Below are 253,092 nucleotides of genomic sequence, written 5' to 3' on the forward strand. Positions count from 1 at the left end.
TCCCTCTGCCTCTCTTTGTGTCTCTCCTGAATAAATAAATAAAATTTTTAAAAAGAAGAACAAGAAGAAGAAGAAGAAGGAAAAAAAGAAGGTAACACATTTATTGTAGTCATTTCTCTTTTTTTTCAGGTATCTCAGTCATAACAGAATAACTTTCCTGAAGCCGGGAGTTTTTGAAGATCTCCACAGACTAGAATGGCTGTATGTTTAATTTACGTGGCATTTTATAGTATTAGTTTTTATATTCTAAATATATAAATGAATCAATTTTTTCTTCTGGCTGGCAGGATAATTGAAGATAATCACCTCAGTCGAATTTCCCCACTAACATTTTATGGACTAAATTCTCTTATTCTCTTGTAAGTACTAAAAATTAAAGCAAATATTTCAATTGAAGGAAAAGATATGAATAAAAATTACTGCTTTAAGTTTAACAGCATTAAATATGGAATTGTTAAAACCCCAAAAAGGCCTTCCCAACTAAAATCCATCTCTTAATTATATTCTGAGGCTACTTTGTAGTCGTAACAATTTTATAAGATCTTCTGTCTTCTAGGACATCAGCCCATCAAAACTGAATACAGCCTCACTACCATGTTTTATTGAAATATTTTCAAGCACACCATTACTGCCCAGTATTAATCTTGGTAAAGAAAAATAACATTCATTTTAAAGTCACCTCCTTCTCACTACCCACTTTTGAAGGGCACAGGCTTTTTTTCAGTTACTAACATTGCTGCTTCCTCCATTTGACAACTATCATTTGTCGAATTTTATTACTAACAAGCACTTAAATATAACAAGACTTACAGAAAAAAAAAACAGAAGACAACTAACAGATTTTTGTGGTTTCATAAAGAATAATGATAATACCATGTTTGACCTAAGATGAGAAAAGAACCAGAAAAATGTGACTTCTTTTCTTTCTTTTCTTTTTCAGAGCACTGATGAATAATGTCCTCACTCATTTGCCGGATAAACCCCTTTGCCAGTACATGCCAAGACTGCATTGGCTGTAAGTTGATGAACCTTTTCTTAAAGAAGTCAGCTACCTTTCCTGGTTTTGCCTCGTTCATTTTGGATATTGGGTTTTTTTAAATGATAGGTTGTTAATGTCGTATCACATTTCCTCAAATACTTTAGCATGATTTTGTTATTAAACATCCCCATTGTCTAAACTAACTCCTCTAGACTCTCACCAAGATAAAACAACACACACACACACAATTTGGAGGCAGGAAGAAGAAAGAAGAGATGTCACAGTATCCATAGAACATCTCTTTCTTCCCTCTGTCGATCTATTTTCAAGTATCAATTTGATACAGAAAGACAGTCCCTTTAGTCTCTTTAATGAGAATATGATATTTAGAATTTATTTTTGAAGTCTAATCTCAATAGAATATGTTTCATGGACGTGTTTACACAGTAACTTTGCTTATGGTAATAAGGATCATTCTACCCATTCAGTGGTTAATTACCCAATAAATTTGCCTATTTAAAATGCAGGTAAAAATGAAGACATAAGTAACACAAAAATAACTATTTAAAAGTTCAATCAATTATCTGTATGTACAGGTTATATGAAAACTTCCTCTGTCTCTCATGTTGTAGGAAATTCTCAGAAGTGTTGTTGTTTGATTTCTAAGCTCACAGTAGATTAAAAGTAGAGGGGAAAGATGAAGTTCAAAACATTAGTGCGAAGTGAGAACTATCAACCTGATAACAAAGCAGGAGTGGGATACGCTATAAAAAGTAGACATAATTATTCAAAACACACTAGTTTGGAACCATTTAGAGGAAGACAAACATCCCCAAATTCATTACTAAGTCCAGAGGGCATCTTGGTATGACAGCACAGAACTCCCGTTGTTGACAACCTGACATATTTGAGAAAAGGGCAAATTAAGTTCAATATCCCTTGTAATTAAATCTTGTTTCAAATGATCACATTAAACAGTTATTACATGCTCAGTAATCCAAACTTAGTAATAAGGCAAAACTGATTAATATTTACATAAGTAAACTAGCAATTAAAAATTCATACTGAGACCAGAAGCAAATGTAGGAGATATTATGCAATACATTAATAAACATTTCCTTTGCTTTTAAAAAGGCAACCAAATATACATCTCAGATAAAACTTTATTTTTTTAAGATTTTATTTATTTGAGAGAGTGAGAGAGTGCAGGAGCCAGTGGGGCAGGAGAGGGGGGCAGAGGGAGATTCAGACACCCCCCTGAGCAAGGAGCCCCATAAAGGGCTCCATCACCAGGACCTTGGGATCATAATCTGAGCTGAAGGCAGATGCTCAACTAAGCCACTCAGGCACACCTCAGATAAAACTTTAAATGATTAAGATTAATTACTAAAGCGGCACTTGGGTAACTCAGTCGGTTAAGCATCCAACTTTTTTTTTTTTTGACATTTATGTATTCAGAGAAAGAGAGAGCACGTGTGTGCAAGCAGCGGGAGGGGCTGTGGGAGAGGGAGAGAGAATCCCAGGCAGATTTCCTGCTGAACTGGGAGCCCCATATGAGGCTGACATCCCACCACCATGAGATCATCACCTGAACCAAAATCAAGAGTCGAAGGTTCAACAAACCGAGCCACCCAGGTACCCCTGGTCAAATGTCCAACTCTTGATTTCAGCTCAGGTCATCATCTGAGGGTCTTGAGATCAAGCTCCAGGTTGGGCTCCATGCTCAAGCTGGGGTCTACTGGAGGTTCTCTCACCTTCTTTCTCTCCCTCCCCCTGCTCGGGCACACCTGCCATCTCTCTCACACAAAATAATAAGCAAATCTAAAAAAAACTAAGATCCATTACTAAAGAAATGGACTTTTTATAATTTCATCACTAAAGTTACTGTCTTTAAATTTTAGCTATCCAAAAAAGTCATTTTGTATGCATTCCTGATAGTATTATACCAATTTTAATGCTAGTAATAATAATGTTTGCTTCATAAATATTCATTTATTTTAAAACTAATCACTGTATCTTTACCTCACACATGAACTTTTATGTAGCAAAGTATAAACTGAAAAATCAGTTGGATGTGTTAGTAAAAAAAAATTATTCAACTGACTTAGTGGAAAAATACACATAAAAGACATGACAGCCCAGGATAATATGCTCAGACAGACAACAGATTAAAATCTTTATTATAGTTCTTTCTTTTTTTTATTATTATTATTATAGTTCTTTCAAAGCAAAAACAAAAACAAAAACAAAAACCTATAAACGCCACAATAGAAGTTGGGAAATTCAAAAAGTTAGAAATATAAGTAATAAATAAGCACAAGAACAGATGGGGCAAAGGTGAACTAAAGATCAAGAGAGTAAATTAAACTTATTTTGATAGGAGATGAAGCAAGTTTATTTATAGGCAGGAGAAGCTAATATGAAGAATTTGAAACTATAGAAAACAGTGAAGATATATTATAGAGCAAGGGGCTGGAAGATGTGGACCCAGATGGAAAAATAAACTGTGATACACACACAGCGTTTAAAATCAATGACTGAGCCCCACTTCAGTCAACCTGGCTCAATTTCAAGAGCATAATATGAATTACAAAGAAAAAGTCACCAAAGAGTACAATGTATTACAATTCTATTCCAACAAGATTATGCTTAGGATGTAGAAAGTCACAAAACACCACTGCTCCGTTTCTACAGATAGGAAGGAACTTTATCATCTACACAATAGTATTGGAAAAATAGACTTTAGAACAGGGACTATAACCAAGGATAAAGAGGGATATCACACAATGATAAAGGGGTCAATTCAGCAAGAAGATTTAATAATCTTAGATGAGTAAACAGTTTCAAAATGAATACAGTGATAACCATGGAACCATAAAGAAAAATAACTAGGAGTCAAAAGATATCACTTAAAACCAACAAATCCACCAAATGTTGATATTTGATATTCCTAAGCTGAATATTAACAAAAAGCATACAACTTACCAAAATCACATGGTGGGAGAAAAGCAGAGGAGCAGAAAGGAAGACAATATATACTCATTTTATCAGTTCTTATAAGTTATAATAGGAAATGAGTAAGTATTGTTATTCTCTAGAAAGAGAAGATATAGTGTATTGGGTAAAGTTATAAAGATAACCAATAGTTATACAAACCTTTCTAAATATTAAAACAAAGGTTTTAGGGCAGCCCAGGTGGCTCAGCAGTTTGGCGCTGCCTTCAGCCCAGGACCTGATCCTGGGGACCCCGGATCAATTCCCACATAGGGCTCCCTGCATGGGGCCTGCTTCTCCCACTGCCTGTGTCTCTGCCTCTCTCTCTCTCCATGTCTCTCATAAATAAATAGATAAAGTCTTTTAAAAAAATAAAAAAATAAAGTTTTTTTAAATTTGTTGAAAGTTTTTTAGCATATAAAACCTTATAGTAAGTAATATTTTTAAATAGCAGACTAAGGTCAGATATATTAGTCATCTCTGTACACTCAAGTGGATTTAACTGTTTACTTATTAGAAAGAAAAGAGATTTTTCAAATTGGCTCACAAAACAAAACCTAATTCAGTGCTATTTACAAAAAAAAAATAACTATAATTGAGTGATTAAGAAAGATCGAAAATAAAAGGCTGATCTAAAGTATTCCATGTAGATGCAAACCAGTAAAAAAGAAGGCATCATATTTTATCTAAGTAGTTAAATTCTGGCCAATTTGCATTAAACAACACTAAGAAGGACATTTAAATACTATAGTGTGCAATTTCTAACAAAAGATATTACATAATAAGTATATATGTGCCAAGTAGATTCATACAGTAACCAAAAGGAATAGTAGGCATACATGAGCAGTAACAGATAATAACCCACCTCTATGAAAGATCAAGTAAAACCAAAAGGGATACGAAGAACTAAATAACATAATTAATGACCCAACTCTAATTTTTGTATATCAAACGACAATGTCCCTTCTCAATAACAGAACTGATACATTTGGGACAGCAGTGTGCCCAGCTAAAATACATTCCCAGATTTTCCTGCGTCTTGATATGGCCACATGTCTAAGCTCTGATTAATAAGGTGGAAGAAGTTTAGTGGGGAACTTCAAGGAAGTCTTCCTAAAGAGAAAAAGGCAAGCCCTTCCTCTCTTTCCTTATTCAAAAACATGCATATGATGGCTCAAGCTTCAGTATCATCCTAGACCATGAAGACAAGGGCATATAAACAGTAAATTTGAAAGATGTTTCAGGGTGCCTGGGTGGTTCAGTTGGTTGGGCATCAGCCTTTGGCTCAGGTCATGATCAAGCCCGGCTTGGGGCTCCCATGGCAGCAGAGGCTCCCGGTTCTTCTCCCTCTGCCCCTCCTCCGTCTTGTGCTCTCACTTGCTCTCACCCACATTCTCTCTCTCAAATAAATAAACACAATCCAGAAAGAAAGAAAGAAAGAAAGAAAGAAAGAAAGAAAGAAAGAAAGAAAGAAAGAAAGAGAAAGAAAAGAAGAAAAGAAAAAAGAAAAGAGAAAAGAAAGAAAAGAAAAGAAAAGAAAAGAAAAGAAAAGAAAAGAAAAGAAAAGAAAAGAAGAAAAGAAAAGAAGAAAAGAAGTTCCTAACAACTTTGTTAAACTACCATACTAGCCCTGGACTACCTAACTGCAGTTGCGTGTTTATGCAGTTATGGTTGGGTGTCTGTTATACGTACCTGCACCTAATTCTAATAGATATAAACCTGAAAGCAAACAACAACCAAAGAACATTCGCCAAAATTGACCATATATTTTAGGACATACACACACATAAGCCAAACACACACGTAAGAAAACAGATGGAGGGATTGGAAGGGTCATCTCTCTTCTTGAGACTAGGAGACCCAAGGGCATATACAGGTTAAGTTTGTAGATGTTGAGTAGAAAGTCAGGGGCTCCTCCCTGCTTCATCACCTCAATTCTCTCTGTGAAATAGGAGCCAGAAATGTTTCAAAGAGGAGGAAGTAGAGGTTAAGGAGATATGAATGTTTAAATGCCACCAGGCCGATAAGAGAGGAAGTTGAGAAGAAAGATTATTGGTGTTGAGGGCAGCCTGGGTGGCTCAGTGGTTTATCGCCACCTTTGGCCCAGGGCGTGACCCTGGGGTCTGGGGATCGAGTCCCACGTGGGGCTCCCGGCATGGAGCCTGCTTCTTCCTCTGCCTGTGTCTCTGCCTCTCGCTCTCTCTGTGTCTCTCATAAATAAATAAATAAAATCTCAAAAAATATACATATATAATATGAATTAAAAAAAAAAAAGAAAAATTATTGGTGTTGTTAGTGTGTTCTTCAGATGGAATCAAATTTTCACTTTTAGCCAATTCTGAAACCTCATGACCAAATTAGCCAAACTTAACGACCATGTATAAAAGGAAAAAATAAATGGTTACGTTTAGAGGCTTATTGGAAGTTGGAAAAGTAGTCTAGACATTAGAAGCAAGAAAAGCAAGAAAAACACCCCCTTGTCAGCTCACTTAGGGCTTAGAGCTAGGGACAAGAAGCAGATTTGTATGCCTCCAACCGGATCCCTGTGTATCAGGGACTAAAGCGTCTAATTTTAGGAAGAAAGCCAAAACAAATTCCCAAATAAAGCTTAAAATAAACTTAAAATCCAACTAAACTGATGATTTGATCAAGTCCCTAGTTTATGCCTTGATGTATACCCCTTATTGATTTTTGCAAATTAGTAAATTAATACTAACTTAAATATTTTTGTTAGCTTAATAGAAAAAAAATGTGACAGTAGTAGCTAACAAGAAAAATAAATCAACTCAGTATCACAGGATATTTTCTGAGACTTAAGAGAGCATCACCACCTGGTGGTAGATTCATGGTAACAGCAATAAAAGAGGAAAGAAACACCGTCTCTTGTCACTGACAATGCATATTGCGAGAGACCAGAAACTTTGACCGAAGCTAATGACCAAAAAAAGTAGTACTATAAGTACTTAGTTTCCAATTGAAGAGAACAATAGAATTTTTTCTTTAGAAGAATGATCTAGAATCAAGATTTAAGACTTAATATAATATTCTGTATAGTAAGAAATCCTGTCTACAAAATTCTTGAGTTATGGTATATTGCCTCTGCTAAAGAGCTGTAGCCACAATAAGCTTATTCTCTGGGTACTATAGATGGTGAACTTAAATATGAAATCTTTTTTGTCCTTCAACCAGTAAATCTAATTTTGCAACCTGAATGCAACATAGAAAAACCCTATGATATCATCTACAGCCTGACTTCAAATATAGCTCTCTCATTTTGCTCTTTTCTATTACAAAAACACCCTTTTCCTCAATTGACTTGATTTCTAGGCCCCGTACATCCTGATTTTCAGATTGTTCAGATACGGCCTGATTTGTCAAAGTCTATTTTTATTGCAATGCCCAGAATAGAACTAACTATTCCAGATGTAGCCTCACCAGTGGAATGTAGGTGCTTCTTTTAATGTTACCCATGTTTCCCTGGCAGATTTTAATACCAGAGTCACACTTCAGTTCATATACTTTAGTCACAATTGGTCTTGAATAGCTCTATATATTATATGGTGACCAGTAAACTAAGTGTTGGGGGAGATGGAGCAGATTTAAGGACCATCATTTACTCCTGAAAGCATATCCCTAGCCTCGGCTAACTCTCTGTTCTACAAACTTACAAAATAAACTTAACAATAAAAGAGGGACAATAAAAGAATGCCTTCATGATCACCATGAATAAAGAAGAGACATTAAAACATACATTTAGTGACAAGTTTTACAGCTCAGACCAGACTCCTGATGCTGACATAGCATCACGCAGCAAGGGAGTACAGTACAGTACAGTACAGATACGCATCTCCCTAAATTGGAAGTTGGAAAGCCAAGGACGACACTGGCCTGTGTGACAGTATAATAAAGCAAATGATGGTGTCCTCAGAGGTAAAGGTCATTGAGAATTTTTCCTGGGAGGTGTTTAGGCAAGGGAGGTAGAGGTGAAGTATTGTTTTGGCAGCAGGAGCTTCTGTAGCAACAACAGAATCTTCTGCAGACTGTAGCAAGCAGGGTCATACCACTTAGAGAAAAGGCACAGGTAACTCTAGACAGATGTTGTTTTGTTGTCGTTTTTTAAGGAGATAGGAGTTTGTTGAATTGACCACAAGGGAGCAGTGTAGACAGATGTATATAATACATACCACTATTAAAATCTGGTGAGAAAGTGGATGTTTATCATAACAGTTTTTAATTTGACTCTTCATTCTCTTCACATTTCTCGGGATAACATATACACCCATGTGAACATATGATACAGATGTGACTCAAACATTTTCACTATGAACACAGAAAAAGAAGCATTACATTTATTTATTATTTCTGCTCTCATGTAAGTGGCTACTTGTGGGAATCTATATGAAATATATAGTATGTGAAAAAAAGAGATTTTATTAGATAACAAATAGTGCTTGACCAATTTATTTCTATGATCAAATTTTAGCTTTATCATTTTTGTTTTTATGTTTCAGGGACTTGGAAGGCAACCATATCCATAATTTAAGAAATTTGACTTTTATTTCCTGCGGTAATTTAACTGTTTTGTAAGTAGTGTTTTATCCTTTTGAAGTGATGCTATATCTCCTTACAAACAAAATTAATCACATATGTGAGCATAAGTTAGCATAAACATGCACAGTAATCATAGCAAATGTTCACTTATGACGAAGTTTTCTGAAACCGAAGCATATTGGCAAAATTTTTGAAGTTCACACCAGAGTTAACCAAGATTCACAACACGCATCGATCATCACAACAGTACTGTATTAAATGAGACCTATTTTTCTAGAACTTAAATAATACCCATTTTAATGGAAAGAAATTTTCATTGACCACCTAGAATCTCTCCTGGGATCTCAGTTTGAAAAACACTAAGTTGGTCTTAATGTATAAGAATATTTGCCCTATGCAAATTATTACCGTATAGACTGTGGGAAAAAAATTAATCATAACCAAAATTATAAAAAATACTGTAGAATGTCTACACCCCTGAAGATATGATTGTGGACACCAGGATAAACTTTAGAGTGTCATTGAGTATGATTTCTCCTTATGTCCTTCTGGCCTATTTTAAACCCACACTGCTTTTTCCATGAAAGTGAAGGATGCTGGAGCTTCTTACAATATAAAAACCCAACTGCTTCATATACAGCTCATTTTTTCAGAGCAGTGTTTTTCAGACTGTGGGTTGAAGCCCACAAGTGGGTGATGAAAGCAATATGGCATCTCCTGACTAGCTTCTTTAATGAAACAGTGTTGAATTGAATAGGATAAAAATATCAGAGTGTAATTCAGATAATTAAATGTACTATTTCTTGAATCTTGGGTTGTGTGGGTGTATGTTACGTCCCATGTTTTTAAGTGTAGTTACCATGGGAAAAGTTTAGAAAGCACTATATAGAATCCACCTAGAAATCCATTCTTAGAAGCCATAATACTAGGACCCTTGTGTACAGGCAATGTAATAACTGTCACTGATACAACAATTTTTCTCTAATATGCATCCTCCATTCCAGCGGGTTCAAGCCACTAAGATATTTGACCTCTTAATCAGTGAGCTCAGGCGTCTTCAGGTACAGGATGCTTTGTAATGATCATGCAAAAACAGTTCCTACTAACTGCTCGAAGGAAACCAAATTGTACCTGAACAACAGAGACCAAAACTTACAACTTCTTTGCTATTCTACTTTGGTTTGCTTTTAAAGAAGCCTCTGTGTGAAGAGATCATTTGTGAGTTTCCTCTTGGCAGGTGCTTGTACTTTTCTGGTCTAGGGATACTGGCAGGAGTTCATAATGGTTTGGAGAGCTGAGAGGAAATAAATACTTCAAGATGGTACAAGGCCAACCTCCCGGCATGCCACATAACATTTAAAGAATTGGAAACATTTTAAAACTTTTCTGTGAGTTAGTCCTTTATGCTGGTTCTTAATACATGAGATCGGGGCAGAAATGAACTGGTCAAAAACTACTACAGCCGGATTCAACATCCCAAACTAGAGATAATTGGTTCTGAATCGGTCCAGCTTAGATTAGACTTCCCTAGGCAACTCTACTCCAAGTCCCATCAACTACCAAAGGTGTGTGAGTGTGATTGGGGGGGCGGGGAGGGGGGGCCAAGGCAGTATTCTGTTAGAGACACACTCTATGCCTCCTAAAGAAGAGGCGACCCTAAGACAGCTCCCTGTGCTCTCAGTTGCATGATAGTCTATATTCTCAAGAGTTCACGTTTCCACAATTTCCCTTGCAGCATTCTTCTCTACCTCACTTAAAAATTTGAATATTTTATTTTTATCATCACTAAAAGATTTGAGAAATTTAAGACCAAAACCAGACTGGGTAGTTTACCATACTACAAAATACTTGATGTGAAAATGCACTGTATGTAATTATCTTTTCTTTTTTTTTTCAGGCTGTTAATCTCTCCAAAACCTCATTTATCACTTACCTCAAGGAGCCACAACATGTTTTTCTTTTTACTTTCAGGGTAATGAGGAAAAACAAAATTAATCACCTAAATGAAAATACTTTTGCACCTCTTCAGAAGCTAGATGAATTGTAAGTTTGATAAGACCTTTTTCTTTCTACTCTTTTAGTTGCTACTTGTTACACATATTTGCTTTTATACATATGAGAAATATTTATCTCTTTTCCTAGCATTATTTGTATGCACTTTGAGCCACCGATGAACTCAGATAGCTTACAAAAAATATACTTTAAAAGTATTTAAGGCAAGTGAGATACAGGGAACATAGCTACAATGAAATAATAAAGTCAGGGTAAAATTAATACATAAAATACATCCAACAGCACTCTGTCCTACTGCTGAAAGGAACAGCAACAGCACATTTGTTTTATGTTTCCTAGAGTGTTAGGATTCAGAGACCATAAGATAAAAAGACATGCTTTGCTAATTCCGGAAACAAAAGATAATCTTGGATCCACAAAGAAATTGGAGATTCTTGGATAACATCCCAACCTATAAATCAACTCTTTATACTGTCTCTTTTTTAAGATCAATGACCCAATTCCAAAGTGCATTAAGACAACTCTGGTAAACCAAAGCTTTGTGGCCCAAGCACATAGTAGCCTATTGACAGAATTAAATATGTTGAGCAATGAAATTTATGTCCTTCAGAGAATTTTTTTATTTTTTTAAGATTTTATTTATTTTTTCTGGAGAGACACATAAAGAGAGAAAGGCAGAGACACAGGTAGAGGGAGAAGCAGGCTCCATGCGGGAGCCCAATGCGAGACTTGATCCCAGGACCCTGGGATCACACCCTGAGCCTAAGGCAGGCGCTCAACCCAGGCGTCCTGACAATTTTTTTTTTTAGTATTAATTTTCTCAGTTGGGTTTTTCCTAAAGTGTGGGCTAGCAACTACACTTGACCCTTGAATGACATGGGTTTGAACTGTGCAAAAATTAAGGTTCCAAGTCATATTTGTACTCTAATGCAAAAGGAAGAAGGGAACGAAGGGAAGAGAAAAAGAGGCACAACTCATACATTAATTAAATTAGAAAATTGGATCTGTTGGAACAAGATCAAATACCATCAAGCATTTGTCTGTGAAGAAGTGATGAAATGAGATAAATTACTTTTATATTTTCCCATTACACTTTTTAAAACCGTTTAGACTTCTGGTAAGTAATATAACTCACTAACAGCATTAAAAAGTTGTATATTGGTTTCCTCACAAATTACAGAACATGGATAAAGTCTTAAGAAAATAATATGACATGGTTGCAATTATTTCCCTAGGGATTTAGGAAGTAATAAGATTGAAAATCTTCCACCGCAAGTGTTTAAGGATCTGAAGGAACTCTCACAATTGTAAGACTGATACTAATTTTATCACTTCATTTTTTTTTATTTTTTAACAATCTCTCTTATTTTTAAATTGTAATGATATATATAACATAAAATTTAGCATTTTAACCATTTTTAAGTGTGAAGTTCAGTGGCGTCAAATACATTCATGTTGCTGCACAGCCATCACCACCACCCATCTCCAGAACTTTTACATCCTCCCAAACTGAAACTCCATACCTATTAAACAATATCTCCCCATCACCTCCCCTCACCAGTATCTCTGTTCTGTATTTATTAATATTTCTACTCTAGGTAAGCCATATAGATGGAATCATTTCACAGTTGACCTTTCGTGACTGGCTTATTTCACTTAGCACAGTGTCTTCAAGGTCCATACTTTTTGTAGCATGAGTCAGAATTTCTGGATATTACTCTGAATAATAGCATTAATCAGTAATATTATTATTCTAAATAATAACTCACTGTATATATATATATATATAACTACATATAGTTTTATATATATATGCTGCATTGTATTCATCCATTCATTCATTAATGGTCATTTAGATTCCTTCCACCTATTAGCTATTTTGAGTAATGCTGCTATGAATATGGGTGTACAAATATCTGTCTGAGACCTTTCTTTCAAGCCTTTTCAGTATCTAGCCCAAGAAATAAAATTGTTGGATCATGTGGTAATTCCATCTTTATTTTTCTGAGGAAATAGCACACTATTTTCCAAATGGTTACACCATTTTACATTCCCACTAGCAGTGCACAAAGGTTCCAATTTCTCCACATTTTCAACATTTGTTCTTTTCTATTTTTTGAATAGTATTCATCCTAATGGATGTGAAATGGTATCTCATTGTGGTTTTGATTTGCATTTCCCTAATAGTTGATAATGTTAAGCATCTTTTCATGGGCTTATTGGTCATATATCTATCGTCTTTGGAGAAATGTCTCAAGTCTTTTGCCCATTTTTTAAATTGAGTTGTTTTGTTGTTGTTGTTGAATTATAGGAATTTTTAAACATTTTAGATATTAAATCCTTTTCAGATATATGACTTGCAAATATTTTCTTCTATTGTGTAAATTGCTTTTCCACTGTTTGATAGTCTCCTTTGACATACAAAAGTTTTTAATTATGCAGTCCAATTCTTCTATTTTGTTGTTGTTGCCTATGCTTTTGGTGTTACATACAAGAAATCATTGCTTCATCCAATGCCTTGGAAGGTTTCCCATTTCTTTTTTTCCTAAGAGTTTTATAGCTTTTATACTTAGATGTTTGATCCATTTTGAGTTCATTTTACAAATGACGTAAGGCAAAGTTCTAAGTTCATTCTTTTATATGTGGATAGTTTTCTAGTTTTCCCAGCTCCATTTGTTGAAAAGACTCTCCTTTTCCCATTGAATGGTCTTGGCACTCTTGTTGTAAATCATTCAATCATATATGTAAGGGTTTATTCCTGTGCTCTCTATCCTATTCCATTGGTCTATATACTTGTCTTTTTAACAGTACCACACTGTTCTGATTACTATAGCTTTATAATAAGTTTTGAAATTAGGAAGTGTGAAGGCCCCAACTTTGTTTTTCTCAAAATTGTTTTAGCTATTCAAGCTTCCTCGAGATTCCATGTAAACTTCAGAATGGATTTTTCTCTCTTCGCCAAAAAATATTAATATTTTGATAGAAATTACACTGAATCTGTGGGTCACTTTGAGGAGTAATGACATCTTTTTTAAGATTTATTTATTTATTTTAGAGAGAGAGCGGGGGGGGGGGTGGTAAAGGAGAAGAGAGAGAGAGAGAGTCCCTGCTAAGCAGGGAGCCTGATGTGGGGCTCAATCCCAGGACCTGGGATCATGACCCGAGCCAAAGGTCGGTGTCCACTTAGTCCATTGAGACACCCAGGCGCCTGAGAGAGAGAGAGAGTCTTAAGCAGACTCCCTGCTTGATCCCAGAAGCCCAAGATCACAACCCTGAGATCACAACCTGAGATCATGACCTGAACGGAAACCAAGAGTCAGATGCTTAACTTACTGCGGCCCCCCAGGTCCCTCAGGGAGTATTAACATCTTGACAACATGAAGTCTTCTAATCCATAAACATACAGTGTCTTTCCATTTAGTGGTGTCTTTTTAAATTTCTTTTGGCAACATTTATTTTCAAAGCACAAGACTTTTACTTACTTGGTTAAGTTTATTCCTAAGTATTCAATTCTGTTGATACTACTTTTGAATTTCCTTTCTGGATTGTTCATTGTTAGTGTATAGAAATACATTCAGTTTTTGTGTAGCGGTTTTGTATTTGGCAACTGCTGAATTTTGTTTTAACAGTTGGGTGTATGTGTGAAATTTTTAGGGTTTTCTACACATAGTATCATGTCATCCGTGAACAGAGATCATTTTACTTCTCCCTTTCCAATTTGAATGCCTTTTTTTCCTTGCCTAGTGACTCTGGCTAGGACTTCCAATATTATGTTAAATAGAAGCAAAAGTGAACATCCCGGTCTGGTTGCTAATTTTGGAGGAAAACCTTTCTGTCTTTCACCATTGAGGATGATGTTATAACTCTTTGGCTTTCCATATATGGCGGGTAGCGTGTTCATATAGTTTCCTTCTATTCCTAGACTGTTGAGTTCACTTTGTTTCTTCATACAACTCAATTTCCATTGTCATTCTTCCTATCTTCCCATCTTTCTACAATCACTAACCCCCCAGAATCTCCCCCACTTAACTAATAGTCTAGCCTAGAATAAATTTTTCAAAGAGAATTTGCCCTGAGAAGCTCCCTTTAATCAATGATTCTTTCTTGAGGTATTTTTTCACAAAGATTCTGAAATTTTTTCGATTAAAATTGAGCTGCACTGTCACTCTGGTCTGTATCTCTTTGTTCCCAGATAGAGCCCTTTACTTTTCATTTCATGCCTCACAAATCATTAGCACAAATGTCATTCTTTGGCATAAGATTTATTGTTAAAAGTATTTAGGGTGATTCCATTAATTCAAATTTTGAAAAATGAGACGTTTTTCATTTAACTAAATGAGTCCTGGGCAAAATGGGAGGTATGTGTGGTTTCTTTTAGAGCACCCTACCATCTCTGGCGAGAGCCATTTCTTGATGAGTCCACTTTCATTCTTATGTTGTCTTAGCTCCCTCTCTATCACTAACAAAATCATAGTGCTAATTAACAGCCAGGCACTATTCCAATTCATTTAAATATTTAATCTCCATTAATTCATTGAAATATTTAGTGAACTCTTTAAGGCAAGTGCTGTTACTACACCTTTTTTTTGTTAATGTTAATGTTTAAACATTAAACATTTAAACATTTAAACATTCCAGTCAACAGATGCACTTTCTTTTTACTTAACCAGTTTCTAGAAATGACCTATTGCTGCCTTTTTTTTAAAAAAAAACAGGAATCTTTCCTATAATCCCATCCAGAAAATTCAAGCAGATCAATTTGATTATCTTGTCAAACTCAAGTCTCTGTAAGTATATGCCTATGGGGATAGCTTTATGATGAAATTTTTGTTTATATACTAGTAGCTAATAAATTCTAAAAAATAAAATTTGTAGAATCTTTCAAATCAGAAGCTTTATTACCAGGATATGGTTAAGCACTACACAACCATATGAGTGCTCACTAGACTATAAACAAACAGATAGCTATTAGTTTTACCTTACATATTTACAAACTAAAAATTAGGTAATGATTTCATATTTTTCTATAACCACCAGGAGCTTATATTGGATTGTTTGCTTTGATCATCTGAAGGCAACTCTGCATATTCATTTCCCCATTAGCACTGGTATCTAAACATTTATTTCAGCAATCATTATCCCAAAGATGCAATTTTCTAGATTATATAAATCAATACTTGCACCACACATACACACACAAACCTGTTATAGTCTAAGAATTGCCTTTAAAAGATAAGCTTCTGTTCATTTAATTTAAATGCTCCCTCAGTAAAATGGCATCTTAATAGATAAAATTTATTATTTAAAAATTATTAGAAAAATTTCTAAACTGCTCTATTGTAATATTGTTTGAAAGATGTGTATTCATTTATTCTACAAATACTTACTGAGTAGTTACTATAAGCAAAGCATGTTATACTCTGTAAGGACCAAAAAAATCCAAATAAACAAGATATATGTGTAGAAATGCCAGAATAAAAAGGAGTTGGGGAAGTAAGTGCATAGGCATGCTAAATATGAATGTTTCGCTCACAATGTTAACTGACAGCATTTTATTAAATTATCCGTCATAAAAACTCATTTTATTACACCCTTGTAATATATGTCATTTTGATAATTAATTTGATATTTTTAGCAGCCTAGAAGGAATTGAAATTTCAAATATCCAACAAAGGATGTTTAGACCTCTAATGAATCTCTCTCACATGTAAGCAAATGTTTTTCTTGTTTTTCACTTTGATTTTAATCTGTATTTCCATGTGCACTGTGCTAATACATCCATACCCAATGCATCCAGCCTATCAATTTTCTGCTAATATGCCTAAACAATGTTATTCTTAAAATGTTGCTATTGAGTGGGATGATTTTTAGTGTTCCATGGTTTGGTAGAATTGAAGGTGGTTTTTTTAAATGTCAGAGAACATAAGTGCAGAGGGAACATACCCAGTCTAATAAGCTCTCCTTAGCACTGATGCCACTAATGCATAATGATGTTTGCCTGATGAGCTAGTAATTTGCACACATGGTATAAGTGCTACCAGATGAAGAAAAAGTAATCTATATAAGCAATACAAAATAATCATAAATAAATAATTACTGTAAATGGAGCAAAATATGGAGAAATTCTCCTCAGTAAAAATTGCCGCCAACATCAGGACATGATTGGTGCAAATGCATATGGATAAAATAGCAAACTTTGAAAAATCTTTTATTAAAACAGTGTGTATTATGGTACCATTGACTCCATGCTTTGGAAACATTTTTCTTTGATTGAATGCAGTCTTACAGCAGATATTAGAAGGATCTTCATGCCAGGCTAATTAAGTCTCAACAATTTAGAAAGTGTCATGTCAGCCACCACCACTCTATAATTTTGCTTATATTTTAAGTCTAACATGGGACATTCTTTTTGTTTTCCATAACTCTTCAGAGAGGATGCTTATAAAAGTTTATTTGATTGCACACAACATAAAACACTTGGACTAAAGTAAGTCAAACATAGTTTATTAGGAGAAAATGATGTAGCTCATAAAACCCAAGAAACAACTCAAGGAACAGACTTGAATTGGGCAGACACCATATCAGATCTAAGGGATTCAGGCAGCAAGAGTTAAACAACAGGACAAAATGCTGTAATTGTCAAGCTTTTATCTTGTATTACTACAGCTCTCTATACTATAAAGATCATTCATATTTTTTGCCAGAGTACATAGCTTTAGAAGTAGATAGCTCTAATTTGAACTTCAAGTTCTACATTTACTAGAAAATTTCATAGCAAATAACTTGATTCCACTGAAGATGCATCTCTTCCTATGGTGATGCTAATACCTATCTGATGGAGTTGACTTGAGAATTTATTCCTGATACCTAGAAGATGCTCAATAAATGGTGTTGCTGATAACACAGTAGTAACTACTGACTATCTGGGTAGTGTCTTTATCAACAAGAGAGGTCTGTTGGTGAAAAAATTAACTCAACAAATATTTATTGAACACCTTATTAGTACCAAAATCTGGTAGAGAGATAAGCATGCTAACGTGCAGTGACAGATCACACAATAACTACTAAAGTAGAAAAGCCATGGAAGTACAGAGGAGAAACACTTGGCTCTGTCTTCCCCTGAGGGCTGAAAAGCAAGATTAGCTGCAGCAACAGTAGGAGCTATATAACCACCAAAAATCCAATAAAAGTTTCCTTAGATGCATTAATTCTCTTGATCCCATGCTAACAGTTTATTTATATTTCAAGATATGTCTAACACTTGTATGCTTATGATGCCTATTTGCTGCTCTGACCCACATACATATTCTTTTACAATGAAATCAAGTTCACAAGAATTAAAATTTAAATCTTTAGTATCCTTAATGTTTTACATTCCTGTGAGTCTCATATTTAGACATTTTCTTTCTACTGAGAAAATGTAGAAAAGAAATTTTAATGTATAGCGACACTGGATTATATTTAAAATCTTATTTTACTTTCTCTTTGTGCATCAGATATTTTAAGAAATTCCAGTACTGTGGGTATGCACCACATGTGCGCAGCTGTAAACCAAACACTGATGGAATCTCTTCTCTAGAAAACCTCTTGGCAAACATTATTCAGAGAGTATTTGTCTGGGTTGTATCTGCAGTTACATGCTTTGGAAACATCTTTGTCATTTGTATGAGATCTCACATCAGGTCTGAGAACAAGCTGCATGCCATGTCAATCATTTCCCTCTGCTGTGAGTATTTCCTGATTAAAGAGGAATTACAGTTTTGAAATATATAAAAGCACTGCTATTAGAAAATAAGTAAGCAAAGTGGTAGAATTATAAGATTTTAATTTTTTCTCCTTTTTGGTTATATGTTTTCACGTTCACTATAATGAAAATAAAATTACTCGAGTGAGAAGAAAATAAGTTTTTAAAACAAGAAAATTCAATTACCTTACACAGATTAATGAAGCTCTCATTCATTAGTTTTCTTCCCTGAAGGCATGTTCTGTTAAAGCCTGTAAACTCATAATTTTACTATGAATAAAATGGCAACCTTTCATGGTCACATTTTTACACCTAAAGTTGTATTTACCTTTTTGTTTACACGTCCAGATCATAGATACTGACTTGACTGAGCTGTTTTTGTGGTCTCTGAGCTACTAAAATCTTTTCCATTCATAATTTGAAATATCTAAGTAAGAAAATGTTTTTAAATAGTATTGGGGTTTTTTTTTTAAGTTTTTGAAATGTGTTGCAAAGTACTATGTTAAGTGAGGATTACAAAGAAAAATAAGCAAGAAGCCAGTGGTCAGGCTGTTTATAGCATGGGTCAAGTGGCCTGTAATGTATCCATACCTTCTCTAGGGATTATCAGTCTACATTACCTGCTTTACCTGTGCTGTCTATGTCTTACCTACAGGCTCATTCAACATCTAATGCCTGATTGTTTTATTCATTGCAAGCTACCTAAGAACTAGAACTCAGAAACTGTTTATATTGTTAGTTATAAAATTTTAAGTATGCTCGATTTCTTTGGTGAAGGCTAGAATATAACCTCAGTGCTTAAGGATTAGGGCCAGCTTTATGATTTATACAGTGATGTGATTTTAGACACACTGTGTAGAATGTCTGTGTAGTCCAAAATTCTCACCTACACTCTGATATGAGATGTTTGCTTTTTAAGCAAAATCACCAAATAGCTCATCACATTGACAACTGATTTTGGGGATGAGAGAGCCTAAAAAGAGGCAGAGAAAGATGTAAAAATGGTAAGAGAGAATCAAAGAGAACAGGTTTGCTTAGATCAGCGCTAAGTAAAGAGCTTAGGCCCTTCAAAATTGTACTGACTACCAAACACTTCTTTTTTTTAAGATTTCATTTATTTACTTGAGAGAGAGAGAGCAAAAGAGCACAGCAGGGGGAGCAGCAGAGGGAGAGGAAGAAGCAGACTCCCCACTAAGCAGAGAGCCCCACCTGGGGTTCCATCCCAGAACCCTGGGATCATGACCTGGACTGAAGGCAGATGCTTAACCGACTGAGCCACCCAGGAGCCCCTACAGAGCACTTCTTAATTACTCTTATCTTCTAAGTTACAGACCTCAAAATTCATAGTCATTAGTTTATCACAGCAATTTCTGAATTACTTTCTCTAGGATTTTGAATGATAGCTTCAGCATGTTAAACTAGGAGCATAATAAATAAATAAATAAATAAACAAACAAACAAACTAGAAGCATATTTCAGCAGAAGAAGTGATGCAAATAATAACATCCCTATATTGGTCCCTAATCGAATGCTCAACATAATTATATTTTATTCATTTACTCAACACTTCTAGGTGATGAAACCAGAAAGGAAAACAAAGTCCCTGCTCACACAGACTTGACAGTTAGAAAAAGACAGAGGAAATGACTACATAATTAGCTGTAGAGAGTACTCCAAGAGGGGTTATCGAAGAGAGTTGATGAAGAGGTCCTTACCCATAAATGAACTATTAGGATAAAAAGTACCTCCTCCCAAGATAGAAGTAAATTAGATATTTTTTGCTAATGCTAAAATATTACCGCTTATCGTTAATTCCATGATAACCTATTTATTTCTCTAAACTTGCAACACTTACTGATCCTATAGGTGCTGACTGCCTAATGGGAATATACCTGTTTGTGATCGGAGCCTTTGACCTGAAGTTTCGTGGAGAATACAACAAGCATGCGCAGCTGTGGATGGACAGTATTCACTGTCAGCTTGTGGGATCTTTAGCCATTCTGTCCACTGAAGTATCCGTGTTACTTCTCACATTTCTGACACTGGAAAAATATATCTGCATTGTCTATCCTTTTAGGTGTTTAAGACCCAGAAAGTGCAGAACAATTACAGTTCTGATTCTCATTTGGACTACTGGGTTTATAGTGGCTCTCATTCCATTGACCAATAAGGAGTTTTTCAAGAACTACTATGGCACCAATGGAGTGTGTTTCCCTCTTCACTCAGAAGATATCGAAAGTACCGGAGCCCAGATTTATTCGGTGGCAATTTTTCTTGGTAAGAAACTGTATTATAACCCCTTTCACTCAACTATTTATTCTAATATATAAATCATAATTTCAATATCATAATTTCTTCTAAAGTTTATAAACTTTTATTTCAGATCTTCTAACCAGTTTTTCTCATTGACATTGAGGATGGATTCTGTCAAAATCCCCCTAAAGGAATTTTTTCCCCCTAAATTACCACTTTATCATATAAATTCCAACATGCTCCTTAATAAAAGGCATATATAGGGATCCCTGGGTGGCGCAGCGGTTTAGCGCCTGCCTTTGGCCCAGGACGTGATCCTGGAGACCTGGGATTGAATCCCACGTCGGGCTCCCAGTGCATGGAGCCTGCTTCTCCCTCCTCCAGTGTCTCTGCCTCTCTCTCTCTCTCTCTTTCTCTGTGTGACTATCATAAATAAATAAAAAAAATTAAAAAAAAAAAAAAAAGAGAGAGATCCCTGGGTGGCGCAGCGGTTTGGCGCCTGCCTTTGGCCCAGGGCGTGATCCTGGAGACCCGGGATCGAATCCCACATCGGGCTCCCGGTGCATGGAGCCTGCTTCTCCCTCTGCCTGTGTCTCTGCCTCTCTCTCTCTCTTTGACTATCATAAATAAATAAAAATAAAAAAAAAAAGGCATATATATGTGTGTATATATTCTCAAAGTATAACTTAAACTAATTGAATTATTTTTTAAAAAACTACAAAGAGGGGCAGCCCAGGTGGCTCAGCGGTTTAGCGCCGCCTTCAGCCCAGGGCGTGATCCTGGGGTCCTGGGATCAAGTCCGACGTCGGGCTCCCTGCATGGAGCCTGCTTCTTCCTCTGCCTCTCTCTCTCTCCTCTCTGTGTATTCTCATGAATAAATAAAATATCTTTATAAATAAAATTAAAAAAAAAAAAAAAAAAGGGATCCCTGGGTGGCGCAGCGGTTTGGCGCCTGCCTTTGGCCTGGGGCGCGATCCTGGAGACCCGGGATCGAATCCCACGTCAGGCTCCCGGTGCATGGAGCCTGCTTCTCCCTCTGCCTATGTCTCTGCTTCTCTCTCTCTCACTGTGTGCCTATCATAAATAAATAAAATTAAAAAAAAAAAAAAAAAAAAAACTACAAAGATTAACTTAGGGGATCCCTGGGTGGCGCAGCGGTTTGGCGCCTGCCTTTGGCCCAGGGCGAGATCCTGGAGACCCGGGATCGAATCCCACGTCGGGCTCCCGGTGCATGGAGCCTGCTTCTCCCTCTGCCTGTGTCTCTGCCTCTCTCTCTCTCTCTGTATGACTATCAAAAATAAATAATTACAAAAAAAAAAAAAAAACTACAAAGATCAACTTAAAAGACCCATGATATTCACTGAATCACTATAATCTCATTTTAATATGCCAATGTTTTTTAAAGATTTTATTTATTTATTCATGAGAGACACAGAGAGAGAGAGGCAGAGACACAGGCAGAGAGAGAAGCAGGAGGGGAGCTCCATGGGAGACTTGATCCCAGGACCCTGGGATCACGACCTGAGCTAAAGGCAGATGTTCAACCACTGAGCCCCCCAGGGGCCCATAATGTGCCATTTTTAAATTAAAACTCCCTCATTCCTCATTAGTTCAACAATACTTCAAATTTCCAAAAAATTCATTATTTTTGTGTACCTTAGTAATTCTTATGAAAAACAAAAATCATGTTCATGTCCAAACAGCTAAGGGTATGTGTGTTTGTTTTGAAAGAATGCTCATACACATTAATAATAATCTTTGTGTCCTAAATAGGTGTTAACTTGGCGGCATTTATCATCATAGTTTTTTCCTATGGAAGCATGTTTTATAGCGTTCATCAAAGTGCCATAACAGCAACTGAAATACGGAATCAAGTTAAAAAAGAGATGATCCTTGCCAAACGGTTTTTCTTTATTGTATTTACTGATGCATTATGCTGGATACCCATTTTTGTACTGAAATTTCTTTCATTGCTTCAGGTAGAAATACCAGGTACAAATTTTTTTTCCTTCTGTAAAAAAATAAAGTCTGTTTCTCAGTGTACCTCTAAGAAAGAAAATAAAGATCCTTAATACCAACTCATTTTAAGAATTGTAAGTCAGAATTATATATACTTCAGGTTCTGTTCATCAATCAAATATTTACTGGGAGGAAGCTGTTCAGTTATTTCCATAAATGCCTAAAAACACTATTACCATTGGAACAAAGTAACAACTCAAATAAAAAACACTCTCTGTTTTGTAATTCTGAGAATCCCATGCTTAAGATGACCAAACAGGTAATTGATTATCAATGTTTACTTCATTTTTGTCTTTTTTTTACTTCATTTTTTTGAGAACATAAGACATTTTTCTTCCCAGAATATATAGCAATTTAAAGAACATTACCCTAGAGTGTGAGAGATGATTGAAGAATGCATTCTTAGTATTTAAAAATAATGTACACCACAATCATTAGGATAGTTACTATCAAAAACAGAAAATAACAAAAATTGGTGAGGATTTAGAGAAATTGGAACTCTTGTGCATTGCTGGTAGGAATGTAAAATAGCACAGCTGCTATAGAAAACAGCATGGTAGTTTCTCAAAAAATTAAACAGAGAAATGCCATATGACCCGGCAATTCCAATTCTGGGAATTAAAGGAATTAAAAGCAAGAACTCAAGCAAACATTGGTACACCTGTGTTCATAGCAGCATTATTCATGACAGCCAAAAGCTGGAAATAACCCAAGCATCCGTCAATGGATGCATGGATAAACAAAGTGTGTTATACACACACAATGGATTATTACTCAGTCTTATAAAAGGAGGAAATTCTGAAACATGGTACAACATGAACAGACCCCAAAGATACCATGCTAAGTGAAATAAGCCAGTTACAAAAGGACAAACACTGTATGATTCCACTATATGAGGTAGCTAGAGTAGTCGAATTCATAGAGACAGAAAGTTTGGGAATGTGTTGCCAGGAGTTGGGAGGAAAAGGGGATGAAGGTATTGTTTAACAGATATGTAGTTTCAGTTTGGGAAAATGATGGTTGCATAGCAATATGAATATACTTTAATGCCACTGTAGTCCACACTTAAAAATGATTAAAATGATACATTTTATGCTATGTATATTTTACCACAATAAAAAAAGTGCAAAATGCTGTTATTAGTGCAGTATATATTCACATTTTAAAAATTTACAAACATAAAAATTTTAATTTTGTTTTATCTCATGGTTGGTGGTGATAGTATTTTACATTTTTATAAGCGACGAGAGGGAAAATAGCACCCGATAAATTATAATAACAAATCACTACAGTGATTTTTAAGATAAGTTTAGCTAAAGATGTCTTTATCAAAATAGCCAAAAGTCTAAAAATGCATATCTATTTTTAAAACCACATAAATAACAGAAATCATCTGTATATTCTGCGAAATAATACATGTTCTATCCAGCAATTAAAATACTGGAAAAGGTATGATTTGAATGCTAAGCTATATTTTCCTAAAATGGCATAATATCACAATAATATATAATCACTTGGTGGAAAATGTTTCTTCTACCTAATGGAATACTTATATATTGATGTATTCAAGAAAAGCTACTTAGCAAAGAACCCTGTTTTTTTGCAGCACCAGCACTCCCCTCAAACACTGGCACCCTGGAAAGACATCCTGGAAACACATTAGACTTGGTATATAATTATGTGACATCAAAGGGAAAAAATTAAGACTCAAAAGGGGGCTGGGGGAGAAACAAGGAAAAGGGATTTCTCTATCTTGTAAACATCCATTAACACTAAAACTATTGCATTTTTCTCTTTCAGGTACCATAACCTCTTGGGTAGTGATTTTTATTCTGCCTATCAACAGTGCTTTGAACCCAATTCTGTATACTCTGACCACAAGACCATTCAAAGAAATGATCCATCAGTTTTGGTATAACTACAGACAAAGAAGATCTATTGACAGCAAAGGAAGTCAGAAAACATATGCTCCATCATTCATCTGGGTAGAAATGTGGCCACTGCAGGAGATGCCACCTGAGTTAATAAAGCCAGCTCTTTTCACAGACCCCTGTGAATTGTCACTAATTTCTCAATCAACTAGACTCAATTCCTATTCATAATGGACTCTGAAACTCATTTCTACACGGAGAATATTGTGAGATGCTTCATGATGGATTTATTAGTATGAAATGGACGCCACAAAATTAATAATTTATGATGGCTAAGATAAAGCCATTACAAGGACATGAGGTTATTCGGGTAAAATCAAAGTGACTGAGGCTCGTATAAAGGGAACTAAATTATATTGATAATGTGTATATATTAGTATGTATTTTGCATAGGAAATTAAGAGAAATCTACTTCAGAAATATTCATTCATTCTTTTACCGTGCATTTATTGAGTACCCATTCTGCACACAGCACTGCAGTAAATTCTTGGAAGTGCATAGTATAGAACCTTTTCAATTTGCAGTGTTAAATTATGTTTAGCCACAACAAAATATACAAAGACTATCTGCAGTTCTTAGTTTAAGGTAGAGCTTTGTCATGCACATCAGCAAACATAATAGTCATGGACAGTTCTAAATAAAGTTTTAAGGCTTTGGAATATTCAGTATAATGAAAAATGAGAAAATGTCTGATTATTTACGAACTAGATGTTTTAAGAATTCATCTTACCTCTCTTGAAGTCCCCATACACTTGGGAGGTAATACAAGATATTTATTACTCTGAGAAAAGATGTTCTGATATAAACTCAAAGTAGTACTTCTCTGTGCATCCTCATATTTATAGTCAATTGATTTTCCACAAAGATGCCAAGACAATCAAATGAAGAAAGAACTATCTTTTCAACAAATGATGCTGGGACAACTGGATTTTCACTTGCAAAAGATTGAATTTGGATCCTGACCTTATAGCATATACAAAATCAACTTAAAATTAATGATCAACCTAAATATAAGACATAAAACTCTTAGAAGAAAACATGGGGGTAAATCTTCAAGACCTTGGATTCAGCAATGGATCCTTAGATGTGACAACAAAAGCATAAGTAACAGAAGAGGAAAAAATTAATAAATTAGACTTCATCTAAATTAAAGTCTTTTGTGAACCAGAGAATGTTATCAAAAAAGTAAAAAGACAGGGTACCTGGCTGGATCATTTGGTGGAGCATGTGACTCTTGATCTTGGGGTTATAAAGCCAAGCCCCACCTTGGGTATAGAAATTACTTAAAAATAAAATCTTTAAAAAAAACAAAAAGACAACTACAGAATGAAATATTTGCAAATCATATATCTGAGAAAGATTTAATACCCAGAATATATAAAGAACTATTAGAACTCAACAAGATAAACAACCCAATTTAAAAAGTAGGCAAAGAACTTAAGAAGACATTTCTACAAACAAAATATACAAATGCAGGAGATGCCACCTGAGTGGCAACAAGTGCCAATAAGCACTTGAAAAGTTGCTCAACATCACTAATCATTAGAAAAATGAAAACCACAATGAGAGATTTCACTTTATACCTAATAGGCTGTAATTAAAACAAAAGGAAAAAAAAAGAGAAAATAAGTATTGACAAGGACATGGAGATTGAAAGTCTTCTGCATTGCTGGTTGGAATGTAAACTGATGCAGCTGCTATAGAGAACAGTTTGATGGTTCCTCAAAAGCTTCAGAGAATTACCATACAACCCAGCAATTTTACTCTGGGTAAACCCAAAATAATAGAAAACAGGATTCAAACCGCTACTTGTATGCAAATGCTCAGTGCGAAAGAATGGAAACAACACAAATGCCCATCGACTAATAAACAGATAAACAAAATGTAGTAGGTACAATGAAATCTTATTCAGCCACTTACAAGGATGAAGTTCTGACACATGCTACAACCGGAGTATAAATAAGCCAGACACAAAAGGACAAATACTATATGATTCTACTTACATGAAATATCTAGATATTTGTGAATTCATAGAGACAGAAAGTAAATTAGAACTTATTGGGGGCGATTGGGTTGAAAAGATGCTGCCTAAAAAGTACAGAGTATCTTCTGGGGCAAAGAAAGTTTCTCAAATTGACTGTGGTGATAGATAAACAACTCTGTTGAATATTACGCTTTAGATGGGTGAATTCTATGGTGTGTGAATTCAATCTTGATAAAACAATTAAAAGGGGAAAGAAAGAAGAGCTAAAATGCACTGATTCATGAAGTTAAGGAAGGAAAGAAAGGTCTGCATGTACGTGTTTTACTTCATAGAGGAAGTAGTTGTCATCGAGAGACGGATTGACCTTCCTTTTGCATGGTGGCCAGTTCATGAGATATTCTTCTAGGCTCTAACTGAGCTATTGGAATTCTTTGCTTTCATAATTTGAAATCTTCAAATAGGAATAAAATGTTTTCAGTTACTTTTAAAACACCAAAAATGTTTGAAATATGAAAATACTGGAATCAAAAAATTATTTATTGAGTATATAATTGTATAGATTTCTTTTCAAAGTAAATTGCCTGAACTTTAATTCTATTAAAAATATGGATTACTTTGAGTCCTTTCCATTCTTACTTGGAATAATACCAATAAATTTTCTACATGAGGAATATGGTTAGGCTTTCAACAGAAATCAGAAAATAATAGAAAGCTAAATATGTAAACATTAAAAACAAGGTCAGGCACCTGGGTGGCTCAGTCAGTTAACCATCTGCCCTCAGCTTAGGTCATGATCCCAGGATCCTGGGATGGAGCCCTACACTGGGCTCCCTGCTCAGCAGGGTATCTGCTTCTCCCTCCACCCTACTCCCCTGCTGGTGGTCGCGCGCACGCGCTCTCTCTCTCTCTCTCTCTCTCTCATGCTCATTCTCTCTTTCAAATAAAGTTTTAAAAAAATTCAAAAATTTTTTAACTGGCTGATAAGATGTAGAGTACCTTTATGACATCTCCTATGAAAGATTCAGAAAGCACTATCATGAAAAATTGGTAAGATTTCATTCAATTAAAAACCTTTATTTAAGAAAACTGCACAAATACAAAGATAAATAACTACAAAAGATAGATAACATAGGTAACAGACCATGAGTATTCAAAATACATAATATCTACAAATTGACAAGGAAAAGACAAAACATAATAGAAAAATGGACAAAGGTATGCGTAGCCTCAGAAATCACACACTACATTCTTCAAGCTCCTACTAGTTATGTAAGTCAGCACTACTCAATATGTGAGACGACACAAGGGCATGCATACCAGGAGGCCGCCCATTGTGGCTATCTGGAAGCCACCTACCACATACACAAAACAATATTTTGTAGTACTTTGAAAACATACATATGCATTAAAAATAAAAGAACACAAACTAGAATATACACTTTTAGGACCATGGTTACCTCTGGGGAGAAAAGCAGGGGGGGGGGGTGAATGGGACCAACTGACACAAAGAGGTAACAAAAGTTACAAATGTATCTAACATTACAAATATAACCTAGATCAGAAGAAAGTACAGCCAAATGCTAACATTTATTAAATCTACATGGTGGGAATAGATCCTTTAATGTTTTACTCATGTGTTTGAAACATTTCAATAAAAAGTTTTAAAATAATGAACCAAAGAAATGGAAATAAAACTCGCTTTGAACACATTTATTTCTGTACATCTTAAAAACTGCAGTTTTCATGACACAGAAAAATATTTTTCTAATATCAAAATAAGTATCTCTTTGGTATAAACATATATGTGTTATCTTTAACTTAAAAATTTAATCAAGTACTATGACCTAATATACTAAACAATAGTATTCTTTGTGCATCTATTTGTTCCTTTTCATAACCCCACTCTAGGGCCTTAGAATATAGTTCTGCACACATCTCCATATCTACAAAAGAATTACGATGCATATCAAAGATATCTAGAAGTTCTGGAGAATTAGCTGGCTTAATCACTGACACATATGACACAAACCAAAAAAAAGAAATAGAACAACATTAGATATGAGACAAGTAGAACATTGTCATTAAAGTCAAATAATATGAAACCAATCACATCATTTAAATTTGATCCATTAAAACAGTGTCTTTAGAATTATTATATTTAGAATTATGCGCAAAATTCAAAAAGGGTACAGAGCCATAATTTTGATAAGGCACTTTAAAAAGAACATACAACATCACAAAGCATTTAACCTGAGAAATAAACAGAGAAAAAAATATATATATACATACTTTCTAGACAGCTTTCATTTTCTGAAATAAAAACTTTTTTAAAAAGCATCATGAAGGATGAAGGATAAAAAACATTTACCATATATTTTTAAAAGTTGTCATCAGTTAAATATCAAATCCCCGTTAAAAAAAAAAAAAAAAAAATTTCCTTCAAGTCCGTGAGGTTCTGATTCAAATATTTTTTTGAAAAACAATTACAATTTTCACGCTAAAAACAGGAAGAAAAAAACAGCTTTTAATTGTACTGTCAACTCATTTATTCAACAAACATTTACTGGTTGTGGTGTGACACTACCCTTGTTCTAGGTGCTGGGGATAAAGACAGACACAATCATTAGTTCCAGGGAACTTGGCCTAGTGGAGCTGGGCCAACACTAGTAGCCTTAAAGTTATTTCCTTTGGTCCATAAAATGAAGCTCAACTTCAAACTCGGGCATTTTCAGCATCTTCTTGGAAATCAAATAGAATGCTCTACCTGTTTTTTTACTGGTAACACTGTGGCATTATTAAGCTTATCTACTGATGAAATAACTTTCATAAAAGATTCTATGAAAGTTTAGAGAACAGAAAGTATTTAAAGATAGATATTGGCCAGCATCAAAAATAGCATCGGTATTCTGCTTTCACAAAAGTGAAGAAAACAAAACAAAACAAAACAAAAAAAACTGCATTCTGAATACACAGACTGCTGGAGACAACCTTATACTTATGGTACACATGCAAACATCATAAATGAGCAAGTATGAATTATCACACAGCCAATCAGTTGTCAGGCTTCAAAGAATCATAGCCTTCTTTCAAGAGGTCCCGCCAGGTTTTAAGGAAGCGTGCATTTTCTGTACATTTGAAGGCAAGCTCTTCCACTTGAGCTGATACTGCAGATGTGGCTTCAAGAAGTTTGGTTAATGAAAATGCTGCCTGAAATTTAATGAAAACAAAAAAAAATAAGAGTCAAACAATATAAAACACCAGCTCTTTCCAGAAACCTAAGAAATTCTTTAATATGACGTAAGCTTTGAGGAATATGTCTGCTGGAAGGACATCCACTATGTACCAGACATAACAAGTCAGTACCTTTTTTTTTTTTTTAATTGAAAATACACTAGGGGCACCTGGTTGGCTCAGTCCTAGAGCAAGCGACGACTCTTGATCTCAGTGTTGTGAGTTTAACCCGACATTGGGTGTAGAGATTATTTAAAAAAAAAAAAAAAATCTTTAAAAGAAAGAAAATAGGGATCCCCGGGTGGTTCAGCGGTTTAGCGCCGCCTTCAGTCCAGGGCCTGATCCTGGAGACCTGGGATCGAGTCCCACGTCGGGCTCCCTGCATGGAGCCTGCTTCTCCCTCTGCCTGTGTCTCTGCCTCTCTTTCTCTCTCTCTCTCTCCTCTCTATGTATTCCCATGAATAAGTAAATAAAATCTTTAAAAGAAAGAAAATACATCAGACTCTCATTAAGATTAAAAAAAAGAGGACTTGGATCCCTAGACACTAAGCTCCAGAAGCCTCTGAAGGGCTTCCTTCATCATAAACAACTGCCTGGCAGGTAACAGGAGTAGCGTCCCACTAACTTAACCTGTGAACACTACTTACACCATGAAAATGCGTAGACCAAAGAACAGAAAGATACTCCGAACGGACAAATAACATCAACAAAACCAAAACAAACAAGAGCAGCAAACACAAAATATCCAACTCTCGGTGCAATTCACTTCTTATTCAGATGTTTTTCCTTCACCTATTAATCTAACATAACACTGCTCCTAGATAACGTATCAGCGGTCCATGCTCCGTATTCTCTTGATAACCAGTCCCGTTCAGCGAAAACTGAAGCTGTGTCAGCACTTTGATCATCTTGAAAACAAAACAAGACGGAAACGCAAACGCTTGCTCAGCGAGGAGCGACGCTCCACCTGCACTGCACTGCACGGGGGTCGAACCTGCAGCACACGGTTCTCCGGAGGACTGCACCCCCCCCCCCCCCAGTGGGTGTGCGAGGGGGTGTGACCGCGGCATTAGGAGATGCGACGGACACCGTGGGGCTCGGGCCCAGCCGTCAAGGAAACCCATCTGGGCCACAGGCGCCCTAAGGGAGCCCTAAAACGGGGTGCAGCACGCCCGAGGCCCGCGGCCCGGGCACCCGGCAGGCGGCCACCCAGCGCGGCGGGGTCTTGCGATAAGGACATCCACTATGTACCAGAGGCCCTCCCCTCCCCTCCCCGGCCGCCTGCTCGCGGCCACCCCCCTCCCCTCCCCTCCCTCCCTCCCCCGCCGCCTGCTCGCGGCCCTCCCCAGCCCCCTCCCCTCCCCTCCCTCCCTCCCCCGCCGCCGGCTCGCGGCCCTCCCCAGCCCCCTCCCCTCCCCTCCCCCCCTCCCGCGGCCGCCGCGAGCGCCGGGACCGGCCGCCCACACTCACGTCTCCGATCTGCAGCTCCACCTCCTCCAGCGGGTCCGCCGACCGGCCGCGGCCGCTGCTCGGAGCCGGCCAGCCCGACCTCCCCGGAACGCCGGGGGAAGAGGCTGACGAGGCGTCCGAAGACGAGGGGGAGGAGGGGGGCGGCGGGGGCGGCGAAGAGACCCGCGCCTCCTCGGGGGCCGCCATCGAGCGGGGCTGGGGCCGCGGGTCGGAGCCCGGCGGCCCGACCCACACCCACCGCCGTTCAAACCGCTCGCGCCCAGCGCCCGGAAGCCCCGCCTCTCCCGCCCGAAGCCCCGCCCGGTCTCCGCGGGGCTCTCTACCCAGGCCCCGGACGCCGGTCATTTTTCCGGACGCCCAATCAAAGGTCAGTTCGTTCCCCTTGGGGCAGTTCATCGCTCCTGCGCAAACTCCAGTGAGGCTGCGAAGGCGCCTGGGTTAGAGGACTACAACTCCCAGAATGCTGTGGGCGTCGCTCCGCCACCCCTCCCCCCGCACACGCACAAACACTACTTTTGATGCGCACCCAGATACCGCGGGATCTGTGAGTCCCTCACACCCGCTCTCCCGCGGCCTCGCCACGCCTTGCTGAGGCGCGAACGGAGAACCAATCCTCAGCCTGACGCCGGGGCCTGCTGGGACTTGGAGTTCTTTTCCCTTGCCCGCCTCGGCACCTGACCCGGAAGTCCCTGCCGGCCGTGAGCGTCACGCGCGGCGCCGGCGCAGAGCGACAAGGAGGCGGGGCCGTGGGGAAGCCGAAGCCGCGGGCAGCGCGGGGAGGCGGAGTGCCGCCGAGGTGTCGGTGTTTCCCGGCGAGTGATGGCGCCCCCCGCGGCCTAGAGGTCGAGGCCCGCGGCGAGCCGCAGGCGGACCTGGGACCCGTGAAGATGTCGGTGCCGCTGGCCAAGCTGCCCTGCGCGGGTGAGAGGGGGCGCGGGGCGCGGGGCGCGGAACGGGCAGGGCCGCCCCAGCTGGAACTAGGGCAGAGGTCGTGCTGCGGGCACCTCGCGGGCACTCGGGGGCACCGCGCTCCCTCCCCTGGAGGGAGGGGCTGGGAGGACCCGACAACTGGGCCGGAGGTCACGCGCGGGGGGGAACCTTCCCGACCCTCTTGGGACCCTTACCCGGAGCTCGGGTCGGGTCCCGCCTTTGGTCTTCGCGGCCCTCCTCCCTCCTAGTCCGTTCTTGGGAACGTGGAGTCTGAAAATTAATTAATTAATTAATTAATTAATTAAATGAATAAACAAACCTAAGTAAATAAATCTTAATAAATAAATAAAACTAAATAAATAAAACGAAATAGATAAATAAAAACTAAATAAATAAATAATTTAAAAACTTAATAAATAATAAATAAATCTATCTATGTTGACGTCTGACCTGCAGCCCTCCTCCCTCCTAGTCCATTCTTAAGAACTTAGAGTCTGAAAAAGATAGATAAAACGAAAGAAAAAAGAATAAAAATGAACTTGAAGTCTGACCTGCGGCCCTCCTCCCTCCTAGTCCATGCTTAAGAACTTGAAGTCTGAAAATAATAAGAAAGAAAGAAAGAACAGAACTTGAAGTCTGACCTGTCACATCGTGATTAACACAATATGCGCTGCCCAGGTCTCCAGACTGTATCTGGGGCCAGGAGCTTGTGTGGGTTTTTTGGGCCAGGAGTTTTTAATCCGTTGTGTCTAAAATTAACTTTAGAGGCTGAGGATGTTTTATGGCTGCTCCTGGAACCATCACAGTGACTTTGTGAGAACACCCTGTTACCTTCCCTTTCTCCTGAGTAAAAAAGAATAATTATGATGCAGTTGGAATGCTCTTTGTTTTGTTGTACCTAAAAACAAACAAACAAACAAAAAAAGCTTAAACATTCAGAAAGATTTCACTATGGCGGGGGGTGGGGGGGAAAGTCTTGAATTTTGTCACATTTGGCTTAGTTTTTTAGCGTTGGTTTCTTGAAGTTAACTTTTGGTCATAGAATACACCAGTATACATAACTGCAAATTCAAGGCTGTTCTCGTTAGGTACATTTTATGAAGGTGGAAATTGTGGATTTGGCCACCAGATGTTAAATTAGGATTTTGTTTAAAGTTCCTGATACTCGTTCGTGTAAATACCCCACTAAATGTGTAGATCTGCCTTATGGTTTTGTGAAATATCAAAGGAGTGAGGTGCTATCTGGCCTCCTGCCTAATTCACCTGAAATTATTCTTTGGCCGATGGTTAACTACAGTCCACCAAAATTAGCATTTCCATTCTCCTTGGATACTTAAATCCTTGCCATTTTCATAGCTCAGTGTCAACACTACTGGCAACAAAGAGATGGACACAAATGTTTTGGCAGTGTGACTTTGATACCATGACGCTCTGAGTTCAATGGACTTTTTGACCTTAGCTCTCTACCCAAACTCAGCCGAGGTGCCTAACTGTTTAACTGTCTAAAGTGGGATATCAGATTTGTTTTCAGAAAGGAACTAAAGGTCGTGACCAAGATTTTTTTTTTTAAGATTTTATTTATTCATTCATGAGAGACAGAGAGGCAGAGACACAGGCAGAGGGAGAAGCAGGCTCCACGCAGGGAGCCCGACATGGGACTGGATCCCAGGACTCCAGGATCATGACCTAGGCCAAAGGCACATGCTAAACCGCTGAGCCTCCCAGGGATCCCCGTGACCAAGATTTCTAATTTTTATCTCCTAGGCGAAATCTAAACTGCCCAGGTCCAGATATTCTCTAGAAAATAAGTAGCTGTATAAGCAATAGAATTAGTTTTATCTGATATCAAATCATCAGTTTTCAGCAGCAAATGGTAACTTCTATATACTAAACTAGGATTCATCGTAAGACAAAGATTTTTAATATCTTCTAATAATAAAACAAATGATTATTATTTTCTTTTAAGATTTTATTTATTTATTCATGAGAGAGAGAGAGGCAGAGGAAGATGTGGGACTCGATCCCGGGACCCCGGGGTCACGCCCTTAGCCGAAGGCAAACGCTAGGGATCCCCCCCTAGTTACAGTTTTCACTGTAATCTAAGAACCTGCAAATCTCTAGTGTAATTTCAAAAAACTAACATGGATTATACAGCAATAATAATGCCTTGTTTTTAACTCATAATGTCTCTTATAATGAATAATGTATTTGCAATGTATCTGCAAATAAACGAATACCTAAACATGGATCATAACAAATCGTAAAGATCAACAAAGACTTTCCCATGTATTTGAAATATATAATAAAATTTACATTTTAATGGCCATACTGAACAGTTAACAATTTAAAATTATAATATCACTCCCTATCCTTCATGCCCTTATGAGAATTGTGGGGCAGCTACAACTCCATTTACAGTAGACACATGGGAATTCAGACAATAGCACCCAACTTCTCAATCCTTCCAACATCAGTCAAGCTTTGAGACTACTATTGAATTTGAAATGATCTGTGAAATAATGAAAACTAAGCTGTGATGAAAACAAGATTTTTTTTTTTCTTTTTTCTGATTAAATGGAAAGGTAACAGCCTGGCATAGGCTAGTTCTTCTTTAGTACCCAACTGCAGAATTAACATATTTTTATGTTTTACTCTTTACAAAAAAATACTTTTTTTAAAGTAAAAACTGGCATCAGAAATCAATAATTAAAGATGAATATAGAAAGAGATTGAGAGTGAACTCTAAAGACTTTTAAGCAGTAAAAAACCCTGTTTTTGATAAGTTTAAAGTGGCAAGGAAACTAATTTTCTCTATGTGCAAAGGCATACTAAAAATTATAGTATTGGGAATAATATTTTAATTGTTAGGTAACCTTTCACATATCCTAAACCTTGAAAAATGTACATGGGATACATAAATATAGGAGAATTCAGTTCTAGAGTTCAAATACAGCATTGTCATCATTCAAAAGAATATTTATTAAATAATCATTTGGGGACACCTGGGGGCTCAGTGGTTGAGTGCCTGCCTTCAGCCCAGGGCGTGACCCTGGAGTCCTGGGATTGAGTCCCACATTGGGCCCCCTGCGTGGAGCCTGCTTCTCCCTCTGCCTGCGTCTCTGCCTCTCTCTCTGTGTCTCCCATGAATAAATAAATAAAATCTTAAAAAAAAAAAAGATAACTAACTAGGAAGATATCTATATAGTTATCAAATATGTATTAGCCACTTGTTTTGTGTAAGTTATACTAGATCTTATACCAAAATATGGACAAAGTTGACCATAGACTTTAGAACTGGTGGGATGAGAATTCAAATACTTGCTGAAGGTTTCATTGCAGTTAATGAATTCAAACACAAGGTAGACAGACTCCAAAACCTATGCACTTAACCTCTGCCTTTTTCCATGTTGCCTTTTTCTATTTATTTACCTTGTTTTTAGTTAATAAAGTTAATTTTTTGGCAGTTTTAGGTTTGAAGAAAAGTTGAGCAGAAAACAATTGCCATATGACTTTCCCCCATTCCCTATTAACATCTGACATTAGTGTGGTACATTTGTTGCAGTTGGTGAGCCAGTTTTGATACATCATTATTCAAGTCCCTAGTCTATATTAGAGTTCACTCTTTATATTGTACATTGTATGTGCATTTGACAGATGTGTAATGACATGTATCCATCATAAATTGCATTATCACAAAGAATAGTTTGCCCCCCAAATCCCCTGTGTTGCACATATTCATCCCTTCTTCACTCTTCCTGAACGCATGGCAACCACTTATCCTTTTTTTCTTTTTAAGATGTTACTCATGCTCTAGAGAAGGAGCAGGGGGAGGGGCAGAGGGAGGAGATTTCCCACTGAGCAGGAAGCCCAAGTGGGGCTCATACCCAGGACTCCTGAATCATGACCTGAGCTGAAGGCAGACACTTAACTAGCTGAGCCACCCAGATGCCCCAACCACTGATCTTTTTAATCCCTATAATTTTACCTTTTCCAGAATGTCATACAGTTGAAATCATGCAGTATGTAGATTGGCATTTTCAGATTGGCTTCTTTCAATTTGCATTTAAGTTCCCTCCGTGTTTTTTCACGTGTTTATGTCTAGTAGTTCATTTCTTTTTAGCAGTAGGTAATATTCCACTGTATGGTTGCACCCCACCATATCTGTTTATCCATTCATCTATTGAAGGACATCTTCCAAGTTTTGACAATTATGAATAAAACTGCTATACACATTCATGTTAAGGGATTTTTTTTTTAACCTGGACATTTTCTTTCTTTTATTGGGATAAGAACTCTTAACATGAGATAAACCCTCTTGACAAATTTTTAAGTACATTATTGTTAACTATACGTACAGTGTTGAACATTAGATCTCTAGAGCTTATTCATCTTGCTTGACTGCAGGTTTTAAATGTGAAGGGATACAACTGCTGGATCATTTGTTGAGTGTATTTAGCTTTGTAAGAAATGCCAAACTATCTTCCAAAGTGACTGTACCATTTTGCAGTACCACCAGCAATGAATGAGAGTTGCTGTTGCTCCACATCCTTGTTTTCTCCTAATCTTCTTTGTGTGTGATTATAAATGTTCTTTTTCAATAACAGTTTTATTGAGATCTGTCACATACTATACAATCATGTCATCTAAAATATACAACTCAATGGTTTTTAGTATAAGCACACAGTTGTGCAATCATTACCACAGTCTATTTGAACACATGTCCATCACCCGAAAAAGAAACTTTACACTCCTTAGCAGTCACTCTTCAACCTCTCCAGCCCTAGGGCAACTACTAATCTATTTTCTGTCTCTGCAAATTAGTCAGTTTGGGATAGTTTATACACATGGAATTATATGTGGTCTTTCATAGTTAGCTTCTTTCACTTAGCATAGTGTTTATCAGCAGCAAAAAGGAGTTCAGTAGTGATACATGTTCGTTGCTGAATAATATTCCATTTTATGAATATATCACTTTTTATTTATCCATTCACAGACATTTGGATTTTTTTCTATACTTTGGCTGTTATGAATAATCTGTCTATGAAGATTCATGCAGGTTTTTGTGCTTTTTCATTTATCTTAGGTATATACCTAAGAGAGAGTTATGTGGAAACCCCAAACTTAAATGTTTTGAGGAATTGGTAGACTGTTTTCCAAAGTGTCTGCACCATTTTACATTCCTACCAGCTGTGTATGAGGGTTCGAGTTTTTCCACATCCTCATCAACACTTGTTACTATCCCTCTTACTGCTTATAATCATCCTAGGGGATACAAAATATTATCGCGGTTTTTGATTTGTATTTCCCTGACAGTTAATGATGTTGAGCATCTTTTTATGTCCCTATTGGCCACTTGTATATCTCCATTAGAGAAAAGGGCTATACAAATTCTTTGTTTTTTAACCAGGTTGTCTTTTTATTATTAGAAATGAGTATATTATATATACTTAATGCAAGTCCTTTATCAGGTAGAGGATTTGCAAATATTTTCTCCCATTCAGTAGGTGATCTTTTCACTTTCTTCATGGCATCCCTTGAAGACAAAAGGTTTTTGTTTTGTTGAAGTGCAGTTTCTTTTCTCTTTTGTTGGCTTGCGTTTTTGGTGTCATAGCAAAGAAACCATTGCTTAATCCAGGGTCACAAAGATTTATACCAATGTTTTTTTTTAAAAAATTATACCATTTGCTCTTACATTTGGGTCTTTGGAGCTTTTTGAGTTAACTTTTGTATCACTATAATCTTTATTTTTTCACTTTTTATTTTGAAATAGTTTTATATTTACAGAAGTGTGTTGCAAAGATAACACAGAGTTCCCATATGCCATTTGCTCAGCTTAACTCCTTACATAACCATAGTACCATTATCAAAACCAAGAAATTTACATTGATGCAGTACTATTAACTAAACTACTGACTTTATTTGAATTTCCTTATTCTGGTGCAGGATCTAATCTGGGACACCACATTGTTTTTAGTTGTCATATCTTGATAGTCTACTTCAATGTGACAGTTCCTCTGTCTTTTCTCGTCTCTCATGATCTTGATACTTTCAATATATACTGGCCAGTCATTTTGCAGAATGTCCCTCAATCTAAATTTGTCTAATGATTTCTTATGTTTAGACTGAGGTTATAGATTTTGGGGAAGTATGCCACAGGGTAGTAAAAGAACTCTTATTTCAGGGAGTGTGTGATACCAACATGTCTTATTGCCAATAGTGTTAAACTTGATCATTTGGTTAAAGGGTTTGCTATATTTCTCTACTGTAAAATTAATATTTTTCCTATTCATACTCTACTTATTAGAAGCTAGTCATTAATTGCAGTCCACACTCAAAAAAGTGTAGAAACAAATCTGTAGCAGTATCAACATCATCTTTTATGCTTTGACTTTTTCTGCTAAAATCATAGACCAAATGGAATTCATTTTGATAAAGAAAAGTATACTTTTTTCCAAATGACTTTTTCCCTATCTTTGACCATTTAATGAGTAACCATTTCCTCTCCCTGATTAGAAATGGCATCTTTATCATACACCAAATCCTTAATGTGTATTCTATTTCTGAACTCTATTCCTTTCCTTTCTTTTGATTATTCCATCTCTTCTCCTATAACAGACTTAACAGACTTCTAATTATTATAGCTCTCTATGTAAGTTTTTATATGTTAGGGCTGTTCCCAAGGGAGGATTGTCTGTGTGTCTGTGTGTGTGTGTGTGTGTGTATAATGGGAAAGAGTATTAAGGAGAAGAGTACCAGAGAAGGGAGACAGAAATTAAAGATACAGGTGAAAGGGAAGGCTTCAGATGAAGGGATGTCCCTACGAAAACGTGAGGGAATAAGCCTCATCACCCAGGTGGAAGGATTAATGTAAGTGAAGAGAAAAGACATCTGTTATAACCTGAGAGAATGAACAAAGAGTGGATACAAATACAGATGACATTAGAGGTTGTTGCCAAGGAAATGGGAAAGTTCTCACCTAATTGCTTCTATCTTTCTGTGATGTTTGGTGGTGTGTTAGGGTATCTGCTTCAGATAAGGGAAGGAGAGGAGATAGAATTGAAGGTTTAAGGAAAGCAGGGGTTTAATGAACATTATTGCAGATAAATCTTTGCACACTTCTCTTTATTTCTATTTGCTAACTTAATGAATATGTACAATTTTAAGGCTCTCAGTTGTTGCCATACGGGAGAGTCAGTGTTTTAAAGAGCTGACCATAAAACCTAGTTTGCCCACATTGTCCCTGCATAATCATCAATACTGCCTGTTACTACTCTCAAAAGTACCCAGTTTGGTAAATTATATAGTCATCCTATTTATAGGTTAAGCTTAATATGAGCTAAATGGGATATATTAGTTTATTAGGAACTTTTAACATAAAATTTGAAAACATTGCTCTATGAGAAGAAGCTAAGTTCATTTAGGAAATAATACAGTCTGTTTCAGTTCATATCACAACTAATGCCTCAACAGCATAGATCTAAATTCACTGAATGTCTGCAATGTTGATATAGTTGGAATATAAACACAAATTTTTAAGTATAAGATATCACATGGAATCATATAATTCTAGATCAAGAAATTACTATCGAGATCATCTAGTGACCCTTTTTTGGATGATGATACTGAAATCTAGAGAGATTAATGATTTGTTTAAGATCTTAGGGCTGATTATTAGAAAATTAAAAAGAAATCAGATCTGATTCCCAATCCTAGAATTTTTTTCCTTTTAAAAAATGTTTTTCAGCCTACTCCTAAGGAAAACTAATTGAAAAAATAATAATAATGTTCATAATTTTTATACAGCATATCAGTGCTTTCATGCCTTAAAAATTAAGAAAAGTTATCTACCTCTGTGTCATGCAAGATGGTCTTCAACTTCTGTTGTACCTCGAATTACTACCCACTATACTATTTATCCCCGGGATAAGGACAAGCGATGGGAAGGTAAGTAATAATTTCTGTAGATGTGTTAGGCTTTTCTAGATACTTTGTATCATTTTTTTTGCAGAGAAAGATTTTTCATGATAGTATAAAATCATCAAATAATATTTCATAGCTTTACCAAATCTATTACACATTGATAATGAGATAAGCAAATGTTTGCTAAGTTTATAGTAGTAAATCTCAAAGCCAAAAGGGGGTTTATGGAAGCAAAATTAAGATCTAACTGGAACAAAACCTAAGAGAACATCCAATTAATACAATAATATATTTAGTGTAATTCTCATGCAAAGTGGAGGGACAATCTCTATAAATGCTCTAAAGTATAGTGAGTATTTGTAACCCAGTTTGTGATTTTTATCAGATCATACTCATCCCAGAATTTTCATGTATTTTTTTAAACATTTTTCCTCCCAGGAGTGAACATGGAGAGGTTTGCAGAAGAAGCAGATGTAGTTATAGTTGGTGCAGGCCCTGCAGGACTTTCTGCAGCTGTTCGTCTAAAGCAATTGGCTACTAAACATGAAAAGGACATCCGTGTGTGTCTAGTAGAGAAAGCTGCTCAAATAGGAGCTCATACTCTCTCAGGGGCTTGCCTTGATCCACGTGCTTTTGAAGAATTATTCCCAGACTGGAAGGAGAAGGGAGTATGAAAAATTGGTTTTTATACAAAGTGTACTCTTTATCATATCTCTATTTCCAAACTACTAGAGTATGGAAGAAACCCTTTTTATGTAATTCTGTTTCTTAGAGGATTGTTATAGATAAGTTTTTTTTAACTTAAAAAGAGCCAAAAAATTGAATCATATCAACTATACTTATAATTTTAAGATATTAACTCATTTATTTGTATAATGCCTCCTACATGTTGTATTTATCTACTGGATTTATGAGAAGGCCTTATCTGGAGAAGATTTTAGAATATTTGTACCAAATAAAATAACAACATTTTGATTTTGAGGATTATTTCCTAACTCGATCCATAAGTGTTTCTATCATTGTTCTTCATGAAGTTCTATATACATTTCCTGGAACATTGTAATATCTAAAGCCAAAGAAGGTAATCTAATCAAATGTTCTAAAGAAATAAATTAATATGGCCTCTCATAACCTGAGAAGAAAAGGCACTGGTATGATATGCAAAGAACTGAATGTTAGTTTTACTGCTTTCATAATTTGTATGACCTTAGTTAAAATCTTACATTTTTTGTATCTCAGCTTAGCCTTTTCTTCTGTAAGATAAGTTATGTTATACTTGCCAAGGTTAGAATATTCGCTGTCTGTGAATATACTTTGTAAAGGTCAAAAATCATATATGATTTCTGTATTATTTCTATATGGAGTAAGTTGAATTCCAAAAATTTCATCTGTGCTCTTCTTTCTAAAATACCAAGCTCCTTTAAACTAGAAATACTTTAGTTATACCTAATTAACTTTCTTTTTTCAATATTATATCAAAAATATATATTATTGAATTATTATTGACATAATTTCAGTTGTAATAGAAAAAGGTTTTCAGAGCCCCATATAACTGAGCAGATACAATCCATGACATATATGTTAACTGTCTGTATCCAAGGAAAAATAAAACCTCTCTTATGTTTTCATCAAGCAGGAAGTTACAACTTGGAGCAAGCACCTAGGCTAAACTCGCACAGAGACAGGGAGACAGGAAGCCATGTCCAAGATGTCTCCAAGCCCCCAAGAAAGATTTCTGGGATGTAAAACTGGCTTATTTAGGTTCTAAAAAGATTCCCATACGTCTGAAAGAGACAAAGAGGATTTACAGTTCCAAGTTTTCTAAAGGAAATGAAAGAAAAGTGAGGAGAGTAGTTCACTTTCCCTTTTGACCCAGTTTTTTTATTATTTGTATTTACCATTACAAATATAAACTAAAACTTTCCTTTCCTTCTTTTGTTTTTAGGCTCCACTGAATACTCCAGTAACGGAAGACAGATTTGGAATTTTAACAGAGAAATATAGAATTCCTGTGCCAATTCTCCCAGGTAAGGTGTGATCAGTATTTGTAGAATCATAGAATTCCATGCCTGGAAGGAATGGAATTTCACCTGGTGAAATCCCTTCTTTTTACAGATGAGAAAACTGATACCCAGAGATTTGAAGGACTTACCCAAAGTTATAGAACTAGCTTGTAGTATAACAAGACTAGCGCCTAGTTCTTCTGTCTTCCAGTCTAGAAGAATTGAGATAGCCTTGTAAGGCAACCTGGAATTTTAATTTAGTGTTGTAATGTTTTTTAAATTTAATGATTAGAACTGTATGCCAAAATTGTAGAAAATAACTGAAATTATGACCATAAGATAAGATGTATGTTTACACAGAGATTATACATGATTAGAATTCTTAAATTAAGTATGTTTTTGAGATGGTTTATCAGTAAACTTCAGATTGATAAATTAAGCGTATTTATAGGTCTTCCAATGAATAATCATGGCAATTACATTGTACGCTTGGGACATTTAGTAAGCTGGATGGGAGAACAAGCAGAAGCCCTTGGTGTTGAAATATACCCTGGTTATGCTGCTGCTGAGGTTTGTATAGTTTTACTATGTTTTTAATATTTGTAGGAAGTATTCTCTCTTTCTTTTGAATATAAACAGTTAATGGTACAGAGGTAAATAAGTATTTTTAAAAAGCCATAGAATTTTAGAATTGTAAGATTAGGGGGAATCTTGGAAAGATCAAATCCAGAGAGTAATTGAATTCCTTATCTTGTTACATATATCATATGATTGTCTAACTTACAACTGAACACCATCAGGGATGAAATAATCTCTATCTGACATTTGACATAATACTCTGTCTTATGTTGAATAAAAATATATCTTCTGTTTTAAACTACATAGAACAAATCAATGCCCTCTTCCAAGGACAGTTTTTCCATTATAATTATGCCCTACTCTCTCCGTCCCCACTTTCAGTTTTTTTCTTTCCTAGGCTAAATATTCTCAATTCTTTTAACCATGATGTTACATATAGTTTGAGTTCCTTCAGTATTCTCAATGTCACCTGAATTCATTCCCTTTCTATCCTCTTTATAAAGTGGCACCCAAAATGAAAAAAATGACTTCACGGGGCATCTGGGTGACTCAGTGGTTGAGTGTCTGCCTTTGGCTCAGGTTGTGATCCCAGGGTCCTGGGTTTGAGTTCTGTATCGGGCTCCCCACACGGAGCCTGCTTCTCCCTCTGCCTATGTCTCTGCCTCTCTCTGTGTCTCAAATAAATAAATAAATAAAATCTTTAAAGAAAAAACTACTTCAAGCCTAGTGTAACAGGGCTATTGCCTTCTTCATTCTAGAAACTGTTCTTCTATTAATTCTCTCAAAAATAACTTTTTTGGCAAATGTATCATACTGTTGACTCTCACCAAGTATTATTGGGGAAATGATTAAAAATAATATGTTCTGCCAACCCAGAAAAGTCACCTTTATAAATTACTTTTAAAAGTTTTGTTATTTAATGAGCATCAAACTAAGACTGCAGTGCATATGATAGGAAGTCTGCTAGGGAGGTTGCCAAGACAGAAAATAATCTCACTCTTGCATAGCCACACATATACAATCCATTACATCCATGTTAATTGTCTTTGTCCAGGGGAAAAATAAAGTTTCTTGTATCTTCTTGACAAGCAGGAAGTTACAACTTAGAGCCAAGCACCTAGTTCAGACTCCTAGAGACAGGGAAACAGGACACCAGTCTTTTTGGTGTTCACATTTCAAATATGTCTCTGACACCCCTGGGAAATACATTTCTGAGATGCAGATCTAGTGGGAGTCTTAAATAAGACTTTTAAAAACATTCCTATATCCCAGAGAGACAGAGAAAAGATTTACAATAAACTTTTCTAAAGGAAATGATTGGAAAAATTGACAAGAAGGGGTTTTTTTTGTTTTGTTTTGGCCTCAGGGGAAATTCAAAAAACTGTTTTTATTTTTTACCCTTACAATATGTAAGTCAAAACACATAAGTCACTGTATTATACTTGTTGCTATGTTAATTTTTGTTTTCCCAGCTCATATATATGTGCATTTGGGTTTTGGGACACAACTGTAGGGTTTTGCATTTCTCCTGGTTCTTGACTGGGATCAGTATCAAAATCACTAGTAGGGTGGTTTGTAGAATCTCTGATTTTCACTTTGTGTACACAAACACACACGCACACATACCATACACACACAATCTCTTATCCTTCTTTTTTTCTCAGTCCCTTAAAGATCATCATTAATAGATTAATGATACGTTGGTCAGGTTTTTTAATTTTCTGAGCCAGACTTAATTATAGTTCAAAGCCACATTCTACTGTTGATTCATTTTCAGGGTATGAAATAAAAAGTTTCTATTTTTCTTTTCATATCCATTGCTGCTAATCGTTGCTTTACCTTTCCACTCCTGTGCTGTCTGCATGATTCTGGTGTATATTTTGTACTTCTATCTGAAGGGCATTTTCCATCACAGAGAAAACAGAAACCAAGTAAGAAAGGTAGAATATTGCTGGTTCTCATTCTCAATTACAATTCAATCCTACTTGCTCCAAAAATACATTTAATCACTTTTGGGCTGTCTTGAACCTCTTTCTGTTTTGTTTTGTTGTTTCATTTTCTTTGATTTTTGTTTTTTGGGATCTTAGCTCATTTGGAACAGAGGCTTTCCTGACCCTGTTGTCTTCCCACCCGACACTGATTGATGGTCTTCATTTGTTAGAGGCCCTGATTTCAGGGTCTGTATACTTGGTTTTGATGCCTAGTTTCTTCAGGTTATTCTTACTAGTTTCCTTAGTGACCTCTATAGTAGCTTCCTCCTTTACTTCTTCATTAAGGTTGTGGCATTTCTTTCATTTCCAACTGTTTGAGCTGTGTTCTTTTATACTCTAAAAGAGAGTATCTTTAAAACATTTCTTTTTGGGGATCCCTGGGTGGCGCAGCAGTTTGGCGCCTGCCTTTGGCCCAGGGCGCGATCCTGGAGACCCGGGATCGAGTCCCACGTCAGGCTCCCGGTGCATGGAGCCTGCTTCTCCCTCTCCTGTGTCTCTGCCTCTCTCTCTCTCTCTCTCTCTCTCTCTGTGACTATCATAAATAAAAAAAATAATAATAATTAAAAAAAAAAAACATTTCTTTTTTTGCCTAAACATTTTGATGCTTGTTATGTAATCTAGAGAACATGTTCACTTTCTTAAATATCTAAGGCTGTTTATTGCTTCTTTTTAATGTGGTTATGAATCCTAAGATGATAACAAAATATGTTTTCATTTTAGGTCCTTTTTCATGAAGATAGTAGTGTAAAAGGAATTGCCACTAATGATGTAGGGATACAAAAGGATGGTGCACCAAAGGTAAACATTTTAACAGTTATGTGTGTAACAAACTGACAAAAGAAGAAGGAATCAACTTAAATGCAATAATTTAGTTTAGCTACAAACTACAGATTAATAAAATGTATGTTAGAATATAACTATTAATGTAGAAATTTTCTTCTGTTAAAAAAAGTATAGAGGCATCTTTGAACTGAAAAGGACTTAGACAAATAGATGTGATATGTTTAAGAATAGTTTTCTTAAAGATAAAAACATGACTAATACAAAAAAAAGAAACCAAACATGTGACAAAGATTTTATTTCACTCATTAATAAATGACAGAATCAGTAAGATGTTCTAGCCAGTTCGAGGAGAATTCAAAACACATACATATATATAGGTCATCAGTCAACTGCATTGCCACTTCCATAATTTCCATTTCTATGGACAAGAATCATTTGCATTACTATCAGTAACACTGATAGTCTTTGATATCTTTTGGTAAATATAAAACTGATTGCTTTCCTCTCATTCAGATATAATCCTGGATGGTTTTCAGATTTTTACAACTTTTATTTTTGAATTTGCGAAAGAAAAGCTCTCAGGCTATGGATCTCTCACTGTGCAAGATTCCTCGAAACGAACAAGGAAAAAAAACTCCTTGCTTTCCCATAATAACAGACCAAAACACAAGTTACTATCTCAATAAACTAATTTGTCAACTGATATTTATTTGCTGTTGTCTTAATTTCTCAAATAGATCCTAAGTTCCATGAGGGCAGAGATCATGCAGGGTTACTCAAGTCCCCACCATAGTGCCAGGTGATATCAGATCCTCAATAAATATTTGTTAACTTAGAATTTCTCCTTCTCACTGCCATTCCTGACAGAATGGGGAATCGAGAATAGAGTCTCCTCCAGCATATTTTCCTGCTTCTCACTGCTTCCTGCTTAGAGATAAGCAAGTGGCAAAGCTCTTGAGTCTTACCTACATTGTTCCTCTAAAGGTTTGACTGGTTTCATCAGAATTCTGTAAGGTCTGGGTCTCAGTGTGTCCTAGAGTAGGGTGCAAGAAGCTATTTTTTTAACAAGCCCCCAAAGAATTCTGATACATACCTAGGTTTGCAGACAACTATTGTTTCATACTACTATTCATGATAAAAGAATATTGGTTTTTCTTTCCTGTATTGTAGTTATTCTTTCCTGTATTGTGATCATTTAATTTTAAACCATATTTTATTCTTTTAAGATTTTATATTTAATGTTACCCCAGAACTGAGGCCACAATTTCTGCTATTCTGATATTTCTTTTTTTGTGTGTTCTCAAATTTGTTCAAAAGTAAATTTTTCTGTTTGGGGCTTTGTAGTTATAAAAACATCTATTTAATATATTTTTATATGGATATAAAAACAGAAGAGTAAAATGGAGTCTTAGTTTTGTGAGCACCAGAATCTAAGTTTTTAAAATAACTGTTTTAGTACCACAGGTTTGGAGTGGGGAGAACCAAGGACTGTGTTTACTCTATTGGTTACAAAGGTGGTGAGAGAAGTCAACTGTCAGTGTGTTGGCTTCTCACACCACCTTTGTAACCAAATGTCATGAACATACTGTGAAGGCACACACACAGGTTAATGTCTTTCCACAGCGTCAGCTTTATTCAGTCATAAAGCAAAGTTAAATCACAGTTGTAAAGCAGGTTCAGGATACCAGACTCAGTAACATTTCACCATGTGAAATGGCTTCTTACACAGCACACAAAGCAGGACAGACGACAAATCACACAACAGACAAGATAACAGAGGGTATAGGAATTTAAGGAACCAAACACAGAGTCAGTCTGTGGGCGCACAGTTGAGATAAGGCCTTGGTCTGGTCTGGGCCACCTCTCGGCCCATAGTGCTTCTTATGTCCCAGCAACGAAGGATCTCAGTTCTGTTCAGATATCAGCGGGGCGGAGCCTTTTCGTGGCTGTTGCCTTTTTTAAGTGGTCAGACGGAGGGGGGTCAGATCGGAAGAGTAGGATGGTGTGCTGCCAAAATCCTCCCCTTTTTGAAGTGATTTGATCAGTTTCCCCACAGACCTCCTCTGGTCCTGCTTGTTTTTAGTTCTGGGATGTCCGCTGATGCTGGTCCTGGTGATAGCTCCTCGACGCAGTACCTTAACTACTTGTGTCATTGCTTGACACAGGCTCCTGCTTGACAAGAGACCCCATTTTGTTCTCTACACCGAACCAGTGTGTTTGCTGCTTGGTGAAGCACAGATACACCAGGTGGAGTTTTCACACAAAGTAAACTTTATTTGCAGCAAATAAGATCATGGGGAATAGCATCCAAGGCCATTACTCCTGAGAGAAGGTGAATGGGTACCTCCTTTTTAGAGTTAAAATGAATATTTAGATAGGGATGCCTCATCACTGTATGTAGAGACGTGCCTAATTTTACCTTGTATGTTATGTAAATGAGGCTGAGGCTCCTTCTTGGGTGGAGACTTTAGTATTACAATGAGGTAAAGGTCACTGCCCATTATTCCAGGAGGGACTCCATGGTCCGTCTGTGTGGACGTGAGTGGGGGGGAATGTTTAGCTCAAAGCTAACTGCATGTCCATTTGGAAACAAATAGAGTTGGGCCTTTATTTTTTTTTTTAATTCTGAGAATTTCTTAAAACCATTAAAAAAATTGGAAACCTAGATTACAATTACAACCTAAAGGTAGGATAGGCCATCCTATAGAGAAAAGAAATTACAAACCTGTAAGAGACCTTTTTTAAAACTATATAAACATTAAACACTTCTGTTGGGCATCCCTGGGTGGCTCAGTGGTTTAGTGCCTGCCTTCGGCCCGAGGCATGATCCTGGAGTCCCAGGATCGAGTCCCACATCAGGCTTCCTGCATGGAGCCTGCTTCTCCCTCTGCCTGTGTCTCTGCCTCCCTCTCTTTCTCTCTCATGAATAAATAAATATTTTTTTTAAAAAACACTTCTGTATACCAAAAGATACTATGAAGTCTATAGATAAGCAGCAGATTGGGGAAAAGGTTTTGACTACCTGTAATATCAAATAGCACATATATATTAACAAGAAAAAAGGCAACGCTTTAGAAAAGTGAGCAAAACCTAAAAAATTGACAATTTACAGAAGAACAAATCCAGGTGACTACTACTTATAAGGAAAGATGTTTAAGTACTTTTTCTTCAGAGTCCACAGTTTAAATGTCATTTCTTCAAAGAAGCCTTTTCAGTTCACCCAATCCATAACAGTTTCCTCCTGTTATTCCCTCTCAACACCTTGTGCTTTCTTTCAGAGCACTTAATCATAATCTGTAATTATATACTCACGTATTTCTTTAATGTCTACCTCTATGACTGGCCTGAAGGAAAGAGATGTGGCTTTTATTCATCTCTGTATTCCCAATGCCTAGCATAGAACCTGGCACACTATTCATTCATATTTCTTGACTCAAAAACAAAAGTGCTTAAACAGTAGTCAGGAAAATGCAAATTAAAATAACGTTTTTTTACCAAAAATGTAAAATGAACAGTTATATCTCTCAGTAACTGGACTGTAGGGAAAAGGCTTTTCTTACACACTGCTGGTGGAAAGCAAACTGATAATACCTAGTAAAATAAAAATAGGTGTGCCCTTTGATCCAACAGTGCCACTCCGGGGAATCTATCTTACATGGATAAAAGCACAGTACTGTAAGGATCTATAAATACAAATGCATGCACACACACACACACAGGGTGTATATTTTGTAACATTGTTTTTGGTCACAAACTTGGAAATAGTGAATGGCTATTAAACATTAGCAAAATTGGTGAATAAGCTATGGTATTTTCACATGGACTACTATCCAGCCATTGAAGAGAAATATTTGACTCTACAGTGACTTGAAAAGATTTCCGTGGAGTATTATTGAGAAAAGTCAGATGCATTGTGTTTTGTAATCTTATTTTTTGTAAAATAAATCAGGAACCAAAAAAATTTAAGCATATATGTATCTCAGTTGTATGTGTGTTTACATATTTGGGATAAAAGTGTACATACTAGATTGTTAACATGCTTTATGGATGAGTGAAGTGTAACAAGAGGGAGCAGACAAGAACAAAATAAAAAAGTGAAATTAGAGGATGTGCATGCAAGTGTAATATACACCTATGCATATGTATGACAAGCATTGCACAAGAAAAAAGTAGTTCTCAATAAATGTGTGAAAGATGTTCAGACTTTGTAGTAATCAAAGTAATACATTAATAATGACATAATTCTATCATTCAGAATGACAGTATTTAGCACCAAGTATATTCATCTAAGCAGTGCTTTTTTTTTTTTTTAAGATTTTATTTATTTATTCATGAGAGACACGGATTGACGCAGAGACCCAGGCCAGGGAGAAGCAGGCTCCATGCAGGGAGCCTGACGTGGGACTGGATCCCGGGTTTCCAGGATCAAGCCCTGGGCTGAAGGCAGCGCTAAACCGCTGAGCCACCCGGGCTGCCCTAAGCAATGCTTTTTAATAGCAGAACACAGTGGAACAGCTAAAATGTCCCACTACTGAGAATTGTTTGAAAAATTAGGGGAGCGACGCCGGGTAGCTCAGTGGTCTAGCATCTGCTTTTGGCTCGGGGCGTGATCCCAGGTCCTCAATAATATTATTTAATAAAGGAATACGGAATAGACAGGATAGTCTCTTATGAAATACATCTTTTCTGGTATTTCTCTAGGTGTAAGTATAAAATATATAGAGCAAAAGAGAAGTAAAGACTTCAATTGTAACTTTTTTTTCCACTTGGAAACAAAACTGTTTTAGAATATGCCTTCAGTAATAGAGAAAAAGTAAAATTATAACCAAAGAGTATATTTAGTATGATTCTACGTGTGTTAGAAGTATATAAATAGGCTCTATATAGTTTTTTATTCATGGAAATTTTCTCACATGATTCATGGGAAAGCTATTTTTTTTTTAAGATTTTATTTATTTATTCATGAGAGAGAGAGAGAGAGAGAGGCAGAGACACAGGCGGAGGGAGGAGCAGGCTCCATACAGGGAGCCCGACGTGGGACTCAATCCCAGGTCTCCAGGATCGCGCCCTGGGCTGAAGGTGGCACCAAACAGCTGAGCCCACCGGGCTGTCCTACAGGAAAGCTATTAATAGTGCTTTTTGATTCAGATGATGGGACTGGAAAACCAGGAGCAGAGGGGAAATGGTTTTTCACTTTTGATTTTATTTTCATTTGTAGAGCATTTTTTTAGCATGAGTGTGCTTTATTTGCTTTTTAAATTCTTACGCACTTAAGCATTCAGATACTTTGGAATTAAAAAAGAAAAATGCAACAGACAGGATATATTATAAAGTTTAAATTAGATTCCACTTACAATAGTTTTATTTCTAGTATTATGTATTTGTACTGTTTCTTCTGTACTTGAATCATAGTTCAATTCAAAAGTGACTAGAATGTATTTTTTAAATTGTCAAATGTTGCAATTTAACATGTTTTTATTTTTTAGACAACATTTGAGAGGGGACTAGAACTACATGCAAAAGTTACAGTTTTTGCAGAGGGTTGCCATGGACATCTAGCCAAACAACTATATAAGAAGTTTGATTTGAGAGCCAATTGTGATCCTCAAACCTATGGAATTGGACTGAAGGAGGTATCCTGATTTGTTTTTGTAATTTTAATTTTAAACTATGAAGTTTAAATTCATTTGTATTATAGTGTAGTTTGTAACATTGATATAATTTTATAATTCTATTTTTCATTGAAGCATTCGTTATAATTGAAAATGTTTGGGATATTTTTTAAGGGGCTAGAAAATATGGGGCTAGAAAATATTGCTAATCAAATTCTGTTATCTAAGTTGTTTCTACGTGTTGTAATTGTTTTATCAAATGTTTCTTGAAATCAAAGTCTAGATCGAAATTATTTTTAATATTTTATATTTTATGTTTATATATTTTAATTAATAAGAATTTCTTTTCATTGTAATACCATCTGCCCTAATAAGATTTGACCTGATACCCCTATGCTGTTGTATGGTGACCAATCGTACAAGAATTCTTTCTTCAAAATTGCACTGTGAAAACAGTTTATGAAATATGTGCTCATCCATAGCCTATTGATCTGAAATCTAAAATTTAATTAGGTTAAGTATATTTTCTCAGTGTATCCAGTCTCTGTTTCCCAAATCTTAGGCTTACTAGAGTGTGAAAGATTCATTACCTTTTGTTTTTTTTAGGATAAGGCTCAGGACATTTCCAATTCTGTATATAGCTAGATTAATTGTGAGTAAAACCTTAACTGTTTTTGGTAGGTTGCACATCGCACTTATGTGATTTTTAGATAATATTTCAGATGGAAATTGTTTAAAACTTACCCTTTTGAAAATAGATGATTTGTTTCAGTTGGGAAAGGGGGAGTGGAGAAGAGCACATATCCTGGAGAGCAGCAGATCTTAGGTGTATACTCAATTAACTTTTATAAGGTGAACACACCCATGGAATCACCACCTAGATCAAGATCTAGAACATTAGGGACCCCCCGCCTGGGTGGCTCAGCGGTTGAGTGTCTGCCTTTGACTCAGGGTGTGATCCCAGGATCAAGTCCCGCATTGGGCTCCCTGCATGGAGCCTGCTTCTCTCTCTGTCTCCAATGAAGAAATAAATAAAATCTTAAAAAAAAAAAATAAATCTGAACATTACCAGCACCTCAGAAGTTTTCCTCCTCTCTTCAGCAGTGTTCCCTATAATAGTATGAAAGTCTTACCAATCTGAAAATCTAATCAACTTCTGAAAGAATTCATAGTTTTTCTGACCTGTTTTTAGTCCAATTCATCATGCTGCTGTTTGATACAATTTTCTTTGATATGTGAAGTACTTTTTTTGTGTTTCTCTTATTACAGTTTTTCCCTTGACATTTTCATAACTAAGACATAAAACCTGGCAAGTTTGATATATTGTGGTGATAGAAAAAATTTAAATAATACTGTAGGCCTTTTTTTCTTAGTTATGGATTATTGATGAAAAGAAGTGGAAGCCAGGGAGAGTGGATCACACTGTTGGCTGGCCCTTGGACAGACACACTTATGGAGGCTCCTTCCTCTACCACTTAAATGAAGGCGAACCCCTGGTAGCCCTTGGTTTTGTGGTAAGTTACATGGCCATTGTGGAAAACTCTACTGTTTGAGTCCTTGGATCATCAGTGTTATAAAATCCGAAGCGTGTAAAATGCTTTTCATTTGAAGATTACTTTCTAATTTTGTCAGTATGTCAAGTGCTTGTGGCCACTACAGACATTGGTCTGTAGTTTCAAACACACATAACTTTAGTGATGGTAGCTCCTAAATGCCAGACATTATATACCCTATGTTTCATGGAGAATTCTAAATTTTGTAAAAATCCTATGAAATATGTATATTATTTTACTGACAGGACGCTGAAGTCCAAACAAGTTATATAACTTTCCCAAATATACCCATTAAGTGAGGGGCAGGACTCACACCTGAGTCTGTGTGACTTCAAAGCCCATTTTCTACTATGGCATGCTGTCACTAAAAATGAAATCAGCACTGAGTTTGAATCTGTAACTTTTACAGAATGTACACATTTTTTCCCTTTTTGGCCACTTACATCTTTGCAGTAAATTACATTTTGAACATTGCAAGCAATGGAAAAATAAGGGTTTCTGTACCTTGCAGTTTGGTGGCAGCTTTATATTTCAGTGTCATAATTAGACCTGTATGTGACACATTACTAAATGTTTGCATTATTGGTATTTTTTTGACACCCAGCCAAGTGTTCGGTTTCTCATCTTTGTATCGTTTTTCAAATGACTTAATTTTTTCAAAACATAAAAAAAAGGTTTGGTTATTAATTTCAGCATTTTGACAGTGCCTTATAAAGTGTAACTTCTAATATTTCTTGTCCTCTTTTTTTCTAAGTATGATTACGTTCTGTTTCTTCATTTTTGCCTCAGTAGTATCACATATGCTTATTCTTTACTAGAGCGGGTACTGAAATGAAAAATAATTACAACTCCTTTTGTAGAAACATAATGTTAGACCCTTACCTACAAATATTTTTCTAATTTGGGCTTTTATTTACAGAGCACAATGATTTATTAATATATTCTGAGTTTTTAAAGGTTGTCCAGTTATAAACACATGGTATCCTTTTGTTTACCCTTTTTTTTCCAAACAGAATTTATTCAGTTATTTATTCAAGTTTGGATTACTGCATATATTTCTCCAAGTACTTTGGATACAAGAAATTTAATGTACATGTTTTCTCATAAATATTGATCACATTTTTGCTTGATTTAATTGGAAATAAGAATATCCAATTGTATAAATTTACCAGATTTAAATATAAAAATTTTTAAGGTTGGTCTAGACTACCAGAATCCATATTTGAGTCCATTCAGAGAGTTCCAGAGGTGGAAACACCATCCTAGCATTCAGCCAACACTGGAAGGTGGAAAAAGGATTGCATATGGAGCCAGAGCCCTGAATGAAGGTGGCTTTCAGGTAACTCGTCCAACTTTTTATTATTTCTTATTCCTGTATTATAAAGTAAACATTGAAAATACAATGAATAAATTTAGATAAATAATGGAAAATTATCTCATATAAAGAAACTTTAAGCACACCATGGTTAAAATTACACCATGAATTTAGTTTTAAGAATATATTAATTTCTTGAGATAAATGTATAGGCTTTTTGTTGGTTTTTAACCAGAAAGTTAAACTCCAGTATAGTCAGTAGGACATAGAGATTTGTATTTAAAAACATCTGCCTTGTGTGTTTGAACAGCTCAGGTGATTTTTTAGATTGGTGGGAAGAGTTGACCACACACACTCACTTTTAACTAAAATTTTCTGATTTAATTGGTCAAAGATAGAGAAATTTATTTCTAGTAAGTTTTTGAAGAACCTTAAACAATAATCTGGAACTTTTGATTTGGCTTATTTTGAGCTAACAACTGTGACATGACTTTTTTCCTTTTTTTAATTTTTAAAATCATACTTGTTTTATGACTGAAGGTTTATACCTCTTAATCCACTTTACATATTTTGCCATCCCCCACTCCTCTCTGCTCTGGCACCTGCCAGTTCTCTTTATAAATGAGGCTGTTGATGTGTACATGACTTACTCTTTCTTTTTTTTTCTTTTCTTTTCTTTCTTTTCAGTCTGTACCAAGACTTAACCTTTTCTGGATGGTTTCTAATTATTTGTGGTTTAATGAATGTCCCAGAATACATTTCTCAGTGCAGCTTTTTTTCAGTCCATAGTTCTGTAACAAGATACTACCTGCCTATACAGGATAGGATCCTCCCAGGATCTAAAAATACATTTTATTCATAGGACTTACACACCAATTTGGAAGAATTTGCACTAGCAGTCCAGGCCTTTTTATTCACAGTTTATTCACAGTCTTCTGGTACTTTAATCAAACAGTGTTAGCAAGGCCACAGCCCTATTTAAGAAACGTGTTGTCATTATCCAAATTCCTAATTATCTCTTTCCAGCTAGTGACATTCTGGAAAGCCCTTCCTTGCTCTTATCTACTCTGTGATCATGATTTCATGCTCTTTTATCTAGGTGGTTTTGATATTGAATTCAGTCCGAGAACCATAATCATAAATCCACTCCCCACCTGTACCATGAGAGGACATGACCCCTGATCCATCTTCTCCCAGCATTCCTTCTGCCCTCCAGCTTTGCTTCTCACCACCTCTCCCTCATAGTTAGAATTCTGTAATTGATGGGAGCTGTGGCCACAGATCCCTCCGTGTGGCTCATGCCGCTGACAGCACTGGTTTCCCTGTTTATCCTTCTCCCCTCTGAGCCCGTCAGCACCATCAGCCAAATTCTCTACCACGCACCACTTTCTCAACAAAGACTTGCAGCTTCAGAAAGCCCTTAAAGAGGAAAAAAATACAGAAAGAAGAAAGAACACTCAGCATTGGTTTCCTCCTCTTTCCTATTCAAACTGTAGATTAGACGACATTTTCCTATGCAGACAATCTAACTTAGCCACTACGTCGTAGGGTAGATATAAACTTTTACTGGCTACCTCCAAAAATACCACCACCTTTTATCAGATTGTTTTTCATGAGAATTATATACTAAGGCCCAAACAACAGTCTTAAAATTCCTTTTGGAAATTCAGCTTATTCTTAAGTTAATTAAAATATATTCTTTAAGGTAGTAGCTAATTGTAATGATGCTAGGATGAGAACTTAAGTTTCCACCCCTCGATATCAGAGTAAAAAAGAAAAAAAAAAAAACCCACAGGATTTGTAAATCATGAGTTACTGAGAATGCATGTGAAAGCAGCTTGCAATTTAGATAATAGTTGTTTAGGGAATATTTTTAGACATGGATATGTAAAAATAATAACATTTTATTTAAATATGTTAACGCCCTGGTCCTAAACCTGTCTCACATAGGGTTAGTCATGGGGAAGAGGAAAAAGTCTTAGAGAAATACTACTAGTTCTAATCTTCATTCTTAGGAAAGGGGGCAAATAACTGCCCTTGCTCTGATTGTTTCCCTTCACATTTCACATTTTTCCCTACAGCCTTAGAAGATTTTAAGAGACTATAATTTGTAGTATTGTTTTGCTTGTTTAATTTGAACTAAAAATGTACTTTGAATGTTTCTTTCCTCAGTCTATACCAAAACTCACCTTTCCTGGTGGTTTACTAATTGGTTGTAGTCCTGGTTTTATGAATGTACCCAAGATCAAAGGTACCCACACAGCAATGAAAAGTGGAATTTTGGCAGCAGAATCGATTTTTAAGCAACTAACTAGTGAAAATCTCCAATCAAAGACAATTGGTAAGAACTTTTTATTTAAAGCATTGAAAACTGTCAGGTTGTTTATTGAGATATTTAAAAAGAAGCTATTTAAACATTCCCATTAGTATATAGGCAGAGGATGAAAATAAATACAGTTAAAAATCTTGAGGCCTCCTTTTGCATATTTCAGTTGACATTAAAAGATCTATCGTTCCCTTTTCACAAAGCATTCAGGTATGTGCTGTGCAAAGAAAACTGTATGATCTAATCTCAGTAGTTAGATTTTTACGGCAGTGTTCTGTTTTATTCACATCAAAAGTAGAATAGTACCAGTGATGTCCCACCTACTTAAAAATTAGTCTAAGTTTGGTGCGCCTGAGCGGCTCAGTCGGTAGAGCGTGCAGCTCTTGATCTCGGGGTCATGAGTGTGGGTACAGAGATTGCTTAAATAAACTTGAAAAAAACCTTTAGAAAAATTTAAAAAACTGATTTCAGATTTGACAGTATTTGTGTTGGGTTTCAGATGTGTAACGTACGCACTAGGTACCTCACAAATCCCGAAGGATCTTCAGTCTGAAAACAACAGCTTTGCAGACTGCAGAATCCAGCAGCACCTTTCCCTTTACGGCTTTGCCAGCACAGACCTAGATAGGAGCCCTCTGCCGCGGTGGAGAGGAGCCAACACTTCTGCCCCCGTGAACCCTTACTCTGTGAAGACAACCCTCTAGTAATTCTCAGTTTTTCTCAAAATAAAAGCCTAAGTTTTCTCACTCCTCTGATCCCATCTCTTTTTACTCTCCCTCCCAACCACACGGACTTCTTTCCTGTAAAGAGCAGCTCATGGTCCTTACATGGACCAAACCATTTAATTTGCAACATACACAAAGCACTCCCAACCTCTTTCCTCCCCACACTGGTTTTTGTTCTGTAATATTTACCCCCTTTTGGCACATAATTTACTTATCAGCTTTGTCTCCTGCCTCATGGAAAACTAAGAGAACAAGGGACTTTGTTCACTATGAACCCCAAATATCTGGCACATAGTAGCAACTCAGTAGGTGCTTGATAAACTTTATTCCTTAGAATTCCAGATAACAAATATTCCTCCAGGTCAAAGTATGAAACCTGATGATGCCTTCAAATATCTTTGTGGAAATGGAGGCCATTTGAGGTGTGAGAGAGGAAGGAGATAGAGCTTAGAAAAGGCAGGAGTATAATTTTTTAGTGGGACTTTTTTTCTAATTCTGTTGCCACGTCTCTTTCCTTGTTGGGACCACAAGCCATACTTCACGCCGTGTACTCCTAGTGGCGGCACTTCCATAGGTACTGGAGCACAAAGGTCACCAAGACCAGATTGAGGGTTAGAGCCTGAGGGAAAGGGAGTGGAGCCAGAACAGGAAACAGTGGCTGGAAAGTGTAGAGCCTACAGAGTTTCTGAAAATGACTTAAGAACCAGTTTGTCCCATTAAATATTAAACACATGCACCAAGTTTCGGTGTTGTTATAAATTTCCTAGGGCTGGCACGACAGAGTCCCGCCAGCTGGGCAGCATGGAGCAACAGGCATTTACTGTGAGTCTCTAGGCTAGCAGTTCAAAATTAAGGTATTGGTAGGACCCTACTCTTTCCTGTCTTTGGTCTTCTTGTCCCTCCCAGCTTCCTGACAGTCTGACATTCCTCTGCTTCCATCTCTCTCCTCTCTGTATCTCATAAGGATGCCAGTCAGTGGATTAAGGACCAACTCTATTCCAATATGACCTCAACTAATTACATCTGCAGTGACCCTGTTCTGACCCATCCTGAGATACTGGGGGTTAGGACTTGAAAATGATGTTTTGGGGGGACAAATTTAACCTGTAACAGGGAGAAGTGTTTCATTTAATCAATTATAAAAAAATTTTTCACTTTTATAGTTAGCATGAACTCTTTAAGTAGCCTTTTCAGGTTCACTGAATTTTGAAACTAATTTTCCATATTACTAAGTTTAAGAAATCAAATGCCTTACCACCTGTTAACATGTATCAAATGTTACCTTTTTGGAAGATGCCAACATTTATACATGAGTTTTCAAATGTGATCTTACATGACTACTATTTAAATTTAAGATTCATTCATCAAAAAAAAAAAAAAAGTCAGATATTTCAGTAGCACAATACCTTGATATTTTATACTTAAGGTAATTTGACACAAAACATTTCATGTTTTTAATAAAAGGACTCCATGTAACTGAGTATGAAGACAATTTAAAGAAATCATGGGTGTGGAAAGAGCTATATACTGTTAGAAATATCAGGCCGTCCTGCCATGGAATACTGGGCGTATATGGCGGGATGATTTACACTGGAATCTTTTACTGGATATTTAGAGGAATGGAGCCATGGACTCTAAAGCACAAAGGTAATTCTGACATATTTGAGTGTGACTGTTACAATCCTCACCTACCCCGGCTACTCATGAATGGGGGTGCCTGGCTGGCTCATTCAGTAGTGTGTGCAACTCTTGATCTTGGGGTCTTGAATTCTAGCCTTACACTGGGGGTAGTTTACTTTAAAAAAAAAAATAAAAATTTTTTTAATTTCATGGAAGGGATCGATTAATAGTGAATTTTTAATGTTTCAGACTTGTTTTATTAGAGAAATAATAAATTCAGTGTCCATAATTGTGTTATCGTTTGCTATAAGGGAACTGAAGTACAATATTGTCAAGTTTTCATAAAAATGCCTGAGAAAATACTTTTACATTCGTGTTACATTTTTGTTCAAAATCTTCCTCAAAACTAAGGTTCTGACTCTGATCAGCTCAAGCCAGCCAAGGACTGCACGCCTATTGAGTATCCAAAACCCGATGGACAGATCAGTTTTGACCTTCTGTCGTCTGTGGCGCTGAGTGGTACTAACCACGAGCATGACCAGCCAGCACACTTAACCTTAAGGGACGACAGTATCCCCGTAAATAGAAATCTGTCCGTATACGATGGACCGGAGCAGCGCTTCTGCCCTGCAGGTCAGTCCTGTGCCTTCCCCCCTCCCTCACACACAGGTGTGTTTTAACCACATTGGAAATAGGCTTCCATTATTTTAAGAAATTTCTCCTTTCCATTGCATGGAAATTGTAAACGACCCCCCGTATCTAGCTTCCTTTAGAAAACTCATTTTTATGGTTCTTACTCTAGCAACACTAAGACAATGGGGATTTTTTTTGGTAAGCCTGATTCCGTCGTCATTTCTCAAAAGCCTTTCTTGGGATGCCTGGGTGGCTCTGTCAATCAGGCGGCCAACCCTTGATCCCAGGTCAAGTTAAAAAAAAGAGCTTTCCTGTCCACCCTCAGGCAAGATATGGATCATGAAATACTGAATACCTTTCCATGTTCACGACTTAAATCCCTTGTCATGACTGCTCGCTCGCTCTCACACACACACAAAATTACATACTAAAATACTAGGGCACAGCCACATCAGCTCAAAAAATGGTCCCAGACGTTAAATTCATCATGAATAGTTTAGCATTTCATGAATCTCAACTAGAACCATAATGGGAACTGGTTCTCCAGTGATACCGTAGTAGACTGGCATGCAGACGTCTGAAAGCCAGCGTGTTCTGGAGGGACGAGTAGAATGTAAGCTCCCTGAGGGTAGGGACCTTGCCAGGCTTTTGTTTTTAAGTCATTTGTCATTACGCTGCTGTGTAAACTCTTTGAAGGATAAGGACTGGAGCTAATTTGTCTTTTCAGTTTCACACACATGTAAAATTGGAACTCAAATACTGCTGCACCTTCTGCTTTTCTCGATATTTATACTAATAGCAATAGCACACACCAAGATCTTCATGATTTTCACAAGTAAACATTCAGAAAACAAACCTTCATGGTTTCTGTAGCTGTTTCCAGGGCTTCAATTTCTAACTTGTGAATTTTAAAAGTTAAAATAGGTACTTCACAATATTATTTATTTTTCCTTACAGGAGTTTATGAATTTGTACCTTTGGAACAAGGTGATGGATTTCGGTTACAGATAAATGCTCAGAATTGCGTACACTGTAAAACATGTGACATTAAAGATCCAAGTCAGAATATTAACTGGGTGGTACCCGAAGGTGGTGGAGGACCTGCTTACAATGGAATGTAAACTGCAACTATGATTGCATTTGCGGCACGTTTGATAGTTTCCTTAAAATGTATGGCAAGGTAACTTTACATATTTAGAAGTCAACAGGTGTCGAAATAGTTTACCGCATATTACTCATCAGAATGTTCATAAAATTATCAAGGAAATAAATAAAAACTTTATACCTATAACCTAAATTTGTCTTATAAAAAATTATGAGTATTTCTCCTACATAAAACTTTATAAATGAGGTAACATCTGCTTACCTCTGTGTTTCTTCAAAGATTCAGTACCAGTAGCAAATACACTGCTGGCCTTTAATGCAGATTTGACTTGTCAAATTCAAGAGTTCAGGTATAAATGTATATTCTAGGCCAGAGGTCAGCAGGCAGCCCACCACTTTTCTCATGGGTAGTTTTACTGGGACACGAGGATGTCCAATGGCCTACAGACTCTCTGTGGCTACAACTGCAGAAATGAGTAGTTGTGACAGATGATCATGGTCCACAAAGCCTAAAATATTTTACTGTCTGGCCCTTTGGAGAAAGTTTGCCGACCCCTGAATATCTGTAACAAAACATCAGCAAAAACCAACCAAAGAGAAATACATCAAAGAATTAAGGGAAACAATACAAACTTAAGTCACAATCCTGTTTATTCAACACGATGTGTTGGAACACATTGGATACCATTATGCTTTGTGATTAATGCAAATAGGCATTTAAAAAAAAATCCACTTCACTGTTTCTGTAACACTGTTAAGAGTGAATTATTTTCAGTATTCTTAAACTGTAAACAATGGGAAACTGAAGTATCAAAAGGAAACACATCAGGGATCATACATAACAGACAAAGCCTTTAAATGTTCTTATTGCCTTTATACACAACCAATGCATATCATATTTAAATTTAAGTAAAACCGAGTTTCTTCTTAGGCAAACATTTTTGCATATGCTGCCTTCTCTTTATCTTTCTGTGCCTTTATCTTTTGTTTGACTTTCAGCAATTCCGCCTGGATAGCTGTAAAATAAATATGTGATAGATGTAATAGGAGTTATTTCTCAAAACATCCAAAAAATTAGAATGCCCAACAACTGATGTTTTAGTAGGATAGTTTCTTCCTGCCTGCTGATAAAAACTCTTCTCTGTAAAGTAACTGAGCTCAATTAAGAACACATTTCACTGACAAAGTAATCACATAAACACAAAAACCACATAATTTTAGAACACTGAGAATTTTAGAACTCTCTCAATCTGAGAAAAGTCTAACTGAATTATAGGTAGATTTGCCTTCTCCCCATTAGAGAAGGCAACTGAGTGCCTCCTCCCCTCTTGTACTTTAGCAGTGAGAGACCGAGACATATTTCAGTACCTAGATCTCTTATCACTATTTGTAGCAGGCGTATTTGAAAAACTAAGTTTTGTCCTAACTTTTCAAAGCTTTCCTAAAATATACATCCAGTAACTAGAATACTTGTATTACGGCCTCATTCTGCTTTAAGGAATGGTCCCAGACATTAAATGCATCATAAATACTGTTATCTTTTAGTGCTGTGTTTTCAACTACAATTAGTTAATAGGAATCAGATCTCAAATGATACAACAGAAAAAGAGTATTTGAATGTGTGAAAATCAGTATTCTGAAAAGGAACCAGAATGTAAGCTCGTTGAGGGCAGGGACCCTGACTTGTTGGCTGCAGGAAGGTCAGTGCCAGTAAGTGGCACTCTGTGGTATCTGTTGAACAAATAAGTGGCAAAGGGTACAATGGTTCATGACAAATTCTTACAAGACAAAATGAATTTTTACCAAAAAAACTGCCAAATTACCTTTATCTTCTGGTGCTATCTCCTGTGCTTTCTTAAGATCAGCCTTTAATTGAAAAAAACGTTTAAAGAAATATTAGATATATGATTTAGGAAGGTGACTGTAAAGAAATTAAAGTGTAGAACAAAATTTTACCAATGCTTGATCGTATTCTTTTAATCCTTGCCATCCTTGAGCTCTCCGGTACAATGCTTTGGTATTGGATGGATCGATTTCAAGAGCCTACAAAAAATTATATTTTTATCTAAATATTAAATATATGTACTAGAGTTCAATTTACTGCCTGTCAGGACATCAACTCTGATGGACCCTGTAAATTTCTTCTGCCAGCTGGCACGTTGCATTTTGTCAGTAGAGGGTGCTAGAAGGACATCGCCGAGAAAAGCTGTTTCTCTCCAGGTTCCAGTGTGCTTCTGAGTCCTGCACTGAGCTTGGTCAACAGCACACAGCAGAGCTCACTGCAGCAGAGTTCCCTAAGCACGGTGGCCCGTGAACCTCTCTGCCACCTAGGAAGTCACAGCCATCCCCTCCCCAGTGAGGTCTGGACCTCAGCCCAGGGGCTGTCAAGAGGTTCCTCTTCTGCGGCAGCCTGGGTGGCTCAGCGGTTTAGCACCACCTTCAGCCCAGGGCCTGATCCTGGAGACCCCGGATCAAGTCCCACGTCAGGCTCCCTACCTGGAGCCTGCTTCTCCTTCTGCCTATGTCTCTGCCTGTGTGTGTGTGTGTGTGTCTCATAAATAAAAAAGGTTCCTCTTCCTCGGGGCCTCCATCCTAGCCTAGGGGTGTGACTGCTCTATGTGTATGTATCTGCTTTCCCATATTCTTTAGAATCCTCTTTACTAGCCATTCCCTCATTATTCCAATCCCCTTATTTTATATTAAACTTTCTCTTTTCAAATTACTATATAGTTTCTGTCTCCTGATTGGGCCCCACATGGTAAAATTATTACAAATCAAAATTTGTTAACAGTTTTCTGAAAGATTTCATTTCTTAGAAAAAGAGCGTGTGCGCAAGTGCACACAAGGAGGGGGGCAGGCGGAAAGGGGAAGAAGCAGGCTCCCCACTGAGGAGGGAGCCTAATGTGGGGCTGCATCCCAAGGCCCTCGGATCATGACCCAAGCTGAAGGCAGATGCTTAACCCACTGAGCCACCCAGGTGCCCAGTAATACTCTTACTTGAAACCCACAGGGGTTTTTTTAGGAGCGTAAGTGAAGTTGAAAAGGTCTCTCCTGTGAAATAAACATTTTAGAATGTGTTACATCTTCTAAAGTCGATACTAAGATTTTACTGAAAAAGGTATGTTATCTGCCTCACAAAAGTCAAGAAGAAATCCCGAGGTGAGACCTGTGGCGGGCTCAGTAGGTAGACCACGCGACCCTTCCAGCCCCACGTTGGGTGTGGAGCCTTCTTGAAAAAAATCCAGAGTGAAGACCCACCTTTTCCTTGGGCTGGTTTCTTCCTCTGCTGCGTGCTCCCTTCTAAGTGTATTCCTCATCCTTATTCTAGCTATCCTACCAAATGGGATCTCAGGTTTCTTCTTTAATCCTAACCCCTCACAAGGGCCTGGAGCTTACAACCTCAAGATGGAGAGTCCGTGCTCTCCCAGCTGAGCCAGCCGGACACATCAGATCTCACGATTTCTACTTGCTCTGGGCACAGGGATTTAAGCACACAGCTTCATGTGCAAAACCCATAAAAAGCACTGGGGGTGGTCTTTCTAAATACATTGAAAGTTCAGTTTGGAAAATTCTTCAACTATACAATAGGGAGCATGTCATAACTGCCCTATTTCAGGAGGTAATGCTGCCACCCATCTGGTTTGATCAGTTAGTCTTCCTGGATGTCCCCAGAGACAGGGGACCCTAACTTGAAGCAGCCTCCCTCCTCGGCCCAATGAAAGGTTCCTTAAGACAGGAATCTTGGAAAAAACAAAAACAAAAAAAAGACAGGAGTCTTGGTGTGCTTGGGTGGCTCAGAGGTTAAGTGTCCACCTTCGGCTCAGGGCGTGATCCCAGGGCCTGGGATCCAGCCCCAGGTCAGGCTCCTGGCTCTGTGGGGAGCCTGCTGTTCCCTTGCTTGTGTTCTGTCAACTAAATAAATCTTAAAAAAAAAAAAAAAAAAAAAAAGTACAAGAGTCTTTTAATTAAAACACCTAATCTTTATTAGGTGCTTAACATGTGCCCAACTCTGTGCTAAATGGTGTATATATTATATAATCTTGGTAACAATCCTGTAAGGCAAGTATTATTTTCATTTAATATAAAGGACTTTATAAAATATAAAGTCCTCCAAAATTAGGACTTAACCAAGATCATGAAGTTAGTGACAGCAATCTAACAAAAAAAAAAAAAAAAAAAAAAAAAAAAACCACCGTCCTTTTTTTTTTTTTAAACACCAGGGCTGACTGGTTCCACAACCCGTTTTCTTAATCATTCCTGGCTTTGCCCTCCCGTGCCCAGCACATAACAGGAGCTCAATATGTTCAATGAGTAAATAATGAGCTGACACATGTGCTCTGAGGGAAAAAGGAAAAGTATCTTCAGAGATATTAAGTTATATAATGTTATCAATTAAATGAATGGATTAACAGGAAGACTTGAAGGCCCAAAAATTTAGAGATAAAATGACTTTTATGTTTCAGAGAGTCTCAAGTCCTCTGTAATAAAATATATTAAAAAAAATCTGACGTCAGAGACTCACCTCCAAACAACTGTCAACTGCTCCCTGCCAATTTGACATCTTCAGTTTACAAGCACCAATATTCAGCACGCAGCTTAAAGCCATAGGTTGCAGCTTCAGTCTATCTGCTTGCTCAGTAACAGCCTTTGAACTTTCCACGTATCTGGAAAATATGTGAATAAAGGGAACATATAACGCCACATACAATTTACCCTGCTCCTTCAACTACGTCAAAGTGTTATGTCATTTCTGATCTAAAAAGCTCATCAAATGCTAATATTAGGGGCGCCTGGGTGGCTCAGTCAGTTGAACGTCTGTCTGCCTTTGGCTCAGGTCATGCTCTGAGGTCCCGGGATAGAGCCCCACGTCGGACTCCCTGCTCGGCAGAGAGCCTGCTTCTTCCTCTCCCTCTGCCACTCTCCCCCTGCTTGTGCACTCGCTATCTCTATCAAATAAGTAAAATCTTTAAAAAAAAAGAAAAAAGCTAATGTTAATATTCTTAATGATCACAATCATATTATTTTCCTTAAGATTGATTTTTATTTGTTCAAACTTTTTCCCCAAAGCATTCAAAGAAACCAATTTAACAGCATTCACCAGGGACGCCTGCGGGGCTCAGCTGTTGAGCAGCTGCCTTTGGCTCAGGGCGTGATCCTGGAGTTCCAGGATCAAGTCCCACATCACGCTCCCCACAGGGAACCTGCTTCTCCCTCTGCCTGTGTCTATTTATTTGTGAGACAGAGAGAGAAAGAGAGAGAGAGAGAGAGAGAGGCAGAGGGAGAAGCAGGCTCCCTGCAGGGAGCCTAATGCAGGACTACATCCCAAGACCCCAGGATCACGACCCGAGCCAAAGACAGATGCTCAACCACTGAGCCACCCAGGGGCCCCTACCATTTCCCAATTTTTAAAACTCTGGTCTCTATTACGTATTTTCCAGTGTAATTATGTTTGGGTCAACATTCTCACTGTGGGAGAGGGAACTGGAATGAGGCAAGGCGAAGAACCCTTCAGTGTTGATTCTGAACTGTATTTTAATACAATTCCTAGCTCTGCCCACAGAAAAGGGCCCAGAAATGAGCACACCTGGCCCTCAGAATCTGGTTTCTAAAGTCTATCCCCTAATAAAAAGAACCAGAGCTCCTTGCCATTAATAGATCTGGCAACAAGGTTAAGTAAAAGATGAACCTGAGACACCTTGTGCCAGAAAGCAAACAAGTACTCGCAGACTAATAGGACACGTCCAATGGATACAGGAAAGGGGGCTTCCACTGGACACATCTGGAATCCTTTGAACATCAAAAAGAATGATAGTACAATAGATAGACCTTAAAATATTCAGATATATACAGATCTATATAACGATACTAAAAAGGGGTGGGGGAAGGAAGGAGGCCCTTTCAAGCATTAAAATTCCAGATAATAACTCTAGAGTAAGTGATAAAATTAGAAAATCATTATAATAACTGATTCAGGCAAGGATCTTCAATGACGCTAAAATCCACAGGATGAAAGAAAGCTTAGCAACTGAATATTCACACAACCTCACAGGATCACCTCACAAAGTACATTTACAAAAGGGAAAAGGCAGCTTAGGACACAAGCATCTGGCTGATGCTCCTTTAACCAAGTGCCAAAACTCAAAATAGGCCAAAGTGACATGTGCCTTCAGGATGTGATATCACAGGAAATATTCACCACCAGTGACCTAAGTCCTCTTGCCAAAATATTTAGCCTCAAACTGATCTTGAGGAAGCAATCCAACAAATACAGGCGGCGTTCGTAAGACAACCAACCAGAGACTCCACAAGACACCAATGACTCAAGAAATAGAAGGTAGAGTTGTAAGATTAGAGGACATGAGAGACATAAAACCAAATGATGCAACGGACTCTGGACTAAAGAAAGGAAACAAATAATTGGGGAAATGTAAATATTACATATTAGATATTATTATATTGGTGATATTTTGGGGGTATTTCAATTGTATCAAGGTTATCCCAACTATTTAGGGGTAAAGCATTATGGTATCTGTAACTTCCTTTCAAAATGATTCTACAAAAACAAATACAGCAAAAGTTAAAAATCAGTGAAAAGAGGTGAAGGTGTGGTTGTATTTGTATACTATTTCTTTCAACTTTCCCATATTTTGTAATTTTTCAAAAGCAGCAGCTAGACAAAATAAAAGAAATGCAACTATTTCAGCACACCTGGTTATTATTCTGCCAAGTAATTTTGCCAAAGATAATAAACAAGTCTGGATTTCAGTTTATGATTCAATTTACAAGTTCTTAGAATAAATTAAAAATAAATTTATTACCTTAAAACTTTTGTGTATTTTTTAATGGCCATCTCCCAGTTCTGGGATTTGAAAAAAGTATTTCCAATATTTTTTAAGTCTTCTGTTATTAGTAAAATTTTATTTACCTGTATAAAAAAATACAAATATGTTGCATTTTAGTAATTAATGTGGTTTAATGCTAGGTTCTATCATTAAAACAGATTAGTATGAGAAGTTCAAAATTTTAGCACTATTTTTAATAATTTACTTTGACTAATCTGAAAGTACTCACATCTTTTAAATCTATATCTGCATCCTCAGGGAAATCTGGATGATTGTCACCAGAGCCATCTTTTGGGAATATGCCCCAATCATCCCCTTCCTTCAATTCTCCGCATTCTGCAATAACGCACAACTGTAAAAATAATCCTAAATTGTAGAGTGTACTATCACATTAATGAGATTAAAAACAAGAGGTCTGGGTTTAAAAGCTAAACAGTTGTAAGTCACGTGCAAAACTGTCCAAGTCACTTCTCAAATGACAGACTGAGTCCCATCTATCTGCTCTAATTACAATAATGCCGTTTATATACATTCCAAGTAATATGTCACTATTTTAGAAAAGTGTTTTACTGCTATTTAACAGTTCAGTATACAAAGGATAAGTTGAAAATGTTATCATTCTCGGGACATCTGGGTGGCTCTGCGGTTGAGCATCTGCCTTCGGCTCTGGGAGTGATCCCGGGGTCCTGGGATCGAGTTCCACATCGCACTCCCTGCAGGGAGCCTGCTTCTCCCTCTGCCTGTGTCTCTGCCTCCCTCTCTCTATGTGTCTCATGAATAAATAAATAATCTTTAAAAAAGTTATCATTCTGTACATAATTTTCTTTAAGTGAGGCATGTCCTTTCAATTTTACTACTGTTTCTTTCATGCAGTGAGTGACAGCTAATCTCCCGCAGATATTTCAGTTTCCAATTCCCACTCAAAACCCTGCCAACAAGGTTTAGTATTGTGGTCATTGTGATTTCATGGACATTTATAACACAAGGCTCTTTATAAAGTTATTACATAATCTAGTCTAAACCTTTAAGTAATTTATTATAGGATGAAGAAACATGCCCAGAAAGCTTAAGTAACATAATCAAACCCAAACCACCAGTTAAAAGGCTGAGTCTAGACAGGATTCTTGGTTTCCTGTCCTCTTCCTACTATGTATTAGTGTACATAACGATTTAAAGTTTTGCAGGCATAGAAGAGTTAAGAAACCTACAAAAAAATCACCAAAATTGAAGTTGAAATAATAAAAATCTCCTTTTAAACTACTCTAATCTTATCTTTCCCACCGTAAAAAAGTTTCAAGAAAAAGTGGCAGGTCCATCCAAGCTTCTATGCCAAAAGTCATCTCCTTTTATTTATGTTCCTTTAAGACAGTAATTAAGGGCAGCCCCGGTGGCGCAGCGGTTTAGCGCCGCCTGCAGCCTAGGGTGTGATCCTGGAGATCCTAGATCGAATCCCACATCAGGCTCTCTGCATGGAGCCTGCTTCTCCCTCTGCCTGTGTCTCTGCCTCTCTCTCTCTCCATGTGTCTCTATGAATAAATAAATAATCTTTAAAAAAAAAAAAAAAGACAGTAATTAAGATAACAAGTGTATTTCACTGTAACTTTTTACTTACTTTGGTAGGTTTTTCACCTTTCACTTCTACATTTTCCAATATCCTTGCCACACCCATTCCTTTAATTACTTGGCCAAATACCACATGTTTCCCATCCAAGTGAGGAGTCGGAACTGTTGTGATAAAGAACTGAGAACCATTTGTATTGCAGCCTGCATTTGCCATGCTCAATAAACCCTCCTGATCATGCTGTAGAAATACAAATCAATAAAAGAAAGCCAAGGTTAGAAGTCCTGAACTGTTCTTTTACTCGCCATTCACATAAAACTACAGTGGGCCGTAATATTTAGAGCAAACAATGTAGTGTTATTCTGTATAAACTGCAACCTTTAATTCACAAACATGGGGTACTTAATCATTTAGACTTTAAAAAAACTTATGAAACCAAATGAAGTAACAGAAACGAGGCGGGGGCAGATTTCTAGAGCAGCCATTTTGAGAACATGCTATGTTCTCAACTTCAAGATGAAGATGCTGCATTAAGGAAATCTAAGGATTATACTTTGCCCTTTTTTATAATGAAAGCTCTCTTTTCTGAGAACTCAACAGTCTTTCCGTTTTTATAGGCCTACACTAGGATTCTTCCTTTACACATCAATAAACTGGGAACAGTGATGGGATATTCAATTTAGACAGGACATTTTGTTAGGTACTTTCTTAATCTCAAAGGAATCCAAAGGTTATGGCTTTCATCCCACGTGAATGTTCAAAGAACCATTCTTCAAAGAAGGACCTAAGGAAACTGCCCCAAATATCTTGAAATCAAATTTCTACTTGGCATCAACCTGTCCAAAGGTTCTGTGAAACCAAGTTTCTTCATCCTTCCACCCTATCCTTAAGCTTTCTAAATTATTCTTTGTTGAACCATGTGCGTTGTACTTTCCTGTCAGTCTTCCCACCAAAAATGCCTTTTACCCCTGCAACTCAAAAACTTCAGCTCTCAGGGCTACCAAGTTTCTAGAAGGCAAAAACCGTGTGTCCTTTCAATAGAACCTCCTTTCTTTTAAAGCAATCACATAATCTGTTCTCGTCCTTCAGGTAGCTTTCCTTTTTCCTTTCCAAAGTTTGGTGCTTTTCCACAATACTGAATAGATTAACTATTTCCCAGCCTCCTATTGGCATTGTCTCTTCTTAATAATATCCCTCCCTCAAACTGGAATCTATGTTTTAGTTCCTGTCTAACCCAAGTCTTGGCCAACCTGCAAGACCCAGGTTAAATACCCATTCCTCCTCAATGTCTTCCCCTAGTAATTTGCAATATATAAATCACCTTACTCCTATTACACAGAAAGTCTTAATTTAGCATTTATTTGCACATTATTATATTATTCTTCAGTCATCCCATGTGTTTTAATCTTGTCTTCCCCATAAAATCATAAATTCCTTGTCTTCAAGGCCATTCATTTTTATAAACTCCTGGTGCCAGTACTAAATACATATAGATGCTGCCAATAAATACTGCTTGAAAGACCGATGACATTTTTTTTCAAATTATCCTAATTACCTTGTTCATATTCCTCATTTCCAAAGATATTACTATACTTTTGTACTTACATGTCCATTCTTACAACTTGAATGATGCAATAAACCCCGATTACATCTTGGGACAATGAAGATAAGAAGGCACAGGCACCACTAATGTCTTTTAGGAGCTTGGACATTAATCATATCCGCTACTTTTCAAATCCCCTGACATCCTGGATATTAGCGATGGTTTTGTTGCTCTTCAAATTCAAGCATAAAGATGCACAAGTTACCATCCTTCTGATAATGAGAACATATTTCCTGGAAATAATTTTGCTATATGGTGGCCAATCTTTAAAACTCATTGGCTTTAGTGAAGAGTGTAAACGTGGATCACACTGACATAACCATCGTATTTTTGCCAAATAAAATGGGTAGATGCAATTTTTCTATATTAAAGAATGTATTTGCAAATATGATACCTTTCACAAGAAAAGGAGAAATCTAAGCACTCGAGACATTTATTGGCGTCTTAATCCAACAAGTATCCCACACATATAGCAACCTTTATTAGCAATAAACATTCCTTTTTGTCTACTTTACCTTATAATAGAAATTTTCATCCTCAAATTTTTCACCATAAATACTTTCTCCACCTGTCCCATTTTGATTTGAGAAGTCTCCACCCTGAATCATAAATTTCTTGATAACTACAAAAAAAGTAAAATAGCTATTAAAAACTAAATATGGATTACTCCAGCAATGTTAACTAATGAACACGTAGTAAGATGGTAACTTCCTAAAACATGACTCTAGTTGTAACACTCTCCTGTCTTTCCCCATCCCCACAACTCCAAACTCTTAAAAGGCTTTCCATAGCCTGAGTCCAAAGTACTTTTAGGGCCCAATCACTTACTAATAATCCAAGAATCAGTTCAGATGGCACCCCCTCTACATAACTGTCACTGAGATCCCAAAGTTGGATCTCCTAACTTCTCACACATGTCGACCCTACCTCTACATCACAACATACACTGTAATGATCTAACTCTTATAGAAAACCATTCCATAAGTAGAGCAACTGTTTTTCATTGCGCACATGGTTAGACACGTGTTACTCATTAATGTCTACTAAATAAGACCAATTATTCCCAGTAGATTTGTGATACCATAATGGAAGGACTTCAGCAAGTATCACCACTTGGTGTCAAAGGTTCCCAAGACCACTCTCATGTTGAGAGATTTCCTAGGATTCATGGGACTCAGCATTTGGTCGTATTACAGCAATAAACGATACACAGCTAGATGATAAAAGAAAAAGATACAGAGCCTGGAAAAAATCCATGTGCTTCCTTATAGTCTCTCCCTCCCATGAAAAGTCAGAGTACATTCTTCTCCCAGCAAAGAAAATGCTGCAACAAATGCACAATGTCGCTGCCCAGGAAAGCCTGTTAGAGACTCAGAACCCAAGTTTTTATCAGGGCTGATCATGCAGTTTTTCCCTACCGTGCATGTACCAAAATTCCAGACTCCCAAAAAGGGAAGCAGGTGTTCCACATAAATCAAAGTGTTGGTACAAACAATCCAGGCACAGTAAACCATCTTTATGACTCAGGGAATGGTCCCAGTGCCAAGTTCATAAACTCCAGCTTATAGCCACGCTGCAAGCAAATCTTTCCAAGGAAAGCAATCTCAGGCCCACTAGGTCAACTCTTTTCTAAATACTACACTCTACAGTATATTTCAGCATGTTACTAAACATGAACGTAAATCAACAGTTCAAATATTTAAAAATCAATTCGTTTTTTTCCATGTTTCTTTTAAAAAAAACTACTCATGATTATACTTTGTTTATTCATTAAATAAATATTTATTGAGTGTCCACTCAGTAACTATATACTACATGCTGAAGACAAGATGATGAGAAGATACAGTTCCTGAATTCATGGAACCTACAATCTATTAGGGGAAGCATCAAATAATTACTAAACAAAGGTATGATTACAAAGTGTGATGAGGATTGTGAAATGTCATTTTTTAATTAAATATTACACCAATTTTGCCCCCAGGCGTCAAACTATCTAAAGTCTGCTTCTTTATCATGGCACATCCTTTCTTCTCAATTTGATCCCACTGGAGTGAAGAGCTAGGGCACTGCTGAAGCTGGGTAGTGCACTTCTAAGCAAACCCTAGTACCCTCTCAGAATTCCACCGTTCACAGACCAAGCTTTACGAAACTGAGCTACTGCCTCAAATGTCCAAACATCCTCCTGAGACTAACAGTAATTTTTAACTTTGACTCTTCACTTAGTATTTTCTTCTCTAATTCCTACTATACAGATTTAGAAGAATCGGATTCAAAAGTTTACACATACTTCGATGGAAAGGGCATCCTTTGAAATGGAGAGGTTTCCCAGTGGTGGGTCCAATGCCTTTTTCTCCCGTACACAATGCACGAAAATTTTCTGCAGTTTTGGGTACAATATCTGCAAACAATTCTAAGACAATTCGACCAACTAAAAGAAAAAAATGAAATCACGTCAGTATGCAAAACAAGCAACGAAATAAGCAAATGAAAAAGACACTTGGGGGGGCAGCCCGGGTGGCTCAACCGCCCAGGGTGTGACCGCGGGGTCCCAAGATTGAGTCCCAGGTAGGGCTCCCTGCATGGAGCCTGCTTCCCCATCTGCCTGTGTCTCTGCCTCTCTTACTCTCTCTCTCATGAATAAATAAAAATCCTTTTCTTTTATATAGATTTATTTAGTCATGAAAAACAAGGGGGGGCACAGGTAGAGGGAGAAATCCCGGGTCCCCAGGATCACGCCCTGAGCGGAAGGCAACGCTAAACCGCTGAGCCACCAGGGCTGCCCTAAAAATCTTTAAAAAAAAAAAAAAAAAAAAAAAAAAAGACACTTGGTAGAACCATAGTGACTAAGATATCAAGTTCTCCTTTTTGGTCATTTTTCTAATACTCAAATTTAGCCTCATGTTAAGCGTCCTGTATCTAGATGAATGGGAAGCCATTATTTTCCTACATCTTAATAAAGGATCATAAATACAGCAGCCAGAAGAACCGTGTTAAGAGACACCACGAAGTAAACAGTTTTAATTCTGGGTAATTAACGAAGCCGGAAGAACACGGGTTTTTCAGTACTTTTGGGCATTTTAAGTTCTGTTCTGTTCTTTGCCACGAAGTAAACAGTTTTAAATTCTGGGTAAATTCTTCTCCTCGTACTCCGAAATTCCAACCCCCCCAAGTAACCAACAGGGGAAAATCAAATATCCTTCGGGCGGCTGGCTGGGGCTGGCTGAGTCTTGAGGGCAGCTGCAGTCCTTGTGTTCCAGGAAACCTCCTTAGCGCATCCGCCGAAGCCAAAGATGGGAAAGTTCCCATTTTAGACAACTCCTAGGAGGGGGAAATAGAGACCTGCCCCTAATTTCAGGACAGACTGCCTCGGCGTATAAATGCACGTGCGTGTCCCAGCGAGCCACGGGGCGCGCGAACCCTGCGGTGCACGGCCGGGCCTGCAGCCCTGCCCTGCCCGGCCCTGCCCTGCCCTGGCCCCGGAGGACGCCGGCTGCAGAGCCCCGCGCTCCTCCGCCAGCCGTCGGGGCCGCGGCGCCGGGCACGTAGCCTAGGCAACCGGGGCCAGCGCCGGGCGCGCCTTCACGGGTCCCGCGGGGCCTCCGGGCCGCGGCTCCGTCGCGAGCAGAAAAGCCGCGAGCCAGAAGCCGCTCTGACCTGCAGGCGGGTCTCGCGTGGCGTGAGAGGCGGCGCGGCTGGGCCCCGAGATCTCCTCTCACCGCGGCCCGACGATGCAGCGCGGCGGGGGGGTCCGACCCAAGCCGCGCGAGGCCGTCAAGGCCGCCGCCATCCCCGACCCGGAGAGTTCCAGAAGCTTCCGCGCGGCCGACGGCCCCGGCACAAGGGCGCTGCCCCGGCGGGTCACCCGCGGCCCGCGCCGCTCGCCGCCGTCGGGGTCGCCCGCACCCCCGGGAAGCCCGGCTTCCTCGCGGCCTCCGCTCACCTCGCTCCCCTGCGATGGCCACGTCAAAGAAGACTCTGGGGTTGCCGGGGGCGGAGGGCTTCCTCTGCGGGGACGGATGCGACATTTCCAACGGCGGACGCGCTCGGGACCCCACTCCCAGGAGAACCTCGTGGACGGCCGCCCACACCCGGCGGCGGCGCTGACGAGCCACTTCCGGCGGGACGTGCGGAAGCCGCGCCCCCACTTCCGGCAGCCGCGCCCCCACTTCCGGCGGGTGCACGGCCCGCGCGCCTTTGGGGCTCGTGCCGCGGTGGTGGCGGGACAGCGTGGGAGGCCGCTCTCGGGCCTCGGCCCAGCCGCCCGCGGGGGTGCGGCCGCCTGTGAGGAGCTCGGCTGCCTCGTCTGCAAACTGGGAAGAAAAGTGCTCCCCTTGCTGCGTCGTTTACAGACGCGGAGCGCCCCGGGCGCACTCACCGCCGGGGGGAGGCTGGTCCGCGGCGGCCGTCGGAAGCCGCCTGCAGCCCGGGGCGGGACCCGGGGACCCGGGGACCCGGGGACCCGGGATCGGGCCGCTTCTCCCTCCGCCCGTGTCTCCCTCTCTCCCTCTCTCTCTGTGTTTACTCTCATGAGTAAATAACTAAAATCTTAAATGAATTAATTAAATTAAATTAAATCTTTAAAAAATATATTAACAGGACGAGTGATGGGGCGGGGGGGGGGGGGGGGGCAGGCAAAAGGCTCCGAAGCTCAGCGTCCCGGGGAGAGCGCAGTTTCCTTTCCTTATGAAACTCTGCTTTTCCCCTTATGGGAATCTGGGAGCATTACACCTGTCTTTTCTTTTTTTTTTTTTTTTTTTTTTGGTTTGTTTTGTTTTGTCTTTGAACAGACTCGGCTCCCGGTAGAAGGCCGGTGGTGGAGGGAGGGCGCATTCTAAGTGCCCGCTCCCCGGTTTCAACGATCCCCTGCCCTCGGAGTCCAGCTCCAAGAGGACGAGAATTCGGTTTTGCTCCTTGCGACGCTCACAGTGCTGCTGTGACTGGGTGCTCAGTAAATGTTGTTTTTATGATTGACTTTTTAGGGGGAGAGACAGTCTTCCAGAAGACCCCCTGGCTGAGCTCAGAGGTGGGCGACGGGCCGGATCCCGGGACCCTGAGATGATGACTTGAGTCAAAACCGAGATCTCGGGGCGGCCCGGGTGGCTCAGCGGTTAGCGCCGCCTGCAGCCCGGGGTGCGACCCTGGAGACCCTGGATCGAGCCCCACGTCGGGCTCCCTGCATGGAGCCTGCTTCTCCCTCTGCCTGGGCCTCTCTCTCTCTCTCTCTCTCTGTCTCTCATTAATAAATAAGTAAAATCTCTTTTAAAAAAAAAGAATGTTTGAAACGGAGATCTAACGTAACCAGCTGCACCCGCCCCCCACCCGGGTGCCCCACAGCTGCTCAATACATGCTCTTGAATGAACGAATGAGCTCCAGAGAATGCTAATGGCCTTGAGGATTTCTGTAAGAATGTTAATAAGAGATTTCATTTCCATGTGTATTTATGTGTAATTTGAGAAGATTTATCAGCGCTTCATGCTGATCCTTAAATTCCAGCACATTAAGATGAATGTCAAATGTTAATTCCTTGTAAGTTGATGTCCTTGAATTCCATGTGTTTTTTAGTTGTGGTTCCCGGAGGATCTAGGTCAGCCCAGCACGGAACCTCTGTGTCCTTTGGTGAATAGGAGTCAAAATAAATTGTTCTCCAGTGTAGGGTCGTTTCCAGGCTGCAAACTGGTCATTTACACCTTGTCTCAGAAGTACCAAATGATAAGTTCACATTAAAAGCCCTATTCCGGTCTACTAGCGTAAAATTAGCCTTTAGCTAAGCAGTCCAGGAATTGTCACTTTTAGCCATAACCTCCTAAGCATTATTACCATTAGGAACGTCATTGTGATTAACTAGGGAACATGGTTAAGGGCTTCTGCACCATCACACTTCTGGGCTTCAAATTGAGTCGCTAAAAGATATTAACTTGGGACTTTGGACAAGTTGCTTAGCCTTTCTATGCCTCAGTTTCCTCATCTGTAAATTAGGATTATGATATGCAACCCTTAAATTTGTTTAATTTTTTTTTTTTTTTTAAGTAAGCTCCCTGCTCACTGTAAGGCTTAAACTCATGGCCCCCAGATCAAGTGTCACCTGCTGCACTGGCAGCATTAGGTGAAGACTGATTTAGATGTTTTAGTATCAGAAACATAGTAAGCACTCAACCAGTATAAGCAGTTAATAATCACAAATAGCTGATACTTTACTAAAATAATTACTAGTATCAACGTATTCCAAAATGGAAGTTAAAACTGCAAAGGTACTGTGAGGATACCTCTGCATTCTCAGAAAATAAAACGTGATTCTTCTGTTACACAGGTTTTGGGGTGTAAAAGACTAAATGTTACTTCACTGTGCCTAGATTTTTCACAGTAACGTAACAGCTTTATATAAACTGTCGTATTCCTAGAACAAACTTGAATAACAGAATCATACCTTTCAAAGCCACTCTAGTACCGATCTCTAGTGGAAAGAGAAATCTTCCTAGAAGACAACCTGTCCCACGGTTAGTCTGCTTGCTTAAAACAGGACTTCTGAATTCTGAAGTCTTCTCGTCTATGTGTAGAAAGAAAGAGTAAGGAGCTTGTACTATTTCTTAGGGCTAAGGACACAATTTCATCTAGATAGAGGGATGAATATTTGCTCTAAGAGCTCTATTATTATCATTATTGTTATTTCTTTTTTTAATATTTTATTTATTTATGATAGACCTAGATAGAGTGAGAGGCAGAGACACAGGCAGAGGAAGAGACAGGCTCCATGCCAGGAGCCTGATGTGGGACTCGATCCCGGGGCTCTAGGATCCCGCCCTGGGCCAAAGACAGGCCTAAACTCCTGAGCCACCCAGGGATCCCCCATTATTGTTATTTCTGTTTCCCATAAGTGTGGTAGGATAATATTAACAGATTGCATCCCCCACCCAATGTTCTCTCTCAGTATCTTTGCTCATTACCCCACCCAAACAAGCAGCTAGGTATCCTGTGCTCGTTGCTTTAAGGAGAAACACGTAACAGCAAAGAAAACAGAGTGGGGGGAAAACAGAGTCTTTTCCTAGCTTTGGAGTTGCAAAAGGCTTGGTTTTACACGAACATAAAAGCCGGCTGGCATAGCGAGAGATTTGGACAAAGCATCTTTTTTAAGAGCATGGCTTCCCACTGGCAAAAAATAATAATAGTAAAACTCAAATAAACATCTCCAATGCTGGAAAATGAGTGGGTTGTGAATGGTAGAGGAGAGTAGGAGGGGAAGCAAAGTCAGGGCAGATTTCCACTGTCCCAGAGATGAGAAGTCTCTGAACCATGTCCGCCAGGAAGTCAGCAAACCTCCGTAGATGGGTTTATAAGATCTCAGAGCAGCGGGAACAGAGCACCCAGATTCCCCAATGTAGCCTCAAGAAGGCAGCAGGCCCCAGAGAGAGTATAGATTAATGGTGTGAGTAGATGGATGGGAACTAGACAAACTCCCAAAGATTTCCTATGCCCTAACTTGGAGTGGGAGCAAAACAATATCCCTGTGTTCCCAAGTGTGCCACAGAAGAGGAAAGATGACCTCCACACTTCAGGAGCTTGCAGAAGGGAAATCTGAACTCTGCAGAGGCCTGGACAACTGATGACCGAGGTAGGATGTCTAGTGTCTCATTAGAAGCCTATGTAGACAGACGACTTTGAGACCCAGAGGCTCCCAACCCCAAAACTTATTACCATACTAGACATTATCAAGTTTACATCCAATCCCAAGAGGAAAAAAAGTGAGATACCAGAAACTGGCAAAGATTATGACCTTATCAACCCTTTGGAGTAGGCAATTCAAAATTGAACTCAAGGGGAGTAATAGAAAAAAAACTTGTGTTTCAGACATCTGAGTTCATATCTTTACACAGGCGTAGACTGGGGATCACTGAGATCCTAACTAGGACCCAGAAAAGTTTGAAGTAACACCCAACCCCTTCATCACAGGTAAGAAGTCAGAAAGGACACCAGAGTTTGGGGAGAAACTTTCAGGATCTTGTCTGTTGAGTCAAACTCTTGACAGCAAAATTGGAACTCAAGAGGTTAATGCATAACTCTTTTTTTTTTAAGATTTTATTTATTTATTCATGAGAGACAGAGACACAGGCAGAAGGAGAAGCAGGCTCCACGCAGGGAGCCTGAGTGGGAGTAGACCCCAGGTCTCCAGGATCACGCCTTGGGCTAAAGGTGGCGCTAAACTGCTGAGCCACCCGGGCTGCCCTAATGCATGACTCTTAAAGGAGGCAAAATGATTCTGCTCCTAGAGGACGCATTGATGTTGAGATACTAGTGTGTAGGAGAGAGTCTCAACTAAGAATCCCTACTCTGACAGATCAATGAAAAAGCAACTCTCAAGTTCTGCCTGCCTGCAAAATTTATGACTAAGAATAACCGTAATTATTTCTGAGCTAGAGCATTGAACCAATGAAGGTGCCACCAGGGGCCAGTAGAGTCTCTGCCACCAACAGAAATCATCCTCCAGACAAAAATAGTTCAGTGAACTTTCTGCCTGAAAAGTCCCAAAATGATAAGAATCTTCTTCTAGGAGCTGGAAGTAATGTAATCAAAAAAAGGATATTGATTATTAGTTTACAATGACACCAAGTAAGACAGGGTTGGTGTGTATTCCTTTCCTGAGGAGTAATAATAAGATTAATCTTAACTGTTTCAGTTTACACATTGTGAAATGTGCATTTATCTGATAGAATATCAGTGATACAGTGATTTCAACCAACAAAACCAATGTTCAAATCCTTAGTATTCCATTCCTCCAAAGAAAAAAAATTAGATTAATCTGAAAGGACTTCCTTAAAATGGATTTTGTGACTATCACAAGCAAAAATAATAATAACTAGAACGTATTGATCATTAATATGTGCTAGGCTTTCTGCTAAGTGCTTTACATACTTTTTGTTAGTTAATCCTCCAAAATAACTTCATGTCAAAGGTGATCTTATTATCCTATTTTACTTATCAGACAGATAAGGGGCTGGAGAGGTTAAGAAAGTTGCTTGATAGGACTCCAAAGCCACTTCCCTATGTATTAGAAAGATGGAACCGAACAATCTATCTTTAAACATACAAGGTTTAGGGCGCCCGGGGGGCTCAGTTAATCAATCGTCTGCCTTTGGCTCAGGTCACAATCCCAGGGTCCTGGGGTGGAGCCCTATATCCGGCTCCCTGCTGAGCACGGAGTCTGCTTCTTCCTCTACCCCTCTCCCCCATCCCCTCCCCCATGTATGCTTTCTCTCCTTCTCTCTCTCTCACAAAAATAAATAAACATTTAAAAAGTAAAAATTAAAAAATAAACACATAAGGTTTAGACGTTGTATAAGAAACATCATGATATATAAAGGATCTTGAGCTCCTCGTGGCATTAACATCAGATTTGTTTTATCCTTACATAACTTGGCTTTGATCTGGCATCCTAAAACGGATTAGGCTTCTGAGGAATATAAGGGTATTCTATAGCTACAGAATGTGAAGTGAGAAAAAACATTTTTCCACAGAAACTGAAAGCAGTCATAAAATTTCCTCCTAATCACTTTGCATGGAGGTTAGAGAATTGGTGCCAACCTACTGGCATCTCCGTGAATTTCCCCAATTTGAGGCAGAGATTAAAGGCAAAAAAAGCTAATAGAAGATATGCGAATATAAATCCTAGTGGCTCTGATGGAAGGGTTACACTAAGTAGAAGAGTTTACGTAGAGAGGGTCTCGAAGGTCCTATTGACAGACTGTTGTGATCTGTTGAGTAAGCCAATGTAGGAATTTCAGTAGGGTTAACTTTAAAAGATTTGCATTTTTAAAAGATTATTTTGGCTCTAGCATGTAGAAGAAAATCAAAGGGAGCCACGGTAGATGTAAGGAGGGCAGTGAGCCAGTTACTAGTGATGAGGTGTGAATCTAGCTGGTACTAAAGTGATGATAGTAAAGATGGATAAAAATTGATGGATGAGAAAAGCATATGGGGAAGGGATATAAAATCAACAGTTCCAAGTAATAGATTGGACATGAGATGACATAGAAGAATGGATGGAGTGAGAAACGGGTTGACAGGTAAACCTGGGATGTGAAATAAAAAGAGGACTGATAAGCACCCACTGAATTTAGTGACATGGAGGTGCTTGGTGGCATTGCTGAGACATTAATATCAATGTCGTTATGTCTCTAATGGAATAATTTGAGTTCATTAATATCTTAAATACATAATACCGACATTCATTCCCAATAATCAATATTATTTTTAATGTCCTTAAACTTATTGAAAATACTAAGTACAATAGAATACCTGTAGACATATCAATGTCTTTGGGAAAAGAATTTTTTTCCATGGTGAGATCCAGTACCTTTGGCAGAACAATTCGTGAGAATTAAAAGTAAAAGTAGCGTTACTAAAAATGTACTGTATGCCAGATGCTTTTACATATCTTATAAGTTATCTTCTGTATCCTAATGCGAATGTCAACCATTCTAGATAAATATTGATTACTGGTGGTGACAGCTTGAAGTTCTTTAAAAAGATGAGTTGGAGCAATAGAAGTTTTGGAATCTTCTTTCCTATATCCTGTCTCATCAAAGTTGCTGTGTTCAAACCTGAACGCTTGTCTACAAATCCCAACACTCAAATTACATGCTCTCCTCTATCTTTAAAGGTACCATAGCTGAGAAATGTTTAAGGTGCCTGGCACACAGTAGGTAGTCAGCAATGTTCGTTGTCACAATTTGTCAATGCTCCCTCCTGTCTTTCAAATGATGTTTCTCAAAGGTACCTCCCTCCTGTTCAAGAGCCTTCAGTCTCAAGTGAAATAGTTATTAATGGGCCTGCCATCTCTAGGTTCTCCCCTAATTTGTACGAGGAACATTAAATAACATGAAGGATGGTGTTCCTGAGAATACCGACAGCACAGAATGTTCTACTCCCCCAAGTCTTTTCTTATATTGACCCTCAAAACAAACATGCAAATGAACATATTGTGAAGTCATTTTTACAGGCGGCCAGCACGGTGCTGTCTATGTGTACAGATTTCTAGAATTCAAATTTGGAGGATGGATATATTTAGTGAGGCCATAGGAATGAATGGTTATTATGCTCCTTATGCAATTCCTGCTGACTTTCACTTGCGACCCCTAAGGTTTTAACAGGCTCTGCATTGTAGCTACATCACTAAGATCACCGCTGACAATGTGAAATGAAGGATTTCTGTCCTGTTGACTGAAGAGTAAAATTTAAGTGCCCTGGATACCAGACCAGTGGGCAGCAAAGAAACGGGTTTATATTTTCGCCCACAGAAAGAATAGCTCACCTTGTTAAGGAGGAACTTTACAAAGGGGTTAGGACTTTTCTGGTTTGAAACAGTGGATCTATTTAGATTCTGGAAGCCCCAGAATCTGTACTACAGAGCATCAGCCCAAAACAGATAACCTTGGCTACACAGCCCGTGAGGCTGGTGTTTGGATCTCATTTCACAGAGGAAGAATCTGGCTGAGGCTGGTGAATGTGCCTCCAGGCCAAACTGTCAGAGTCCTGCTTGCTTCCATCTCAGACCACATCTCAGTACCCCCTAGGTCAGAAAAAAGCATTTCTCTGTTCGGGAATATCTGCCAATGATAACAATTTTGTTTTTATCATTAGTGATGTGACTTGTGGTTTTTGAGAAAAAAAATAGCTGATAGATTCAGTTGCTTCCTGAATATTTCCCTAAAAGTCATCGTTGAGCCAAGCTGTTGAAAGGAGGCTGTTCACTCAATTATTATAAAAAAAAAAAAAAAAATTATGCTGACTCCAGCAGCACATATATTTAAAAATAGTAATAATAATAATAATTAATCTTTTAAGCTTAAAATGGGGAATTTAGATCACAATTATTTATTACACTATTAAATTGGAATTCTACTGAGGAAAACAATTCCTCTATATTCAGATTTTTGAGACAAGCTAGATAAGAACTCTATTTGATTTACTTTTATATTTAATAAAATACTCAAATGTAATAAAGTAATAACATTTGCTGAAGTACTTTCATTAGAAGTGTAACATCTACTGGAAAAAACTGGTCTTACTCAGCAGACATTATTGAATACCTAATACTTGCCAGGCCTGGCACATAGTTAGAAGGATGAAAAAGAGAGTTGATGTTTTTAAGGAGTGTGCTGTTTGCTAAAAGAGACATTGTTACAGTATACATATATGCAGTATAATATAGAGAGGTAGATTCAAGACACTGGGAAAAAATTGGGAGATCCAGCTTTGGAGATCTCTAAACAGTTTCATAGGTGAGATTTCATAGGTGGGATCTAAGTCTTCTTACTCTGTAAAATACTTTACCAGATTGGGAGATTAGAGTATAGAGGGACATATGTTAATATTATATGTATAGCATAGCCTAAAAACTGTCTATGTCTAAGAAATAAAAACGAGAGAAAATATTATTACCACGGTATAGGGGTGAATAAGATATTAATAGTAAAATATCTGATAAGTGTGACAAACCTAGATGCACAGTTTATTGAAAAAGAAACTAGGGCAGCCTGACGGTCTAAATACACAGAAGTAAAATAGAAAAAGAATTTTCTATTTATTTTCAGTGTATCCAAATTTGCTTAAAACTCAGAACTATAAGCAAACTCAACTGTAAATAAATAAGTATTTTCATTTCTTCTTCAAAATCCAATAATGAGGGAATAGGGGGTGGGGTAACTGGGTGATGGACATTAAGGAGGGAACATGATGCAATGAGCACTGGGTATGATATAAGACTGATGAATCACTGACTTCTACCTCTGAAATCAATAATACATTATATGTTAATGAATCGAATTTATATTTAAAAATTAATTAATTAAAATAAAATAAAACAAAATCCAGTAATGTTGGAGAGAAGTTTAAGTGACACCTCTTATCTACCAAAACTGTAATTGCTCAATGACTAACAGGAGATATTTGCATTTGTATATGGAAAACCTTTCCTTCTAATCATGTTCTTTGCATCAGTAGGTTTTTTAAATTACTAGATATTTTAATACCTTTATAATAAATGTAAGTGATAATAGACCCAGACTGCAAGACTTCATGGGCTAAGAGAAATGCCTTTACAATTTATAGTAAAACCAATTTTCTTGTTTAAAATTACTCATATATTATAAAACTTATAGTACTTAGATTTTTAAGCAGCTGATTTTGTAAATTTTCTGGATATCACATTTTAGTGCAAGATAATTATACTTAAGTTGAAGTTTTATGTAAGTGCTAACATGCATTGCATGCTTACTATATGTCATGAGTTTTCTGTATACTTTATGTTGATTTTTTTTAATTAAAAAAATTTTCTTTAAAGATTTTATTTATTTGAGAGAGACAGCACGAGCAGGGGAAGGTGCAGGCACAGAGGGAGAAGCAGGGTCCGTGCTGAGCAGGGAGCCCCATGTGGGGGCTCTATCCCTGGACTCTGAGATCATGACCTGAGCTGAAGGCAGCCACTTTACTGACTGAGCCACCGAGGTGTCCCAATATGTTCATTTAAAAGTACGTCTGCTTATGAGAGCTTGGGTAGTGTACTCAGTTGAGTGTCTGCGGGCAGGTAGGTAGGTATGTACAGTTGTGATTTTGAGAGATATTGCCAAATTGATATGGTGGTTGTACCAATTTACACTCCTTCAAGCCATATATGAGAGTACCTGTCTCCACCATACTCTCACCACCCAACATATCGTGACATTCTTTGATCTTTGCCAATCAGATAGGGAGGAAATGCCTTGCTATGGTTTAGGTGGATTTTCTTATTAATTCCTAAAGCAGTAGGTAGTATTACAACTATTATTTTAAATATGAAGAAATTGAAGCTTACAGAAGTTAGGTTACTTGCTTAAATTACTTAGATAAAAGGTGGAAGAATCAGGATTAAACTCACCCTGCCTACCTCCTCAACAAAACTCCTATTATGTCATATAGTATCTCATTAAGGAACAGAGCCAAATGCCTTGAAACTTAAATTATATTCCTTGTAATTATCTTTTATGATTCAGCCCTTAATCCAAAAACGATAGCAGTATTTTGCAGAATCTTAGTCTCAGCATTATCAGAATAATGATCAGTGAACAATAAATATGTGTCCTAGTTTTTAAAACATCCTAATAGGTAGATGCCAGGTGAACTGGCTTTAATGGTCTCATATGGCATCATCAATTCTGAAAAGTTTCATTTCATCCTCCCAAATTTTGGCCCTCAAATCCATACTTGGTAATCTGGTTTCACAGCTACTTGAATAAAGAGAGATGAATTTGTACTAATCATAATAAAACTTCGCTAAGCCCAGAATGCTGATGTTTATACAACCTACTTGATGTGTAAAAGGTAACACGAGGATTACAATAGCAGTTTTCTTCTCCACAGTTCAAAGTGATTTGCAAATATTAGGTTCTGGTTTTCCTCACATATTGAACAAACAACCAAAAACCATGTGACCATTTCCTGCCACCTTTTGGCATTATTGGGAAGAATGTGGGTGGGGTGGAGAAACTAACTACATGAGAATCATGTGCTCACTACATTTCAAGCTACAATTTGAAGACATTATATATGCATTTACTGGGTGTTGGCTTTCAGCATGTTACAGGTTCGACCTGTTTGCAGCTCTCAGTGGCAAGTTTGAGGTCTCTGCCTGCCAGCAGAGGTTTCACAAAGAGAAAACAGTGTTACATCAACCTAAGCTCACAGGCATTAAAGGTTGCCTAAGAATCTCCTGAGTGGCATTTCATGTCAATGAAAAAAACAGAGCATTCAATAAATGGTTTTGGGACAAATGGTTGGCCATCTGGAAAAACCATAAAATTGAAAGTATATCTCACATTCTGTACCAAAATGAATTCCAGATGGATAAAAGATTTAAATGTTAAAAAAAAAAAGTATGATAAAACATTATCTCAGGTGGGAGATATGGTATGGCCTTTTATGGTATGACATTATATTCAGAATCCATTAAAAAAATCAAAGAATCAGACTTCCCATTTTTAAAAATTCTGCATAGAAGAACCCTCTATAAATAAAGTCAAAGACAAATGACAAACAGGGAAGATTTTATTCTAACTCATATGACAGACTAGGTATTCATTTCCATAGTGTACAAAGAGCTTCTACAAATAAATAAGAGAAAGACCAACATCCTTAGAAAAATGGACAAAGGATATGAACTTCCAGTTTTCAGAAATGGAAATACTAAGTGCTCTGAAACTGATATTTAAACACCCTCATAAAGAAGAAGTGAAAATTAAAACTAGACTGTGATTGTCAAAAATTCAGAAGTTGGTAATAGCCTCAGTTGGCCAGGTTATGGGGAAAACTTGCATACACATATGTAATTGGTGAAAGTAATTTGGTAATATTTTAATATTTATCAAAACAAATGCTTGTGCTCTATGATCCATCAATTTTACTTCTGGAGAAATGCAATTTTAAAGAAGGTGGTTAGGAAAGGACTCACTGAAAGGTAAAACCTTTTACCTTTTGAAGGAGTGAGCCATGCTGATTTTGTGGCAGGAACATAGCGGGTAAAACACCAAATGTTAAGGTGAGTTGAGAGAAGGTATGTGATAGAAACAGCAAGAAGGCCAGCATGGCCTGAATAGAATAAGCAAGGGGGTAGAATATTGGAAGAAACGTCAGAGAAGTATTAGAGCGAGACATGTAGGGCCTTATAGGTCATTTTAAGGACTTCCATGTTTACTGTGAGGAAATAGGGAAATCATTGGGATATTTTGAGTAGAGGAGTGACCTGATGTGACCTACATTTTAAAAAAGATCATTCTAGCTGTCGTGATAAGAAGGACTAGGTCAGAAATCAGTTGGGAGGCTATGATAAGAGGCAAGAGAGGACAATGGACTGAATCAAGATGACGGCAGTATAGGTGGTGAGAAATGACCAGATTGTGGGATCTGCTGACAGATTCCATTTGGGGTAGAGAGAAAGTGTTTAGAGTGATTCTAAGACTTTTGACCTGAGGGATCCCTGGGTAGCTCAGTGGTTTAGTGCCTGCCTTCGGCCCAGGGTGTGATCTTGGAGTCCTGGGATTGAGTTCCATATCGGGTTCCCTGCATGGAGCCTGCTTCTCCCTCTGCCTGAGTCTCTGCCCCTCTCTCTCTCTCTCTCTCTCTCTCTCACTCTCTCTCTCTGTCTCTTATGAATAAATAAATAAAATATTTTAAAAAAAAAGACTTTTGACCTGAACTGGAAAAATGGAGTTGCTATCAAATAGGATGGAGAAGTCTAAGAGAGGAGCCGATTTAGAAGGAGGTAAGGTGTCAAATTACGGACAAGATTGAGTTGAGGTGCTTGGTAGACACTCAAATCGTTGTCAAATAAACAGGCAGCTAATGTGAATTTGGATTTCTTGGAAGAGATCCAGGCTGAAGCTATAAGTTAGAAAGTTAGCATGTATAAAATGGTACTTAGGGCTTCCTGAGTGGCTCAGCGCCGCCTTCAGCCCAGGGCGTGATCCTGGAGACCCAGGATCGATTCCCACGTCGGGCCCCTGCATGGAGCCTGCTTCTCCCTCTACCTGTGTCTCTGCCTCTCTCTCTGTGTCTTTCATGAATAAATAAATAAAATATTTTTTAAAAATGGTACTTAAAATCTGAGAAGTGGATGAGATCACCAATAGACTTAGAGAAGAGAACCAAATATTAATCCTATAGCACTCCAACATTTAGAGGTAGCGATGGTAAACAGGGGCCAGCAAAAGAAACTGAAAAGAAGCAACAGGTAAGTCAAAGTAAAATTATGAAAGTGTTGTGTCCTGTAAGTTAAATAAAGGCAATGCACCAAGAAGGATGAAGTGATCATTTCAGATACTGCCTAGGCATCAAGGAAGAAGAAGGTTAAGAATGGGCCATTAGATTTGGCGATATGGGTCATCAGTGAACTTGACAACACACACACAGTTTTAGAGTAGTAGTAGGGTGAATGTGTGACTGGAATAGATTGAAGAAAGTGGAGAATCAAGCCTCAAAATAATGATTACTAGTTTCCAGGAAGTATAGGAGAAAGGAACACAGTAGATGAGATGACATCATGAGGATGCAAACAGCCAACTCCAGAATGTGGAAACTTATATACGAGAAATGACTTAAAAATTAAACATATATATTCATTTGTATAATAAATATATTGTATATATAAATATATAATAAAATATATAAAGTATATAAATATATAATATATTTAAATATATAATAAATATAAATATATTTATATATTAAAAATATATATTATTTGTTTCATATATATATATTTTTATACCAGCCGGGACACCTGGGTGGCCCAGTGGTTGAGCATCTGCCTCCAGCTCAGGGTGTGATCAATTACCACATCAAGCTCCCTACAGGGAGCTTACTTCTCCCTCTGCTTATATCTCTGCCTCTCTCTCTCTGTGTTTCTCATGAATAAATAAATAAAATCTACAAAAACAAAAAAACCCAAAGACATAGCAGCCAAATGCAATGATTTGCTCAAATCAAACCTGATTTGAGCAAATCTATTATAAAGAGATGTTTTTGAGGCAATATAAGAAATTTAAACTCTGATCATGTATTTAGATTTGTTGGATATTAAGTTGGTGTGTGACTGTCATTTTTTTTTTTAACCAGTCATTATTTGTTAGAAATGTATACTCGATTGCTCACAAGTGAAATGATATCTGGAACTTTCTTTAAAATAGTCCAGGGGCACCTTGGTGGCTCAGTGGTTGAGCGTCTGCCTTTGACTCAGGTCATGATCCTAGGGCCTGGGATCGAGTCCTACATAAGGTTCCCTGCAAGCAGCCTGCTTCTCCCTCTGCCTAGGTCTCTGCCTCTCCATGTGTCTCTCATGAATAAATAAATAAAATATTTAAAAAATAATAAAAATAGGGCAGCCCGGGTGGCTCAGCAGTTTAGCGCTGCCTTCAGCCCAGGGTGTGGTCCTGGAGACCCGGGATCGAGTCCCACGTCAGGGTCCCTGCACGGGGCCTGCTTATCCCTCTGCTTGTGTCTGTGCCTCTCTCTCTCTCTCTCTCCTTGTGTCTCTCATGAGTAAACAAATAAAATCTAAAATAATAATAATAATAAATAAAATAGTCTAGAAGAGAAGGTGAATTGCTACGTTGTACACCTGAAACTAATGTAGCATTATGTGTTAATCATACTCAAATTAAAAAGGAAGCAAAAACAATCCAGAAGATTTAGGGAAGGAGGATGGATAAAATAAAGTGGACAAAATGTTTATAATTGTTGGAATTGGGTAATGATATACAGAAGTCATCCTACTGTCTCTCTACTTTTGCATATGCTTGAATTTTTCAAAATAATTTTTCTAAAAAAGAAAATAAGACGAAAGTTAAATCCAAGAAATATAGAGATCTGTTTCGGGATTTTTTTGCTTTAAACAGGAACAGAGAGATGAAGTGATAGCTAGGAGAGAAGGAAGTGTGAAAGGGTTTTGTTTTTTTTTAATTCCAAGGTGAGAAGAAATAAAGGTATATTTGTAAGACATGGGAAAGATGGAACAGAGAGAGAAAACTGAATGATGCAGGAGAGAAAGGGGAATCATCAGGGCAGATACTTTGAACAGGGAGGAGGGTTGAGATCTGGTGCCAACATGGACGTGTGGGTCTTAAATAGGAGTACGGACAGTTGACCCATAGTAACGGGGGGCAGAGCAGGACAGAGCAGGTGGGCACAGGTGTGAGAGGATAGGAGGAAGAGATAGGAGCTTGTTGAAACTCTCTTCTGAAGCCTTCAATTCTCTCAGTGACATAGAATGCAGGGTTATCAGGTAAGAGTGAGGATGGGGGGAGAGTGTTGGAGGTCTGAGAAAGGAGAATGGTTTGTCTAGAAGAGTGGGAGACTGAATGTACCAAGAATATATGATATGATAGCCAGACAGCATTCAAGCCTAATGCAATTCAGTGGCCAAAAATTGAATGTAATTAAGACTAAGCAGCAGGGTTTTCTCTGGCCAGCTTCCATGAATGGTTTTGCCAGTTTTCAAATGACAAATCACCAAGGGAATGGTGAGTCGTGTTGTTGAGAGTAGAGCTAGGTTGTTGTAACAAAGCAGCCCAACATTAATTCTATGAATTAAAGCAGGTTTTATGTCAATTTTAAGTAGAAACGGGGCAGCAGGCACACCTTTTTACCAGTTTTCAGGAGGGAGAAAGAGGGTAAGGAGCAAGCATTGCTCTTCTTTTAAGGGCCTGGCCTGCAGGCACCACACATTACTTAGGCTTGCACTCCATTAGCAAAATTTTAGTCCTCTGGCTACAGTTAAATGCTAGGAAGCCTGAGAAATGTCATGTGTATGGTCAGCTCTGTGCTTAGCTACAATACTCTCATTTTGGAAGGAAGGAGAATAGATTTTAGCAAATAATTAGAACTCTTGGCAAGGGAGTGATTCTAATAACTGACCAAGGGATTTAACACTAAGAGGCCATAAGAGGATCTGAAGGGAATGAGGCATAACCCATAACCAAAAGGTAGTAGAGTCAAGGGACTGTAGATCTCGGCAGAAGGGGCTGTTGGAGTCAGGGCCCGGGAGGGAGCACTGGTGGTACTAGAGGGATGCCTGACATTGAGAACATGAAGGAGTTACTGTGACAGATAATGCCAAGGTCTACAGCATGACTTCATAGTGAGTAACTGAGAAAGGGTAAAAGGCAAAATTATAGGAAGAAGAGGTCAAGGAACTCAGGCCAGGATATTTGAAAGGTGACCAAATGGATATCGAAATTACCGAGAATTATGTTGGGAGTACTCTTGGAGAAAGTGACCATGAGTCAGCGGCTAAACTCTTGGAGAAATAAGGACAAGTGACAATAAGGGACAGTAGGTGGTACAGCTGATGACAGGAGATTCGAAGCCCAGGATCTGCAGGGAGGAGGAGTTTGAAAATGGCCAGGAGGAGCAAGGAGCCACCTCAGTCTGTCTCCAGGCCAAAGGTCAGGTAGAAAGCAATAGAGACAGCAGAGATAAGGGCTCCCAGCGAAGGGGTAACTCCTGGGGAGATTCCGATTTCAGTTGGAGCAGGCCAGTGAACGGGCACCTTCACAGCCAGGGTGAGAACATGTAGATTTTGCTGCATGACAGGGAGCGTAGGGGAGGGCGGGAGAAGGGAGGAGGAGGAGATTAAGAGCTGATGGGAATTGGAGTAAAGGAGGTGGAGGGTGACCTGGGAGTCCACTGGCTTCCTGCAGTAATGATGTAAACAGGGATAAAGGGATAATGTGATTAATCCTGATGGTCTCAGGGTAGATAATGTCAACAAGGCTGTGCCTGTTGTTGGGGAGGGAGGACCGAGGTCTTTCTAGAAATTCTGAGACCACCTCTTTGCTGTGGTGCCACTGCACGTGAAGCTGCGGTGAATTCCTGCGAAGACTAAGAAAAACTGCTGTCATTTTCAGGGGCTTCCCTCTCTTGAGGAAGGGCAAGGCTCTCCTCAGGCTTCTGGATGAAAGCTTCTGATGTCTTCTGGTGGCTCCTCAGCCTCTCCCTGGGACCACAACGCAACAGGGAAGCCTGCGGGAGAAGCCGCACCAAGATCAGTTCTTTCCCCAGCCCCCCACCCCCTCACCCCCAGCCCCTGTTCCTTAAGCTGGGGCAGGAGTCTCGGGTCAGGGAACTTCCTGTCTGAATGAATTCCTGCTGCCTAAGAAGTTTTCGTCCACTTTCAGTTTCTAACTCCAGAACAGACAGGGTCTCTCCTCTGCTGGTGCAACCTCTCTGGGGCCTCAAAACCATATGCTTCCCCTGTCCCCCTGTCCCACACCCCCATCCCCACCCCAAGTGCAGAGGCCCAGAGCCCCTTGCCCTTTCCCAGCCCCAGGCAAGGTCTACCGACCTCCATGTGCCTGTCTACAAGGTAGGAGGTAGTAGGCAAAGGAAGGTGGGAGCAGCCCACAGTGATGCCCGTCTTTCACCCAACAGACTGTGAGTGGTTGAGGTGACAAAATGTACAGAAAGGCTCCACTCAGAAATCCCTTCACCCCTAATACTACATAGTCTTCCGGTTTAAAATGTTCCCTATTGGGGCGCCTGGGTGGCTCCATGGGTCAAGCATCTGCCCTCAGCCTCAGGTCATGATCCTGGGGTCCCTGCCCAGCGGGGAGCCTGCTTCTCCCTCTCCCTCTGCCTGCTGCTCACCCTGCTTGTGCGGGCCCTTTCTCTCTGTCAAATAAATAAATAAAGTGCTCCTTATTTAAAAGACCAATTAAGTCTAGGACATTTAGGCACACTTTAAAAAAAAAAGTTGAAAATATCTTTGCTATTCAATAATGTTTCAGAAAACCTCCCAGGTAGAAAAACTTCAGTATTTTTCTCAAAATCTGAGGAAATCAGAAGCATATATTTACTTCCTCTGGACCTCTGAGTGAATCCACAGTAGAAGAATTTATTTAATATCTAGGTCATTTTGACTCTTTAATTTAAAAAATATATATGTATTTATGCATATATATGTATGCATATAAATATGTGTATTTATACATATATTAAATAGCTTGTCGAATCTGTCCTATGGTATAACCAAGCCATAATTTGTCATCCATTTTAAGGAATTATAATTCTTTTGAGGCCTTTCCTGGAATATCCCCCAGATTCTTCCTGTTGCATTTCTAGTTTATGAACCAAGCCTTTCATTCATTTATTTATTCAACAAGTATTTCTTTCCTTAGCAACCATTTTAGCATAGCTTTAACCACTTAGGGGGTTATAAGGGCAATCCATTCCCAATCTTGTGAGAGTTTACAAGCTATTCAGAATAGCAAGAGAAAAAGAACAAGGAATGAAAGAAGTAAAAGAGAGAGGACAAAGAAAGAAAGAATGCATTTAAAGTGGTCAAAGTATTTGTGCTATCTTAAATTCGGAAAGAAATATGTGAAATCCATGAAAAGAAAACTATAAACCTTATTATGGGACATGAAACAAGACTTGTATAAAGGGAAAGACTGGTTGAGGTCCTAGATGAGAAAACTCTGTAGTGGAGCAGTATCAAATATGCCCAGATTAATCTAAAATTCAGTGCACTTCGATAAGTATACAAACCTCAAATTTTAAGACAAGTTGATCATAAAAGTCTTTGGGAACAGTAAATATGAGCCAAAATAATTTTGAGAGTGAGGGAATGGCCCTGGACAGTTATCAAAATATCCTCTAAATCTGTAATGATTACAGAGTATGATAATTAACTGGAAAGGAAAAAAACAAATAGAAGAGAATAAAAAGTTCATTAAAAACAGTTGAGACATAATGCTAACTTCCAATAGAGGGTTTTCCACATGCTGGACACCAGTCTAATTTATGATGATAAAATAGACTGATTTTTAAAATAAGACTTGGATGGAAAAAATTATAATTCTGTAACAAAACGCCTTGAATTCTCATCTCCTTATTTATGTAAATAAGGTTTCCCAGCATTTATAACTATAAAACAAACAAAAAGCATAAATTAATGTTGAACCTGTCTCATTCTCAGAATGAGTAATGTTTATCCATAAGAGTGAATAAAATTGAATCTAGCTCCATCTGTCATTGAGAAATGCATTTACAACACAATTTAATTTTTTGTTTAAGAATTACAAATTTGTTGGGGTGCCTGGGTGGTTCAGTCAGTTGAGCATCTGACTTTGGCTCAGGTCATGGTCTCAGGGTCTGGGATAGGACCCCAGTCAGGCTCAGCGCTTGGCAGGGAGTCTGCTTCTCCCTCTGCCCTCCCCCCACCGCCTCCCCTTTTGTGCTCTCTCTCTCTCAAATAAATAAATATATAAAATGTTAAAAAAAAAGAATTATGTATTTGTTATATTGATAAATTTCATACTACTAATAATTAAACTGACAGAGTATTTTCATATTTAGAACATTAATTAACCCAGGATATTATATATATATATATATATATATATTTTTTTTTTTTTTTTTTTTTTTTTTTACTGAGTATGACAAGTGAGTAATCAAAGATTTTTAAGTATAAAAGTTATACAGGGGTGCCTGCATGGTTCAATTGGTTGAGCGACTGTCTTTGGCTCATGTCATAATCCCGGGGTCCTGGGATTGAGCCTCGCATCAGGCTCCCTGCTCAGCGGGGAGTCTGCTTCTCTCTCTCCCTCTGCTCCCCTCCCCACTCATGCTCTCTCTCTCCCAAGTAAATAAATAAAATATATATATATATATTTTAAAGTTGTTTTACATTAAGATAGAATCACATGGGATGGGGCACTGGGTGGCTCAGTCAGCTGAGACACTGACTCTTGGTTTTGACTTAGCTCCTGATCTCAGGGTCCCACATTGGGCTCCGAGCTCAATGGGGAGTCTGCTTGAGATTCTCTTTCTCCCTTTGACCCTCCCCTGGCTCACTCTCTGTCTCCAAAATAAATAAATAAATCTTAAAAAAAATGTTATGGGAGAATTAAATTAGAAATATTAGTTCAAGGATATCAGAGTGATGTAAATATCTCTGGTTATTAGGAAGAGGTGCCACTTTGTTAGGATACTTAGATTTCATATGATATATGTTCTTTACACTGATGTAATATGGTTTAACTTTTTGTTTCCGAAAATAAAATGTAGTGATATTTAGCTCTCATTTACACCTTGACTGGAAAATAATTGAGAAATGTAGCTCAAAGAATAAGTATTTAATTGGGGATGGGAAGAACAGGAAATGCAGGCTTGGTAAGTATTCAGCAGCCAGAGGGTTGCATGAAGGTGTCTTCTTACTGAGTCTTGAAAAAGTAGCAGCTCACGGGAGGCAAGTAAATTCAGAAGGGGCTGAGAGAAGGACCTAGCCAAAAAGGAAAGACAGAAATGGAAATTTTAAGCCACTATTCAGGCTGCCGTTTCAGAAAATGTGTTCCCTGAAAGATGAGGTTTCCACAAGATGTCAGTTGCTAGTTGTTCTGTGAAAACGATGAAAAACAATGTTTTTCAATATTTTTCTTTTAAGATGCGTCTTTTAAAAATCTATATATGAGAAGTTACCATATATGTTGATGTAATTTTTTGTGTGATTGTTCTACATTAATATGGCTGTGGGAGTAAAGCATAGTAGTTAAGAGGACAGATTCCAGTGCCAGATTGATGCGTTCAGATCACAGCTCAGCTGTTCACTCACTGTGTTCAGCTCTATCACTTTGTGTACCGATTTTCTTGTCTGCAAAATAGGAATGATAATAACACTTCCCTCGTAGTGCTGTTGCCAGAATTAAATGAGATAATATAAGGAAAATGCTTACAACTATGTCCTGACCACAATAAATACTATGGATGGCCTTGCTATTATTTTTAAGAAATGGTGTGCCACTTGTAAGAATACACAGAGATGACTTAATATATTAAGCAGGGACCTTTGATAGGCAAATTGGTGCATAATCAGCTTAAATAACTAATAATGGCCATGCTGTATGTTATTGTCTATACAACAAATATTAACTTGTTACCACAGGTTTGTGATAGTTTTTGTGATTTACTTTTTTGAAGATTTTATATCAAAAATAAAATAAAATATTTTATATCTTCTATAGTCACTAAAGTTAAAAAATTCATTTCTCTAACTTATTGTGTAAAGTTTAAAGAAAAACATAAAATAAAATTTAATTCCTTCTAGCAATTAATCAGAAATCGCATTTCGCTGTCTAGTTTAATCCAAATCACTTCTCATGAATTCTTGTAATGTTTCATAGAGAAAAAAACAGTTTTTAAAAGGCTGAAAGCCTACATTTGAGAAAAGCTGGCTTTTACCATAAAATTACTAAATTTCTTTTTATTTCTTTTATTTTACAGATTTTATTTATTTATTCATGAGACACACACAGAGAGAGAGAGAGAGAGAGAGAGGCAGAGACACAGGCAGAGGGAGAAGCAGGCTCCATGCAGGGAGCCTGATGTGGGACTCGATCCGAGTCTCCAGGATCACATCTCCGGCCAAAGGCAGGCACCAAACCGCTGAACCACCCAGGGATCCCCTAAATTTCTTTTTAAAGATTGTATTTATTTATTTGACAGAGAGAGTAAGAGTGAGAGTGAGTCAGAGAGAGAGAGAGAGAGAGAGAGAGAGCACACAAGTAGGGGGAGTGGCAGGTAGAGGGAGAGGGAGAAATCCAACGCAGGACTCGATCCGAAGATCCTGGGATCATGACCTGAGCTGAAGGCAGATACTTAACTGACCGAGCCACCCAGGTGCCCCCCAAATTACCAAATTTGTTAAATAAAAATACAAGATTATCAAAATACCTGCATTAAATTTTCTAGTGGGACTCTGGCACTATTTATATGATACTGTTATAGCACTAAAGACAACACTGAATGCCCATAAATGAACTTTTACTCAGCTGGATACATTTAACTATAGATTTGGTCAACACCACTGGTAGGTACCAATGGATTTGCATTAACTTTTTCAAGCTACCTGATTTATATTCAACGCACTACAGTAGTAATGCACCGGTATTTACCTTGGTAATATACTAAGTAATTGACTTAATGTATTTTTTTAAGATTTTATTTATTTATTCATGAGAGACACAGAGAGAGGCAGAGACATAGGAAGAGGGAGAAACAGGCTTCTCACAGGAATCGCAATGTGGGACTCGATCCCAGGACCCAGGATCACACCCTGAGCCGAAGGCTGACTCTCAACCGCTGAGCCACCCAGGTGTCCCTTGACTTAAGAATTTTGCCAGTGCTTATGTAATGAGTTTTATGAAGTGTTTAATTCACTATAACAATAATTAGTTATGCTTCAAAGGAAAGTAGAAGGCAGACATAGAATAGCAATTTTTAAACTTTTTTGGATTTGAGGAATCAAAGAGAATCTAAAAATTATGGACTCTTTCCAAAAATCTGCACACTTTTATGAACCTTTGCATGTAATTTCAGGGAATCTGGGTGAAATTTCTTAAATTATCATCCATGAACCATCTGCACCCAAATTTCTAGTTAAAAGTTCAGATTCCTGAGTCCCACTGCAGACTCACTGGATTGCAATCTCATAGGATCAAGCCCAGAAATAAGACTTTTAACAATGTCCACAGATGACACTATTTAAAAATAAACTGTTTTTAAAAAATTTATTTACTTTATAGAGAGAGGGAGGGGAGGGGCAAAGGGAGAGGGAGAGACAAATTTTTAGCAGACCCTTTGCTGAGCTCAGAGCCTGATGCAGGGCTTGATCTCAAGACACTGAGATTATGACCTGAGCTGAAACCAGGAATTGGACGTTTAACCAACTGTGCCATCCAAAGGTATTTTTTAAAAAAGGCTTTATTTTTAAGTAATCACACCTAATGTGGGGCTCAAACTCATAATCCCAAGATCAAGAGTCACATGCTCTACAACTAAGCCAGCCAGGCACCCCCAAAATAAACAATTTTTTTGCCAAAGGAAAACACACACATGCATGTCCATGTGCGCACACATGCGTAGTCCTGTGTATTATTTTAAAAGTCAAATATGGGGATCCCTGGGTGGCCAGTGGTTTGGGGCCTGCCTTCAGCCCAGGGCATGATACTGGAGTCCCAGGATCAAGTCCCACGTTGGGCTCCCCGCATGGAGCCTGCTTCTCCCTCTGCCTGTGTCTCTGCCTCTTTCTCTGAGTCTCTCATGAATAAATAAAATCTTAAAAAAATAAATAAAAGTCAAATAGTACTGTAAGGCTTATGATAAAAACCTGCGGTCTCCTACCCCACCCTTCCCCACACCCACTCCCACCACTACAGGTTAATACCCTCACATTTTCTAGCTAGTTTCACTGATAATTTTCCTCCATGTCTTTATATCGCTTCCATTACTGTGTCTTGATTTGCCTGTTGACTTCCTGCCATTGTGAATAAATACTAGAATATCACTTCCTGAATCCATTTTTCTCCTTCTATCCCCCAATATAATTATATACAATTTTTTTTTGTTAAATCAGTTAACATTACATCATTGAAACTATATAAATATTGTTCACTGAGCCAAGTAATGCATTGCAATCACACCTCTTTTCCGGTATAAGCTTTCTTTATTTCTGAAGTTAATAATTGCTTCATTTTATCATTTGTTTGGTTTTCCATCTATCTGTTGTTAACACCCCCCCCCCCCCAGGGTCCTGGCATCTCAGCCATATATTTATTAATTATATGTTCTGCATACTCACAAATTTCTATTCCATTTTTCTGAGCTGCTCTGAGAGCCCTCTTCCCTCCTCTTCCTCTCCGGCCCGGCTGTTTTCTACAAGTTCTGGGACATTCCTTCCTGCCACCTTACAAATTTCCTTACTGCTTTTCTTTCTAGGATCTTCTCCTTTATCTTCCATTTTCATATTTTAATCCCCTATTTTCCTAAAATACATCTTTCTATCTTCCCAAGAAATAGTGGAGGTCTACAGTTTGAGACCTTCTAGACAGGAAAATTGGGTGTATTCTACGTTACTTGAGTTAAAGTTTAGTTTTGTAAAGGATCCTAAGCTAAAAATAGTTTTTCCTCTGAATTTTTAAAAAGATTTTATTTATTTATTCATGAGAGACACAGAGAGAGAGAGAGGCAGAGACACAGGCAGAGGGAGAAGCAGGCACCATGCAGGGAGCCCGATGCAGGACTCGATCTCAGGACCCCAGGATCATGCCCTGAGCTGAAGGCAGATGCTCAACCACTGAGCCCCCCAGGTGCCCCTCCTCTGAATTTTTAAGGTAGTGCTTTATTGTCTTCTATAATCAAGAGTGATTAGTAGTGATTCCAAATGCTATTCTGAATCATTCCTTTTTTTGTGTGATCAGCTTTTTTTCTCTGAAGGATTTTACAATTCTATTCCTTATTCAAGGTGTTCTGAAATGTAATGATGATATACCTCGAAGTGGGTTTTTTAAAAAATTTGTTGTTCTGGGCAAGTCCTATCTGGGAAATTTTCTTCTTTCATTCTGGATGAGCTCTACCTGGGAAATTTTCTTGTATTATTTCTCTGATGATTTGTTCCCCTTGGTTTTTTCTTGATCCCTCTTTTGAGACTCATATTAGTAAGTCACTGAATGGATTGGATAATGTCCTCATCTTTCCTCTTCTGTTTTCCATCTTTCCCAACTTGATTGTCCAGTGTTTTTATTGAATGTTTAATTTACACCACCATAGATTTAATTTTAAGAGCTCTTTCTTGCTATGTGTCACTTCTTGTTTTTGTTTTTGTTTTATAGACATATATTCTTTTGTCTTTTTGATGATAATAAATTATAGCTGTTTTGAGTCTTTTTCTCCTTGCATTGTTTCTATTCCCTCCAGGTCCCTTTCCCTTTCATGTGTACTTTTCTTACCATTTTGGAGGTATTCATCAAATTTTTAGTGATTCTTGGGTTTCTATTCATATTTAAGAAAAACACTAAAAATTTTATTAGAATTTCCTGTGTGGAGTACTGATTTGTGAAAGTAGATGCACTAGAAATGAACCAGATTTTTACTGGGTTCCTCCAATTATAAATATCTAGAGCGCTTTTTTCTGTTCTCTGTCATCATTCTATTTCTTTGGGAACTGAGCATGCACTTAATGCTCCTTTTCTGATCCACTGACCCAAAGTTGTCTGGCTGGGCAGGATGAGTACAGGAAGGAACCTGGGGTCTAACTATTTCATATGTAGACTTTTACTTATACCTCCTATGTTCAGCCTGCACCTGACCTCCCCTTCAGTGACCTGACAGGTCCCAAATCTTGGCTTTACAGTCTTTGAGGGGAACTGGCCTTCATCTTCATTCTTCGGTTTTGAATTCTTCCTCTCTGCTTAATTGATTGTTACTCCTTCATCCACTTTCCATCTTCCAAACACTTACCCTTGGCCAAACACTTACTGCAATCTGTAATCACTGCCTTGCCTGCCTCTTATCTTTGTTTTTTGTAAGCTAACGCCTTTTTTTTTTTTAATTCCTTTGCTGTCATTTTAGAGAGATTTGAATAAGGAGGGAGGGGGGATAGAGGCAGAATGCTTGTAGACAAATCACAGTTTTAAGCAGAATTATAAAATAAATCTTGTGCAACACACACACTTGAAGGCCACTGGCTAGAACACAGAATACTGGACAAATGCTGACTTAGTACACGAACTAGATTAATTTATGTAGAATTAATGATTTAATAAAAACAAACTATGGTGTTTGTTGAACTATCAATCTGGTGGGGGAAATCATCTTGAAATAAAAATTCCTGTCAAACAAACAAATGAATAAGAAAGGGAAAAAAAAGGAAGGAAGGAAGAAAAAATCACAAACATGTTAATTGTAGCTATTTTCTTAAAAGAGATGTTACATTTATTTTTAAAAATAATCTCTACCCTCAATGTGGGACTTGAACTCATGACTCTGAGATTGAACATCTCATGCTCCACTGACTGAGCCAGCACTCCTAACTGTAGCTATCTATATATCTATGGACACATTATTATATTCATCTTTGTACTTTTCTATATTTTCTAAATTGTATGCACAGTGGATCATTACTTTTCGAGTGTGAATGAGTGTATGGTAGAAAATTTCTGTACCTTTCCCAATACCTCACCTATGGAGGTGAAATAAAATCAACAGATTAATTGAACAAGCTTTTACTGAGTGCCTCGACCAAAGCTGCATACCTCAGAGGCATTAATAAATAGGTAAATATTTTCTGAACCATGATCTGAAAAGAAACTGTTTTTGAAAAGTTTAGAAGCAGGAGGTATCTTGTGGGCAACTTTTTAAACTGAAAGGCAACAGGGTTATATCAACGTTTTTACATTTGATTTGTTTAAAAACAAAACAAACCATGTATTTGGTGCCTATCATCTCGCAGATTCCATGCACAGAGCTGGAGATCAAGAATCCGTAGCCCAGTGTAAGAAAGAATCCATAGTGATGGTGTCGTGGGTTCTTGAAAAATGCTCAGGGTAAATACAGCCATCTGCATTTTATAATGTATAAGTGAATGCATATGTGGCAGATTCTCTTGGTCTGTTACCTAACAAGTCACTTTCCCCACTCTGTGCTTCTCTTTGTTAGAGCCTTGATTTTGTTTCGGTGACTTCACCCTCCCCACATGTGATTAAGGAAATCTCCCCATTAGTCAAAGCTAATCATGGTAACACCATATTTCACTTGCCAATGATTAAAAACTATCGAGCTTCTGAGAAAATAAGACACATGGGAAGAGACCACCCCCATCTTCTATTGGATGTTGTTGCATCTGCACATAATCCCAGGAACTGTGGTGACCATATTGCTATCTGCCTGAATCCAACACACAGAGGAGAGGAGAGCCAAGAGATACACAGAGAAGCAGAATCAGAGCTCTGATGTACCACGCCTGGGCCCTAGTGATCTACCTTTGGATCTTTTGTTCTCTGAGGAAAAATACCCCTTTATTGTTTATTCCAATTTGGGCTGGAGCTTCAGTTACTTGCAGCAAAGTCATCCTAACTAATATGGGATACTTTGTCTCAGGAAGAGGCTTTCGTGTAAGGGGCTGATGAGAGAAAAAGCAGTTGGTATTATTGTTAGGCAAATGAGAAAGACAAAATTTACACCTGGGGCAGGATTCTCTGCTGAACCAATCTGGTGATGCTCAGGCAAAAGGGCTTCAAAATTAAACCAGGAAATTAGGAGCAAAATTGTGAGCCCCATGATCAGTTTCATAATGGGGACTTAGAGCTGGCTGGCAGTGATCTCTTTTTTTCTAACCAAATAAGTGAAAAAAGTTCAGGAAGTTTCTTCATCTAGTGACTATTACAGAGAATTCTTTTGTGAGGGTACAGAGCTTACATGCAGGAGGGACTGTGAACTTCATTCACTCATTGGCTCATTCATTCATTTAGTTTAATAAATATACTTTTGAGAAGACACCATGTGTCAGGCATATTAGGCAACAAGACATAGGCTGTGATCTAAGGGAATGTATTTGTCTAGTGGGAAACAAAGATGTTATATATTTATTTATTGGTTAATGATAAATTTTGATAAGTGCTTTAAGGAATAGAAAAGAGTGCTATATCAAACACTGGAGGGAAGGAGGGTCGTTAATTAAGAATAGAGACCGAGAGACTCAGAACAGTAGATGTGAATAAGTGACATTAAATTGAGAACTGAAAGATAATCAGACAGAGTTGTGAGCTGGGGTTGGGGGCATTCCTGGCAGAGGAGGCCTGGTGGAAGAAAGGAAAATACACCAGAGTGGCTGGAGGATAGCAAGTGACTGGGAGGGGGATGTGAGATAAGTTTGGAGAGGGAGGGAAGGACCTAACTATATGGAAGGTTATGTGAAGAATTTTGGATTTTATTAAATGCAATGGGAAGCCATGAAAAAGTTTTCATCAAAGAAGTGACAAGAAACAATTTACGTTTTTTTTTGTTGTTGTTGTTTAAGATTTTATTTTTTTATTCATGAGAGACACACACAGAGAGAAGCAGGGACATAGGCAGAGGGAGAAGCAGGCTCCCTGCAAGGAGCCTGATATGGAACTCGATCCTTGGACTCCAGGATCATGCCCTGGGCCAAAGGCAGGGGATAAACCACTGAGTCACCCAGACATCCCACAATTTACATTTTTAAATGATCCCTATGGCAGCTGCATGTAGAATAGATGCCAGATGGGACAAGAAAGTAACCAGGCAGGAAATAATCGTGACTTGGACTAGGGTGGTGGCAATGGTCAGGGAGAGAAGTGGATGTGAGAATTATTTTGGATAAGGAGAGAAAGCAAAGGGTTAAGGATGCTTCCTAGGTTTCTGCTGTAAACAAATGTGTAAAGGCAGGTGTTACAAATGGGTAAAGAGGAAGAAGGCAGGAGAGGCAGGCTCTGGAACAAGGAATGATTGAGAGTTCAATGTGGGATGCCTGTGAGTTATCCAGTTGGACACATCAGGTAGGTAACTGGTTATGAAGATCTAGAATAGAGGTTAGGATTGGAAGTAAAAGATTAGGTGTTATCAATATATAGATAGCATTTACAGTCACAGGAATGGATGAGTTTATCTAGGGAGAGGGAGAGTATGAATGAGAAGAGAAGCCCTGAGGAGTTTTATATTTTAAAGAATGGGAAAGGAAGACCCTCCAGAAGAGACCGAGTTGGTCAGGTTGTTTAAAGCTAGAAGAGGTCCATAGTACTAAAAAGGAGAGTTTCAAAAAGGAAGAAGTGGCCAATTGTATTGATTGCCAAGAAGATGGAAAATCTCCCTTGATTTTGGCACCATGTAGGTCACAGATTGCTTTAGTGAGATTATCAAGTGGACTGAGTTCCGCTGCAAATATCAGAGAATCAATTTACTATAGATTAACCCTTGCACTACCAGAGTCTATTGGATCCAATTTTAAGAGTATGAGCTTCTTTTCTGAGAGGTTCTAACTATTTTTAAGGATGGATATTTCATGACTTTTATTCTTTCTTAAACTCCCACTTTTTCCAATAAACAAAAAGCAAATGTACTTTAAAAATGTGATAACTCATTTTATCTTGCAATTGCCATATGGATACATTGAAGTCTTTCATAATTTATGGGATCTTAGTGATCTTAATTTTCTTTAGCTTTAAACATTTTGCTATATTATCATTCTAGGAATTATTTCAACTTTACTCAACAACTATTCCAGACTATGTTAGAGAAGACAAAATAACAATTTGGAATTGCCTAGGAAGATGATTCAATAGTAAATAAACTGTTATATCATCACTGTTATATCATCCTTCCATTATCTTATTGTATTGTCCAAAGCACTACATCATCTTTTAAGAAGGTATAAAAAATATCTGGAGACATTATCTTTTTAGTTTTTTATTAAGGGTTTTATTGATCACTGATGAGAATTCAGAAATTTCATGTTTTGCCCTACAATGGCAAAGAAAACTGATGGAAGAAAACACTTCACAAGTATTAGAAAAGTCAGAAAATAAATATAAAAAGACACTAGGCTTTAATGATGATGGTAAAATGTATCATACAAGTGGAATCAGATGATGAGTCTTTATTTATTTTTTAAAGATTTTATTTGTTGTTGTTGGTTTTTTTAAAAGTAATCACTACACCTCAAATGACGAGTCATAAGATAATGGTATCCTAAATTTTCTCAAACTCCAGAATTGTTAATCCAACAATATATATTTATTAAGCAGATTTATGGTATTCTTATCAATTCAACAGGAATGATTTCATTATTCAATATTTTGGAACAAGAACCTGAGCCATCCAAAAAAGATTTGATATATTTTGTCATCTTTTTTGATGTTTTTTATTTATTTATTTATTTATTTTTTAATTTTTATTTATTTATGATAGTCACAGAGAGAGAGAGAGGCAGAGACACAGGCAGAGGGAGAAGCAGGCTCCATGCACCGGGAGCCCGATGTGGGATTCGATCCCAGGTCTCCAGGATCACGCCCTGGGCCAAAGGCAGGCGCCAAACCGTTGCGCCACACAGGGATCCCCTTTTTTGATGTTTTGTATCATATACACTTGATATGTTTGCAAGTCAACAAATGCTAAAGGGAATGTATATGCAAATATGACCGGAAGGAAATCATGATGTAGAGAGGAAAAATTCATTGAATTGCTAATTCTTTTTTCCTCCAGTTTTACTGAGATACAATTGACATACATTGTATACTTTTAAGAAGTCCAAGGTGTTTGATTTGCTAGTTCTAATTGTTTATAAATCTAAACATGAAAATGCTTTACAGCTAAGAAGTAAAGAAGATGGCTATCTTCGTTTTTTTAATTAAATTAATTTATTCATGAGACACACAGAGAGAGGCGTCTGCCTCTCACACTGGCAGAGGTAGAAGCAGGCTTCCTGCAGGAAGCCCAATGTGGGACTCCATCCCAGGACCCCAGGGTCACACCCTGAGCCAGCCAAAGGAAGGCAGACGCTCAACGGCTGAGCCAGGCAAGCATCCCTATCTTCTTTTCAACAAGACTGAAGGCCACCCACATTTTCAAAAGTACTTTTGTTGATTCAAGTGCAAGAAGTAGCAAAAATAAGAATAAGCTAGCATGTTAGAGATGTATTTTTAATTTAGAGTCAATATTTATGAGATGACTTTGTTCCTGGTACATATACATTGACTGATTAATAGCAATATATTTTTTAAAGATTTTATTTATTTATTCACGAGAGATAGAGAGACAGAGAGAAAGAGGCACAGACACAGGCAGAGGGAGAAGCAGGTTCCGTGCAGGGAGCCCAACATGGGACTCGATCCCGGGTCTCCAGGATCAGGCCCTGGGTCAAAGGCGGCGCTAAACGGCTGAGCCACCCGGGCTGCCCATAGTAATATTTAACAGATATAGCCTGGGGTACCTGGCTGGCTCAGTCAGTACAGCGTGCTGACTCTTGATCTCAGAGTTGAGCTCTATATCGTGCATAGGAATTACTTTAAAAAAATAAAGGATATGGCCCGCTCAGGGTAATATTTCTCTAATTGCAGAAAAATATAGGATAAAAATTTGATTTTGCTATGTTTAACTTCTTATTAAAGTTTATTTATTTATATATTTATTTTTAAAAGATTCTACTTATTTATTCATGAGAGACAAACAGAGGCAGAGACATAGGCAAAGGGAGAAGCAGGCTCTGTGCAGGGAGCCTGATGTGCGACTTGATCCCCAGACCCGGGATCACGCCCTGAGCCGAAAGCAGACACCCAAACCGCTGAGCCACCCAGGTGTCCCTAAAATTCATTTTAAAATTGTTTCACTATCCTTTATTCTTGCTTCTTATAAATGATTTGCAAATGGCTGAAAAATATGAAAAAATAAAGTCTATTGGTGATGACTGGTGTACTGAGGGTTAAACAAGCAGGGGTTTATTTGTTTTGCATAACAAGCAATAGAGAACACAAAACAGGACCCTCTCTTATACCGCTGCGCCACCCAGGGATCCCTGGACCCTCTCTTATAGACTGCTTTTGGCTTCACATTAGAAATGTTATCCCATCAAATGGGGAAGGTCAGCTTAGGGTGGCCCAGGCTGCTAGTAAGATAACTAGCATAAGATGCAGACAAACAACATCCAAAGGAAGAAACAACGACCCACATCTCTCCGTATAGTTCTCTATTAAGAGAGAGAAACCTTCCAGAATCACTCCTCCTCTGGCTCCTTTCCTTCTGTCCCCTTGGCGAGAATTGCCTCATGGGCTCATTCCTGAACCAAGACCTTGCAAAAGCAATGGGGTTACCCTCAGATCATTCAGGCTAGAGTTTGGGGATATGTCAGTTTACCCTGAGGCACACTGGCCCAGGCGAGGGATGGACCCTGAACAAAACTGGAGTTCTGGTAGGAAGAAGTGGTAGCAGATAGCAGGTAGGCTACCGAGTACAAGGCAGGCCGACCACACAAGGGAAACTCCTGAAGCAACTTTCATACATTAATCAACTGGAGAGAACCATTACCAGGGCCCAGAACAGACAGGATAGGCAAGTCACCCCTTTTACAATTCCCCCCTTTCCTGTCTTGTTTTTCTGTCATTTTCCAAGAATTCAGGACACTCTTTTACTCCCTGCTCCTCGAGACAGCTGCATACAGGAGGATCCAGCCGATAGATTTTTCTAATATAGGGTGAGTGGGATGAGGTGAATGGGACTTATGGAACCGGGAGACAGGCCCACGACCGAGCTGGAGATGGGGTGGGGTGTATGACAAGCTTCAGGAATGAGGCGGTGACCAATGGATGGAAGAGGCCTTGAGCAGACAATAAAAGAAATAATGAAACTGGGAAGAGGAGAGCTATAGAGAGTGATCTCCCCACATTTTGCTGGTCAGGATTTTTGTATGCTTTTAAAATTCAGAGCAAGTGGTGTGACCAGAACCAGAAAGAGGAAGAATATGGTGTTGAGAGGAAGCAAAGGGAGAGAAGGGAACCATTTCAGTTCCTTTTTTATCCTTGCTTAACTGTAGTCTGTCCTTAACAGTTTGAGATGCACACACGCCCTTTATTTCAAGTTGACCAGTGAAGATCAAAATTGAGCGTGATGTCTGGGGCAGGCTGATTTTGGAACTGCCTCTTTTGGGCGATTCCGCGCATTTGGACTGGGGCTGGAATTGAAACAGTCCTTGGGGGTGGGGATGGGGGACACAAGAGACACCATGCCAAATTTGTCTTCAATGTGCAATTACAAAAGCTGCAGGCACAAGGGTATGTGCTTGGGTTTGGACAATACAGGACATCTTCTGAGCAGGGATCGCATAAGGAAGGGCGGTCAAGCGCCAGCCATAACCCCACCTGGGACCATGTTTTCATAGAGTCACAGCCGATGAAGCCAATACCTGTCACATAGGATTCTGGCCAATACTGGTAGTCCCAAGTCCCATGGGGTAGACTGAATACCAAAGCTGCAAATCAGGGGACTGTGTCCACTCCATTGCGTGAAACAAGGACAGCTCGCTGGCCTGCACACTCAATCCACCGTTTTAATCGTAGAAATCTGAAAGGAAAAAAAAAAAAAAAGAGTGGAGTTTCAGTTCCTGCCACCTTTCCCTTACCTTCGTGAAATTTCAGCACATCATCATTCACAGCTGGTTTCCCACCAAAGCCAGGAGGAGGGATTACTCCGTCGATTACTTCCGTCCATGAAAAGACCTTTTTGAGTCTCCAGGAGTCCCCCCGCCCCCGCCCCTGAACAAGTCTAAGAGAATCCAGGTGAGTCCCTCCCTATTCGCTGCTCCTGAAGGAGAAGCGCGGAATCTTCCTTTTATGCCTGCGAGTCCTCAAGAGGGAGGACGAGGGCTCACGCTGTAGGGCCGAGGAGGACGCGGCCCGGAGCCGGAGCCGGAGCCGGGGTCCCCTGCCCGCCCCAGGAGGTCGGGTCGGCCGTGGGCGGAGGCTGGGGCGCCCGGGGGCTCCGCTACGACAACCCACCTGCTGCGGACGCCGGACGCCAGCTCATTCCGGGCCTCGACGGCTAAGGGCGCATTAAGACGGGTCTTCTGAGCCCGTGCAGGGGATTCCGTGTGTTGTTGTTGTTGTTTTGATTTCACGGGCAACTTTTCATAGAACTCTGGTGCAGTGACCCAAGATGCTGGAGAGCGAATAAGCCGACTACACAGTCAAAAAAAAAACAAACAAAAAAAAACCCACAACACGACCCCTTGGAGATCCAAGCCGGACGGGTAGGAACAGGCCACTGCCCCGGGGGCCGTGAGATTCCAATCAGCCCCGCGAAACAGCAGCCTCGTGGATTAAGCCCTTCCGCTCCCCCCGCCCCCACCCTGGGCTTCAGTAAACGAGCACTGGCACCTGCACGGAGCGGGGACCCAAGTCCAGGGGCTTTGTCTCAACAAGAACAAAGATCGGCGCGGCCGATGCTCGCTGCCGAAGGGCCGAAGGGCCGCGGCGACCGCGGCAGCCCCGCCGCCCGCAGCCCGAGCCGCCCGCCCCGCCCCGCGCGCCCCCCGGCCCCTTTAAGCTTCGCGCCCGCCCCGCCCCGTGCGCCCCCACGGCCCCTTTAAGCGCCGCGCCCGCCCCGCCCCCGGCCCCGCCCCCCGCGCCCCGGCCCCGCCCCCGCGCCCCCGGCCCCTTTAAGCGCCGCGCCCGCCCCGCCCCCCCGCCCCGCCCCCGCCCCCCGCGGGCCGCGCGCTCCGGGCCGCGCCTCCCGCCGGGGTTACGTGAGCCCGGGGCGGGCGGCCGCCGGGCCAATGGCCGCCGCCCGGGCGGCCGCGCTCCTCCCGCGCCGCCGCCGCCGCCGCCGCCGCGGCCGCCGTGGGGCTGCGGGCTCCTCCCGCAGGAGATAACTGTCAGCGCGCGAGGCGGCGGCGGCGGCGGCGGCGGCGGCCCGGCTCAGTCATATGACCGGCCCCCGGCGGCCCCGACGCCGCGCACAGCTCCTCCGCCGCAGCGGCCCCGCGCTCCCACAAGGCTGGGCGGCCGCGCCGCCGCCGCCGCGATGGCCCCGCCGCCGCGGCCGCCGCCCCCGGCTGCGCGCTGAGCCGCCGGCCCCCCGAGCGCCACGGCCGGAGCCGCAGCGGCGGCGGCAGCATCATGGCCCCGACCCTGCTCCAGAAGCTCTTTAACAAAAAGGGCAGCGGCGGCGGCGGCGGCGGCGGCTCCGCGGCGGCGTCCGCCCAGGGCAGGGCTTGCAAGGAGGGAGCCGCGTTTAGGTGAGCGGGGCGGGCGCCGAGAGCGAGGCGGGCGCGGGAGCGGGCGCGGGCGCGGGAGCGGGACCCGCGGCGGCGGCGGGCGGCGGGCGGCGGGGGAGGGAGGGGGCCGCTCGGGACGTCGCAGCCCGTCGCCGCCGCCGCCGCCGCGTCCGGGCGACCGCAGAGCACGCGCCGACGCGAGCGGGCCCCGGAGCGTCTGGGCCCGGGAGGGTCCCCCGCCCCCGCCCCCGCCCCCGGGACCCCGGACCCCGGCCCCCGGCCGCCCGCACAGACGCGAGGGTGGCGGCGCCGCGGAGCCGGGCGCTGTCCCTCAGGCCGCTCCGACCTATTGTGTACGTGACAGTGTTTCGAAGTTGGCGGAGGAGCGACAGCCACGAGCTGAGGCGGCGCCCCCGCCCCCCCCCCGCGGTCTGTGACGGCGCTGACGGGGGGGGATGAGCCGGGGTCCCCACCTGCTGGGAGGCCGCGGCGGCCCGGGCGGCGGCGGGGCGGGCGCTTTGAGGGATGGTTGAGGTCCTGCCTCGGCGGCGCCACTGCGGGCCCGGGGCGGACGCGCCGTCGGGGGCCCCGCGGGTATCGGGGCCGCGTCCCCCGCCGGGAAGCCGCGCGCGGCGTGGAGAGCCCGCGAGGTAGGTGCGGCTGCAAGTCCCATTGCGCGGATGAGGAAGACTCGGAGTCGCGGGCAACTTGACAGCCACGCGCCCTCGTGAGCGGCGCAGCCCGCGTTTTGACCCAGTTTGACCGCAGGATCCAGGCTTTAAGACACCTCCGTGTCCTGCCCTCAGGAGCCCACTTGCGGGAGGAGGGCGACCTCGCAGTGCCCCGCGCGGCCCCTGAGCTCGCGTCCCGGGCAGACGTGTTCAAGCCGCGAGCCTCTAACGGTTTCAGCACAGTGTTGAGTTTGAGCACCTCCAGCCGCCGACACCGTGCTGCTCCCGCGGCTGTTGGCCCAGACGTCGTGCAGAGGCAGGGCTGTCGCCGGCCAAGTCCAGAGCCAGTGTAATAAAGCTTCCTTAGAAGTTCGAAGAGACGCTTGGAATGCATTTTGGTTTTAAGGTCTGCTTGCGTTCCGGGTCTCGCTTTTCTCGAATTCCCTTCGCTTAAGACCCAGCTGCTCACTGCGGTTGCGGGAATCGTTGAAGACCAGTGTTTTTGTGCTTGTGAGGCGTGTGCGGGAGGGTGTGGGTGTGGTGGTGTTGGGAAGGTAAGTTGTGAGGACTTTACCCCAGTTGAATTCTCATGTTTCTTTTTTTTTTCTTTTTTTAATGATTTTATTTATTTATTCATGAGAGACACAGAGAGAGAGAGAGGCAGAGACACAGGCAGAGGGAGACGCAGGCTCTCCGGGGGACGCCCCCCCCAACCCCCCAACCCGCCAGAACCACTGAGCCACCCGGGCCGCCCCCTCACGTTTCCTTTGGACTAACTGGATCCTTATTATCTGAGTAGGGAAGCCTATTCCTTTCACTGCTCTGAGTGCTCGTGATGTGTCCCTCCGCCCAAAGGTAGAATCACCTGAGACCCAGGGTACGGAATGTCTTCTCTTCCCTCCCAGTAACCCAGACTGGATCAAGGGAACAAAGCCTGGAGGAAAAAGGGCATATGTGTTACTTTGCCCTTTACTTTGGGTGTCTTTGCTTTGGCAGCCCTTGTCAAGGACATTTAAAGCCATTTTACTGCTGGTGGAGATAGTGGAGTTACACTGTCATGGTTTCCTGTGCTCTCGGCCCAGTTGCCCACCACCATTTCCTCTGTCCACGAGTTTAATTGAGTGTATTTTGAACAACAACAACAAAAATTGCGTCTATATTTAGGGCTTGGCCATATTAGGGCAATTGATTCCCACTTTGTGGGAACATTTTCAGTATAGTGTTCTGTTGTCCCATTGGTATATAATGAAGAACACAAAAGTATGCCAAGGACTGGTGTGTGGTTTCTTTGTTTTGTTTTTTTTTGTTTTTGTTTTTGTTTTTGTTTTTTACCCCTTGACCTCGTTGGGATTTTTCTACAAGTTTTTGAGGTAGAATTTTGACATTGGTTTGGGAGAATTGGAGCTGTCAGTTGACCATTTCACTTGATGAGGTCCCTTAGCAGAAAGAAGCGAACTAGGACATGTCTGTAAAGATGCAGGGTGATGGGGACAAATAGACTTGTGCACACCAGCTCAACAAAAGATACCCAAGCAGGTCTTTTTCCTCCTGCTCTTGCCACCCAGCCTAACTTTTAAATACAGGGTAGCCCTCCTGGGAAGAGTCTTCTAGAAAATTTCCTTTTCTTGCCCTTGTGCTTCATTTTATCCAGGTTTTACCAGACAGGAGCTGGTGTTTGCTTTTTGGGGCAAGTGGGTGCCTAATCCAGGGGATTAGCTGCCCTTAGGAACCCACTTTACAGTTGAATAGATTTTGAGAAGTTCAAGTGAAACCCTTAGGTTAAAGACCTAGTATTCCTAACATGAATTTGTATTTTTCAGTGCATTTAAATACAGTATATAACTTGTGGATCTTGAGAATGAAAGTCTCCTAGGGGAATCAGAATTTTGGGCAGTTTTGTAGAGTATATTAACATATATTTTGGAGAAAAGTCTAAGTAAAAATAAGATCCAACTTTATAATACTATATTTACATACATGTTTGGGGATACACATATACACACATATATGTATTTGTTTGTTTTAGGGTTTGTGGAAAGCCTTTTTTTATATCTCTTCTTTTCCTTTGATGGACTTTCATTAGTTACTTTAAACTTTTCTCCAGTTCTCTGCAGTTTGGCCTTTCATCAGGTTTTGCCCTCTGTGTTATTCTCTTGATTCTTGTGCACTTCCCTCTGTTTCTTACTGTTCCTTCTCACTGCTCTGGCTTTCACACACTATAGTTGATTAGAGAGGAGATTTTTTTTGTTCAATATAATAGCTTATCTCATAGGTCATTTTCAGATCTTCATGCTTTCTGGTGTTCCATCTAAAAAGAGGAACATCACAGTCAAGACTCTTAAGTGTATTTTTTTTTGGGACCTCAACAAAAGCCCTTTCATAACTTTGAGGAAAGAGCCTTCTAGGAAAACAAAAGAAATCAAAAGAGATTGAATTTACGTGTTTGGGAGAAGTAGCTAGGAACAATATATGACTATGGTATTTGTGAAGTGTAAACTCTAAAGTTATAAAGTTCCATAATGGTCTTGAAATTTGAGAGTATTCTCTATTTGCTTGTCTTCAGGTTAGTTTTGCTTTTAATTGGTTGAGACATAAATATATATTTGAACAACCCTTTGTTTTAGAAGGATAAAGTAGAGCAGAAAGAGGTGATTTGTCTAGTGGCTCAAGTCAGAAGTAAAATTGGGTTCCTGGTTACTTTAGATTTGAGGTCAGCATGTTCACATTAGGAGTTTTTAAAAGCCAACATATGCCCATGGACTCACATGTCTGGTTCAAGTTTGAGGTTTTATCTTATGGTTTATGGTTTTTTTTTTTTTTTTTAATGTCTCTGTTAAATTAGTGGGCCAGTCTTCACCTAAAATATATATGCAACAAGGAGCTGAAAAGATAATAGGTTATCAAATATTTTATTTTGGACCAATTAAATGAAGTGAGTAAGCTTATATATTACCTGTGACGTGAGTAGTAAGTGGAAGCATTTCAGCTGCTCAGTAGCCAGCAGTATAAATGCTAGAAGTAGATTCCATTCCTTCTCCCCTCCAATTCTGAATTTCTAAGGCCAAATGGCCTAGTTAGTACTAATCTACATTGTTCTGTTAGAACAAATTTAAGTACTCTCTTACAGGCTTAGTATGAGTATAATTCAATCCACCTATCGTCATTATCAAATAGCATCTGATGCCCATGTGTTTGTGCTCCACCTGTGTAAATCAAGGTAGGACACTCATGCTCCTGCCTACTGGAATTAGCAATCTAAAGGATAACAGATTATTTACCAAGATGAATAAACAGCAAAATACACATTGGAAACTATAACAAGAAGATAAATGAAACAATGATATAGAAAGAGTAAATCTTTACCTTAAGTACAGCATTAAGAACTCTCTGTTCTCATGCCTAGTATGACTGAGGGTAGGAGTATAAATTGGTCTCTTGGACAGGGTGAAATTACACAGAAGTGCTTCCTCCCCTCCCACTGCTAGCTCCTAAGATATATGCATTTTTTTTAAGGTTTTATTTATTTATTCATGAGATTGACAGAGACACAGGCAGAGGGAGAAGCAGGCTCCACCATGCAGGGAGCCCGACTCCTCCTTGTGACTTGTGTGACTCGATCCTTGGACTCCAGGATCAAGCCCTGGGCTGAAGGTGGTGCTAAACCGCTGAGCCACCCGGGCTGCCCAATATATGCATTTCTAATGAGATTTTTCTGAAGTAGGGAGAATTTTCTGGAGAACAAAAACAGTGTAGTTCTATGACACTCACTTTTAATGCCTATAACATAAGACATGTGACACACATGACATAAATAGCAGTTTTGATTACTTTTTTTTCTACTTTCTAAAAGTGTTCCTGGAAGTTTCCTTGCCTGTGGTTTTGGATTTATTGGCATAATCATTACATCATTCCTCCTTGTCCTGAAACATGCCCAACACCGTGGGGGTTTATTAAAGATTTTTTGGCAGAGGTCAAGAATGGACTGTTCCAGCTAATGCAATGGGTTCTGTTAAAAGCACTTGGAAGACAAATTGAGACCATGTCGACATGGGCCTGGGCAAGTTTCTTCATTTCTCTCCCTGCTTCTCAGTTTTGTCATTTGTGAACTCACAGCACCAGTCCTATGTCCTAGGTAGTATGTAGGTGGTAAGGAGGCAATACAATGAGTTTGAAAATCTTTTCAAAAGGATCTAATGCAGTGCAAGATGATTTTAAGTATTACCAAGAGCCTTTTAAGTCATGGAGTTCAGTATTATTTACCTTTCTTTAAAAAAATTTATATTTATTTGAGAGAGAGGGACAGAGCTCAAGCCAGGGGAGGAGAGGGCAAAACAGACTCTCTGTTGAACAAGGAGCCACCTAAGGGCTCAGTCCCAGGACACTGGGATCATGACTTGAGCAAAAAGCAGATGCTTAACGGACAGAGCCACCCAGGTGTCCCATTATTCACATTGAGGCTTTATTAAAATTGAACCATTCTTCGGAGACCTGAGACAGAACTGAATTGACATGTCTATATTTACATTTTTTTTTTTTACCTTGACGTTGTCAGTGGTGAAATAGAGACCTTAAATTTTTAGAGGAGTGTTAAGACACTCAGCAGCAGGCTGTTAACTCAGACTTGGATAGAGGTGACTGGGAGTTCAGGAATGTTTTTAGGAGTATGGTGTATTTGTTTTCCAGAATTATATGCTATTTTTCTTGTCAAGAAAAAAATCCTATTTAGCTAAAGGGGGAAATACTGTTAAGCAAAATGATACCCATTGCACAATGGATGATACACTGCAGCAGCCGAATCATTATTTTATGTGTAGGTGTGTATACATATATACATGCACAAGTGCACATATACATACACGTGTGTATATACACACACACAGGAGTTCTCAATAGTAAAAGTTAAAAGATACAAACTTACATGATTAGTTTTTAAAAATAGGAGTGTGTGATTGATTATGCATATATGGAAGAGAGAGAGCACTGTACACCAGCCAGTGACTGCCAAGGTGTGGCTGAAAAGTTAATTTTGCTCTTTTGTGTATTATTTTTGGTTGGTATTTTGGATTTTGCTCTGATGGATTTGTGTGGCTTTTGTGGTTTAAATTGTTTTAAATGTTAGTCTTCGGAGTACTTTATGCTGTGAGGGAGAAGTGGAAGGAGTAAGGATAATATTTGTGAAGAAACTTGATTTGAATAAAAACTCTTAATAGAAATTTTCCTCTTCATTAAAATAACTGGTAGTTCCTGTTATTAAAGGTAATATGCTGTGAATTTTAATGTGCTTAAAACCTACGTTCATTACAAGCCTTAGGAGGCTGATTTAATTGGTGATTTTTTTTTTTTTAAGATTTTATTTATTCACGAGAGACAGAGTGGGGGAGGGGCCGAGACACAGGCAGAGGGAGAAGCAGGCTCCAAGCAGGAAGCCCGATGCAGGACCCTACCTGAGACTCCAGGATCACACCCTGACCCCAAGGCAGAGGCTCAACCACTGAGCCACCCAAGCGTCCTTAATTGGTGATACTGATAATTGGAGGCAATAAACATATGCAAAATTTATACTAATTGGGTAGGATCACTGCTTCCCCCACACTTCAGAGCCCACTGTAATCTTTATTGTGACTCAGAACACAAGTTGGGATCCGTGTGCAGGTCTTCAGTTGATGACTGAGAGATCTAATTAAGATTTATTTCAAATACGTTTAGAAAAAGTGACAACCTGTTGGATTTTGGGAGAACTTGGAGAAATCAAGGGGCTTGGAATAGATATTTTTAAAGCTAAGATATGTATTATAATTTTAAGTTCTGAAATGTGAATTGGTCATGATACACATTGTCACTTGGCTTAGTAGGTGGTATAGAGAGATGGGCCAGGCATGTGGTGTTTTAATGCACAGAGTATAGATCTAAAGAGAGCATTGATTTTTGTCATTATGGCTTTAGGTTGTATTTCTCATGGTTTACTTGTGAGGTCAGCTTAAGGAAGCCACTTTGCTGTTTTGTTTCCTCGGCAAAGGAAGTTGTAAAAGATTGTCTTTGCACTCATGAAATGCTTTGGCTGTCTGTGTGAACTCCTGGTGGGTGAATCTGATTTGGGAACTGGCACTGTGCTTATTTCTCCAGCCACTGTTTTTCTTGGTGTGGGCGAAAAGGAACAAATGTTTTATCCTGATTGTACAAGCCCCTTGCCTAATGTGAATTGTTAGGCCTGCTCTATGAGGTCATGTCCTTGGCTGTAAAAGTAAGTCTTTCCCTTTTGTGTATGAGTGCTGAAATATTTGGTGAGTTCCTACTTACCAAGTGTTCTTTATCTCAGGTTTGTGAAAAATGATTATTATGTAAAAGAGGAAAAACAGGATGGACTTTTCCAGCTAACTGGGCATGTAATAGTGATTTCCCTCAACCCCACCCCATCTGTAAATGGAATATCCATGACTCACTTCTCAGGGCCACACAGGCACTTTTGTAACCAGTGCTTGAATGGGAGGGTGGGATGGGGATGGAAGGAGATGGGCTGGCATCCCACTTGTGTTTAGCCAGAATCTGAGCAGCTGCCTTTATAATGGACTTCTGAAAAGGACAATGTGCCTTCTTACACACCATGCTACACATTTTTTTTCTTGTTGTGCTTTCTGTTTGTGCCAAAATAATGCAACATGTGAAATGCCATAAATGCCGTCATGAATACTATAACATTGTGGATAAGTGTTGGATAGCAGAGTGCTCCTTCTGTTATGTAAGATTTTAGTATTACCATGGATAATCTGGATCCCCAATTATCATACTCCTCTCTCTTTAACTGTATGACTTTTAAAAAAATACATATTTATTATTTATGATAGACATAGAGAGAGAGAGAGGCAGAGACACAGGAGGAGGGAGAAGCAGGCTCCATGCCAGGAACCTGATGCGGGACTCGATCCTGGGACTCCAGGATCACGCCCTGGGCCAAAGGCAGGCGCTAAACCACTGAGCCACCCAGGGATCCCCTGTATGACTTTAATTTATATATATTTAGAATATTTTCCTAGTTATTTGTCCCTATACTCTTGCTTACTTTAGAGATTATATTCTAGAATTTGTGCCTAGCATAGTGTTATCGTTATATATATACTGCTTTAGGAAGATGATTTTATCACTACACCTAACTTTTTTTTTTTTTTATCAAATAAGAGAACTTCTGTATTTGTTATAATATGTCTTTAAATAAATGATCACAGGTTTTTTTTTTAATTTTTATTTTATTTATGATAGTCACACACACACACACACAGAGAGAGAGAGAGAGAGAGGCAGAGATACAGGCAGAGGGAGAAGCAGGCTCCATGCACCGGAAGCCCGACATGGGATTCGATCCCGGGCCTCCAGGATCACACCCTGGGCCAAAGGCAGGCGCTAAACCGCTGCGCCACCCAGGGATCCCCGATCACAGGTTTTTGATTATCCACTGCTGTCTAATCAAAAATAACAACCAATTCATGCTATGTTGAAAGTAGGCACAGGTGCAGTAGAAGTTTATCCCCCCAAAACTGAGGAGGACAGATTGAGAACCTATGTATCTGGTGGGGACTTTAGTCTGGTTTCAGTAAGGTTACTTGCATATTGGAAGTTAATGATTATGCAGCATATGTGAACAGCCTAAACTCTGTGTGTTTATGATGGAAATATTTTTTCTAAAAAAAAAAATTGATAGTCTACTTATTTGAATAAGTTGCACTGTGCAATAGATATAAGTAGAAATTAAATATGTACATGAATTTACTTGATAACTGGAAATAACAAGAAACAAAATTACAAGTGTCTGCTCTTCCTTAATTTAGGTTTACTTGAGATCCTGTAATACTAAATGCAGCACTGCCAAAGATTTAACGGTCAAATGATTATTATTCAGTTTTGCTTATCTGTGGCTCCCTCTGACAAAAAGGGATATGTATGTATATGGTTAATATTTTATCCATGAAACTTTCCAGAGAATAGGTTGACATTTACTTTGATAGTTTGACAAACAGAAAAATAGAATTTGCTTACAAGTGTTCATGTATCAGTTAAATGGCATTGAGTGGATTTTTGCATTTCATTGGATAAATTCTGCTAACTAAACTTTTCATTCAGTTGTCATGGCAACTCTATTTCTTTGCAAGTTGAAGGCAAGTTAGATGTTAACCTGCACGTTCCTCGAGAGATGAAACAGGTGTTGATTTAAGATGTGTTAGGAAGAAGCAACAATATCACCAGTCTAATCTGTTCTGCCTTTAACACCTTATAAATACTTTACTGCCAACTCTGTCTCCCTGGTTTATCCAGAAGATTGGGCATTTTCCTTTTTCTTACATTTGAAACCGTTAGGATTATAGGGAAAAATTGTGTGTTACCAGTTCTCTCTTAATTATCCTCGTTTCCTCAAGGTCTTTTATAAAATATGAGAAATAAGGAGAATATCTTTTAAATTTCCCACTTTAAAGCATATATTTGATATTTGAAACAAGGAAATGGACATGTCATGGTTAGAGCACTGATATGGGAATTCTATATCCTAGCCCTGTCATTGTGTCTCTAGGGCTTAATGCAGTGCTTGGCAGGAAGTTGTGTTTAGTAAATGCCTGCTGAATGAAGGAATAAATGAATGAATGCATTTAAGAATTTTGAAAATCGACAGTCCTTAAAGATTCTCTGGTATTCCAGAATCTGATCTCTTGAAATAATAATGCTTTTTTTTGTAGGGCACTTCCTTTCTTGATGTTTCTGGCATGAGTTGTAATGCGTTGGCATTGTGTAAAGGAATGTTATTTTACACAACTCAGTTTTTCTTCCCATTAATTATAATCAAACATTTTCTGATATCAAAATCATATAACTATTCATTCTAAAGGGACCTATCTCCTCTTCAAAGCAAAATAATACAAAACACAACTAAAAAAGAGACATAAGTAATATATCTGAGACCCAGTTATAAAATCCTGCAGCTATTGAAAATAACCTGTTGAAAAAGTATTTAAATAATGCAAACCTCTCAAATTTTTAGCTGTGTTGATGAATGTAAAACTCTTCCATACTTTTTAGATTTATTTGTATTCTTGTTTGGCTTGGTAAATCTGAAATACACTATAAAATGAAGTTAGCTCATTGGTTCTTTTATTTTTTTAAGGATTTTATTTATTTATTCATGAGAGACAGAAAGGCAGAGACACAGGCAGAGGGAGAATCAGGCTCCATGCAGGGAGCCCAATGCGTGACTCGATCCTGGAACTCCCGGATCACACCCTGAGCCAAAGCTCAGTCACTGAGCCACCCAGGCGTCCCTCATTGGATATTTTCAAGTTTAAGATCTAGCATACTTAATTATAGAAACAGTATTGGCCCCCTAAGCCCTGCAGAGACCATGGTTTGCATGTAACATGAAGTAAGTGCTTCAGAGAAGAGATAGAATCATGTCTGCTTTCTGTTTGAGAAACTAACTTACACATGGGTTATAAATCTGACATGTTCTTTAAGAAACGTATAACCCAGACATGTAAAGATGACCTACACTGTGTGAGGAAGTGAACTATGAGTAAACATTTTGGCCAAGCATAATAGGCAATGACTGTTTGCTTTAGAATGGTACACTGAATAAGTTAGTTGCTAGGGCAGAAGGAGGTAGCAGAGCAGGAACTACTGTCTATGCCCAAAGGGCAAAGAAGGACCCCAGGTAGCCACTTGGTTCTTCCCAAGTATGTGGGTCTCCACAGAGACCCTGTGAACGTTGCTACCTCGCCCCTGCTATGGGGTACTATACGTTTCTTAGTGCCATATGTTCCTGAAAAAATTGTCTATAAATTATGATTTGATTTTTGTTCAACATTATTAGAATTTTTGAATGGATTCAAATTATCTGAATTATTGAACTTTTAAATGCACTTGATTAAAAAGCAAAACAATATAAAATGACATACATTTAAATATAAACCTCTCACTTCATACCCCAATTTCTCCTCCCAAAGGCTACCATTATTATGACAGTTTCTTTTATATCCTTCTGGAAATATTCTATGCAAATACAAGGAGAAAATACTCTCTTTCATTCATACAAAGTGGTAGTTGCCTGTATACTGTTCTGCATTTTGCTAATAGTTAACCTGATATTCCATTGAATAAATGCATGTATGAATACGTTACTTAAACTTAGTAGTTCCTAAATCTGGCTGGACATTAAAGTTACCTAGAGAGATTTAAATACTGCTCTCTTGGAGATCCAGATTTAATTGGTCTGAGTTAGGGCTCTAAGCAAGGAGAGAGGGAGAGGGAGAAGCAGGCTGTCTGCTGAGCAGGGAGCCTGATGCAAGGTTCAATCCCAGGACCCTGGGATCATGACCTGACCTTAAGGCAGACACTTAACCAGCTGAGCCACACAGGCACCCCACATGTCTTTTTTTATGAAACCCTCCCCAGGTAATTTTAGTGTGCAGCCAGGCACACTAATTTTAATCAGTCCTCTATTGATGGATATTTAGATTGTTTCCAGGGTTTTTTGTTGGAGATGGTGAACTGCTGGTTAGAAGATCTTATGCATAAGCTCAAGTATATTTCTAGGATAAGAATCTGGGACGGAATTTCTGCCACCTTGCTCTTCAGAGATGTTGCACTTATTTATACTCCTGCCAATAGCATACAACAGTGGCTGCTTAGTGGAGATGATTTTAAGTACCCTAAGGAAACAATGCTGACTGGTGGGGTGGTGGAGAAACTTGGACTCTTCGCTCCCTCTTGGTAGTCATTGATCACTTCTCTAGTCCAGTGTCTGTGCATATTGTTTTAAGCTCTTTTACAATTTAATTTGGCAGTGCTATCTAGACATGATAGTGCTTGGCTTTTTTTGACCTCAGTGATTTTTACAAAAAGAAAAAAAAAAAAGGTTCTCTGCATGAACATGTTTAAAAAAGCAAAATAACTTTAGTGCATGGAGATGTTCTTTAGACATTATCATTACAATGATAAAATCTAAAAAGAATCATAATAGTCTAGCAGCACAAGGGTGGCTAAATTGTGATGTTAGTTTCATGGGATATTCTATGATGGTTAAATGATTGCGATGACTTATTAACATAACCAAATTACAAATGTTTTAATATAACTTATTAATGTATGGATGATATGAGTATTAATATATAATTAATTTGTAATATAACAGTAATATAAAAAGGAAAACAACAATACAACAGATGATATGATGGAGTAATGAGCTTGTAGATAAATGTCTTAAATTTTAAGGATAGGGGGATTCCCTGGGTGGCTCAGTGGTTTAACGCCTGCCTTCGGCCCAGGACGTGATCCTGGAGTCATGGGATCGAGTCCCTCGTCAGGCTCCCTGCATGGAGCCTGCTGCTCTCTCTGCCTGTGTCTCTGCACCTCTCTTTCTCTCTCTGTGTGTCTCATGAATAAATAAATAAAATCTTAAAAAAAATTTTTTTAAGGATAATTAAAAAAATATTCTTTGCTATTATAAAATTGTGTGAGCAAAAACTAAAAATTAGGGAAAAAATCAGATTATTTTATAGTGCAAATAGCTATGGTTTTAAAGACGTATTTTCATACTGTGAACCTTGTTAATCAGTGGAGACATAATTACATATGTAAATGGCTTCTTTGAAGTCTTTTAGGATGCCTATGTATAGCTCCTTCTCAAGAATTTTAAGAGACCACTTTAATATCTGTCGAAAATAAAACTTTGCCATGTGCTGGGCACTGTGCTAAACTGCTTCTGCTTAAATCATTTCACCCATGTCTCATAGTTCTTCTTTGAGGGTAGGTATTTTTATTAGCTAATTTCTAGATTATAAAGTTGTAATAATTCACAGTTGAAAAACTTGAGGCTTGCTCGAGATTACTGAGTGGTTAACTAGTGATGCTGGGAATTCAAACCCACGACTGAGTTCTTTAGTAGTACATGATCTGTATCCCTACTCTGTAGATTAATATTTGAGGTACCTAAGAGATTTAGATTTTGTGGTAAATTCTGTCAGGTTTATTAGGAAACATGTAGTCTTGGGGCAGCCCGGGTGGCTCAGCAATTTAGCGCTGCCTTCGGCCCAGGGCGTAATCCTGGAGACCCGGGATTGAGTCCTGTGTCGGACTCCCTGCGTGGAGCCCGCTTCTCCCTCTGCCTGTGTCTCTGCCTCTCTGTCTCTCTCTGTCTCTCTCTGTCTCTCTCTTTCTCTCTGTGTCTCTCATGAATAAATAAATACAATCTTAAAAAAAAAAAGGAGACATGTGTCTGAAGTATTATTTCTAGGGAGCTTCTCATTTTAATTGTAAAAGTAATAGTCATTAAGTGTAAAAAGCTAAGTGATAATACGAAGCAGTAGACTCCAGGGCCATGTAGTCCTCGTCAGATTAAGATGAAAGCAAACAATAGGGGTCTTTAGTCTGAGCTGGTTAGGGGAGGCGTTACAGAGGAGGTCAAATCTGATGGGAGAATATGTTCAGAGAGATGAAGAGGATGATGATGTATCTTCGATGTGTTCCTGGCTTAATGAATGGACTGGGTTTTTGGAAATAAGAATGCTTCAATGAGGCAAGATCCATTGGGACCAGATTGTGCTGGGCCTTGAAAACATTATTAATTTTAAATTTAAGTTTAGGTGACCCCAAAGAGTTGATGAGAGGGGTCTTCAATCTACACTTTGAGGATTAATGGAAAAAGTAAGGACTTTGTTGTGGGTCTGCATTTCTTGCAAGCAAACCTGCCTCCCCCACTTACGACATATGCCACCCTGAGTTTTTTTTCATCTGTAAAATCTCTGTAAAACCTCTTTTCTTGCAAGGTTGTTCTGAAGACTGAAGATAATATATATCATTTAGCCATACAGCGCTTGGCACCTATCAGGCATTTGATAAATGGTAACTCTAACAACTCTCAGAGACTTAAGTATTATTTGTTTTTCCCCCCAGCTGCTCCAGCTACTTCCTTGTTTTAATCCCATCTCTTGGCCATCTCCAGATTGTAGGGAAATGGCAAGTAGCTTGCCATTTGAAAGTGGAGTTCCTTCTCTGAAGGCATTGGAGTGCCACCACAGTTTTGAGTAATGGATTGGTGAACCAACTTGCTCAGCACAGGTACCTTACCTTAAACTTTGGTGCTGGATCCAAGTTAGTGCAGCTTTACTGTAGATGACATCAGCAAGCAGAACACATTTGTACAATTTCTTAGTCTTCCCACCTTCCCCAATCCCAGACCTCTCATCTCTGAGGGGAAGAAGCCACAAAAGATTAACAGCCAGTAACCTCACATTCCTGCCTTTTTGGCTTCCCAGCCTATGGTGGAATCCATCCCTGGTAAACCTATCAGATAGAGTTACCTGGTTTGTTTTGTTTGTTTCAATAAAGACAAGTTGTTTGGAGCAGTTTCAGGTTTAGATAAAATTGAGGGGGAGGTACAGAGATTTCTCGTATAGCCTGGCCCCCGCACAAGCATAGCCTCCCCCAAGATCATCATCACTCACCTGAGCGGTACATTTTTTTCACAACGCAAGGGTGAACCTGCGTTGACACATGATAAAACTCACCCAAAGTCTGTGGTACACCTTAGGGTTCATTCTTGGTATTTTACATTCTGTGAATTAGGACAAAAGTAAAATGGCACATACCCATCCTTATTAATATCCCACACAGTATTTTCACTGCCCTGAAAAGCCTCTGTGCTCGGCCTAATCGTCCCCCTGCCGTCCCAGATAGTTCTTTGTATATCTCAGGACCTCTTTTTTTTTCTCTAAGTCGTTTCCTGAGAGCTCTGCTTCTTTTATTGATTAGTTTCCCAAACATTTCTGAAGAGCCAGTTTTGGCCGGGTCCTGAATTCCAGACTTACACCAAGGAGAGGAGTTTGTGTTTGAGGACTAGTGCAGTTACTCATGATAGATTTTTTTTTTTTTCAAATGGAAAGGAGGGAGAAAGGGGAAGAGAGGGAGAGGCATTTGCCTCAGAAACTAGGAAGAGGAAAAGCTTTTAATTGTCCAGTGATCTTATCTCACTGAAGTGCTAAGTACTGCCCTCAATAATTGCATGGACTACTAGTTTAGATGATGTGCCAAGAGCAGTGTGCAACCTCTGCTTGTTCCAAATAAAGCAGTTAAAAAGCAGTCTAGTTGCAGTAGGTGCAAACTCATACTTTATAATTTGATCATCATTGTGTCTTCCTTCTTCCAATCTTCTTTCCTTCAAGTCCAGGGTGTGTTGGACTTTGATCTGGTGTCTGATTACTTTGCTGTGCTGTTCTTTAGATTATTCCAGCGTGTATTGAGTTTTTACAGCTTGGACCCTAAAAGTCAATATTGTGTTTAACACAGTGTAGCAATGGGAGTTCTCTTGAGCTTGCCTTGACCCACTAGCATGCTAAGTACCTGATTAAGAGGAAGCTTCTTTTCAGAACTGTGTCATAATTAGCACTTGATTGTCAGAATTGTTGTGGTCCAATCCGCAGACCATAGTAGGTAACTTCCTTGGGTTAAAGTATTGTCATAATGTCAGACCTGTTCCTTCCCTTTATTTTAGAAACCTGTATGTGCAAGACACTGGGCCTCCAGTACTCCAGAGATCTATTTAGTTGGGGACGGACAACGTTACCCTCAACGAGAAAATAATGGGCTTTCTCCTCTCCTTCAAAAGAAATCCCAAAGTATTGTTAATCTGTCAGTTAACACCCTTCTGCTTAGAAGTCTCCTCTTCCCATCCTAGAAATATTTGGGATATAGGGCCTTGACCAACTCTTCCCTCTGCATTGGAGCAAGCAGTCTTTACAATTCTCTCTTTTTTTTCTTTTCTTTTTCTTGCTGGCTGGGATTCCCAGTAAGGGTTTTTCCTCACCACCAGATTAGGTCCTGTGTGACCTTTTGGGGGCAGAAGAGGAGGTCATTTGACCTATATTGGTTTAGGCTCTGGGTGGCCTCAAATCCTCACAGCTGGAATTCTCCATCTGATCCTCTCCAGTTCCAGAGTCTGGCCAGTCCAGCTTACTAGGATTTGAGGCTGAGATTTGGCATCAAAGCTTAGCAAGTAATTAAGGGTTTATATATCTTCTTTTGCTTTCTCTGAATGTAGTTTCCTTGGGAACCTAACTGGTATGCATGGAGGAATGTACGCGAGGTATGTTTTAGAGGAAAAACTGGATGGTATATGAAAGAGAGAGTGAATTATAAACAAAGAGAATAGATAATTTTTAAGAAGTAGTGATAATCAGGGCATCTGGTTGGCTCAGTCGGAAGAGCGTGCAACCCTTCATCTCAGGGTCGTGAATTCAAGCCCAATGTTGGGTGTAGAGGTTACTAAAAACAAAACAAAAACAATTTTTAAAAAAGTAGTAATATATAAAATACCTTTAAGGTCTTGAGCCTGAGTAAACTGGGAGAATGGTAGCATAATTAATGGAAATAGGACAGCTATAAGAAGAAATTACTTTTTTTTTTTAATAGGCTCCACACGCAGCATGGAGCCCAGCGTTGAGCTTGAACTCATGACCCTGAGATCAAGGCCTGAGGTGAGATCAAGAGTTGCATGCTTCACTGACTGAGCCACCCAGGCACCCCTATACTCACTTTTTAAAAGTAATTTCTCCTGGAGTGTCTGCGTGGCTCAGTTGGTGAAGCATACAGCTCTTGATCTCAGCCAGGTCTTGATCTCAAGGTCATAAGTTCAGGCCTGTGTTGGGCTCCACACTGGGTATGGAAGCTACTTAAAAAATACATTATTATAAAAGAGTATATACGTTTGGTTTTTGCACATACTGAATTTGAGGTGTAATTGGATACTCCGTAAATAGTGCTTTTCATGAGGCAGTGGTGATCAGAGCACATATTAAGCCAGTATTTGCCAGAGGGCCTGGAAGATCCATATTTTGCTCTTAAGACTTTTCTTTTTCTATTCCCTTTCCCAAAATTACATTTGTCGAAATTGTTCTTCCAAACTCTGTCCAGATGCCACCTCTTGATTGTCTTTGCAAATTGCCCCATATGTACATGCCCTGTGAACTCCTGAACTTAGTGTTTTTCTTTTTTTTATGGCACTTACACTAGTCTTCTAGCTGTTTTTTTAATTATCCAAGCATTACCAGATTATACCTTAAGTGCAAAGAACATCATATGTATCTCTCTGTAGTACGTAGCATAGCACTGAGTTCCTTAATAGGAGCTCAGTAAGTATTTTTTTTTATTTTATTTTTTTTAAATTTTTATTTATTTATGATAGTCACAGAGAGAGAGAGAGGCAGAGACACAGGCAGAGGGAGAAGCAGGCTCCATGCACCGGGAGCCCGATGTGGGATTCGATCCTGGGTCTCCAGGATCGCGCCCTGGGCCAAAGGCAGGCGCCAAACCGCTGCGCCACCCAGGGATCCCTCAGTAAGTATTTAAATGCATTTATGTAAACCTGTTTATTTCCATCCAGTACCACTACTTACAGAAATATAAATTTATTGTTTTCTAGGATTCCTTTTTAAATGTTTGCATAAACTTTCATCTTTGAAGCTTTAAGAACATTTCTTATTGGGCAGTCAGGGTGGCTCAGCGGTTTAGCACTGCCTTCAGCCCAGGGCCTGATCCTGGAGTCCCACGTCAGGCTCCTGCATAGAGCCTGCTTCTCCCTCTGCCTGTGTCTCTGCCTCTCTTTCTCTCTGTGTCTCTCATGAATAGATAAATAAAATCTTTTTTTTTTTTTTTAAAAAAAAGAACATTTTTTATTGGTTGTATTTCAGAATTGAACCAGCAGGTGTGTGTATCCTGTCCATACCTCTTACTGTGTTTACCCCCTTTTTTTGTAATTTCTTTTCAGTTACCAGATGATGTAATTTTTTTAAACCTCAAAGACTCTTCTCTATGGATCATTTTATTTTTTTCTATACTGGTTTCAGTTTAGATTTCTGAGGTTCACTGACAAGAAATGTATGATGTATTCTAGTAAGAATATCCTTTTTTTAGAGCTTTGGCCTATCATAAGAATAGCTTGAACACCATCTTACCTAGATCGACCAGACTTTTGCTCAAACCAAAATTCATTTGGCACTTACTTACCCATTTGTTCAAAGAATTCAGAGAACCCTGAGAGATCTACTGTGTGTTTCTTTCAGTTGGACATTTTCTTGGTGAAAATATTTAATGCCATTTATAAATATGGCCCTATCCCTGGCCACTCTGTCACTCATATCAGTTATAAAAATGTTAAGTTCAGTCTTCACACTCATCACTGAAAGACCACTCTGTTTATACTTCTTTTCCAGAGAAATGTTTGTTTATTCCTACTTTTGCTTTCTGGTCTGAATCCAGTTCTCTGTCCGAGATAAATATTCTACTGGCTTCACACTATTTTATCCTCATAAAAACAAGTGGCCAAATAACCTGTGTACTAATGCAGTCCATGTAATGAAAACATTAATGCAAATGAGATTTACGTGAATAAAGGAATATTTGTTTTGGTTTCTCATGGATATAGTTTAAGAAGGAAAAAAAAACAACCCTAAGTTTACTAGTACATAAATCATATACTATTGCAACTTCAGTGGTCTATTAGAAGTTCATTTCTCCTAATTGAATTTTGTGGGTATCAGTTTTGTAATAAGTGAACTAACCAGGGCTTGGAAGTATTTATTTCACCTATAGATTATGGCTGTTCTCAAATGGTAATAAGAGTTGACAGTGATTTTTATCACAGTCCAGAGAATGCAGCTTAGAGAAGAGGAGAGGTTCTGATAGTCACCCTCTGCAACCTTTATTCTGTGGGATTTCTGGCTCCCTGTTTCCTAAAAAAAAGTAGTGACAAATTAACCGGAGTCAAAGGTATTGCAGTTTTGATCTCCTGAGGTTTCCTTCTCCTTATGACTCTTTGTTTACTTAGATGAGGTAATTTCTTAGTGGGATAGGGATAGGAGACACCAGAGGGAGAGATTATTTTCTGAGTGTTGCTTTTTGAGGCCCTAAAGTTCCTTTCAATCCCCGAGTCTTTGATTTGAATATTACACCTGAGACAGAAGCACCTGTGACTGCATGTAGTTGCTGTCATCTCCCAGTAGTCTAGGAGGGGGAACATCAGGAGTTGGAGGATCTTGTAATTTGGTGTTGTTGAGAAAGGTAGGCATACTGTCTGCCCTCCATGAGTGGGATTAGCCAGAGATCCTCTTCATGGAATCATTTCTTTTCCTAGGCAAAGACAAAGGTCGGTTTAGCCCATGCAGTGTAGTGGTGATGGTTTCAAAGCAGAAAGAAGCGTGCTGTAGGTTTAAGATGTCAAAGTTAGGCATTACATGTGATGCAAACCAATTTTCCCCATGATTTTCTTGTCTATAAATTGTAGGGGAAAGATGTATATTGGTTAAATGTGCTGCTGTGTAATAAAGATCAGTATTTCAGAGAAAGATAATAAGTTGGGCTTAACTGTAATAGTTCACATTTACATGGGTTTTATTTTCCAAAGGAGTTGTATTTATTTTATACAATAAAAACCAGGCTCACTGGCCAAGGTCACAGAGATGGTTGCCCATATGGATAGGGCCAGATCCAGAACACAGACCTGAGGCATTGGTCTTCAGCCAGTTTTTAGTCTTAAAAGTATGGCAGGTTCCTTTGTTTTGCGTTTAATAAAAGCTGCTATGAATTTGTAGCTAAAGTGCATCTTTCTTATTTTTAATGATCATAAATCTACATTCTTTTGTGTGCTGAACCTTTGTGTTATTTTCCATAGATTTGTGCCCTTTTCTGGTATTAAGGTGCTTAGAACTGTAACATGTAAGCCTTAAAAATCAACTCTATACTCTTTCACATGGCTGGCCTGGTCTCATTTCTCTTTGTTCTTCCCCTCACACTTCTTAACACCAGTCAAAGTGAACTTGTCTCAGTTCCTCAAACAACTTTGAGCTTTCCTTTTATAAAGATTGCTTTGCCTGGAACTCACTTCCTCTCTTCCATCTTAACCTACTGACTCCTACCTAGTGTGGTGGTTAGGAGTAGGTGTGGACTCTGGAACCAGACTTCAGGTTTCTAATCCTGACACCATCACTTAATAGCTATAAGATCCTTTTTTTTTTTTTTTTTTTTAATTTTAAGATTTTATTATTTTTTAAAGTAATCTCCATACCCAGCATGGGGCTTGAATTCACAACCCCGAGATCAAGAGTCACATGCTTTACCAACTGAACTGGCCAGGTTCCCCAGTAGCTGTAAGATCTTGAACAAGTTAGGGATGCCTGGGTGGCTCCGTGGTTGAGCATCTGCCTTCGGCTCAGGTCATGATCCCGGGGTCCTGGAATCGAGTCCCGCATCAGGCTCCCTACAGGGAGCCTGCTTCTCCCTCTGCCTATGTCTCTGCCTCTCTCTGTGTCTCTCATGAATAAATAAATAAAAAATTTAAAACAAAAAAAGAAGATCTTGAACAAGTTACTGAGCCGCTCTGTACTGTGTTCTCCTTGGTACATTGGGTGTAATAGTAACCACCTCATGATGTGGTTATGAGAAGTAAATGGGTTGGTTTTTGTGATGCTAGAACGGTGCCTGGTCCTTGGTAAGTGCTGATAGCTGGAAGCCAGTGCTGATAGTGGCCTGACCCTCCAGCGGACTAGATAACGCCTGCTGCTCTTTCTCATACCCATCATTGGACTTTGCACCCTATCCTGCTGGACTGGAATTGCCTATGTAGGATTCTCCCACTCTATTTAAGGCTAGGGATGACCGTGCCATATTTGTATCGTTCACTTTGGGATACAGCCTGTGGCACATAGGCATTTGGGAAATGTTTGAATAGATGAATAAGCAAGGCTCTGTTACCTCATGTGGTAAGCTTAATGTCTTTGACTTCAGCTTTACTTTCCTTTTGTGAAGACCTTTTAGGCTTTTATTTGAAGATTTAAAAAAAATATATTTATTTATTATTTTTTTAAAGTAGGCTCCATACCCAACATGGGGCTTGAAGTCATGACAGTGAGATAAAGAGTCACGTGCTCTACTGACTGAGCCAGTGGTGTGGTCCTCTTTGGAGCATTTGATGGGGATAATTTTAGAACAAGGGGGATAGGGCAGTCTGAGTGGCTCAGCTGTTTAATGCTGCCTTCGGCCCAGGGCATGCATGATCCTGGAGATCTGGGATCGAGTCCCATGTTGGGCTCCCTGCATGGAGCCTGCTTTTCCCTCTGCCTGTGTCTACCTCTCTCTCTCTCTGTTTCTCATGAATAAATAAATAAAAATCTTTAAACAACAACAACAAAAAGAACAAGGGAGATGATAGGAATGATCATCTTCTAGTTTAGCCTTTATTTCTTTATGGAAACTTTTGGAGTTGTAACACATTATTGCTTAATGTAGTTCAGTCTGAGAGAAGAGGCTGTACATAAGGACAGGCCTCTTGAAAAGTTGCTGTGTTCTTTTTTTTTTTTTTAATTTTTATTTATTTATGATAGGCACACAGTGAGAGAGAGAGGCAGAGACACAGGCAGAGGGAGAAGCAGGCTCCATGCACCGGGAGCCCGACGTGGGATTCGATCCCGGGTCTCCAGGATCGCGCCCTGGGCCAAAGGCAGGCGCCAAACCGCTGCGCCACCCAGGGATCCCCAGTTGCTGTGTTCTTTAAGAAAGGTTAAAGTGGGTTCCACACAGAACAGGCTAGACTTGTGAGGATCACCTGATTGATGTTGACCACAATCTGGATTTAATCTAATAATTGTCACAGCCTCCTTGGAAATCACAGGATTTCCGGGCATTCAGCTTTTGTTGTCAGTCAGGTGTTCCTATGGCCGTAATGTAGCAGTAGAAGCCACTTGACTTTCTCCCTTACTAGCTGTCTTTATAGTCAAGAATAAAAACAATGTAAAAGGAAAAGTTTATGTCAGAATAAATAGTTTCTGGCTGATAGTAACAGATTTTTTTCTACTCCAGGGGTAGTAGTCATCTGGCACAGTCATGGCAGTTCCCCTGCTGGTTGGGTGTTCCAGGTGAAAATAAGGTCTTTCTTAGGGGAAAGAACGGAAGAGAAAGGGCTTTGCTATGATGCCATGATCCTTTTTTAAAAAAACATTTTATTTATTTATTTATTTATTTATTTATTTATTTATTTATTTATTTATTTAGGGGAGAGGGGCAGAGACGCAGGGACGCAGGTAGAGGGAGAAGCAGGCTCCACGCAGGGAGCCCGACATGGGACTCAATCCCGGGATTCCAGGATCACGCCCTGGGCTGAAGGCAGGCGCTAAACTGCTGAGCCACCCAGGGATCCCCTGATTCTTTTGATTAAAAGCATTAAAAAATTGGAGTACTAGAAGAATGAGACTAACAATTAATTGCTGTAGACTTTATTGGATTTTCAATTTTTATTTATTTATTTATTTATTTATTTATTTATTTATTTATTTATGATAGTCACAGAGAGAGAGAGAGAGAGAGAGAGGCAGAGACACAGGCAGAGGGAGAAGCAGGCTCCATGCACCGGGAGCCCGACGTGGGATTCGATCCCGGGTCTCCAGGATCACGCCCTGGGCCAAAGGCAAGCGCCAAACCACTGCGCCACCCAGGGATCCCCAGACTTTATTGGATTTTCAAGGGACAGTAGTATAAAAAGCAAGGGTTAAACTCCAGACTGGACTTTCACAGCAGTATTGTTTGAAAAACAGGTTTCATTTCTTGAGCGTGTTCTTGCCTTCCTACATGTAATCTGCCCTAATAAATAATGATAATAAAATTTAGTGAGCCCAGACTAGTACAGGCACTGTTCTAAGTGCTTTCTATATATAGCCAATGTATATATGCTCATTACTTACAGTATATTATTTTTTTAAAATTAATTTTTATTGGTGTTCAATTTACCAACATACAGAAAAACACCCAGTGCTCATCCCGTCAAGTGTCCACCTCAGTGCCCGTCACCCATTCCCCTCCAACACCCGCCCTCCTCCCCTTCCACCACCCCTAGTTCGTTTCCCCGAGTTAGGAGTCTTTATGTTCTGTCTCCCTTCCTGATATTTCCCAACATTTCTTTTCCCTTCCTTTATATTCCCTTTCACTATTATTTATATTCCCCAAATGAATGAGAACATACACTGTTTGTCCTTCTCCGATTGACTTATTTCACTCAGCATAATACCCTCCAGTTGCATCCACGTTGAAGCAAATGGTGGGTATTTGTCGTTTCTAATTGCTGAGTAATATTCCATTGTATACATAAACCACATCTTCTTTATCCATTCATCTTTCGATGGACACCGAGGCTCCTTCCACAGTTTGGCTATTGTGGCCATTGCCTTACAGTATATTATATAGTCTTTTATTCTTTCCAAAGAAAGCAAAGCAGGATGCAAACGAGTGTATGTGTGTCAGGTTTGAACCCCCCTTCTGCGTACTAGCTGTGCAATTTGGGGCAAATTATTTTCCATCTCACTTTTTATATCTAAAAACAAATAAAATCCCAATTAGATGAGAGTAGTGAGAACAAAGTACTGTGCTAGGCTCATAGTAAGCAGCAGAGTTATGTTAGTAAGTAACCACTTGTTATACTGTCTTCTACTGGGTGTGACCTTTGATTTGATTGCTGTCCAGGGAAATTTGTGAAAAATTTCAGAGCATTTCTACTATGACTCCAACTGGGAAGTTAATTAGGCACATTTATCTGTGCTTTTGATGGTGTTACCATTGTCTACTAATATGAGATTAGTCTCTTATTATTAGGTTTGCCCAGACTTACCAGATCTTTCCTGATCTCCAGTCACCCCTTGTTGTTGGTTCTTTATTTCTTTGTAAAGTTAGAAAAAATTAGTGTGTTTCTTCACACCAGGAAGTAATGATGCCTCATTGAACCACTCTGTTTCCCAGAGCCAGGAGGGGACCATGATGTATTCATGGTGTCTCAACCACTTCAAATTACTCTTGGTAAAGGCGTTCTTCCCTCCAGCAACTGCTCCTTATCGTCTTACTTTTGATCAGTCTCCTGCCACCCTCCTCTACCCTAAAAGAGCAGGATTGGTGTGTGTGTGTGTGTGTGTGTGTGTGTGTGTGTGTGTGTGTTGACGTATGTGTCTATGTAAAATGGTAGGCTCTTACCACTTGGAAGACATTTTCCCATAGGTAAAATGTTAAAGATGTTATTGCTATGAAGAACAGTTTGTTTATTTATTTATTTGGATAATGGCTGTGTTATAGGTTAAGTTGGTTTTTGTAGGATAGCCAGGCATTCTGACCACTCTTTTATCATAGTGTTTCTGATTTGTATTCTGAACCCTAAGTTATGAATGAACTTGTAGATCTTATATAGTGAATCCTCATTCAAAAACATCTGTGGAATATCTTTGATATTTCAGATATAATGAATTGGTAGAATTACAGGAATGGATAAGACACATTCCTGCCCTGAGCAGTTCAGGTTCTGAAGGTTTGTTTCATACTGTTGTGTTGTAATGTATATAATAGGTCCTGATGGTAGATCGAAAGGTTGAGGCGGGGAGGCTTACAAAGGTGCTCAATAGATGGCTATTAAATGACTAAAGTTTCTAAGCTTGGTAGATTCCTTCATTTTTCAGTTCTTTTTTTCACTTAGCACATTCTTAGCTTTTATCTTTGCATATGGAGAGTTAAATACTAAATATGCATAAGTTATTCTCATATTTTTTTTGTTCTTGTTTTCTTTCCATTTTACCTGCAGATGATTTTCTTTCTTTCTTTTTTTTTTTTTGCAGATGATTTTCTAAAAATAAATACTAGGTTATCATGATCAGAGTTGGTTTACTAGTTTTCTGAAAGTCTAATTCTATGGAATGGTGTGAGCAGGGAGGGTGACAGGTGTGTGGAGGAGGGAGCAGCAATAAATGAGAAGGTGGACTTTTCTGATGAGAATTTGTGGTTTCTTCCTAAACACTCTCAGGCAGTATTATTTCCAGTCCCTTCTGTAACTTCATTCTATGTTTTATTGTTCACAAATACTCCAGGCTTTAGTTTTTTTTTTTTTTTAAGATTTTATTTATTTATTCATGAGAGACACAGAGAGAGGCAGAGACACAGGCAGAGGGAGAAGCAGGCTCCATGCAGGGAGCCCGATGTGGGGCTCGATCCCAGGTCTCCAGGATCATGCCCTGGGCCAAAGGTGGCACTAAAATGCTGAGCCACCTGGGCTGCCCTACTACAGGCTTTAGTTTTTATTTATTTATTTTTTTTCATTGAGAACTTTTAAGGAGTTTTCATGTTGGTATGTTTGTGATACTAGGAATTTTACCAGTCATAGCTGGCCACTGTTCAAATGCAGAAAATTCTGTTTTGGAATGTCATTGCTTAGAATGCCTGGGTGGCTCAGTGGTTGAGCATCTACCTTTGGCTCAGGGCATGAACCTGGAGTCCTGGAATCGAGTCCCACGTTGCACTCCCTGCATGGAGCTTTTTCTCCTTCTGCCTATATCTCTGCCTCTCTTTCTGTGTGTGTCTCTCGTGAATAAATAAATAAAATCATGAAAAAAAAAAAAAGGAATGTCATTGCCTTCCACAGGCTTACAGAGGGTAAAGCCTCCCAACTGTCATCATACACTATCACTAATGACTCTATGTGTTTCATTTCTCATGTGTTCTCTGCATTGTGTAGAATAAAAAATGAAGGTTACATAAATTGATAATTTTGAGTGCATTATTAGGGGCTGAAAGTAGTTAAGAGGTGGTGCTGGTGGTGGGGGCAACTGATACAGTAGTGTCCCTGAGCAGTGAGAGACAATGAGACTCAGAAATCAGGGTCTATCTAGTTTTGTTCTAGACTAGAGAAAGCAAGAGCAAAGATTTTCTCACAGGAATCAAAGGTGACATGTGGCGAAGTGATTTCTATATGCCAAGCACTGTGATAGTTTCTGGGAATAAATGGAGGACTGAGCTATGATCTGCTTTCAGGAAGGTTACAGTTTAGCAAGGAAATGGTCACAAAAGCCCTGTCAGATCCTATGTACATTCCATCTTCATTATTTGTGGATTCCAGGTTTGTGTGTTCTCCTACTCACTAAAAGTTGCCTATAACACCAAAGTCAATACTTAATGATGCTTTTATGGTCGTTCAGGGACATCACAGAGCAGTAAAACATTAGAGTCACTGATGTGCGCGTTCCCAGCGGAGGTCAGGCAGCACAGCCTTCTTATATCCGCTCTCATGGTGTTAACAAGTATTGTTGGTTTTTTTCAGTGTCTTTATTTAGTGTTGAGGTTGGAGATTTTTTTTTGTTTGGTTTTTGTTTTTGTTTTGCCTCTTTGTCCTTGTTGGTGATTTTGCTGTTTGAAATGACCCCAAACATAGGGCTGATGTGTTGTCTAGTTAAGGCAAGAAGGCTGTGATGTATTGTGTTTATAGAGCCCACATATATATATTAGGTGAGCTTCATTCAGGCATGAGTTATAGTGCCGTTTACTCTGATTCCACCATTAGTGAAATAAAGAAACACACATAAAACAATATTAAGTAGTAATCAATTGATGAAAACATTGTGGCCACAAGGCTTGTAGGAACCCAACCTTGTATTTCCTCTAAAAGCAATGGTTCATTATTCACTAATTTAGTTGTTGCAGAGACTTTATAGAACATAAATACTACGAATAACGAGAATCGATTGTACAATGGCAGTACTGTGTAACATTCATCAGCTTTAGAGTGGAAAAGATAAATGAACAACTGATTCTGAATTTTGGGGGCTGTTCCAGCTGAAGGATGATGAGATGGGGAATCAAAGTGATGGTTTTTAGGGTTTGCAGGGTAAGAAGTAAACCAGAATGGGCTTGATATTGGAAGAAGCTGGAAGATTATGTAAAGTCAGAGGTCAGGCTTGGAGGGAATATGATAGCTGTAAGAATAGGAGGTTATAGTCAAAGTCATATTGGAAAATAGGTAGGGGTAGAAGTCAAGGCTGCTTTTAAAGAAGGCAGAGAACAGCACATTTGTTGGTGGATCAGCATTCACGGGAAGGAATGTTGAGTTCCCAAGGGATGATACAGTGATCAAAGAGTGCAGAGAGCTAACAAAGATAACTTCAGTGTCCAAGGGGTGTAACCGTGTGCATGTTTCCAGAGATTCCAAGAGCCCTGAGACATGACCCAGGAATCTTAAAAGTCCAGGTGTAAAAGCCGGTATAAAGAGGCCTATGCAGAGTATCAAATGAGTGGCAAGGTTCTTTCCTACATAGAGTGCAATACACTTCTTTGGTTTACAGTCCCCACCTTCTTTGTACCATGGGAAGGACACAAGGAAGAATCAAGACTTGTTTGTTGATTTAGATTTAGAAGAGAAATGGAGTTGAATGGTCAAGATTTGCTCCAAAGTATTTGTCACGCGATCGTTTTTCTTCTGTAGAGGAGGTAGGTTTATGTTACACTTCCAGAGTTTTCTTTATTATTTCTTGGTGCCCCAAATTCTTCAATTTTCATTTCCCTTGTCATGTGATTTTCATTATTACAGCATTTGAGATTGGCGAATGCGCGTACTCACTGCTTGGTGAATAGAGGTAATGATTCCTCTCAGTTCTGTTTGCGTGGGGGTTGGGAGTGAGCCAGCTTCCTCTTGAATGTCTGTAAGGTTTCGCTGACAACTGTGGACACTCTGACTCTAACACTTGTCTTCCAAATTTTCCCACTGGCCACTGGGTTAGGTTTGTCTTTTTTCTCATTGGTCGATTTGATGGAATTTGGAAATATAGGATAGGCAAATTGTACATGTATACCACCGCCGTAGTTCTTCTCAAGAGTTTTCCAGAGCTGTGCTGCTCATATGGGTAGCCACCTGTGGCTAGTGGACACTTGAAATGTGGCTAGTCTGAATTGAGATGTTCTCGAAGTATAAAATTCACACTGGATTTCAAAGACTTGTGTGAAAAAAGAATGGAAAATAACTCATTAATTTTTATATTGATTGCATGTTGAGATAAGATTGTGTATATGTTGGCTAAATAAAATAGTTAAAACTCACTTCATCTGTTTCTTTTTGCTCTTTTAAAATGTGGGTACTAGAGGGATCCCTGGCTGGCTCAATTGGTAGAGCATGTGACCATTGATCTCAGGGTTGTGAGTTTGAGCCCCACGTTGGATGTAGAGATTACTTAAAAAAAAAAAACTTAAAAAATTTGGGCATTAGAAGATTTTAAATAATATATGGGGCTTGAGATATATTTCTGATCAACAGTGTTTCATTGTGCCCTTTGAATTTTCAGGGAATAATTTGAAAAGGACTATTAGGTAGTACTTCTGAAGACCAAATTTTGGGAGCCAGTTGTATTTGTGATGCCAATGAAGTTGCTGATGTAACTGAATGTAGCTCCTGTCAGCAAAGGAGTATGTCATGAATACTAGAAATTCTCCCTGCTAAGAAACCCTCCCCCTTAAGACCCTTTTTCTTTTTCTTTGGAACCTCTTCTATAATAAAGTCAGTGTTTGCAACAGTTCTATTGGATGGAATATAACTGAATCCCTTTAAGAACTGATAGCGGGGTTGCCGTCAGATTGCGTTTTGGACTAATTAAATACAGTCAGATTTTTAATTGTATAACTATTTTTCAAAGGAACATTTGAATCTATGTCACCTTGAGCTGTAGTATAAGAGTTTTGTTTTCCCTGGGAGAGTGACTATTTCCATAATTTAGGTGAACAGCTATTTTTGAGGCAGCCTTAGTAAATATGACAGAAAAGAGGTTTGTTCTAACTTAAGTACCATTTCTTAGGTGCCTTCTCTCTGCTCAGTGTTAACTGAGCTAAATAAGTGAAACACGAAAGAAAGTAAAATGTAGTGTGCAGTCCTCAAGAAGTTCATCATTAGGTGTTAGAAGTTCCTAACAGACATTCTAGCATTCTGTATGTGATGAGATGAAGAGAGATTTATACTTCACAATGGTGACAGAGCATTAAAATCTGGAGATTATTTATTACAAAAATGCAGATTCATGACTACTTTGGGTAAACACCACTTCCACATGTGTTCTTTTATGGGAATTGTGTACAGCCTGCATCTGTTCTTTTTTACACCATGACCATGGCAGAGTATAAGGGACAGAGACTCATTCTAAGGTGTAGCCAATGGGAAAAGTTGAACCATGTTAAACAATGGTTGTTGAGAGATTCTGTGCTTTAAGAAACAAATAGAGAATTCCAGAAGCATTGTGTATAGGGTCCAATTATCTTTTCCCATTATAGATGTTGAAACGTCTTCAGAAAAGGATCATTGTGGGAAATTTTTATGGGGTAGATGGCCCTTGGTTTTGGGTCCTGAAAAAATTTTGAGGATTTGACTTGGAGAATTAGGTAAAAGGTATTTTAGGAGGGGAACTAGGATGGTTGAAAGTACACAAGAGGTGGAAAAAGAATTTATCAGTGGAAGAAAGAATGCCTATGTTATTTTGAAAGCTAATTATTTTGTAGATATAATTTTCTAGCTGTTAAATTAATTTGTTCTAGAGTGGATTACTCCCAAAGGACTTTGCAGTGAGTCTATTTTAGAGAGCTTAATTGCCTGGAACTTCCAGAGAATTGGCCATGTTTTGGGGTGGGGGTGGGGTGGAGAGGTGACTTAACTTTCTTGGATAAAATTATTATTTGCCAGATGTCATTGTGGCCAAAGTTATTTATCTTGGCTTCATGTTGTATAAATACAATGCAGTCATCTATGAGTGTAGCAACTCAAATAGGACAGTGAGTACTTTTAGACACGTGCATACCAAAAAAACACATCACATTTGTTTAGAGCTGTACAGTTGTTCAGAGGGACTTTCACATACTCACATTTAAAGTTTTTAACATACTTCTAAGATAGGTGGAGTAAGTATCACCATCACTCATTTATTTCCAGCAGGGGAAACTGAGGTTCAGAGAGGCTGAGTATCTTTCCTCAGAATCATGTGGCTAGTGAATGATGGTCAGAACTAGATATAGTTCTTTCCTTCTAGTCCAGGGTTCTCTTTGCTAGTATGACATCCTCTCAGCAGAGACACTGCTGATGGTGACTGCTCATCTTGTTGCTGGCATCTCCTGAGTTCCTAGTACTCAGCCTTGTCATGAGGAACTGACTCAGAGAAATGAGAGTCTGCTGATTCAGAGCTGAATATCTTTTCCCAGCCTCTCATTTCTCAGCTTTCTCTTCTCATAAACTGATTTCTATCCACTTCCAAGCAACTATTTTTATTTATTTTTATTTTTTTTTAGTATTTGTAGCTACTAGGATGGTAGCAGTGGAAGTTGTGACGTAGGCTCTGTCTCTATAGACAGGTCAACAGGGAGGCACAAGTACTACATGCTCCAGATAAAACCTCTTCCCTTTCTCCAGCTTTCATATCCCCAGTGGTGAGTGAAGAGAGGGGCAAGACCCTCTCCTGCTCTTCCTAGGCCCACAACACTGCAGCCTAATTACACCATCGCCACATCTGCCTTGAGACTGTTAGCACACTAATACCATTTTTCTCTGTATCATCAGCATCCTGAACAGAGCCTGACACGTCAAATATTTGAAAGGATAAATAAATGGAGTCCTAAGTCTTTAGATAGTATATATTGAAGGCAAGTTAATAAATTATTCTGCAAACCAATGAGCTGTCTTTATAAATTGTAGAAGAGTATCCTATGCTTTTGATTTTCTTTAATCCTATTTGATGTTTTATGTAATTACAGCACAGATTGATGAATAACTTGTAAAATTCCAGAATTATCCCAATGGCTGTAATAATTGTTACAATAATAATAGTTACTGTTTGTGTAATACCATTTACAGTAATTTGATTGAATTAATTTGTTCCTCTGTAAGATAGTTGTATCCTCACGTTATAAATGTCAAAAAAATTACAAATGGTTAAAAATGTTTTTTTTTTTTAATGCTGTAAATATAAGAGAGAGGGAGAGAAAGTCCTTTTTACAATGAAACTCTTCTCCAGGAAGACTCAGAGACCTGTCTAGTGTGGGACATAGGGTAGCTTACCTGAATGGAACAAGGCTCATAAGAAGGTACAGAACTGGGGCGCCTCTCTGGCCTAGTTGGTAGAGCATGCAACTCTTGATCCCTGGGTCATGAGTTTGGGCCCCATGTTGGGGGTAGATATTACTTACAAATTAAAATACAATCTTAAAAAAAAAAAATGAAGGTGCAGAAAAATGAGAAGGGTTATTGCAAAGGGTCTTAATGCTCAGCCAGGGTTCCTGAATCTTTAGTTGTGGCTTGGGCATGTGGGCTGTGTCTCAGTACTGACAGCATTTTAGGACTTGGAGTTAGAGTAATCCAGGCTGATTCTGTTCCAGATCATCAGAAAAATTTCATTATGCTATAGCTTACCTCAACGGAAGGGATGGAGATAGCTGAGAGTTCTCTACTAGGTATTTTTTTCTGGTATGCTTCTCATGAATTATACAATTTGGTAACAATAGTGACAATTTTGTTGGGGAAAGTGGGTACACTAAAAACTGGCAATAGCATAGAGTCATTTTTGGTCAAATAGGTAGAGTGAGGGATCCCTGGGTGGTTCAGTGGTTTAGCGCCTATCTTTTGCCCAGCGCATGATCCCAGAGAGCCGGGGTTGAGTCCCACATCCGGCTCCCTGCATGGAGCCTGCTTCTCCCTCTGCCTCTGTCTCTGCCTTTCTCTCTCTCTGTCTCTCATGAATAAATAAATAAAATCTTAAAAAAAAAAAAAATTGAGTGAGTGAGCTACTGTGTTGAATTGGAATTTCTGAATAGCTCTTTAAGGCAACTTTTTTATAAAAAATTGAATTCATGTTTAAGAATTATGGATACCATGCCCCCCCCCCCCCCTTTCTCTTGCCAGGCAGCAGCAGAGGTGGTACAGAGACTGGGGCAGTGAGGACAGCAGTCTCATGAGTGATTTTCAGAAAATAAAACAGGACCCCAGGGGCAGGCAGTGGTGCCCTCTCCAATGACACACCAAATTTCAAGACATTATATATAAGCTATCTCATAGCTTATTTATAAGCTTATTTATACACATCCTTCCTTCTGAAACTTCAAAAACAGCTTAACTGTCTAAAATAATGATAAAATAAGTGTGTGTGTGTGGGGGGAGATCAGCTAGTGCCGTAAGCACCTTATGAGGCCAGAATGCCCAGGCAGCCCTACACCATCTTGCCTCTTCAGCCCATTATTAGCTTAGACACATTGCGCTACAGCACCCACTGCCACCACCACTGCTACTGCCCCTTCTGCAGTCTGAATGGCTGGCCAGGCCATCCAAGTGTCCTGGGACTCCCAGTCCGCGGCCCCACCCACCCTCAATTGTGGTCAGACTCCTTTTCTTTGTAACTGGGTGCCCTGCTCACATGCTTTGCAGAGAATCAGAGGCCAGTGAATGATTTCAGAGATGAAATCCAGCTCCAGCTCAGTAGCTCAGTTTCCAACTTCTTAATCAGATTTGGACTGCTGATACTTATGCTAAGGTCCAAATGCTAGTGACAACCCAGCTGGACATCAGTTAAACTTTAAAAGTTGTGTAATGTTTTGTTGCTAATATGTTTCAAACTTTAGGAGATCTTAAAAGACATTGTGTGGTTATTAATTTCAGTGAAACGTGGGGATGAGTAAAAATCATGCATAGGGAAAAGGATTGTAGATTGAGGTCTGATAGTGACCCTTAAAAAGAACTGATGAAAGTTTTTAAGTTTTTACCTAAATTGCTGGTTATCTGGCTGATTCCAGAAAGGGTGAATCGTTTTACTGAGACAAAAAGACAAGCAGTGCCCCTTCTTGTGGGTGGGGAGTTAACGCAGCAGAGCCTTCTAGCCTTGAATTAGCAGGCCTGGCCACCTCTTTGTCATATTAAAGTTTAGATGTGAAATCGGTACAACCACAGTTTAATTGTAACTCTCATCCTCAGATCCACGGTTTCATTTATTAAGTTGAGAATCTCCTGGAGTCTCATCTTTCTTTTCCTTATCTATGTGGTAAGCATGCTAGTACTTGGTTAGATAGCCTTTGAATAGCACTTAAAAAAAAAAGTGTAACGTTGTGTAGCTTAAAAATCCTGTCATTGTTATGTATATTGTATTGCTACTAGGTTATAAAACTAAATCTCCAAATAAAAGGAAATTGGGGAGTTTTGTTTTTAGTCAGACACTGTAAAAGAGTATATAGCTGCAGCTATATACTTTTTGCTGGCTTATATAAATCTTAATGATAGCAATTATGTTGAAGGACAAATAGTGTGAGTAGAATTGCACTCTTGCAGGGTGAATGCTTTGCTTTTCCTTTCAGTTGTCTGAAATTGTTTTGACTCTGACAATTTCCTTACAATAAAGCCTGCAGAATTGTTATAGAATAAAGAAATCAAGTGTTCATTACTGATTTGGCAGCAAGAATTTAAAAAAGTAGCTCTTACCATTGTTTGTAAATAATACATATCCTAAAATTGGAAAGTAGAGAAAAATAAAAGGAAAGGCATTCTTAGTCTCGCCATTCAGACATTCTGATTTTTCTTCCTTGTTATTTTTTCTAGGTTTGGTTTTTTAAAAGCACAGTTATCAAAAGTACATGTACAATTTTATATCCTGTTTTTTTAATCTAAGTTTGTAACATAATTTTTCTGTGTTTCAAAGATTCCTTGAAAACATGCCATTCATTCATTCATTCATTCATTCATTCATTCATTCTGTCAGTTGCTTTTCTGTGCTGGGTAACATATGCTTTGTTTTTCAAAGTATGGGTATATAGGAGTAGAAAATAATCTGGGTTATAATTATGAGTACTACAAGGTCATCCTGAATTTTCATGTACCTTTTATCTAAATCTGAAAGCTAAATTGTCTCCAGGTAGTTCTTCACTTTAAGTCAAAGGAGTAATACTGGTTGACTTTGTTGTACATTTGAGCTAACTTTGTATGGATCAAAAAATCACTCTGCTTAGGAGTGTGTCCCTCAGTTGAAGTACTGAACTGGACAGGGTCAGAGAGGAGGGCAAAGTAGGCATCCTGTGGGATGGCTGGTGTGCTTGGCTCCTGTACAGGGCTTGTTTACCAGAGAGCAGGGCAGGGTTCATGGCAAGGTGTCTGACAAGAGACTTAGTCACCCACAGTGCACATGACTGGGACCTTGTCCTCACAGAGGACTGCATTAGTAAGAATCCAAACATTGTAAGTGGTGTGGGTTTTGAGATGTAAGAGAAAGAATTTGAGTTAATTTGTCAGTCAATGATATTTATTCAACTGCCTCCTCTCAAATCTCTTCCTAAATCAGTCCTCACATGGTCAGGTGCCGTTATGCACCTCCTGCCAGAATAGTGTGAGAATGAGTGGTGTGGCTCACTTGTGAGCCGGGATGCCTGGATTTACATCCTGGCTCTGCCTCTAACAAGCTACATACTTTGGGCCAGTTCCTTGACCTTCCTGTGCTCCATTCTCTTTCTGTGTTAAAAGAAGAGATTAGAGCTACCAACTTCTGTGATCAAATGAAACATTGTTAGAACAATGCCTGGCATGTAGAATAAGCACTTTATAAATCTGGCTAGGTTATTATCTACCTGGCGTGACTGAGTTTGTACATTTTGCCAAATATCCTGATTGCTGAGCTTGTCAGTGAAGTTTAGAGTGCATTATGGCAGGTGTATTATTTTCTGATTGCATACCTAAATAGTATTGTATAGATGGGCTGCTGCTTAGGTTTTGGGAGCTGTTCATGATCACATATCTGAAAACAACCAAATATTAACAGACTTGATGTTAATCCTGGATCTGTTTATCTGTTTCCAAAGCCCATTCCTCCAAAGCATACTGCTTCAGGAAAACTATCTTATCCCCTTGCCTTAATCCATTTGTGCTAGCCTAGCATGAGTGCCTTTTATTGAAAAAAATAATTTGGGGGTGCCTGGGTGGCTGAGTCAGTTAAGCATCTGCCTTTAGCTCAGGTCATGATCTCCGGGTCCTGGGATCAGCACCATTTCTGCTTCCCTGCTCAGCAGGTAGTCTGCTTCTTCCTTTCCTCTGCTCCTTCCTCCCACTTGTGTGTCCACATGTTCTCTCTCTCTCTCAAAAAAAAATTTTTTTTTTAAATCTCTCAAGTAAATTAAAAAAATCAAATTGAACTTTAATATACAGATGAAAAAATATACATATTCTGCTTGCTACGTATTCACAGCACCAGCACTCAGATAAGAAACAATACTTTTTTAAAAAGATTTTATTTATTTATTCATGAGATACACAGAGAGAGGGAGAGAGAGGCAGAGACACAGGCAGAGGGAGAAGCAGGCTCCATGTGGGGAGCCCGATGCAGGACTCTATCCCAGGACTCCGGGACCATGTCCTGGTCCGAAGGCAGGCGCCAAACCACTGAACCACCCAGGGATTCCCGAAACAATTTTTTTTAAAAGAGAGACACAGAGAGGCAGAGGGAGAAGCAGGCTCCATATGGGGAGCCTGATGTGTGGGACTCAATCCCAGGACCTTGAGATCACCACCAAAGGCAGATAGATGCTCAACCAACTACCTAGGTGCCCAAGAAACAATAATTTGTCAGCATCTCATAACCTTTTTTGTCTGCTTCTTGGGATCATGCTTTGAAAACTACTGGTAAAAAGGCTTGTGATCAGTTGTTCGTGGATGTGGAAAAGGTTTTATGGAAGAGAGTGAGTTATTCTGATAAAAGGAGGGTCAGTTGTAGTAGCTGTGGATCAGGAGGTCCCCCCATTTATTGTTCTCTTTTTCTCATTAAGGTAATGTGAATAGGCAGAGAAAGATTTTTTTTTTAAGATTTTATTTATTTATTTTGGAGATCGAGAGCAAGAGAGCACGTGTGCAGGTGGGGGTGGGGTGGGGAGAAAAACAAGCAGACTCTGCGCTGAGCACAGAGTCTGACGTAAGGCTCCATCCCACGACCCTAAGATCGTGACCTGAGCAGAAATCAAGAGTTAGATACTTAACTGAATGAGCCACCCAGGCATCCAGAGGAAGATTCTTCATAGAAAGTTACATTAGATAGGAATAATTAGGCTGGACTTTTTGGAAACTATGTTATGTTAGGCCTTCATTTTTTCTCTGTTTAAACCCATCTCTTTCAGTTGTGACTTTTAAGTTAATTTTTCATTACATACAGTGATCATTATTTTTATCACCCGAAGAGTGTGAAGTCAAGGGGATGCAGAAATGCATGAATGCTTACCTTGAAACCTTCCTAACTTTAATTATCCCATCTCTAAATTAGGCATGGGAATGGATTTTTCCACAGATACTAAATCTTGGATTTCAGTGGGTCCCCAGAACACCGCATTGGAAGGAGTTGCAGAGGAGTCTGTGTACAACAGGAAATAGTGTTCTGGTTGATTAGAGATTTTGGCCAATGGCAAAAAATGGGGTTGGACTAGTATTTTCAGTAACAAGTATTTGCTGTGTGATCCGGATGATACTTACACCATTTCTGGACTCATAAATGTAGCATTCTTTTCTAGGACCACTTAGTACCAGCTATGAGATTGGAAACAATACACATAAAGGTTAAAAAGTTGAACCAGGGACACCTGGCTGACTCTGTCAGTTAGAGCACATGACTTTTTTTTTTTTTTTAAGATTTTATTTTATTTATGAGAGATACAGGGAAAGAGGCAGAGACATAAGCAGAGGGAGAAGCAGGCTCCCTCGTGGTGGAGCCCCATGTGGGACTTGATCCCAGGACCCTGGGATCATGACCTGAGCCAGACAGATGCTCAGCCACTGAGCCACCCAGGCATCCCTCGTGACTCTTGATCTCAGGGTTGTACATCTGAACCCCATGTTGGGGGTGGGGTGGGGAAGGGTTTACTTAAAAAAAAAAAAGTTGAACCAGTAGTCTTCCTTCCTTACATCTGTCATGTGACTTCACCATACTTCCACACTTCCCTAATCTTCCCCTCTAACATCTGCTATAGTTCATGTGTATTGTGAAAGTATCTCTGGTGACAGCAGCAGTTCAAGTCAATGTATTGAATTGGAGGTAGAATGCGGGAATTCAGGCAGTGACTTCCGATACTTTCTTAAATGTGTGAAGGAAATAGAGAACTTTTACCATGAGTAGCATTACAAAGGATGATGATAAATTTTGTATGTATGTTGTGTAGTATTTAAATATCAGGATGTCCAGCGTGATAATGAGTCATATAGTATGGGTACCTAGATGAGTATGATTCCATTTCAGGAAACAGAAGATTGAGAGAAAAGAAAGATCAAATTGAGGTATAGAATAGAATTTGGGACACCAAAGATCTAAAGGTATCTTTCTCTTAGCTACTGTATGAGCTACTCTGATTGTTGTTGAAAAATGACCTCTGTGCTTTGGAGCCAAAATACAACATGAAGACAGAGTTTGGAATAAAGAGGAACAATAGTTTTATTGCTTTGCTGGGCAAACGAGGCTGCAGGAGGCTATGGCCTTCAAAAACTGCAAGCCCTCCCCGAGGAAGGGGTAAGGGGGTTTTATAGGGAAATAGAGGATCTAGCTGGTTTGGGCAGGGACTATGTCTCTGCTACTAGTCTTCTCGATCATGTCTTTAGAGTGGTTCTGGGTTCCTGAAACAAAAGCCTCAAAGAAGGGAGGAGGGGAGGTTTGCAGAAGAGAAGGAAAAGGTGACTTTAAAAACTGAGCTTTGCTGAAGCATTAGTGCAGCCATTTTGATTTTTGTTCAACTTTATGCTTTAAAGTGGTTTCAGAACTTCTCAGAAGAACGGTTATGTTGATATAACTATTACTTGTTTTTTCCATTTACTGAAGAAGTTTTAAAACTCCCATTTAAACATAAAAGGAAATCTGGAGTCATACAGAGGCATCTAAGTACAGTGGTTGTGGTTTTGATATACATCTCTATTACATTTTATCAGATTTTTGAGCTGTGGAATTAAAGGTTATTAAGGGGAGGGACAGAGGAAATGGCTCTTTCACTTTTTAAAAGCTTTTTTTTTTTTTTAAGATTTTATTTATTTATTCACAAGAGACAGAGAGAGAGGCAGAGACATAGGCAGAGGGAGAAGCAGTCTCCTTGCAGGCAGCCCAATGTGGGACTTGATCCCGGGACTCCAGGGTCACTCCCTGAGCTAAAGGCAGACACTTAACCACTGAGCCACCCAGGCATCCCCACTTTTTAAAAGTTTTAAATTTCTTTCTGTTACGATACTGCATGAGTCGCATTGATTGGAGTGAACACAAAATGTTAAAGCTTCTAAAGGAACTTTTGCCATCATAAATGAGAGAAAGATGGTGTGTGTGTGTGTGTGTGTGTGTGTGTGTGTGTGTGTTTAAGCACAATCACCCTCTTGGTCAGAAAATATGCATTAGACTGTTAAAGGAGAACACTGCTTGTTGTAGATAGATTCATATCATTGGTTTAATACCACTGAATGTTTACATTGAAACTATCAAAAAGGGGATCCCTGGGTGGTGCAGCGGTTTAGCGCCCGCCTTTGGCCCAGGGCGCAATCCTGGAGACCCAGGATCGAATCCCACGTCGGGCTCCCAGTGCATGGAGCCTGCTTCTCCCTCTGCCTGTGTCTCTGCCTCTCTCTCTCTCTCTGTGACTATCATAAATAAATAAAAATTAAAAAAAAAAGAAACTTACATCTACCGAGTGTAAGACCTGTGTGAGGTACAAAGATGAATGTCAAACCCAGTTTTTATACTCAGAATTTATGATCTAGTTAGGATCATAAGGTACATACACTATGTTGCAAAGCAGTTATGTGTTAAATGTTAAAAGTGTGGTTTAAAAAAATTATAGAGGGGGATGCCTGGGTGGCTCAGTTGTTAAGCACGCGACTCTTGATTTCAGCACAGGTCATGATCTCAGGGTCCTGGGATTGAGCCCCTGCATCAGGCTCCATGCTCAATGGGGAGTCTACTTGAGGGTTCTCTCTCTCTTCTCCCTCTGTCCCTCACCCCCACCTGCTACTCACATGTACTCTCTCTTTTTCTAAAATAAATCTTTAAACAAAAATTACAGAAGAATTCAAGGGAGAAAAAGATCTTCTAGCCTAGGAAGTGATCATGGGGAAAATGAAATTTTTACCAAGGAAGTGTTTCTCAAATGTGTAGTTCCCAGACAAGCAGCAACAGCATCCTCAGAACTTGTTAGAAATGTACATTCTCAGACTCCACCTCAGAACTGCTGAATCAGAAACCCTGGGGGCAGGCTCAGCAATCTGTGTTTATAAGCATACTGAGTTTGAGCATCACTTAGCCTAGGTGGATAAAAGGTATGCTGACTCAATTTAGGGAGAAACAGTGACTGGTGTGCAGTGTTTAAAGATGGCTGGCTGAATGAAAGAAACATACAGAAGGTGTTTAGCTTCTGTTTAAGGGAATTCCTTCCCAATGCAGTTTGATCCTTATTTCATCCAATTATCCTTTGTAACTGTGTTGTCATTTCATCTGTTATTATTCTGATCATTTAAAATGTTTGCTTCATTTTTTATGTTTAATAGTTAGCCATGAAGCTGTTCAATCATCCTGATATATTTTCTAAAGGCTTCAAATACTGCTATAAATGCAAATGTTATGATAGTATAGGTTAAATAATTATTTAGAATACATATTTAAAAAGAGAGTGTCATGGGTGTCGAGGTGGCTTAGTCCATTAAGTGTCCAACTCCTTGATTTAGGCTCAAGTCATGATTTCAGGGTTGTAAGATGAAGCTCTGCGCCTGGCTCCACACTGGGCATGGAGCCTGCTTAAGATCCTCTCTCTCTCACTCTCTCTGCGCCTCCACCCCTGTCTCAAGTTAGGGGAAAAAAAGAGGATTTCATGTCCTTTCATTAGATTCCAGATAAATAACTGTTAGTATTACATTTTTAAAACTACGTTCTTTTTTTACATATAAAAAATGGGGTATGTTCCCCCAGCACTTGTACATAGTTTATAAAATTCAGTTATTTTGGCATTTTTAGGTGCCAGACATCAACAGTGAACATGTTAAAAAATAAAATTCAGCTGAGTAAATTTGAAGATCTAATTGGCTTTATTAAATGACTCATGAATCAAGCAATATCCCACCTAGCAAACAGAGGGATGTTCCAAGGAGTTGTTCAAAATGGAAGGTTTTTATAGGAAGAACGGGGGAGAAAGAAAGGTATAAGCAAAAGAAAACAAAAGAAGGTCAGGGGTCTTACTATACAGATTACCTTAGCTTCCTTTGTAGGGGTTGGTGGAGGGGACCCGTGTGCTAGATTTCCTCATTGGTGATTATTTGAAAATTCCTGATTTGACAGGTTAAAACAGAACGCTAGGGGAGGTTAAAACTGCAGTGAAGTTAGTTATTAAGCTCCGGTTTGATGACTTGGTGTGACTGGAGTAACACCATTTGGGGCCTGCAGTTTTCTTTCTGACAAACTATACTTTCGTTTCTCCTGTGATTTTAGAGGAGGTAAAAGTGTGGGTGAATTGGAGACACTGATTTGGAGCCTCACTTGGGCCACTTAGGAAGTGAGTGTGATAATGGCGAAAGGAGGCTTTCCTTTCAGGCTTTGCTCATCCAGCTGCCCTGTGCCTAAAGTGGAAGAGTTATAGTGCTTGCATAAGTGAGCTTCTGAGTCTCTGTTTAAAAAGAGAAAGTGATGTTAAAGACAGTTCAGGAGAAAAAGAAGAACCCATGATCACATGGTGGCCACATAGTTAAGCTTTAAGGTCAAAATGTGTTCCCCTTTCTGGAAAAATGAATTCATTTTCTCCTAATCTGGTTTTATCTTGGCACTATCAGTTTATCACGTGCACAGAGAAATCTAGTCATTGTTGTAGGTGTGTTGCAATCTTTATTTCTCAAGGGAGGATGTATTTAAGATCTTTTTTGGGTTTGTTATAAAGGAACTTTAGGGTCACACAGATAATGATGTCTTAATGTAATTGAAGCCTCTGCCCCAATATCATTATATTTTTCTCACACTTGTGGGGTAAAATAATTGGCTGCCATTATAAAGACACATTTAAAACCTCTTGATGCTAGAGACCCAACCAAAGGTTCATCAGATTTTAAGGATCTATTAATATTTTCTTCAGCCAAATTCAAGGATGAGGAAAAAAAAAAAAGAGTTAAGACAATCCCTTATAGTTTTCAAGATCTGACCTGTATTTTAAGGACCTATGCTTTTTATTTCTTCTTACTTTTTCCATGAACTCATGATATGGAAAAATCGTATTGATCCTATAGCATTATTTCATTTTACAGATGAAGTATGTTAATGTCAGAATTCAAAAGTGAACTTCTGTCCTTACATTCTGGTGGTTCAGGGTTTTCTTGGCCTGAATATACCCAGGAATCGGGAATTTAGTGTAAGAGTTATGTCAGAGGGTTTATGGCTTCTCATTTATTATTATTTTTCTTATGTATGTGTATATATAATTTTTCTTAAATATATAAGTGTGTCTATTTGGTATTAAAGCAACGATGTGTCCCTACTCTCCCTCCCCAACTCCTGTGTATTAAGCCCTACCTTTGTTGTGTGTAACTATCTCCCTCACTTGCTATGGGTAGGGTTTTGCAAGGTTGCAGAGTAAGACCAGTCAGCTGACACTTGCTCACATGAGAGCCATTAAAGAGGGTGGTGTGGCCAATGTCAGAACAACCTTGCAGCTGAAGGCAAGTCACTGCATTTGCCCAGAGCCATATGAATAGGTCTTGTGACCAATTAATTGACTACTACATAATCTCCAACAGGGGAGCACAGATGGAATGAGTCAGACCAAGCTGCTCAACCTGTGGAGTGTTTTGTCTTTTGCAGACCGGAGTACAAGCTTAGGAACAAAAGTAGGAAGTGGGATTTGGATGTGTCTGTTTATAATGGTCCTGCTGAGAGCATATTTTATAACTGGATGGATACATCTGACTTCCTAATACTTTGGCAGGCTTAATTTACATAACACATGAATGTTCCTTTCCCTCTCTCTGTCTCTATTTTTAATTTTGAAAGAGGAAACTAGTAGCTACTGCCAAGTAGCTCGCCTCACCTACTGTATAGGGAGTACCGTGATTATTTAGGATGGCTGGTCAGTTTGGAATATCCCTCAGACAACAAAGAATCTTCAGCATTTGTGTCCCGAGTCCATGTTGGTAGTCAGGATAAACCCGAAGAAAGTTCAACCACCTAGGAGATGTGTGGCGGCACAGCGAAGACTGCAAATCAGCCAGGGGGCTGGCAGGAGTCAGCCAGATGTGTGTGTCATGCCAGTTCTGGTGCTGGGAGGACTATCAAGACACCTTTATGCACAAAGACTCGAAAACGTGCCAGGGTAGGAAGGGGTACTACTGATCGCTTGGAACTCAGCCACAGGTTTGAAACTTTTATTTAAAGTCTCAGAGAAATTTTGCTTTAAATCACTGTGTACCAAACAGATGAAATTATATTGATCTGAAAGTTGTTTTTCAAGAGTACTTTTAGTAGGTCATGGGGTGGTTGGTGGGTGTGTAGAAACAAGTCCTTTCCTGTATAGAAAAGGTGTAGGCATGGTTGTTATTATCATTTTTTACTGTTTCAATTCTACTACCCATCTGCTTTCTTAACTTTTCATTACTTTTATTGGAGCCAGCTTGCAAGGAATGGTTACATCCTTGTCCTGTGTTGAAGTTTGAACAATATGTATCATTCACAGAGATCATCAGGGGGAAAAAGGGTTGGTTGCAGTCCTGAAGTACCTCTGCAGTTGGTAGATGGGGCATAGGGCTGAAAGTTCTCACTTCTTAAGTTTGAATGGTAGGTGGAAGCAGGGTGGTGGGAGAGAGTCCAGTCTCCTGGAAAATTATTTTCATGAGAAGGATGGTATTATGCTTAACTGATTTTAATAATGGAGCTTACAAAAAAAATGATGGAGCTTACATGAAGAGACTAATACTACATTTACTGTATTCCTTAAGGGTGATTATGTCATCCATTTGGAAGAATTTATTAATTTAATTAGTAATAATTCTTAATTGAAACATATTTGTGAAGAATTTTATTACATGTCAAGGAAAAGGAAAAATCCTTTGAAAATTGCATTTCATTCCAAAATCTGTTGTAGACAGGTAGGAGAGTCAAATTAAGCTTGATTCTCATGATCAGTGTAAAAGTAAGTTTCTAAATTCACTTAAGTGTTATTTTTTTCCTTATACAGGTTTTCTTAAAATTAACGTCAAACTTTATCAGTACATTTCTTGGTTCACTAAAAATCAGAATATACTTCCTGTCATATAAAAATCATTGTCTTTCTTTAGTAGAAACTTGACAAAATGGTATATAGCCTACTCTATAAGAGCCCAGCTGATTGAAGAGTAGGGAGAAGTATGGAAGTAATTTTTTAGGTGCTGGGTCACATGCTGTCCATTTAATTAAAGGGAGATATTTATAGAGGAAGTGGCAATGAATGATGTACATTAGAAAAATACATTTGAGTATTCAGATAAGAATTTCACTTTTAGAGGATCCCTGGGTGGTTCAGGGGTTTATTAGCACCTGCCTTTGGCCCAGGGCATGATCCTGGAGTCCCAGGATCAAGTCCCACATTGGGCTCCCTGTGTGGAGCCTGCTTATCCCCCTGCCTGTGTCTTTGCCCCCACCTCCCACCCCCCCATGTCTCTCATGAATAAATAAATAAAATCTTAAAAAAAAAGAATTTCACTTTTATATTATCTGTTTCTTATCAAGAAAGGACAGCTAAGTGATAGGAAAGAGTAATGGATTGGCACCCTGTTGATCTGGATCCTGATCCTGATCCCTGGCTCTGCTGCCCAAGGGCCTTGTCACCATGTGGGAGTCTCGAGGCTTTTCTGGTCTCACTTTAACTCTAGGCCATGAAGTTGGGTCAGATTATTGGAGGGGGGGGGATCCTTTCCTCCTCTGAAATTCTAAGATGTAGCATCCTGACCTTTTGTAGTCTCTATTTGTGTTATTCATACATTTCTAGATTCCCCAAATAGATATTTGGGATGAGCGGACAGTATCAGCATAAGAAAACATGTGCAGGACCACATAACTTTTTTTTTTAAACTTGAAAATATTTTGGTATGACCGTCTGTTTATCACTTTCAGTGAACTTGATATTCTTTAGTGGATTATAATCATTTTTATTGAACAACACTTTAACAAAAAATTTTCATATCCACTATTGCCTTTTCTTATTTTAACTTCCTTTAGATTTACTTCTTTGGTGCTGAGGGTTTTTTTCTTTTTTTCTTTTTTTTTTTAAGAATTCTGTAGAGTGAGGACATATATTTGTCAATGAATTGGAATTCATCTCTAGTCAGAACCAATTATGGTAGATCTCATCCACTTTCTCTTCCCCTTCCTACGATCTTGAAAACATATTCGTTATTTGCAGTGTTGTGCTTGGTTTCCTGAATTTCTTTAGGACTTGGACCAGTCTCGGGGGTAGAGTGAATTATTGACAGGGGCTTTACCCTGTAAGATTAGGTTCCAAAGTGTTCACTAGTCATCTAAATGAGGTAGCAGTCAGTTAAGTATGACTTTTTGCTCTTGTGTATCTTAAATCAATAATTTTAGGTGGTTTTAGCTAAAGACCACACTGATAAATAGGGTTTTTATTCCCCCCCCCCCCCCATCTTTCATCATGATTTTCCAGTTACTCTAAAGGTGAAAAGAAAGATTCTGCGAATATGGAGGAGTCATTTTAGATACCTAACAGCAGCCCACAGTGTAAAACTGACACAGTTCACTGCAGAAATAAACATTTTAATCTTTCCTATTATGGTTCATGTAGAATGAAATATTTCAGGATAGAATTCTGTCCTTCTTGACTTCACTTCTGTTCTCCTTAATAATGACAGATATTGGAGTTTCATTTATTATATCGCAAAATTCCAGAATCAACAAATCTAGTAACTGATAGCATGCTGGGTATATAGTATAGTCTTCCATAATTGTGTCCTTCTTTCTTAAGGTACCAACCATAGCAAAGCTGTCAGTGACTTGATTTTTCTCACTTTACCAACAAATTAGTTAACCATAGGGGCTGTTTATATAAGAAATCTGGGATTATTTGCCAAGCTTATTGGCGAATCATTGTTTCTCTGATGGCAAGAGAAAATTTTACATAACCTTGTCTTAAAAAAGTATACACTCCCCACATAGAAGAGGAACTGAAACAAAGTACTTCAGAGTCAATGGTGCTTTAATTTTTATATTTTGGAATTTGGATTCACCAGAGACTCTTTGTACTGCCTTAGAAATCAGCAGGACAGGAAGGGCTGAAGAATTGATGAGTGTATATATCTGACTTGTCTGCAATTTGGATGAACCAATTCTATCAAAAAAGAAAGAGGATTAGCTTGCTTGGGGTAATTGCTTAAGAAGTACAGAAACCAGGGTTTATTTCCTTTCCCCTAGTTCACTGCTTCACAGAGATAAGCTGAGACGATTTTACTACCAGTCTTTATAGCTGTTAGGTTGACTGAGTAGGAAATACAAAGATAGTTACAGATTTAAAGAGAGATATGCTAAGGCAACAGATCAAAGCATTCTGTTCTGAACAATTTAGTGAAAAAGGGCTGAAATGTAATGCAGGTTGTAGGGCTGGGGAGAGTGTTTTTCATCTGTTCTTCACTTAGAAACACTGTGAAAACTATCCTACTTTGATTGTAAGTAGAAAATGTAGTTGTCGGACAGGCTGAATGAAGTGGGTAGAGAAAAAAAACCAAAACCTGGTCAGCTGACGGTCTTGTGCTTTGCAACAAGCTTCACAGAGAGGTTGAAATTGCTGGGTGTGACTCTTTCAGATGCAACGAGTACTGCTGTCACAAGTTCTTCTGCCCTTTCTGCATTCCTTCCCTTTTCACTGATTTTATGTGCCAGCAGGAATTTTATTTGACTCACTAGGAGTTTATTTCCACTGGCTGATGTTTGGGATTCAGAGATGTAATTTGAGAATGAGTGAATGAATGAAAGAATGCAGTGGTAATTTGGTATGGCTGCAAAGTCATGTCTGATTTAGGTTTTAAAAAACATCCATCTTTTCCCTCTGAGGCCACGTTTCTTCTTGGCAATGAATCAGAGCAGTCTTGGCATCGAGGGGTTTTGAAGGGAGTGTGAACTTGCTTGATGTAGACGGACAACTCACGTAAACTGGGTCTTTTTTTAGCTAAGTGTTGATGACCTAACAGGGTCAAGTCCTTGTTAGTAGTTAGCATAACTAATTATGTCTAGAATGACTGTGTTTCAGACAGAAGATATGGATACTCCAGCTCTGGGGTCTGCAGGCCAAGTTATTGGGCAGCTTCCGAAGTCTTTTTCCCTTGAGTCTCACTCAGCTGTGTGTTGAGCTGGAATACTAGGCTGCACCAGTCCATGATTCCTGGTTCTTCTGTTATGACTCCTGTTGTGAGTCAGGCTGTGGCTTACCCTTATCCTCTGATTGTTACAGTAACAAAAGCTGAATAACTGCTGAATAATGATGTAGCAAGCCCTTGTGGGAACTGGTGAGAGCAGTAACCTGTGACCCATCTAAGATCATAATTAAACTCCCCATCAGAATTCACCAAAGGGAATCCATTCTGTGGGCTCTAACAACACCAAGGTTCCTGGCAATTCTCTTCCCCTTTTGTGGAATCCCAAGTTTATATGGATTATTGGGTATCAGACCTACGTCCATCCATCATTATTTGTATCCTGAAGGGTTTAATCCTTCTCTTACTAGTTTAGAGAGGTTTAAAGAACCACAAGCTGGGACACCTGGGTAGCTTAGCAGTTGAGCGTCTGCCTTTGCTCAGGGTGTGATTCCAGGGTCCCTGCCGGGAGTCTGCCTCTCCCCATCTATGTCTCTGCTTCTCTCTCTGTGTCTCTCATGAATAAATAAATAAATCTTTTTTTTTTTCTTAAAAAACAAACAACCCAAAACCCCAAGCTACCCTCTGGTCTTTATAGAACAGATGTGAATTAAAATGCTGTCTTTTTTTCTTGATGTGCCCTTTTCTTTCACTTGTACACCTACCTTGCCTGAAGGCAAAACCCTAAAAAATTAGTAATGCTGTTAGTTTGTTCACTTAATTAAAAACAAAACAAAACAAAACATCTAACATGCAAGAGTCTAGCCTGTAGTACCAGATAAAGTGGAAGCATCTTTGATCTGGGGATCTTCACTACTCTGATCTTATGATCTGAGGGTTCATCTCTGCCTTGAACTCACTGTGTCTTTGGGAACATTACCTCATCCCTCTGTGCTTCTATTTTCTCTTCTACAAAAAATAATAGAAGTGGTAAATTAGGTTGGTGATCGTCAAACATGTGAACTGTTTTTAAAAATGTAGCTTCCTGAGCTCCGTTTCAGATCCACTTGACCGAATTTGTGGAAGCGGAGCCTTGGGGTTCTGTTGATTAAAAAACAAACCAATACAGAGAACTTCTGGGGTAATTCTAATGATGAGTCAAGTCTGGGAACCATCAGGTGGTGTGTGAGGTCTCTTCCATCTCTAATATTCTGATTATCTGTCAGTGACCCATGAGTAACAAGGATGTTAGAGAAATGTGAAGACCTTGGGTAATCAAGGGAACCAGAACTATCTCAATGGTAATCTTTTTCCATTGAGGGAATAAGCCATATGGATATTTGAGGAAGTATATTCTCAACAGAGGGACTGGTAAGGACAGAGATCCTAAGACAGGAACATGTTTGCTGTGCACCCTAAAAAGAAAAAATGTTGCCTAGGGGCAAAAGTGGTTTGGATCCACAACATAAATGGTCCTTCCAGGGAATGTAATGGTTCCAAGTGGGATAGTAGATAGGGCTAGCAGTGGCACGTTGCCATAGGAGAGGCAGGTGGGAGTTGTATGGCTCCCTAATTTCTCTCCCATTGGCCTTTGCTTGATAACAACAATTCCTATTATTAGAACCTCATTTCTTCGTATTGAAGCCTTGTTCTCTCAAGGTAGTAAGTGAAATGTTAGTGTGAACTATTATGAGAACTTGTTCCTTTGTCAGGAGGAACAAGACCATATGAAAGGGTTGGGCTCATTCTGTAGAGCAGCATATGAGGATTGACCTTCTCCTCTCCAGCTGAGTGGACAAGCCGGGGAGACAGCTCAGCCAAATAGGGACAGAGACTTTTGATGGCCATATCCAGAGCTCAAATAATGTGTTCTTTGTTTTCATCTTCATGGGAAATTCTCTAGCAGACTATAACAGACCAAAATGATCTTTAGAGAGTACTCCTATCATGAACTTTAAAACCTAGTGCTCAAAAAAAACCAAAAACCAAAAAACAAAACCTAGTGCTCATTACTGAAAGTTCCTATATTTTAAAAGTTCCCTTGACAATCGAAAAGTTTTTTCCCTTTTAAGTAGCCTTAGTTTTTAGAGCAGCTTTAGGTTCATATCAAAACTGGCAGCAAGTACAGAGAGTGGTCTGCCCCACACATCACATGTGCACAGCCTCCCCTACTATCAATATCCTACGTCAGAGTGGAACATTTGTGACAGTTGATGAACCTACACAGTGACATCATTATTACTCAAAACCATAGCTTACATTGAGGTCCACTCTTGGTGTTGTACATCCTCTGGGTTTTGACAAATGTAAAATGACATGTACCCATCATTATTGTATCAGTACAGATTAGTTCCAGTGCCCTAAGAATCCACTGGGCTCTGCCTTTTGTCTTACCACTTATCTTTTTACTGTCTCCATAGTTTTGCCTTTTCTCCAATCTCATTTGGTTGGAATCCTACAGTATGTGGCCTTTTTAGATTGGCTTATTTGACTTAGTAATATGGACTAAAGCTTCCTCCATTTTCACGGCTCAATAGCTCGTTTCTCTTTACCACTGAACAGTATTCCATTGAATGTAGCACAATTTCTTTATCCATTCACCTACTGAAGGACATATTGGTTGCTTCCAGGTTTTGGCAACTATGATTAAAGCTGCTGTGAACATCTCTGTGTGCATTTTTGTGTGGACGTAGGTTTTACTGCTTTGGGTAAATATCAAGGGATGTGATCGCTGCATCATAAGGTAAACGTTTGTTTAGTTTCGTAAGAAACCACTATACTTCTAAAGTGGTTGTACCATTTTTTATTCCCACCGGCAGTGAATGATGGTTCATGTCATTCCCCATGCTTGTCAGTATTTGGTTTTGCCAGTATTCTGGATTTTAGCCATTTTAATAGGAGTGTAGTGGTATCTCACTGTTGTCTTAATTTGTATTTCTCTAATGACATGATGTAGAGCGTCAATGATAGGTTTATCTGCCATCTATATATATTTTTATTGTGGGGTGTCTGTTCAAGTCTTTGCCTATTTTTTAATTGGGTTCATTTTCCTGTTGAGTTTTATGAGTTATTTGTATATTTTGGATAACAGGCCTCTATCAAATATGTCTTTTGCAAATATTTTCTCCCGATCTGTGGTTTATCCTCTAGTTTTCTTGTTTTGTCCTTCACAGTTGAGAAGTTTTAAATTGTAATAAAGTCCAGGTTACCAATGATTTCTTGGATGACATGTGGTTTGGTTGTTATCACCATGCCTGAGGTCATCTCGGTTTTTCTCCTATGTTATCTTGTAGGAGTTTTATAGTTTTCCATTTTGCATTTAGGTCTGTCTGTGATTCAATTTGAATTAAATTTTTGTGAAGGATTTAAGGTCTATGTCAAGATTCATTTATTTATTTATTTTTGCATGAAGATGTCCTTTTGTTCCAGTACCATTTGTTGAAAGGCTGTCTTTTCTCCATTGTATTGTCTGTGCCTTTTTTCAGTCAAAGATCCGTTGACTATATTTGTATGAATCTGTTTCTGGGCTCTCTATTCTTTTCTATTGATCTATTTGTTCTTTCATCAGTACCATCATGTATTGGTTACTGTAATTTTATAGTAAGTCTTGAAGTTGGGTAGTTTTAGTCTTTCAACTTTGCTCTTGTCCTTCAGTTTTGTGTTGGCTATTCTGGATACTTTGCCTCCACATATAAAGTTTAGAACAAATTTATTAATATCCACAAAATAACTTGCTGGAATTTTGACTGGGAATGTATTGAACCTGTAGATCAAGTTGGGAAGAACTGGCATCTTGAGTCTTCCTATTCATGACCATGAAATATCTCTCCATTTCTTCAGTTCTTTGATTTCTTTTATAGTTTGTCTCATGTAAATATTATACGTATTTTGTTAGATTTCTACGTAGGAATTTCTTTTGGGGGGGAAATACGCTGATATAAATGGTATTGTGCCTTTAGTTTTAAATTCCACTTATGGGGCAGCCTGGGTGGTTCAGCGGTTTAGCGCCACCTTCAGCCCAGGATCTGATCCTAGAGACCTAGGATCGAGTCCCACATCGGGCTCTCTGCATGGAGCCTGCTTCTCTCTCCCTCTGCCTGTGTCTCTGCTGCGCTCTCTCTCTCTCTCTCTCTGTGTGTGTGTGTGTGTGTGTGTGTGTCTCATTAATGGATGGATAAAATCTTTAAAAAAAAATAAATTCCACTTATTAATGGCTGGTATATGAAATTATTTATTTATTTATTTTGAAATATTTAAAAAATATTTTAACAGGTATATTTTTCCAGAGCATGACTGCATTTATGTCAAACTACCTACTTTACCTTTTCTTTTTCTTTTCTTTTTTTTTTTTTTTTAAGTTTTATTTATTTAAGTAATCTCTGTACTCAGCATGGGGCTTGAACTCACAACCCTGAGATCGAGAATCACCTGCTCTTCCAACAGAGCCAGTCAGGCACCCTCTCCCCTTTTCTTTTAAATTCTTCTTTTTCTTTTATATTGCTACTAAATTTATTTTAAGATTTTTCTTAAAATTTTTCTGATTATCAAAATGATAAAATTTTATTACAAAACATTTGGAAGATGCAAGCAAATATAAAATTAAATTCAAATTATTCATAATGCTATCACAAATTTTACTACTTATATTTTTATTTTCTTAGAGTCTTTTTTTTTTAAGATGTTTTGAGAGAGAGAGCAAGCAAGTGGGTGGAGGGGGCAGAGTGAGAGGGAGAGAATCTCAAGCAGACTCCTTGCTGAGTGTGACCCCAAATAGATCATGACCTGAGCTGAAATCAAGAGTCAGAAGCTTAACCAACTGATCCACCCAGGTGCCCCCATGCAGTCCTTTTTCAGTACATGGATATAAGCTGTATTATGTGTTAACTGAATCATGTTGTATATATATCAAGCTATCTAATCTGCTTTTTTACTCAGTTTAACATTTTCCCTATGTTATTAAAATGTTTTCGAGAACAAATTTTAATGACTTCATAGTATGTTCTTAAATGGTCGGCTTCAAAAACTTAGAGTATATTCTGCTAGTGGATGTTTAGGTTTCCAGTTTTTGACTGCTAAATGCATAGAAAGAAACCACTTTTGTTCACATTTCTGACAATCTCCTTGGAAGATAATTTTCTTTATAGGAAATTTAAGGGAGACCCATTTCCCTTCCCGTATGGAATTTGAAAATTAAGAGATAGAAACTGGTCAGATAGAAACCAAAATATCTACGTTTGGAAAATGAGTAGTATGTGTAACAACAAGGAGCTGCCTAATAACCTCAAAGTTGAACCTGTTCACACATCTTATTGTAAGTAGCCTAGGACACACACAGGTCTTGAACATAGGAGCTTACCCCTATAAACTTGATGTTGAGTAGTTGAGGATCAGATTAGCTTGTGTGTGCTCAAAGATACCACAGAATAGATACCAAATACCAAATATAGATAGATACCAAAGAATAAAGGAATTTTTGTCAATCAGAAATCATTCTTCTTCCCCTGGGAAGGAGCAGGTGGGGGTGAAGACAGTCAGGAGTGTTGGAAGAATTGGGATTTTTGCCTCTCCTTTGAAACCTGAGGCAAAGGTAAGGTGATCTCCCCTCCCCTGTAACCCTAACATCTTTTGTAGGCTAAATCACCTCTTAAAGGATATGAATGCGAGGGTTTTTCCTTAGTATTTTATTTAGATTTTTAAAATTTATTTGATAGAAAGCACAAGCTGGGGTGGGGAGCAGCAGGCAGAGGGAGAGGGAGAGCAGGCTCCCCGTTGAACAGGGAGTCCAATGTGAGGCTCAATCCCAGGATCTTGGGATCATGACTTGAGCCAAAGGCAGACATTTAACTGACTGACCGACCCAGGTGCCCCTTTTCTTAACATTTTAAAAATCATGTCTGTATGTTAGAGATAATACATTCACTTGGTTCAACAACAACAACAACAAAAAAATATATATATTTGAAATATATTATTCCCACCTCTTTATTTTTCCCCATGCTCTAGGTAATCAGTTTCACTAGTTCTTTACATATCTTTTTTTTTTTTCTTATTAAAAAGCCCATTTCGCATTTTTTTCTTTTTATTCCAGCGTTCTCCCTTTTCCTGATTGCTCCAATTTGGTCTTCTTTGCTGAGTCCTCTTTTTCTCCCTAATGTCCGTGTGCTTGAAGGCTCAGTCCTTGGACCCACAGTCACTTCCCTAGTGATCTCATTCAGCCTTTGGCTTTAAATACCATCTGTATGCCAACAACTCCCACATTTGTAATTCCAGACCAGACTTTTCCCCCTGACCTCCAGATTTCTATATCCAACAACTTGCCCCACCTGCAGCCTTCTTCATCTTGATGGTCTTGTTATGGAACTAGTCTTTTTTTTTCTTTCTTACACACTGTATCTAATCCATAACAATTCCAACTGGCTCTACATCAAATGATACCCAAAATCTGGCTACTTCTTACCACCTCCACTACTACAGCGTAGTCTATGCCGTAGTCTATGCCAGCATCGTCTCTGCCCTGCCCCCAATTTAACCATGTATTTTTTCATCATAAGTGTACTCTTTAATCCCTATCCCCTATATCCCCCCTCCCCCTTCCCACCTTCCCTTTGGTAATCATCATTTTGTTCTCTAGAGTTAGCAGTCTGTTTCTTGGTTTGTTTCTCTCTCTCTTTTTTTTTCTTTCTCATTTCTTTTGTTTCTTAAATTTCTTTTTTTTTTTTTTTAAGATTTTATTTATTTATTCATGAGAGACACAGAGAGGCAGAGACACAGGCAGAGGGAGAAGAAGGCTCCATGCAGGGAGCCTAATGTGGGACTCGATCCCGGGACTCCAGGATCACACCCTGAGCTGCAGGCGGCGCTAAACCGCTGTGCCACCAGGGCTGCCCTGTTTCTTAAATTTCAAATATGAGTGAGATCATATGGTATTTGTCTTTCTCTGACTGACTTATTTCAGTTAGCATTATACTCTCTAGCTATGTTGTTACAAATGGCAAGATTTCATTGTTTTTTTATGGTTGAATAATATTCAGTTATATATATATACACACCACATCTTCTTTATCCTTTCATTTGTCAGTGGACACTTTGGCTGCTTCCATAGTTTGACTATTGTAAATAATGCTGTTATAAACATAGGGGTGTATGTATCCCTTTGGATTTGTTTTTTGTGTAATTTTGGGATAAATACCCAGTAATGCAATTGCTGGATCATAGGGTAGTTCTATTTTTAATTTTTTGAAGAACCTCAAAGGGATTGCATTTTCATTTTCTTATGAAATATTTCAACCATACAGAAAATGCAGAACATATTATAATAACCATATTATATTTCACAACCCAGTTTTCTTAAATCTTTTTTTTTTTAAGATTTTATGTATTTATTTGAGAAAGAGAGAGAGAGAGAGAGAGAGAGAGAGAGGAAGCATGAGGAGGAAGAGGGGCAGAGGGAGAATCAGGCTCCCTACTGAGCAAGGAGCCCAATGTGGGGGTTGATCCCAGGACCCTAGGATCATGACCTGAATCAAAGGCAGATGCTTAACTGACTGAACCATCCAGGTGCCCTCCAGTTTTCTTAAATCTTAACATTTTCCAGTTCTGCTTCACATATATAATTAAAAACAAAAGGTCTAAAACGCTAGGGGAATACATGTTGCTTACTGCATAGTCCTTACTGGGCCCAGTCTTCTCCCTCTCTCTCTCTCTTCCAGAGGTAACCACATTTGGAATATTTGCTCTCCGTATTATTAGTTTACTGGCCATGATATATTGATAAATAATACTAGATCACACATATTTAACATTATAGAACGAATATCATACCATACATATTATTTTGAAACTTTTGTATACAATTGTATGTTTTTGAGATTTATTCATATTCATATAATTCTAGTTTAGTAATTCTAAGTATAGTATGCTACTATATTGATTAGTCTATTGATGAAAATTTAAATTAAAAAATTTTTTTGCCATTGTATTTATTCATGAGAGACACAGAGAGAGGCAGAGACATAGGCAGAGGGAGAAGCAGGCTCCCCATGGGGAGCCTGATGCAAGACTTGATCCCAGGACCCCAGGATCATGACCTGAGCCAAAGGCAGATGCTCAACCACTGAGCCACCCAGATGCCCATAATTCTTACTATTACAAATAATTTTGCAGTGAATAGTATCACATTTATGTTTTTCTGCATATCTGCATGGATTTCCATTGGGTGGAATGGAATTATTAGGTTTTAGGATATATGAATCTTTGGGTTTCGTAGATAATCTCTCTTTAGTAGATTTAGTAGATATTTAAGTGGTTGCCTCAACTCCTTTCTCAACAGTAGTGCACGAATGTTCCCACTGCTCATCATCTTTGGGTGAGGTGGGATTGGGAGTTATACAGAAAACGTATCTTGTTTTCTTTTGAAACAGTTTTGTGGAGATGTAATTCATATACCACACAATCCACCCATCTAAAGTGTGTGTGTATTTCAGTACATTTTAGTGTCAGTACATTTTAGTGTATTCACAGAATTGTGCAGATATCACCACAGTCCACTTCAGAACATTTTCATTACCCCTAGAAGACACTCAGCACAAACTTTAACTGTCATTCCACAAATTTCCAATCTCCCTACCTCCAGCTCTAGTCAGCTACTAATTTATTGTTTCTGTACATTTGCCTATTCTGGACATTTTCTATAAATGGGATCACACAATCTGTGATTCTTTATGATTGACTTCTTTCATTTACCATGCTTTCAGGGTTCACCCATGTTCTAGCATGTATTAGTACATTATTCCTTTTTATTGCCAAATAAAATTCTATTGTATGGATGTGCCACGTTTTATTTATCCAGTGATGTACATGTGGTCCCCCCCACCACCTTTTGGCTATCATGAATAATGCTGCATAAATATTCCTGTACATGTTTTTGTGTAGACTCTTTTTTGGACGAAGAAATTACACTTTGGATGGCAGGAACAATAGGCAGAGGTCACAGATGTCTACCTGGTGCAGGTGGGTGAGAAATCAGCAGGAGCTCTTTCTGCAGCCTCTTGGCTGCCATTGCTCAGAGTTTCCCCACTGTCTTCACTGTCATGTGACAGGCATGACAGTGTGTAAGCTTCCTAACCTTGGCTTCAGCCCCTCCCTGCAAGGGCCCATGGCCACTCACTTGCCTTTTTTGTGCATTAATAAATGTTCTGGCCTCTAACAGCATTTTACCTCAACTACCGACTCCCAGACCACTGGTCTCTCTCTCGCTCTCTCGCTCTCTCTCGCTCTCTCTCTCTGTCTCTCTCTGAAATAGCGATCCAGTGTTGCCTTTTGAAAGGCTTGTCTTCCCCGCTCAACGGAGAGAGCATTTTCAGGCAAATTTATCAACTATCTGGGCCATAAATTTAAAAACCAAGCTTTGGCAGTGCTTGCTGGACAAGTTGTTGCCCTTCTTTTGCCTGCTTAATCACCATGCCTCTGCATGGCCTGAGTGGACTAGAAGATGTAGAAATTTATTTTAGAAATAATGGAAGGAAAAACCACTTCTGATAAACTAATCTTGCTCTTTACCTGGGAAAACGGAATGTTCTTGTGAGTTTTACTTTAAGGGTGAGAACTATTCTTCCTTTTTCTACTTTTAAAAATTCAATTTATATAAAGTAAAATTGTTTATATTTCTTTTGTGTAGAAGTAAGCAAATACAAATATGTATCCTTCCCTCTTACACAAAAGGTAGCATGCTATACACAAGAATCTGCTCTTTGCTATTTGGACTTTCAGTATAATCTGGAGATCTTACAAATCTTGCTCAATTTTTTTTTTTTTTTTTAGATTTTATTTATTTATTCATGAGAGACACAGAGAGACAGAGACTTAAGCAGAGGGAGAAGCAGGCTCCTTGCAGGCTTCTCGCAGGGAGCTGGATACAGGACTTGATCCCAAGACCCTGAGATCATGACCTAAGCCAAAGGCAGATGCTTAACCAACTGAGCCACTGGTGCCCAAGCTACTAATTTTTGGTGAACTTTTTAGAAAGCTTTGATAACAGGTGGTTGGTTTGTTTGTTTATTTATTTATTTATTTATTTATTTGGTTTTTACGTAGTTTGTGGTCATTCATACCATATATGCAATTCTGTGTTCTGCCTTTTAGTCTTAACATTATATCATCAGTATTCTTATTTTTCAAATGTAACATGTTTTTATATCTCAGAAGGAAATGCAGAGGGATGTCCTGGAATGTAGAGAATGTTATCCTGACTTGTTTGCTACTGATATTAAGTATACAGTATACTTAGAATATATAGATAGTATAGCAGAATTGGAAGAGCAATTGTCACTTATTGGTTATAACTTTTTAAGAGTCTCCTAATTTCTGTATAAAACATGTAATACAAGCTCTCACAGGACATTTGTGAAGGTTAGCTCAAGTAAATTCTGTAAAGCATTTGGCAAACTCTAAAATGTTAGGCAGTTGTTAGTGTGTGTGTGTGCTGTGTGTTTCTGATCAGTCTTCCCCTTCCTGTTTGCAAACATCAGACTTCTGAAAGTGGTATCTCTAGGCTCTGTGAGATGATGCAGTAAAAAAAAAAAAGGCAGTGATTTAATATGGTAGAAAGCAATTTGATACAGTACTAGAACAGTAATAAACTCAAAGGGCGTAAATAGGTTTCATAAATGAAAAGAGGGGTTACATTTTCAGGGAGAAACTTGTCCTGTCCTTGGCAGAGTCAGAGGATAAAGAAGGGCAGGAAAATGTGGTATATGAATGCTGACAAGAAAGCTGAATAAATGTCATTGTCGAAGGCCAAACTACATATTTGAATCTAAATGCCTTGAATTCATTAAGGTGGTTTCCCTGTAGGAGTTCACCCACTGCCTCATGCTTCAGCTACCAAGAAGCCTTTTAAAGCAAACAGTAATTAAGGTTGTTTGTCTTAAGGCAATAATAGAATATTTGATGGGTTAAAAAAAGGGGGGGGGGATGTTCTTATTGTATCCCTCAGTTTTATAATTTGTTTTTAATTTTTTGAGAGATACTGTAGTCATATGGTTAAATATTCAAAAGGTACAGTCTTAGTACTTACAGCACACTTGCTGTGTGCCTGGCTCTGCATTAATCGACACACACTTATGAGGTAGGTGTTACTATCCCCATTTTGCAAATGAGATACAACGAGGTTAGGTAACTTCCCAAAGTCATGTAACTAGAAAGAGACAGAGTAAGGACTTATACCCAGGCTGTTTGGCTCCCGAGTCTACACTCTATGCTGTTTTGATAGATGTATGTTAAATAGTTCTGGGGGTGCCTGGGTGGCTCAGTCAGTTGAACGTAAGACTCTTGGTTTTGGCTCAGGGCATGATCCTCAGGGTTGTGGGATCAAGCCCTGCATCTGGCTCTGTGCTGAGTGGGGAGTCCGCTGGAGATTCTCTCCCTCTGCCCCTCCCTCTGTACCCCAACCCCATGCTCTTTGTCTAAAAATAGATGAATAAATCCTTAGAAAACATAGTTCTAGACACAACCAGTTTTATAATTCATTATGTATCTTTCTAGAGATAGTCTATGCATGTATAATAAAATCCAGAGTTTTTTCTCCATTTTTCTTTTAAAAATACATATAGTAGCATTCTGTGCGCAATATTTTGTACTTCTTCCTGTTAAAATGATGTCTTGGCTTATGATATAGTTACAGAAGGATCTTTCTTATTTGTTGTTTTTATCTGCATTATAAAAGGAATGGACCATAATATAACAATCTCATGTTGATAGTTTCTAGTCCTTTGCCATTCCAAACAATGCTTCAGTGAAAACCTTTTTGTACATAATCATTTTGAACCCATGTAAACTGATCTGTAGGATTAATTCCTACAAGTGGAATTGCTGGGTCAAAGAGTATGTGAGTATGTGTGTGTGTGTTTTTATTTTCTTTTTTCTTTCCCCCTTATTTTGATTCTTGCCTCTGCCCGTTGGCCTGACCCTGCAGTGCTGCTGTGACCACTCTTCCACATGCTCACCTATACCCATTTCTTTTCTTTTTTTAAAAAGATTTTATTTATTTATTCATGAGAAACACAGAAAGTCAGAGACAGAGGGAGAAGCATGTTTCCTGTGGGGTACCTGATGCGGGACTCGATCCCAGGACCGTGGGATCATGACCTGAACCAAAGGCAGATGCTCAATGACTGAGCCACCCAGGTGCCCCTATTCCTATTTATTTTAATGCTAATATTTTATAACCGAAGATAGGTATAGTTTCTCTTGATTTTGGCTTTGTGATTTTGCAAACAAAACCTTATGGAGAGAACCATGCTTTTGACCTTTGGAACCCTCTAGAAAAATAGAGTTATTACCTTATCTGTGTACAATTTAAATGATCTGGGATTAATATACAAGTCAATGTCTTAAATATTTATCTGTTTTTAGTATATAATTCCCTTGGGTGAATGAGGGATGTGGGAAAATCTTATTTTCAGGAGAAGATATGACATCATGTTTTTTGCAAGTTAGCTGTTAGCAAGAGCCATTATGCATTTCAGTAATCCTGAAATACAGTAATGAATGTCGACTGTTTTGGTTGTGCTGACAAGAGTATGGAAGAATTAGCTCAGTGAATATTGAATTAAAGCATGCATGAAGATGAACAGCAAAGCTTTTTTTTTTTTTTTTGTAATCTCTGCACCTACTCTGGGACTCAAATTCATGATCCTGAGATCAAGAGTCACATACTCTTCTGACTGAGCCAGCCAGGCATGCCCTGCCCCTTACTTTTTTTTTTTTTTAAGTACAGGTAGCTTCTAGTTTAAAGATGTTAGAACATGTAGTGCTCTTCTATGAATTAAAGGAACGATTTTGGAAAATATGGGCCATATTTAGAAATGCTGTGAGTTTTTAAAGAGACAAAGGGAAAACCTATTAATAATAACAACAAAATCTGGCAAAGCTAGCCAGGGGTAGCTTGTACAGATCCTAGTTGGTACAGTGGCATTGTCACCTGCCCCCTCAGTGTCCCTTTTGCCCCAAAAGAACTTGTACTTCTGCAGATTTTGTTAGCATCTTTTGGAAGTTCTATTGATTAAAAATGTGTTTATATTAAAGAAGCATAGAGTATAGAGTGTATCTAGAAGGATTAAGGGATGCTGTGCTGTAATGTGGATTAATTCATTAAGATTGCTTTCTCTTAGTGCCTGGCTAGGGTCATCTAGTCTAGATTACATTGTATATACTTTATAGATGATTTGGAATGAGACCTTGAGGGGTGATTTTAGCCGCAACCCATCATTTTTATAGAGGAAGGAACACTGCACTACGGGATGAAGGAGTGTGACTGGGATTAGACAATAGATCCTGCCTGGAACTCAGGCATTCTGATGCCCAGTGCAGTGCTCTGTGGTTTTGTCAGTGCCATGCTGGCCTTGGGGTGGTAGGGGGTCAGGGATGGTGTCATGAAGATCACATGTGAACTTTACCTAACATGAGCCTGAACTCAGGAAAAAAGGAAGGAATTCTCCTTTTCTCAAACTCTGTACTTCCTAGTGCATGGTACATAGTACCCAAGTCTCAGGCTGTGTTGTGACTCATAGTGCTTTGCTTTTGCTGTGCAAACACATTATATAAAGACTTATGTGGTTTTAGCTTGTGACCCTTGCAACCATTTATAGTATTATTACAGTGGGAGGGAGAAACAAGTTCTGAGTTACAACCTACTTATAAACTTTGATGGTCCTCTTTTTTAGGGATTGGTTATATTTGGGATAATGTTGGTGAACTTAATGTTACTTATTCCAGTCTTTTGACCTTCCCTAAGACATAGTAAGCATTACAATGGTCAACAGTCTTTTATCCTACAATTCTAAAATCCCTGAAAAGACTTTTGGAAATAACCTGAACTATTGTGAGGCTATGCATAGTTTCTGTCTAATAATCCACTCAGCATAAATATTCATAGCTTGGCCTGCTGTAATATTAATTTGTTTGGTTTTGGGTTTTGGTTATACCTAGACCCTGGAGGAGTATCATATAATACGTGGTATGAACTTCTTTCTAAAATATGAAAAATTCCAAATTCTTAAACATCTGGCCCCAAAGATCTCAGTGAAGAGACTGTAGGTCTGAACTCACCTTTGACTTGGGTTTTGCAGGTTTAAGAGTACTTTCATACTCAGTGTCTGTTTTTCCTAACAATCTTGTGAGACAGAAAAGGCAGATAGATACACTTTGGGAAAGCTGAGCCCTGGAGAAGTGCTTTCCTGAAGTCACCTGGATTGAAAGTGGCAAGGCTAGAGTTAAAAGCTCTGTTTATTCTGGTAAATACCAGTTCATGTCCCAAGCATCACATCCTCTGTGACTTTCATCCATCCCTCACCCTTACGACGTGGACTTGACCTCTTCATCCTTTAAGTTCTATAAGCCATGTGGACATTAATCTTGGTATCTGTGACAGTGTAGGTTATTTAAGTGTTGTATGTTAGTCTTCCCATATCAGATTGTAAGTCTTTTGAGGTAGGAACTGGATCTAGTTAATTTCTATTCTTGGTATCTTTCATGGTACCTGGGTCAAGCCAGGTCCTAAAAGTGTGTGGAAGGAGTGAATACAGGAGTGTGCTCTGAGGCTCCTGTTCCTTAGAGTGCTCTTTCCATACTATGCTGCTGATTATAGGGATTATTATTTCATTCTACACAGTTCTTCTCCAAAGGGAGTAAAGATTTACGTCACCTACTTTATTAAAGACAAAATTGCCGCCAATAGCCAGTAGAAATTTTGTTTGGTGAAATAACAGTGGGACACATTGATTTGGAATCATTTTTAAACTATATCTTTAGGCTAGCGTCATGTATTGAAGTTTCTGATGAGAGTTAGAATCTTTAAGTACCTTTTTACTATACTCTCAACCACAGAACGGCAGTTCAGTGGTGAATTTTTACATAGTGCCTCTGAAACTAAACTTGGCAAGTTGTGTGGCAAAGACTGTTTCAGTATAAAATAGGAACATCAACTAATTTGCAAATTACTTTTCCTGTTTGCTCTCTTCCTGAGAGTACTAACTCAGACAAAAAAAAAAAAAAAAGATTCCAAATTTGTTACTGTCATCTATTTACGTAATTTTTTTTCTTAAAATAAATAGCTTGTTACTGAATGGGAGATAATGTACATTTGTGCTGACAGGGTGAACTCTGATTGCCATCTCAAATACAATTTTTTTCTTTTTCTCCATCCCTAGTCTTTCCTTATTTTTAGGTAAGAGTCATTAGGTCTTCCTCACTATTTGTGAACAAACCTTTTGAGAGGGTTTCTGTTTGTTTTAAGAAACTTTTTTTTGAGGGGCACCTGGATGGCTCATTCGGTTAATCATTAGCATTTGCCTTCTGGTCAGTTCATGATCCCTGAGCACTGGGATCAAGCCCCTGCTAAGCAGGGAGCCTGCTTCTCCCTTTCCCTTTGCCCCAACCCCTTGCTCAGGCGCATGCACGAGCTTTCTCTATGAAAATAAATAAAATCTTTAAATGAAAAACAACATTTTTTGAGAAAGGAGAGGTACAGTGAGAGTTGGTAGAAAAAAGAACATAAAATAGGATTTAAGAGGGCAGCTGGGTGGCTCAGTGGTTTAGCACCGCCTTTGGCCCAGGGTGTGATCCTGGAGATCCCGGAGGGAGTCTCACATCGGACTCCCTGCATGGAGCCTGCTTCTCCCTCTGCCTGTGTCTCTGCCTCTCTCTCTGTGTCTCTCATGAATAAATAAAATCTTTTTTAAAAAGTAGGATTTAAGAGTAAAATATCATCATAAATATAGTTAAGTTTCATCAAAGTGGGAATTGTGATTTGTTCACTGCTGTATCCCAGCTCTTGGAAGGATGCTTGGCACACAGTAGGTGTGTAGGGAGCTACTTGTGAAATGGATAGTATTGCCATTTTCTGTTGTAATTGTTATTGTTGGCTTTAATTCTACTTTTTGTTATTGTTGTTTTAATTCTACTTTTTCTTGGACCATTGAAAGTTCCATATCATACCTGACTAAACATTCACATTCTTGGGTCACAAGACTGCCCTGTAAACTCTTCTTGTGAACTTGTTTTTGACTATATAGGGTTATTTCCTTGTGTGAGAGCAAAGAGGGAAAATATTTCTGAAGTATTCATTTTACACAGATCATGTTTCACCTGAGCATACTCAAGCCCACTTCTAGCCTGACTCTCATAAAGTACAAAGGACCAATTAAACACCAGCACTAGAACTGGTCTTGGAGGACATTGCAAGTCCTGCAACTACTTCTCTTGTCCTTACAGCCATGACTCCTTGAAACCCTGGGTATACAAATCACTACCACCATTCTGTTTGCTCTGAAAATGGTTTTCTCCAACAGCTTTAGTTCTCTTAAAGCACAGGTCGATCACATCATTCCCCTTCTTAGAAAGTTAGAATGGCACACAATTACTTGGAGAACAAACATATGTACATTTCCTGGATAGCATTCAGGGTCCTCCACAAGTAGTCCTAAACTGTCTCTCTAGCCTCATTTCCTGTGTAATTCTTGTGCCCTAGACATAACCCAATCAACCAGTCTTGACTTTGTATCATTTGACTTTTTGTGTTTGTGTCTCGTCCTTATTCTGCAATGACTCTCTTCTCCATTTACATGGAATTCTTGCCATTCTTCCTAACTTCTTCAGTTCAAATATTCCTGCTTCTGGGATTTTTTTTTCCTTTTTTTCCCCCTCTTGCTTTCTATATTCTTTCTTACCCTTTTATTTTCATGTAGTTTCCTATATAATTATGTCTTCCAGAGTTTAAATTCCTTCAGAATAAGGATTTATCCAGTTCTTATATATTGTATCCCCCCAGTGCCAGCCTTCTTTGGGTTTCCTTGGCTTGTAACAACAGAACTCCACAATCTGTCACCACCTTCCTAATGTGTCCAGATTTCCCTCCTCTTATGAGGACATTAGTCATTGGATCAAGCTCATCCTAATCTAGTATGATTTCATCTTAACTTGATTACATCTGCAAAGACTCTGTTTCCAAGCAAGGTCCTATTCACAGGTACCGGGGATTAGGAATTGAGGGGAATTGGGGGACACAACTCAACCCACAACACATGGTTATATATTTTTTAAAGAGAATTCTATTTTTTGTACTTAACTCATTTTGAACTACTGCCTGTCACCTCTCAGGTAAGTAATTTAGACTTTGGTCACTTTCTTCCTGCTCTTGATGAGTAGTTCCAGAAATAAGATCTAGTTTCAGTTCCAGGCAGATCTTAGCATCATGGAATCTTAAAACTGAAAAGGGCCCATCCAAGTCCTTTTGTTTCAATTTTACAGTGAGAAAAGGTAGATAGCCACGGCCATAGAGTAGAAAATCATCCCAGGGGCCAGTGTTCTGTCCTTGTATCCAACCAAAGCAAAGAAATGAGGTAGTTCTGATTAGAATAAATGTCTTTCAAACAGATATCTCAAGGCAAAAGTCCAAAGCTTATTTTTTCATACCTGTTTGAGTCATGCAGAGTTGCCCTCAGTAAAATACCAGGAACCATGGTTGGTGCTCATAGAAGCCCCACAATAACTTGGTTGAATGTTGAAGGGAATGCGGACACACAGAAGATACATGTGGCATGTGATTATGACTAACCGAAGCCCTGTTTATGGAGAACGGTAGGGGAAAGAGCTGATGGTGCCCTGGGATATTTCCATGGATTATCTCCTTTAATCTTCACACCAGGCCCCACAAGTGCTGCTTGAGGAGATGTGACACTGGTGGAGGCAGAGCTGAGGTTTGATTCCAGGCCTGTTTTATTCTGAAGCACTCAGTTAATCTCCTTTGTCCTGCCCATATTTTCTTTATCAAATTACTCAACTGTAATTTCCTCTGCTAATATTAGTGATGACAGCTGACAAGATTTTAATTAGGTGTTAAATAAGACAATATTCATTCAGAAGGGGAGTGGAGTTTGCCTTATATTTTATAAAACATAGCTTTTAAAGGTATTTGGGTCAAAAAATTAGACAATCTAACATATATACTTTCCCCTTTCATATCTTTTATTTCCATTCTTTTAAAATGGAGAAATAGCATGAAACATTGAATAAGGTGATATGGTCATTATTAAATCTCAACTGCTCTAGTCAGGCTGTCCTCAGTTTGATATTTGAGTCATGGTTACTCCTCAAAAATAAGGAGTGAACGAGTTGCTTAATAAATTATAAAGCTATCTTGGCAAAGTGTATTTGGGCAAAAGAGATTGAACAAGAAAAAAATACAATAAAATCCTCTTTGCTTTCTCACTTTTGATAACATTAGCCCATGTACTAGGTATTAATAATTTGAGAGGCTTTTTTTTTTTTGACTTAGCCCTCTATAGAAATGGTGCTCTTAGAGGACTTTTTTTTTTTTTAAGATTTATTTGTTTATTTATTTATTTATTTGTTTATTTATTTATGATAGACACAGAGAGAGAGAGAGAGGCAGAGACACAGGCAGAGGGAGAAGCAGGCTCCATGCTGGAGCCTGACGCGGGACTTGATCCTGGGACTCCAGGATTGCGCCCTGGCCCAAAGGCAGGCGCCAAACCGCCGAGCCACCCAGGGATCCCCCCGAGAGGCTATTTTTTTTTGAAGATTTTTTTTAAGTACTCTATATACCCCAGTGTAGGGCTTGAATTTACGACCCCAAGATCAACCTGAACTTTATTTTTATTTTTGGTGCTGGGGATTAAGAAAACTAATCTCCTACATTGAAAGAATATGTTCAATATTAACTACCACTGCCTGAAAGAGGAAAGAGCCAATAATGCACAGTTTGTGGTTGGGCTACCAGACACTGTATCAGTTTTTTTAAAAAAATTGTACCATTGGGATGCCTGGGTGGCTCAGTGGTTGAGTGTCTGCCTTCAGCCCAGGGCGTGATCCCAAGGTCCTGGGATTGCCTCCCGCGTCAGGCTCCCCTGCCTGCAGGGAGCCTGCTTCTCCCTCTGCCTGTGTCTCTGCCTCTCTCTGTATCTCTCATGAATAAATAGATAAAATCTTTGAAAAAAAAATACTCCCATTGTGCCGATGAAGAAAGGGAATCCAGATGTGTCTGATTGCACTGTAGTCAACTATCTTAATTTTACAGTTTGCTTTTGTTAGTCTACTTACCTTCTCTCTGTCATCTGTACCTTGGGAGCTCCTCCTCCCCCAGCTTTCTCGAAGCAGGTAGCACTCCCTTTGCCTCTGGCGCCATTGCATCTCACCACTAAGTCTTACCAGTTCTGCCCCCTGAACATACCTCCAGTGTCTGTTTTCTTTCCTCTACCTCCGTAGCTGTCCCTCTAACCTTCCTGACAAAGGGTCTCAACTCTGATAGTAAATTATGTCTGGCCGCCTTGCTTCCAATCTTGATCTCCTCCACCCCTGTTTTGCTTGGAGGAGCCAGGTTGAATTTTTAAAAAGTATAGACCTGAACTTATCATTATCAGCCTTTGTTCCTCTTGACTTCTCATTGCACTTAGGGTGTGATCTTGGCTCCTGCCTTTTTCCCTGCCTAATTCGTGAACTCTGCTTCTCTGGCTTTTTTTTTTCCCCCCTTTCTGTTTTACTTCAGTGTTATGTCTTTTCATGTCCTTCCCTCCTATCTTGTTTTCATTCTCATTCTTTATTTCTTGAACTCTTCTTCAAGTCCTGTTTAAATGTCATTCTTTAAATCCTCTGCTTTTTGTTTTTTATTAAAGTGAGCTGTACACTCATCGTGGGGCTTGATCTCAAGCCCCCAAGATCAAGAGTCACATGTTCTACCAACTAAGCCAGCCAGATGCCTGCTTCACTTCCTTTTTTTTTAAAAAAGAAATTATTTATTCATGAGAGACACACAGAGACGCAGAGACACAGGCAGAAGGAGAAGCAGGCTCCATGCAGGGAGTCTGATGTGGGACTCGATCCTGGATCCTGGGATCATGACCTGAACCGAAGGCAGGTGCTCAACCATTGAGCCACCCAGGCGTCCCTCACTTCCCTGAATCCTTAGGGATTTCCCTGCTCCTTAGATCTGAAAATATGAGACTCCTTTACTTTTTTCTTTTTGCACTATGATAATATGTCGTTACACACATCATTATTATTAGTCCAGTGTTTCCCACTAAACCACATTCTCCATGAGGGCAAGGATCAGTCTGTTTAGTTAACTGCTGAATATTTAGCATCTGGACCACAGTGTCTGAATCATAGTAGGCACTCAAATATGTGTGGAGTGAATTAACAGGCTAATAACTAAAGATATCCAAAGTAGTGCGTTTTATATTTATTTATTCATTTTTAAAGTTTTTTAAAAGTAGGCCGTGGGCCCGTTGTGGGGCTTGACTGCACGACCCAGAGATCAGGAGTCACACGCTGTACCAACTGAGCTAGCCACACACCCCAAAGCAGTGCATTTTAAATGATTACCCTTCTTAGAGTTCTTGCATTCTCATTTCATCTATTACTCAAGAACAAACCTATGTTTAGAGCAGTTTTATCCCAACGACTTTTGGTTTGCTCAGGAATGCTAAAGGACAAAAGATTAGTTGAGTAAATTTAAAGTTCTAATTGACTCTATTAAGCAATTCATGAATGGGGCAGCTCTGAAGAGTTGTACAGGATGGATGGTTTTTACAGGAAGGAGGATGGAGCAAGGAGTTAATAGGAAAAAAAGAAAGGATTGTTTCAGACTAGGTCATTTTCCCTTAGGGGGAAGGATAAGGGTCTTAATCATGCAAATTACCTCATCTTCTCTTAGGCTTGGAGAAGGCCCATGTGACAGATTACCTCATGTTGGTTAGAAAATTCCTGACTGGTTAAGACCATTTCTGTGGGAGGTTAAAACTAGGGTTTTAGGTATTAGTCCTGGTTTGACGACATGCTTAAGGGACACCATTTTGGGCTTGTGGTTTTCTTTTTAAGGAATAAACCATGCTTCCTTTATTGCTGTTGTTGTTAGCAATTCAGATTCTGTACAGTGATATACTTGGTTTTCAAAACTTCTGTATCAGAGCCAGCTATAATAGAGGACAATTCTAAATTTTAGGATATGTGATTTCACTCAATTTTACCTGAGCCTGGGTGGGTGGGAGAGGAAGAGAGCAGGCCCCACTAACTTGCTCCAAATCATTCCCTGACCAATTACACAGAAGCTTGAACACTCCTATACATCAGGTGTGCCATCCTCAGAATTAGGCATCCAAATTTAGCTTTCTCTACACTTCCTTGTGATTTTTGGTTGCTATCTTTGTCCAAAGCTGCTTTGGAAAGAGATGCTTTCTCTCCAGTGATTTATTATTTATAGCCATCTTCCCAGCCTTTGTCGTGGACATTTGGCAATATTTGTGTGGCCCATTTGAGCCCTCAGATGAGGCTTTTTGCCCCTGGGTGTGAAGGAGTCATTAGCTCTGCACACTTGTGACCTTTTGATGCACATAGGTACATTGGCTGGGAAACTTAGCTCTCCATTGATCATTCCAAGTGTTGTGGATAATATAGCTTCTTTCCTCCTTTTTAATCCACAGTTGGTCATGTTCGGAGTTTGACCTGAATGAGATCCGCCTGATTGTTTACCAGGACTGTGAAAGGAGAGGCAGACAAGTCTTGTTTGATTCTAAAGCCGTTCACAAGATTGAAGAGGTGGCAACTCAGGTACGAAATGCAGATTTACTTTCATCTTTATATTTGTGATGTTAACCATATCTCTGAGCAATTGTTTATTAATTCATAATCTTTGCTTTGGGCTTTATTGTACGGTATCATTAATGGTTCAGAAGAAACATAAACAAGGCTCTCCGCCACCCTGCCCTACTACATTTGTATTCTTATTAATATACATAGGTGAAACTGTTAGCAAGGAATCATGACCAATGCTCACAGTGTATTGAAAATATTACTAGGGGGAAATTTACTGGTAAGTTGCAATTCAGTAGATTTGGATGCCAAACATGTGTAATAGGAAAACTGAGAACTCTGAAATTCATAAAATGTTAGCCTAAAGGGAAGTTTATAGATCATTCTGTCCAGTATTTCTCATAGATAGTGAGAAGTATTACATTGCACTGGGTTAAACAAAATTAAATAGCTTTCCTTACTATAGGGCTTAAGTATGCTAACTACACTTTCATCTTCAAAAGGGAGTGCTTCTCAAACCCCTCTGTCAAATGAAGCTTTATTTATTTCCTTTATTAGTGGAAAGCAGATTAGTGGTGGTGATGTCCTGGAGTGGGGCATGTGGGGGGAATCTGAGATGGGTAAAGTGAGGATATAGCAGCCCTTGATCCCTTAAAGCCAGAACAGGAAAGGTAAGGTCATGTGTCCGGGTGAGGAGTAGATTCCGGTCCTCCTTGAGTCTTCTGGATGTCAGCTCAGGGTACTTCTAAGGTGTTGCCTTTGGACTTTTCATTCTTTTCATGTTTAATACTTTGCTATCTATACTGCCCTTATTCTGGCAGCTCATTGAATGTGTAGCTAAGTAAATGAATAGTTTATATCATGGTCTTTGTTTCATCAGGGCCAAGGGCCTGTTTTCCTGCTTTTGATAAAGATCATTTTTTCAGGAAGGAAGTATTCGGTTAAAGGCAGTTTAGCGGGGTAGATTCCATAATGCTTTAAAGTGGAAGTCGGCCAGGTAGCTAATCATTACAGTAGTTGTTGGGCTTGTTAGGTTAGGGGGGGTGTGGGGTGGGGAAGGGATCTCTCAGGTGATTCACCTGTAGGCTTTAATAAGTAGATTTGTATCAAAGTTTAGGTGAGCCAGCATTTGACCCTTTGGTGGACAGGACGTGGTTTCCCCTCGATTGCCCACATCATTTCCTGTTTCCCTGAAGGCCTCGCACAGATAGTTTAGTTGGAACACCCACACACCATCACTAGGGCTCCTAATGGTGGTAACGGGTGGAGGGAAAAAAAATCTCCCTGGTTTTCAAAAGGAACTGGAATTTTGGTATATCAGAGCAGTGATAATGCTGGAGTCTGGAAGTACTCATTTAATTGAAAAGGTAGCTGAGTCCAGAGAGGTTTGTAACTTGCCCAAGGCTTAAAAAAAAAAAAAAAAAAGACGGTGCTCTACTCACCGTACCAGGTACTATCTCCAATTATAGATTGTTCAATGTGTTGTACCCCAGCCAGAAGGCCTAGCAGTCTGTGAGGCAGGTGTAGACTTAGTGTCACCTTAGGCTCTCTGAAGAACTGTGTTTCTGGTTTAAGTGGTATTAAGTAACAGCTAGATCTGAAGAGGGTGTTGAAGGAGTGGAGTGCTTGATACCTGGGAACAGCCCAGTACAACTTTGGATGCTGATGGCTGCTAGAGTGGCTGGTATGGACCAGCACAGTTTGTGTGTTTGGTACATTCTTCTTTTTTTTTTTTTTTTTAAGATTTTATTTATTCATGACAGAGAGAGAGAGAGAGAGGCAGGCAGAGGGAGAAGCAGAGAGAGAGAGAGAGAGAGAGAGAGAGAGAGGCAGGCAGAGAGAGAAGCAGGCTCTGTGCAGGAGCCTAACATGGGACTCCATCTTGGGTCTCCAGGATCATACCCCGGGCTGAAGGCAGCGGTAAACGCTGGGCCACTGGGGCTGCCCTTTTCCTTACATTCTTTCCCCATTTTCAGCCCCCCACTCCCTTGGCAAACACAAAACATCATGAGTTTGTGTCAAGCACATGACTGCAGGCATTTGCATTAGACCACCAGTGTGACTGTCACATTGGAGATTAGATAAGCTGCAGTTGCATTCATGTTTTTCCAAGCAAACACTGCACACAAAAAAGCAAGTAAGACTTGGACAGAACAGAAACAACTTATCAGAGATGGCACAGGATGCTTCTGTAGGGAGTAGTATATTTTGTTGTAGGAGGAAGGGAAAAAATAATTAAGGTGTATCTTTATACCTTTATGTCACAAAATTAACAGTGAACCCTATTTATGAATATATAGTAGATAATCTTCTATTACCCCTAACCTTTAAGGATCACTTTTCCATCACATGATGTATAATTCACAGGAGCTCCTATTTCAGAGTTTTGGTTCATCTTTCACAAACTCGACCTCATGATTTTCTCTCCTGTTACCTTTAAAGGAGTGCTACAAGGGGTGTGTCATTAAAAATACTAACCCACAAAAAAAATTAAAAAAAAATTAAAAAATAAAAATACTAACCCACACTCTCCAGATTAGTCATTTTGCTTTCTTACTTAGTTCCATTTGCCTGGTAAAATTTTAAATTTGAAGCATTGTCTTTCTCCATATCAATTTTATAGATGATGACTCTCCACAGTACTAACAGATCCTCTAATAACCCGAACAGAGATCAGATCTCACTGATGATTTCAAGATATGAATTGAAATATAACTAACAGTTGAATTGCTTAAGGTGAATAGTCATACTACATAACTCCCTTCTTATGTCCAGTTATCTTTCTTCAGTGTGCCTCCCTCCCAGATATTATAGACTCTCAGGAGCTACATTTTTGTCCTCATCAAGAAGGAGAAAAAAGCTTCTGGTTTTCTGTGCAATTTAGGTATGATGTAACAGTGGTTTAAAAAAGAAATTCCCAGGGCACTTGGGTGGCTCAGTCTATTAAGTATCTGCCTCTTGCTCAGGTCTTGATCCCAGAGTACTGGGACTGAGTCCCTGATCTGGCTCCCTGCTTAGGTTGGAGCCTGCTTCTTCTCCCTGTGTACTCTCTCCTTCTGTGCTGTTTCTCAAATAAATAAAATCTTTAAAAAAAAAAAAAAAAAGAAAGAAATTCCTAGTGAAGAGCGTGCAGAGGAAGCCTGATAAACTTAGCAATATCTTTTTTTTTTTTTTTAAACTTAGCAATATCTTATCTTGCCTCTCTGTCACCCCAGAAAACAGAGGATGTCCCTATTAAACTGTCAGCCAAGTGCTGTCAGGGCAGTGGCGGCAGCAGCAGCGTCTCTTCCCATAGTTCTTCCGGGGGATCTCTACATCATGCTAAGGAGCAGCTCCCAAAGTACCAGGTAAAACCATCCTTTTCGTGTACGACACTCCCTGGGGCCGAAGTCACTATAATTTCTCCGCAGGGCAGAGTACCTGCTTGAGGCTTCTACTCCAGGAACATAAACATAAGTATACAAAAGTATACAAAAATGTGCTCTTAAATGTTTCATGTCAGTGCTGTTTGCACACTTTGGCTTTTGTCTCAATAAAAACTATGATTGAGTCAAGGTGACCCAGTATAATACATACTGAATGAGGAAGAAATAGTGTGAATGAGGTTAAACCCTTTTGTTTTGCTTCCTTTGCTGCCAGAACCTATTTAAAAAGCATGGATTTTCCAGTTTTGTTAAAAGAATTGTAAGGATTCTGGGAATGTATATGGGCATCTTAAAAAAATAACATTTGCCAGTAGGAGGAAGAGAATCTTTAGGAGAAGAAAGAAAGGGATATAGTGTGAGTGTGAGTGATACAGAGCTGGTGGCGTCTGTGTGTGTGTGTGTGTGTGTGTGTGTGTGTGTGTGTGTGTTAAAACAGTAGAGGATAGAGATTAGGGTTATTGAAAAACACTGGCTAACTAGACATAAGGGAAGAAATGTTTCATAAATACCAAAGAGCAAGAGGGTGTAAACTGATGGAGAATGTAACATTTTTTTTTTTTTTGACTCATGGAATTTTCCATGTTGCTAGAACAGCAAAGCCAGGTAAATTGCCAGCAGCCACTGGTCTATGAAACTTTGTTAATTTTGTGTTCAGGATTTGTGCCATGAGCTTGCCTTTATTTCACAGTACTCCTGGATCTCAAGGCAGTATGTGATTAAAAAAGTATACAGTGAAGTTTTCAGCTAGTTGAGAATTACAATTGGCATGTAGACCTTGTACCCCAAGAAAAGATTATAAAATGGAGGTGGTGGGTGGAGGTTATTAATAAAAAATGTGAAAGACAGTTGGTTTCTGTCTGCATGTAGTGAGAAGAGGTTGGCGTGAGCTATAACCAGAGGAGCCTAGTTAAACAAGGCTGAAAGATTTATTTTCTTTTTCCTCCTCTGCAAACATGTATAAGTAGGTGTGTATATGCGTTAGTGTGTGCGTGTACTAGTGTGTATATGCGTGTATGTTTGTGGATTTGGAGTTTAAAGATTGAAAAGATAATGTTAAGAACAATGCCCATGTTTTTGCTTGGGTGGAAAGCATACTAGCAGAGAATCTGGGGCTGAATGGGCTGGGTCACAGAGAGATAGTTGTTTTTTCTTGGTCAGGCTGTGCTGGGGTGCCTGTGGCATACTAGCTTGGTTAACATTCATATTTATCATGTTCATCAGTGTGTCATGATCATTTAGAATAGGTGCCTCGAACCCTATATCCAAATGCATTCATTCACATATCATAATAATATATTATTATATATTATATATAAAACATGTTATAGGGATCCCTGGGTGGCTCAGCGGTTTGGCGCCTTCCTTTGGCCCAGGGCGTGATCCTGGGGTCCCAGGATCGAGTTCCACATCGGGCTCCTGGCATGGAGCCTGCTTCTCCCTCTGTCTGTGTCTCTGCCTCTCTCTCTCTCTCTCTCTCTCTCAATGTCTATCATGAATAAATAAATAAATCTTAAAAAAAAAAAAACATTATATTACCACACGTGTGTAATGATAATGTATTATTATGATATGTGAATGAATGCATTTGGATGTAGGATTCTAGAATTCAGGGGGTGGTCTGAGTTTAGAGATAAAAATTTGGGAGGTATTTCTGTGTAAAGAATAACCAAAATCCTAAGAGTGGTTCAGAATGCAGACGGTGAGTAGGAGTGCCCTCTGAGGAACAACCTTGTTCAAGGGATGGTCATAGAAGAGATTCAGAAAGGAGGGTTAATAAGAACATCAACTATGGTAAAAGATGTTTAAGAAGGTAAACTGGAAAGTGCATTGGATTTGACAGGAAGGTAGAGGCCATCACTAGAACAATTTGAGGAGATGATCCTGCAGTAGGTTAGCAAATGAGACTTAGGAAAGTTGGAGGTAGCTCAGGCCACCCTTTTGGATGACAAAAGGGACAAGAAAAACTGGTCAGAAGCTAGAAGGGTCAAATATTTTTGAGATATTTATTGGTAAAACTTGTGAGGTGTCAGACCATCTGTTACTTTTTGGACCCTCACAAAATCCTCCCTGTGCCAATTGGCATCTTTACTCAACACTGTTGATTATTTAGGTGAATAACCCTGAATTGTGTTTCTTTTCAGGATGTATTTTTGGTACCAAGAGAAGAGTTAGCCTCTTTTTAGTTTTCACAACTTAGTCTTTTTCTCTAGAGTTGATAAATGGAGAAAATGAAAAACCTTCGTTTTTCATAACAAAATTAAAAATGACCCCTACTGAGACACTGGGATCCTGTACAAAGATATTGTGCATAAAGATGAAATCATGAACATAAGTAATAATTTTGGGGAAAAAACAGGCAATCACTATTGATTAAGACTGTAAAATGACGAGTTTCTGCTTTGAGAAAGAGTCATAGTTACCCACGACACTAAAGACAGGCCCATAGGTTAATTTTCTGTTGCACTGCACATCATGTTGCACCACATATTAACTTTGATTTTGGTTTCTTTCATGTGTGGCAGTACACAAGACCAGCTTCCGATGTCAACATGCTAGGGGAAATGATGTTTGGCTCGGTCGCAATGAGTTATAAGGGCTCTACCTTAAAGATACACTATATACGGTAAGTTTGGGCTTCTTTTTCTACTAGATCTGAGAAATGGAATGGTGATACTGGCTTTTTATTTCAAAAATACATTTCTCCTCTTTTTTTTTTTTTTCCCTTCCAGTTCTCCTCCACAACTGATGATTAGTAAGGTGTTCTCTGCTAGAATGGGCAGCTTCTGTGGGAGTACAAATAAGTAAGCCTGGGATTTTATACCTGTCTTTCTCCCTCTACCCTATTTTTTAAAGTGGCTGTTTCTGGATAGAGTAGTTCTTCAAGGGCTGTAAGTTCTTTTGAAATGAAAAGTGGGAAGAGTCCACATTAACAAAGGGATTTTAAAAGTGGCTATCTTCCTGTACGTGATAAGTATGAAAAGGCCTTTTGACTTTATCAGGTGGCCTTAAATACAAATAAATGACTATTTCCCAACATTATTTTATCTTTAAAAAAAGACAAACTTGTTGCTTGCTTACTTTGTCAATTTATTTCTAAAGGAATGAGATGCATAGGGAGTTTCTCCAGGCTGCTAGGTATATGTATGGCAGGATGGGCCATGTGTGCTCGCCATCTATTCAGCTGACAGTATAGCCTCCGTGATTGGTTGGGATTGGGCCATGCACTATTCTGATCTTTACTCCCAAGTTTTTTTCCTTCTCTAATTTTATACTTCTTTGTTGACTAAGAATACTGGTGTGTCTAACTTAACTCTCATTCTGCTACATTTGTTCGTATATTTTGAATTTTTCAAGCAGAAATATTTCATATGCTTCATTTTTGAGTAAACCAAAACATTTGTTATACTTTGATAAGTTTGAAGGAAGTTTGTTATAAATTAAAGGGGTATTCTTAGGGGTCAAATGAAGGCTGTTCTTTTTTTATAATCCTGGGAAATTAAAAATATTTTCCTTTGTTGATTTGGGTACCACTAAGTAAGTCTGTGTACTCTTCAACAACATAATGAATTTAACTTGTTTGAGCATTTAACATTGGGCTGGCATAACTTAAGGTAGTATGGGAATTGATGTTTTTTCTTTTCTTTTTAAATATTTTATTTGCTTATTCATGAGACACACACAGAGAGGCAGAGACATAGGCAGAGAGAGAAGCAGACTCCATGCAGGGAGCCCGATGTGGGACTCGATCCTGGAACTCCAGGATCACACCTTGGGCTGAAGGCAGACACTCAACCGCTGAGCAACCCAGGTGTCCCCTGATGTTTTTGCCTTGTGAGATATTCTTTTTCAGACTCTTTGATTATTATACTTATTCCCTGTAATAGAATATCGAGCTCAGATTTAAATAAAAATTATTTTGGCCATCTTATGCCGTATTATCCTCAAAGTCTTGATATTTATTTCACTGACTAATAAATCAGGTAAATTGTTAAAATCTGCTTCTCTCACATTTGTGTTTATGAGTAATTCTAACTTTTTAGATGTGAAGTCAATTTCCTATAGGAATCATAATTCTGTTATATCTTCCTCCTGAAAAAAGTTGCCAAATTGCTTATGCGATGTTAACTAAGAGTTAAAATGAATTTCATTTTGAAAGTTTACAGTGGGACTACCCTTGAAATTAATGGCAACATCTTGGGTATCAGTTACTAAAGCACAATTTGGGAATGAAAAGCAGTATCCCAGCCGTTAATCACCAAAGCAAAATTTGTAGGTGTCTCATTATATAACGTGAAACTGTTAGGAAAGCATTGTTTAGTTTTATAGGTTGGGCTGCCTCCAAAAAGTTTTTCTTGTCTTTTCCGCCAACAAATTCCCCTAAAGTTTGATTTCCTTTGCTAGATGTGAGACTTTATTCATTTATAACGACAAGTCTGGGTAACTGGTTAGATGTCTATGTTTTGAGAGTTTGTTAGAAAACGGCTTTATTTGTTTCTTGATTTTTTTTTTCTCTCTCTCTCTCTCTGTCTTCCTTCCTTCCCCTCTCCGGATTTAGCTTGCAAGACAGCTTTGAATACATCCACCAAGATCCTAATTTGGGAAAACTGAACACAAATCAGAATAATTTGGGTCCTTGTCGTACTGGAAGTAACCTAGGTAAAATCAGCCACGTAACTGGGCTCTTTCTTTCTGAATATCACTATTGTGGGTGTGTGTTTTGCTTTATTTGAGTTTGTTGTGTTGTTTTGGTTTTTTTTTTTTTTTTGCATCACCTTTAATCTGTGTTTATTTTTGTTTGTGTACTTTGTTTGCCCTCTTGTGTGTGTTTCTGTCTCTAGGTCTGCTGCAAGCATGCAGCAGCAAACTGCTGCAGGGCGTAGCTGAAGGAGGACCTCTCCGGCTCACCCGGAGTGCTTCTTTCTTTGCAGGTTTGTGTGGAATGCTGAGTACAGTGTGACCCACACACATATTAATAAGAAGTCCTGTGCAGGTTCTTAGAAAAAAAAATCCTATTTGGTGCCTCTTTAGAAATCCAAGGGGCTCTTGAGATATTAGTTTCAAATACAGCCAAGTTCATGGTATTTTGAAAATTCCACCAAAGAACCTCTGTTGTAAATGTCTTTGCTAATACCCCAGCGTAAGCTGATTTTGATCTGAAATGAGCCCTTAGTGTTTCTAAGAGGATTATATTTTCTGATTTTCCTGGGCCTCTTCTGCTGCTCTGAACTGTTTCCCTTTCCCATGGTATACTTTTATCCATTTATTCACCTGCATCCTTACCTGCACAGAGTTTCTTTCAAAAGTCACCCTAATAAGAGCATGGAAGACCTTTCTTTCTCTCTACTTCCTCTCTCTCTCTCCTCTTTAGCATTTAAGTAGTTTAAACATAGTTTCTAGGTTCTTTACAGGTATAATAATAATCTTGGTCTTTCTGGGTAGGTAAATTCTGAGATTTAACTGGCCTTGCTAGTAAAGCTGTTGAATGTCTGTTGTAGTCTGGCATGATTAACAAGTGTGGGGAATCTTCACTACTAACATTAAATTTATGTTTATGGCAAATGATATTCTTCATTCTGTTCTTCTTTGTAGCGGGAACTATGCTAAGCACCATAGTTAACTGACACCCAAATGAAACTGGCACCCTCCACCTACTTAGTGTGAGGATAAAATGTTTATATGCTCTAACATTGTGAAAATAAAAAAATAGCTGGCAAGTATAATAATAGGCAGGGCACTAGGCTTCTTGTACATTGTAAAGCTTACTATAGCAACATGCCATCTATCCTCCAGCTCAATAAATATACAGTTTAGATGAATCTGAAACATTCCTAGAAGTCTGCAATACTTTAGAGTGTTTCCTAAAATACATGCCAGTATGAGCTTTTCTCAGTAACTACAATGATACTGGGTGTACATGGAAGTGGAGGAAGAAATATTTGAAAATGAGTATATGTTTTTTAATCTGCCAGGAGAGTGGATTACAAACAGAGAAACATTTTTTAAATTTATAAAATGGTCTTCAAGTATTTCTGTCCCCTAAGGTTGCCTGTAGTTACTGATAAAACTGATTATAAAGCATTTTGAAAATACAGTGCTATTTAAATAGACTAATAATGCTGAAAGTGGCCGAAAGTATCTGCCTGAGAATGTTCGTTCATTGTGTTAACTGCATGAATAATTTATTATTCACTTTGTTTTAGAAATAAGCATCACTCAAAAAAGCGTTTATGGTACAATAGGATAAAGGCAGGTAGCTACTTGGTTCTGTCTTCTTTTTACTTGTTTTCTACATAATTAATTTTGCTTTCTGGTTAATCTTTATATAAACATAGACCAGTCATCAATAGTGCTTGACTCCTTTGAAATGTAAGAATGACTGCAGTCATTTTTAAACAACTCCTTCTATGGGAATTTCAGTAACACGGCTACCTTTGCCTTTGTCTTAGCACACAGCACTCCGGTTGACATGCCAAGCAGAGGACAGAATGAAGACCGGGACAGCGGCATTGCTAGATCAGGTATTTGTACTTCCTTTTACTGGTTTAGCTGGCAGAGTGAACTATCATCTGTATTAGTGAAGTAGGTGGGAAAATAGAAGACCGGCCTCATCTTCCAGGTTTTTTTCCTTCTCCATAATTCTAATGCTTCATGTGTCTGAAGACCTAGAACTTTGATATATGGCATCTAGGAGTGATGGTGCAATGTGGACTAGTTTTTTTTTTTTTTTTCTAAACTGAACTAATAGTAGACTTGTACTTTGAGAAATTTCTTCTTAAAGAAATTTCTACTTCCTTGAGCCAGTTTTACTGGAAATTTGCTTGCTGAATATTGAGTATAAAATCAAAGGAAGAAAGGAATCTGTGGAAGTAAGTGTAAACATGAGTGTGGGAGGGCCGGCCAGTCCCCCTGTCTTCTGTCCTAGAGTCAGGCTGATCTAGATTTTACCTTGGGCACCCCTTTCTCTTATTCCGTCAGCCTTAAGCTTTTCTGATACTGCTTTTTAAGATCTCTTGGTTTCTGCTTTTGTACACGATTCTGCTATGATTTTTGATTTGTGGTTTAGATCTGAGGTGGATTCTGTGCTGTAGAAGAAGGGTAGTCAATCAGTGATCTGGAATTGGAGGTGTTCGGGTTTTGCCTGCTGAACACATATCATACACGCAGCTTCTGCCTTCCACTGAAGACTAAGGGCGCCCTGCTGGTTTACTGGTGATACATGGCACCTTCACCAAATAAGCCAGCCAGAGAGTGCTTAGATGTGGGGGACTGGTTCCAGGCTTCAGATGCCCTTCTTCCTAGCCTGCCATTCATTTCAGCAGCCAGATCTGAATGTTTTCTCTTGAGAGGAACTTGGGGCTGACCAGATATAGGAGGGAGAGGTGAGGGGGGCAGGGAGTAGAACGGATAACAGTGTGAATGACAAGAGTGGGAGAGCACTAGCTTTCTTTGATAGTTTGGCTTCTATTCTCAGCAGCGTTTCCTTTGAGTCTCTCAGTTCTCTTGTCAGGAGAGAGAGGGCAGAGATGGAAAGGGCTGGAAGTGCTTTCCTGTAGGCCATTTTTTTCCTCTTGTTCTCCTGGTGGACATGTTCTTCTTCACATGGCTTCTGCTTCTATCTGGGAGCTGTTCTAAGATTACTGAGCTCATGTAAAGACAGATGTGAGCTTTACACTCCTGGCGGACTTCAACAGTTTGTTGATAAAATCCTCTTGATGTTCTTACTGTAGTTAATTCTCGAAGATCTCTCCTTATAGCCACCTTAACGTTGTGAGGGACAAGGTCTTCATCCTGAAACAGAATAGGGACTCCAGGTATTTGAACTGAATTAGCAGAAGATGTAGAGAAATTACAAACATGCTAATTCCTTTTTTCTATAACTTTCAACTTTGTGTCTAAAGAGTTGAGAGATGGAGGGAAATTTTTTAAAATCGATTTTATTTTTTAGAACAGTTTCATATGTACAGAAAAATCAAGACAAGTACAGAGAATTCCAATATAACCTGCACACAGGTTGCGCCATTATTAACATCTTACACTAGTATGGTGCATTTGCTATAGTTCACAAATCAGTATTGAATTATTATTATTATTATTATTATTATTATTATTATTATTATTATTATCTGAAGTCCATAGTCTTACTTATTTCCTTAGTTTTTATTTATTTATTTATTTTTTTATTTCCTTAGTTTTTACCTACTGTCTTTTTTTTCTGTTTCAGGACAGTATTATGTTTTGTTACCATGTCTCTTTAGGGCTCCTCTTGGTTTTCTGAATTTCTTTGTTTTTTATAACCCTGACAGTTTTGGGGAATAGTGTCCAAGTATGTTGTAGAATGCTCACTATTCAAATGTATCTGATGTTTTCCACATGACTACTGGGGTTATGGATTTTTCGAAGAAAGATCACAGAGGTAAAGTGTCATTTCCATTACATCATATCAGAGTACATGTGTTTGTCAGGTTTCTCTCCTGTAAACTTACTCTTTATTTCCCCTTCACTATAACTTAGGAAGGAAGTCACTATGCATGGTCCACACCTAAGGAGTGGAGAGTTATGCTTACCTCCCTTGAAGCAGAGTATCTATGTCTACATAAATTACTTGGAATTCTTCTGCATGGGAGATTCGTCTCCTTCCCCTCTTCTGTTCTTTCATTGATTCAGTCAGTCCATAGAGCTGAAGATGTTCCAGCTTTGGCCATGGAAGTCGTGGAACTCTTTTAGCTGGCTTCTGTGTTTCTTTAACATACCCCTATCAGCATGTGTATGTATGTGTTTTTAATCCTTACTTTCTGATGCTGTAAGATACTCCAGACTTCTATATTATCTTATATATTTCCTACCCCAGTCATAGAATTAGCCATTGCTCCATGGAACCTGTTCTTTCATTGGAAAATGGTATTAGGTTTTAAGATCTATATATTAGATATGCTTGATGCTGTTGGAATGTCTTTTTTTTATAGGCCTTGTCAACTGACAAGCAAAAAAGAAGTTTATATGCTAAAAAAAGCATATAAAAGTTTATATGTTAAAAGCAGTATCAGTATACATATAATATTTCTAAGTGTAACATATGTATGTTAGGTTAAACATGAGTTTATACTGATGTCTCTATTATTTTTTAGTCATTACCACATGGATCATTCTGCCTTGTTCCCCTCGCTTATGTGAAACCCCCTGCTCCACCTGGCTCTCATTGCCTGCCATCCACTTAATTAATTGTTTCATTTCAGTATATGTATAGAACAAGGTGTGATTGTTAAGCTGTACCCAGGAAGGAAACAATTTTATTAACTAGAGTTCCTTTTACCTTTTGTCTTAAAGATGTCTACTCATTTCCAAAATTACTTAGGTCGGCACCTTTTGAGGTGGGGGAATTTTTGTAGCTGTATGTGCCAGTTCAGTAGAATCTCTGAAATCATGCTTCACACCAGTTCACCTGGCTTCACGAATACTACCCCAAATTCCCATGATCACAAGTCAGGTCTGTAAGATTCTTCCCTGCTCCCTGGAAGAGTCCAGTAGAGAAGTGACTTGAGAAAAGCTTTTTTTGTTTGTTTTTAAATCATTGTTTATACAGAGAAACTTGTTCCAGGATAAAAAGAGATTTTAAAGGAGAGTTTACAGTTCCCCATTCAAAAGAAATCTAATGTTCTTTGTCCTTTCCCACCAGTGCCTTCCTTATGTACCCCCTTTTGCAGGCAAACTTGAAAGAATGGAGTGGATGGAGGAGCTCATTTCATGTTTAGCAGTGAACTCGTTCTGTGGAGAGTATGTTCTGGGACTACAAAGAGCCATATGGTTTTGTATTCCCAAAGGGGTTTACTCTGTGGTTAGAAAACTGCATTATTTTGATGGTTTCCACAGTAAGACCAATTTGATACAGTTGAAATTAAGGGCAGGGGTTAGAAGGGTAGCACTGATTCCTAATTAGCCAGTCATCAAGCCATATTTGTTTATTGAATAGCAGTTTTTAGCCACCTGTGTTGTCAGACTCTCCCAGAAGTTGGGTGTTATTGAAGTAGAGTGAAGTATAGCACCTCCCCTCAGAGAGAGTTCATGTAAACCAAGAGTTAACATACAGTATGATAAATACCACCTCATGAAATACGTGGGAGCAAAGAGGAGTGAGTAACTGCCTGGGAATTCAGGGTGATGGCCTCATAGAAGAGGTAATATTTGAGTGACACCTTGAAGGTAGAAAAGAACTGCACCAGAGTTTAGGAAAAGAGCATTTCTGAAAATAGTTTGTGCAAGGGTGTAGATTCTTGAGAGTACACAGAGTGTTTGAACAATGGCAGGACTGGCCTGCGGGGTTGGGAATGTTAGTAGGTAAGGCAGGTTATGAAAGGCTGATTTGGATGGCACCAGTACCTGATGAGTTTGGCTTTAATCTTATTAGCAGGGGCAGCTAGGGGATGTAACATAATTGGCTCTGTTTTTGAGATCCAAACTGTGCTCCAGAAAAAGCTGGACCAATATGTCTATTGCTAAAATACATTAATGGTGATGCTTTCTAATTTCTCGGGATGAAGGGGCTTAGGTTTTTTTCTATTAACTTTTTTCAAAATAGTTTTTCCAAACTTTTGGGGCTTCCCACAACTGTGTGTGTGTGTGTGTGTGTGTGTGTGTGTGTGTGTGTGTGAGAGAGAGAGAGAGAGAGAGAGAGAATATTAATGTATATAGCTAGTATAAAATGGTTATCTGATTTAGTATAAGATTTTGAAAAATAGTTGATTGGTTTTTTTTTCTCCTCCCTTTTTTGAAATAGTGTCTTTGAAAAATATGCAGCTTGGTTTTTTTCTAAGTTACAGTAGCTTTTTGTAATAACAGAGAGGAAATCAAAAAGTTTAATTTTGATCTATGTTTTAATGCATTTTACTCCTCATATTAAGTACTCCAGTGCCTCTTTACAAGCTTGGAATGCACAGAGAGAATAAGAAATAAAGCAATAACAAGAATATCTAACTTATTAAAAAAAAAAAAAGAAGCTGCACCTGGGTGATGCAGTCAGTTAAGTGTTCAACTTGCGATTTCGGCTCAGTTTATGATTTCATGTGTGGTGAGATCAAGCCCCATGTCAGGCTGTGCACTTAGCGGCGAGTCTGCTGCAGATTCTCTCCCTCTGCCTCTACCACTCCTTCCACTCACATGTACTCTCTCTCTCAAATGAACATTTTTTTAAAAAGAGTAACTTCTTTACTGCCTTAACTAGTTAGACTTTTTTATTTTTAGAGGCTTCTTCAGTAAAGGAACAAAATAAATAATCTCACTATGTTTTTTCCTCATAAGATGAACAGTTTATTTAAAGGTATTTGCCTATTTCCTGAATTTTTGAAATGTATTAAGGAAGTCCAGTGAGAAATATATATTTTATTTAAAATTTAATATTCATATTCGTAGGCTTTTTCCAATAGCACGTTTGAGAACATTTTTCTAGTATCATTCTGGAAGATGAGGACTAGAAGGAAACAAGGTGAGATATTATTGTTTAAAAAAGATAGGAAGCACAACCTTAATGTTCGTTAGTAGAACATTAAGAACATTAAATTATGTACTTTTCAGGGAAAAGATACCACGTGTTAGTTAAAAGATGTGAGGTAGCTCAGAATGCCTTGAAATAGAAAAATTCTCCTAGGTATACTTTTAAGTGGAAAAAGAAAGGTGTATTAATAGCGTGTTCCAGTAAACCATCAAAACAAAGGCATTTTACAAGCTCTCTGTCTACATATAAAGATAGATAAGTATATTCATAGAATGTCTATTGAAGGGATAAAGGTTGGGACAGGTAAGGGAAATGCATTTTCATTGTATTCTCTTTTGGCTATTTTTAATGTGTTCTCTGCATATGTTAATCTAGAAGATTAATTATTTTTTGAGAAGTTGTTCTTTTCATGGTTACCATTAACAATTTTGAGCAAGGTCTTAGGAGAGGAGAAGGATGGGTTTTAGCCATGCTATAGGAGGTGGGACTGGCAAGGTGGCTCGGTGACAGGGGGGCACAGGATATGGAGAAGGCAGGAGGAACCAAGGGTGACTCTCCAGTTTCTAACTCAGGTAAACAAGCAGAGGATGCTGGCATTAACTAGTGTGGGAAAGCAGGAGGCCAGTCCAGGGAGACAGATATTGAGATAACTCTTTAGTTAGAAGTGTCTAAATTCTTTAGCTGTGAGTAGTCAGCTGTAATTTAGAAATAGGAAACTGGCTCTGAAGAGATGGATTGGGGCAGAAGCTAGATTTTGGGTACATGAGTAGAGTAAGCTTCAGAGGGGCAGGACCGAGACCAGAGCCACTGAGCCTTGTTAATCTATCACCTTAATTTAGGCTTCAATTCTCTTCCTCATCAAAATGTTCAAATCATTGACAAGAAAAATAATTTCCTCATTTGCTGAGCAAATTCATTTCCTCTGTTTTTAAAAGCAGTAAAATAAAAGACCAATATGAGAAAAACTTTATAGTCTACTTTCAAACACTTTTATTCAAGTATTTTATTTATTTAAAATATTTTATTTATTTGAGAGAGAGCATGAGCCGTGGGAAATGCAGAGGGAGAGGGAGAAGCAGAATCCTCACTGAGCTTGGGGCCTGATGCAGGGCCTGATCCAAGGACCCCAAGAGCATGACCCAAGCTGAAGTCAGACGCCTAATAGACTGAGCCACCCAGGTGCCCCTTTAGTCAAGTGTTTTAAAATGAACCTTCAGTGTAAGAATATGCATCATCATAGTATTCACATAGGACATGTGTTTTAGTCACTATACAGGTACAGGTTGGACCCCACCCAAAATTTGGTTTACATCAAGACTGATGATACCACACGTATGCCAAGAGGATATGAAAATATTTATCACTCACATAATGATGCTTTCTGGTGAGAGCAGGGTGTGTTTCCCAAGCTGGTCAGAAAATGACTTGAGAGAAAGAGAAAGGAGATGATCTTGGGATTTTTATGGTGGTTAGGGGGTAGGGCCAGGGTGAGGGCTTCCACACATGGGTTGAACTTCCCACTAGTTCCAGAGGAGAGAGCCCCTGGGGTTTCTCATTACCCTGCCCAGATGTGGGACAGAAAGGGGATGGGGTTGGGAGGAGAAGCTTAAAGAAGGTATCAGTAGTTAAACATTAAAAAATGGAGTCAGACTGTTTATTATAATGTGAGTCACCTTTGAATAATGCAAAATGACATCCCATTTGTAAATGAATTCTTTTTTGACTTAACTGATACAGTGCTTTGTAAAGAGGGGCAAGAGTCAAGGAAGGTACTATTTTGTTGTCTGGCCATAGCATCCCATTGACTTCGTGTGTACACATATAGGCAAAGGCTTGAACTCAGCTTATCTGAGTCTTGGCAATGCAACTTGTGCTCCTCTGGGAACATAAGAGAAATAGGAGGCCTCTAAGGAGCTGCTGGGAGGTCATCACCCACTCAATTCTCTGTCTCCCCTGGGAAGTTGTCCTGAAACAGTTTTTCATCACCTCCAGGGTTCAGATAAGATTTGGAGCTTTCTGCTCAGCCCACCTGAGACTAGAGATGCAGAATAGAGAACTGCTTAGCTGTAGTCTACAGCTGGATCCCCAGCACCAGGATCTCCTCCAAATTGTGGCACTGGCATCAGATCCCTTTTGTGTCAGTATTGTCCTTTTTGGTATGTGGAGCAAGGATCACTGGGGGCTGGCACTTCTGGTTTATTCTTCTTTCCACAGGCAATGTAAGACTCTATCCCAATCTAAAAATGTCTTCTTGTATCGTTACTGTCAAATCTTTACTTTGGGCTTTGCCTTGCCTTCTATATATAAACTTGGCAGTCTGTAATGTAGTTTGGACAGAACTCAATTTCTTCATTTCTTTATAATATTCCCATATTTCAAGTCAGACCTTTGGTATTCTCCTGGAATGGATATTTATCTTCTTCAGTTTCACAAATTTGTTGACTCTTTTAGCCTTTTCCTTTCTACATTTGCATTCCTATTACCTGTTTAAGAAAAATTATTACTTTTTTATTAGTAATTAGTAAAAAAGTAATGCAAAGCAACCCAAACTGTAAAGGGATCTAGGAAAAATTCTAAAAAAAAAAAAAAGATAGACATTTATGGAGAGATTTTAAACCTTGATTAAAAGAAGACCTAAATGAATGGAGAAAGAGCTGAAGTTTCACAAATAAATATAAATTTGGTGTAATTTCAATTAAAATCCCTTTGTAAAGCCAGACAAAATAACTTATTTCTATGGAAGGGCAAAGAACCAAAAGAGTTTTTATATTTCCCAAAAGTCTTTTAGACACTTCAATCTTAAGTTGCAGACTATGGATTAAAAGGCATAGAAAGGTTAAATAAGTTGGCAAATAAATGTAGACAGTGAATTGAGCATCAGTGAATGAGTTTATGTCTTAGGTAAGGAATTAAAATTTAAGGTGTTTTCAGTGGAGTATAATTAATGCTAAAAGGTAATGAGCTAGCTAACCAAGAAAAGATATGGAGAAAACTTAAATCCATTTTACTAAGTGAAATAAGCCATCTGAGAAGGCTACATCTTACACAATTTCAACTGTATGATATTCTGGAAAAGGCAAAACTCTAGAGCTAGTAAAAAGATCAGTGGTTGCCAGGGGTTGGGGACAGGGGCACGGAGGAATGAATAGCTGGAATACAGAGGATTTTTAGGGACTGAAAACATTTTGATTAATATGATAGTAATGGGTACATGTCATTATACATTTGTCCAGACTCAAAAAAAGTACATCCCTAAGGGTAAACCCTAAGGTAAGGTATGGACTCTGGTTGATAATTACATTTCAGTGTATGTTCATCAGTTGTCACAAGTACACCACTCTGGTGAGTGATGTCGATCAGGGGGGAGGCTCTGTGTATGTGAAAACAGGGGCTCTGTGGAGGGAAATATCTGTACCTTCCACTTAGGTTTGCTGTGAACCTAAAACTGCTCTAAAAAGTCTATTTTTAAAAAATTAAGGTATTTTGAAATCATGATGGTGAGGACATTCTCTTTTTGTCTTTTCATTGAGGGGACTTTGTAGGAATTTTATTAAAACTTGAAGTCCCTGGGATGCTTTTGAGGACCCTTTAAGTCTTAAAATCATTCTGTGATCTGGTAACTACAACATATTGACTAAAATGTGACTTGCCTATTAATATATTGGCTTTATTAAAAATGGCATCTTCCTATCAGACAATAATTACAGCTCTATTAATTGACCTATTTATTTATTTTAAAAGATTTTATTTATTTGAGAGAGCGATTGATAGCAAAAGAGAGAGAACACGAGTGGGGGAAGAGGGAGAAGCAGATTCCCCACTGAGCAGGGAGCCAACGTGGGGCTCGATCCCAGAGGTCCTGGGATCACAACGAGCCAAAGGCAGATGCTTAACAGACTGAGCCACCCAGTCACCCCTAATTGACCTTTTTAAATGCTTTTGTTCTGTTGTGATGAGAAATATAGCTGCTAAACTTTAAGGAACCTTATACTTGTCAAGTGTTTAGATAAGCAAAAACTCTTAAGAAAAGTACTGTCAGTGTTATAGTAAAAAAGATCATTACTGTCTTTTGGAGATGGTACCCTCTGTGTCAAACAGATATAAACATCACTACACCACTGCTACCCACTACTACCATCCCCACAAAACAAAAAACAAACAACAAAAATTTTTTTTAATGGAGGTAGAAGAAAAAAGAAAATCTAAATGCAGTGTATACAGCTTTGACCACAGGAAACTTTTAACATATTCAGACTTGGAATTCTCTAGAAATTTGTTTCTCTAATTCTCTGTTTTTGTCATAATTATCGATTGAGACAGAGACTTCACTGTTCTTCACATAATTCTTTGCTCACTCTTTATGCAGCAGTATTTCTTGAGCATCTTATGTGCCAGGCATTTTTGTAGGGTTTGGGGGTAGAACATTGATCAAATAGACATGATCCCTGATCTCATGGAGTTTATATTCAATAAGGGAAACGCAGATAAGAGACAGTAAAATGTAGGTAAACACATATCACTGAGGAAAACAAAACATACGAGATGCTCATGGAGGGGCCTCTCCAAGTAGGTGACATTTTCAGCTGGCTGGATTGCGGGTGGTAAGAGGCTCCATGAAGATTAGAGCTCAGAGCATTGTATGCATGGGAACAGCAAAGACATTTGGAGCTTTGTGTGTAAGGAATAGAAAGAGCGCTGTAATAAGGGGTAAGGGGAGAGTGGTGTAAGATGAGCTTAGAGAGGAAATAAGGGGCCTAATTATATTAACATATTTATATTTTTTTATTGTGATGGGATTGTTTCCAAATACACAGAGTAGGGTCTGTCCAAGCTGCAGAAGAGACAGGAGAGTCTAACCAACCATCAGATGCATTAAATATTAATGGAACAGATACCTGAATCCACCCTTTTCTCATGAAAATGGCAATGAGTTAGAAGCCAAAATTAAGCTTGTTCTTCCATTTGAGAGTTACTAACTATATTGCTTACTAGAGTATGTAATTGACAGTGATATACCACAGTACTTTCATGTAAAAATCCTATTAACTAATATTAAGATATTTTTGATAAGGAAATGCTGGTTTGTATTTGATAAGCCAGCACTTTAGCTCGATATGTCATTTGTATACATTAAAAATTTTTATTCAGTATTTTATAATGAGAAAAGGAATTTTCTGTATTTTTATTATTTTTTTCTTTTCCCTTTTAAGTGTCTATTACAAGTCCTAGGTTGTTTTCATGATTAACTTATCAGGATTAATAACCTTTTAGTGCTCTGAAATGTCTTCTGTAGCTTTCCTATTCCAAGAGTTATCAGAAGGAGTAAATAGTCAGCATTTACTGTGTGGGGCACTGGGCTAAGTGTATTGATTTGTTTAATCCTCACAGGAACCTTATGAAATAACTCAGTGCTTCTCAGATGTTTCTTTTGTCTGTAATTCATGCTAATGCATTTTATATTATGATCCTGTAGCAAATACATGAAGTATCTTCATATATAATAAGTAAAAGTTTCATTAATTAATATTAGCATTATAATATACTCTTGTTTTCTTTTTTTTTTTTTTTCTTTTCTTCTAAGATTTTATTTATTTATTCATGAGACACACACAGAGAAAGGCAAAGACACAGGCAGGGGGAGAAGCAGGCTTCACGCAGGGAGCCCGACGTGGGACTTGATCCCGGGACTCCAGGACCAGGCCCTGGGCTGAAGGTGGCGCTTAAACCGCTGAGCCACCCAGGCTGCCCTCTTGTTTTCTTTTAAATGCTTATGTCAGTTCACTAAATAATTCACAACTTTCTAGCAGATTGCAGTTCTCATGAAAAATAGTAAGGTGGGATATTTTACTGTTCTCATTTTATAAGTGAGAAAGGTGAGAGGTTAAGTAAACTGCCCAGGTGTTACAACTGGTGGGTGGAGAGCTAGGATTTGAACTGGGAGCCTGGCCTCTTACTCAGTTTACCAAACTGAATTATACAGCAAAACATACAATTTCCAGAATAAATCTGGCCCTCAGAGTCATCTCCATCTTGCTTCTATGGCAGGGAGAAAAAGGTTTATAACACAAGTGTTACCTCTCAGCCTTGTCCTCTACCTGCCAAGAAGTTAATTTGATCAGCATAAGATTGGAAGAGAGACGAGACCCTAAAGATTTAGGAATATGGAATAAAGAGCTTGTGTATTTTATAGGGGACTTTTAGAACGTGGGGGTGGGACACAAATATCTACTTGGGATTTTTTTTTAATTAAGTAATTTTGTGTGGTTTTGTGGAAAAACTCTCTCCTTCTCTCTTCAAAGCTGTCAATAAAATTACCCACCACTGATATTTCAAATATGGGTTTGATTTTAGAGATTTAAGACCAGCCTCACGGGTTAAACCAGGTCAGAATGGAGACAACCTGTCACATCTGGATGATACTTTAGTGAAGTGCCATACATTCACTAAGTATTTGTTAATTGCTTTAATAAATTATCCAGAGAGCTGTCCTGGATACCAGGGATACAAAAATGACTTAGATCTGCAAAACAAATGTTACAAACACTGATAGATTAGAAAAAAAGCATCTCATATACTTCTGTTGTGGAAAGACCCTTGAGCCATTTTACATCTAATTTTGTAGCCTGGCCGGCAGCCCCACTGGCACAGTGGTTTAGCGCCGCCTGCAGCCTGGGGCGTGATCCTAGAGACCCTGGATCGAGTCCCACGTCAGGCTCCCCGCATGGAGCTGCTTCTCCCTCTGCCTGTGTCTCTGCCTCTGTCTCTCTCTCTCTTTGTGTGTCTCTATGAATAAATAAAATGTTTAAAAATAATAATAATAATTTTGTAGCCTGGCAAGTTCACTGCTATTCATGTAGACTTGAAGCTCCATGCAGGGAAATATGTGTCTGTCTTGTCCAACACTGTATCCCACCTGGCATATATTGCACATACTCCAGCATTTGCTTATTGATTACTGACTAATAGCCAAGTAACTCTTGTAGTATTTAAGAAATCAGGGGTGCCTGAGTGGCTCAGTCAGTTAAGTGTCTGCCTTCAGCTCAGGTCATGATCCAGGTGTGCTGGGATCTAGCTCCGTATTAGGTTCCCTACTGGGGAGCCTGCTTCTCCCTCTTCCTCTGCTCTTCCCCCTGTTTGTGCTTTCTGGTGTGTTTGCTCGTGGGCTCGTTCTCCCCCCCCCGCCCCCGTCTCTGTAAAATAAATCAATAAAATCTTTAAAAAAAGATAAGTCAGATCAGGGAATCAGGTTATTGACATCTGCCTATAAAAGTGCCTATATTTAAAAAAAAGTGCCTATAAAATATAAAAATCTGTATGAAGTTCTTCTATATGGTTCTTCTATATGAAGAAATGCCTTTATCAAGTGATATCCATAAGCATAGTATGTGTGCTGAAATAAATTACCTTTGTCCTGTGATCTGCTTCTGAAAATCTTGAACAGCTTTCAGTAACACATTATTTCCTTTTCCACTAGCCTGAGTGACATTTCAGCGTCTACTAGTTCCTTAGCTTGAGGAAAGTAAAAGGAAGAAAGTCTATTTCCTTTGTTCATTCTTCCAAACTAGTAGACACCCATCAAGCAGCTCTTATTTCTAAGAATCCCTTTCCCTACCCTGAAAGGGACCGAGTCCCTCCCTGCCTATTGGAGAAGTCTGGGCTGGCCTGTCAGCTCACACTGGGAGCGCAAGTGTAGGCATATAAAACCATATAGCAAAAAGAAGCAGAGAGAGACCCAGAGGCAAATAAGTAATCCAAACAGAAAACCTATTTTTTTTAAAAAAAAGATATATATTTTTAAAATATATTTTCTGCTTGGATTACTTATTTGCATATATAAATGTGTGTGTGTGTGTATATATATATATATATACATACATACATACATACATACATTTATATGTATGACTAGACATTGCTTTTTTCACAGCCAAGGGAATGGTGATGGGTTGGTGGGAGAGCTGGTTGCTGGAGGGAAAGAGGGCAAGTATTGTATATTTGGAGATAGGAGATGAGAGAGAGGATACTCTGTGGAGGAACCACTTACTTGCCTAAATTTCACCTCAAAATAGGAGTGAAAAAGTAAAAAAAAAAAAAAAGGTAAAAAAAAAGGAGTGAAAAAGTAGTTAAGAGGAGAGAGATACATGTAAATAAACATTATGTATGACGTTAGTTACAGGTAGGAATATAAATTAATGTGGACCATTTTATCAGATACTTGCATTATACATTCTGGGTGAGTAATAATTATGTTTGCTTTGTATTGTAGGGCCTGATAATTGATGTATTTGGTATGCTGGTAATCCCTATTTTTAGATTTTATTTTCCTTTTTAAAGGCTGTCTTCTGTGCAGTACAGAAGTAAGACAGAAGTTATAGGCTCCCCCTGCTGGATATGACTGGTAGAACCTGAAAATTTAGGTCACTTGGCCTGTATTTCTGTTTGAGCCTGTGTAGGCACGTGAGGATTCATTTCCCTCAACTTTCAACTTTCAAATTTTCTTCCTCACAGCCTCACTGAGCAGCCTTTTGATTACACCTTTTCCATCTCCAAGCTCCTCTACATCCTCTTCCAGCAGTTACCAGCGCCGCTGGCTCCGAAGTCAGACAACAAGTTTGGAAAATGGCATCATTCCAAGGAGGTAAGTTTTAAGTTCGTTCTTACTGAGAAAGGTACTGGTTGTAGACAGCTTGAACAAACTGGTGGTAGTCACCTGTTGTCAATGGAAAAAAGAACTAAAACTCCTGGATTAGCCTCAGCTTAGGCTGAAAATGTCTAAGAAGTTTTTTTTTTTTTTTTTTTTAAAGAATAAGTATTAAAGCTATAAAATAATTTGGTTTGAAAGACAGTGGGAAACATCATTGTGCCATGTACAAGCTAGATTTGGTGTTAATTTAAAATGAGTATACTCTCTCTGAATTGGCTCCCTTCCAGGTGTCGCTCTCGTGAGTTAGGGGGGATGGAGTAAATCTCTTCTTGGCTTAGTGTGACGCAGGTGTAGTCTTTGAAAATGTATGAACTAAAGGATTGTGACATACTCTTTTCATAAAACTTAAATTCTTAAAATGGTCATGAATCTGATTATAAAGTTGGCATTGAGGTATATTTTACCTTCAACGCAGTTGAATTTTTAGATCTAAAGTTTAGTTGTTTTGCAAAATATACATTTTTGGCTCATTTTATGATGTTACCTCAGTAGCTTCCACCCCCTTCTCCCTACAACCCAAAACCTTGAAAGGGAATTAACATAGGTCATACCTATGAAAAGTTCACGTGTAAATTGTTGGAGTCAGTGAGTCGGCTAGTAATCACCACGTGGATAATCTGTGAGGGTGTAAAGATTATTCAGATACACATCTGCATATGTGGACTATTAGTATAGTTTATTGACTAGTGAGGAAGACCATATACACATAAATAATGGCATAAAGATGTTAAACTATAAATGCCTTGAGTGCGGCATAAAGTGCTTTGGGACTCAGAGGAGGGAGAAGACACTTACTGGTGGTCAGACTGGGGAATTGGAGAGCCCTTCATGGGAGAGATGGTGCTTAAATGACAAGCTGAGGGATGAGGGTCTGGACAGGTGTAGAGCACATGTCAGGCTGCTTGCCTCTCTTCTGTTGTTCTCACAATCCTAGCAAGCTCAACAAAGAGAAAAAATAAAGCTGCTTCACTCACTGAGGAACTGCTTTGTGGTTGGTTGGCTTTGAGTGGAATGGTTAAGAGCTTGGGATTTGGTGTGAGGCCATGTCCTAGCTCTGCGACTCCCTGGGTGTATGTAACTACACATTAATCTGCATTCAGAGTGTTGCTTCCTCATCTGCATTATGTACTAGTACAAGCCTCACAGTGGTATTGGGAAAGTTAAATACAACAAGTCAAGCCAAGCTAGGACAAGATACAGTAAAGAAAATATTGGCCAGTGTGACTTATTTATAATTATTAGTGCCATCATTGTCATTGCCATCACTGCAGTTGTCAGAAGGCATCCCACCATCTTCACTGTCATTACAACAGCCTCTGTGATTGAAGAGAAGATGGGTTGTAGAAGTCATTCCCCTTTGGACATCTCTTTACTAAAAATGTTTTTCCATCCCTTCATACTTAAGTCCAAAGTTGAATAGCATTATCCAACTCCTCTGAAAATTCTTCAAAACTTGACTTGAAATCTCACTTTGGGAACTAATAATGAATCTCTGCTGTACTTATACCTAAAGTATCTTTGGTTCAAAAATGAAAATGCAAAGCCCTTTTGTTCAAAAAGTGGGGGAAAGTGCTATTAAACGTACTAAAATGAAAAAAAAATAAAAAAAATAGAAAAAAAACGTACTAAAATGTAAAGCTTTTTCTTTAAAAATATCTTACTTACAAAATGTAATAGGGATAATAGTGAAATATGAATAAAACATTAATAAATTGCAAGAAATAATATTTTGGTATCATAATTTTACATAATACAAAAAATGCTATATCTTCATTCATCGTAAGACTTTTCTGGCTCACTTTTCTATCATCATTTGTTAGGTTATCAAAATTTATACTTTTTAACAACTTTGCTTTCATTGGTATAATTGAAAGCAGCATTAATCACTCTTGGCAATTGCCAGATGGCAAATAATTCTTGACAATTTTTTATTTTGAGAAAGATCTTTCTGCTGATGTAACTGTTACTGGAACTTTATGAGTTATAAAAACATTGGATTAAGTTTCTGATAAACTTTCAAAATACAAATTTCAGCACATCTAGATCTGATGATTCCTGTGGAACAGTTTTTCTAAAGAGATTTAATTCTTCATACAAATCCATTTTGTGTAAGACTGATTTTAATTTTAAATGTAAATTTATACAAAGTTATTTTAATGTCTCCTCTGACATTTTCTGTAACTCATGGAGGTCTTACAAGAAACTGAGTGTTTTCATGAGTTGTATATAATTCAAAATGCCTGTATTTGCATTTTATCACTGCATCTTCAATTACAAGGAAAATTAATTTTAAAATGGGCTTCCTTTTGTTTATCTGAAGCTTCATATGAAAGTAATAGTTTTTTCTGTCCAGTGCAACAATCATTACATTCAATTTGTTTCTCTGCCTATAGATACTTACTTTGTAGTGTTGCAGTAGTTTTCAAAACCGGAGATGATAAACTGAAGAATTCTCATTATTCCTGGATATGCTTTATTGCAATATCCACTGTAGGCTCTTTGTGTTAATTTACCATCTTGGGGCTTGGGTCAGAGAGTTAAATATTTGTGCAGACTCTCTAGGTACGTGTTCCAGTGATGGATGGGTAAGCTGACCTTGTACCCTGGGTCATGGCATTACCCGCCGCGTCTTTCTTCTGTCCTATGGCTGTGATTGCTGCTGCTTTTGCTGCTGCTGTCACAGCCACCAGTCTGGACTCAGGTCCCAGCCTTGCCACCTTGGGGCCTCCTGGCACCCTGGATTTTTCAGATACATGGGTGTGTGCCTGACTGCCCAGCCAGTTGCTCAGTGTCTCGGTTGCATGCCCTTAGGCCTGAGCTCACTGTGTGCTCTGCATCCTGGTGTCTTTGCTTACTCACATGGTTCATTGTCCTATCAGACTTAACTTACAGAATACAGGCTCAAAGATAAAATTACTAAGAATTTAAGATGGCAGCCACAAAACATTAAATCAAGACTGGGGCTTATCTGGAACAGGGTGCTGTGTGAGTGGGGTCTTATGCCTGTGAAGTTGGCACACACAGAATGTAAGTGCGGTTGACAGTTTGAATTGATTACTATGCTGTGAAGATCCTTTCGTTTAAAGATGTTGCTGTTGCTCTTTTACTTTTGGCAGGTATGTAGGTAGGAAGATTAGTGTCTTTTTTTTCTTTTCTTTCTTTCTTTCTTTTTTTTTTTTTTTTTTCAGATTTTATTTATTTACTCATGAGAGACACAGGCAGAGGGAGAAGCAGGCTCCCCAAAGGGAACCTGACGTGGGACTCAATCCCAGGACCTCAGGATCACACCCTGAGTCAAAGGCAGATACTCAACCACTGAGCCACCCGGGCATCCCAGGAAGACTAGTTTCTTATGCTAGACAGGAGAACAGTGGGTAAGAAAAATATAATTGCCTCTGGCTTTGAGAGAAAATTCACAGTAATCAAAAACTTTCTAAGAGTTAAAAGTAAAAAGGATGATTTCACAATCCTTAACAATTGGTTCTGCACTGGATACTCATGTGTCCACGCCCCCTGCTGTGGTGAGTGGTACCTTTTGGTTACCGGATGGGGAGTCAGGGTTGGGCGTTTACCAGCTGGTGGGGAGGTATTGCCTGTAATAGAAGAGAAACAGCATAGATTTCATCCCTTAGTGAGGCGACGGAAACCCTAAAGGACCAAGGTATTAAATACCCAGAAGGGCTTTTGATTTGAAGAAGTTGAAGCAACCATATAAAATTGCTGCATGTTTGTTTTCTGACCCACAAAAATGGCAATTTTGTATGCCCCAGTGTAATACATAGATTCAGATGAAGTTCAGAGCTGACAAAAACAATTAGACCAGGCAGTCCTGATAGTAATTATAGATCCTTGAGATGTACTTAGATAATCATAGTTTCTGCTTTATTTATGATCTTGAAATAGAAATTATATATATATTTATATATATATTATAAAGGCTTATTCATGAGTGTCAAGAAAATTCTATTTGATTTTTTTGTAAGGAGAAAACCTAAGTGCATGGCACTGGTCTTCCCTTGGCTTGCAGTCCCAGAAGCTGATGCCATTGCTCCCAGCCATTTCCTCTTGGTGCTTCAGCTGGCAGGATACACCTGATGCATCTGAACACCAGCAGATGGATCGGACACGGGGCAGTCTTTGCTCATTTCCAACGTCCAGGAAATGAGCCTAGCTTAGAAGACAGAAACCCTGGGTTATAGCTTCCACATTGTCACTTAAGAGAGTTTCTGTTCCTGAAGCAAGTTGAGGAATCACTCTGCCTCAGTTTCCACATTTGCAAAAAGGCCTGTGTACCTTATGTGGTGACTTGAGAGTGAAGAGATGATGAAGTTATTTGGGTGTATACTCAAACGTTTAGAAATATTCTGAAATGTTCTTTCATTGTGGAATCATTTTTTTTTGTGGAATCATCTTTAAAACGGTTATAGTACCATGTGAACTGATTTATTCCAGTTGAGTGGTTGATCCAGGAGTCCAGAATGAAACTCAATTGCTTTAGAATTCAATAGAGGGGGATCCCTGGGTGGCGCAGCGGTTTGGCGCCTGCCTTTGGCCCAGGGCGCGATCCTGGAGACCCGGGATCGAATCCCACGTCGGGCTCCCGGTGCATGGGGCCTGCTTCTCCCTCTGCCTGTGTCTCTGCCTCTCTCTCTCTCTCTGTGACTATCATAAATAAATAAAAATTAAAAAAAAAAAAAAGAATTCAATAGAGGTACAGCGAAGCAAGGAAGAGCTATCCACATGCTGTTGTAGGTATGGAAATTTTTCTGAAATGCAGTAGGTGGCACTCTCTGCTATGTTAAGACTTAAGACAGACTTGGCTATTGTTTATAAGGTAGAGATGAAGATGATGCATAAACCTGCATTGGGTTAAGTGTTTATTACAATTTCGTTATTTAAGGACCACATTGACTGACGATGAATGGACTGAAATGGTCATTTTACTTTTGAAAAAGAAGAAAAATTGGAGATGCCAGACAAAAAAGGAAGGGTTGCAAGAAAGAGTTGCCCATATATAAGCTCAGAACTTCCCTATGTAAAATAGAAATAAACTGGTGCAAAAAACAGTTATAGTTACAGGTACTTTGGAAAAGAAGACTTTTCACTGTATGAAATTAAGTAAAATTCTAAGAGAGGCTCAAGATTTTTTTTTTTTTTCTGATGATCAGATGATTCAGATCTAGGGATTTTCCAGAGAAAACAGTTGATGGTTTATTATGATGCACAGCATTTACAACAGCACCTGGAGAACGTGTCTTGCCAGTGGTGTTTCTGTTAGTGGGAGCCTATTACTGATTTATCAACCACATCTGCATCTCTGGGATCTTGCTTGAAGTTGAGAGAAACAATAGCGTATCCTTTCTGAGTTTAGAACAAGATGTCTATCTCCTTTCCTTTAAAAGTAAAGTGGCTTTTCTTACCATAAAACTTCTGATGTAAGCATGTTTTCAAAGATATGGTTATGTTTGAAATCACAGGAACATTATAGGCTGTGAGTAGAGCACCAAATAAGTTTAAGATCAAGAATGTGGAGGCCAACTGCCTTGAATCCTGCCAAACATAAGTAACTGTTTTGTTGTAATTTGTGGTAAAGAAAACAGGAAGTAGTATCATCCCATATTTGGCAGAGATATGAGACTAAATGGTGAAAGTTGGTGAGAGAGAAAGTTCATTGCATACCTGCTGTGTGCCAGGCAAGGTGCTCATGTATAATATATTATGCACTTAGCTTTTGGTATCTTTGTAGAAAAAAATTATTTTCACTTTTGCTATTAGTAGCTATATGATAGTCAACCCTGGTTTTTCAGGATAGTTAAGTAAGAGACAGGGTTAGGCTGTATTTGTGAGTCTTACCCCTTAAGACAAATTGAGTATATACTCCTAATTTATTGACTTCATGATTCTCTTATCATAGAAACAGAATCTCTCAAAAGAATCTTAAGGTTTTTTTTGAGAATTTGACTACCCAGACAAGAGATAGGTCTTTTTACTTGGGCGATTTCCCAGAGAGCTTAATCGATTGCATGGCTTAATCTGAGCATTTACTGGAGTTACTTCATCTAATGGTTTTAATAGCCTTGGGAAAGTAAGCCTCAACCACCAATAAATTTCCAAACATGATGCATTGGTTAAACAATAATAATACCACAGGAGCATTTCCCGTGAAATGTTCCTATCTATTGGTATCTATTAACCAAAACAAAGGGCCTGTGTTTTGAGTGACCAGATGTGTCTCCCCCCAATTCCTAAATACTACCAGTCTGATGTAAAATAATCCAAGGGAAAAAGACTAAGAGTCTAACAGGAGGACATTTAAAGTTACTTTTAGGTTTTATTTAAATTTCTTTTCATGTTGGAAAATACCGTGTGGTAAGCTGATGTTTTCATTTTTCATGACAGAGAATTAGAGAAGAGAATGAATTGGAAGCAGACAGACTCTTGGTTAAGACTCTGAGTGCTCTGGATTCACTTTCTGAATGTCATCCCCTGGCATTACAGTTTATCCTCGATGTGATTTGTTGATGCATGGCAACTTTTCAAACTTATTTTTCCTTCAGGTCTACTGATGAGACATTCAGCCTGGCTGAAGAAACCTGCAGTTCTAATCCGGCCATAGTTCGGAGGAAGAAAATTGCCATAAGCATCATCTTTTCTCTGTGTGAGAAAGAAGACGCACAAAGGAATTTCCAAGACTTCTTTTTTTCTCATTTTCCCCTGTTTGAATCTCACATGAACAGGTTGAAGAGTGCAATTGAAAAGGTAATAAGAACATAATTCTTGTGTCAAATAGAGAAGTAATTATGGGGCTTTAAGGTGGTAGCATCGCGTGGTTTATGTTTCAGATCACTTTTTTAGAGAAGTTAAATCATCTGCAACAGAAATAGATGCTTAGGCATGTTGATATCAAATACTAGAGTATTTTTGGAGAGGCGATTACTGCTTCCTGATGCCTTACGTCATTACCACATTGAATGTTTTGATTATATTATTTTATTAATAAAAGCTCAGTAGTAGACAGTTATAAAGCAATTTCTTCTCCGAGAGTAATTCGGTTTGTTTTCTCTTCCATGAAGGCCATGATCTCCTGCAGGAAGATAGCAGAATCAAGTCTCCGTGTCCAGTTCTATGTCAGCCGTCTGATGGAAGCTCTGGGAGAATTTAGGTACATTGACAGCATCTGGCAAAAATAGGGTAAATTTATAAATGGCAGTAGCAGCAGCAGCAGCTTGGATCTAGGGATACACAGAGACCATTATTTGGAAGAATTGAGAGGCTGGCAATTATTACTCACTTTAGCAGCTCCTTCCCTCAAGGTGGAAATCGAGACCAACTGGAGCAAAACGTTTTAAGTCTCTCAGTGCCACATAATCTACGCTGCTGCCTGTCATCCAGTCTTTTAGCAGGATGAATGGAGAAAACTAATATTTAGGGGTCTCTTACAAGCCTATTCATTATATCATGTAATCTTCACAAAACCCTAGGAGTAAGCACTATTAACTAGCCCCATTTTAAAGATGTGGAAACTTGGGATCAGGGCTGCTATCCAAAGCATGGCTGGAGAGAGTGTATATGTCAGGGATATAGACCTTCCAGTCTACCAGGATGAGCCTCACTTGGTAAGGCTAACACAGAGTAAAGTGTTAGCAATTGGAGACCTGAGTTTTAGTAAATAAATCCCAGTTCCATGTGACTTGACTGTAGCTTGTCATTGCTGCCTAACTCAGCAAATGTTTTTGGCCAAGGTGGAAATCTCTAGCATCTCAATTTATTTAGGCACACGGCTAGAAAGTCAAGTCCAGGATATGTCTCAGCTATCTTTATTTGAAGTGGATGTGTTCTGTAGTGGAGATCCTAAGCTGAGTTATTGTGCTTTTTGGAAAAACACTTGTGAGTCATGAAGCTTGTGATAGAGCCCTTGGCACCAGGTGTTGTGAGACCTGAAGTCTCATCTGACCTTATTGTTCAGTGTCTTGCTCAAGTAATTTAATTTTTCTAAGCGTATTTCTGAATCTATAAGGTGATAGAGCTACATTGGCCAGTTTCGCTAATAGCTTATACTTCTAAGAATTTGATTCTGTTAGCCCATATAAAAACTCAGTATATAGTATATGAAAGAGAAGCCACTTATATAGTTTTTCCATCTGAAATGAATAGAGTGCTTTGATTTAGAGAACTAAAGCACTAACTAGAAATTGGGAGTGTTGAGTTGCCTTTGGTCACATTTTTGATATATACTTTCTTTCTTCATTTCTTTATTATCAGAACAGCCATAAATTTTGATACTAGGCATTGTGAAATAAATTGCTTTAAAAATGAATATTTTATATGGGGGTTAGTGTACCTTTTCTATAAGGGGCCTCTGTCACAGCTACTCAGCTTTGCCATCATGCAAAAGCAGCAACAGATAATATGTAAACAAGTGAGCATGACAGCATTCCAATAAAGTGTCATTTGCAAAAACGATGGTGGTCAGATTTGGCTTGTGGACCATAGTTTGCCTATCCCTGATTTATATTACTGCTTGAATCCCTTAAGGGCTACATAGATTCAGATTATTGTTTTCTTCTTTATTCCTTTAGATAGAGATTATCCAAGATGATACTTGTGACAATTTTGTGTATCTCTTCCCTTTTCTATAGAGGAACGATCTGGAACTTATATTCTGTTCCAAGGATCGCTGAACCTGTGTGGCTTACCATGATGTCCAGCACTTTGGAAAAAACCCAGCTCTGCCAGCGCTTTCTTAAGGAGTTTACACTTCTAATAGAACAGATCAATAAAAACCAGTAAGCTTTAAATCTCTGGAGCCTTGTATGCAACTTTCATGGCCAGTGTATGTGCTGCATGTGACATGCCTCTTCCTGCATTGACTCATCTGGTTGTATTTTCTTCCATTTCTCCAAGGTTTTTTGCTGCCTTACTGACTGCAGTGTTAACCTACCACCTGGCCTGGGTCCCGACTGTCATGCCTGTTGATCACCCTCCCATTAAAGCCTTCTCAGAGAAACGCACCTCTCAGTCAGTGAACACGCTGGCCAAAACACATCCATATAATCCTCTCTGGGCACAGCTGGGTTAGTACCTAATTTGACTATTCAGAGACTCTGTGGGATGGAATGGAGAAAATGCTCAAATTTTTTGCTGAAATTGGCCCTCCATCCCGGCGATTTCCGGAGTTGTCATTAGGCAGACAGACAATAGGAGATTGGCCCACAGATTCTAGTCGTAAGTCTATACCTTTGTCTCCTTCCTGCTGCTGGCAGCTTTGTTCTGCTCTTCTAAACAATACGAGTAAACTGTTGTCCCATACCACAGTGGCAGTTCACCCTAGTGTAGGGTTTTGTAAGCTTGGCATTATTGATGTTTGGACCAGATAATTCTTTGTAGGGCCGAGGATCGTGGCGGTGGTGGTGATTGGGGGACTGTCTTGTGCGTTGTAGGATGGTTAGCAACATATCTAGCTAGTTCACTAACCACCAGTGAAAAACCCACTCCAGAGTTGTGACAGTCAAAAATGTCTCCAGACATTGTTCTTGGGCAGCAAGACACTCCCTGGCTGAGAACCACTATTCTCAAGGATGGACTTGATAGGAAAAAAAATAGGGAAAAAAGAAAGTAATGCACTATAATTTTACTGCCTTTATAATTTTCACTTGTTAGGAACCTTGTCTTTATACTGCTTCCTTGCAGTGAGTTGGTGGCATCTGCTTCCTCACAGCTTCATACTTAAGCATCACATAGGAATCTAAAGCTTTGATATAGTTGGTTATAGAATTGGGGACTTGTGACATCAAAGTGGCATATTTGTGTTCATGTGCAGAGAGGTCTAATCTGGGACCTCTCACTCATCAAACATATAGAGTGACAGTTAGACTTGCTGCTTACTCTGATCCAGATCCTATGCCAGATGCCAGGGATATGGAGTTAACATTACACAGCTGAGCTCCAGGAAGCTAGCTGCCTAATGGAGGTGACAGATTTGTATTCAGACAATCTCAAAACATCCTGATTTCTCCAAAGGAGAAATCAGGAGCATGTAGAAGGATGTAAATGAGAGACAGTATAGTGTGAAGTTTAAGAGAATGGGAACCAGAGCCAGATTGCATAGATCAAATCCAGTCTCCATGGGCAAGTGACTTAACCTCTCTGTGCCTCAGTTTCTTCATCTGTAAAATGGAATGATATTCCCACATGGTTGCTGTGGGAATTAGTTCTACATAGAGCACTTTCCTTATTTTATGCTGCTGGTGAAAATACTAACATTAGAGAGGCACCAGGAGACAGAGTGAGGGGATGCATACTTGAAGGAAATGTTCAAGGAAAGCATACTTGAGGAAGTGTTAAAATGACATTTTCTAATCTTAGAAAACAGCATGTTATAATAACAGTAATGAAAGCTGACACTGTGAACCAGGCATTGTTTTTAGTACTTTTTACATGTATTACTTAATTAGATTCTCATCTCAAACCTATCACTATTGTCCTCACATTATAGATAATAAAGAGGTCTTGCCCTTGTGCCCTGAATGTAAGAAAGGGAATACATGTTTCACAGATAGGGGGATAATAGGTACATGTTAAATGAATTAAAGAATTTATGGATATTAAAAATGGATTTAATCCAACCAGTCAGTACTGAGTTCAGAAAATTCAGAGGGTGCCTCACTCTAGGTTATACAGTTTTGAGGAGGATGGAGCATTGTTGTTCTTGTTATGGAACAATAGTCTTGAAAAAATGTATCATTAAGTGACAAAGGGAAGGGGGCTTGATATAAAGGAAACATGGTCTTTCATACTGCCTGGTCATCCATTTAAAAACAATGCTAATTAAGCAGTTTGCATTTAATTAGATAAATATATTTATAATTAGACATGCTTCTCATTTGAAATTTAACTGATTGAGAGCCATTAATTCCCTGTGTTCAGCATAACAAGGAAAAGTCTCTTCCTCTGGGCTCATAGTCATGTAGTAGATCATGTATTATTTTTTTTAAGATTTTCATTTATTTAAAAAGAGAGAGTCCTTGTGTGTGCTTGTGAGTGGTGGAGGGGAGCGGTGGACAGAAGGAGAGGGAGAGAGAGAATCTCAAGCTGACTCTTGGCTGAGCTCCAAGCCCGACAATGGGACCCAGTCTCAGGACCCTGAGATCATGACCTGAGCTGATGTCAAGAGTTGGAGGCTTAACTGACTGAGTCACCCAGATGCCCCAGGATCATTAGGGTCTCTGATTCTCCCCTCCCCCAGACAATCCAGCTGAGGTCTGGCTGTTGACAGAGCAATGTGAGAGGGGCTAAGACCCTAGCACAGGGTCATATGATAGGTATGTAAAGCCAAATGTAAATGATGGCTGAGTTTCCATTATTACTGAAAATCAAACTGCTTCAGTAATTTGACAGGGGAGCCACTTCCAGTTATTATTATTTTCATTAAATATTTATTAGGTCACAGTAAACAGGAAAATATAAACTTCCTGGAATATACAATGATGTGATGTAATTTTAATCCAGGCTCCTAAGGACTTTATCTTGAATTATTTCAAAGGCTTATCCAAGCACTTGCCAAGATGGGTACCACTGCTGTGCCCACTCCTGCATGGCTCCCTGGCATTCCCTGGGAGGGGAGGAGAGAAGCTGGAAGCAACTAGCACTTAACCCCTTTCACACCCTCACTGGCTTATTCTCTGGGAGCTCAGCCATCCTCCCCTCTGCCTAACTTGAGCACTGTACACAAGGGCTTTCCAAACGGGTCTCCAGCTTTGGGTGGGTTGTGGAAGCAGTTTATTGGGTCAAGAAAAGCATTTAAAAGGGCAAGTATAATAGAAAATATCAGAGGGACACATATACAGTGTTATGTAAAATGTTTATTTCAGAGGGGGAGTGAAGCTGCAATATAAATGCATTTGTCTCTTGGGGTGGGTATGCGTAGTTTGAAAGCCACTTTCTTTCACCACTGTTTGGAGTTCCATATGGGTCTCTTTTTTGACTCTAATGACCTCAAGAATTTGTGGAAATGAAAAGCTGCTTTTCTCCTCAGAAAAACATTTGGGATCATTAGTTTAATATAAGTAAAAATGTCTGAAATTTCTTCATTTTCTTTTCTCCTGAAGTTTAAATTGTATTTTTCAGAATGCAGTGAAATTAGGCTACAAATCAATAAAATTAAAAAAAAATGATAGGTGGGGATCCCTGGGTGGCGCAGCGGTTTGGCGCCTGCCTTTGGCCCAGGGCGTGATCCTGGAGACCCAGGATCGAATCCCACGTCGGGCTCCCGGTGCATGGAGCCTGCTTCTCCCTCTGCCTGTGTCTCTGCCTCTCTCTCTCTCTCCCTGTGACTATCATAAATGAAAATAAAAAAAAAATTAAAAAAAAAAAATGATAGGGAGAAAATTCCCACCTGTTCAGAAATTAAACAACCCATTTAAATAACCCAAAAGTCAAAGAATATCTCACAAGAGAAATTAGAAGACACTTTGAAGTAAATAATAATAAAGATACAATAAATTCCCATGTGTGGGATGGGGGGGAGCACCATGTAGAGGGAACTTCATAGCAGAGACATGTATTAGAATGTCATCTGGGAGTAGGTGACCCTTTAAAATTTTTGTCTCATTTTCTCCCACTGTCTGTTTCTGTCTCCGTAGTCCTCACCTCTCCCATCCTCTCTCTGCTTACCATCTTGTCTTTACAGTGCTCCTAAATTCTCAGCTTCTCACTTTCTAGTTTCTATCTTTTCACTGTCTCCCAAGAGGTGACTTTTTTTTCTCTCTCTCTGTCCCCTCTGTAGGCGTCACACTCACCGCTCTGCTTACCTCTTCCACATCTTTCTGCTTCTCTCAGATTCTCTGCTGTTTGTACTTCTCCGCTGCCCACCTCCTCTCTTTCTCCTTCTAACCCTTGTCTCTGTCCTCCCCTCCTTCTGGACTCCTCTTTCTGTTCTCTGAGCCTGCTGGGTCTCTGCTTCCTCCTGCTCCCTTCGCTCCCTTCGCTCCTCTCGCTCCTTCCCACTCCCTCCTGCTCCTTCCCTCCTGCCTGCTGGTGCCTTTTCCTCTCCCTGCACCCAGCACCCTTCCAGCTTCTGTGCACTCTCTACCTTTGGCCACTCTTTTTCACCTGCAGATACTCTTTTTACCCCTTTTATCCCCTTTGTTTTCCTCTCATTTTTTCTTTTTTGAAAGTTAAATTTATATTTTAAATTGTAGTTTTTAACAAAAGCCCAGCCCGTTTACCATCTTAACCATTTCTAAGTTCAGTAGCATTGTCCGTTTGCACTGTTGTGAAACATCTTCATTTTGTAAAATTATACCCATTGAAACAAAGGAATCTGCTCTAAAATTAGTAGCTTTCTCAGTCCATTACTTAAAAAATTGTCTTCCAGTTCAGGATCCAGTTAATTTTAATAATATAGGTCTGTTATTTTATGAATTTGGACCCTAGAATAAAGGCACAGTTTCCATACACACATTGCTGTCATTATTTTATGTTGTTTAAATGATTATAAACTGTATTTTCAGTAGTTTTCCTTTTTTTCACTTATTATTAAAATGTACAATACTGAGTGTTAAATGCATTGCTGAAAAATAATATTGTCATTCTGAGTGGCCTTCCTTTCCTCTGTGGTTTTTTGGTACCAAATATCAGATATGTAATGGTTATTTTCTTTTTTAAAAAATATTTGGGGATCCCTGGGTGGCTTAGCGGTTTGGCGCCTGCCTTCAGCCCAGGGTGTGATCCTGGAGTCCCCGGGATCGAGTCCCCACATCGGGCTCCCTGCAGGGAGCCTGCTTCTCCCTCTGCCTGTATCTCTGCCTCTCTCTCTGTGTCTCTCATGACATAGGCAGAGGGAGAAGCAGGCTCCCTGAGGGGAGCCTGATGCAGGACTCCATCCCAGGACCCTGGGATCATGACTTGAGCCAAAGGCTCAACCATTGAGCTACCCAGGTGCCCTGGTTACCGTCTTTATTAGCATTGAGACTGATGACAAACATGCCCCGTGGATTCCCAAGATGACTGTGACACAGGTGCAGCTATGAGCAGTCAAGAAGTAGTTGTTCTAGCATTTCTTTAGAATTTTTGATTTGTCAGTTGCAAAAGCCTCGCAGATAAAGCTTTATTAGCCTGCAGTTTGTGGGGTTTTTTTTGTTTTTGTTTTTTTTTACAGAGAGGATCCTTTAAAGTCATTTGTGTCTTGCCCTTTGCATGTTGTTAGGACCAGTAGCCCATACACTAAGGAATGCTCTCCAGAGGAGTTACTTCCTGTCAGTTCCCAGAGGAAAGTACTTCCTAATGGTTCCCATAACTTTTTCTTCTCAATCTATCGATTTAATTAGTTTTATATAGTATATGCCCTTATAAAAATGCATTCCCCCCTCTCTAGATGCATTCCTAAGATGAGTTCTGACTTCCTGAGTTCTTATTTATAACTGTACCCATGTACCTCCTTTCCTTTATTTAGTATCTTTTTAAAGTTTTGATTTATTTCAACCTTCTGATAATTTCCATAACAGTTTCTAACTCAGGGTTGGTTATACAGAGATACAAATAAGATAAATCCAAGTGAAACACTTATCACTGCCTACACAGTAAATTTTTTTTTTGTTATAATTGTCAGTATTCTTATTATCAAGGCATCAAATGTATAACTTATCAAATGTAATAAGCAGATTATCAAATGCAATAATTTTAATAGGCACTTAGATACTTTTCAGTGAAAAGCCAGATTGCTGGGTTCATTGACATATTTGCCCTTATTTGACTTTTTTCCACCTTTAAGTTAAATTTTTGTAGTTCATTAGGTAGTTTTTAATCAGCTTGTCAGGATATAACTTATGGGACACATTTTCTTCAGTAAAATTTTCATGTAAAATAATAGAAAATATTCAGATTCATTATTCATGACTAAGTAATTTCTTCGTGTTGATCAGATGGATTCTACTTGGGGTGTGTGTGTGTGTGTGTGCGCGCAGGCACGCACATGTGCACCTTGAAGGAATTCTCAAGCCACTTTATTAAGTATTTTGAATTGGTTCACTGAAATTCTGATCAGAGATCCCTGAATTTGGATTTTATGCCAAGGCCTATTGTCCTGGGATTCTTCTGGGAAAAAAATTTTCATCATTCTACTTTCTAACATAAAGTATTTGATTTGGTCACATATTGGGACTCCTGGCTTTAATGGGAGCCAGCCAGCCCTGTGAGCTGCATGGGAAGACCTAACAATAACAAGCACAGAGAGGGACTGTGTACACTAGCACTGTACCCATGTACGGAGAGGGATAGGCCTCAGCCTTTCCAGGCACACTTTCCATTAACAGAGGCAAAACTAAGACCTGCTCATTACTAGGAATTACCTTTTTGCCTCAGTTAGGGGTGTGAAGAAGCAATTCTAATTTGGGAGCATAAATCATTTGTTCTTCTCTAATAAAGGCTGCCATATCCATGCCATGCTTGCCCCAGACGACTTCATCTTTGTGTCTGTTTTGCTCTCTAGGTGATCTTTATGGAGCCATTGGCTCTCCAGTGAGGCTGACTCGCACCGTAGTGGTGGGGAAGCAGAAGGATTTGGTCCAACGTATACTCTATGTCCTGACCTACTTTCTCCGTTGCTCTGAGCTGCAAGAGAACCAGCTGACCTGGAGCGGGAGTCATGGTGAAGGTGACCAGGTGTTAAATGGGAGCAACATCACCACAGCCTTGGAGAGGGGAGAGGTAGAGGAGTCTGAGTATGTGGTCGTGACGGTGAGAAGTGAGCCTGCTCTCCTTCCTCCTATCCTGCCACCTACTATGGCAGAGGGAAGGAGCCCCAGGCCCGAGGGGCTAAGTGTGTCTCCAGAGGGCACTGACATCAGAGACCTGTGTTCCAAACCTGACAAAGAAGGAACCACCAGGCCAGAGCAGAGTTCTCAAGCCTGCAGCATGGAATTCCAAGAGCCAGCATTGGACAGCTCTTGGAAACCTCAGGGCACATTTTGTGGGGAGGAAGAAAGTGAGAGAGGGGCACCACAAGATGGTTCTTCAAGATTCTCTAGCTGTGAAGGGCTGGGGGCAGGAGGGAAGCTCAGCCAGCAGGCTGTCAGTGAGGAGTTGAAAGGGGAGATGCCTAAGAAACTCACAGACCGGTCAGCAGCCTGGCCTTGTCCTGACAGACATTCCTGGGAGAAACCTCCCTTAGAGAAGGTCACTTTCCAGATTGGAAGCTCCGTATCCCCGGAGTCCGACTTTGAAAGCCGCACACAAAAAATGGAGAAGCGGCTAATGGCCTGTAGACAATACCCAGAGTTAGCTTGCCATCCACCGGCTAAGTCCGGGATGGCCGCTGACATGCCTCAGGACCAGCAGCTTTCTAGGTGCTTCTTCACACCTGGCTTCCAAAAGAATGGCCACTGTCCTCAGAGTCAATCTTATGAGAGGGACGAAGGTGAATTTGAGAGGGATTTTGCTGAGGACAGAGGCATCAAAACCAAGGTGGTAGCAGCTGCTACTGGGCAGCCCGACCAGTCTGCTGACTCGCTGGCACCTAATGGCGGTGCAGCAGGAACTGGAGCGAGGATGCTGGAGAAAACAAGACATTTGTATTTGAAGGATGCAGAAGGACCTTTGATGTCGCCTGTTCCAAGCAGGTGTGCACAGCAGGACTCTGGCTTCTCGGGCACTGCAGATGTCCCCTGTGGGGATGCTGACAGGAAGGCCAACTTCAGGATGGAAGGAGACATTCCCAGAAACGAAAGCTCAGATAGCGCTCTTGGAGACAGTGACGAGGAAGCGTGTGCTTCAGCCTCGCTGAATCTAGGGCACAGCAATGACCGGACTGAAGGATCCTTGGAAGTGGAGCTGCCTCTGCCAAGGTAATGCTGGCAGGTTGGGGAGAAGGGGAACTGGATTCACATACTGTTTTCTGTCTTAGCACTCAGGAGCACGTTAGGTACTGTCGGCTGTTTTGCACATAATGGTTTTTTTCTCAGAGTATGAGCAATGTTACCGGCCTGATGCACACAGCTTCAAGCCTGCCCTTTCTCCAAAGATGATCAGTGGCCTCATGTCTCTGAGCCCTCTGAGTGAGGAGGCAAGTTGTTGCCTTTGCAACTCCTGTGACATTTGGAGAAGCTAAAGGATACAGTGGAGGTGGTGGTGTGGAGCAGGGATTTTAATTTTCTGTCATCTGCGTGGAAGTTACATGGCTGGCAGCAGATGCCTTGCCTCGGAGGTGGTGGATTATCCTCACCGTGTGGCTTCTCTCCTGCAGGTCAGAGCAGCATGAAGTGGTTGGGAAACAACACCTCTTCCTTAACACTCCATCAGGTTGATTATTCAGTCTGTGATGACTGAAAGCAATAATTAGAGATTTCTTCTGTTCTTCTGCACTGTCGTGGGCATTACCCCATGCAGATGTGTCGAGGTCCTAAAGCCAAGTTTTTGGCAAGCTTTCTTTCTTCATTCTCTTCTTTTTTTTTTTTTTTTAAGATTTTATTCATTCATTCATTCATTCATTCATTCATGAGAGAGACAAAAAGAGAGAGAGAGAGAAGGCAGAGACCTAGGCTGAGGGAGAAGCAGGCTCCATGCAGGGAGCCCTATGTGGGACTCAATCCCAGATCCTGGGATCACACCCTGAGCCAAAGGCAGACACTCAACTGCTGAGCTATCCAGGCATCCCTCTTTCTTCACTCTTGACACAGACTGCCTGGGAGATGTTTGATATGAGGTTCAAGAACAAAGTCATAACCAGCCATCAAAATACTGGTTTTTTTTCTGCCCTTCCATCCAAAACTGAAACAAAACAAAACAAATTTCTCTTTCTCTTCCAAACCCCTTTTTTCCCATGTCAGTGGTCCACTCCCTGGAGAATTGGTGAAATGGACCACCCTGAACCTCTTTTTCTTACCTCTGTTACTGGGGTTTTTGTTCCAAGTGCAATGCAAGAAGGAAGAACATTTTTAATTGTGTATTCTAATGGACCACTATTGTTTTAGGTCTCAGAGCATCAGCAACCCAAATGTAAGAAACTTTGGCCGCTCACTTCTGGCAGGTTATTGCCCCACATACATGCCTGATCTGGTGCTTCACGGGACCAGCAGCGATGAGAAACTGAAGCAGTGTCTGGTGGCTGATCTGGTCCACACAGTTCATGTAAGTGATCCCAGCTTGGAGCCTCTGGCTGCTGACAATATGTCAGCCGGGGTCTTGGCCAGCAACAGGTGTGTAGACTGAGGCATGTATAATTATGACATTGTTTATAGGGATGCAGGCAAAGGTTGGTGAGGCACCCAGGGATTAGCAACAGCTGGAAGCTCTGAGCACACCTGGGCCTGAAGGATAAGTAGGGGCCAGTGACACCGGAGCCATGGAGAGCTGGAACTAGAAGAGGGGCCGGGCTGCCCAGGGACACCAACGCTGAGGAGGGAGGGAGGATACCTCCCTGACAGCTCTTCCCTTCAGCCTTTGAGCTCTTCTGTACTTCCCATCGGCTGAGCCCAGCTGGAAGGCAGAGAGCAAGGTCAAAATTGATGCCAATACGGTCCCGAGGTCCACAGAGGTCAGCCTCCTGGGGCCAGCACAGGACAGAGAAGGGCAAAGAGTGGATCTGGAGGGCACATTGGCTGAGCAAAATAGAATTCACAGCACAGATGGTGACAATTATATGCCGTCACGGAGAGGACCAAGAAGATGTCACATATGGTTTGCTTTTTATCCGATCCTTACAAGTTCGTAAGAGTAATTTATTTTAACTGATTTGTCATTAAGTTCACTTTGATGGCTGCGCGAGGATGACTGTATAAAGATTAACAAGTCTTACTGGAAAATTGCCTTGTGGCTGCTGTTAAGTGCTTTTCTGCTATCTGCAGCATGACAGGAACTGAGCAGTTAAGGAAACTGTCAATCTGATGGGACTGTTTTTAATTGAGCTGCTATTGGGCAGATGTGCAAAAATAGATGTTTTGCATTGGAAACATATTGTGTCTTGTGCAATAGGGAAAGTCCTCACTGCATTAAGAAAATTGGAATTTGGCTTGTTCCCTACCTCCTTGCCCAACAAGTATTTTTTTGAGAGGTGGAGCAGAAGGCACTGTATGTTATCTTTGGCCTTGAGCATCTCCTCTGTGAAGACTAAACATACATCAGTCACAGGCTAAACAGGCTGACGGTATTTGTGTGAAATGGGAAGAAAAGCTCAGTAGTGAAGCAGATGTCCTCATAACCCCCCCTGAATGGGAAGGGAGAAGAAATGAAGAGGAAGTGATTGGAAGCTGGGAAGGCCAGTCCAGTGTTTACATTTATACCAAACATTCCTAACCCCACCCTGCTTTGTGGTCCATCACCACCCCTCACCAGGATTTTCAGGAATAAAGCTATGAGGTTGCTTTTGTCTCTTGTAAAAAATGTCATAACACTTTATTTTCATAGTTATAATGAACACTGTATACTTGTTTATCATTTCAGAGGTTCTTAGACCAGTGACATTAGAAGAACAGTGTCTTCATTGTGTGATACTGTGTGATTGTCTTAAATCATGGAAACCTTAGTGATTTTAGAGATGTGTACATTTTGGAACCATTGGTAGCATTAAGGCAGGGAAGTAGAGGCTTTCCTTTCCTTTTATGTCAGCTATTTATGTATTTATTTAAAGAAAAAGAACATTGATGTTCTTGCTTTGTTGAACCCTTCTTCTGTGAAGCCCTCCGTTCTGCTTCTGACAGAGGTGCAAGGAGATGGAGTGTGGACTAGAGTGGGTGGTCTTCACTGCCATTGATCTTACCTACTGGGCAGTACTGCCCAGATGCCCCGGACTTGCTCACTTACCACTATGGAAATATTAATTGATTGATAACCCTCCTTGAACTTATTTGTAAAACCATTCATGACTTTTTTCCCCCCATGGGCTGACAAGTTCCAGTTTTTTGTATATTAGGTTTTAATGATGACCATTGAGCTCTATAATTCTTATATTTGAAAAAAAAAAAGTCCATGTTCCCTCTATTAGTACTCTTAAAGATTTTTCATATATCATTTTCCCTTCCTTTCAGAAGTAGTATTTTCACACTGTAGGCTTTTCTCATTTCTTTAGACTCTGCAATCATCCTGAGAGATCGAAAGTTATTAAGCGTAATAACCTATATTGTGTCACATTGTGGGTACATCCAAAGTGCAGCCATGCATGAGTGTTAATAGGAAATTGCAAAGGGCTCATAAAAATATCTTTGGAAATTTAATACATTCGGAATGTATCCAATTAGCATTAGTAGATTTCTAATTTCACTTGGCACATTTATCATAATGAATTTTGCTTTTTGAAGTAGTGTTCCATTTAAACTGCCTCTCAGATAGGGACTCCGGCCTATGACAGTGTTTAAATAAAAATAACCTTACTTTTAACCATCATTTACAAATATTTGTTGGAAAATAGGTTGTTTTTTTTTTTAAACATTCTATTGAATTTACTCTGTAAAGTCTAGTAATTATTTAAATTCTTGAGTATGTTGCCAGAGAAAGCAAAGATCCAAGAACAAATATACATGACCACAGTTAGAACTGAAGTAATAACTTGTTGAGGAAGAAAAGATTGTGATAAATTGCTTTACTTAACTTGTTTCAAAAACCTATTTTTTGGACGTTAATAATTTTTAGTGTTCATCAAGACTTCGTTGGGCTTTGATATTCATAATCGTTTTTAGCAAAGGATTTTTATTAACTATTTAAAAGCAATTGATTTAAGTTATTGATCTATTTTCTAGGCCTATGCATGAGTGGATTGTAAAATGTAAATGTGCACATTTATAACCATGATGGACTAGTTCATGGAATTTCTTCTTTCATTGAGGGATTGCATTCTAGAGCTCCCAATACTAAAAATTTCTTTTTATGCATTTCCTCATCCCGATCTTATAAAAGATATATTTACTTTATTTCCATTTTTATTTTTGGCTTTTCCATATCGAGATTGTGATGGTCTTAAATATTTAAACACGTGTTCTTGTTTAATCCATATACTACCTTTTTTCTATCATTTGAACTGTTTCTCTGTCTCCTAGCATGTAGATTATACAGCTGCCTTAAATTAGACTAAAGTAATATTTAGTTTTTTTCCCCCTGCCATATCTGAATGTGCATTCTTTCTCTATTTTCCTTTTGACTCTTAAGTGTTAAAGTGGAAGAGACAGCTTCTTGTTGTATCTATGACCCTCAAGTAGCTTTTTCTCTCTTCTTTTTTCCTCCTGTGTGCTTGTCTGCCTGTGAATATTGCTGCCATGTTAGGGGTATTAAATTATGGGGTAGTGAGGGAGGACCACTGCTTAGCATTGATGGTTTGGGTTCAAGTCTTAGTGTTACCATTCATCTGCTGATAGTCCAGTAAACCAATTGGTATCACTAAGCCTCAAAAAAAAAAAAAAAATTTAGAGAAAGCAGTTGAAATATCCACTGGTTAAGAGTTTGGCTTCTAAAGACAGACAAACCTGATTTTGAATCACAGCTCACCCCTTAATGGCTTTGTGGCCTCAGGCAAGTTTCTTTACTCTTCTAAGCATCAGTTTCAGCTTCTGTAAAATTAACAGTACTTACAGCTCTGGTTTGAAGACTCAGAGATAATGCATATCAAGTGTTTAGCACAGTGCCTGGCACATTACTAATGCCCAATAAATATTAGCTAATAATATATGTGAAAGTGCTTTGCAGATGAGTTCACCAGAAAACTCCTATTGGAGATAGTGGAACAGAACCCACATACACTTCATTCTTTGCTAAAAGCATACACTTCTCTTTGCCTTTGAAATCACAAGGAGCAGGACAATGGCTAACGACAGGGTAGGTTATCATGACCAAAACAACATCACATTGTAATGCATTGTAAAAAACTGTGTTCCAAGGCTTCAGGCATTTTACAGAATAATGTATAAAACAAAGTTAACAGTTGGGTATTGAGCTTCTTTCATTTAATTTTAAGAGTAGCAACAGATTGACTCCAGAAATACCATGCAGAAATCAGTAGCACAATAAGGAGCTTTTGCTAAAAGCTTGGCTATGATATATGCATATGAATATCTCATTATGCCATGCAATGTAATCAACCAGGGAGAGACTACAAAAGAACAGTAAGTCGCATCAAACTATAAGTCATTGCTTAAGTCATACAGACAGCATTAAGGTGCCTCAAGTCAACAACAACCTTAGAATCAGTAGTGTTGCAAAGGAAACATGCATGTGGGACAAATCTGCTGAGAACACCTCTTACTGCTTTCCTGTGCTGGATGATGATAATGACAGTGCCTTGGGCCTACAGCACTGTCTACTGTTTCATAAAATCTGTATGTATGTGTGTGCGCATGTGCACGCATACGTGTTTATGGGCACATGCGTTCACACATGTATAAGAATGTACATGGAGTTACGATGTTAAGATGTATTTCCTATTGTGGATTGTGATTTTTTTTAAGTTTTTGAAAAGAAACACTGATTTCTGGGCATTGCCAACTCCAATCTGAAATCTTATTGATTCTATCTCCTTCTCACAGTGACTGCAATTTAGTCTTCTTTAAGTTCCCCTTAGCCTTCCCAGCTAGAATTCTTGTGTGCAGTTTTACCCCCTTCTAGCCATCTCGTACAGTGCCACACAGGGCTCTTGCTAACCCCTGAGTATGGTCATTTATTCTTTTTCTCTAATAGATTCCCATTCTTTGAAGAGAGTAAAATATAAACTGCTTGGCTGGAGTTGCCCCCGGGTGGAACTTTACATCTACGGGCTCCTTAGCACGTTGTACCACACCTTTGTTCAGTTTCAGATTTTTTTCTACCACCTGGGTAGAACCTGGGCTCCAGGCCCATGGAGCAGAGAAGGAGACTCGATTTCTTCTGTATTCCAGCACGTCAGCCTGTGCCCCTAGAAAGGGCTCGGTGATGTTAGCTTGACTGTTCCCTGCGGAACTGGATTTAGAAGCATACGTTTACGGCTAAAACTATGATGATTGGTTTGTCTGTTTTTTCTAAAGAAAAGAGAAATGACAGTCTTTTAAAACTAAAAGGGAAGAATAATGTGTTTAGACATGATGCCTTTAAAGGCTCTGTGTTCATTTTCTTTACCTAAAGGAGAATAAAAAGCTTATTATAAGTCTCTTTGGCTTCAGTTTGCTTGCATTTAGTTAATATTAGACACATGGCTACTTTTGATGTTTTCTTAAATTTGTTCACTATGTACAAAATATCTGGACATCTATGCCATTCTTTGTTAAAAAAGAAAAAAAAAGCTATCAACCTTCCTGCATTTTATTTTGGAGTCCTGTACATCATCACATGACTTTAGTCTGATGATTCTTCTAGACCTTGAGCTCCTTTCCTGGACTTCAAATTGTTTCTTTCCTCAGCAAGTGACAGGCCTGATAGTTAAGCTGTGCCCAAGGTTGTGTACTATATCCACAAGGCTGAACTTGGGTGTCAGCCTAGTGAGCCTGGTGATCACAGCCACAGGCACAAACCCACAGAAGGACAGAGGTTTCCTTTGTAGCCCCTCCCACACCACCACTCCACTGGTTCCTCCCCTCCTTCCCTAACTCCCTATGTCTTCGGGATGTCTTTGGGCTTCTCAGAGCCCCCATGTTGGTATATCTACCAGGATTCCTCAGCAGTGTCCATGGTCCATACTGATTGATTACAACTCATAAGTCTTTAGTGAGTGCCAATGAACCTGTTTCCACCAGAAAAAATTCTGATAAAAAAAATGCTCACAGAGTTATGATGAGATCATATGATTACCTCTTCCAGTATTTTCATGTTAACAGTCTGCTTGATATAAACTAGAAATCTCTGATGGTGGCATATCAGGTAGTCATTATTTGGCCAAAAATGAGGCAAGGAGCCTGGACATGGCTTCTGGGGAGGAGAAAGAGAGTCATGATTTGGAGATTTACCTCCTATCAGAAAATATGTACTGAGTACCTTTTATGTGCTAGGTGCTGTGTTTATAGCCATGGTCAAAGTGTGAAGTGGGAGGATTCCAATGCCATGTTGTGCTACTGCAAATGGTGTGCCTCCCTGCTAAAACTATAGAAATGATGGGTAAAATAATACGATCCCCACCCAGCCCTATTGTTATAATACCTGTGCATTAAATAAAGTGGAAATCGTTTTGTGCCAGAAGCAAATCCTTTTGTGCCAGAATAGTAAGTTTGGGCTGATACAACCATGGCCTTCTGGGATTTCAGTCTGAATTTAGGACATAGAAATTGGGTCCTGAGTTTCTAAGATCTACTCCAGTGAATGATGGGGTCTCATTTGCACCTAAGGCTTGGGACCTGGAACTAAGCTAAGCCCCTTAGATAAATCCTGGAGCCTCAAAGAGCTATTCTTCCACGAAAGGGGGACTAGAAAACCCCAGCCATAAACAGTGAGACAGCAAAGGAACAAGTTGGAAACTTGGGTGGGAGAAAATAAAGTCACCTGTGAGAAATGAGAAATCAAAGCCCCAGGCCCATTGTGTGAGTGGGTTGGAGGTCCAGATTTATTCCACCCAAGTGACTTGGGAATCCCTGTCCAAGAGATAAATATAAAATCCAGAAACCTTGAACCTCTAGGACTCTGGTAGAAGGAAGCACATCGCACAGTTTCCTAACCACCAGCTTAGGAGACATCTGTAGCTGCTTTCCCTCTTCTCCACTCTATTTCAACTCATAAACCTTTAGTGACTGCCATTGAACCTGTTTCCAAGACACACACAGAGCACATAAAACAGTCCCAACAAGACAGGCTCATGTTCTGAGATTACAAACCATGTATGAGGAAATGATGAGGGAGAGTAAGCAAATACAGGCTGGACAATTAGCACTCCCAGAACAATCTGAAATAACTATTAAGTCACTGTGTTTAAAATGGTTATGGTCATAAAAAAGAAGGAATTGGAACTTTAATAAAAGATGGGATGTTGTGATAAGCAGTTATTTAGATTTGCAAAAGGACTTAAAAAGAACTTCTAAAAGCGAAAAATATGGCCATTATAATGGAATCCCAAGGGCTAGGTTAAAGAGAAGAGTAGATTAAATACTGCTGGAGAGAATTAGAATTTGTGACATGGGGCAGCCCGGGTGGCTCAGCGGTTTAGTGCCTGCCTTTGGCCCAGGGCGTGATCCTGGAGACCTGGGATTGAGTCCTACATCAGGCTCCCTGCATGGAGCCTGCTTCTCCCTCTGCCTCTGTCTCTGCCTCTCTTTCTCTTTCTCTTTCTCTCTCTCTCTCTGTGTGTGTCTATGAATAAATAAATGAAATATAAAAAAAAAAAAAGAATTTGTGACATGGAGGCTAGAATGAGAAAAAGTTTTTTAAACATTTTCTTTCTTTGAGAGAAAGAGCACAGAGGGAGAGGGAGAAGCAGACTCTGCTGAACAGAGAGCCCAATGCAGGATTTGATCCCAGGATCCTGAGATCATGACCTGAACCACAGGCAGACGCTTAACTCAGTGAGCCACCCACGTGCCCCAGGAATGAGAAAATTTTGTAGCTCATTCAGAAGGTGAGAACAGAGAAAGTGAGGGAAGACAATATTTGAAGAAAGAATGACTGCCATTTTTCAGATGACATAAGCACATGGAGTTCCAAGTAAGGGTAAATACAAACAAATCCAGTCTTAAGCTACAGGACGTCAAAAACACAGAAAACTTGTAAGCAGCCCGAGAGAAGATATGGCACCTGTCCTCCAGGAGTTTAAAAGCTGTAACAGGAAATTACAAAGAAGTAAATAAGTAGTAAAAACAGTGTGGTAGAGTCCATTGCAGTGGGAGGCGCCGGACACGTGGGAGGACCTCGTGGAAGTGATGTCTGTGCCAGGGAGTCAGTAGGGAGTGAGCCAGGGGAGGGCATAGGGGATGATGTGACTCCTTCAGGAAACTCAAGATTCTTCTGGCTGATTGCATCAGTGAGCATCTTCTTAACCTGCAGGCAGAGCTGGCTTTGCCACACAGGAGGTCCTGTCTATCCCATTTCTTACTGGCAAGAAAGTCTAGATGCTGAGCATTTAGTAAAAGACAGTATTGTGCATGATTTTATTTTTTTATTTTATTTTATTTTTTTATTATTTTTTTAATTAATTTTTATTGGTGTTCAATTTACCAACATACAGAAAAACACCCAGTGCTCATCCCGTCAAGTGTCCACCTCAGTGCCCGTCACCCATTCCCCTCCACCCCCCGCCCTCCTCCCCTTCCACCACCCCTAGTTCGTTTCCCAGGGTTAGGAGTCTTTATGTTCTGTCTCCCTTCCTGATATTTCCCAACATTTCTTTTCCCTTCCTTTATATTCCCTTTCACTATTATTTATATTCCCCAAATGAATGAGAACATACACTGTTTGTCCTTCTCCGATTGACTTATTTCACTCAGCATAATACCCTCTAGTTCCATCCACGTTGAAGCAAATGGTGGGTATTTGTCGTTTCTAATTGCTGAGTAATATTCCATTGTATACATAAACCACATCTTCTTTATCCATTCATCTTTCGATGGACACCGAGGCTCCTTCCACAGTTTGGCTATTGTGGCCATTGCTGCTAGAAACATCCGGGTGCAGGTGTCCCGACGTTTCATTGCATCTGAATCTTTGGGGTAAATCCCCAGCAGTGCAATTGCTGGGTCGTAGGGCAGGTCTATTTTTAACTCTTTGAGGAACCTCCACACAGTTTTCCAGAGTGGCTGCACCAGTTCACATTCCCACCAACAGTGTAAGAGGGTTCCCTTTTCTCCACATCCTCTCCAACATTTGTTGTTTCCTGCCTTGTTAATTTTTCCCATTCTCACTGGTGTGAGTGTGCATGATTTTATAGAGCAGGGGAAGTGTTTAAAAATGGTGATAGCCAGGTTCCTTTTCTCTTAATGGTTGTGACACTGAAGGGTTTTTTGGGTTTTGTTTGGTTATATTAAAACAAACCAAAACCAGTCAGCAATCCACATATGGCTGTAGTCCTTATATGTGGCTCTCAGCCCTCCAGAAGTGGGGTGAGGTGGCCCAGGATGATGTTCCATTGCTTAAGTCTTCAGTTCTAGGGCAGTGGAGGATATAGTGATGCAGTTGGGCCTTCACTTCTAATGAAGTAGAAGAATAAAAAGGGGGATCTGAGGACATTTAGCCAAGAGCAGGTGCTGACACGGAGAACCTTACTACATTAGTTTTCATCTCATTGTCTTTGTAGGACTAATGAAAGATCTTACTTGAAGCTACATAAAGGCTAATACTAAGTCATGGTGCTGTAACATAATGGTGTGACTCTTTTTGAAAGGCATTTGGTCACGTGGCATCCTCTTATTCAAGTTCAGTTTAATAAACTTATAAAATATACTGGAGTTACCTTCTATAGAATACCAAATTGACACTGAAATGATGCCAAGGCTGCTTATGTTTTATTCAGAATATTTCAGAGAGGAAAAAAAAACAAAGAATATTTCAGAGAGAAATAAAAGATACAGGGAGGCACTTCCAATTGCCTGCAACATAAATCACCTGCTCCCTCTGTGTTTGAAAGAGGCTGCTCAGTGGCTCATCCCTGGTAATCAAACCTGCACTGTTATAATTAGTGTGCATATTTAGAGCTGGTTAGGAGACAGAAGTCCACACTCCTGCTGTCTATAATATACCTGTGAGCTGGACATTTTTGAGGATTGATAAAGGGTCAGCTCAGAGTATGTATTGGGCAATGCCAATAGTGTAGAGATGCGGAAGTTTCTTAACAAAGTCGTAATGGAGGCAACTGTATTTTCTCCTATTTTGACATTAGGTTGAGACTGTCATTCACACTTCTTGCAATCTTATCTTCCAAGGGATTTCCACCCTGACAAAGTTTTGGGATTTCAAAGTGGAGGGTTTGGCAGACTCACTGAGCTAAAAGTTGGAAATGCTTGCATGAGTTACTAGCTTCTATTTCTGACTGACATACCAGTATTCTGACTGATACTTAATAAGCTCTTACTTTTTGTTTGTTTGTTTGTTTGTCCTCAGTGTTTTCTGTCTGTAGAGCAGTGCTGTGTTCCTGGCTGCCCCACAGGAAAAATGGCATGATGAATTAATAAGTAGTTATAGGAGGCCTATATGTGAGAATAGTATTTTCCTGCTCTAAAGTTAAAAATAGGTGATTATGTGAAATGGCAGTCATTTAAGTGTGGTACATGGAAAAGAAATATATTAATAAATGTGCAGATGACTTAATAGGAACTGGACTGAATCCAAAAATAAAGCAATCTGCATAGAGAATTGTTCAGCAGAGCCAGCATGTGTTAGATACTTAGCACATGCCTAGTATTTTGTTATGCTCATTTCAGAGGCTACAGAAGAAAAATAAAATGTGATTTATTTCCTTGAGTTCTTTATGTAATCTGAGTAGACAAACATGTGAAATCAAGAACAAGTTAAGACCGTGTAATTAAATGTCAAAATGTAGATTGTAAAAGCTCTCAGAAGTCAAAGGAAGAGCAGTGAATGTGGGAAAGACGTCTTATGGTGGAGTGAGGTGGGGACGTGGGGGTGGGACCCAAGTCCAGTCCTTGAAAGACTGAAATATTTAGATGGTAGCAGGGAACACATTCTGGGAACAGCCTGAAATAAGAGGCAGGAGCCCTCCCAGCTGGGGGAGAAGGGGATTCTTGGAGAGTCCTGCAAGTACATATATATAGGTCGATATGGCCCACACTCTGAAGAGCTTTAAGTATGGAAAAAGAAAAGTTTAAACTTAGGTGTTTGGGTGATGGGTGATAGGTGCTAGCGTAGGTTTTTGAGTTGGTAAAGGAAATGATAACCTAAAATGTGACAATCTAGGAAGTTTGAGGATTTAGTGGGCATGATTAATATAGTTGGGGGTGGTATAAGAGAGCAAATTGAACATGGCAACTAAGTATCTGAGCCACAAATTTCATACACATTTTTCCCACAGAAAGCTTCCATGAATTAAACCTCACTTAAACGTCACAGAAACCGTGAATTAGGTCATATTTTATTGATGTAGAAACTGAAGCCCAGATTAATGAGCTTCTAAGGTCCCAGAGCTAGTAAGTGACAGTGGTGGTATTCAAGCCCAGTCCTGTCTGACTTCAGAGCCTTTGCAGTAGTCTTATCATTGCCCTTCATTGAAATATCACAACCTTGGCTCTTCTGGTTACTCAAACCTTGTAGAAGTTTCTTGTTTCTGGAAGTTTAAGTTAGGCAGAAGTCATGTGTATATAAGCCAAGGCAGCATATTTTGTGTGCTCAGAGGTCTGATCCAGAACCCTGAAATTGGAATGTCCTAGACATCCAACACTCCCAGAAAATAGACCCTCACATCCCTAGTGGCTATGAATTAACCAGACTTAATCTGATGATTCAACAAAATACAATAGCCAAAGGACATTTGGGAAACCTTTAAAGACCTATAATACAAAGCATTTCATTTGTCACTTTATCTTGAGAAATCTGCACAGGAAAGTAGATTGGATAAATGAGATATTGACACAGTAGAGCTAAATAAATGACTGTTCCTTAGTCTCATAGAGCAGAGCAAGGCAAAAAAGATAATTGGCTTTTATTGCTGCTGCTTCCTTCCTCTGATGGACATTGGCCGTCCATCCTAACCCTCGCCTGCAGCTCTCTATTGATCTCCAGTGTTCTTTCATCCTCCAGTCTCTGTCAGAAGTTTCTCACTGTCTGATCAAGTTTCTGAGAAAGGCACAGAAACGCTGGCAGCTGTCTGGAAGAGGTGGCAGGAGGGCAGTGGGGACAGGAGGGCTGGCAGCCCTATCTTGCCACCTGGGTGGTGAATGTGTGTGCTCAGCGGGGTGTGGGCACTTGTAAAGGTGGGAGGAGGGGGCAGCACTTATGGGTCTCAGATTATAGAGAATATAGAAACATACTGCAGGCTCATTTCATGAACTCTGTGGGCAAGAAGCTTACTTTGAAATTGATTCTCTTCAATTTGAGAGAGAAAGGGAAAGTTGATGCATAACAGTGTCCCTAAGGTTCATAAAGTTTTCAGCCAAACAAGCATCTTAAGGGGAAGTGACTGTTTTTGATATTAGTATTTCCTTCAGATTTTCATTCAAAACTGCAATCTCAGAGGTCCTGTTTAATCTCAGACACTAATGGTCAGGAGGAGAACTTCTAAAAGTGCAAATATATGACGGGGTCTTTTGTTTTGTTTTGTTTTCTGACAATAGTCAAACTAACAAAGTGCCCCCCACCTCAAACCCTTAAAGGGTTTTGTAATGTTAAGAAGAGGAATCTCACTAAGTAAAGTACCTGCCCAGCTGGCTGTTAGCTCTCCATATTGTATCTTTCTTAAGATCCATAGAAGGCCAAGGTCTCCACCAGGCTGCAGCCATACCCTGCCTCTCCTGCCCATTTCTTTTTTCCTAGCTCGTCTCCATACCCGAACTCAAAGCCCGAAGAATAGCAGAGGGATGGAGCAGACTTTTAGTAGGTGTTTGAATCATTCAGTCTTAGGTTTTACAGCATTTCTTAAAGTACTTCTCAAATGTACTGCTCCACGTATGTTACTGCTGCTGCCAAGTGTATGTATTTGTGTGTACCCTGGTGTACACGTGAACTTGATAAAATTGTGAATTTAAAAAATCGCCCTGACAATTTTCACTGTTAATTACTTCTATGATTAAGATACAGCTAATAAGAAAAAGTTAGTAATAAAACGAAGCATACATACATACTGTTTTTGTTTATTGTAATTCTACATGTGTCTTAAAAGTAGAACCTTTCCTAAGAGGAATTTTAAATTGAATACCAGGGCATAGGGTGTGTATGGGTGTGTGTTTCTGTGATAAATCCAAACATGGTCTTCTGGATCTCAGAGCTCTTTAAATCCTGAAGGCTTAGTGACTGAATAATACGCTAAATCATAAGCCAAATCTCTTTAGTAGGGTTGTGTTTTCCTTGGAAAGATATGTATCAGAAATCTCCAGAATCATTGGAACTTAATTAAGCTTCAACTCTCTGACCCCATAGAAGTTTAGACCAGGTCAAGGATGGGACCACCAATATTCCTGGCACCCCTTAACTTGTAACTAAAGGAGTTGCTCATGATGTTTTTTCTCTCTCTAACGTACATTTCTTTTTTTTCCCCTTAACTATTTACATTTTCCTCTATTTTCATCTTCTTTAAGTTTTTTTTTTTTTTTTTTTAATTTATGATAGGCACACAGTGAGAGAGAGAGAGGCAGAGACACAGGCAGAGGGAGAAGCAGGCTCCATGCACCGGGAGCCTGATGTGGGATTCGATCCCGAGTCTCCAGGATCGCGCCCTGGGCCAAAGGCAGGCGCCAAACCGCTGCGCCACCCAGGGATCCCTATTTTCATCTTCTTTAAAAAAAAAAAAATTTATTCTTCAGTAAATAAGCGATTGGCTACTAAATGATACGGTTAGATGGAGACATTGGGTTGCCCTGTGGGTATATTCAGGGAGCTCTGTGTTGGGTATTTAGTAGTCTAAGAATGTGTCATGCTTCAAGTATTTTAAGGTACTCTTCTGGAAATGGTCATCTGGTTCTTCTGCATTCTGGAACCTGCAAACCATAGAAGTCCAGCAGTACCATGCTTAGAGAGTGCAGGGTGCTCATCAGCTCTGTCATTTGCTTGTACTTAACCTGTCTCGTTTTAATTTAGTAACATTTTTCAAATGCCAGGTCCTATGCTAGGGATTAAGAATTCAGGCAGAACAGATTCAGAGCCTTCCTTCAAGGAACGGGCTCACAGACTCACAGATGCCTGTTGATTTGTCTCAACCCTTGGCCCTTCTTTAGTCTTTCCTCTTTGATCCAGTGATTTAAAAGTGACTCGTGCTCATTTTTCATGTTTGATTTTTTTTTTCCTTTTTTTTTTTTTTTTTTTTTTTACATTTCTTGTACCTATTAGGTTTCTCCCTTTAAAATAATTGAGCCAACTTCTCTGTCCCTTCTTGTTATCATATCTGGATCTTCAGCCTTCTAAAGTAACTCAAGCTTGGAGAATATTCCATCCATGACCTCCCCAGTGAGCCACATTGCCCTGATTCCAGGTGCTGGTGGTGAAGCAGTTGCACTTTGATCAGTTTCAGGATATTAGTGTTTGTTGTTGTGGTTATTTTAAAGGCCCTTTTCCTTGACTGTTTTAATGTTTACCAGGTTTGCCCTATGGCACCATTTACTAGATGTCGACCTGCTCTATCCATTGCATTTTAAGTTGCTCAGCAGTAGCCATCCTTTGACCTTTTGGACTCATCTAGATAAATGTATCCCCCATCTGATTTTAGTTGGTTTTTAGAGTTGATTTATGTACGTAGCACATGGTCACTAAATGAATACTGCTTAATGATTAAAGCTATAACTTTGAGGGAATATTAAGTTGCCCTGACTAATCTTGTTTTGGAGAAATGGCAATAGAATCCTACCCTTTATTCTAGTTTTCTCCAATTTAAAAGGAGACTGCAGTCTTTCAGAAGGAAAGGAATTTTAATATCCTGGAATGTAGAGAGGGCACATATCTTTTCACTTATCTATGAACATTAGCAACATTGATAGCATACCTCCTGGGTATGAGAAAAAAAAGATTTTAATGCAGTTTTTATCACATGAATTTTAAATGATGATTTGATGACACTCCTATTTTAGTCCTTATTACACTCTAAATTTCTGTAGCTCCCTCTGGCAACTTCTGAACCGTTAGGCTAATGCGAAATTACAGAAACATTCTGGACATCTTGAGTGCCACTTGGCAGTTCTGTGGAACATTGACCCCCCATGTTTGTCTTCCAGCATCCAGTGCTTGACGAGCCGATAGCCGAAGCTGTCTGTATTATTGCAGACACAGATAAGTGGAGTGTCCAGGTAGCCACAAGTCAGAGGAAAGTGACGGACAGCATGAAACTGGGCCAGGATGTCTTGGTCTCGAGTCAGGTGTCCAGTTTACTTCACTCCATTTTACAGCTTTACAAGCTTCACCTCCCGGCTGATTTTGTAAGTACTTGTTCTCATATCACCAAAGAAATACAGTTAAAAAAAAAATACTTCTAACAATACTTTGAATATAATATCACAAACTCAAATGTTTTGTTTTTAGTATAATTGGACGTTAGCATAAATAAAAATAGAACGTGCAACATAAAACCAGCAAACAGGATAGATTTCGGTAACAGTAGCTCTGCAATGAAACAACACACAGTGACACTAAAATCTTTTTGAATGAGGTGTATGGTAAAGGAAATAAGGTATGGGGAAGAGATCAAGCATAAAAGGAAATTTAAAATCTTCCTTTGGAAACTCATTATTAGTTTTCCTTTATTGGATTGACATCAAGCAAGCCAGTTTCAGAAGGGATTGTTGTTCCTTTTGCTCAGGGACCATTCTCACAAAAGTGTTCAGGATAAAATGTAATATCATTTGTATAAATACTTAAAATTTTGAAGTACTGTACCCATAAAAGATGGTATCAGTTCCTTTTCAAATGGGATTTTAAAATCGACTTCATAACATTATATTAAACAAAGCAAATAGAGCCCATAAACTCCTAGAAACTGATTAACAGCTCTCCCCCAGGCGTTGGAATGAATATATAAAACAGATACTTTTCAGTATGTGTGTGTGTGTGCAGAGAGACTGAGAGAAAATACATTTTGAGAGGGGGGGAGAAAGGTCTCAAAAGTGGAAGAGAGGCTTAAGGGCAGATAGCTAGGAGAAGCCTAAGTGAGCTGACCTTGGGGATTTGCACTGAGGTAAAAGAGTGCCCACCTTCCCTGCTCGTTTCCCCTGCACTTGGTTGCCCTCTGCAATCTGCCCCCACACCACAGCATCTCTTTCCTCCCTTCTGTCCTCCACAAAAGATACAGAGCTATGTAATAGCAGAATAGAAGCCTGAATATTAATCACCTACAGTAATTATGGATGGAGGGTTTCAGTTTCCTGAGTCCTTATGACTTGCACTTATACCACATTCCTCAGAAGGTCAAGACTTTGATGGCCTTCAGGAAGGTAATTTGAAATACTGTGTGGTTATCATCTAACTTGTGGCAGTGTGGCATCATAGGGAGACCCCTCAGTGCAACTGGGTTAAAGTCTAGGCCTTGCCATCGATGATGAGTCATGTGACAGTGGACAATCCTGAGTGTCTCTGAACCTCAGCTTTCTCACTTGTAAAACGAAGATAGTACCCATTTATAACAAACACTTTCAGAGAATCCTCTGAAAGTTAGGTCTGAGAATCTGCTTTTTAAAATACTGGCAAAGCACCCTGCTGTTATGAGATACTACTGTAACAGCCAGCGTACAGCAGTGGCCGTGGCATGGCCCTTAGAGTCTGTTGTCCAGAGTCAAATCCAAGCTCTGCTACTTGCTAACTGTGTGACTTCTCAGAGCCTCAATACCTACATCTATAGAGCTGAGGAAATGATAGAGCTCATCTCGTATGTTATGAAAATGAAATTCAGGTAAAGCACTTGGAATAGCATCACATGTTAGGAGTCCTCAGGAAACAGCTACTATTTGTGTGATTGCTAATAATAATTAGTTTCATGAAATAATATTACTAGCTATGAAGGCTGACAACACCTTTTCACCAAAATCTTTATTTGAGCTTTAGACTGAAGCATACTCTTGCAGGACCTCTGTCCTGGCCAGGTAATGTGAGAAGCACTTATGGGTTATGAGGACCTTTTGTTCTATTATTTGCAGGCAGTTTTTCTTCCTAATAGCAGGCTGCATCACGCTGATTTAGAGGCTGAAGCTTCTTTTTCTGTAAGGAAAGAAAGCTATATTAGATTTTATACTTTTTTTTTTTTTTTACTGTTATAAGCATACACCAAACCTTCATATTTTATCCTGTAATACGTAGCTCTTATCATATCTGACATCTTAGTTATCCAAGCAATAAATTACTGTAGCTAATTCTTTTTACTTCATTTGTACATAAGTATGTTTAACCACTTAATAGTACGAATGACTTATTTAACCTGACAAAATCGAGGTCAAAGAAAATTTCATCTGCAGTTTAAAATTCTCCTTAAAAATCACTTGAATGGAACACATAAGTAAATGACTACTAGAGCCGTCCCTATGAGGAGAAAGTAGCTATTTAAAATTTCAGAAGTTAAAAATTAAAGAAATTCATCTCAGGAATAAAATCCCAGAAAGAGGAGGGCAAAACCCAAAGCAGTTCTAATAATAATCAAACCTTTTATATAAAAAAGTTCTAAATGATTTGATTTCAAGTTCCATATAGACCAGTGTTCTCTTTATTTCCATATTACAACATACAGTTTTCATGGGGACTATGAAAACACTGTAAATTAACCATTTAAAACAAAGGATGCCATGTAATGTGAATGTTCTTTTTAATATTTTATAACACTCTTATTAAAAACTTTGTATTTACTCCATAAGGAACTGAAACTTACCAGGAGATTCTTTTACCACTTAACTATGTTTATTTGGAGGAACATTTTCATGAGAATCGGTGAAATCCTCCTCCCTTTGATTATTACTCTTAGTCACTTACCAGTTGTTTTTTCATCCACTCAACACACTGCATTTAAGATTTTAAGCCAATGAAAAACTGAAAAGATCTCGAACAGATACTTTTTCCATGTCACTGATCAGCCCAGATGGTCAAGATCAACATTTTCAAATGCATCTGTTAATCTTTTTACCTTGAAAATAACAGGCGTAATGGTCTAGAAGAAAATTATGTATGATGGAATTACCCTTGCCAAAGCCATCAGGTGTCTTACTGAAGATGCTTGGATGGCTCTGCCTGCCAAATGCAAAAGCATTTGCCTCTGGTGAAAGACACAGATGGTTGCTATTCTCTAAAAAATGAAGTTGGACACAATTCCAAGGGTAGAGATGTCCTGAGAATAATTGCCTTTTCTTTATTGTTACTAAAGACCCAGTTAAAATATACTCTTGAGAAAAAAAAAAAAAAAGTGAAGTAACCTTGTTCCATTCACTTTACTGTTGGGGATGTATTTGCCAAAGAATGTGAGTATAGGAAAACAACAAAGATGTTCTTTCTCTAATAAATTATTTATAATAGCAAAAATTTAGATTGCCATGTGGATAAGTAAATAATGGTAATTCACATTTTCAAAATTATTTAATGATAAAAATTACATGGATAAAAATGTTTATTAACCTGGGGAAAGGATTATTACAAAGTTTTTAAAAAGTAAGAAATAATTGCACGTACAGAATGATATCAGCTATGTTAAAAAATGTTTTTTAAAAAAAGACTGGCAGATATATATGAAAATCGTAATAGTCATTAGAAAAAGTAAACTGTTGTTTTATAAAACCCTTTTCTTATACCTATCAGTAGTTTGATATGGTTTATATAAATTTTTAAGTGTATGGGGAAGAAATGAGATTATAGCTATGTCCTTAGGAATGAATTAAGAGAATTCCAGCTCTTAGAATATTGGTAGAGATTTGAATCCTGGCCCTCATTGTGAATGTTATTGGCTTCACAGTGCATCATGCATCTTGAAGATAGACTACAGGAGATGTACCTTAAAAGTAAGATGCTGTCTGAATATCTTCGTGGACACACACGCGTCCATGTGAAAGAATTAGGTGTCGTACTGGGGTGAGTTCTGTGAAGTGCCACTGTTTCTCCCTGAGACAGGACTGACCCGAACACCGTACCCACTGACTGACCCACTTAGCCTGTCTCACCCAGAACCTGCAGGCCTCCGTGTCCCATTGAAGTCATCACATGTATGCCTCTGCTGCTTCCCATCTTCGTATCTGTGATACGAAGTTTCAAACCCAGAAACAAATGCAGAGCTCTAAGCTAGTGGTATTTTACATTGGTCTGCTCCCTGGATTATTTTGTGCTTCAAAATGAAAAATTTAGTTCCATTCTGCTGCCCGTTTCTACCGTTTCTAGTAATTTCGGTAAGATGTTGAAGGCACAACCTGTCAGACATGCAGCAGAGCTTGTGTTTAACATTTTGCTTCCTGGAGGAGACAAGAAAGGCGTTCTCCTGGACTTTTAGGGGCCACCTGCCTGTCTGCAGGGTGACGGTACTTTCCCCTCCTTCAATAGAAGCCCCTTGGAAGAGGAGACATACTGCTGTTACTGAAGGCCATAGCTTATCTTCCAGAGGGTTGGGCCTTTGCCATGATTTCTCTCAGAGAAGAAATTCTGACTTGTGTTTCTCTCTGCCTAATTTTTCAACAGAGAACTAACAAAAAGACATTGTGTCTAGGGTGAATTGACCCCCTTACCTGTGGTGATGATTCCCCTAATTTGGAGCAAGAAAATACTGTGTATATAATATCAACCTTGAAATTCCCTATCAAGCCTGCTAATCAAAATATTATTTCAAGACTCAGGCCGTTGCATTCTTCTCAGACTTTTCATCTTTCACACCCAGGATATGACTTACTGTATTGTTTGGCTCTTGGCATTTCCTGTCATATGTCATAGATTTTCCCCCCATACTTTATTCAGAAAAGGTTTTTCCCTTTTGAGGCATTTGCTTTTGCAGTTAACTTGAAATGCATCCTTGTCGCTGTTGTTGTCATTCTGAGCTGTTGTTTAGAACTCTTTACCAGCATCAGATCTGAGTCCTTGCTTCACCAGGTTTCCCACTGCCAGATGTGTGCTGCACATTTCCAAGATCTTTACCTGGCCCCCAACTTCTAACACTGTTAGAAGGATCATAAGAATTTAGTTACCCTCCTCATCTCTCGGTCCCCTTCATGCATTATTAGTGGTGGTCACATCCAGCCTCGCTCTAGCCCCTTCCTCTCCTCGTCAGAGCTAGCAGCACAAAAGGTACTGAAGAACTTCTTATCTATCTTGAAAGGAGATCTGTAGGCAGCGTTACTGGAGAAAGCATTGAAAATTCCGTGAAGTAATGCCAGCTACCTTTTTAAATTTTATTTTTGATTTTTCATTTTTGGAATTCAAGGGAAAAAATAGGACATATTCCATGGGCTGAAGCAGTCCTAATTTTTTTCAGGACATTTGGCAGCATTTAGCCAGTGACCATGCTGCATCCGCCCCTGCTAGAAAAGAGGCAGCCAGAGCTACGTCCATTTGATGCTATGGTGTCTCTTGACTCAGTATCTATTAGTGTCACTTTGCTCTCAGAATGTTGTAGCTCAGATGTTTAGTGAGGATCTAAATTGTATAACCTGTTGAACACATCCCCAAGTCTTTAAAAAAAACAAAAACAAAAACAAAAACTCCCACCTTCACCATTGTCCTAAGCCTGATTCGAGCCTAGGTACAGAATCTCAGCACATGTTCAGGAGTGTGGACTAGAATGAGGAGATACTGGAGGTGATGTTCAAGTACGACCCAATGAGCTTGTCAGGCAGTATAGAAAAGTTTGGGGCTTCAAACTGGGTGGTGAGAAGAACAGCTTTGTGTCTCCCCCTCCCACACATAGCACACCTGCATCTTTCTCTGTGTCTTCGGTCAGTGGCCCCTGGGAGGTTGCATTGAAAGAGAGAGTTTAGCATCTTTCCGTCTCTTAATTTGTTAGTTTTAAGCAATGATCTGGCAAGCTGAGTACCTAGCAGTAACACTTTCCAGTAAAGTCATGCTACTTTAATATTCTTTTCTTTTTTCACTCTTCAGGATTGAATCAAATGACCTGCCTCTGTTGACAGCTATTGCCAGTACTCATTCTCCTTACGTCGCTCAAATACTCTTATAAGCTAAAGCTCAGGACAGTTCTTCCTTGGAAGAAAAAAAAATCAGATTCTCAACTGAAGGTGAAAAGAATAAGCTCTTTGTGACATCAAAAGCATGAGAAGAGCAAACAGAAATAAGTCATTCCTCCGCTTTGTTTTGTTTTGTTTTCTTGCTTTCAAGTGGATGCCTCGTTGGACGACTTAGGTTTACTTGACATAATGGCATTTGTGTTTTTCGTGAATACTTTTTTGGCCTTTTGTTACCCAGGAATCAACAGAGAGAGTGACCTTTTTAGTGAGGAGACATAAACACTACACTAAACACAAAGCTGTTGGTACAGATGGCCTTGTGTGTTTGGGCAGAACAACAGGTGACTTGGGAGCAGGGGTAACCAGTGTACATACCATTCTGGTAGGACAGTGTTTCAGAGTTTAAGCAGGAGCTCTCCAAAGTGGAGAAAGCACAACTTGTTATTCTAAGAAGACAGAACAAGGGACTTGGATTCCAGGGCAGAGTTTGTTTTTTACAGAAGGTAAAAGCAAGCAAGCCACATTGTGCCATCTTCCGCCCTGGTGGCTGTAGGAATTACTGCCTGGCATAAAACAGGAAAGAGGATCGACTGTTGGGCAGAGGGTGCTTTAGGGACCCACTTTCACATCATCTTGGAGTTTACCTTGTTGCAGATGCAGCCACAGGTAGGTTAGAGACGGAGTGTTGGTGCAATAAACCCAGGAATCAATGTAGCATCTTCATCTCATCAAGATGTAGTTCAGAGCAGCAGAGTGCACAGTCTGATACCATATGTTTTATCCTCATATGTTAGAGCTTTCAGCAGCCTTTTTAAGCGAGGCCATTTACCAAAGTTATTTCTATAAGCTCAAGAGTGTTTCTGTTGCTAAATTCTTCCAGCCAAAGCCACTTTCTTCCTCTAATAGTTAATACAAATGACTATTTGTAGTTTCAAAGGCATAGCTGGCCTGGCGGAAAATGAACCTGCAGCAGTTCAGGATGACTAATGAAAGGAATTAGTTTGTACATTTACCAACAATCCATAAATGATCTCAATTTTTACATTATCATCTCTGTGCCTTCTAATCCCTGATTCCTTTTCAAAACACCTCTCCAGAAATTAACTTACCCATTACAAAATCTGCCAAAATGAAGGATTGCTCATTAGCATAGTTCACTTTTTAAGAAACCTTAGTTTTTGGTTAAAGGTTAAAATAAACTTTACTTAGTTTACTGGCTGTGACCTCTGACCCTGTCAGACCAGGTACTGATGACATCCAAGGTAAAGGAAAACACTTAAAAACTAGATCATGAAAGGACTGGCGCTAATCTCACAAATCAGAACATTGTTAACACCTTACAGATACTGAGTACAGTTGCTTATAACCAGGCTCTGATTTCCTTTCACTGCTATGTGAATTAGTTCCAGTCCTCCTCATATATCCTTTTGTACCTAAGATTATGAAGTAACTTCCCTTTTAGGGGTTAGAATGACTTCAGATTTTTTATTTGAGAAAATCCTGATTCTAAGCACCACGTCACATAAGTTTGTTTATTCTTTTACAAATGCAAGTTAATTGTTTGTTTGAAAGAGGATAGCAGCAGTACCAATGGAGAAAATTAGGTTTAATAATTCTTTAGGAATAGGTTAAAACTGCTGCCTTCCTTCTCTCTCTCTATGATGTGAAATGTAAGTGGGTGCATTAAGGCTTTTAAGATCTTTAATTTTTATCTTATGTCTGTCTTTTACAAGATTGAAGTTTCCCATCCTTTTTATGTTTATCCTATTTCCTTTGTCTAAAATCTGGGTTTGGTGTTTTAAAGTCCCTAGTTCCATGGCATCACTGCTTGCTGTTATGTTACACAGACACAGAGAATGGACCTCACCTGTGGCTCAGCTCATCATCATTTGTTTCTCGTTATGTGTGAATAAATTATAATCGCTGATGTTACATCATTCCCATCTGTACCAGTTTAGAGCATTCCCCTCATCTCTCTTTCCCTTTTCCTTGTTTACACATTTTGAGCACTTTCCCTCATTCACCACTTTCCAGGGATTCATAGAAAATAATGATACAAAACTAGTTTCATTCAAAATGTTGAAAATTAGACCCACATAGGGGGAAATTGAGCTTTAAATGGCTGATTCTAAACTCCATACATGAAAATTTAGCCCAGTCCTCTCAAAGCGTGAGAAAACGTAATTTGCCTCTGAATCTACTGTTCTAAAACTCTCTCTTGGAAAATGTCTGTTGGAAAACTCCAGGTGGGTCACATTGGGGGGGGGGGGGGGCGGGGGGCGGTTGTCCCAGTGACACTCAGGATTCCAGTCAGAACCTAATCCTCACATCTATTGCCTACAAAAACAGACCAAGAATGTTGCTGCTCTTTTATAATCCTCCTTTAAATAACACTCAAGTTTTGTTTGTCTTAAATTCAACCTCTTACCAAAAGTGGAAAAGGAGAAAAAAAAAAAAAATCTCATGGAATTGCGTTGAGATACACCCACTCACACCACCAGGTGGCTTCATTCTGTCTCAGCCCAAGAGGCAAGAAAGGGATCCCCTCCCCCCCAATGCCCACCTCAAGAAAAAAATTAAAATTAAAAAAACAACAACAACAAAAAAGAAACTACTACCTCAGTTGACAGGATTCCACCTTTAGGGTTTCTTCAACTTTTAAGTCTTACCTGTTGAGTGTAACTTTTGTAGCATCTTGCTTTTTTAAGCAAGCTAGTGAGGCATGACAGAGCAGAAGTGTGTAAATGTTACTGTGATGGACCTCTTTCTAGCATGTTGCAGTTTTATTTTTAATAGATTGATGAGTGATATGAATGTAAAGATAATTGTGTATGTTTAAACATGACAATGAAAATTTAAAATGTAGCTTCCATACTTGTGCATAATTCCAAAGTATTTTATTTTTATCAGTGTTAAATAGCTTTTTGTACAGGCTTCAATCCATTTTTCTGAAGTGTGCTGTTTTTTAATAAAAGTAACTATAATCTTTTCACATCCCATGGAACTGCCGTTTACACATCACAACTTTTTAAACTTACCGTATTTTTCAAAAGTAACTTTTTTGGAGGGAGGAAAGTCCCCGCTTGCTAAGTGATACTAAACTGCTGTTTAGGCTCTTATAATTAGGTCCTGATATTTTATAAAAAATTTAGTCTGTAGCTTTTTAGGTTCTTCACTAGAATTGGTTGTACATAAAAGTAAAGAATATAAAGTGACCCTAAAATTCTTTTAAATGTCTGGGTTTTCCCACTAATATGTACTTTTGAAAGTATTTTGTTCATGCATACTTTCACCATTAAATTGAAAAAGTCTTTAGCTTCTCTTGGTAAATGTGAACCGTTTGTTTTTTTATTGTGCTGTGGGGGAGGGGATATTTTAATATAATATTTACCTAAATCAAGCAACCCCCTCTGAGTGTTAATTTTTAAATATCGAAATTTTGGTGACCACATATCTTGGGAGCAAGATTGCAATATGCTTAAATTTAAGTGGTGTTTAAAAGGAGAAAATTCTGGGATTTGTTACTATTGAAGCTCCAGTAAGACAAATTGATAGGACTTTATATTTTTGATCAGGTAAATAGATATCAATGCCAATGTATAGAAATCTTTTGTTAAAACTTGTTCATGTATTATTTTGATCCATTTTTCTGTGGCATTTGGTGCAATAAACCTTTTGAATTTACCTTGAACATTTTTCTGGTACTGCATGTGATTTGTTACATTTATTCTAGTTCGTAAAAACTTAGAGGTCTCATTTCCACTAATTCATGCAGCAACAAATTGTTAAATATGTCAGTGATTTTCAGCAGGGATGTTTTGGGAACGTAGGGACATTTTTGGTTAGCATGATGGTGAGTGAGAGTTACTGGCACACAGCAGATGGGGGCTGAGGCTGATAAATGTAATGTATGGGACCCCCCCTACCCACCCCCATGGAATGAGGAAATGTCCCACCTCTTGCATGACTTTCAAATGTTCTGTGGACATTCATATGGGTGAAAAACCTGTTTATAATTATCTAAGCAAAGAATTTAATTCTGCTTTGTCTAAAAGCCCAATGTGTTTTTCACATGATTTTAATATATGCTGAATTTTCCAGGAATGCCGCCGGTTTATAAATCGAAGGAAGATTGTACTTTGTAAGATTCAGAATTTTTACAGGAATTAACATAAATTTGGAAGGCAACATTAACAACAGCTACTGTACTAATGGATTTAAGTCATCCGTTTATCCGTCTTCATTTATAAAGTAGCATTCATGGAGACTATATATAGATGCAAGCCTCTGCCTGCTTCATTTTATTTCTAGTGTTTCAATGTCTCCCTGTTAAAATACATTTTAATGTTATTTTTTAAATAGTACATGTAGGGCATTATATTGGTTTGTTTGAATTATATGTGTAAGGAGGTTATTTATGAATTTTATTTTAGGAAAGTAAAGGGCATTATATAATATTTGCTATGTAAAGGATGAGATCATATATATATAGTCTCGGGGTAAAAAGGTTTTAAGTAGAACTTTGTAACATACATAATACCATACTGAATTATGTTGTCATAATTAGGACCGTAGGGGGAAGTAACATTAGGTATTTCAAACTCCTTTCTGGATTAAATGAAAATTTCAAAAGCGTTTTCCATATTCCCTCAAGCAGCTTCAAAATCATGCCACTGATAAAGAATTTAAACACACATACACCCCACGTTGCTTTTTTCACTCCCTGGTGCCAGGACAGTTTTGACCCAGTTTTGACACCTGAGTGAGACAGGTCCCGTGATGGTTACTTTACGTGTCTACTCGGTTAGGCCTTGGCACCCAGGTACGCGGATCAAACCCCAATTGTGGAAGTTGCTGTGAAGATATTTTTTAAAGCTTGGTTGAAACGTCACCTCCTTTAATCCAATCCGTCCACTCGTGCATCCAACAGACGCCGGGTGCTAGGCACTGTGCAGGTGCACGGGATCGAGGGGAAGTCCGAGCTGAGCGAGCAGGCGTGGAAGGGGGCGCAGAGTTAGGACAACACCCCGACGGCACCTGGGCCCGCGCCAGCTACCTGGGACCCCCACACCGGTGGAGGACAGGGGCGCCCTTGGGGGCCGGGAAGGGAGGGCGCTCCCCACAGGCTCCAGCGCCAGGTGTTGTTAGGACCTGGCTTCCAGCGAGCAGGTGAAGGTTCAGGGAGGTGACAAAACGCTGCTTCTCCTTGGGGGCTGACTGCGGCCGGCCGCTCGGCAAAGTGCCCTCCTGGGGTCCCGCTGACCTCCGTGCTCCCCCGCGACCACGTGAGCGGGCCATCACCCCGCGGCCCGGGGCCCGGCAGGCCCGTGTTCCAGGCGTCGCGCCCGCCGCCCCTCGGGGCCCTGCTGGGGACGCCGCCGGCGAGCGTGGCCCGCGCCCCAGACGCAGGCGGGCTTGGGGCGCCTGCCCGGGTTCGAATCCCGCCTGGGGCCGCCGGCCAGCTGTGTGACCCCGGGCGAATTCCTCCAGCTCTCTGGCCCTCCTCGGTGGGTTATCCCGGCCGTGGAGCCGTGGAGCCGGGCCCTGACAGCGGCTCCAGGGGGACGGGCCCCCGGGTGCGGACGGCCGCGGCACAGCGCCTCCTGCCGGCCGGACGCGGTGCTCTCCCCGCGGGGTGCGGGGCCTCGCCGCTGGCCTCGGGCTTGGCGGAGACCGACCGCGGAAGGCCACAGGCGGCGCCCGGGGCGGGAGGGGCGGTCCGGGAGCTCCCGGGGTCGGGCGCTCCTGTGGCCGCGCAGCCCTCACGGACCCTCTCACCCGCAGCCCCGGTCCTCCCGTCCTTCCTCCTGTCCTCCTGTCCCGGGCCGGGGGCCGTGCGTGCGCGTGTGCGGGTGTGGTGGGCCCGGCCTCCTCGGTGCCAGCCCTGTCCTGGGCCGGGGACGAGCGTGCGTGCGGGTGCGTGCGGGTGTGTGCGCGTGTGCGGGTGTGCGCGGGTGTGTGCGGGTGTGTGCGGGTGCGGGTGCGTGCGGGTGCGTGCGGGTGTGTGCGGGTGTGTGCGGGTGCGGGTGCGTGCGGGTGCGTGCGGGTGTGTGCGGGTGTGTGGCGGGCTTGGCTGCCCCGGCGACCCCCACCCACCCGCCTCCGTGCAGCCGCGGGCGGGGCGCTGCGAGCGAAGCCTGTAAGTGAGCAGCTTCAAGGACTGGAGACAGAGGCCCGGCGGGGAGGGGCTTCCCCCGCCAGACGGCCCCCGAGCTCCACCTCCGGGCTCCCACCCGGGCTCCCCCCCCCCGGGCTCCCCCCTCCCCCCCGGGCTCCGGCCTCGGGCTCCACCTTCAGGCTCCTGCCTTCGGGCTCCACCCCCGGGCACGGGCCTTGGGCTCCAGGCTCAGGCTCCACCTTCGGGCACAGGCCTCGGGCTCCAGGCTCAGGCTCCACCTCTGGGCTCCGGCCTTCGGCTCCGGGCTCGGGCTCCACCTTCGGGCTCCTGCCCTCGGGCTCCGGGCTCCATCTTCAGGCTCCTGCCCTCGGGCTCCGGCCTCGTGGCAGCCCCGCGCCCCGCCCAGGGCCCCGGAAGCGGCGGCCCCGCCCCCCCGACGGCCCACGTGCCGGCCGCGCTCCTCGGGCCTCGGCGGCGAGCACCGGCGGGAACAGGGAGGGCGGGGAGGAGGCCCCCGCCCGCGCCCCCCGCGCCCCCGGCCTCGCGCCGCCTCGCTGCGAGCTGCCCCAGGCCCGCTGGGCGCCCCGCCCGCCTCCCTGGCGCCTCCGCGCTCTTGGGGGGGGTCCCCGGGCGCCAGGGCATCCCCCCCCCCCCGCCCCTCTCTTGCCTTCTTCCAGCCCCTCGTTCCACGACTGAGCCACGCGAACGCCTGGAGCCCCCTCCCGGCGGCATCAGGCAGCGCGGATCCGTCTTCCCGGACGTCTGCCCCCCTCCAGGATCACTGTGCTGCGGTCACCTGGGTCGGGAGCCAGCCGGGAAGTCCAGGCGCTCAGGGGAGCCGGCGTCCGCCAGGTGCGGCCCCGTGCCCGCCGCCCGGCCCTGCCGCGGCCCCGGCCCCTGCCCCTGCCCCTGCCCATCCCCAGGCCCAGGCCCAGGCCCCCCTGTTCTAGCGCGAACTGCAATCCCGTGTCCGGCCCTCCAGGGCCCCCCACCCAGGGTGCTGCCCCGGGACCCCCGCTTTGCCTGGGGGCTCCACAGGAGCATTGACCCCAGACCCTGTCCCGGCCCAGCTGAACCGGGGCCTGTCCTTTCCCTGGATCCCTACGTGATTGATAAGCATGTTAGAATTTGAGAATTACGGCCTTTGGATTCGAGGTGAGTGAATGGACGGTGAGGGAAGGATGGATGCACCAGCGCAGCCTCGGCATGGAAGGAGGCGGGGAGAAGCTCTGCAAGCCAAGGGACCGGATCGGAGTGGCTGGTGTTAATTAAGAGCATATGGCATACACGTCAACCTGACACCACTTAAGTGGCCATTATTTATGTGGGGGGAAAAGTGAACCAAAAATCAAGAAGGGACAATAACATATACTACAAGATAGAACTTCACGAAAGAGAGATTTGGGGAAATACAGTAGAAGAAGTAGTTTAGAAATGTACAGGATTTGTGAGCACGTTGTTTAGGACAAATGTATACAAGAATGATACACACTGTTAAATATAAATTGCACTTTTAGAAACACTGTGATTAATAAGCTCCAAACTTAGGTTTATAAGGTCCAAACTCAAGAATGGGAATATAAAAATCCCCACTTTCAACCACCTGTCTTCAACGAGAAGGATTTCCCACAGATCTCCCAACTCCATTGACAGTGATTCGCTCTATTGAGGCTGCCTCTGTGTGTGGTTTGGGTTCTTACAGCATAGGAATGGAAAATGTGCTGGCGTCCCAGGTAAGGATAGTCGTGGCAGCCACTCGTTGGTGGCTGGTGTAAAACGTTGTGTTGGAGGCTTTACACACACTGTATTTGCTTTGGAACCTGTAAGAACACTTGCTTCAAGTTATTTTCCATGAAGAGTTCTACTACAGCAGGGCAGGCTTGAGTACTTACTGAAGTATCATCCACAAGCATCCTGTGGGATGGTCCGAAAAATGAACTTAGAGAAAAAGTTTCTAATATATATCGAGAAACTTAGAAGAAAGCCTAGTGTATGAAAAGAGAGATTTTTTCTTTGGATGATACAGTATTTTGTTGATCTCTGGAAGGGAAAACATGTGAGCAGGTGCTCAATTAACCATCAGTGAGTTAAACTGACCTCAGGTGCCTCTGATATGATGCGTTGAGAGTGACACGATATGGCTTAGCTAAGATTCCTGCCAAAACACATAACCTGAATCTACTCATGAGAAAACATCAGATAAACCTAAATTAAGAGATATTCTGTGGAACTGGTCTATACTCTTCAAAGGTGTCAGTGTTATAAAAGACCAAGACTGAGGAACTATTCTAAATTGAAGGAGACTGAAGAGACACGAGGACTAAATATATAGTCTAGATTGGATCCTGGATAAGGAGAAAATACAAAGGACAGCATTGGGTCAATTAATAAAATTTGATTATGAGCTATAGGTAATAATATCGTATCAGTGTTAAATTCCCTGGATATTATCATTGTATTGTGGTTATATGAGAGAACATTTTTGTTCTTAGGAATACACCCCGAAATGTTGAAATGTAAAGAAGAATCATGTCTGCAATTTGCTCTCAAACGATTTGGAAAAAAATGTGTATATGTGTGTGTTTATGTGTATCTATGCGTACACACACATTTAGAAAGAAAGCGTTAATGCAAATGAACTGACTGTTCTGAGTGAAGAATATCAGAGTTCACTTTGTACTGTTCTTGCATCTCTTCTATAAATTTGAAATGATTCCAAACTGAAGAGTCCTTTAACAGATTTTTTTTTAATGCACAAAAATATCTCAGTTGGGTTTAGCGAATGATAGAAGGGGGCCTTTGGGATCATTTAATCTATGATTGCTCTTATCCTATACAAAATTAGTTCAGTGATGGAAAGTAACTAGCCCAAGCCTGCTCCACACACATTGCAATAAATCATTTCATTTGGACCCAGCCCAAAAATCAGACCACAGAGGAATGTTAGCAGCTGAACTGCTCCCTTCTTAAAAAAATACAAAGTGCCTCTGGGGTCAAGACCTACCAAGGAGGACTTCTATGGCTCCCTCCCAGACTGCTTTAAATAGATATAATTAATTGCCAATGAATCAGATCTCTGGTGACAGAGGGCAAGCAATATTCTAGGGAGTTGGCACGACTCTTGGATGGAGCAAGGAGACTTCTCGTGTAGGAAATAGGAATCTCTGAATTAAACCAAGCTATCCCATTCCCTTTCCAGCATGTAGTCATAGTCAATATTGAAATACTGGATGACTACAAAGTGCATTTTGCTGTGGGAGTTTGTAAAAGAATCCAGGAAATAGTTATTGATTTGTATATACTTACACATTCTTTACTTGATTCTCATCATCACTTTGTTAAATATTCAATACAAATACTAAGTCCCCATTTTACTTCTGGAAAACCCATATAGGGAAATTATGCAACCTGCTCAAGATTTTATTGACAATAATGAGAAACTCTTGAATGTGAACTGGTTTACTCTTACTCTGCTAACCAGCGTGCACGAGTTTTGACAGGGGTTATAGATTTGCCTCTGAGTCACACCCTGAGAGCTTTCTCAGGTTTTGCAAATCAAGGAGATGGCCGTTTTCTCCAGGCTTACCCGTTTGAGAAATCAGTTGTAGGGACTGAACTCTACAACCTCTTGTTTTATTTAGCTATAAAATAGGAATAATACCTGCCCGCAGTATGGACATGACATCACTGTTAAATTCCAAAATGTTCTGATAAGTTAAAAGGAGCTATAAAACTGATTACTAGTCGTATTACTTCTAAATCACATTTTCTAATTCATGTTAAAATAATTTGATGTTTTCTGTGATGATTCAGAAAAGCAAATGATCGTACCTCCTCCTTTCCTGGCAGCTTGGGCAGCGTAGGTGATCTGGACGCTCTTGGCAACATTGCTGTGCTCTGCCTGACAAGGACAGCTCCCTGGGAATTTCTTTGGTCGGTGTTCTCATAATCACCCATGTGCCAGGCAATAGAACCACGACTGTATTTTCCTTGCATATCCATAATGTAAGGTTTCGGTTGCCTGAAATTGGAGCAAATTGGTTGGTTTTCAAATTGGGAAGATCTGGAAACAAGGCCACTAGATTTCAGATCATTGAGATGGTCTGTTCCTCTTGTGATCATAGGTGATATTTAGTCATGTGGCTTGGGAAAGCTAAGGACGCGAGCCATCAGCCCGTGTCTGAGAAGTTTCTAGGTTCTGCCAACCCCCGTGGGTGTCTAGCTGGGGAAGCTCAGGAAACTGCCTCCCAGGAGAGATACTTATCTAGGAACCTTGTTGATGATTCACCTCTGCATCATAACTGACCCTCCTGTCCTTTAGAGCCACACACGCAAGATGCTGAAGGTGGCAGGACATGTTCAAGCTGAGACCTCGAGTGTTCTGTAGGGCATGGTCTATCCATTTCGAGAGCTTAGGGGAGTTCAGAAAAACACCAGCTTCATGATTCTAGCCTCTGGGTCTGAACAATATGTTAAAGGAAAGATGGAGGCTTCATTCTCTTTCCCTGTAGAAATCCTTGTCTAGGGTTCCAACATCCCTAAATTAGGATACTGTTTAAGTCCTGCCTTCCCGTTATAATGGGCCAGCCCTGGGGGGAAAAGCAAACAAGGATCCTAGGATAGGACTTGCCATCTCACTTGGAAGTCCCTCGTTCTCCAGAACCCTCTTGGCCGCTGAGGCCAAGAATCCTACAATCTGAGCATTATGGGTTCCCGGTTCTTTAGACCAAGATTAGTGGCAGGTTTGCATTACCCTTCGCTCAGCCAAGGCACGTGCGCTGACTTTCTGGGGCAACAGTGCCAGGTGGTGGGGAACGGAACGAGGTCTCCGTTATGACAGAGCTTCAGGCCGACAGCAGACGGGTAGGTCGGATACTGGGGAAGTGTCACCAGGAACAGATAAGGACCAGAACGAGCGGGGCTTGCTGTTTGGTGGGGGTGGGCTGAAGAGGAGGAGGTACCCCTTGAGCAGGGAGCTCCGTGAAGGGGGGGCTGGCGGTGTGGGGTGCAGGGGGGGGTCAGACCCTCCCTCGCACTCCCTAGAACCACAGAGCCCCGCTGGGCCGGAGCTGCCCTGGCTCCCCCCACAGCTGACACCCCGGCCTTAGGCCTCAGGTCCAAATTCCTTAGCACAGCGCAGGGGGTGTGCTGCTGCTGTTTGTTTTTCGTCTGTTTTCTTTTTTTAACCGGTCTGCCCACATGGGCCTTTCTGGTCTGAGCTCAGCCCATCCCTCCAGCAGACTCCCACACAGTGCTCCATTGTGCGCTCACCCTTCCCCCTGTGAGCCCGCTAGAGGCCCAGCCTTTGGCTGCAGCTTTGCTTTTGCCTCGTAATTCCCTCCCCTCCTCTCCTGACAAAGCGCAGCCGAGGCTTCAGACCTCACCTTTTCCGTAAAAGAAGACTCCACGTTGCTGTCAGGTGGCACTTTTTCCCCTTTGATAGCACTTTGTATTTTGACTTCTTTTGTAGAAACGATTAGAACCTGCTTAAATGTTTAGTGCGGAGGGCTCAGGCCTAGGAACTCAGGGCTCCTCGAAGAGCCCAGAATGTGGCTGATTGATCCGAGGATCCCCAGTGCTCATGACCTGGCCCGACCCTGTGACACTCAGCTAGTCTGTGGTGGGTGGGCTAGCCGGGAAGGCCAGGAGAAGATCAGGCCTGAGTTACTGTAAACGTTCTTTCCCTCCCACTCCCACTCCTCTCCACTTGTTTGCTTCTGCAGCCTCTTTTTTTTTTTTTTTTTTAAGATTATTTATTTGAAATAGAGCAAGAGCAGGGGATGGGGGGGAGGGGCAGAGGCACAGGGAGAGGGAGAAGGAGAGGAGACTCCCCACAGAGTAGGGAGCCCAATGCAGGGCTCCATCCCAGGATCCCAGGATCATGACCTGAGCCCAAGGCCAATAGCGGCCCTTCTGCACCTCTTTTACCCTCCCACTACCAGCAGGTGTGTCGCAGTGGATCCCTAGGGTCTGGTTTGTCTGAGTGTTGTTATTTATAAACACAGATTAATAGCTGGGAATAATTTCAGGAAAGTTTAAAGGACAAGAGAACTAGTAGGTAGTATGTATGGAACAAGTATTGTTTCTAGTTTATAGTAGCTCGATTAATGATTCATAGGAGAAATATTTCAAATGTGCCACATTTTCTTTAAAAATAATGTATTACAACCAAAAGTAGTATTACACAGTATATATTAACTGGGATTTAAATAAAAACTTGAAGAAAAACTTGAAATAAGTTAATAAAAATAATGTATTATAGAAGTAATTACACTTGAATAGAAAAGGAAAGTCCTTGCACGCAGATATTTTATAAGCTTCTATTTTTAAATTCTGAACACCCTATGTCCCTGAATCTTGAATCTCCAGGAACAGTGGAAAGCTAAAAATTAGTTGTATTTCAAAGAGTTAAAAAATCTTACAAAAATAATAGCCATATCAACTATGGAGATTTACACACAGTATACTGAACTTACAACTGAGCCACAAAGGTCAAAAGTGGTAGATCAAGGAGCAGAATGAATTGGAGCATAAATCCTAGGCCATCAGCAATGATTTGATGTTATACAAACACACACAGATAAACAACAAAATCAAATATTCTTAGTATAACAATCTTACCATTCTTATGTTAAGTAGATCCTTAAGGGTCAGATTTTTTTTCTTTTTGAAGTACTTCCAAACTTACAGAAAAGTAGAAACACGGTACAAAAGCTTTTTTGCCTGAACAGCTTGAAAGTACATAACTGACATTATATCCATCATCCTCAAATACTTGTGTGTTAATTCCTACAAATAAGGACATTCTACATAATCTCAATATAACCATTTAAGTCATAGAAAATCAACACAAGTAATAAAAGCAACAAGAGACAAATGGGATGATACCCAACTAAAAAGCTTCTATGCAACAAAAGAAGCCGTCAACAAAGTGAAAAAGACAATCTACAGAATGGAAAAATTTGTTTGCAGACCATGTATCAGCTAAGGTATTAATACCCAAAACATAACATTCATACAACTCAATAGCAAACAACAACAAATAATAATCAAATTTAAAAATGTGCAAAGGATCTGAATAGACATTTTCCCAAAGGTACACGAATGGCCAACAGGCACATGAAAAAATGCTCAACATCACTAATCATTAGGGAAATGCAAGTTAAAGCCACAATGAGATACCCTCTCATGTCTGTCAGAATGGCCATCACCAAGGCGATGGGTAATAAATGTTGGTGTGGATGTGGAGGAAGGGGAACCCTTGTGTACTGTTGGTGGGAATGTAAATTAGGACAGCTACTATGGAAAAGAGTATGGAAGTTCATCAAAAAATTAAAAATAGAACTACCATATGGTCCAGCACTTCCATTTCTGGGAGTATTTCCAAAGAAAACAAAAACACCAACTCAGGAAGATATCTGCTCTCCTATGTTTGCAGCAGCATTATTTGCAACAGCCAAGACATGGAAATAATGGCCATCGGTGGTTGGGGGAATAAAGAAGTTGTGAAATATATATAATGGAGTATTCTTCAGCCATGAAAAATGAGGAAATCCTACCATTTGTGACAACATGGAAGGGTCTTGAAGTCACTCTGCTAAGTGAAGTAAGTCAGAAAAGACAAATAATGTGTGATCTCACTGATAATGTGGAATCTAAAAACAAAAACTACCAAACTCATAGAAAGAAAAAAAGAAATCAGACTTGTAAGCAGAGGTGGGAGTTGAGGGGAGGAGAAATTGGTGGAAAAGGAGTCAAAAGATAAGCTTCCCGTCACAAGATAAAGAAGCACTAGGGATGTCATGTGCACCAGGATGATTATAGCTAACACTGCTGTGTGATGTAGGGGAAAACTGTTAAAAGAGCAAATCCTAGGGGTTCTCACAATTTTTCTTTTTTTTTTTTTTGTATCCACATGAGATGATGGATTTTAACTAAACCTACTTGGTAATCCTTTCACAATATATGTAAATCGAACTATTGTGCTTTACATCTTGAATTTATGCAGGAATGTATGTCAATTATTATTCTCCAGTAAAATTTTAGAGAAAAACAGAGGAAGTCAGAAAATTAACATGTTTGTGTTGCTACTACCCAATCCTCAGACACCATTCAAGTTTCCCAATAATGCCTGTTTTGCAAAAAGCTCCATTTAAGAATCACACATTGCATTTAGTTTTCTCATCTCTTTAGTCTCCTTAAATCTGGAACACTTTCCCAATCTTCCTGCAACTCTCACGGAGCCCTGATACCTTGGAAGAACACAGGTCAGTTATTTTGTAGATGTCTTCAGTTTGGGATTATCTTCTATTTTCTCTTGATTAGATTCAGGCCATGCACCTTCGGCAGGTAGAACACAGAATGACAGTGGTGTGACGTGTCCCATTATGAGCAAGGTTCACGGGGGTCATTTGATTCGGGTGGTATCTGCCAGGCTTCTTTGCAAAATTGCCTTTCCTCATTGGTTGTTAGTATTTTGTGAGAAAATATTTCCAAGTTATGTAAAACCTTTATTCCATGTCAAATATTCAATTAATTAATGAACATCAGTATGGACTCATGATTTCCTATTTTTTGCAATGGGCTATAATCCATTCATAACATTCATTTTGATGCTAAAGGTGTCCCAGATTTGGCCAGAGGGAGCTCTTTCAATCTTGCTTCTGTGCCCTTTGGACTGCCCCCATCATTCTTTGGGCACTTATTGTTTAGCACAAAAAGATGTTCTGGGTTCATCTTTCCATTCCCCAGCCCTGCAAAAAATCCATTTCTTGAAGGAATTCTGTTTCCTTTTAGTGGAAAATGGTTTTTAGAAGCCAAGATTGAGGTGGTAGGCATTCCTCTCAGTGTTGAGGTGTCCCTGACACACAACCTTCTCAGCATTACCCAGGGGGTTTATTCTAGTTTTCTCCCATTCCGTATTTGCATCTCTCTTGTCCCACAGTGAAACACCTGATTCCCATTTTATTTATGTATTTA

General features: G+C 39.6%; 6 protein-coding genes across 17 annotated transcripts in view; 3 read left to right on the top strand and 3 right to left on the bottom strand.

The window, feature by feature from the left end:
• The window catches only part of RXFP1 (relaxin family peptide receptor 1), a 94,828-nt gene extending 69,152 nt beyond the window's left edge, over window positions 1–25,676 (top strand). The window contains exons 7-18 of one of the 2 annotated variants that reach the window (XM_026008063.2): window positions 130–201; window positions 288–359; window positions 941–1,015; window positions 8,485–8,556; window positions 10,496–10,567; window positions 11,773–11,844; window positions 15,253–15,324; window positions 16,173–16,244; window positions 18,034–18,263; window positions 20,148–20,558; window positions 22,308–22,526; window positions 24,354–25,676. In XM_026008063.2, coding sequence (XP_025863848.1) covers window positions 130–201; window positions 288–359; window positions 941–1,015; window positions 8,485–8,556; window positions 10,496–10,567; window positions 11,773–11,844; window positions 15,253–15,324; window positions 16,173–16,244; window positions 18,034–18,263; window positions 20,148–20,558; window positions 22,308–22,526; window positions 24,354–24,655 — 1,741 coding nt within the window. In that variant the 3' untranslated portion in view covers window positions 24,656–25,676. Of the gene's footprint in view, window positions 1–129; window positions 202–287; window positions 360–940; window positions 1,016–8,484; window positions 8,557–10,495; window positions 10,568–11,772; window positions 11,845–15,252; window positions 15,325–16,172; window positions 16,245–18,033; window positions 18,264–20,147; window positions 20,559–22,307; window positions 22,527–24,159; window positions 24,299–24,353 lie in introns of those variants that run through there. The other variant, XM_072724924.1, reaches the window with a different exon arrangement.
• A 1,840-nt stretch (window positions 25,677–27,516) lies between these two features.
• On the bottom strand, window positions 27,517–31,560 carry C10H4orf46 (chromosome 10 C4orf46 homolog). The gene is made up of 2 exons (XM_072724926.1): window positions 31,170–31,560; window positions 27,517–29,675 (listed from the first exon to the last, which is right to left on the bottom strand). The coding sequence occupies exons 1-2, from the start codon at window positions 31,512–31,514 to the stop codon at window positions 29,520–29,522; spliced, it is 501 nt and encodes a 166-aa protein (XP_072581027.1). The 5' UTR covers window positions 31,515–31,560; the 3' UTR covers window positions 27,517–29,519.
• A 306-nt stretch (window positions 31,561–31,866) lies between these two features.
• ETFDH (electron transfer flavoprotein dehydrogenase) lies at window positions 31,867–62,218 on the top strand. Its single transcript, XM_026008064.2, has 13 exons — window positions 31,867–32,090; window positions 39,903–40,043; window positions 40,458–40,687; window positions 41,965–42,046; window positions 42,474–42,592; window positions 45,313–45,390; window positions 50,862–51,008; window positions 52,361–52,501; window positions 53,736–53,879; window positions 56,028–56,196; window positions 58,371–58,553; window positions 58,938–59,159; window positions 60,117–62,218. The coding sequence occupies exons 1-13, from the start codon at window positions 32,057–32,059 to the stop codon at window positions 60,278–60,280; spliced, it is 1,854 nt and encodes a 617-aa protein (XP_025863849.1). The 5' UTR covers window positions 31,867–32,056; the 3' UTR covers window positions 60,281–62,218.
• PPID (peptidylprolyl isomerase D) lies at window positions 60,897–74,412 on the bottom strand. The gene is made up of 10 exons (XM_026008066.2): window positions 74,210–74,412; window positions 72,557–72,697; window positions 70,785–70,891; window positions 68,718–68,906; window positions 67,335–67,457; window positions 67,082–67,188; window positions 64,786–64,927; window positions 62,220–62,306; window positions 62,087–62,129; window positions 60,897–61,279 (listed from the first exon to the last, which is right to left on the bottom strand). The coding sequence occupies exons 1-10, from the start codon at window positions 74,292–74,294 to the stop codon at window positions 61,191–61,193; spliced, it is 1,113 nt and encodes a 370-aa protein (XP_025863851.1). The 5' UTR covers window positions 74,295–74,412; the 3' UTR covers window positions 60,897–61,190.
• Window positions 74,413–93,909: 19,497 nt separating this feature from the next.
• LOC112926922 (uncharacterized) lies at window positions 93,910–109,495 on the bottom strand. 3 transcript variants are annotated; one of them, XR_011994997.1, is made up of 4 exons: window positions 108,815–109,495; window positions 107,125–107,284; window positions 106,533–106,690; window positions 93,910–94,070 (listed from the first exon to the last, which is right to left on the bottom strand). XR_011994997.1 is itself a non-coding variant. In XM_072724936.1 (3 exons), the coding sequence occupies exons 1-3, from the start codon at window positions 109,404–109,406 to the stop codon at window positions 106,606–106,608; spliced, it is 837 nt and encodes a 278-aa protein (XP_072581037.1). In that variant the 5' UTR covers window positions 109,407–109,495; the 3' UTR covers window positions 105,048–106,605. The 3 variants fall into 3 exon arrangements, 1 of the variants encoding a protein (XP_072581037.1); XR_011994996.1 differs by lacking the exon at window positions 93,910–94,070 and adding an exon at window positions 105,809–105,947; XM_072724936.1 differs by lacking the exon at window positions 93,910–94,070 and having other exon boundaries at window positions 105,048–106,690.
• On the top strand, window positions 108,083–241,686 carry FNIP2 (folliculin interacting protein 2). 9 transcript variants are annotated; one of them, XM_072724935.1, is made up of 18 exons: window positions 108,083–108,362; window positions 175,628–175,754; window positions 178,952–179,083; window positions 181,684–181,784; window positions 181,891–181,962; window positions 183,717–183,817; window positions 184,000–184,089; window positions 185,608–185,679; window positions 199,155–199,284; window positions 205,908–206,109; window positions 206,424–206,512; window positions 207,990–208,136; window positions 208,255–208,424; window positions 214,838–216,191; window positions 217,317–217,473; window positions 232,083–232,283; window positions 235,787–235,902; window positions 237,910–241,686. In XM_072724935.1, exons 1-18 carry the CDS (start codon window positions 108,244–108,246, stop codon window positions 237,986–237,988), a joined length of 3,459 nt encoding a protein of 1,152 aa, XP_072581036.1. In that variant the 5' UTR covers window positions 108,083–108,243; the 3' UTR covers window positions 237,989–241,686. The 9 variants fall into 9 exon arrangements, with proteins under 9 accessions (XP_072581036.1, XP_072581032.1, XP_072581035.1 ...); XM_072724929.1 differs by lacking the exon at window positions 108,083–108,362 and adding an exon at window positions 108,875–108,991; XM_072724927.1 differs by lacking the exon at window positions 108,083–108,362 and adding an exon at window positions 149,604–150,210.
• The last annotated feature ends 11,406 nt before the right edge of the window (window positions 241,687–253,092 follow it).

The sequence above is a fragment of the Vulpes vulpes genome, chromosome 10 (assembly GCF_048418805.1).
Source record: "Vulpes vulpes isolate BD-2025 chromosome 10, VulVul3, whole genome shotgun sequence".
Lineage (NCBI taxonomy): Eukaryota > Metazoa > Chordata > Mammalia > Carnivora > Canidae > Vulpes > Vulpes vulpes.

Bases quoted from the DNA above. Each gene is read 5' to 3' on its own strand.
- LOC112926922 (XM_072724936.1), bottom strand. From the start codon at position 109,406: ATGCATTCCAAGCGTCTCTTCGAACTTCTAAGGAAGCTTTATTACACT. The intron at 107,285-108,814 runs GTGGGGACCCCG...TTCGCTCTCCAG, and splicing joins CCGCCGCGGCCTCCCAGCAG to CATCTTGGGTCACTGCACCA. The intron at 106,691-107,124 runs GTGGGTTGTCGT...TTTTCCTTTCAG, and splicing joins GCGTCCGGCGTCCGCAGCAG to ATTTCTACGATTAAAACGGT.
- PPID (XM_026008066.2), bottom strand. From the start codon at position 74,294: ATGTCGCATCCGTCCCCGCAGAGGAAGCCCTCCGCCCCCGGCAACCCC. The intron at 67,458-68,717 runs GTAAGTAAAAAG...TTATTTTTACAG, and splicing joins AAGGTGAAAAACCTACCAAA to TTGTGCGTTATTGCAGAATG. The intron at 62,130-62,219 runs GTAAAATTTTGT...TTTCAATTAAAG, and splicing joins AAGAATACGATCAAGCATTG to GCTGATCTTAAGAAAGCACA.
- FNIP2 (XM_072724927.1), top strand. From the start codon at position 150,032: ATGTGTGGCGGCACAGCGAAGACTGCAAATCAGCCAGGGGGCTGGCAG. The intron at 199,285-205,907 runs GTAAGTTTTAAG...TTTTTCCTTCAG, and splicing joins AATGGCATCATTCCAAGGAG to GTCTACTGATGAGACATTCA. The intron at 235,903-237,909 runs GTGAGTTCTGTG...TTCACTCTTCAG, and splicing joins GAATTAGGTGTCGTACTGGG to GATTGAATCAAATGACCTGC.
- C10H4orf46 (XM_072724926.1), bottom strand. From the start codon at position 31,514: ATGACCGGCGTCCGGGGCCTGGGTAGAGAGCCCCGCGGAGACCGGGCG. The intron at 29,676-31,169 runs GTGAGTGTGGGC...ATTAAATTTCAG, and splicing joins TGGAGCTGCAGATCGGAGAC to GCAGCATTTTCATTAACCAA.
- ETFDH (XM_026008064.2), top strand. From the start codon at position 32,057: ATGTCGGTGCCGCTGGCCAAGCTGCCCTGCGCGG. The intron at 32,091-39,902 runs GTGAGAGGGGGC...ATTTTTATACAG, and splicing joins GGCCAAGCTGCCCTGCGCGG to CATATCAGTGCTTTCATGCC. The intron at 42,047-42,473 runs GTAAGGTGTGAT...GCGTATTTATAG, and splicing joins TCCTGTGCCAATTCTCCCAG to GTCTTCCAATGAATAATCAT.